The sequence below is a fragment of the Salmo salar genome, chromosome 27 (genome assembly GCF_965601325.2).
Source record: "Salmo salar chromosome 27, fSalSal1, whole genome shotgun sequence".
NCBI classification, from domain to species: Eukaryota; Metazoa; Chordata; class Actinopteri; order Salmoniformes; family Salmonidae; genus Salmo; species Salmo salar.
Genome location: NC_138317.1, coordinates 31,080,581 through 31,315,874, shown reverse-complemented (window position 1 = coordinate 31,315,874; position 235,294 = coordinate 31,080,581). Strand labels below are relative to the sequence as shown.

Here is a 235,294-nt window from a genome sequence, read left to right as displayed (position 1 = left end):
TGTGGAGCTATATACAGGGAGTACCAGTACCAGATTAATGTCGAGCTATATACAGAGAGTACCAGTACCAGATCAATGTCGAGCTATATACAGGGAGTACCAGTACCAGATCAATGTGGAGCTATATACAGAGAGTACCAGATCAATATGGAGCTATATACAGGGAGTACCGGTACCAGATCAATGTGGAGCTATATACAGGGAGTACCAGTACCAGATCAATGTGGAGCTATATACAGGGAGTACCAGTACCAGATCAATGTGGAGCTATATACAGAGAGTACCAGATCAATGTGGAGCTATATACAGGGAGTACCAGTACCAGATCAATGTGGAGCTATATACAGGAAGTACCAGTACCAGATCAATGTGGATCTATATACAGGGAGTACCAGTACCAGATCAATGTGGAGCTATATACAGGGAGTACCAGTACCAGATCAATGTGGAGCTATATACAGGGAGTACCAGTACCAGATCAATGTGGAGTTATATACAGGGAGTACCAGTACCAGATCAATGTGGAGCTACATACAGAGAATACCAGATCAATGTGGAGCTATCTACAGAGAATACCAGATCAATGTGGAGCTATATACAGGGAGTACCAGTACCAGATCAATGTGGAGCTATATACAGGGAGTACCAGATCAATGTGGAGCTATATACAGGGAGTACCAGTACCAGATCAACGTGGAGCTATATAGAGGGAGTACCAGTACCAGATCAATGTGGAGCTATATACAGGGAGTACCAGTACCAGATCAATGTGGAGCTATCTACAGGGAGTACCAGTATCAGATAAATGTGGAGTTATATACAGGGAGTACCAGTACCAGATCAATGTGGAGCTATATACAGGGAGTACCAGTATCAGATCAATGTGGAGCTATATACAGGGAGTACCAGTATCAGATAAATGTGGAGTTATATACAGGGAGTACCAGTACCAGATCAATGTGGAGCTATATACAGGGAGTACCAGTACCAGATCAATGTGGATCTATATACAGGGAGTACCAGTACCAGATCAATGTCGAGCTATATACAGAGAGTACCAGTACCAGATCAATGTGGAGCTATATACAGGGAGTACCAGTACCAGATCAATGTGGAGCTATCTACAGGGAGTACCAGTACCAGATCAATGTGGAGCTATCTACAGGGAGTACCAGTACCAGATCAATGTGGAGCTATATACAGGGAGTACCAGTACCAGATCAATGTGGAGCTATATACAGAGAGTACCAGATCAATGTGGAGCTATATACAGGGAGTACCAGTACCAGATCAATGTCGAGCTATATACAGGGAGTACCAGTACCAGATCAATGTCGAGCAATATACAGGGAGTACCAGTACCAGATCAATGTCGAGCTATATACAGAGAGTACCAGTACCAGATCAATGTGGGGCTATATACAGGGAGTACCAGTACCAGATCAATGTGGAGCTATATACAGGGAGTACCAGTACCAGATCAATGTGGAGCTATATACAGGGAGTACCAGTACCAGATCAATGTGGAGCTATATACAGGGAGTACCAGTACCAGATCAATGTGGAGCTATATACAGGGAGTACCAGTACCAGATCAATGTGGAGCTATATACAGGGAGTACCAGTACCAGATCAATGTGGAGCTATATACAGAGAGTACCAGATCAATGTGGAGCTATATACAGGGAGTACCAGTACCAGATCAATGTCGAGCTATATACAGAGAGTACCAGATCAATGTGGAGCTATATACAGGGAGTACCAGTACCAGATCAATGTGGAGCTATATACAGAGAGTACCAGATCAATGTGGAGCTATATACAGGGAGTACCAGTACCAGATCAATGTGGAGCTATATACAGAGAGTACCAGATCAATGTGGAGCTATATACAGGGAGTACCAGTACCAGATCAATGTCGAGCTATATACAGGGAGTACCAGTATCAGATCAATGTGGAGCTATATACAGGGAGTACCAGTATCAGATCAATGTGGAGCTATATACAGGGAGTACCAGTACCAGATCAATGTCGAGCTATATACAGAGAGTACCAGTACCAGATCAATGTGGAGCTATATACAGGGAGTACCAGTACCAGATCAATGTGGAGCTATATACAGGGAGTACCAGTACCAGATCAATGTGGAGCTATATACAGGGAGTACCAGTACCAGATCAATGTGGAGCTATATACAGGGAGTACCAGTACCAGATCAATGTGGAGCTATATACAGGGAGTACCAGTACCAGATCAATGTGGAGCTATATACAGGGAGTACCAGTACCAGATCAATGTGGAGCTATATACAGGGAGTACCAGTACCAGATCAATGTGGAGCTATATACAGGGAGTACCAGTACCAGATCAATGTGGAGCTATATACAGGGAGTACCAGTACCAGATCAATGTGGAGCTATATACAGGGAGTACCAGTACCAGATCAATGTGGAGCTATATACAGAGAGTACCAGTACCAGATCAATGTGGAGCTATATACAGGGAGTACCAGTATCAGCTCAATGTGGAGCTATATACAGGGAGAACCAGTACCAGATCAATGTGGATCTATATACAGGGAGTACCAGTATCAGATCAATGTGGAGCTATCTACAGGGAGTACCAGTACCAGATCAATGTGGAGCTATATACAGGGAGTACCAGTACCAGATCAATGTGCAGCTATATACAGGGAGTACCAATACCAGATCAATGTGGAGCTATATACAGGGAGTACCAGATCAATGTGGAGCTATATACAGGGAGTACCAGTACCAGATCAATGTGGAGCTATATACAGGGAGTACCAGTACCAGATCAATGTGGAGCTATATACAGGGAGTACCAGTACCAGATCAATGTGGAGCTATATACAGGGAGTACCAGTACCAGATCAATGTGGAGTTATATACAGGGAGTACCAGATCAATGTGGAGCTATATACAGGGAGTACCAGTACCAGATCAATGTGGAGCTATATACAGGGAGTACCAGTAACAGATCAATGTGAAGCTATATACAGGGAGTACCAGTATCAGATCAATGTGGAGTTATATACAGGGAGTACCAGTACCAGATCAATGTGGAGTTATATACAGGGAGTACCAGTACCAGATCAATGTGGAGCTATCTACAGGGAGTACCAGTACCAGATCAATGTGGAGCTATCTACAGGGAGTACCAGTACCAGATCAATGTGGAGCTATATACAGGGAGTACCAGTACCAGATCAATGTGGAGCTATATACAGGGAGTACCAGTACCAGATCAATGTGGAGCTATATACAGGGAGTACCAGTACCAGATCAATGTGGAGCTATATACAGGGAGTACCAGTACCAGATCAATGTGGAGCTACATACAGGGAGTACCAGTACCAGATCAATGTGGAGCTATATACAGGAAGTACCAGTACCAGATCAATGTCGAGCTATATACAGAGAGTACCAGTACCAGATCAATGTGGAGCTATATACAGGGAGTACCAGTACCAGATCAATGTGGAGCTATATACAGGGAGTACCAGTACCAGATCAATGTGGAGCTATATACAGGGAGTACCAGTACCAGATCAATGTGGATCTATATACAGGGAGTACCAGTACCAGATCAATGTCGAGCAATATACAGGGAGTACCAGTACCAGATCAATGTCGAGCTATATACAGGGAGTACCAGTACCAGATCAATGTGGAGCTATATACAGGGAGTACCAGTACCAGATCAATGTGGAGCTATATACAGGGAGTACCAGTACCAGATCAATGTGGAGCTATATACAGGGAGTACCAGTATCAGATCAATGTGGAGCTATATACAGAGAGTACCAGATCAATGTGGAGCTATCTACAGGGAGTACCAGTACCAGATCAATGTGGAGCTATATACAGAGAGTACCAGTACCAGATCAATGTGGAGCTATATACAGGGAGTACCAGTACCAGATCAATGTGGAGCTATATACAGGGAGTACCAGTACCAGATCAATGTGGAGCTATATACAGAGAGTACCAGTACCAGATCAATGTGGAGCTATATACAGGGAGTACCAGTACCAGATCAATGTGGAGCTATATACAGGGAGTACCAGTACCAGATCAATGTGGAGCTATATACAGAGAGTACCAGATCAATGTGGAGCTATATACAGGGAGTACCAGTACCAGATCAATGTGGAGCTATATACAGAGAGTGCCAGATCAATGTGGAGCTATATACAGGGAGTACCAGTACCAGATCAATGTGGATCTATATACAGGGAGTACCAGTACCAGATCAATGTGGAGCTATATACAGGGAGTACCAGTATCAGATAAATGTGGATCTATATACAGGGAGTACCAGTACCAGATCAATGTGGATCTATATACAGGGAGTACCAGTACCAGATCAATGTGGAGCTATATACAGGGAGTACCAGTACCAGATCAATGTGGAGCTATATACAGGGAGTACCAGTACCAGATCAATGTGGATCTATATACAGGGAGTACCAGTACCAGATCAATGTGGAGCTATATACAGGGAGTACCAGTACCAGATCAATGTGGAGCTATATACAGGGAGTACCAGTACCAGATCAATGTGGAGTTATATACAGGGAGTACCAGTACCAGATCAATGTGGAGCTATATACAGGGAGTACCAGTACCAGAACACTGTGCAGGGGTACAAGGTATTTTAGGTAGACATGTACATGAAGACTGGGTAAAGTGACTAGGCATCAGGATAGATAATGATAAGGTATTTTAGGTAGACATGTACATGAAGACTGGGTAAAGTGACAAGGCATCAGGATAGATAATGATAAGGTATTTTAGGTAGACATGTACATGAAGACTGGGTAAAGTGACAAGGCATCAGGATAGATAATGATAAGGTATTTTAGGTAGACATCTACATGAAGACTGGGTAAAGTGACTAGGCATCAGGATAGATAATGATAAGGTATTTTAGGTAGACATGTACATGAAGACTGGGTAAAGTGACTAGGCATCAGGATAGATAATGATAAGGTATTTTAGGTAGACATGTACATGAAGACTGGGTAAAGTGACTAGGCATCAGGATAGATAATGATAAGGTATTTTAGGTAGACATGTACATGAAGACTGGGTAAAGTGACTAGGCATCAGGATAGATAATGATAAGGTATTTTAGGTAGACATGTACATGAAGACTGGGTAAAGTGACTAGGCATCAGGATAGATAATGATAAGGTATTTTAGGTAGACATGTACATGAAGACTGGGTAAAGTGACTAGGCATCAGGATAGATAATGATAAGGTATTTTAGGTAGACATGTACATGAAGACTGGGTAAAGTGACTAGGCGTCAGGATAGATAATGATAAGGTATTTTAGGTAGACATCTACATGAAGACTGGGTAAAGTGACTAGGCGTCAGGATAGATAATGATAAGGTATTTTAGGTAGACATGTACATGAAGACTGGGTAAAGTGACTAGGCGTCAGGATAGATAATGATAAGGTATTTTAGGTAGACATGTACATGAAGACTGGGTAAAGTGACTAGGCATCAGGATAGATAATGATAAGGTATTTTAGGTAGACATGTACATGAAGGCAGGGTAAAGTGACTAGGCATCAGGATAGATAATGATAAGGTATTTTAGGTAGACATGTACATGAAGACTGGGTAAAGTGACTAGGCATCAGGATAGATAATGATAAGGTATTTTAGGTAGACATCTACATGAAGACTGGGTAAAGTGACTAGGCATCAGGATAGATAATGATAAGGTATTTTAGGTAGACATGTACATGAAGACTGGGTAAAGTGACTAGGCATCAGGATAGATAACGATAAGGTATTTTAGGTAGACATGTACATGAAGACTGGGTAAAGTGACTAGGCATCAGGATAGATAATGATAAGGTATTTTAGGTAGACATGTACATGAAGACTGGGTAAAGTGACTAGGCATCAGGATAGATAATGATAAGGTATTTTAGGTAGACATGTACATGAAGGCAGGGTAAAGTGACTAGGCATCAGGATAGATAATGATAAGGTATTTTAGGTAGACATGTACATGAAGACTGGGTAAAGTGACTAGGCATCAGGATAGATAATGATAAGGTATTTTAGGTAGACATGTACATGAAGACTGGGTAAAGTGACTAGGCATCAGGATAGATAATGATAAGGTATTTTAGGTAGACATGTACATGAAGGCAGGGTAAAGTGACTAGGCATCAGGATAGATAATGATAAGGTATTTTAGGTAGACATGTACATGAAGACTGGGTAAAGTGACTAGGCATCAGGATAGATAATGATAAGGTATTTTAGGTAGACATGTACATGAAGACTGGGTAAAGTGACTAGGCATCAGGATAGATAACGATAAGGTATTTTAGGTAGACATGTACATGAAGACTGGGTAAAGTGACTAGGCATCAGGATAGATAATGATAAGGTATTTTAGGTAGACATGTACATGAAGGCAGGGTAAAGTGACTAGGCATCAGGATAGATAATAATAAGGTATTTGAGGTAGATATGTACATGAAGGCAGGGTAAAGTGACTAGGAATCAGGATAGATAATGATAAGGTATTTTAGGTAGACATGTACATGAAGACTGGGTAAAGTGACTAGGCATCAGGATAGATAATGATAAGGTATTTTAGGTAGACATGTACATGAAGACTGGGTAAAGTGACTAGGCATCAGGATAGATAATGATAAGGTATTTTAGGTCGACATGTACATGAAGACTGGGTAAAGTGACTAGGCATCAGGATAGATAATGATAAGGTATTTTAGGTAGACATGTACATGAAGACTGGGTAAAGTGACTAGGCATCAGGATAGATAATGATAAGGTATTTTAGGTAGACATCTACATGAAGACTGGGTAAAGTGACTAGGCATCAGGATAGATAATGATAAGGTATTTTAGGTAGGTATGTACATGAAGACTGGGTAAAGTGACTAGGCATCAGGATAGATAATGATAAGGTATTTTAGGTAGACATGTACATGAAGACTGGGTAAAGTGACTAGGCATCAGGATAGATAATACGAGTCAAATAAAAACTTAGCAGCAGCATATGATGAAGGGAAAAGCGTGTGTGTTTGTGTCGTGTCAGCATGTGCTTGTTGTCGGTATGCGCGTGTGTGTGCGTATGTAGTGTATGTGAATGTGTATGGGTTTTGTGTCAGTGTACTGTGTGTGTGTGTTTATATAGTCTTGTGACTCCCTTATTCTGTGGACATAGGCAGAGTATTTGGCTTTGTACTGGTTGGTTTACAGTTTGTTTACTTACTGCTCTGCTGCCCTTATAGGAATAGAATATAGTGGACTAACAGCAGGCTCCTGCTTTCCCCAGAATGAATCACCCAAGAAGAGCCAGAGAGACCAATGTGACCTATGCCTCAAACTCATGTCTGCCCGTGTCTAGACTTGACAGTTCATGCAGCTTTAGTATTCTGATCTTAGAGTTGTGGTCATGGAATTCTGAACGCGTCATGCCTCTACACCTACATTTAAATGTGTCTACCGTGTCTACAGTGTGTCCTGAGTCCCTTTTCCCTCGCTATATTCAAATGCCGGTATGCATTCTTCAAACGGTAGAATAGGAACAATATGATAACACAACAACAACTAACTACTGTAGCTAACTAGCCAGCTAACCTCTGTAGCTAGCCAGCAAGCTAGCAAACAATAGTAAAGGGATTGCAAATTGGTTAGCATAACTCTAGCCCAAAAAATATATATATTCTAAATATTAGCTAGCTGGCTAGCATTTATGAATCCAGCAAACATGAGTTGTTGACAAGCTGAATGCACTGAGCTGTCTGTTTAAACTACTAGCACACAGCCATAAATACCCCACAAGACATGCACGAGAGGTCTCTTCACAATCTAGAAGTCCAGAACAGACTATGGGAGGCACACAGTACTACATAGAGCCATGACTACATGGAACTCTATTCCACATCAGGTAACTGATGCAAGCAGTGGAAACAGATTTTAAAAACAGATAAAAATACACCATATGGAACAGTGGGGACTGTGAAGAGACACACACACACAGGTACAGACACATGCATACACACACACACACACACGCAAGCACATGCACACACGTACATTGTAACATTGTTTAATAGTGGTATTATATATTTTGTATCGTAGATATGTAGTGGTGTAATAATGTAATGTAATGTACAATAATTTACTGTTTATCTTTTTTGTTTTATGTGTGATGTAAGTACCTTCATGTGTTTAGACCCCAGGAAGAGTAGCTGCTGCCTTGGCAGGAACTAATGGATATCCATAATAAACCCCAGGAAGAGTAGCTGCTGCCTTGGGAGGAACTAATGGATATCCATAATAAACCCCAGGAAGAGTAGCTGCTGCCTTGGGAGGAACTAATGGATATCCATAATAAACCCCAGGAAGAGTAGCTGCTGCCTTGGGAGGAACTAATGGATATCCATAATAAACCCCAGGAAGAGTAGCTGCTGCCTTGGGAGGAACTAATGGATATCCATAATAAACCCCAGGAAGAGTAGCTGCTGCCTTGGGAGGAACTAATGGATATCCATAATAAACCCCAGGAAGAGTAGTTGCTGCCTTAGCAGGAACTAATGGATATCCATAATAAACCCCAGGAAGAGTAGCTGCTGCCTTGGCAGGAACTAATGGAGATCCTTAATAAACCCCAGGAAGAGTAGCTGCTGCCTTGGGAGGAACTAATGGATATCCATAATAAACCCCAGGAAGAGTAGCTGCTGCCTTGGGAGGAACTAATGGATATCCATAATAAACCCCAGGAAGAGTAGTTGCTGCCTTAGCAGGAACTAATGGATATCCATAATAAACCCCAGGAAGAGTAGTTGCTGCCTTAGCAGGAACTAATGGATATCCATAATAAACCCCAGGAAGAGTAGCTGCTGCCTTGGCAGGAACTAATGGATATCCATAATAAACCCCAGGAAGAGTAGCTGCTGCCTTGGCTGGAACTAATGGAGATCCTTAATCAACCCCAGGAAGTGTAGCTGCTGCCTTGGCTGGAACTAATGGAGATCCTTAATCAACCCCAGGAAGAGTAGCTGCTGCCTTGGCTGGAACTAATGGAGATCCTTAATCAACCCCAGGAAGAGTAGCTGCTGCCTTGGCTGGAACTAATGGGCAGCCTTAATCAACCCCAGGAACAGTAGCTGCTGCCTTGGCAGGAACTAATGGGCATCCTTAATAAACCCCAGGAAGAGTAGCTGCTGCCTTGGCAGGAACTAATGGGCAGCCTTAGTCAACCCCCGGAAAAGTAGCTGCTGCCTTTGCAGGAACTAATGGGCGGCCTTAATAAACCCCAGGAAGAGTAGCTGCTGCCTTGGCAGGAACTAATGGAGATCCTTAATCAACCCCAGGAAGTGTAGCTGCTGCCTTGGCAGGAACTAATGGAGATCCTTAATCAACCCCAGGAAGTGTAGCTGCTGCCTTGGCAGGAACTAATGGAGATCCTTAATCAACCCCAGGAAGTGTAGCTGCTGCCTTGGCAGGAACTAATGGAGATCCTTAATCAACCCCAGGAAGTGTAGCTGCTGCCTTGGCAGGAACTAATGGAGATCCTTAATCAACCCCAGGAAGAGTAGCTGCTGCCTTGGCAGGAACTAATGGCCAGCCTTAATCAACCCCAGGAAGAGTAGCTGCTGCCTTGGCAGGAACTAATGGAGATCCTTAATAAACCCCAGAAAGAGTATCTCCTGCCTTGGCAGGAACTAATGGAGATCCTTAATAAACCCCAGAAAGAGTAGCTGCTGCCTTGGCTGGAACTAATGGAGATCCTTAATAAATAAAGAGACTTTTGTGCTTCTATACCCATCTTTTCAATGCGATCTTTGTTTTCTGATAGCAGAAGTTGCATGTAAGTGTCAAGTGTAGACACAACCTCTGTCTCACACCCAAAGAGGGACAGGGCCCATCCCAAATGGCACCCTATTCCTTATATACACCATATATACACCCCTTTTATTGCCGATACGGAGCCCCGCCGATCCATCACGACTGGACTACCGCCGTAATCCGCGTGAGGGGTTTTTCAACAGGCTCCTCCATCGTGACATCCCCTGAATGCCCATTTGCTAGCCTGCTATCCGCGGCCCGCTAGCTGTCTAGAGCATACCGGACTGTTAGCTGAAGAGGTCCATCAGTCATATTCTCAACGTCTTCCCTGTGGCTCAGTTGGTAGAGCATGGTGTTTGCAACGCCAGCATGGTCTGTGCAACGCCAGTAGTGAATGCATACATTTCATTTCATGCATTTTTTTTGTACTGGCCCCCCGTGGGAATCGAACCCACAACCCTGGCGGTTACGTCAGCAGACCAATCGTGATGGATCAGCAGGGGTCTGTGTTGTAAAAGGGTCCAGGCCAATTGGCAAAATAGGTACTGTAGCCCAAGAATTTCAATAAGCATTTTTCTACGGCTGGCCATGCTTTCCACCTGGCCACCCCTACTCTGGTCAACAGCCCTGCACCCCCCACAGCAACTTGCCCAAGCCTCCACATTTCTCCTTCACCAAAATCCAGACAGCTGATGTTCTGAAAGAGCTGCAGAATCTGGACCACTACAAATCAGCAGGGCTAGACAATCTGGGCCCTCTCTTTCTAAAATTATCAGCCGAAATTGTTGCAACCCCTACTACTAGCCTGTTCAACCTGTGCAATCTGGTTTCTGAGCTGGTCATGGGTGCACCTCAGCCACGCTCAAGGTCCTAAACGATATCATAACCACCATCGATAAGAGACATTAATGTGCAGCCGTATTCATCGACCTGGCCAAGGCTTTCGACTCTGTCAATCACAACATTCTTATTGGCAGACTCAACAGCCTTGGTTTCTCAAAATACTGCCTCGCCTGGTTCACCAATTACTTCTCAGACAGAGTTCAGTGTGTCAAATCGGAGGGCCTATTGTCCGGACCTCTGGCAGTCTCTATGGGGGTGCCACAGGGTTCAATTCTCGGGCCGACTCTTTTCTCTGTATACATCAATGATGTCGCTCTTGCTGCTGGTGATTCTCTGATCCACCTCTACGCAGATGACACCATTCTGTATACTTCTGGCCCTTCTTTGGACACTGTGTTAACTAACCTCCAGACGAGCTTCAATGCCATACAACTCTCCTTCCGTCCGTGGCCTCCAACTGCTCTTAAATGCACGTAAAACAAAATGCATGCTCTTCAACCGATTGCTGCCCGCACCTTCCAGCCTGTCTAGCATCACTACTCTGGATGCTTCTGATTTAGAATATGTGGACAACTACAAATACCTAGGTGTCTGGTTAGACTGTAAACTCTCTTTCCAGACTCACATTAAGGATCTCCAATCCAAAATTAAATCGAGAATCGGCTTCCTATTTGGCAAACAAAGCATCCTTCACTCATGCTGCCAAACACACCCTCGTAAAACTGACTATCCTACCGATCCTCGACTTCGGCGATGTCATTTACAAAATAGCCTCCAACACTCTACTCAGCAAACTGGATGCAGTCTATCACAGTGCCATCCATTTTGTCACCAAAGCCCCGTATACTACCCACCACTGCGACCTGTATGCTCTCGTTGGCTGGCCCTCGCTTCATATTCGTCGCCAAACCCACTGGCTCCAGGTCATCTATAAGTCTTTGCTAGGTAAAGCCCTGCCTTATCTCAGCTCACTGGTCACCATAGCAGCACCCACCCGTAGCACGCGCTCCAGCAGGTATATCTCACTGGTCACCCCCAAAGCCAGTTCCTCCTTTGGCCGCCTTTCCTTCCAGTTCTCTGCTGCCAATGACTGGAACGAATTGCAAAATCACTGAAGCTGGAGACTCATATCTCCCTCACTAACTTTAAGCACCAGCTGTTAGAGCAGCTCAATGATCACTGCACCTTCATAGCCCATCTGGAAACAGCCCATCCAACTACCTCATCCCCATACTGTTATTTTTTGTTGTTGCTCCTTTGCACCCCAGTATCTCTACTTGCACATTCATCTTCTGCACATCTATCACTCCATTGTTTAAATTGTAATTATTTCGCCATTTATTGCCTTACCTCCGTTATCTTACCTCATTTGCACACACTGTATATATACTTTTTTTCTGTTGTGTTATTGACTGTATGTTTGTTTATTCCATGTGTAACTCTGTGTTGTTGTTTGTGTCGCACTGCTTTGCTTTATCTTGGCCAGGTCGCAGTTGTAAATGAGAACTTGTTCTCAACTAGCCTACCTGGTTAAATAAAGGTGGGAAAAATAATATATATATATATACTGCATTACTTTTGACCCGAGCCCAATGGCCACTGTTCAAAAGTAGTGCACAATATAGGGAATAGGGTGCCATTTGGGATTCATACATAGTCTGGAGCTGGACTTGGTAATTGTATAAGTGGATGATATGATATGTCCAATCTCTGTTAGAATATAGCAGACATTAGGTGTTTACAACCTGGCTTTTCTCATTTCAATCAGGCCTGAGAAGAGACACACACACACACACACTAATTTCCCCTTGTATCATCACTTGTGGAACTTTCATTCACACTTGCCCTCAGTCTCCATGAGAGGACACATCTCGGCCTTCCTCCCTGACCTGCTCCTTTGTACTGTCACCTCTTTCACCCCTTTCACCTCTTCCACCTCTCCACCCATCCCCCTTTTCTTCTCTCTCTTTCTGCATCTCTTGCTGCAGATCTTGGCTTTCTCCTCTTTCACTAATTTCTCGTTCCCCCTCTCTCTGGTAACTCTATCAAGCCAGTATCAACACACAATATCCCGTAATGACAAAGCAAATCCAGATTTTTGACATTTCTGCAAATGTATAAAAAACAATAACTGAAATGTCACATTTACATAAGTATTCAGACCCTTTAATCAGTACTTTGTTGAAGCACCTTTGGCAGCGATTACAGCCTTGAGTCTTCTTACGTATAACTACAAGCTTGGCACACTTGTATATGTGGAGTTTCTCCCATTCTTCTCTGCAGATCCTCTCAAGCTCTGTCAGTTTGGATTGGCAGCGTTGCTGCACAGCTATTTTCAGGTCTCTCCAGAGATGTTAGATCGGGTTCAAATCCGGGTTCTGGCTGGGCCACTCAAGGACAATCAGAGACTTGTCCCGAAGCCTCTCCTGCATTGTCTTGGCTGTGTGCTTAGGGTCGTTGTCCTGTTGGAAGGTGAACCTTCGCCCCATTCGGAGGTCCTGAGTGCTCTGGAGCAGGTTTTCATCAAGGAGCTCTCTGTACTTTGCTCCGTTCATCTTTCCCTCGATCCTGACTAGTCTCCCAGTCCCTGCTGCTGAAAAACATCCCCACATCATGATGCTGCCACCAACGTGCTTCACCGTAGGGATGGTGCCAGGTTTCCTCCAGACTTGACGCTTGGCATTCAGGCCGAAGAGTTCAATCTTGGTTTCATCAGACGAGATAATCTTGTTTCTCATGGTCTGAGTGTCCTTTAGGTGCCTTTTGGCAAACTCCAAGCGGGCTGTCATGTGCCTTTTACTGAGGAGTGGCTTCAGTCTGGCCACTCTACCATAAAGGCCGGATTAGTGGAGTGATGGTTGTCTTTCTGGAAGGTTCTCCCATCTCCACAGAGAAAATATGGAGCTCTGTCAGAGTGACCATCGAGTTCTTGGTCACCTCCCTGACCAAAGCCCCTCTCCCCCGATTGCTCAGTTTGGCCAGGCAACCAGCTCTCGGAAGAGTCTTGGTGGTTCCAAACTTCTTCCATTTAAGAATGATGGAGGACACTGTGTTCTTGGGGACCTTCAATGCTGCAGAAAGTTTTTGGTACCGTTCCCCAGATCTGTGCCTCGACACAATCCTGTCTCGGAGCTCTACGGACCATTCCTCTACGGACCTCATGGCTTGGTTTTTGCTCTGACATGCACTGTCAACTGTGGGACCTTATATAGACAGGTGTGTGCCTTTCCAAATCATGTCCAATCAAATGAATTTACCACAGATGGACTCCAAGTTGTAGAAACATCCCAAGGATGATCAATGGAAACAGGATGCACCTGAACTCAATTTCGAGTCTCATAGCAAAGGGTCTCAATACTTATGTAAATAAGATATTTCTGTTTTTGATTTTTAATAGATTTGCAAAAAAAATTCAAAACCCCTTTTCACTTTGTCATTATGGGGTATTGTGTGTAGATTGTGTTGTTTGTGTCGCACTGTTTTGCTCTATCTTGGCCAGGTCGCAGTTGTAAATGAGAACTTGTTCTCAACTGGCCTACCTGGTTACATAAAGATGAAATAAATAAAAAACTAATTGATGAGGAAAAACATTTATTTAATACATTTTAGAATAAGGCTGTAATGTAACAAAATGTGGGGCACCGGCTCCCCCCCCCAACAAGCAGAGCGCAGGGCACCGGCTCCCCCCCCCCCAACAAGCAGAGTGCAGGGCACCGGCTCCCCCCCCAACAAGCAGAGCGCAGGGCACCGGCTCCCCCCCCAACAAGCAGAGCGCAGGGCACCGGCTCCCCCCACCCCACCCCCCCAACAAGCAGAGTGCAGGGCACCGGCTCCCCCCACCCCACCCCCCCAACAAGCAGAGTGCAGGGCACCGGCTCCCCCCCCCCCCAACAAGCAGAGTGCAGGGCACCGGCCCCCCCCCCCCCCCAACAAGCAGAGCGCAGGGCACCGGCTCCCCCCACCCCACCCCCCCAACAAGCAGAGTGCAGGGCACCGGCTCCCCCCCCCAACAAGCAGAGTGCAGGGCACCGGCTCCCCCCCCCCCCAACAAGCAGAGTGCAGGGCACCGGCTCCCCCCCCCCAACAAGCAGAGCGCAGGGCACCGGCTCCGCCCCCCCAACAAGCAGAGTGCAGGGCACCGGCTCACCCCCCAACAAGCAGAGCGCAGGGCACCGGCTCCCCCCCCCAACAAGCAGAGCGCAGGGCACCGGCTCCCCCCCCCCAACAAGCAGAGTGCAGGGCACCGGCTCCCCCCCCCCCAACAAGCAGAGTGCAAGGCACCGGCTCCCCCCACCAACAAGCAGAGCGCAGGGCACCGGCTCCCCCCCCCCAACAAGCAGAGTGCAGGGCACCGGCTCCCCCCCCCCCCAACAAGCAGAGTGCAAGGCACCGGCTCCCCCCACCAACAAGCAGAGCGCAGGGCACCGGCTCCCCCCACCCCACCCCCCCCAACAAGCAGAGTGCAGGGCACCGGCTCCCCCCACCAACAAGCAGAGCGCAGGGCACCGGCTCCCCCCCCCCCAACAAGCAGAGTGCAGGGCACCGGCTCCCCACCCCCAACAAGCAGAGCGCAGGGCACCGGCTCCCCCCCCCAACAAGCAGAGTGCAGGGCACCGGCTCCCCCCACCAACAAGCAGAGCGCAGGGCACCGGCTCCCCCCCCCCAACAAGCAGAGTGCAGGGCACCGGCTCCCCACCCCCAACAAGCAGAGTGCAAGGCACCGGCTCCCCCCCCCCCCCCCCCCCAACAAGCAGAGTGCAGGGCACCGGCTCCCCCCCCCAACAAGCAGAGTGCAGGGCACCGGCTCCCCCCCCCCCCAACAAGCAGAGTGCAGGGCACCGGCTCCCCCCCCCAACAAGCAGAGCGCAGGGCACCGGCTCCGCCCCCCCAACAAGCAGAGTGCAGGGCACCGGCTCACCCCCCAACAAGCAGAGCGCAGGGCACCGGCTCCCCCCCCCCAACAAGCAGAGCGCAGGGCACCGGCTCCCCCCCCCCAACAAGCAGAGTGCAGGGCACCGGCTCCCCCCCCCCCAACAAGCAGAGTGCAAGGCACCGGCTCCCCCCACCAACAAGCAGAGCGCAGGGCACCGGCTCCCCCCACCCCACCCCCCCCAACAAGCAGAGTGCAGGGCACCGGCTCCCCCCACCAACAAGCAGAGCGCAGGGCACCGGCTCCCCCCCCCCAACAAGCAGAGTGCAGGGCACCGGCTCCCCTCCCCCCAACAAGCAGAGCGCAGGGCACCGGCTCCCCCCACCCCACCCCCCCCAACAAGCAGAGTGCAGGGCACCGGCTCCCCCCACCAACAAGCAGAGCGCAGGGCACCGGCTCCCCCCCCCCCAACAAGCAGAGTGCAAGGCACCGGCTCCCCCCACCAACAAGCAGAGCGCAGGGCACCGGCTCCCCCCACCCCACCCCCCCCAACAAGCAGAGTGCAGGGCACCGGCTCCCCCCACCAACAAGCAGAGCGCAGGGCACCGGCTCCCCCCCCCCCAACAAGCAGAGTGCAAGGCACCGGCTCCCCCCACCAACAAGCAGAGCGCAGGGCACCGGCTCCCCCCACCCCACCCAGGGCACCGGTGCCCCCCCCAACAAGCAGAGCGCAGGGCACCGGCTCCCCCCCCCCAACAAGCAGAGTGCAGGGCACCGGCTCCCCACCCCCCAACAAGCAGAGTGCAAGGCACCGGCTCCCCCCACCAACAAGCAGAGCGCAGGGCACCGGCTCCCCCCCCCCAACAAGCAGAGTGCAGGGCACCGGCTCCCCCCCCCCCCAACAAGCAGAGTGCAAGGCACCGGCTCCCCCCACCAACAAGCAGAGCGCAGGGCACCGGCTCCCCCCACCCCACCCCCCCCAACAAGCAGAGTGCAGGGCACCGGCTCCCCCCACCAACAAGCAGAGCGCAGGGCACCGGCTCCCCCCCCCCCAACAAGCAGAGTGCAGGGCACCGGCTCCCCACCCCCAACAAGCAGAGCGCAGGGCACCGGCTCCCCCCACCCCACCCCCCCCCCCAACAAGCAGAGTGCAGGGCACCGGCTCCCCCCACCAACAAGCAGAGCGCAGGGCACCGGCTCCCCCACCCCACCCCCCCAACAAGCAGAGTGCAGGGCACCGGCTCCCCCCACCAACAAGCAGAGTGCAGGGCACCGGCTCCCCCCCCCCCCCCCCCCCCCCCCCCAACAAGCAGAGGGCAGGGCACCGGCTCCCCCCACCCCACCCCCCCAACAAGCAGAGTGCAGGGCACCGGCTCCCCCCCCCCCCCCCCCCCCAACAAGCAGAGTGCAGGGCACCGGCTCCCCCCCAACAAGCAGAGTGCAAGGCACCGGCTCCCCCCCCCCCCCCCCCCAACAAGCAGAGTGCAGGGCACCGGCTCCCCCCCCCAACAAGCAGAGTGCAGGGCACCGGCTCCCCCCCCCCCCAACAAGCAGAGTGCAGGGCACCGGCTCCCCCCCCCAACAAGCAGAGCGCAGGGCACCGGCTCCGCCCACCCAACAAGCAGAGTGCAGGGCACCGGCTCACCCCCCAACAAGCAGAGCGCAGGGCACCGGCTCCCCCCCCCCAACAAGCAGAGCGCAGGGCACCGGCTCCCCCCCCCCAACAAGCAGAGTGCAGGGCACCGGCTCCCCCCCCCCCAACAAGCAGAGTGCAAGGCACCGGCTCCCCCCACCAACAAGCAGAGCGCAGGGCACCGGCTCCCCCCACCCCACCCCCCCCAACAAGCAGAGTGCAGGGCACCGGCTCCCCCCACCAACAAGCAGAGCGCAGGGCACCGGCTCCCCCCCCCCAACAAGCAGAGTGCAGGGCACCGGCTCCCCTCCCCCCAACAAGCAGAGCGCAGGGCACCGGCTCCCCCCACCCCACCCCCCCCAACAAGCAGAGTGCAGGGCACCGGCTCCCCCCACCAACAAGCAGAGCGCAGGGCACCGGCTCCCCCCCCCCCAACAAGCAGAGTGCAAGGCACCGGCTCCCCCCACCAACAAGCAGAGCGCAGGGCACCGGCTCCCCCCACCCCACCCCCCCCAACAAGCAGAGTGCAGGGCACCGGCTCCCCCCCCCCCAACAAGCAGAGTGCAGGGCACCGGCTCCCCCCACCCCACCCCCCCCAACAAGCAGAGTGCAGGGCACCGGCTCCCCCCACCAACAAGCAGAGCGCAGGGCACCGGCTCCCCCCCCCCAACAAGCAGAGCGCAGGGCACCGGCTCCCCCCACCCCACCCCCCCCCCCCAACAAGCAGAGTGCAGGGCACCGGCTCCCTCCCCCCAACAAGCAGAGCGCAGGGCACCGGCCCCCCCCCCCCAACAAGCAGAGTGCAAGGCACCGGCTCCCCCCACCAACAAGCAGAGCGCAGGGCACCGGCTCCCCCCACCCCACCCCCCCCAACAAGCAGAGTGCAGGGCACCGGCTCCCCCCCCCCCAACAAGCAGAGTGCAGGGCACCGGCTCCCCCCACCCCACCCCCCCCAACAAGCAGAGTGCAGGGCACCGGCTCCCCCCACCAACAAGCAGAGCGCAGGGCACCGGCTCCCCCCCCCCAACAAGCAGAGCGCAGGGCACCGGCTCCCCCCACCCCACCCCCCCCCCCCAACAAGCAGAGTGCAGGGCACCGGCTCCCTCCCCCCAACAAGCAGAGCGCAGGGCACCGGCCCCCCCCCCCCCCCAACAAGCAGAGTGCAGGGCACCGGCTCCCCCCCCCCCCCCCCCAACAAGCAGAGTGCAAGGCACCGGCTCCCCCCACCAACAAGCAGAGCGCAGGGCACCGGCTCCCCCCCCCCCCAACAAGCAGAGTGCAGGGCACCGGCTCCCCCCCCCCCAACAAGCAGAGTGCAGGGCACCGGCTCCCCCCACCAACAAGCAGAGTGCAAGGCACCGGCTCCCACCCCCCCAACAAGCAGAGCGCAGGGCACCGGCTCCCCCCCCCAACAAGCAGAGTGCAGGGCACCGGCTCCCCCAACCCCCCCCCAACAAACAGAGTGCAGGGCACCGGCTCCCCCCCCAACAAGCAGAGTGCAGGGCACCGGCTCCCCCTACCCCCCCCATCAAGCAGAGTGCAGGGCACCGGCTCCCCCCCCCAACAAGCAGAGCGCAGGGCACCGGCTCCCCCCCCCCCAACAAGCAGAGCGCAGGGCACCGGCTCCCCCCCCCCCCACCAACAAGCAGAGTGCAGGGCACCGGCTCCCCCCCCCCCCCCCAACAAGCAGAGTGCAGGGCACCGGCTCCCCCCTCCCAACAAGCAGAGTGCAAGGCACCGGCCCCCCCCCCCCCCCAACAAGCAGAGCGCAGGGCACCGGCTACCCCCCCAACAAGCAGAGTGCAGGGCACCCGCTCCCCCCACCCCACCCCCCCCAACAAGCAGAGTGCAGGGCACCTCACAACAAGCAGAGCACCGCCCCCCCCCCCCAACAAGCAGGGCACACAACACACCACACACACACACACCACACACCACACACCACACCACACCGCACACACACCACACACCACACCACACACACACCACACCACACACACACCACACCACACACACACCACACACACACCCCACACCACACCACACACACACCACACCACACACACACCACACACCACACACCACACCACACCACACCACACACCACACCACACACACACCACACCACACCACACACCACACCACACCACCCCACACCACACCACACCACACCACACCACACCAATGGTGATGGGATTGATAAATATGATTCTTGTTGTTTTAATAACTGAATTATATATTATTCATGTGTTAAGATGGCCATCTTGTTTCTGGCAGTGTAATCCTCTTATCTAGAGGAACACAGTCTGACCTACATGTACTGGGGCTAGTGGTAGAGCTCTCTCTGTCTGTCTTAGTCTCTCTCTGTGTCTCTCAGTCTGTCTCAGTCTCTCTCAGTCTCTCTCTGTGTCTCTCAGTCTCTCTCAGTCTCTCTCTGTGTCTCTCAGTCTCTCTCTGTCTCTGTCTCTCTCTGTCTCTCTCTGTCTGTCTCAGTCTGTCTCAGTCTGTCTCAGTCTCTCTCAGTCTCTCTCTGTGTCTCTCTGTGTCTCTCTGTCTCTGTCTCTCTCTGTCTCTCTCAGTCTCTCGCTGTGTCTCTCTGTCTCTCTCTGCCTCTCTTTGTCTCTGTCTGTCTGTCTGTCTGTCTCTGTCTGTCTCTCTTTGTCTCTGTCTGTCTCTCTGTCTCTCTTTGTCTCGGTCTGTCTCTCTGTCTGTCTCCTTGTGTCTGTCTGTCTCTCAGTCTCTGTCTCTGTCTGTATGTGTTGGGTTTAGTTTGGTTGTAGAGAAGTCATTAGGGATTGGATCAACAAGGCCCCCACCCATATTGCCTATCCTTACCACACACAGCATACCCCACTATCTGATCATAGGCTGCTAGAATTGAATAACTCTGATAATAATATCTGTGAGTGTACAGGCTATAGTAGCGATGCTGCAGTGAATAAAGTTCACTAATTGCTTTGCGATACCCCAGGACTTCTAGCAGCCAGCTGTGCTCTGGAGGACATTGTGGCTCCAAGGCAATCTGGGTTACTGGCCTCCTTTGTGATTCTCAATTGACTGAGAGAAACCCAGAGAGACGGCTATTACTCAGTCCTCCCTGGCTCTGCCTCCTTGTGCTGGGGAGATGGGGAGAGAGAGAGAGCAAATGGTCACCCTCAGTAGTTTGTGTGTGCATGAATGGACATGGCCTTAAGATGCAGATTGTGTGTTTCGTTTGACATTTGAGGATGTAGCATAGTAAAGCATACAATGAAATGAATAGAGCGTTCACACATACTGAGTAGCAAAACACTACAGTGGGGATTACAGTTAGTACCGTTTTCATTTAGATCTCAGTCTAGTATTGGTCCTCCTATAAGGATCAGCAGAATGAACGGCTGTGATGCATGCTATTTCTGAATGATTCTCTGTGCTTTTAATGCTGTGTGCTGCGTAACACAGAGATGATCTGTGGTGGCATTTTGCACAAAAACAGACACTCTGATCCTTCATAATCCCTCCATCACGAACTGTCCATCATCTGGCTGCTGGGAAACCAGGGGCAAGGGGAGGGCTCTGGTTGGTTCTGGTTGGCTGCTGGGAAACCAGGGGCAAGGGGAGGGCTCTGGTTGGTTCTGGTTGGCTGCTGGGAAACCAGGGGCAAGGGGAGGGCTCTGGTTGGTTCTGGTTGGCTGCTGGGAAACCAGAGGCAAGGGGAGGGCTCTGGTTGGTTCTGGTTGGCTGCTGGGAAACCAGAGGCAAGGGGAGGGCTCTGGTTGGTTCTGGTTGGCTGCTGGGAAACCAGGGGCAAGGGGAGGGCTCTGGTTGGTTCTGGTTGGCTGCTGGGAAACCAGGGGCAAGGGGAGGGCTCTGGTTGGTTCTGGTTGGCTGCTGGGAAACCAGGGGCAAGGGGAGGGCTCTGGTTGGTTCTGGTTGGCTGCTGGGAAACCAGGGGCAAGGGGAGGGCTCTGGTTGGTTCTGGTTGGCTGCTGGGAAACCAGGGGCAAGGGGAGGGCTCTGGTTGGTTCTGGTTGGCTGCTGGGAAACCAGAGGCAAGGGGAGGGCTCTGGTTGGTTCTGGTTGGCTGCTGGGAAACCAGGGGCAAGGGGAGGGCTCTGGTTGGTTCTGGTTGGCTGCTGGGAAACCAGGGGCAAGGGGAGGGCTCTGGTTGGTTCTGGTTGGCTGCTGGGAAACCAGGGGCAAGGGGAGGGCTCTGGTTGGTTCTGGTTGGCTGCTGGGAAACCAGGGGCAAGGGGAGGGCTCTGGTTGGTTCTGGTTGGCTGCTGGGAAACCAGGGGCAAGGGGAGGGCTCTGGTTGGTTCTGGTTGGCTGCTGGGAAACCAGGGGCAAGGGGAGGGCTCTGGTTGGTTCTGGTTGGCTGCTGGGAAACCAGGGGCAAGGGGAGGGCTCTGGTTGGTTCTGGTTGGCTGCTGGGAAACCAGGGGCAAGGGGAGGGCTCTGGTTGGTTCTGGTTGGCTGCTGGGAAACCAGGGGCAAGGGGAGGGCTCTGGTTGGTTCTGGTTGGCTGCTGGGAAACCAGGGGCAAGGGGAGGGCTCTGGTTGGTTCTGGTTGGCTGCTGGGAAACCAGGGGCAAGGGGAGGGCTCTGGTTGGTTCTGGTTGGCTGCTGGGAAACCAGGGGCAAGGGGAGGGCTCTGGTTGGTTCTGGTTGGCTGCTGGGAAACCAGGGGCAAGGGGAGGGCTCTGGTTGGTTATTGGTTCACACCCGTCCCTGACCAGCCAATGGCATTGTGCTCGTGACCACTTCCTTATGCTGCTTTCTGTACTCTCTATACTCTCTCAAAATGAATGCTTGAGTGATTTTGTATGTTTGTGTCTGCGGAGGCAGCCTCTCTCCTTGCTCTTCTCTCATATCCTCTCAACTAGTTCACTCCTTGCCTCTTCTCTCCTATCCTCTCAACTAGTTCACTCCTTTCCTCTCCTCTCCTATCCTCTCAACTAGTTCACTCCTTTCCTCTCCTCTCCTATCCTCTCAACTAGTTCACTCCTTTCCTTTCCTTTCCTCTCCTATCCTCTCAACTAGTTCACTCCTTTCCTTTCCTTTCCTCTCCTCTCAACTAGTTCACTCCTTTCCTCTCCTCTCCTCTCCTCTCAACTAGTTCACTCCTTTCCTCTCCTATCCTCTCAACTAGTTCACTCCTTACCTCTCCTCTCCTATCCTCTCAACTAGTTCACTCCTCTCCTCTCCTATCCTCTTAACTAGTTACTCCTCTCCTCTCCTCTTAACTAGTTCACTCCTCTCCTCCTATCCTCTTAACTAGTTTCTCCTCTCCTCTTAACTAGTTTACTCCTCTCCTCTCCTATCCTCTTAACTAGTTCACTCCTCTCCTCCTATCCTCTTAACTAGTTCACTCCTCTCCTCCTATCCTCTTAACTAGTTCACTCCTCTCCTATCCTCTTAACTAGTTCACTCCTCTCCTCTCCTATCCTCTTAACTAGTTCACTCCTCTCCTCTCCTATCCTCTTAACTAGTTCACCCCTCTCATGTCCTATCCTCTTAACTAGTTCACTACTCTCATCTCCTATCCTCTTAACTAGTTCACTCCTTTCCTCTCCTATCCTCTTAACTAGTTCACTTCTCTCCTCTCCTATCCTCTCAACTAGTTCACTCCTCTTCTCTCCTATCCTTTTAACTAGTTCACTCCTCTCCTCTCCTATCCTCTTAACTAGTTACTCCTCTCCTCTCCTATCCTCTTAACTAGTTCACTCCTCTCCTATCCTCTTAACTAGTTCACTCCTCTCCTCTCCTATCCTCTTAACTAGTTCACTCCTCTCCTCTCTTATCCTCTTAACTAGTTCACTCCTCTCCTCTCCTATCCTCTTAACTAGTTCACCCCTCTCCTCTCCTCTTAACTAGTTCACTCCTCTCCTCCTATCCTCTTAACTAGTTCACTCCTCTCCTCCTATCCTCTTATCTAGTTCACTCCTCTCCTCCTATCCTCTTAACTAGTTCACTCCTCTCCTATCCTATCCTCTTAACTAGTTCACTCCTCTCCTCCTATCCTCTTAACTAGTTCACTCCTCTTCTTCTATCCTCTGAACTAGTTCACTCCTCTCCTCCATCCTCTTAACTAGTTCACTCCTCTCCTATCCTATCCTCTTAACTAGTTCACTATTGTCCGCTCCTAACCTCTCAACTAGTTCACTCCTTACCTCTCCTCTCCTCTCAAATATTTCACTCCTTACCTCTCCTCTCCTATCCTCTCAACTAGTTCACTCCTCTCCTCTCCTATCCTCTTAACTAGTTCACTCCTCTCCAGTCCTATCCTCTTAACTAGTTCACTCCTCTCCTCCTATCCTCTTAACTAGTTCACTCCTCTCCTCTCCTATCCTCTTAACTAGTTCACTCCTCTCCTCTCTTATCCTCTCAACTAGTTCACTCCTCTTCTCTCCTATCCTTTTAACTAGTTCACTCCTCTCCTCCTATCCTCTTAACTAGTTCACTTCTCTCCTCCTATCCTCTTAACTAGTTACTCCTCTCCTATCCTCTTAACTAGTTCACTCCTCTCCTATCCTCTTAACTAGTTACTCCTCTCCTCTCCTATCCTCTTAACTAGTTCACCCCTCTCCTCTCCTATCCTCTTAACTAGTTCACTCCTCTCCTCTCCTATCCTCTTAACTAGTTCACTCCTTTCCTCTCCTATCCTCTTAACTAGTTCACTTCTCTCCTCTCCTATCCTCTCAACTAGTTCACTCCTCTTCTCTCCTATCCTTTTAACTAGTTCACTCCTCTCCTCTCCTATCCTCTTAACTAGTTACTCCTCTCCTCTCCTATCCTCTTAACTAGTTCACTCCTCTCCTATCCTCTTAACTAGTTCACACCTCTCCTCTCCTATCCTCTTAACTAGTTACTCCTCTCCTCCTATCCTCTCAACTAGTTCACTCCTCTTCTCTCCTATCCTTTTAACTAGTTCACTCCTCTCCTCTCCTATCCTCTTAACTAGTTCACTCCTCTCCTCCTATCCTCTTATCTAGTTCACTCCTCTCCTCTCCTATCCTATCCTCTTAACTAGTTCACTCCTCTCCTCTCCTATCCTCTTAACTAGTTCACTCCTCTCCTATCCTCTTAACTAGTTACTCCTCTCCTCTCATATCCTCTTAACTAGTTACTCCTCTCCTCCTATCCTCTTAACTAGTTCACTCCTCTCCTCTCCTATCCTCTTAACTAGTTCACTCCTCTCCTATCCTCTTAACTAGTTACTCCTCTCCTCTCCTATCCTCTTAACTAGTTCACTCCTCTCCTCTCCTCTTAACTAGTTCACTCCTCTCCTCTCTTAAGACCTTAGTGTCGTCTCCTCATCTCGTCTCCTCCTCTAAGATCTTACTCTGTACCCTTTCATCTCCTCTCCTCTTTTGAGATAAACAACATTTGCCATCTCTCTCACCTCTCCACTTCTTTGTCTACTCTTCCTCTTCTCATTATCTCTCTTTCCCTTCCACTTCTTTGTGTCATCTCTTCTTTTCTCTCCTCTCTACTTCTTCAAGTGTCCTCTCCTCCTCCTCTCTCCTGTCCATTTCTTTAAGTGTCCCCTCTCTCCTCCTTCTCTCTCCTGTCCACTTCTTTAAGTGTTCTCTCTGTCCTTCTTCTCTCTCTTGTCCATTTCTTTAAGTGTCCCTTCTCTCCTCCTCCTCTCTCCTGTCCATTTCTTTAAGTGTCCCTTCTCTCCTTCTTCTCTCTCCTGTCCAGTTCTTTAAGTTTCCTCTCTCCTTCTTCTCTCTCCTCTCCACTTCTTTAAGTTTCCTCTCTCCTTCTTCTCTCTCCTCTCCACTTCTTTAAGTTTCCTCTCTCCTTCTTCTCTCTCCTCTCCACTTCTTTAAGTTTCCTCTCTCCTTCTTCTCTCTCCTCTCCACTTCTTTAAGTTTCCTCTCTCCTTCTTCTCTCTCCTCTCCACTTCTTTAAGTTTCCTCTCTCTCCTTCTTCTCTCTCCTCTCCACTTCTTTAAGTTTCCTCTCTCTCCTTCTTCTCTCTCCTCTCCACTTCTTTAAGTTTCCTCTCTCCTTCTTCTCTCTCCTGTCCAGTTCTTTAAGTTTCCTCTCTCTCCTCTCCACTTCTTTAAGTTTCCTCTCTCCTTCTTCTCTCTCCTCTCCACTTCTTTAAGTTTCCTCTCTCTCCTTCTTCTCTCTCCTCTCCACTTCTTTAAGTTTCCTCTCTCCTTCTTCTCTCTCCTCTCCACTTCTTTAAGTTCCCTCTCTCTCCTTCTTCTCTCTCCTCTCCACTTCTTTAAGTTTCCTCTCTCTCCTTCTCTCTCCTGTCCACTTCTTTAAGTTTCCTCTCTCCTTCTTCTCTCTCCTCTCCACTTCTTTAAGTTTCCTCTCTCCTTCTTCTCTCTCCTCTCCACTTCTTTAAGTTTCCTCTCTCCTTCTTCTCTCTCCTGTCCACTTCTTTAAGTTTCCTCTCTCTCCTTCTTCTCTCTCCTGTCCACTTCTTTAAGTTTCCTCTCTCTCCTTCTTCTCTCTCCTCTCCACTTCTTTAAGTTTCCTCTCTCCTTCTTCTCTCTCCTCTCCACTTCTTTAAGTTTCCTCTCTCCTTCTTCTCTCTCCTCTCCACTTCTTTAAGTTTCCTCTCTCTCCTTCTCTCTCCTGTCCACTTCTTTAAGTTTCCTCTCTCTCCTTCTTCTCTCTCCTCTCCACTTCTTTAAGTTTCCTCTCTCCTTCTTCTCTCTCCTCTCCACTTCTTTAAGTTTCCTCTCTCCTTCTTCTCTCTCCTCTCCACTTCTTTAAGTTTCCTCTCTCCTTCTTCTCTCTCCTCTCCACTTCTTTAAGTTTCCTCTCTCCTTCTTCTCTCTCCTCTCCACTTCTTTAAGTTTCCTCTCTCTCCTTCTTCTCTCTCCTCTCCACTTCTTTAAGTTTCCTCTCTCCTTCTTCTCTCTCCTCTCCACTTCTTTAAGTTTCCTCTCTCTCCTTCTTCTCTCTCCTCTCCACTTCTTTAAGTTTCCTCTCTCCTTCTTCTCTCTCCTCTCCACTTCTTTAAGTTTCCTCTCTCCTTCTTCTCTCTCCTCTCCACTTCTTTAAGTTTCCTCTCTCTCCTCTCTCCTCTCCACTTATTTATGTTTCCCCTTTCTCCTCTCCATTTCTTTGTGTCCTCTCTCTCACATTCCCTTCCTCTCTCTTTTCTCCACTTCTTTAAGTGTCCTCTCTCTCCCTGTTTCCTCTTCCTCCTCTCCCTTTCCCTCTTCCTGTCCTTTACCTCGGCTGTAGAAAAACGGACCCTGGAGGAGCCCAGTGGTGCAGATGATTTGATGAGGAAGAATTTCCAAAGTGGCTTTGCTGCCATTAACATTCTTCCAGGGGATATCTTTCACTCCCAATCAGCATGCCAGTGCCTGATTGTGATCTGCATTGCTTAATGAACCGGCCAGTAAGCCCCCCATCACTGTCTCTCTGCCTCTCTCTCTCTCTCTCTGTCTCTGTCTCTGTCTCTCTCTGTCTCTGTCTCTGTCTCTGTCTCTCTCTGTCTGTCTCTCTCTGTCTCTCTGTGTCTCTCTGTCTCTCTCTGTCTCTCTCTGTCTCTCTGTCTCTCTGTCTCTGTCTCTCTCTCTCTCTCTCTCTCTCTCTCTCTCTGTCTCTCTCTCTGTCTCTCTCTCGCTCTCTCGCTCTCTCTCTCTCGCTCTCTCGCTCTCTCTCTCTCTCAATTCAATTCAATTCAATTTGAATTCAATTTAAGGGGCTTTATTGGCATGGAAAGCATATGTTTACATTGCCAAAGCAAGTGAAATAGAAAATAAACAAAAGTGAAATAAACAATAAATAATTAACAGTAAACATTACACTCACATAAGTTCCAAAAGAATAAAGACATTTCAAATGTCATATTATGTCTATATACAGTGTTGTAATGATGTGCAAATACTTAATAAAAAAAATAAAAAGGTACAAAATGGAAAATAAACAGACATAAATATGGGTTGTATTTACAATGGTGTTTGTTCTTCACTGTATATAGACATAATATGACATTTGAAATGTCTTTATTCTTTTGGAACTTATGTGAGTGTAATGTATACTGTTAATTATTTATTGTTTATTTCACTTTTGTTTATTTTCTATTTCACTTGCTTTGGCAATGTAAACATATGCTTTCCATGCCAATAAACCTGTCAGACTTGCTGAAGCAGGGGAGTCTGGCGGATTACCTCAAGTTACCCTAACAGGAAGCTTGTTGAAGCAGGGGAGTCTGGCGGATTACCTCAAGTTACCCTAACAGGAAGCTTGTTGAAGCAGGGGAGTCTGGCGGATTACCTCAAGTTACCCTAACAGGAAGGCCTACATTATATTCAGTGTGTTTATGCAATTTTTTTTAGACATAAAATGTCTCATTAGGATGCTAACTAGTTAAGCGATTACATTTGGGATCTAGCTAATGGTTAGCCCAATAGGGTCAATGCAGATGGGAAACCTCATGCTTCAGCCTATTTATTTATAGCCACTATACTGCATCAGATGGGCTACAGGTTATAATGCTTATTGCTAATAGCATACCTGATAATATGGACCGTGCATAGGCTATATGATATCTACATTTATAGAGAGTCAGTCCCCCCCCCCCCCCCCCCCCCGCTACACATTTTTCAAGAGGAAACACTGCACTGTGGTATTTCTTTGAATAGATATGGGAGTCTATCAAGATTGCAATTGTTTTGAAATTCTTTGTGGGTCTGTGTAATCCGAGGGAAAGATGTCTCTTATATGGTCAAACATTTGGCACATCTCTCTCGCTCTCTCTCTCTTTGCTGTAATGGACCAATTAGCACTAACGTGAGGGATGGGCCACGCAATGAGCAGATTCAATGAAGAGAAAAGATGATACGAAGGAGGGAGGTGGTGTAATAAAGTGCTGGCCATTAAAACCGGTGCCCAGGAAGTGGGGATGAAATGAACTGGTCTGTAATATCCTGTGATCTGCTTGCATTGCCAGTCAGAGACCGAGGAAATTTTGGCAAAAAAAACATAATTCAATTGTTGCCAGCAGCACAGTTACGTCACCAACGCTCTGGATAACATGAAAACAGTCTAACCAGCTCTGCTAGGGCGAGTAAAATGGTCACAGTGAGCTGTTCTCTCATTTGTGTCTGGAAGTAGTTAGCAAGCTAGCCAACGTTAGTCAGTTAGCTTGGGTGCTTGACTGTTGTTGTGAGGTCAGAACGCTGGGATCAACCCTACTCCTCCAGTGTGCTCTCTGAACGCTCCGAGAGCGAAACGCTTCCAATTTATGAACAGGCAATCTGACAACGCTCTGAATTTACGAACGACCCAGAGTGCACTCTGACACAATAGAGGCAATTTACAAATGCACCTTAAAAGTATGTGCCCCAAATTGCACCCTATTCTCTATATAGTGCACTACTTTTTTCCTATAGTGTTCTACTTTTTGTACAAAGTAGTATTGTATATGTAAAGTCCATGGAGAATAAGAGCACCTCCTCCCAGCTGCCCACTGCTCTGAGGCTAGGAAACACTGTTACCACTGATAAATCCACTATAATTGAGAATTTCAATAAGCATTTCTCTACGGCTGGCCATGCTTTCCACCTGGCTACCCCTACCCCCGGTCAACTGCCCGGCACCCTCCACAGCAACCCGCCAAAGGCCCCACCATTTCTCCTTCACCCAAATCCAGATAGCTGATGTTCTGAAAGAGCTGCAAAATCTGGACCCCTACATGTCAGCCGGGCTGGACAATCTGGAACCTCTCTTTCTAAAATTATCAGCCGAAATTGTTGCAACCCCTATTACTAGCTTGTTCAACCTCTCTTTCGTATCGTCTGAGATTCCCAAAGATTGGAAAGCTGCCGCGGTCATCCCCCTCTTCAAAGGGGGTGACACTCTAGACCCAAACTGCTACAGACCTATATCTATCCTACCCTGCCTTTCTAAGGTCTTCAAAAGCCAAGTTAACAAACAGATTACCGACCATTTCGAATCCCACCGTACCTTCTCCGCTATGCAATCTGTTTTCAGAGCTGGTCATGGGTGCACCTCAGCCACGCTCAAGGTCCTAAACGATATCATAACCGCCATCGATAAGAGACATTCCTGTGCAGCCGTATTCATCGACCTGGTCAAGGCTTTCGACTCTGTCAATCACCACATTCTTATTGGCAGACTCGACAGCCTTGGTTTCTCAAATTATTGCCTCGCCTGGTTCACCAACTACTTCTCTGATAGAGTTCATTGTGTCAAATCGGAGGGCCTGTTGTCCGGGCCTCTGGCTGTCTCTATGGGGGTGCCACAGGGTTCAATTCTCAGGCCAACTCTCTTCTCTGTATACATCAATGATGTTGCTCTTGCTGCTGGTGATTCTCTGATCCACCTCTACGCAGACGACACAATTCTGTATACTTCTGGCCCCCCCTTTGGACACTGTGTTAACTAACCTCCAGATGAGCTTCAATGCCATACAACTCTCCTTCCGTGGCCTCCAACTGCTCTTAAACGCAAGTAAAACTAAATGCATGCTATTCAATCGATCACTGCCCGCACCTGCTCGCCCGTCCAGCATCACTACTCTGGACGGCTCTGACTTAGAATATGTGGACAACTACAAATACCTGGGTGTCTGGTTAGACTGTAAACTCTCCTTCCAGACTCACATTAAGCATCTCCAATCCAAAATTAAATCTAGAATCGGCTTCCTATATTGCAACAAAGCATCCTTCACTCATGCTGCCAAACATACCCTCGTAAAACTGACTATCCTACTGATCCTTGACTTCGGTGATGTCATCTATAAAATAGCCTCCAACACTCTACTCAGCAAACTGGATGCAGTCTATCACAGTGCCATCCGTTTTGTCACCAAAGCCCCTTATACCACCCACCATTGTGACCTGTACGCTCTCGTTGGTTGGCCCTCGCTTCATATTCGTCGCCAAACCCACTGGCTACAGGTTATCTACAAGTCTCTGCTAGGTAAAGCCCCGCCTTATCTCAGCTCACTGGTCACCATAGCAGCACCCACTCGTAGCACACGCTCCAGCAGGTATATCTCACTGGTCACCCCTAAAGCCAATTCCTCCTTTGGTCGTCTTTCCTTCCAGTTCTCTGCTGCCAATGACTGGAACGAACTGCAAAAATCTCTGAAGCTGGAGACTCATATCTCCCTCACTAGCTTTAAGCACCAGCTGTCAGAGCAGCTCACAGATCACTGCACCTGTACATAGCCCATCTGTAAATAGCCCATCTATCTATCTACCTACCTCATCCCCATACTGTATTTATTTATTTATCTTGCTCCTTTCCACCAGAGTATCTCTACTTGCACATTCATCTTCTGCACATCTACCATTCCAGTGTTTAATTGCTATATTGTAATTACTTCGCCACCATGGCCTATTTATTGCCTTAACTTACCTCATTTGCACTCACCGTATATAGACTTTTTGTTTTCTTTTGTTCTACTGTATTATTGACTGTATGTTTTGTTTATTCCATGTGTAACTCTGTCTTGTTGTATGTGTCAAATTGCTACGCTTTATCTTGGCCAATATAGAGAATAGGGTACTGTTTGGGACACAGACTAAGATTATATTTACCGTAATTCCATGGTGGCCGTACATGTGTGATCATATTGCTGGAGTCAAAATGAACTAAGCAGGAAATCCGGGAGTCATCCAACCATGATTTTTGGTAAACCTTAAAAAGTTACCCTAATCTCAGATTAAGGAGCAAGACCTGTTGCCATGGCTAAAACCAAAGCAGTGGGCGGTTATTTCTGCTAGTTGTAATCAAAACATTTCTGCTAACCCATCTCATTTCATTAGAGTTATTCAGAGCTTAATGCTGCCGAGTGACCTGTAGTGTTTATTAAAAAGCTACTGTTTACCACTCAGGCTTTGGACCTGGGATGGAGGGAGGAGGTTAGAGGGAAGGGAGGATGAACGAGAACAGGAATGGAGGAAGAGAAATGGAGAAAGAAAATACTCAAGGTTAGGCTAAATGCATTACCTAACCTTCCCTGTCATTCTCACATAATAGAGGACAATTACACTTGGATTGAATGACATTAATGCTGTCTGGGACTATATGGCACAGGATGATGATTTAAGCAACGTCCTGGGTGTCTGTGGACACAATGGCCCCCATCAGTGTTGTGGTGGAGGAACAATGGCCCCCATCAGTGTTGTGTTGGAGGAACAATGGCCCCCATCAGTGTTGTGCTGGAGGAACAATGGCCCCCATCAGTGTTGTGTTGGAGGAACAATGGCCCTCATCAGTGTTGTGCTGGAGGAACAATGGCCCCCATCAGTGCTGTGCTGGAGGAACAATGGCCCCCATCAGTGCTGTGCTGGAGGAACAATGGCCCCCATCAGTGCTGTGCTGGAGGAACAATGGCCCTCATCAGTGTTGTGCTGGAGGAACAATGGCCCTCATCAGTGTTGTGCTGGAGGAACAATGGCCCCCATCAGTGCTGTGCTGGAGGAACAATGGCCCCCATCAGTGCTGTGCTGGAGGAACAATGGCCCTCATCAGTGTTGTGCTGGAGGATCAATGGCCCCCATCAGTGCTGTGCTGGAGGAACAATGGCCCCCATCAGTGTTGTGCTGGAGGAACAATGGCCCTCATCAGTGTTGTGCTGGAGGAACAATGGCCCTCATCAGTGTTGTGCTGGAGGATCAATGGCCCTCATCAGTGTTGTGCTGGAGGATCAATGGCCCCCATCAGTGCTGTGCTGGAGGAACAATGGCCCTCATCAGTGCTGTGCTGGAGGAACAATGGCCCCCATCAGTGTTGTGCTGGAGGAACAATGGCCCCCATCAGTGCTGTGCTGGAGGAACAATGGCCCCCATCAGTGTTGTGCTGGAGGAACAATGACCCCCATTGTGCCAGAGGAACAATGGCCCCCATCAGTGCCTGGGAACCCTGTCCTAGTCTGTCCTTCTCAGGACAAGATGACCCGTCAGAGCGAGTGTGAGATACAGATTGTGTAAATTCCTGGTCATAAGCATTGTCTGATGAGTGTTTTCTCTCTCTCTCTCTCTCTCTCTCTCTCTCTCTCTCTCTCTCTCTCTCTCTCTCTCTCTCTCTCTCTCTCTCCTTTCCCCTACCCTCTTTCTCTCTCTCTCTCTCTCTCTCTCTCTCTCTCTCTCTCTCTCTCTCTCTCTCTCCCCTACCCTCTTTCTCTTTCTCTTGCTCTCTCTCTCTCTCTCTCTCTCTCTCTTTCCCCTACCCTCTTTCTCTCTCTCTCTCTCTCTCTCTCTTTCCCCTACCCTCTTTCTCTCGCTCTCTCTCTCTCTCTCTCTCTCTCTCTCTCTCTCTCCTACCCTCTTTCTCTCTCTCTCTCTCTCTCTCTCTCTCGCTCTCTCTCTCTTTCCCCTACCCTCTTTCTCTCTCTCTCTCTCTCTCTCTCTCTCTCTCTCTCTCTCCCTACCCTCTCTCTCTCTCTCTCTCTCTCTCTCTCTCTCTCTCTCTCTCTCTCTCTCTCTCTCTCTCTCTCTCTCTCTCCCTACCCTCTTTCTCTCGCTCTCTCTCTCTCTCTCTCTCTCGCTCTCTCTCTCCCTCTCTCTTTCCCCTACCCTCTTTCTCTCTCTCTCTCTCTCTCTCTCTCTTTCCCCTACCCTCTTTCTCTCGCTCTCTCTCTCTCTCTCTCTCTCTCTCTCTCTCTCTCTCTCTCTCTCTCTCTCTCTCTCTCTCTCTCTCTCTCTCTCTCTCTCTCTCTCTGCATGCTGGGAGTTTTTTGGAGTTTGAGTGTTTGGTGCGGAGGACTCTGTCCTAACTAACTTTCTAGACTCTTTTCTTGATCTTTTTCTTACATTTTTTTTCTATGGTGGAGGGTTAATGCAATATTTGTTTTAGCGGTATCCACCGTTTTTTTCAGAGTTAGGGTGGAAGAAGACAGAGTAAGGTTTCTGGGGTTTGCAAGGTGTGGTATGCGCGATGGCTTCTCAGCCTAGCGCGGAGGAGACGCTGTCGATACGGCATGGATTCAGGTGTGTTCCTGAGAATGGAGTTAAGGTGGAGGAGATGCTGTCGATACGGCATGGATTCAGGTGTGTTCCTGAGAATGGAGTTAAGGTGGAGGAGACGCTGTCGATACGGCATGGATTCAGGTGTGTTCCTGAGAATGGAGTTAAGGTGGAGGAGGTTCTGCTCGCGGTCGGCGAACAGGTAGGAGCTGAATTTATACATTCTGCTTCTAGAATGAACAAAGCGGTGGTGGTGTTCATGAAAAGAGAAAATTTGGTTGGTAGGCTAATTGCTAGCGGAATATTTGTAAGGGATGTGTTGGTGCCAGTTTTACCTCTTTCTACCCCTTCGACAAGAGTAGTTGTTGCAAATTTACCTCCGTTTATTACGGACGATCAAATCAGGAAAGAGCTGAGTCGTTTTGGTAAGTTTGCTAGCGGGTTTCGTGTACTGTCGGCAGGTTTTCAGGCAGCTGCTGTTAAGCACGTTGTTTCGTTCCGGAGGCAAGTGTTTATGTTCCTGAACAACAATGAGCAACAGCTAAATGTGCATTTTAAAGTGAGGCATGGGGAGGGGCTCTATGCAGGGTTTGCCAGCACAGACAGTCTACGGTGTTTTGAGTGTGGGGATTTGGGGCATAAGAGCTTTGCGTGCCCACATAAAGGCCGTAGACAAAGTGAGGGTACAAGCGCCGGTGGGGGAAATCGAGGTCAAAGTGCAGGGGGAAATGAGATGCAGACAGCAGAGGCTGGGCCTAGTCATACCAGGGATGGTGGGGTAGCTGAGGCTGGGTCTAGTAAGGCAAGAGATGGTGGGGTAGAGGAGGCTGGGTCTAGTCAGACTAGAGATGGTGGTGTAGTGGAGGCTGGGTCTAGTCAGGCTAGAGATGGTGGTGTAGCGGAGGCTGGGTCTAGTCAGGCTAGAGATGGTGGGGTAGTGGAGGCTAAGCCTAGTCAGGCTAGAGATGGTGGGGTAGCGGAGGCTGGGTCTAGTCAGACTAGAGATGGTGGGGTAGAGGAGGCTGGGTCTAGTCAGACTAGAGATGGTGGTGTAGTGGAGGCTGGGTCTAGTCAGGCTAGAGATGGTGGTGTAGCGGAGGCTGGGTCTAGTCAGGCTAGAGATGGTGGGGTAGTGGAGGCTAAGCCTAGTCAGGCTAGAGATGGTGGGGTAGCTGAGGCTGGGCTTAGCTATGATATGGAGGATGGTGTAAATGATGCTGGGCCTAGTCATGCTATGGAGGGTGGTGTAGAGGATGCTAGGTCTAGTCAGGTTATGCTAGTGGATGAGGAGAGTATAGTGGGGAAGTGTAAGAGACTAGGGGGGGAGGAGGAGGGTGCTAAGCGGAAAAGGAAAAAGGGTGTGGTTAAAGGCACAATGGAAATTTTGCCTGTTGCTGTGGGAGATGCCATGACCAGAGAGGAAGAGCAGGTGGTCAGGGTGGGAGATAGAGATGAGGAGGAAAGTGAGTCTGAGGAAGAGGATGAGGAGATATTTTTTTCAGACTCCTCTTCAATAGGCCCGGAGCTGACAGCCAGTCAAGCAGAGGGTCTAAGTACACATTGAGAGAACTGACAAGGTTCCTGAATGAGACCAAGGGAAAAAAAGTTAATCTTGAGGCTTTTTTCCCTGATTCAAGAAAGTTTGTACGATCAGTACAACATGCTGTGAAAAATGAGGGGCATGGTGTCCTCTCACCCAGGAAACGGTTTAGGTTGAGGAAGTGGGTCACAACAGTGCGTAAGGGTTTACCTTCAGACACTGTTTAGATGTATACTTTCTTTCTGACACTGGGACTTTTGAGCTTTGCTATTGGTCTTTTTTCTCTGCTGGCTTTTCTCCCACTTCTTATGGAGACTCTACGGGTAGGCTCGCTCAATATAAATGGCGCCAGAGATGCGGGAAAGATGAGTGTGTTGGGTGAATATGTAAAACAAAAAAAAGTACAGGTGTTGTTTCTGCAGGAGACACATAGTGATGTGTTGAATGAAGTCGATTGGGGGCTCTGGTGGAAAGGGGCAAGTGTGTTGAGCCATGGGACAAATCTTAGTGCAGGAGTGGCAGTCCTTTTTGCACCGGGTCTGTCTGTAAAAATGTGCTCCTCAAAGGAGGTGTGTAGGGGTAGGCTCCTTGTTGTTAAAGCAGAAATTAACAACATGGGTTTTGTCTTTATAAATGTGTATGCGCCTAACACAGGGAGAGAAAGAGGGGTTCTATTTGGGAGTCTTAGACAGGAACTCTCACAGGTAGCGCCTGAGGAGACACTGGTGGTCGGAGGGGACTGGAACTGCACAATGGATTTTACAAAAGACAGAAATGGGGAAGAGCCTCATTCAGTGTCAGTGGGAGTGTTAAGGGACATTATTAATCAGTTCGACTTAGTGGATGTTTGGAGAACTAAACATCCGAACACAAGACAGTACACATGGGTGAAGGTTTTTGGGGCTAGGGTGAGTGCAGCCCGACTTGATCGGTTTTATATGTCTAGGAATCGGAGCAATAGGCTGTTGGGCGCTACCATTCTCCCGGTGGGGTTTTCCGATCATCACATAACCATGGCTCGGCTGTCTATTTCACCAGGGCCCCGGCAGGCATCCTATTGGAAATTCAATGTAAAGCTCTTACAAGATGCCACTTTTTGCGCAGGTTTCCAGACCTTCTGGGAAAGGTGGAGGCAGCAAATAGAGGAGTATGAGTCTCTGAGCCAATGGTGGGATGTGGGGAAAATCCAAATTCGGCTTTTCTGTCAACAATACACAGCTCTCTCATCCTCAGAGGCTAGGAGAGTATTGGGGGAACTCCTCTTGTTTATCCCTACAGGTGTCGATATAGGCGATATGGTTTGTGTGGGGTGTGTTTTAAATGCATGTTTATTTTAATGCACTTTCCATGTGTATAAGTGTGTGTGTGTGTGTGTGCGTGTGTGTGTGCGTGTGTGTGTGTGTGTGTGTGTGTGTGTGTGTGTGTGTGTGTGTGTGTGTGTGTGTGTGTGTGTGTGTGTGTGTGTGTGTGTGTGTGTGTGTGTGTGTGTGTGTGTGTTTGAAACAGAGTGAGAGAGAAGTATGTCTGTTTGTATATAAACAAACGTTTGTGTGGGTGTAATGTACTGAATGTGCCAGGAGTGTTAAGCCGATCTGACTGTAGCCTTGTGTTGCCCCTGGCTACTACCACTATCAGACTGTAGCCTTGTGTTGCCCCTGGCTACTACCACTATCAGACTGTAGCCTTGTGTTGCCCCTGGCTACTACCACTATATGACTGTAGCCTTGTGTTGCCCCTGGCTACTACCACTATATGACTGTAGCCTTGTGTTGCCCCAGGCTACTACCACTATATGACTGTAGCCTTGTGTTGCCCCTGGCTACTACCACTATCTGACTGTAGCCTTGTGTTGCCCCTGGCTACTACCACTATCTGACTGTAGCCTTGTGTTGCCCCTGCCTATTACCACTATCTGACTGTAGCCTTGTGTTGCCCCTGGCTACTACCACTATCTGACTGTAGCCTTGTGTTGCCCCTGCCTATTACCACTATCTGACTGTAGCCTTGTCTTTACAGTTCCACACTGACAACCCAGTCACAGCCATGATCACAGGTAGAGGAAGACATCCCCTGTATCTACAGCCATTAAACACCCGTATAACGCTAATATAATGCTGTTTTAACATTGGTGTAATGCTATTGTGAGAACGCTGGCTAATGTTACATTATCACTGTTCCATATCGATTAACCTGTCATAAACACATAAACATCCAAACGCTGGAGCCTTCAGTTTAATGCCCCCCTTTTTCTGATCAACTGCTTTTCATGACACTATTATTCATCCCATGATGCTTTGCTCACCTGATCTTCTTCAGGGCGCTATCTTTACAGTCTATGTGCTTTGATTTGTTTATTTTTTTTAATGTGGGGGTGAAAGGATATAGTTACGTCATACACCATGACATTTTTTTAAGTGGAATTAAATTGAGTGCATATACAGTTGAAGTCGGAAATTTACATACACCTTAGCCAACTACATTTCATCTCAGTTTTTCAACATTCCTGACATTTAATCCTAGTAAAAATTCCGTCTTAGGTCAGTTAGGATCACCACTTTATTTTAAGAATGTGAAATGTCAGAATAATAGTAGAGAGAATGATTTATTTCAGCTTTTATTTCTTTCATCACATTCCCAGTGGGTCAGAAGTTTACACTAGAGGTCGACCGATTAATTAGGGCCAATTTCAAGTTTTCATAACAATCAGTAATCTTCATTTTTGGACAACGATTATGGCCGATTACATTGCACTCCACGAGGAGACTGCGTGGCAGGCTGATTACCTGTTATGCGAGTGCAGCAAGGAGCCAAGGTAAGTTGCTAGCTAGCATTAAACTTATCTCATAAAAAACAATCAATCTTAACATAATCACTAGTTAACTACACATGGTTGATTATATTACTAGTTTATCTGGCTTGTCCTGCGTTGCATATAATCGATGCGGTGCCTGTTAATCTATCATCGAATCACAGCCTACTTCGCCAAACTAATGATGATTTAACAAGCGTATTCGCGAAAAAAAGCGCTGTCGTTGCACCAATGTGTACCTAACCATAAACATCAATGCCTTTCTTAAAATCAATACACAAGTACATATTTTTAAACCTGCATATTTAGTTAATATTGCCTGCTAACATGAATTCCTTTTAACTAGGGAAATTGTGTCACTTCTCTTGCGTTCTGTCCAAGCAGAGTCAGGGTATATGCAGCAGTTTGGGCCGCCTGGCTCGTTGAGAACTGTGTGAAGACCATTTCTTCCTAACAAAGACTAATTAATTTGCCAGAATTGTACATAATTATGACATAACATTGAAGGATGTGCAATGTAACAGAAATATTTAGACTTAGAGATGCCACCCGATAGATAAAATACGGAACGGTTCCGTATTTCACTGAAAGAATAAACGTTTTTTTTTCGAAATGATAGTTTCCGGATTTGACCATATTAATGACCTAAGGCTCGTATTTCTGTGTGTTATTATATTATAATTAAGTCTATGATTTGATATTTATTAGAGCAGTCTGACTGAGTGGTGGTAGGCAGCAGCAGGCTCGTAAGCATTCATTCAAACAGCACTTTCCTGCATTTGCCAGCAGCTCTTCGCTGTGCTTCAAGCATTGCGCTGTTAATAAATACAAGCCTATCAACTCCCGAGATTAGGCTGACAATACTATAGTGCCTATAAGAACATCCAATAGTCAAAGGTATATGAAATACAAATGGTATAGAGAGAAATAATCCTATAATTCCTATAATAACTACAACCTAAAAATTCTTACCTGGGAATATTGAAGATTCATGTTAAAAGGAACCACCAGCTTTAATATTTTCTCATGTTCTGAGCAAGGAACTTAGACGTTAGGTTTTTTACATGGCAAATATTGCACTTTTACTTTCTTCTCCAACACGTTGTTTTTGCATTATTTAAACCAAATTGAACATGTTTCATTATTTATTTGAGACTAAATTGATTTTATTGATGTATTATATTAAGTAAAAAAAAAGTGTTCATTCATTATTGTTGTAATTGTCATTATTACAAATATATATCTAAAAATCGGCCGATTAATCGGCATCAAGTTTTTTTTTGGGGCCCTCCAATAATCGGTATCGTAATCGGCGTTGAAAAATCATAATCGGTCGACCTCTAGTTTACATACACTCAATTAGTATTTGGTAGCATTGCCTTTAAATTGTTCAACTTGGGTCAAACGTTTCGGGTAGCCTTCCATACGCTTCCCACAATAAATTGGGTGAATTTTGGCCCATTCCACCTGACAGAGCTGGTGTAACTGAGTCAGGTTTGTAGGCCTCCTTGCTTGCACATGCTTTTTCAGTTCTGCCCAAACATTTTCTATAGGATTGAGGTCAGGGCTTTGTGATGGCCACTCCAATACCTTGACTTTGTTGTCCTTTAGCCATTTTGCCACAACTTTGGAAGTATGCATGGGGTCATTGTCCATTTGGAAGACCCATTTGCGACCAAGCTTTAACTTCCTGACTGATGTCTTCAGATGTTGCTTCAATATATCCACATAATTTTCCTCCTCATGCTGCCATCTATTTTGTGAAGTGCACCAGTCCCTCCTGCAGCCAAGCACCCCCACAACATGACGCTGCCACCCCCGTGCTTCACGGTTGGAATGGGGTTCTTCGGCTTGCAAGCATCCCCCCTTTTCCTCCAATCATAATGGTGGTCATTATGGCCAAACAGTTCTATTTAGTTTCATCAGACCAGAGGACATTTCTCCAAAAAGTACGATCTTTGTCCCCATGTGCAGTTGCAAACCGTAGTCTGGCTTTTTTATGGCGGTTTTGGAGCAGTGGCTTCTTCCTTGCTGAGCAGCCTTTCAGGTTATGTCGATATAGGACTAATTTTACTGTGGATATAGATACTTTTGTACCTGTTTCCTCCAGCATCTTCACAAGGGCCTTTGCTGTTGTTCTGGGATTGATTTGCACTTTTCGCACCAAAGTACGTTCATCTCTAGGAGACAGAACGTGTCTCCTTCCTGAACGGTATGACGGCTGCGTGGTCCCATGGTGTTTATACTTGCGTACTATTGTTTGTACAGATGAACGTGGTACCTTCAGGCGTTTGGAAATTGCTCCCAAGGATGAACCAGACTTGTGGAGGTCTACAATTTTATTTTCTGATGTCTTTTGATTTTCCTATGATGTCAAGCAAAGAGGCACTGAGTTTGAAGGTAGGCCTTGAAATACATCCACAGGTACACCTCCAATTGACTAAAATGATGTCAATTAGCCTATCAGAAACTTGACATCATTTTCTGGAATTTTCCAAGTTGTTTAAAGGCACAGTCAACTTAGTGTATGTAAACTTCTGACCCACTGGAATTGTGATACAGTGAATTATAAGTGAAATAATCTGTCTGTTAACAATTGTTGGAAAAATTACTGTCATGCACAAAGTAGATGTCCTAACCGACTTTCCAAAACTATAGTTTGTTAACCTGTCAAGGAATAGGGGGCAGTATTTTTGATTTCGGATGAAAAGCGTGCCCAGAGTAAACTGCCTAATACTCGGCCTCAGAGTCAAATATTTGCATATTATAAGTAGATTTGGATAGGAAACACTCTGAAGTTTCTAAAACTGTTTGAATGATGTCAGTGAGTATAACAGAACTCATATGGCAGGCAAAAACCTGAGAAGAATCCAACCAGGAAGTGGGAGATCAGAGAATTGTAGTTCTTCTTTTGAATCCCTATCAAAACTACAGTGTCTGTGGGGTCACGTTGCACTTCCTAAGGCTTCCATTGGCTGTCAACAGCCTTCAGAAAGGTTTTTCATCCTTCTCCTGTTACTGGGCAGAAAATAGTAGATCAGTCAATGAGTGGACTGCCTGGGACCAGTGAGTTGTTTACTGCGCAGGCACGTTTGGCGCGCAGTAATACGCTATTGTCCGGTTGGAATATTATCGCATTTTTACATAAAAAATACCCTAAAGATTGATTATAAACAACGTTTGACATGTTTCTACGAACGGTAATGGAACTATTTGACTTTTCGCCTCTGGTACTGCGCTCGCGCGTTATGCCTTTGGATAGTGATCTGAACGCACGAACAAAACGGAGGTATTTGGACATAAAGATGGAGTATTTCGAACAAAAATAACATTTCTTGTGGAAGTAGGAGCCCACGGAGTGCATTCTGACGAAGATCAGCAAAGGTAAGAGAATATTTATAATACTAATTCAGAGTTTTGTTGATGCCAGAACTTGGCGGGTAGCTGTATAGCTTGCTTCGATGGCTGAGCTTTGTACTCAGAATATTGAAAAATGTGCTTTCTCCGTAAAGTTATTTTGAAATCTGACAAAGCGGTTGCGTCAAGGAGAAGTGTATGTATAATTCTTTCAATAACTGTTGTAAATTTTATCAACGTTTATGATGAGTATTTTTGTAAATTGATGTGCAGATTCACCGGAAGTTTTGGTGGGAATACATTTTCTGAACATCACACGCCAATGTAAAATGTTGTTTTTGGATATAAATATGAACTTTATCGAGCAAAACATACATGTATTGTATAACATGAAGTCCTATGAGTGCCATCTGATGAAGTTCATCAAAGGTTAGTGAATATTTTAGCTGTACTTTTGGTTTTTATGATGCATGTCCTTGCTTGGAAAATGGCTGTGTGGATTTTCATGTCCTAACATAATCTAATTTTATGCTTTCGCCGTAAAGCCTTTTTGAAATCGGAGAATGTGGTTAGATTAACGAGAGTCTTATCTTTAAAATGGTGTAAAATAGTTGATTGTTTGAGAAAATGAAATTATGAGATTTTTGCTGTTTTGTATTTCGCGCCATGCTATTGCACTGGCTGTTGAATAGTGTGGGACGGTCACGTCCCACCTAGCCCAGAGAAGTTAACAAGAAATTTGTGGAGTGGTTGAAAAACGAGTTTTAATGACTCCAACCTAAGTGTATGTAAACTTCCAACTTCAACTGTATCAGATATAATGTCTTCTAGAGAGATACCGCAGTGATAGAGAATCACACGGAGAACTTTGAGAGAGAGCAATGGAGAGAGAGAGAGAAATAGAGAGGATTCAGAACAGATTCCGTAATCCTGTGTTTTTGCTGTCAGATTAAAGGGAAGAGAGGGGGGGTGGGTCTGACTGGGAACAGGAAGAGAGGGAAGAGAGAGGGGGTGGGTCTGACTGGGTACAGGGAGGGAGGAAATAGAGAGGGGGGTGGGTCTGACTGGGAACAGGGAGGGAGGGAAGAGAGAGGGGGTGGGTCTGACTGAGAACAGGGAGGGAGGGAAGAGAGAGGGGGGTGGGTCTGACTGGGAACAGGGAGGGAGGGAAGAGAGAGGGGGGTGGGTCTGACTGAGAACAGGGAGAGAGGGAAGAGAGAGGGGGGTGGGTCTGACTGAGAACAGGGAGGGAGGGAAGAGAGAGGGGGTGGGTCTGACTGGGAACAGGGAGGGAGGGAAGAGAGAGGGGGGTGGGTCTGACTGGGAACAGGGAGGGAGGGAAGAGAGAGGGGGGTGGGTCTGACTGGGAACAGGGAGGGAGGGAAGAGAGAGGGGGTGGGTCTGACTGGGAACAGGGAGAGAGGGAAGAGAGAGGGGGTGGGTCTGACTGGGAACAGGGAGAGAGGGAAGAGAGAGGGGGGTGGGTCTGACTGGGAACAGGGAGGGAGGGAAGAGAGAGGGGGGTGGGTCTGACTGGGAACAGGGAGAGAGGGAAGAGAGAGGGGGGTGGGTCTGACTGGGAACAGGGAGGGAGGGAAGAGAGAGGGGGGTGGGTCTGACTGAGAACAGGGAGAGAGGGAAGAGAGAGGGGGGTGGGTCTGACTGGGAATAGGGAGAGAGGGAAGAGAGAGGGGGGTGGGTCTGACTGAGAGCAGGGAGGGAGGGAAGAGAGAGGGGGGTGGGTCTGACTGAGAGCAGGGAGGGAGGGAAGAGAGAGGGGGGTGGGTCTGACTGAGAACAGGAAGAGAGGGAAGAGAGAGGGGGTGGGTCTGACTGAGAACAGGGAGGGAGGGAAGAGAGAGGGGGGTGGGTCTGACTGAGAACAGGAAGAGAGGGAAGAGAGAGGGGGGTGGGTCTGACTGAGAACAGGGAGGGAGGGAAGAGAGAGGGGGTGGGTCTGACTGGGAACAGGGAGGGAGGGAAGAGAGAGGGGGGTGGGTCTGACTGGGAACAGGGAGGGAGGGAAGAGAGAGGGGGTGGGTCTGACTGGGAACAGGGAGAGAGGGAAGAGAGAGGGGGTGATCTCCTATCTATCATTTCCTATCTATCATCTCCTGTCTCTCTATAATCTCCTATCTATCATCTCCTGTCTCTCTATAATCTCCTATCTATCATCTCCTGTCTCTCTATAATCTCCTATCTATCATCTCCTGTCTCTCTATAATCTCCTATCTATCAACTCCTGTCTCTCTATAATCTCCTATCAGTTCCTGTCTCTCTATAATCTCCTATCGATCATCTCCTGTCTCTCTATAATCTCCTATCTATCATCTCCTGTCTCTCTATAATCTCCTATCTATCATCTCCTGTCTCTCTATAATCTCCTATCTATCGTCTCCTGTCTCTCTATAATCTCCTATCTATCGTCTCCTGTCTCTCGATCATCTCCTATCTCTCTATCATCTCCTATCTATCATCTCCTACCTATCTATCATCTCATATCATCACCTATCTTTCATCTATCTCTCTCTCATCTCCTATCTCTCTATCATCTATCTCTCTATCATCTCCTATCTCTCTATCATCTCCTGTCTCTCTATCATCTCCTGTCTCTCTTTCATCTCCTGTCTCTCTATCATCTCCTGTCTCTCTATCATCTCATATCTCTCTATCATCTCCTGTCTCTCTATCATCTCATATCTCTCTATCATCTCCTGTCTCTCTATCATCTCATATCTCTCTTTCATCTCCTGTCTCTCTATCATCTCATATCTCTCTTTCATCTCCTGTCTCTCTTTCATCTCATATCTCTCTTTCATCTCCTGTCTCTCTATCATCTCATATCTCTCTATCATCTCCTGTCTCTCTTTCATCTCATATCTCTCTTTCATCTCCTGTCTCTCTATCATCTCATATCTCTCTATCATCTCATATCTCTCTATCATCTCCTGTCTCTCTTTCATCTCCTGTCTCTCTATCATCTCCTGTCTCTCTATCATCTCATATCTCTCTTTCATCTCCTGTCTCTCTTTCATCTCATATCTCTCTATCATCTCCTGTCTCTCTATCATCTCATATCTCTCTATCATCTCATATCTCTCTTTCATCTCCTGTCTCTCTATCATCTCCTGTCTCTCTATCATCTCATATCTCTCTATCATCTCCTGTCTCTCTATCATCTCATATCTCTCTATCATCTCCTGTCTCTCTTTCATCTCATATCTCTCTATCATCTCCTGTCTCTCTATCATCTCATATCTCTCTTTCATCTCCTGTCTCTCTTTCATCTCATATCTCTCTATCATCTCATATCTCTCTATCATCTCCTGTCTCTCTTTCATCTCCTGTCTCTCATCTCCTTTTTCTGTTAAATTGCTTTTAGTTTAATCCCCCTTTATTGTTTCTCTTTGTCTTTCTATCTGTCTTTCTCTGTCCTCTATCTTCTCTGTATCCTTCTCTCTCTTCCTTCTCTCTGTGTTTAGAGACTGTTGCTCATTGTGCAGTAGTTGGAAGTTGAAGGGCAGAGCAGCTACCTTTAGACCAACTGTCCCTCAGTGGAGGGGTGGTGGTGGTAGTCTTTCAGTTAGGTAAGCAGTGCTGTGGTCGAGGAGCGGTCATGGTCCTGGCTATGGAGGACGCCTGTCCCAGCGGGTTGGAGGTAGAGGTGGAGCCCCCTCCGGATGTAGGCGGGACGGGAGAGGCAGGCGGGACAGGAGAGGGGGTGGTTGGGTCCAGGGAGGGGGAGGGGGAGGCTGCTGAGCCCACAGAGGGGACCAACACATCCGGAAGTGAGACTCAGTTGCCAGATAGTTATACTATGGAAAATATTTGTTGCCCGATATTAGTACAACAGAGAGAGCTATTGTTTCCAGCTAGATATGCCTTGCCAGCTATTCATTACCTTCCAGAGGAAAGATACTTTTTGACCAATATTTCAGAACTATTTGTGGGTGACGTAGTGTCCATTGTCCAGTCATTAGCGAAGAGAGACTTGCCTGTTCCAAAGTGCAAAGGCTGTTTTGGATAGGTATTTCATAACAGTTTGTGAGTGAAAGAAGGGATTGCTAGTTAGTATCTCTTTCCACAGGTCAGAGACTGTCAGGTATTTGTTGTGTACGTAGGTGAGGCAACGGGTTGCCAGATTATGAGTGTTTGTTGACTTTTTTTATTTTTTTATTCCTGGACAGAGGAAGCATTTCGGAAAAGAGAAGTGAGTCATTGTACTGTACCACATGGTTTACGGGACATACGGGGAGAGAGAGTGAGAGAGAAATGGAGGAGAGAGAGGAAGCGGCAGGAAGATAAATAAAATACTTTGCTGCTTCAGAATATTAATGAATTACAAAGTAAAATAGGAGATAAAAAACCCTTCCTCTACCCTCTATGCTAGAGAAAGACTAACTATGCTACCTTTTATAATACTGTGTAGTGTAAGTACATTGAAGATGCATTTGCAAGTGGAACAGTACTGGAGTGGTACCGTAGTAATTGTATGTATTCTTATGCAAGTCATATTCAAGGATTATGAAGTATTTATGCCATCCCCCTACCCACGTCAGAGTACCATAGTGGAATGTATCCTTTGATCTGATGCACATATACATGTGCACACACAAACACACACACACACACACACACACACACACACACACACACACACACACACACACACACACACACACACACACACACACACACACACACACACACACACACACACACACACACACACACTGAGGTTCAGTGAACTCTGTGAACAAGCTCCTCTGGGGTACAAAACATATTGGCTTGACCCAGAGGGCGAAGGTCAACCCAGAGATTAAGTTACCAGACATCTGCCACAGTTCTCTCTTTCATAGTCAGTACTGCTTACAGTTGAAGTCGGAAGTTTACATACACCTTAGCCAAATACATTTAAACTCAGTTTTTCACAATTCCTGATATTTAATCCTAGTAAAAATTCCCTGTTTTAGGTTAGTTAGGATCACCACTTTATTTGAAGAATGTGAAATGTCAGAATAATAGTAGAGAGAATGATTTATTTAAGCTTTTATTTATTTCATCACATTCCCAGTGGGTCAGAAGTTTACATACACTCAATTAGCATTTGGTAGCATTGCCTTTAAATTGTTTATCTTGGGTCAAACGTTTTGGGTAGCCTTCCACAAGCTTCCCACAATAAATTGGGTGAATTTTGGCCCATTCCGGGGCGGAGCTAGCATGTTGGAGTGAACGGCTGTGTGTGAGAGAGGCTCCTGCAACTTTTTTGCGAAACAATCTAACTTAACTTCACTAGGGTAGGGGGCAGTATTTTCACGGCCGGATGAAAAACGTACCCAAATTAAACGGCTGACTACTCGGGCCCAGGAACTGGAATATGCATATTATTTGTAGATTTGGATAGAAAACACTCTGAAGTTTCTAAAACTGTTTGAATGATGTATGTGAGTATAACAGAACTCATATGGCAGGCAAAATCCTGAGAAAAATCTAAGCAGGAAGTGAGAATTCTGATGCTTGTAGTCCTTTCAAGTCATTGCCAATCGAACACACGGTGAGTTAGGGTTCATTTTGCACTTCCTAAGGCTTCCACTAGATGTCAACAGTCTTTAGAAAGTTGTTTGAAGTGTCAACGATGAACAGAGACCGAATGAGAAGCCTGGGAAGTTTGTCACCCAGAGAATGACATCACTTCTTGGCGCGCGTTCATGAGGATGGATCCTCCCGTTCCAAAAACTTTTTCAAGACACAGGAACCGTCCGGTTGAAATATTACTGAATCTTCACGTTCTGAAGGCCCTAAAGATAGATGTTTTACAACATTTGACATGTTTGAATGAACGTAAATACAACTTTTTTTAACTTTTCGTCGCGACATCGTCCGCGCGCTTTCTACATTTGAAGTAGCTTACTGAACGCGAGAACAACAAAGAGTTATTTGGACATAAATTATGGACTTTATCGAACAAAACAACATTTGTTGTGGACCTGGGATGCCCGGAAGTGCCTTCTGATGAAGATCAAAGGTAAGGGAATATTTCTAATGCAAATTATGATTTTAGATGACTCCAAGATGGCGGCTATCTGTATAGCCTAGTGTATTTTTCTGAGCTCAGTACTCAGATTATTGCAAAGAGTGCTTTCCTCGTGAAGCTTTTTTGAAATCTTTCATAGCGTTTGCATAAAGGAGATGTTCATCTATAATTCTTTGAATGACAGTTTCATTTTGTATCAACGTTTATGACAAGTATTTTTGTAAATTGTGGAGCTGATTCACCATCAGTATTTGAGGGAAAATATTTTCTGAACGTCACGCGCCGATGTAAAATGCTGTTTTTAGATATAAATATGAACTTTATCGAACAAAAAAATGCATGTATTGTATAACATAATGTCCTAGGAGTGTCATCTGATGAAGATCGTCAAAGGTTAGTGCTTCATTTAGCTGTGTTTTGGGTATTTGTGATGCATGCTAGTTGCTTAGAAAATGGCTGTGTGGTTATTGTGTCGACGTACTCTCCTAACATAATCTAATGTTTTGCTTTCGCTGTAAAGCCTTTTGGAAATCGGACAACGTGGTTCGATTCAGGAGAAGTGTATCTATAAAATGGTGTAAAATAGTCCTATGTTTGAGAACTTTGAATTATGACATTTTGTGGTTTTAAAATTTGGCGCTTTGATTTCTCACTGGCTGTTGAATAGGGTGGGACGATTTCGTCCCACATACCCGAGAGAGGTTTTAACCTACTTTATGGCACTTTTTACAACAAACGTCTCTTTCTAATACAATATTGTAACTTTCTATGTGAAAATGCCGAGTAATAAGCGACCAAAGTACAATAAATCCACATCGGAGGCCTACTCCCCGCCAAACAACGAGACAGACATGGCGGAGGGCACAGGTAACAACGTGACACTTACAGAACTTACCCGGGCTTTGGGAGAACTACGTGTTGCTATAGCTGAGGATCTTAACCTCTTGGGGCTATGTGGGACGCTAGCGTGCCACCCGTGGTGCACCCTATCAACAGCAGGTGCATTTCAAGAGCGGCAAATTTGAAACCAAATAAATGTAAAAATTCAAATTTTTCAAACATACAACTATTTTACACCCTTTGAAAGATAAACATCTCCTTAATCTAACCTCCTTAATCTCCTTAATCTAACCGATTTCAAAAAGGTTTTACGGCGAAAGCATAAAGTTAGATTATGTTAGGAGAGTACATTGACAATAGTTGTGTGTAATGTTTTGTCAATTCAAAGACAGGCGTCACCAAAACCATAAAACCAGCTAAAATGATGCACTAACCTTTGACAATCTCCATCAGATGACACTCCTAGGACATTATGTTAGACAATGCATGCATTTTTAGTTCTATCAAGTTCATATTTATATCCAAAAACAGCGTTTTACTATGGCGTTGATGTTCAGGAAATCGTTTCCCTTCAATAACCGGCAGTCAAGTCAGCACCACAAATTAAATAATTAAAATTAGAAAACATTGGTAAAATATTATATTGTCATTTAAAGAATTATAGATTTACATCTCTTGAACGCAATCGACTTGCCAGATTTAAAAATAACCTTACTGGGAAATCACACTTTGCAATAATCTGAGCACTGCGCCCAGAAAAATACGCTTTGCGATACAGACTGACCGCCATGTTGGAGAGATCTAAAATCGAAAATACTATGTAAATAATCCATTACCTTTGATTCTCTTCATCAGATGTCACTTCCAGGAATCCCAGGTCCATAACGAATGTAGTTTTGTCCAAAAAAGCTCATCATTTATGTCCAAAAAGCTCCGTGTTGTTAGCACATGATCTAAGCCCGCCGGACTTCACTTCATGAACGAGGGGAAAAAATATATTTACGTTCGTTCAAACATGTCAAACGTTGTATAGCATAAATCATTAGTGCCTTTTTTAACCAGAACATGAATAATATTCAAGGTGGACGAATGCATTCTCTTTTAAAACGTATTGGAACGAGGGTACCCAACATGACCTCGCGCGCCAGAGTCTAATCGGCCATCACCGTTCCAAGGCTCTTGTTCGGTCAGATCTCACAGTAGAAGACTCAAAACACTTTGTAAAGGCTGGTGACATCTAGTGGAAGCAATAGGAAGTGCCAAAACATTAATCAGCCCCTGTGTGTTTCAATGGCATAGGCTTAAAGGTAATTCAACACATCAGGTATCCACTTCCTGTCAGAATCTGTCTCAGGGTTTTGCCTGCCAAATGAGTTCTGTTATACTCACAGACACCATTCAAACAGTTTTAGAAACTTTAGGGTGTTTTCTATCCATATATAATAAGTATATGCATATTCTAGTTACTGGGTAGGATTAGTAACCAGATTAAATCGGGTATGTTTTTTTTATCCAGCCGTGAAAATACTGCCCCCTAGCCCCAACAGGTTTTAAGGCTACTATTGCTGAACTGGACACCAAAATCGAGAGCACCATTCGAACGGTCGCCTCACAGGGCCAGAGTATTGTGGACCTTGAGAAAGCCTCTGAATTAAACGCGGGTAGGATCGACGAGTTAGAGAAGCTATGCACGTCCTTGCAGGATAGTATGCAGAGGCTTTCTGTGAAAGTGGTCGACTTAGAGGGCCGATCCAGACGTCATAACCTTTGCGTTGTTGGTCTGGCAGAGGGGGTGGAGGCTGGCTCTCGCCCCACCGACTTCTTCGCCAAGCTATTGAAGGATGCAATGGGATCGGATGTTTTGGCTTCGGATCCCCAGCTGGACCGTGCACATCGCGCTCTTGTCCCAGTGCCTGGTCCGGGCCAATGTCCTCGCCCAGTAATCATCTGTTGTCACAGTTTCAAGACCAAGAATCTTATCCTGCGCGAGGCTCGAATGAGGGGCAACCTGTTACATAAAGGACACCTCTTCCGTGTCTATGAGGATTATGCGCCCGATGTGGCAAAGCATCGCGCCGGCTACAGAGATGTCATGACCAAACTCTACAAACTCCATCTTCGCCCAGCCTTGCTCTTCCCTGCAAGACTCAGAATTACCCCTCCTTCCGGTGAGAAGATTTGGCTCCTCGGTTTTGGACGCAGAGAAGTTTATCCGGGAATACACAGGTTAGAGCGCCTTGTCATTGTGTGTTATGGACTGCTCATGAAACCTTATTAAACTGTCTCAGCAAGGGCTACCGAACATGTAAGACGCTGAACCGACCAATGGAGGGCGGTCAGAGCTCTCATTTAACGTTAATTCTACTTTCCTTCCGGTTGGACGACTGACCTGTTGTTGGAGTTCAGAGCGATGCCTGTTTGAGTGGCCTTCCAGGTTTGATCATTGACACTTTCGGATGGATATACTTATATTCCCCCATTTTTGTTTTGTTTTGTTATTTATTTTTCAATTCTTACATTATTCTTATTACCATACCATTTATTTATTGCTTGCAGGGGACTGGGGGTGATGGTTGGGGCGGGGCAGATGCAGACACCTGGATAGCAAGTTGGTGTTTTGTGCCGTTCTGCTTCTGTCATAGCCGTGGGCCGCTCTTCTAGTTAGATTCCCACCAGCCTTCTGTGGTGCTTGTGTCTATGTGTAGGTGTGTGTACATATAATTATTATTTGTACTTTATTATTATTATTATATATACAGTGGGGGAAAAAAGTATTTGATCCCCTGCTGATTTTGTACGTTTGCCCACTTACAAAGAAATGATCAGTCTATAATTTTAATAGTAGGTTTATTTGAACAGTGAGAGACAGAATAACAACAAAAAATCCAGAAAAACTCATGTCAAAAATGTTATAAATTGATTTGCATTTTAATGAGGGAAATAAGTATTTGACCCCCTCTCAACCAGAAAGATTTCTGGCTCCCAGGTGTCTTTTATAGAGGTAACGAGCTGAGATTAGGAGCATGATATATATATATATATATATATATATATATATATATATATATATATATATATATATATATATATATATATATGTGTGTGTGTGTATATGTATGTCTATATGTGTATGTATGTGTGTATGTATATGTGTATGTATGTGTGTATGTATATATATATATATATATATATATGTATATAGCTGAGGATTCAACCTCCAGACCCTCTCGTTTGGTACGATGTCACCCAATCTCAGGGAGAAGGTGAGTGGACTGTGGTCAGAGATTATAATATCATGATATCTCACATTACAGGTATAGGGGAGTAGTTTAGCATCAACCAATCTCAGGGAGAAGGTGAGTGGACTGTGGTGAGAGATTATAATATCATGATACCTCACATTACGGGCATGGGGGAGCAATTTCGCATCAACCAAAAAGTAGTCAATTCGGGTATAAACATTGTGAACATGAGAGTAAAAGGTGTATTCCCTACCCATAGGGTTAGAGATCCTCCATATATCAAATAAGTTAGAATTTTTTATGTAGGTATTCAAGAATTCACTTGAATAGGAGGTAGGGGTACGCCGGGTAGAGGATCTATCCAAATATTGGTCTAGTACACAGTTAAGGTCCACTCCAATGACCAGGTTAGTATGGGAGATATCTGGAATCAGGGCAAGGACTCATTTGAAAAAAGAGGGGTAATCAATGTTTCGCCCATAGATATTTAGTAGAGTTACAGAAGATCTCTCCTATTACGATCACATAACGACCCTCTTTATCCGCAATAGTGGTTTTATGTAGAAAGGGATTTCCTTTCCGTACCAGAATTCTGTGAACATCTTAAAGACCAAATTACATTTTTCTTTGATACCAACGACAACACAGAGACTTGCCCAGCATTATTGTGGGAAACACTGAAGGCTTATTTGAGAGGCTGTATCATCTCCTTTCAGGCTGCCAGGAGTAGGCAAAACAGAGGAAAATTGGTAGAATTGGAGGGACAAATTCACTTACTGGATAGGGAGAATGCTAGCCATCCATCTATGGAGAAACATACAAAAATGACCTCTTTAAAATTGGAATATAATCAGATTCTCTCAGCTAAAATTGCTAAATCTTTTCTCTATGCCTGTCACGGCTGTCTGAAGGATCGGACCAAAATGCAGCGTGTTTGTAGTTCCACATCTTATTTTATTCGTGAAACGTAATGCAATACATTAAAAACTTGAACTAACAAAAAACAACAAACCGCGACGCAGAGAGAAAACACACCACTCAAAATATAATCACCCACAAACACAGGTGGGACAAACATCAACATAAATATGACCTCCAATTAGAGGTAACGAGGATCAGCTGCCTCCAATTGGAGATCAACCCAAACAACACCAACATAGAAATACAAAACTAGAAACTGAACATAGAAATACAAAAACAGACAAACACCCCCTGTCACGCCTTGACCTACTCTACCATAGAAAATAACAACTTACTATGGTCAGGACGTGACAATGCCAAGCAAAAATATTTTGAGTTTGGTGACAAACCACACAAATTACTCGCCAGACAACTTCGAAAGAATGTGAGTGACCGAATGATTCACAAAGTTAAATCTGCATCTGGGGAATTACTCTCTTCCCCCAAAGACATCAATGACAGATTCCGTCAGTTTTATGAGGCTCTATATACATCTAAAGCGGATCCTAACCCCTTAATTATGCAAAACCTTTTGGAGGACTGTAATCTCCCTGCCCTGAACCAGGAAGATTCTAACTTCCTGAATAAGGAAATATCTCTTGGAGAAATTCGAGAAACAATTAAATCTCTAAAGAGTGGCAAGACCCCGGGCCCAGATGTATACCCTGGTGAATTCTATAAAACATTCAACAACATGCTCTCTCCCTACTTGCACAAAATGTTGGTTCAGGCCAATGAGGATGGATCTCTCCCACCTACTTTGGATGAGGCGTTCATTACAGTTATACATAAGAAGGGTAAAGATCCGGAAGAGGTAGGGTCATATAGACTAATATCTCTCCTTAATACAGACCAAAAGATTTGAGCAAAAACTCTGGCTAACAGGCTTAGCACTTTAATTGGCAAATTGATCCATTCGGACCAGACCGGCTTTATCCCTAACAGAAACTTATTCTTCAATCTCAGGCGCCTCTTCAACATTATGTATGCTCAGAGGTTACCTAACGTGGACCTTGCTGTTATATCTCTTGACGTCGAAAAAGCCTTTGACCAAGTTGAGTGGTCCTATCTATTCAAGGTCCTACAGAAATGTAATATTGAAGATGGGTTCATAAATTGGATCCAGCTTTTATATAGGAACCCCTGTGCGAGAATACTCACTAACCAATCATTGTCGCCCCGATTTAACCTTTATACAGGGACAAGGCAGGGTTGTGCGCTGTCGCGTATGCTGTTTGCTCTAATTATTGAACCTCTCGCTCAGGCGATCAGATCTCATGCAGCAATACACGGCTATAATACTAAAGATACTCTAAATAAGATTTCCCTATACGCAGATGACATTATCCTCTATGTAACAGAACCCCAAGCTAGTATCCCAGCTATTCTTGATGTGATTAATTTGTTTGCTACCTTCTCGGGATACAGAATAAATTGTAAGAAGAGCGAATTAATGCCCATAAGGTTGCAAAACACCTCCTGGCTAGAACATCTTCCAGTTAAGTTATCCTCAGAAAAATTGACCTACCTAGGAATTGTAGTTACCAAACAATACTCCTCACTATTTAAAGAGAATTTCCCCTCTCTGATGCAAAAACTCAAGGCAAACATACGATTTTGGAGAATTCTCCCAATTTCTCTGCTCGGAAGAATTAATGCCATTAAAATGGTCTTCCTCCCACAACTGCTCTACCTATACCAGAACATCCCAATATTCATACCTAAATCCTTTCATAAACAACTGGACTCTATTATCAATCCTTTCATCTGGGATTATAAAACACACAGGATAGGTAAAAAACACCTCTGTAAATACAAGATGGAAGGAGGATTGTCTCTCCCACATGTTATATTTTACTACTGGGCCGCTAACCTCCGCGCTGTTACGTTTTTGCTAGATGACGCACTTCCGTCATCCAGCTGGCTTAGTATGGAGCGTGAGGATTCTCTATTGGCGTGGGATTTTGTCGCCTGTCAATCTGGAGATGTCACTTTATCATAACAATCCTATTATACATAGCACAGTCCGAATCTGGAAGAAATCAAAGTCCACTTTGATCTTTGACCAATATCATTCATGCTCCCTGTTTCGAGGAATCCCTCCTTTGCCCCCTCTAACCTTGATAACACCTTTGAGTGATGGGGAGAGCTAGGGATAAATACCATAGGGGATCTATATATAGAAGGGACCTTTGCCTCCTTTGAGTTGCTGAGGGAAATTTATAATCTTCCTAGAAGTAACTTTTTCAGATACCTACAAATTAGAGACTATGTTAGAAAATACCTTCCGACATTTGGGAATGCTAAACCTTCCATGTTTGACGGATGCATAAAAATATGCCCCACCTCAGACAAACTGATATCTCGTCTATATGACGCTTTTCAATCTGTTAGCATACCTTCTACAGATGCCATTAAGGCAAAATGGGAGGAAGAGCTAGGGACTGACATTTCTGTGGCAGACTGGGAGGACAGCTTGGAGTATATCCACACCTGCTCCATTAACTCCAGACATCGTCTCATACAATTCAAGGTATTACACAGATTACACTATTCCACAACCAAACTGCATAGGATATTTCCTGGTACATCCCCTATGTGTGATAAATGTCAGGCTGAGCAGGGTACACTACTCCACTGCTTTGCCCTATGCTCTAACTTGTATGGGTATTGGTGTGGAATTTTTGGGGTCCTCTCTGAAGTTCTGGAGACTTCAATTGACCCAGACCCGCTTCTGATAATCCTGGGAGTGTCTGATTCACTAAACGGATTAACCAACCCACAAAAACAACTCATCTTTTAGTCTCATTTCGGCAAAAATAATTATCTTGTTGTTTTGGAAAAGGACGGAAGCTCCCTCTACCAAATTATGGCTCAGCGAATTGGCAAACACTGTTCACTTAGAAAGAATTAGATATATTCTGAACAATAAATTATCAACATTTGATCAAATCTGGCAGCCTTTCCTCTCTTACTTGGACCAGTCGGCGCTGTGAATTTGTACATTTTAACGCACTCTCAATTGTAATATTTGAATCTACCTTTGGGCAGCATGTGCTTGCCCCACCACCCAAGGAGTTGGCAGGGGAATAGGGAGGAATAAGATGGGGGTGACATCTACCCTCTTTTTTTCTACCTGTCCTTGTTCTGTATGTCTTGTTTTGTAATATTTGTTTTGTACCTAGAACTCTGGGTCTTGTTGTTTCTGTCTGCTCTTTTATGTTTAGATAAGAATTGTATACTTGTCTTTTATACCTATACACCATTCTTGTGCGTATTCAATACAAAATATTTGAACGAAAATGTTGGCTCATTCCTCCTGACAGAGCTTGTGTAACTGAGTCAGGTTTGTAGGCCTCCTTGCTCGCACACGCTTTTTCAGTTCTGCCCACAGATCTTATATAGGATTGAGGTCAGGGCTTTGTGATGGCCACTCCAATACCTTGACTTTGTTGTCCTTAAGCCATTTTGCCACAACTTTGGAAGTATGCTTGGGGTCATTGTCTATTTGGAAGACCCATTTGCGACCAAGCTTTAACTTCCTGACTGATGTCTTGAGATGTTGCTTCAATATATCCACATCATTTTCCTCCTCATGATGTCATCTATTTTGTGAAGTGCACCAGTCCCTCCTGCAGCCAAGCACCTCCACAACATGATGCTGCCACCCCCGTGCTTCACGGTTGGGATGGTGTTCTTTGGCTTGCAAGCCTCTCCCTTTTTCCTCCAAACATAACAATGGTCATTATGGCCAAACAGTTCTATTTTTGTTTCATCAGACCAGAGGACATGTCTCCAAAAAGTACGATCTTTGTCCCCATGTGCAGTTGCAAACTGTAGTCTGGCTTTTTTTTGCCGGTTTTGGAGCAGTAGCTTCTTCCTTGCTGAGCGGCCTTTCAAGTTATGTCGATATTGGACTCTTTTTACTGTGTATATAGATACTTTTGTACCTGTTTCCTCCAGCATCTTCACAAGGTCCTTTGCTGTTGTTCTGGGATTGATTTGCACTTTTCGCACCAAAGTACGTTCATCACTAGGAGACAGAACGCGTCTCCTTCCTGAGCGGTATGACGGCTGCGTGGTCCCATGGTGTAAACAATTGTTGGAAAAATTACTTGTGTCATGCACAAAGTAGATGTCCTAACCGACTTGCCAAAACTATAGTTTGTTAACAAGAAATTTGTGGAGTGGTTGAAAAACGAGTTTTAGTGACTCCAACTTAAGTGTATGTAAACTTCAGACTTCAACTGTAAGTAGATCCTATAAGTAGATCCAAAGCACACAAACCTTGGTCTAAATGTCTTCGTGACATATGACAGAGAAACGTAGGTTCTTCTTGTTCAGTCACGCTGCCCTGGAGACACACCCCAACACACACCACACACACACACACACACACACACACACACACACACACACACACACACACACATAACAACACATAACAACACAGACTCACACACACACACATAACAACACATAACAACACAGACACACACACACACACACACACCCCAACACACACCCCAACACACACACACACACACACACATCCCAACAGTTATGTGTTCCTTTAGGGCAAACTTGCATGTGTGTGTGGAGTCACACTTTTATGTGGGGAATGTGGGTAGCTACATGTGATAGCTTTTGGTGGCCCAGGATCTGCATGCTGTACGTCTGCCTGTCTGTCTGTCTGTACATCTGTCTGTCTGTATGTCTGTCTGCCTGTCTGTATGTCTGTACATCTGTCTGCCTGCCTGCCTGCCTGCCTGCCTGTCTGTCTGTCTGTCTGTCTGTCTGTCTGTCTGTATGTCTGTCTGACCGTCTGTCTGTCTTTGTGCCTGCGTGTGTGCGTGCTTACGTGTGTGGTCTTTGTATTGGAGTCATGGACAGTATAATTTGTGTGTGTTTGTGTCTATAGGAGAGCTTGAAAGGGGATTATGTCTCTGTGTGTGTGTGTGGGTTAACTGTAATCAAGGGGATGGTTAAATGGTTGTTTTTGTGGGTGTGGGTGTGGGTGGGTGTAATTGATGGTCTGGTTTGGAACTGTGTGTTTTGTTGGTAGACTATGAGTTCGACTATGAGGTAGACTATGAGTTAGACTATGAGGTAGACTATGAGGTAGACTATGAGGTAGACTATGAGTTAGACTATGAGTTAGACTATGAGGTAGACTATGAGGTAGACTATGAGTTAGACAATGAGTTAGACAATGAGTTACACTATGAGTTACGCTATGAGTTACGCTATGAGTTAGACTATGAGTTACGCTATGAGTTACGCTATGAGTTACGCTATGAGTTAGACTATGAGGTAGACTATGAGTTAGACTATGATTTAGACTATGAGTTAGACTATGATTTAGACTATGAGTTAGACTATGAGGTACACTATGAGTTACACTATGAGTTAGACTATGATTTAGACTATGAGTTAGACTATGAGGTACACTGAGTTAGACTATGAGTTACACTATGAGGCAGAGTATGAGTTACACTATGAGTTACACTATGAGTTAGACTATGAGTTAGACTATGAGTTACACTATGAGTTAGACTATGAGTTACACTATGAGGTAGAGTATGAGTTAAACTATGAGTTAGAATATGAGTTAGACTATGAGTTAGACTATGAGTTAGACTATGAGTTAGACTATGAGGTAGAGTATGAGTTAGACTATGAGTTAGACTATGAGGTAGAGTATGAGTTAGACTATGAGGTAGAGTATGAGTTAGACTATGAGTTACACTATGAGTTAGACTATGAGTTACACTATGAGTTACACTATGAGGAAGAGTATGACTTAGACTATGAGTTAGACTATGAGTTAGACTATGAGTTAGACTATGAGTTAGACTATGAGGTACACTATGAGTTAGACTATGATTTAGACTATGAGTTAGACTATGAGGTAGAGTATAAGTTAGACTATGAGTTAGACTATGAATTAGACTATGAGTTAGACTATGAGGTAGACTATGAGATAGACTATGAGATAGACTATGAGATAGACTATGAGATAGACTATGAGTTAGACTATGAGTTAGACTATGAGGTAGAGTATGAGTTACACTATGAGGTAGAGTATGAGTTAGACTATGAGGTAGAGTATGAGTTAGACTGTGAGGTAGAGTATAAGTTAGACTATGAGGTAGAGTATGAGGTAGACTATGAGGTAGACTGTGAGGTAGAGTATGAGTTAAACTATGAGTTAGACTATGAGTTAGACTATGAGTTAGACTGAGTTACACTATGAGTTACACTATGAGGTAGACTATGAGTTACACTATGAGGTAGACTATGAGGTAGACTATGAGGTAGACTATGAGGTAGACTATGAGTTAGACTATGAGTTAGACTATGAGTTAGACTATGAGGTAGAGTATGAGTTAGACTATGAGTTAGACTATGAGGTAGAGTATGAGTTAGACTATGAGGTAGAGTATGAGTTAGACTATGAGTTAGACTATGAGGTAGACTGTGAGGTAGAGTATGAGTTAGACTATGAGTTAGACTATGAGTTAGACTATGAGTTACACTATGAGGTAGAGTATGAGTTAGACTATGAGTTAGACTATGAGGTAGACTATGAGGTAGAGTTAGAGAGAGAGTTAGATATGGTCTGCAGTACCTGGCCTCACCCTACTAGAATCTGAAGTCAAATGTCTACTGTTTGCTGATGATCTGGTTCTTCTGTCACCAACCAAGGAGGGCCTACAGCAGCACCTAGATCTTCTGCACAGATTCTGTCAGACCTGGGCCCTGACAGTAAATCTCAGTAAGAACAAAATAATACTGTTCCAAAAAGGTCCAGTCGCCAGGACCACTAATACAAATTCCATCTAGACCCCGTTGCCTTAGAGCACACAAAAAACTATTCATACCTTGGCCTAAACATCAGCACCACAGGTAACTTCCACAAAGCTGTGAACGATCTGAGAGACAAGGCAAGAAGGGCATTCTATGCCATCAAAAGGAACATAAAATTCAACATACCAATTAGGATCTGGCTAAAAATACTTGAATCAGTTATAGAACCCATTGCCCTTTATGGTTGTGAGGTCTGGGTCCGCTCACCAACCAAGAATTCACAAAATGGGACAAACACCAAGTTGAGACTCTGCATGCAGAATTCTGCAAAAATATCCTCCGTGTACAACGTAGAACACCAAATAATGCATGCAGAGCAAAATTAGGCCGATACCCGCTAATTATCAAAATCCAGAAAAGAGCCGTTAAATTCTACAACCACCTAAAAGGAAGCGATCCCCAAACCTTCCATAACAAAGCCATCAACTACAGAGAGATGAACCTGGAGAAGAGTCCCCTAAGCACGCTGGTCCTGGGGCTCTGTTCACAAACACAGCCCCAGGACAGCAACACAATTAGACCCAACCAAATCACGAGAAAACAAAAAGATAATTACTTGACACATTGGAAAGAAGTAACAAATAAACAGAGCAAACTAGAATGCTATTTGGCCCTAAACAGAGAGTACACAGTGGCAGAATACCTCACCACTGTGATTGACCTAAACTTAAGGAAAGCTTTGACTATGTACAGACTCAGTGAACATAGCCTTGCTATTGAGAAAGGCCGCCGTAGGCAGACCTGGCTCTCAAGACAAGACAGGCTATGTGCACACTGCCCACAAAATGAGGTGGAAACTGAGCTGCACTTTCTGACTTCCTGCCCAACGTATGACCATATTAGAGACATATATTTCCCTCAGATTACACAGATCCACAAAGAATTCAAAAACAGACATGATTTTGATAAACTCCCATATCCATTGGGTGAAATACCACAGTGTGCCACCACAGCAGCAAGATGTGTGACCTGTTGCCACAAGAAAAGGGCAACCAGTGAAGAACATACACCATTGTAAATACAACCCATATTTATGTTTATTTATTTTCCCTTTTGTACTTTAATCATTTGCACATCGTTACAACACTGTATATATACATAATATTACATTCGTAATATCTTTATTATTTTGGAACTTCTGTGACTATTTACTGTTCATTTTTATTGTTTATTTCCCTTTTGTATATTATCTACCTCACTTGCTTTGGCAATGTTAACATATGTTTACCATGCCAATAAAGCCGCTTGAATTGAATTGATAGAGTTAGAGGGAGAGAGTTAGAGAGGAAGTTGAGATCCCGTGTGGCTCACTTGGTAGAGCATGGTGTTTGCAACGCCAGGGTTGTGGGTTCGATTCCCATGGGGTCCCAGTACGGGGGGAAAAAATGTATGAAACGAAATTCACTACTGTAAGTCGCTCTGGATAAGAGTGTCTGCTAAATGACTAAAATGTGAGTTAGAGATATAGATGGATATGGAGTTAGAGATATAGAGTATGAGTGTGTTTTTATACACTTCTGTTTAGTGTTTTTACTCGGTATGGGTCTGTGTGCTGTACATGTGTGGATATGATTTGGAGTTGTTTTTATGGGCGTTCTGTTATCATAAAACCATGGTGAAAAGTCTACTCCAAAGATGTTTTCAGTTGTCCCCTTATTAACATTCCATGACTCACACAAGGCCTGTAACATCAATACATGAAGCATGTTTTTGTGGGTGTGGTTTCTAGGCAAAACTGTAGTATTGTCATTTTCTTAGTCAGCTGTTTCTGACCTTGGCACCTCCGCCTGAACACATTATGACCCTTTCTCACCCCAGTGTCTGTGAATGACTGCATATCTTTTTCATATGTATGATCTAATGAAAAGTTATACGTAACTGGCAAAATAAAGGAAACACCAACATAAAATGTCTTAATAGGGTGTTGGGCCACCACGAGCCAGCACAACTTCAATGTACCTTGGCGTAGATTCTACAAGTGTCTTGAACTCTATTGGAGGGATGCGACACCATTCTTCCAAGAGAAATTCCATAATTTGGTGTTTTGTTGATGGAAAATGCTGCCTCAAGCATCGCTCCAGAATCTCCCATTAGTGTTCAATTGGGTTGAGATCTGGTGACTGAGACACACACAGACTCTTTAAACCCCCTATGCTCCTTTGAGACCTCTCTTTCAAAGCCCCTGAGATCGCTTCTTCTAGTCATGGTAGCCAAAATAATGGGCAACTGGGAATTTTTATACATGACCCTAAGCATGATGGGATGTTAATTGCTTAATTAACTCAGGAACCACACCGGTGTGGAAGCACCTGCTATCAGTATAATTTGTATTCCTCATTTACTCAACTGTTTCCTTTATTTTGGCAGTTACCTGTGTGGTTGTGGATGTTTGTGTGTGGGTGTGGATGTTTGTGTGTGTGTGTGGGTGGGTGCACGCACACACACACACACAAGTACTAAAAATACCTCTACAGATCATGGTTTAAATTAGTTGCCATTTTTAGACTTGGGGTCTAAGTGAAAGACATTTCTAGCATCCACATGAATGCATATGATATTAAGGAAGAGATCCCTTTATATCTATATTTTTAAATTTAACCAGGCAAGTCAGTTAAGAACAAATTCTTATTTACAATGATGGTCTACTGGGGAACAGTGGGTTAACTGCCTTGTTCAGGGGCAGAATGACAGATTTTTACCTTGTCAGCTCGGGGATTTGATCTAGCAACCTCTCGGTTACTGGCCCAACACTCTAACCACTAGGCTACCTGCTGGTTACTGGCCCAACACTCTAACCACTAGGCTAGTCACTAGCCAAGATATTAATATATTATTATACTTATCTTATTGTATTATACTATAGCCAAGACCGTAGCGCAAGAGTAGCAAGGGAAACGAGGGAGAGACAGGTAGAAGGAGAGAGAGACGGGTAGATGGAAAGAGACGGGTAGAAGGAGAGAGACGGTTAGAAGGAGAGAGAGACAGGTAGAAGGAGAGAGAGGCGGGTAGGAGGGAGAGACGGGTAGAAGGAGAGGGAGACGGGTAGAAGGAGAGAGAGACAGGTAGAAGGAGAGAGAGGCAGGTAGGAGGGAGAGACGGGTAGAAGGAGAGGGAGACGGGTAGAAGGAGAGGGAGACGGGTAGAAGGAGAGAGAGACGGGTAGAAGGAGAGGGATACGGGTAGACGGAGAGAGAGACGGGTAGAAGGAGAGGGAGACGGGTAGACGGAGAGCGGGACGGGTAGAGAGAGAGCGAGACGGGTAGAAGGAGAGCGAGACGGGTAGAAGGAGAGAGAGACGGGTAGAAGGAGAGAGAGACGGGTAGAAAGAGAGAGAGACGGGTAGAAGGAGAGAGAGACGGGTAGAAAGAGAGAGAGACGGGTAGAAGGAGAGAGAGACGGGTAGAAGGAGAGAGAGACGGGTAGAAGGAGAGAGAGACGGGTAGAAGGAGAGAGATGACGGGTAGAAGGAGAGCGAGACGGGTAGAAGGAGAGCGAGACGGGTAGAAGGAGAGCGAGACGGGTAGAAGGAGAGAGAGACGGGTAGAAGGAGAGGGAGACGGGTAGAAGGAGAGAAAGACGGGTAGAAGGAGAGGGAGACGGGTAGAAGGACAGAGAGACGGGTAGAAGGAGAGAAAGACGGGTAGAAGGAGAGGGAGACGGGTAGAAGGAGAGAAAGACGGGTAGAAGGAGAGAGAGACGGGTAGAAGGAGAGGGAGACGGGTAGAAGGACAGAGAGACGGGTAGAAGGAGAGAAAGACGGGTAGAAGGAGAGGGAGACGGGTAGAAGGAGAGAAAGACGGGTAGAAGGAGAGAGAGACGGGTAGAAGGAGAGAGAGACGGGTAGAAGGAGAGAGAGACGGGTAGAAGGAGAGAAAGACGGGTAGAATTATGGGGAAACGTATAAGCTGGCCTACAAAAGGGAGGCGGGGCTGGCAGTCATTCGTCAGCTGATCTACAGTGTGACTTCCTCACTCCCTGTCACGATCGTCGTACAGAGCGGACCAAGGCGCAGCGTGAGTTGAGTTCCACATCATTTTAATTCACAGTGAAACAACAAAAAACAACAAAACATCCAACGAACGTGAAGTACAGCGCGCACATAGGCACTAACTGAAACAATATCCCACAAAGCAGGTGGGAGAAAGGGCTTCCTAAATATGATCCCCAATTAGAGGCAACGATTACCAGCTGCCTCTAATTGGGAACCATACAATTCACCAACATAGAAATAGAATGACTAGAACACCCCCCTAGTCACGCTCTGACCTCAACAACATAGAGAATCAAGGGCTTTCTATGGTCAGGGCGTGACACTCCCTTTATCTCTGTTTTCCATATCTACAGTAACTAACACCTCTCTCTCTCCCTTCTTTATCTCTGTTTTCCATATCTACTGTAACTAACACCTCTCTCTCTCCCTTCTTTATCTCTGTTTTCCATATCTACTGTAACTAACACCTCTCTCTCTCCCTTCTTTATCTCTGTTTTCCATATCTACTGTAACTAACACCTCTCTCTCTCCCTTCTTTATCTCTGTTTTCTATATCTACAGTAACTAACACCTCTCTCTCTCCCTTCTTTATCTCTGTTTTCCATATCTACAGTAACTAACACCTCTCTCTCTCCCTTCTTTATCTCTGTATTCCATATCTACAGTGTGACTTCCTCTCTCCCTTTATCTCTGTATTCCATATCTACAGTAACTAACACCTCTCTCTCTCCCTTCTTTATCTCTGTTTTCCATATCTACTGTAACTAACACCTCTCTCTCTCCCTTCTTTATCTCTGTTTTCCATATCTACAGTAACTAACACCTCTCTCTCTCCCTTCTTTATCTCTGTTTTCTATATCTACTGTAACTAACACCTCTCTCTCTCCCTTCTTTATCTCTGTTTTCCATATCTACAGTAACTAACACCTCTCTCTCTCCCTTCTTTATCTCTGTTTTCCATATCTACTGTAACTAACACCTCTCTCTCTCCCTTCTTTATCTCTGTTTTCCATATCTACAGTAACTAACACCTCTCTCTCCCTTCTTTATCTCTGTTTTCCATATCTACTGTAACTAACACCTCTCTCTCTCCCTTCTTTATCTCTGTTTTCCATATCTACTGTAACTAACACCTCTCTCTCTCCCTTCTTTATCTCTGTTTTCCATATCTACAGTAACTAACACCTCTCTCTCTCCCTTCTTTATCTCTGTTTTCTATATCTACAGTAACTAACACCTCTCTCTCCCTTCTTTATCTCTGTTTTCCATATCTACAGTAACTAACACCTCTCTCTCTCCCTTCTTTATCTCTGTTTTCCATATCTACAGTAACTAACACCTCTCTCTCTCCCTTCTTTATCTCTGTTTTCCATATCTACAGTAACTAACACCTCTCTCTCTCCCTTCTTTATCTCTGTTTTCCATATCTACAGTAACTAACACCTCTCTCTCTCCCTTCTTTATCTCTGTTTTCCATATCTACAGTAACTAACACCTCTCTCTCTCCCTTCTTTATCTCTGTTTTCCATATCTACAGTAACTAACACCTCTCTCTCTCCCTTCTTTATCTCTGTTTTCTATATCTACAGTAACTAACACCTCTCTCTCCCTTCTTTATCTCTGTTTTCCATATCTACAGTAACTAACACCTCTCTCTCTCCCTTCTTTATCTCTGTTTTCCATATCTACTGTAACTAACACCTCTCTCTCTCCCTTCTTTATCTCTATATTCCATATCTACAGTGTGACTTCCTCTCTCCCTTTATCTCTGTTTTCTATATCTACTGTAACTAACACCTCTCTCTCTCCCTTCTTTATCTCTGTTTTCCATATCTACTGTAACTAACACCTCTCTCTCTCCCTTCTTTATCTCTGTTTTCTATATCTACTGTAACTAACACCTCTCTCTCTCCCTTCTTTATCTCTGTTTTCCATATCTACTGTAACTAACACCTCTCTCTCTCCCTTCTTTATCTCTGTTTTCCATATCTACTGTAACTAAGACCTCTCTCTCTCCCTTCTTTATCTCTGTTTTCCATATCTACAGTAACTAACACCTCTCTCTCTCCCTTCTTTATCTCTGTTTTCCATATCTACAGTAACTAACACCTCTCTCTCTCCCTTCTTTATCTCTGTTTTCTATATCTACTGTAACTAACACCTCTCTCTCTCCCTTCTTTATCTCTGTTTTCTATATCTACTGTAACTAACACCTCTCTCTCTCCCTTCTTTATCTCTGTTTTCCATATCTACTGTAACTAACACCTCTCTCTTTCCCTTCTTTATCTCTGTTTTCCATATCTACTGTAACTAAGACCTCTCTCTCTCCCTTCTTTATCTCTGTTTTCCATATCTACAGTAACTAACACCTCTCTCTCTCCCTTCTTTATCTCTGTTTTCTATATCTACTGTAACCAACACCTCTCTCTCTCCCTTCTTTATCTCTGTTTTCCATATCTACTGTAACAAACACCTCTCTCTTTCCCTTCTTTATCTCTGTATTCCATATCTACAGTGTGACTTCCTCTCTCCCTTTATCTCTGTATTCCATATCTACAGTGTGACTTCCTCCCTTTATCTCTGTATTCCATATCTACAGTGTGACTTCCTCTCTCCCTTTATCTCTGTATTCCATATCTACAGTGTGACTTCCTCCCTTTATCTCTGTATTCCATATCTACAGTGTGACTTCCTCTCTCCCTTTATCTCTGTATTCCATATCTACTGTAACTAAGACCTCTCTCTCCCTTCTTTATCTCTGTTTTCCATATCTACAGTAACTAACACCTCTCTCTCTCCCTTCTTTATCTCTGTATTCCATATCTACAGTAACTAACACCTCTCTCTCTCCCTTCTTTATCTCTGTTTTCTATATCTACAGTAACTAACACCTCTCTCTCTCCCTTCTTTATCTCTGTTTTCCATATCTACAGTAACTAACACCTCTCTCTCTCCCTTCTTTATCTCTGTTTTCCATATCTACAGTAACTAACACCTCTCTCTCTCCCTTCTTTATCTCTGTTTTCCATATCTACTGTAACTAACACCTCTCTCTCTCCCTTCTTACACTCTGTTTTCCATATCTACTGTAACTAACACCTCTCTCTCTCCCTTCTTTATCTCTGTTTTCCATATCTACTGTAACTAACACCTCTCTCTCTCCCTTCTTTATCTCTGTTTTCTATATCTACAGTAACTAACACCTCTCTCTCTCCCTTCTTTATCTCTGTTTTCCATATCTACAGTAACTAACACCTCTCTCTCTCCCTTCTTTATCTCTGTTTTCCATATCTACTGTAACTAACACCTCTCTCTCTCCCTTCTTTATCTCTGTTTTCTACATCTACTGTAACTAACACCTCTCTCTCTCCCTTCTTTATCTCTGTTTTCCATATCTACTGTAACTAACACCTCTCTCTCTCCCTTCTTTATCTCTGTTTTCTATATCTACTGTAACTAACACCTCTCTCTCTCCCTTCTTTATCTCTGTATTCCATATCTACAGTAACTAACACCTCTCTCTCTCCCTTCTTTATCTCTGTTTTCCATATCTACTGTAACTAACACCTCTCTCTCTCCCTTCTTACACTCTGTTTTCCATATCTACTGTAACTAACACCTCTCTCTCTCCCTTCTTTATCTCTGTTTTCCATATCTACTGTAACTAACACCTCTCTCTCTCCCTTCTTTATCTCTGTTTTCTATATCTACTGTAACTAACACCTCTCTCTCTCCCTTCTTTATCTCTGTTTTCTATATCTACAGTAACTAACACCTCTCTCTCTCCCTTCTTTATCTCTGTTTTCTATATCTACAGTAACTAACACCTCTCTCTCTCCCTTCTTTATCTCTGTTTTCCATATCTACTGTAACTAACACCTCTCTCTCTCCCTTCTTACACTCTGTTTTCCATATCTACTGTAACTAACACCTCTCTCTCTCCCTTCTTTATCTCTGTTTTCCATATCTACTGTAACTAACACCTCTCTCTCTCCCTTCTTTATCTCTTTTTTCCATATCTACTGTAACTAACACCTCTCTCTCTCCCTTCTTTATCTCTTTTTTCTATATCTACTGTAACTAAGACCTCTCTCTTTCCCTTCCTCTCTCCACCACTCTCTCCCTCTCCCCGCTCTCTCTCCCCTCTCCTCTCCCCCCACAGCGATGCAGCAGGTGTTGGATAACCTGGGGGAGCTGCCCACCTCCACGGGGGCCAAAGACATCGACCTCATCTTCCTCAGAGGCATCATGGAGAGTCCCATTGTACGGTCACTCTCCAAGGTAGCAGATACACATAGGGGAGAACACACTGAGACTCACTCCCACACTGAGACTGACTCCCACACTGAGACTGACTCACACACACTGAGACTGACTCCCACACTGAGACTGACTCCCACACTGACACTGACTCCCACACTGAGACTGACTCACACACTGAGACTGACTCCCACACTGAGACTGACTCACACACTGAGACTGACTCCCACACTGAGACTGACTCCCACACAGAGACTGACTCACACACAGAGACTGACTCCCACACTGAGACTGACTCACACACTGAGACTGACTCATACACTGAGACTGACTCCCACACTGAGCCTGACTCACACACTGAGACTGACTCCCACACTGAGACTGACTCCCACACTGAGACTGACTCACACACTGAGACTGACTCCCACACTGAGACAGACTCCCACACTGAGACTGACTCACACACTGAGACTGACTCACACACTGAGACTGACTCCCACACTGAGACTGACTTATACACTGAGACTGACTCCCACACTGAGCCTGACTCCCACACTGAGGCTGACTCCCACACTGAGGCTGACTCCCACACTGAGGCTGACTCCCACACTGAGACTGACTCACACACTGAGACTGACTCCCACACAGAGACTGACTCCCACACTGAGACTGACTCACACACTGAGACTGACTCCCACACAGAGACTGACTCCCACACTGAGACTGACTCCCACACTGAGACTGACTCACACACTGAGACTGACTCCCACACTGAGACTGACTCACACACTGAGACTGACTCACACACAGAGACTGACTCACACACAGAGACTGACTCACACACTGAGAATGACTCCCACACTGAGAATGACTCCCACACAGAGACTGACTTATACACTGAGACTGACTCCCACACTGAGCCTGACTCCCACACTGAGGCTGACTCCCACACTGAGGCTGACTCCCACACTGAGGCTGACTCCCACACTGAGACTGACTCACACACTGAGACTGACTCCCACACAGAGACTGACTCCCACACTGAGACTGACTCACACACTGAGACTGACTCCCACACAGAGACTGACTCCCACACTGAGACTGACTCCCACACTGAGACTGACTCACACACTGAGACTGACTCCCACACTGAGACTGACTCCCACACTGAGACTGACTCACACACAGAGACTGACTCACACACAGAGACTGACTCACACACTGAGAATGACTCCCACACTGAGAATGACTCCCACACAGAGAATGACTCCCACACAGAGAATGACTCCCACACTGAGAATGACTCCCACACTGAGAATGACTCCCACACTGAGAATGACTCCCACACAGAGACTGACTCCCACACTGAGAATGACTCCCACACTGAGAATGACTCCCACACAGAGAATGACTCCCACACTGAGAATGACTCCCACACTGAGACTGACTCCCACACTGAGACTGACTCCCACACAGAGACTGACTCACACACAGAGGCTGACTCACACACTGAGGCTGACTCACACACTGAGACTGACTCCCACACTGAGACTGACTCACACACTGAGACTGACTCCCACACAGAGACTGACTCCCACACTGAGACTGACTCCCACACTGAGACTGACTCACGCACTGAGACTGACTCACACACAGAGACTGACTCACACACTGAGACTGACTCCCACACTGAGACTGACTCCCACACTGAGACTGACTCCCACACTGAGAATGACTCCCACACAGAGAATGACTCCCACACAGAGAATGACTCCCACACAGAGAATGACTCCCACACTGAGACTGACTCCCACACTGAGAATGACTCCCACACTGAGAATGACTCCCACACAGAGACTGACTCCCACACAGAGACTGACTCCCACACTGAGACTGACTCCCACACTGAGACTGACTCCCACACTGAGAATGACTCCCACACTGAGAATGACTCCCACACTGAGACTGACTCCCACACTGAGAATGACTCCCACACTGAGACAGGCTAGCAGGCAGCAGCGTGCTCCTCGTTAAGGTAGTAATCTATAAGTGTACTAATACATAACAGCCCCCCCCCACCCCCCTCAGGTACCCTGATGGTCCCAATGACACACACACACACACACACACACACACACACACACACACACACACACACACACACACACACACACACACACACACACACACACACACACACACACACAAGCTCATTCTAACCCATATACGTGCACTGATTTGACATATTCATATTCAGCCCTTGGTGAGGTCTGTTAGTCACTGCTAGACGATGATGTCAGGAGGATAAGTCCCAGCAGCTCTCCCAGTGCCTTCACAGACTGATACCACTGGGGTAATCTCCTTCCCTGAATTAGTCAGCATTGGCTTGCTGCCATAATGGTCATTCTGGGCAAGTGGGAGAGTGTTTGTCACTCCACTGACAGACAAAGAGAGAGGGGGGAGAGAGCAAAAATGATCGAGAGATGAGTTTGACTTCCTCATCACAATACAACCACAGAACCCTCACTCAACAACTCAACTTACTGACACCAGTGCCACAAAAGGCAGTATAACACAAGTTCACACAATGGCATGGGAACGCAACCACACACAACAATGGCTATCTACCATTGTACAACTTCCTCCCATGTCTGTACAGTATGTGACCCATAACCTTTCACCTCTGACCCCCTGCAGGCCCACGAGCGATTGGAGGACTTGAGGCTGGAGGCGGTGCAGGACAACAATATAGAGCTGGTCACAGACATCTTGGGTGACATCACCGCTCTCAGCGTCCGTGATGACAGCGCAGCGGAACTCTCCCGAATCCTCCAGGAGCCCCACTTCCAGGTGCGTAACCCAGTCACTAAGGTTAAAGGTTATAGTTGACGCTAATGGCCTACATTCTGAACTGACCCCATAGCCTTTATACCTTGGTTCTTCCTGTTAATCTGAAAGCATGGGCTATGAGCAATATGGATATATACGCTGAGTGTACAAAACATTAAGAACACCATACTACTATTGAGTTGCACCCCCCCTCTATTCGTCGGGTGCATGGACTCTACAAGGTGTTGAAAACGTTCCACAGGGATGCTGGCCCATGTTGACTCCAATGCTTCCCACAGTTGTGTCAAGTTGGCTGGATGTCGTTTGGTTGGTGGACCATTCTTGATACACACAGGAAACTGTTGAGCGTGAAAAACCCAGCAGTTCTTGACACAAACCGGTGCGGCTGGCACCTACTACCATACCCCATTCAAAGGCACAAATCTTTTGTCTTGCCCATTCACCCTCTGAATGGCACACATACACAATCCATGTCTCAATTGTGTCAAGGCTTAAAAATCCTTAAAAAACCCGTCTCCTCCCCTTCATCTACACTGATGGTGACATCAACAAGTGACATCAATAAGGGATCATAGCGTTGGCCAGGATTTACCTGGTCAGACTATGTCTCAGTGTATATCTAGCAGGTACAATTTTTGACTACCCATGGTAGGGCTGACGCCAATTAGTCGAGATTTTTTGGTCGACCAAGATTTTATTTAATCGAGCAGTAGCAAATATATGTCTTTTTATGGCACACGAGACGTGTCTGATTCGCGCCCATCTCAGTGAACTAATACGGAGGCCGCGGGGATGGCACAGTCCAAGAAGAAGGGCAGTGTGGCTAAAAGGCACAATGCACGTCTCTCTCCAGAATGCGTTCTCTCCCGGCAATTTGTGCACATTCATTGTTTCATATCTCCATTGCGGGAATTGTTTGTGTTGGACTGTTAGTCTATCAAGTCCCCATTACATATAATCACCAGCAGTATATTTAACATTCATTCCTATCATTTCTCATCTACAATGTTTGTTTGGTTCCAGTCATTTCTGTTAATGCATTCAATATATTATTATTCCAGTCGTTTACTGTTCTCATTGTCGGAGTGGACACGTTGTTTGCAGAGCGCAGAAACAAGTTTTGGTTTATTTCATTCCATTTACAAGTTTTGTCAATTTAGTAATTGTCTTTTGTTTAGAGTGCTCCTGTCAATGTTGAGTAAGGACACACACCTGAATACGCATACAAGTAGGTCTATAAGCTGCCTGGCCCGCGCGCAAATGTAGGCATATGAATGTGCCCGTTTGGGGATCTGATAGTATTTCTGATTGGCTTAACGCACCACCACTAATGAGCTGTGGAGCTTCTCAAAGGAATGCTTTCTTCACCTCAAACAGCAAGCAAATAACGTCTGTTTTTACATCCATTGAGAATGACAATAGTTCCTCAATGTATTTTAAAATCTTTCCAGCTCTCTCCCTTTTGATAACCACTCAGCATGAAAGGGAAAAATGTAATGCTCTGATCCAGTGGAAACATCATAAAACAGGCCTACCTGAGGACCTCGTATCCCTTGATCAAATAGCCTACAGCTGTGTCTGTCCCGAGCTCACTGCTACAGGAAACTCTGAGTACCCAGAATATTTTATACAATGTTGCTAGTTTGCTAGCTCAAGCCTGACCCAATTTGGTAGTTGATACATTTCAAGTACATTGCAGACAGGCCATGCATAGCCAATGTGATTTATAGGATATTTATTTTGATCAGGATATTCTTTCATTATTATTTAGTCTTATTTTTTTTACCCTTTTTCTCCCCAATTTTGTTGTATCCAATTGGTAGTTACAGTCTTGTCTCATCGCTGCAACTCCTGTACGGACTCAGGAGAGGCGAAGGCCGAGAGCCATGCGTCCTCCGAAACACAACCCAACCAAGTCACACTGCTTCTTGACACAATGCCCGTTTAATCTGGACGACGCTGGGCCAATTGTGCACCACCCCATGGGTCTCCTGGTCGCGGCCGGCTGCGACAGAGCCTGGACTCGAACCAGGATCTCTAGTGGCACAGTGACTTCCATCTGGCCACTCTACAATAAAGGCCTGATTGGTGGAGTGCTGCAGAGATGGTTTTCCTTCTGGAAGGTTCTCCCATCTCCACAGAGGAACTCTGGAGGTCTGTCAGAGTGACCTTGGGGTTCAAGGTCCTTCTCCCCCGATTGCTCAGTTTAGCCAGGCGGCCAGCTCTAGGAAGAGTCTTGGTGGTTCCAAACTTTTTCCATTTAAGAATGATGGAGGACACTGTCTTCTTGGGGACCTTCAATGCTGCAGAAATGTTTTGGTACCCTTCCCCCTCGACACAATTCTGTCTCGGAGCTCTACGGACCATTCCTTTGACATCACGGCTTGGTTTTAGCTCTGACATGCACTGTCAACTGTGGGACCTTATATAGACAGATGGGTGCCCTTTCAAATCATGTCCAATCAATTGAATTATTATTATTTACTTTTTTCACCTTTATTTAACCAGGTACATTTACATTTACATTTAAGTCATTTAGCAGACGCTCTTATCCAGAGCGACTTACAAATTGGTGCATTCACCTTATGAACAACCACTTTACAATAGTGCATCTAAATCTTTTAAGGGGGGGGGGGGGGGTAGAAGGATTACTTTATCCTATCCTAGGTATTCCTTAAAGAGGTGGGGTTTCAGGTGTCTCCAGAAGGTGGTGATTGACTCCGCTGTCCTGGCGTCGTGAGGGAGCTTGTTCCACCATTGGGGTGCCAGAGCAGCAAACAGTTTTGACTGGGCTGAGCGGGAACTGTGCTTCCTCAGAGGTAGGGAGGCGAGCAGGCCAGAGGTGGATGAACGCAGTGCCCTTGTTTGGGTGTAGGGCCTGATCAGAGCCTGAAGGTACGGAGGTGCCGTTCCCCTCACAGCTCCGTAGGCAAGCACCATGGTCTTGTAGCGGATGCGAGCTTCAACTGGAAGCCAGTGGAGAGAGCGGAGGAGCGGGGTGACGTGAGAGAACTTGGGAAGGTTGAACACCAGACGGGCTGCGGCGTTCTGGATGAGTTGTAGGGGTTTAATGGCACAGGCAGGGAGCCCAGCCAACAGCGAGTTGCAGTAATCCAGACGGGAGATGACAAGTGCCTGGATTAGGACCTGTGCCGCTTCCTGTGTGAGGCAGGGTCGTACTCTGCGAATGTTGTAGAGCATGAACCTACAGGATCGGGTCACCGCCTTGATGTTAGTGGAGAACGACAGGGTGTTGTCCAGGGTCACGCCAAGGTTCTTAGCACTCTGGGAGGAGGACACAATGGAGTTGTCAACCGTGATGGCGAGATCATGGAACGGGCAGTCCTTCCCCGGGAGGAAGAGCAGCTCCGTCTTGCCGAGGTTCAGCTTGAGGTGGTGATCCGTCATCCACACTGATATGTCTGCCAGACATGCAGAGATGCGATTCGCCACCTGGTTATCAGAAGGGGGAAAGGAGAAGATTAATTGTGTGTCGTCTGCATAGCAATGATAGGAGAGACCATGTGAGGATATGACAGAGCCAAGTGACTTGGTGTATAGCGAGAATAGGAGAGGGCCTAGAACAGAGCCCTGGGGGACACCAGTGGTGAGAGCACGTGGTGCGGAGACAGATTCTCGCCACGCCACCTGGTAGGAGCGACCTGTCAGGTAGGACGCAATCCAAGCGTGGGCCGCGCCGGAGATGCCCAACTCGGAGAGGGTGGAGAGGAGGATCTGATGGTTCACGGTATCAAAGGCAGCAGATAGGTCTAGAAGGATGAGAGCAGAGGAGAGAGAGTTAGCTTTAGCAGTGTGGAGAGCCTCCGTGACACAGGTAGGCCAGTTGAGAACAAGTTCTCATTTACAACTGCGACCAGGCCAAGATAAAGCAGTGCGACAAAAAACAACAACACAGAGTTACATGTGGGATAAACAAAAGTACAGTCAATAACACAATAGAAAAATCTATATACAGTGTGTGCAAATGGAGTAAGGAGGCAAGGCAATAAATAGGCCATAATAGTGAAGTAATTACAATTTAGCAAATTAACACTGGAGTGATAGATGTGCAGATTATGATGTGCAAGTAGAAATACTGGTGTGCAAAAAAATAAATAAAAACAATATGGGGATGAGGTAGGTACTTGGATGGGCTATTTACAGATGGGCTGTGTACAGCTGCAGCTATCGGTAAGCTGCTCAGATAGCTGATGCTTAAAGTTAGTGAGGGAGATATATGTCTCCAACTTCAGCGAATTTTGCAATTCGTTCCAGTCATTGGCAGCAGAAAAATGGAAGGAAAGGCGGCCAAAGTAGGTGTTGGCTTTGGGGATGACCAGTGAGATATACCTGCTGGAGCACGTGCTATGGGTGGGTGTTGCTATGGTGACCAGTGAGCTGAACTAAGGCGGAGCTTTACCTAGCATAGACTTATAGATGATCTGGAGCCAGTGGGTTTGGCGACGAATATGTAGCGAGGGCCAGCCGATGAGAGCATACAGGTCGCAGTATTGGGTGGTATAAGGGGCTTTGGTGACAAAACGGATGGCACTGCATCCAGTTTGCTGAGTAGAGTGTTGGAGGCTATTTTGTAAATGACATTGCTGAAGTCGAGGATCGGTAGGATAGTCAGTTTTACGAGGGTATGTTTGGCAACGTGAGTGAAGGAGGCTTTGTTGCGAAATAGGAAGCCAATTCTAGATTTAACTTTGGATTGGAGATGCTTAATATCAAATCAAATCAAATCAAATGTATTTATATAGCCCTTCGTACATCAGCTGATATCTCAAAGTGCTGTACAGAAACCCAGCCTAAAACCCCAAACAGCAAGCAATGCATGTGAAAGAAGCACGGTGGCTAGGAAAAACTCCCTAGGAAAAACTCCCTAGAAAGGCCAAAAACCTAGGAAGAAACCTAGAGAGGAACCAGGCTATGAGGGGTGGCCAGTCCTCTTCTGGCTGTGCCGGGTGGATATTATAACAGAACATGGTCAAGATGTTAAAATGTTCATAAATGACCAGCATGGTCAAATAATAATAATCATAGTAGTTGTCGAGGGTGCAACAAGCACATCCGGTGAACAGGTCAGGGTTCCATAGCCGCAGGCAGAACAGTTGAAACTGGAGCAGCAGCACGGCCAGGTAGACTGGGGACAGCAAGGAGTCATCATGCCAGGTAGTCCTGAGGCATGGTCCTAGGGCTCAGGTCTTCCGAGAGAAAGAAAGAAAGAGAGAAAGAGAGAATTAGAGAGAGCATATTTAACTTCACACAGGACACCGGATAAGACAAGAGAAATACTCCAGATGTAACAGACTGACCCTAGCCCCCCGACACATAAACTACTGCAGCATAAATACTGGAGGCTGAGACAGGAGGGATCAGGAGACACTGTGGCCCCATCCGATGAAACCCCCGGACAGGGCCAAACAGGCAGGATATAACCCCACCCACTTTGCCAAAGCACAGCCCCCACACCACTAGAGGGATGTCTCCAACCACCAACTTACCGTCCTAAGACAAGGCCGAGTATAGCCCACAAAGATCTCCGCCACGGCACAACCCAAGGGGGGGGGGCGCCAACCCAGACAGGAAGACCACATCAGTGACTCAGCCCACTCAAGTGACGAACCCCTCCCATGGACGGCATGGAAGAACACCAGTAAGCCAGTGACTCAGCCCCTGTAATAGGGTTAGAGGCAGAGAATCCCAGTGGAGAGAGGGGAACCGGCAAGGCAGAGACAGCAAGGGCGGTTCGTTGCTCCAGCCTTTCCGTTCACCTTCACACTCCTGGGCCAGACTATACTTAATCATAGGACCTACTGAAGAGATAAGTCTTCAGTAAAGACTTAAAGGTTGAGACTGAGTCTGCGTCTCTCACATGGGTAGGCAGACCATTCCATAAAAATGGAGCTCTATAGGAGAAAGCCCTACCTCCAGCCGTTTGCTTAGAAATTCTAGGGACAATTAGGAGGCCTGCGTCTTGTGACCGTAGCGTACGTGTAGGTATGTACGGCAGGACCAAATCGGAAAGATAGGTAGGAGCAAGCCCATGTAATGCTTTGTAGGTTAGCAGTAAAACCTTGAAATCAGCCCTTGCCTTAACAGGAAGCCAGTGTAGGGAGGCTAGCACTGGAGTAATATGATCAAATTGTTTGGTTCTAGTCAGGATTCTAGCAGCCGTATTTAGCACTAACTGAAGTTTATTTAGTGCTTTATCCGGGTAGCCGGAAAGTAGAGCATTGCAGTAGTCCAGCCTAGAAGTAACAAAAGCATGGATTCATTTTTCTGCGTCATTTTTGGACAGAAAGTTTCTGATTTTTGCAATGTTATGTAGATGGAAAAAAGCTGTCCTTGAAACAGTCTTGATATGTTCTTCAAAAGAGAGATCAGGGTCCAGAGTAACGCCGAGGTCCTTCACAGTTGTATTTGAGACGACTGTACAACCATCCAGATTAATTGTCAGATTCAACAGATGATCTCTTTGTTTCTTGGGACCTAGAACAAGCATCTCTGTTTTGTCCGAGTTTAAAAGTAGAAAGTTTGCAGCCATCCACTTCTTTATGTCTGAAACACAGGCTTCTAGCGAGGGCAATTTTGGGGCTTCACCATGTTTCATTGAAATGTACAGCTGTGTGTCGTCCGCATAGCAGTGAAATTTAACATTATGTTTTCGAATGACATCCCCCAAGAGGTAAAATATATAGTGAAAACAATAGTGGTCCTAAAACGGAACCTTGAGGAACACCGAAATTTACAATTGATTTGTCAGAGGACAAACCATTCACAGAGACAAACTGATATCTTTCCGACAGATAAGATCTAAACCAGGCCAGAACTTGTCCATGTAGACCAATTTGGGTTTCCAATCTCTCCAAAAGAATGTGGTGATCGATGGTATCAAAAGCGGCACTAAGATCTAGGAGCACGAGGACAGATGCAGAGCCTCGGTCTGACGTCATTAAAAGGTCATTTACCACCTTCACAAGTGCAGTCTCAGTGCTATGATGGGGTCTAAAACCAGACTGAAGCGTTTCGTATACATTGTTTGTCTTCAGGAAGGCAGTGAGTTGCTGTGCAACAGCTTTTTATAAAATTATTGAGAGGAATGGAAGATTTGATATAGGCCAATAGTTTTTTATAATTTCTGGGTCAAGATTCGGCTTTTTCAAGAGAGGCTTTATTACTGCCACTTTTAGTGAGCTTGGTACACATCCGGTGGATAGAGAGCCGTTTATTATGTTCAACATAGGAGGGCCAAGCACAGGAAGCAGCTCTTTCAGTAGTTTAGTTGGAATAGGGTCCAGTATGCAGCTTGAGGGTTTGGAAGCCATGATTATTTTCATCATTGTGTCAAGAGATATAGTACTAAAACACTTTAGTATCTCCCTTGATCCTATGTCCTGGCAGAGTTGTGTAGACTCAGGACAATGGAGTCTGGAAGGAGAGTATTCAGTTTAGCTAGACACCTAGGTATTTGTAATTGTCCACATATTCTAAGTCAGAACCGTCCAGAGTAGTGATGCTAGTCGGGCAGGCGGGTGCGGGCAGCGATCAGTTGAATAGCATGCATTTAGTTTTACTAGCATTTAAGAGCAGTTGGAGGCAACGGAAGAAGTGTTGTACGGCATTGAAGCTCGTTTGTAGGTTTGTTAACACAGTGTCCAAAGAAGGGCTAGATGTATACAGAATGGTGTCATCTGCGTAGAGGTGGATCAGAGAATCACCTACAGCAAGAGCGACATCGTTGATATATACAGAGAAGAGAGTCGGCCCGAGAATTTAACCCTGTGGTACCCCTTTAGAGACTGCCAGATGTCCGAACAACAGGCCCTTTGATTTGACACACTGAACTCTATCTGAGAAGTAGTTGGGGAACCAGGCAAGGCAGTCATTTGAGAAACCAAGGCTGTTGAGTCTGCCGATAAGAATACGGTGATTGACAGAGTCAAAAGCCTTGGCCAGGTCGATGAAGACGGCTGCACAGCACTGTCTTTTATCGATGGCGGTTATAATATCGTTTAGTACATTGAGTGTGGCTGAGGTGCACCCGTGACCAGCTCGGAAACCGGCTTGCACAGCGGAGAAGGTACGGTGGGATTCGAAATGGTCAGTGATCTGTTTGTTAACTTGGCTTTCGAAGACTTTAGAAAGGCAGGGCAGGATGGATATAGGTCTGTAACAGTTTGTCTCTAGAGTGTCACCCCCTTTGAAGAGGAGGATGACCGCGGCAGCTTTCCAATCTTTAGGAATCTCGGACGATACGAAAGAGATTTACCACAGGTGGAGTCCAATCAAGTTGTAGAAACATCTCAAGGATGATCAATGGAAACAGGATGCACCTGAGCTCAATTTCGAGTCTCATAGCAAAGAGTGTCAATACTTATGTAAATGCATAATTAGTTATTATTATTTTTTGTTGAATGCACAGTACATATCCCAACCATAAGCCATGGATTACAGGCAACATCCACACTGATCTGAAGGCTATAGCTGCCTTTTTCAAGCATTCGGGACACTAACCCGAATGCTAATAAGACCGTTACGCCCTCCGACAAACCATCAAACAGGAAAAGCGTCAATACAGTACTAAGATCGAAGCCTAATACCTGGCTCTGACACTCGTTGGATGTGACAGGGCTTGCAAACTGTCACGGTGTACGAAGGGAAACCCAGCCGCGAGCTGCCCAATGATGTGAGTCTACCTCACAAGCTAAATGCCTTCTCTGCCTGCTTTGATTCAAGCAAGACTGAACCATGCATGAGAGCACCAGCTGTTCCGGACAACTGTGTATTCATACTCTCCGTAGCCAGTGTGCGTAAGACCTTTAAACATGGTTAACATTCACAAGGCCTGACATATTTCCATGATGCGTACTCCGAGCATGCGCTGACCTCTATACCAGGTGGTGTCAGAGAAAGGCCCTGAAAATTGTCAAAGACTCCAGGATACGAAAGGACCCTGAACAGCTTCAACCCCAAAACATGAGACTGCTAAATAGTCAAGCCTGGTAGCTATTTAGTTAACTATTTAACTCTCTGAATTGACTTTTATTGCACAAACGTTTTTGACACATACGCTTCTGCTACTGTTTATTATCAGTCACTTATTCCTAGTTATATGTACATATCTACCTCAATGACCTCGTACCCCTGCACATGGACTCGGTACTGGTACTCCCTGTATATAGCCATGTTATCATCAACTCAGTACTGGTACTCCCTGTATATAGCCATGTTATCATCAACTCAGTACTGGTACTCCCTGTATATAGCCATGTTATCATCAACTCAGTACTGGTACTCCCTGTATATAGCCATGTTATCATCAACTCAGTACTGGTACTCCCTGTATATAGCCATGTTATCATCAACTCAGTACTGGCACTCCCTGTATATAGCCAAGTTATCATCAACTCAGTACTGGTACTCCCTGTATATAGCCAAGTTATCATCAACTCAGTACTGGTACTCCCTGTATATAGCCATGTTATCATCAACTCAGTACTGGTACCCCGTGTATATAGCCATGTTATCATCAACTCAGTACTGGTACTCCCTGTATATAGCCATGTTATCATCAACTCAGTACTGGTACTCCCTGTATATAGCCATGTTATCATCAACTCAGTACTGGTACTCCCTGTATATAGCCATGTTATCATCAACTCAGTACTGGTACTCCCTGTATATAGCCATGTTATCATCAACTCAGTACTGGTACTCCCTGTATATAGCCATGTTATCATCAACTCAGTACTGGTACTCCCTGTATATAGCCATGTTATCATCAACTCAGTACTGGTACTCCCTGTATATAGCCATGTTATCATCAACTCAGTACTGGTACTCCCTGTATATAGCCATGTTATCATCAACTCAGTACTGGTACTCCCTGTATATAGCCATGTTATCATCAACTCAGTACTGGTACTCCCTGTATATAGCCATGTTATCATCAACTCAGTACTGGTACTCCCTGTATATAGCCATGTTATCATCAACTCAGTACTGGTACTCCCTGTATATAGCCAAGTTATCATCAACTCAGTACTGGTACTCCCTGTATATAGCCATGTTATCATCAACTCAGTACTGGTACTCCCTGTATATAGCCATGTTATCATCAACTCAGTACTGGTACTCCCTGTATATAGCCAAGTTATCATCATCTCAGTACTGGTACTCCCTGTATATAGCCATGTTATCATCAACTCAGTACTGGTACTCCCTGTATATAGCCATGTTATCATCAACTCAGTACTGGTACTCCCTGTATATAGCCATGTTATCATCAACTCAGTACTGGTACTCCCTGTATATAGCCATGTTATCATCAACTCAGTACTGGTACTCCCTGTATATAGCCATGTTATCATCAACTCAGTACTGGTACTCCCTGTATATAGCCATGTTATCATCAACTCAGTACTGGTACTCCCTGTATATAGCCATGTTATCATCAACTCGGTACTGGTACTCCCTGTATATAGCCATGTTATCATCAACTCAGTACTGGTACTCCCTGTATATAGCCAAGTTATCATCAACTCAGTACTGGTACTCCCTGTATATAGCCATGTTATCATCAACTCAGTACTGGTACTCCCTGTATATAGCCATGTTATCATCAACTCAGTACTGGTACTCCCTGTATATAGCCAAGTTATCATCAACTCAGTACTGGTACTCCCTGTATATAGCCATGTTATCATCAACTCAGTACTGGTACTCCCTGTATATAGCCATGTTATCATCAACTCAGTACTGGTACCCTGTGTATATAGCCATGTTATCATCAACTCAGTACTGGTACTCCGCTGTATATAGCCATGTTATCATCAACTCAGTAGTGGTACTCCCTGTATATAGCCATGTTATCATCAACTCAGTACTGGTACTCCCTGTATATAGCCATGTTATCATCAACTCAGTACTGGTACTCCCTGTATATAGCCATGTTATCATCAACTCAGTACTGGTACCCTGTGTATATAGCCATGTTATCATCAACTCAGTACTGGTACTCCCTGTATATAGCCATGTTATCATCAACTCGGTACTGGTACTCCCTGTATATAGCCATGTTATCATCAACTCAGTACTGGTACTCCCTGTATATAGCCATGTTATCATCAACTCAGTACTGGTACTCCCTGTATATAGCCATGTTATCATCAACTCAGTACTGGTACTCCCTGTATATAGCCATGTTATCATCAACTCAGTACTGGTACTCCCTGTATATAGCCATGTTATCATCAACTCAGTACTGGTACTCCCTGTATATAGCCATGTTATCATCAACTCAGTACTGGTACTCCCTGTATATAGCCATGTTATCATCAACTCAGTACTGGTACTCCCTGTATATAGCCAAGTTATCATCAACTCAGTACTGGTACTCCCTGTATATAGCCATGTTATCATCAACTCAGTACTGGTACTCCCTGTATATAGCCATGTTATCATCAACTCAGTACTGGTACTCCCTGTATATAGCCAAGTTATCATCAACTCAGTACTGGTACTCCCTGTATATAGCCATGTTATCATCAACTCAGTACTGGTACTCCCTGTATATAGCCATGTTATCATCAACTCAGTACTGGTACTCCCTGTATATAGCCATGTTATCATCAACTCAGTACTGGTACTCCCTGTATATAGCCATGTTATCATCAACTCAGTACTGGTACTCCCTGTATATAGCCATGTTATCATCAACTCAGTACTGGTACTCCCTGTATATAGCCATGTTATCATCAACTCAGTACTGGTACTCCCTGTATATAGCCATGTTATCATCAACTCAGTACTGGTACTCCCTGTATATAGCCATGTTATCATCAACTCAGTACTGGTACTCCCTGTATATAGCCATGTTATCATCAACTCAGTACTGGTACTCCCTGTATATAGCCATGTTATCATCAACTCAGTACTGGTACTCCCTGTATATAGCCATGTTATCATCAACTCAGTACTGGTACTCCCTGTATATAGCCATGTTATCATCAACTCAGTACTGGTACTCCCTGTATATAGCCATGTTATCATCAACTCAGTACTGGTACTCCCTGTATATAGCCATGTTATCATCAACTCAGTACTGGTACTCCCTGTATATAGCCATGTTATCATCAACTCAGTACTGGTACTCCCTGTATATAGCCATGTTATCATCAACTCAGTACTGGTACTCCCTGTATATAGCCATGTTATCATCAACTCAGTACTGGTACTCCCTGTATATAGCCATGTTATCATCAACTCAGTACTGGTACTCCCTGTATATAGCCATGTTATCATCAACTCAGTACTGGTACCCTGTGTATATAGCCATGTTATCATCAACTCAGTACTGGTACTCCCTGTATATAGCCATGTTATCATCAACTCAGTACTGGTACCCTGTGTATATAGCCATGTTATCATCAACTCAGTACTGGTACTCCCTGTATATAGCCATGTTATCATCAACTCAGTACTGGTACCCTGTGTATATAGCCATGTTATCATCAACTCTGTACTGGTACTCCCTGTATATAGCCATGTTATTGTTACTCATTGTGTATTTATTATTATTTTTCTATTATTTCTATTATTTTAGTTAGGAAGGGCCCGTAAGTAAGCATTTCACGGTTAGTCTACCCCTGCTGTTTACAAAGCATGTGATAAATAACATTTGATCTGATATCAGAGTTCAGAGCGTGATGTCAGATATGTCATATCAGAATGAGTGCTTCATCCAATATCACGTGTGACAGCTGTGATCAGCCAGCTGTGATCAGCCAGCTGTGATCAGCCAGCCGCCTCCCCTACTAGCCGTCACCTGCTTCTCTCCGCTTTTTCTCCATCAGCTATTTTAGCCGTGATGAGGAGCTGGGGTGTGAAGACACTTATGAGTCTTCTGTTGTTGCATTTGTTTCTAATTATTGGAGCAGCTCGCAGCCTGTTAGAACCAAGAGCACAGGGCAGTATGACTTCGCTGTCACGCAGCCTCTGAGGGAAGGGAAAGAGGGATACCTAGTACAACTGAATGCATTCAACTGAAATGTCTTAATTTCATGTCTTAACCTCTTACATCTAGACGTTCCGCTAGCGGAACACCTGCTCCAATATCCAATGATAGGCGTGGCGCGAATTACAAATTCCTCAAAAATACAAAAACTTAAATTTTTCAAACATATGACTATTTCACAGCATTTTAAAGACAAGACTCTCCTTTATCCTCTCTGGGCTAGGCGGGACGAATTCGTCCCACCTACGTAACAGCCACTTGAAGCCTGTGGCGCGATTTTCAAAACCTTAAAAATCCTATTACTTCAATTTCTCAAACATATGACTATTTTACAGCTATTTAAAGACAAGACTCTCGTTAATCTAACCACACTGTCCGATTTCAAAAAGGCTTTACAACGAAAGCAAAACATTAGATTATGTCAGCAGAGTACCAAGCCAGAAATAATCAGACACCCATTTTTCAAGCTAGCATATAATGTCACAAAAACCCAGAAGACAGCTAAATGCAGCACTAACCTTTGATGATCTTCATCAGATGACAACCCTAGGACATTATGTTATACAATACATGCATGTTTTGTTCAATCAAGTTCATATTTATATCAAAAACCAGCTTTTTACATTAGCATGTGACATTCAGAACTAGCATACCCCCCGCAAACTTCCGGGGAATTCGCTAACATTTGACTAAATTCCTCACGATAAACGTTCACAAAAAGCATAACAATTATTTTAAGAATTATAGATACAGACCTCCTCTATGCACTCGATATGTCCGATTTTAAAATAGATTTTTGGTGAAAGCACATTTTGCAATATTCTAAGTACATAGCCCAGGCATCACGGGCTAGCTATTTAGACACCCGGCAAGTTTAGCACTCACCATAATCATATTTACTATTATAAAAGTTTGATTACCTTTTGTTGTCTTCGTCAGAATGCACTCCCAGAACTGCTACTTCAATAACAAATGTTGGTTTGGTCCAAAATAATCCATCGTTATATCCGAATAGCGGCGTTTTGTTCGTGCGTTCCAGACACTATCCGAAATGGTAATGAAGGGTCGTGCGCATGGTGCAATTCGTGACAAAAAAATTCTAAATATTCCATTACCGTACTTCGAAGCATGTCAACCGCTGTTTAAAATCAATTTTTATGCCATTTTTCTCGTAGAAAAGCGATAATATTCCGACCGGGAATCTCCTTTTCGGAAAACAGAGGAAAAAATCACAAAGACGTGGGCGGTCAGGTCACGCGCCTAAGCCCAGAGTCCCTTGATCGGCCACTTGAGAAAGGCGATAATGTGTTTCAGCCTGGGGCTGGGATGACGACATTCAGGTTTTTCCCGGGCTCTGAGCGCCTATGGACGACGTAGGAAGTGTCACGTTAGAGCAGAGATCCTTAGTAAAAGATAGAGATGGCAAAGAAGTTCCAGAAATGGTCAGACAGGCCACTTCCTGTAAAGGAATCTCTCAGGTTTTGACCTGCCATTTGAGTTCTGTTATACTCACAGACACCATTCAAACAGTTTTAGAAACTTTAGGGTGTTTTCTATCCATATGTAATAAGTATATGCATATTCTAGTTACTGGGTAGGAGTGGTAACCAGATTAAATCGGTATGTTCTTTATCCAGCCGTGTCAATACTGCCCCCTAGCCCTAACAGGTTATGCCAACCCCTCTGAATCAGTGCCATAACAGAGTACAGTGACAGTCATGCTTGCACCTTTACATCACTGAAAACTGCGTATCTTTCGCCCCCAAAACATTCAAAAGTTATGCAACTATTACCAGAGCTACTTTTCCTTTTTCTACCACAATTCACACACATTTCATATCATAAACCACTGGTGGGCCGCTAACTGGGGGTTAGATAGCAAACAACCTTGTTTAGTCATGTTACCTAGCTAACTAACAACCTGGTAACTTGACCAATAGGTTATGCACAAATCTGGATGGCACAGGAAGAACAGAAAAGAGATTGATAGCCCACTCAAAGAGATGCGCTTCAAAACTAGGATGCATATACCTAGCTATATCTTAAGCAAACATGTCTTTTTTTGCAGGGCAAGAGGGCATTACATAATTTTGTACTTTTCTTTGTGCTATCACAATAGGCCTAGTACCCAGTACCATTATTCTCTGCCTGGTCTCGCATCCTTAGTCAAATGTTGGTATTGTGACAACACAAGCACATATTTGGGCCCTCACCAGTTTGCATCCCTGTTAATAGTCAAATTGCCACGTCCGTTTGTGATATTACAACAACAAAGACTGGAAACAAGGGACCCAGATTCTTTTTCCTCTGACATCATTGCATGTGTGATAGAACAGCAGCATATGTACTGCAATTTTTAACCTTGATGCTCCCCAGCTCTGCTTCATCAACAAAACGATTGCAACCTGTTTCCCCTACTGCGGATTCCACTCTACCTACATGTACACATTACCTCAATTACCTCGACTAACCGGTGCCCCTGCACATTGACTCTGTACCGGTACCCCCTCTATATAGCCTCGCTATTGTTATTTTACTGCTTGTCTTTAATTATTTATAACTTTTATTTCTTATTTTTTACTTATCAATTTTTTACTTAACATATTTTTTCATAAAACTGCATTGTTGGTTAAGGGCTTGTAAGTAAGCATTTCACTGTAAGTCAACACCTGTTGTATTCGACGCACGTGACAAATGTTTCTCTTAACTTCCCATTTTACTAACTTCTCATTCTTACATTTCTCATCCGTCCTTCTGCTCATTCCCTTTCACTCTCTCTTTCTCCCCCTCTATCTCCATCTCTCTATCCCCCTCTTTCTCTCCATCCCCCTCACTCTCCCCATCTCTCCATCCCCCTCTATCTCTCCCCACTCTATATCTCTCTCCTTCTCTCTATCTCTACCGCTCTCTCCATCTCTCCATCCCCCTCTCTCAATCTCTCCCCCCTCTATATCTCTCCCCTTCTCTTTATCTCTTCCGCTCTCTCCATCTCTCCATCCCCCTCTCTCTATCTCTCTCCATCTCTCATCCCCCTCTCTCCATCCCCCTCTCCCCATCTCTCCATCCTCCTCTCTCCATCCCTCTATCTCTTCATCCCTTTCTATCCCCCTCTCCCCATCTCTCTCCCTCTCAGTCGCTCCTGGAGGCCCACGACATGGTAGCCTCTAAGTGCTATGAGGCCGTGCCCCCAGCGGAGCTGTTTAATGAAGAGCTGGGGAACAGTTCTCTGATGCAGGCCGATGCTGTACGCATGATCGGCATCCGCAAGAAGTCTGGAGAACCACTGGTGAGAGAGTGAGAGAGTGAGAGAGAGAGTGAGTGTGGGAGAGATCGAGAGGGAGAGAGATGGCGAGTTTGTGTGTGTGTGTGTGTGTGTGTGTGTGTGTGTGTGTGTGTGTGTGTGTGTGTGTGTGTGTGTGTGTGTGTGTGTGTGTGTGTGTGTGTGTGTGTGTGTGTGTGTGTGTGTGTGTGTGTGTGTGTGTGTGTGCATTTGTTCCTGCTTGTGTGCGTTTCTGCATCTCTGCAATGATTTCATTGACGATCTATCTGTTCCTTCCCTCTCTCAGGGAGTGACGTTCAGAGTGGAGAAGGAGGAGCTGGTCATCGCTAGGATCCTCCATGGAGGAATGATTGACAGGCAGGGTCTGCTGCACGTGGGTGACATCATAAAGGAAGTGAATGGGCGGGACGTAGGGAACAACCCCACTGAGCTGCAGGAGATGCTGAAGGACTGCAGCGGAGGAATCACTCTGAAGATACTGCCTAGTTATAGAGATGCACCCGCCCCACCACAGGTACACACACATGCTCATACAAACACAGCACATGCAGGGACACACACATGGACGTACACGTGTGCCCTCTCACACTCAAGCATTCATGCTCTCTCTCTATCGCTCTCCCTCCCCCTCTCCCTCTCTCTCTCTCTCTCTCTCTCTCTCTCGCTCTCTCCCCCTCTCTCTCTTTCTCCCCCTCTCCCTCTCTCTCTCCCCCTCTTTCTCCCCCCCTCTCTCTGCCCCTATCTTTTTCCCTCTCTCCCCCTCTCCCTTTCACTCTCTCTCTCTCTCCCCCTCTCCCTCTCTCTCTCTCCCCTTCTCCCTATCTCTCTCTCCCTCTCTCTCTCTCTCTCTCTCTCTCTCTCTCTCTCTCTCTCTCTCTCTCTCTCTCTCTGTCCTTCTTTCTCACCCGTCACACATACTCCATCACTTAAACAGCCACATGAATGGATACAATCACGCAGGTCCACACACAGACACACACACTCACAGACTGCTCTTATTTGGCTGTGTAACAGCTGCAGATGTTTGGTGGTGGTGGTGGGGGACTGGTGGTGAAGTGAGTCCTGGGGCCGTCCCAGAATGCCCTGCTCTGGAATCTGAACCCTGGCTGAGAGCCCTATTAATAACCCTCCACATAGTATCTGGGCCAGGGAGACACACACACCAACACTGTACAGACTCACACACACTATCTTAAATGTCACACACACACACACATCCAGTCCGGATCTTGTTTCAGTGTTTCTGTCTGGCTGCCAGTGTAAGCTGACAGTGCCCAGACCACGCACCTCTCTTGGCAAATACCTCTGTTGGCAGGATGTGAATGCCTGTGGTCAGTCCTGCACTAGATATCTTGTGTGTGTGTGTGTGTGTGTGTGTGTGTGTGTGTGTGTGTGTGTGTGTGTGTGTGTGTGTGTGTGTGTGTGTGTGTGTGTGTGTGTGTGTGTGTGTGTGTGTGTGTGTGTGTGTGTGTGTGTGTGTGTGTGTGTGTGTGTGTGTGTGTGTAATCCTTCCACTAACCTTATCTACCTAGCTGTTGTGTGTAGAAAAACACTAATCCTTCCACTATCTGTATCTACCTAGCTGTTGTGTGTAGAACAACACTAATCCTTCCACTAACTGTATCTACCTAGCTGTTGTGTGTAGAAAAACACTAATCCTTCCACTAACTGTATCTACCTAGCTGTTGTGTGTAGAAAAACACTAATCCTTCCACTAACCTTATCTACATAGCTGTTGTGTGTAGAAAAACACTAATCCTTCCACTAACCTTATCTACCTAGCTGTTGTATGTAGAAAAACACTAATCCTTCCACTATCTGTATCTACCTAGCTGTTGTATGTAGAAAAACACTAATCCTTCCACTAACTGTATCTACCTAGCTGTTGTGTGTAGAAAAACACTAATCCTTCCACTAACCTTATCTACCTAGCTGTTGTGTGTAGAAAAACACTAATCCTTCCACTAACCTTATCTACCTAGCTGTTGTGTGTAGAAAAACACTAATCCTTCCACTAACCTTATCTACCTAGCTGTTGTGTGTAGAAAAACACTAATCCTTCCACTAACTGTATCTACCTAGCTGTTGTGTGTAGAAAAACACTAATCCTTCCACTAACTGTATCTACCTAGCTGTTGTGTGTAGAAAAACACTAATCCTTCCACTAACTGTATCTACCTAGCTGTTGTGTGTAGAAAAACACTAATCCTTCCACTAACCTTATCTACCTAGCTGTTGTGTGTAGAAAAACACTAATCCTTCCACTAACTGTATCTACCTAGCTGTTGTGTGTAGAAAAACACTAATCCTTCCACTAACTGTATCTACCTAGCTGTTGTGTGTAGAAAAACACTAATCCTTCCACTAACTGTATCTACCTAGCTGTTGTGTGTAGAAAAACACTAATCCTTCCACTAACTGTATCTACCTAGCTGTTGTGTGTAGAAAAACACTAATCCTTCCACTAACCTTATCTACCTAGCTGTTGTATGTAGAAAAACACTAATCCTTCCACTATCTGTATCTACCTAGCTGTTGTGTGTAGAAAAACACTAATCCTTCCACTATCTGTATCTACCTAGCTGTTGTGTGTAGAAAAACACTAATCCTTCCACTAACTGTATCTACCTAGCTGTTGTATGTAGAAAAACCCTGTGTTGACTGTATATAGTTATAGTTTGGTTGTAGAAGCACCATTGATTAACATCAAACTTCCCTTTTCTCAGGTGTACGTGCAACCCCACTTTGACTACGATCCAGCAAATGACCATCTGATCCCGTGCCGAGAGGCGGGGATTTGCTTCAAGAGGGGGGACCTCCTTCAGATCGTCAACAAGGAGGACCCCAACTGGTGGCAGGTGATGGTGATCCTCAACAACAATACATCTTTTTTTGTTCTGGTTTCTACTGGTTTAATATTGGTTTGTAACTTCTACTGATTTCTACTGTATTTATATGGGTTTGTAACTTCTACTGATTTCTACTGGTTTTATATTGGTTTGTAACTTCTACTGATTTCTACTGGTTTTATAGTGGTTTGTAACTTCTACTGATTTCTACTGGTTTTATAGTGGTTTGTAACTTCTACTGATTTCTACTGGTTTTATAGTGGTTTGTAACTTCTACTGATTTCTTCTGGTCTCTGCTGGTTTTATAGTGGTTTGTAACTTCTACTGATTTCTACTGGTCTCTGCTGGTTTTATAGTGGTTTGTAACTTCTACTGATTTCTACTGGTTTTCTACTGGTTTGTAACTTCTACTGATTTCTACTGTATTTATATGGGTTTGTAACTTCTACAAGATTTCTACTGGTTTAATATTGGTTTGTAACTTCTACTGATTTCTACTGGTTTTATAGTGGTTTGTAACTTCTACTGATTTCTACTGGTTTTATAGTGGTTTGTAACTTCTACTGATTTCTACTGGTTTTATATTGGTTTGTAACTTCTACTGATTTCTACTGGTTTTCTACTGGTTTGTAACTTCTACTGATTTCTACTGGTTTTATAGTGGTTTGTAACTTCTACTGATTTCTACTGTATTTATATGGGTTTGTAACTTCTACAAGATTTCTACTGGTTTTATAGTGGTTTGTAACTTCTACTGGTCTCTGCTGGTTTTATATTGGTTTGTAACTTCTACTGGTTTAATATTGGTTTGTAACTTCTACTGATTTCTACTGGTTTTCTACTGGTTTGTAACTTCTACTGATTTCTACTGGTTTTATATTGGTTTGTAACTTCTACTGATTTCTACTGGTTTAATATTGGTTTGTAACTTCTACTGATTTCTACTGGTTTTCTACTGGTTTGTAACTTCTACTGATTTCTACTGGTTTTCTACTGGTTTGTAACTTCTACTGATTTCTACTGGTTTTCTACTGGTTTGTAACTTCTACTGGTTTAATATTGGTTTGTAACTTCTACTGATTTCTACTGGTTTTCTACTGGTTTGTAACTTCTACTGATTTCTACTGGTTTTCTACTGGTTTGTAACTTCTACTGGTTTAATATTGGTTTGTAACTTCTACTGATTTCTACTGGTTTAATATTGGTTTGTAACTTCTACTGATTTCTACTGGTTTTCTACTGGTTTGTAACTTCTACTGATTTTTACTGGTTTTCTACTGGTTGGTAACTTCTACTGATTTCTACTGGTTTTCTACTGGTTTGTAACTTCTACTGATTTCTACTGGTTTTATATTGGTTTGTAACTTCTACTGATTTCTACTGGTTTATTATTGGTTTGTAACTTCTACTGATTTCTACTGGTTTATTACTGGTTTGTAACTTCTACTGATTTCTACTGGTTTATTATTGGTTTGTAACTTCTACTGATTTCTACTGGTTTAATATTGGTTTGTAACTTCTACTGATTTCTACTGGTTTATTATTGGTTTGTAACTTCTACTGATTTCTACTGGTTTAATATTGGTTTGTAACTTCTACTGATTTCTACTGGTTTATTATTGGTTTGTAACTTCTACTGATTTTTTACTGGTTGTTCACTGGTTTCTACTGTTTGGGTGAGACAAGTTGTTCTGATGTCTGGTGTGCTCTCCTGTGATAGGCGTGTCATGTGGTTGGTGGAGCCACTGGACTGATCCCCAGTCAGTTCCTGGAGGAGAAGAGGAAAGCCTTCGTCCCAAGAGATTTTGATGGCTCAGGTACGGCTTGACTTTGCCTCCTAGCTCCATTCTCATCTAGATGAGCTAAACTGAGCTGACTGGCAACTTTTACGTAATGTAGCCAGTGACTGCTTGGTTTTGAATCAGTGGAGAGCACTTACTTTGAATTGTTTAGTTGGTCTGCCACTGTGAGGTAGCCTTGCCTGCCAGGCTGAGGGCAATGAGGTCATGAGATAATTACTCAGTAGCGCTCCATAGAATGGGTTATGGTGCCCCCTTCTGGCCTTCAGATGCAAAGACAGATAGGAAGACGCTTGCACCTGTATTGATGTGTGAATATGTGTGTTTGTGTATGCAACAGGGATCCTGTGCGGTACGATAACTGGAAAGAAGAAGAAAAAAATGATGTACCTAACAGCCAGGAATGCAGGTGAGCATTCAATACTCATCTCTCATTGGCTGATTCTGTCATGGCTCATTCTTCTAATTGGTTTTGTGCTGGGGCTTCCTGACTGTGTAGTTCCCCATTTACTAATCAGCATTTTACATCCCCATTCCCTTCTTTTATTGACTGACAACACTACATTCTCCTCTGTGATTGGCTTACTCTTGTGTGTTCCTCTCTGTGATTGACTGAGAGCAGAGTTTGACAGGCACGAGCTGCAAATCTATGAGGAGGTGGCCAAGATGCCCCCGTTCCAGAGGAAGACTCTGGTTCTGATTGGAGCCCAGGGGGTGGGCCGACGCAGCCTCAAGAACCGACTGGTGGTCCTTAACCCAACATACTTCGGAACCACCATCCCCTGTGAGTCTAGAACCCATACCGTTCTAATTCTATTTCTATTCTAGAACCCCCCTCCAGAACCTAGTGGACTACTGTACTCTCAGGACACTGTCTGAACAGACAGAAACCCTTGGAGTACGTTTAATTTGGCTGCTTTAAGTCAGCTTGTCTCGTGATCTTCCCCGTTGCTCCACTGTTCTTCTTACATTCCTGTTCATTCTCTCTCCATCTCTCTCCCACATCCCTTTCTCTTCTCTCTAACCCTTTTTCTCTTCTTGTCTCTCCTCTCCTCCCTCCCCGCTCCTCCCTCAGTCACCTCCCGGCGTCCCCGTGATGATGAGCTGGACGGTAAGTCGTACCGGTTTGTGACGCGGACGGAGATGGAGGCGGACGTGAAGGCGGGCGGCTACCTAGAGCACGGCGAGTACGACGGGAACCTCTACGGAACCAAGATGGACTCCATCCACGAGGTGGTGGACACGGGGCGTACCTGCATCCTGGACGTCAACCCACAGGTCACAATCAAATCAAATCAAACTTTATTTAAAGTGCATTTAAAAAGCACAACAATAAAAATAACAGGGTAGAATCCCAGTATGAGATACTCGACATGGTCTGTCTGTCTGTCTGTCTGTAGATGTGTTTGTCATCTCTAGCTGGTTGACTGACCCTCTCTGTCTGGACAGTAGGCTCTGAAGGTACTAAAGACTGCAGAGTTCATGCCGTATGTGGTGTTCATCGCAGCACCAGAGTTTGAGACGCTCAAGGCCATGCACAAAGCTACGGTGGACGCTGGAATCACCACCAAACAACTCACGGTCAGGACCTTTTCCTGGCCATAGACACTGAGCCGCTTATTCCCAGAGTATTTTCACATGTTGCTTTCCGGTATCCTTCCATTGTTATGTGATTTTAGGGCGTTATGTAGTTTTTTATGGAACATTCTCTCGCTAGAACACACAACACTCACAGTGTACTGTGCTTGTTAGCCACTGCTTCTCAAGAACATGCACAAACCGAGAGAGACACACACACACACTCACCCTCTGTCTCTGTCCCTGTCAGGATGTGGATCTGAGGAAGACTGTTGATGAGAGTGCTCGTATCCAGAGGACCTACAACCATTACTTTGACCTCGCCATCACCAACGACAACCTGGACCGCGCCTTCCAAGCGCTACAGGCTGCCGTGGACAAACTCTGCTCCGAACCACAGTGGGTCCCCGTCAACTGGGTCTACTGAGCCCCGACCGGACACTGTCTGACCAGTCAACATGACCGTGCATGTGTTCGACCACAGAGACAGGGGAAGGAAAGGAGAAAGGGTTCGTCATGTGAGGGACTTTGACGGGGGAAACCCAAAGCAACCGCCTCATCCCTCTCTCCCTTCCTCCTGCACACAATGCACATTTTTTCTACTCGAAACTCAAAAGGCAAATAGTTCTTATTTATTTTAATATTTGTAACTTTTTACGAAATATCTTTCTATTCATACCAACGTGGAATTCAGAAACATGAATAAAATAAAAAGGCCAAACATCAAGGCCATATTTATTGTTGTTGTTATGTTTGTTTTTTGTAGTTGTTCCTCTGAGAACTAATGATGTTTTTCCTTCTCCGAGGACTGCTCTAGAAAGAGTTTTTATTATTGTTATATCAACACAGTTCAAGAACGAAGTTCAAGAACGACACTATGGAATATTCCAGAACTCTGAGCAGTGTTGCCAAGGAAACCTGTTTACAGCGCTTGTTATTGCCATGACAACTACCGTGTCTCAGTCCAAATCCTGTGAAGCCCACCCTTGTGATTGTTGTAGGACCTCCCACCCCCACTCCAAAGAAAATCCCCTACAGTGCCCTGTAGTATGTAGTGTAGTTGGCTACCCCTTGATTGGTTTGTGTTTACCTCTTTAGAATTATGACTTAAGGAAAAATGTACTTATTGGCTGAATATCTATCCCTCACACATCCTACAAAGAGAATGAAGACAAAAAGCTTTACACTTTACATTGTAGTATTGAAGATCAGGATCAAAACACTGTGTCTGTGTTTCATTCATGTCTTTCTTTGAGTTGTCTGTACTTTTCTTTTACTACCGTAGGATTCACTGTCTTTCGTCGCTACGGTGATCTTTTTAGCTAAGTGACATTTTTGTCTAGCATGATCCTTTGCTTTGAGTTGTTGTTTTCGAATATTGAACAAATACTACATCCTGTTTTGAAGCGTTCTGTCTGTGTTGTGTCGAGAACATGACCATCAGAATACCACTCACCATCTACCCTAATCTCTATGTAAGGTGCTTATTGTTGTTTTTTAATCTGTTGCTATCCCACAGTCCTCTCCTCCAATATCACAAAGCTCCAAAACCCTCCTGCACTGTAACCTAAATACTACATTCTGTTTCCTGTGGTCACTGAAAGATTTCCCAACTCGTGACCAAAAACAGACATCTCTAATAGCAATACATTGTTACAATAAATGAACTGAAATTCAGCTGGAAAGTTGTCCTTTTTTGTTTTGGGTAATGGTTATGTTTAGTTTATATTTAATGCAGTAATATTTAAAGCCATTCAGAGACAATGGATGGTTCATAAATATACAGTATATTTTATTAAAAACACAGAATGCATAGTTTTGTGGCAGCATTGCAACTATGTAGAATTGTGAAATTGCAGAATGCACCATATTGATATTCTACTGAAAAGCATGTTAATCTAACAAATAGCAATATGCTATGACTTGATGTTTTACAGAGGTAATACATCTACATACATACACATTCTGACTAAGCCATACCACTAACAGTACCAGCAACTGGGATGACTCACTAGAAATTAGCAGAAATCTATGAGCCCATAATCTCACAACGAGTTATAGAACATCTTGTCTGTAGATAGTGAGTGGTATGTTCATAAACTGAATAAACATTTTGTTTATATACATTACCAGTCAAAGGTTTTTCTTTATCTGTACTATTTTCTACCTTGTACTGATAGTGAAGACATCAAAACTATGAAATAACACATATGGAATCATGTACAGTGAGGGAAAAAAGTATTTGATCCCCTGTTGATTTTGTACGTTTGCCCACTTACAAAGAAATGATCAGTCTATAATTTTAATGGTAGGTTTATTTGAACGGTGAGAGACAGAATAACAACAACAAAAATCCAGAAAAACGCATGTCAAAAATGTTATAAAAAAAGATTTGCATTTTAATGAGGGAAATAAGTATTTGACCCCTCTGCAAAACATGACTTAGTACTTGGTGGCAAAACCCTTGTTGGCAATCAGAGGTCAGACATTTCTTGTAGTTGGCCACCAGGTTTGCACACATCTCAGGAGGGATTTTGTCCCACTCCTCTTTGCAGATCTTCTCCAAGTCATTAAGGTTTCGAGGCTGATGTTTGGCAACTCGAACCTTCAGCTCCCTCCACAGATTTTCTATGGGATTAAGGTCTGGAGACTGGCTAGGCCACTGCAGGACCTAAATGTGCTTCTTCTTGAGCCACTCCTTTGTTGACTTGGCCGTGTGTTTTGGGTCATTGTCATGCTGGAATACCCATCCACGACCCATTTTCAATGCCTTGGCTGAGAGAAGGAGGTTCTCACCCAAGATTTGACGGTACATGGCCCCGTCCATCGTCCCTTTGATGCGGTGAAGTTGTCCTGTCCCCTTAGCAGAAAAACACCCCAAAGCATAATGTTTCCACCTTCATGTTTGACGGTGGGGATGGTGTTCTTGGGGTCAAAGGCAGCATTCCTCCTCCTCCAAACACGGTGAGTTGAGTTGATGCCAAAGAGCTCCATTTTGGTCTCATCTGACCACAACACTTTCACCCAGTTGTCCTCTGAATCATTCAGATGTTCATTGGCAAACTTCAGACGGGCATGTATATGTGCTTTCTTGAGCAGGGGGACCTTGCGGGCGCTGCAGGATTTCAGTCCTTCATGGCGTAGTGTGTTACCAATTGTTTTCTTGGTGACTATGGTCCCAGCTGCCTTGAGATCATTGACAAGATCCTCCCGTGTAGTTTTGGGCTGATTCCTCACCGTTCTCATGATCATTGCAACTCCACGAGGTGAGATCTTGCATGGAGCCCCAGGCCAAGGGAGATTGAAGGTTATTTTGTGTTTCTCCATTTGCAAATAATCGCACCAAATGTTGTCACCTTCTCACCAAGCTGCTTGGCGATGGTCTTGTAGCCCATTCCAGCCTTGTGTAGGTCTACAATCTTGTCCCTGACATCCTTGGAGAGCTCTTTGGTCTTGGCCATGGTGGAGAGTTTGGAATCTGATTGATTGATTGCTTCTGTGGACAGGTGTCTTTTATACAGGTAACAAACTGAGATTAGGAGCACTCCCTTTAAGAGTGTGCTCCTAATCTCAGCTCGTTACCTGTATAAAAGACACCTGGGAGCCAGAAATCTTTCTGATTGAGAGGGGGTCAAATACTTATTTCCCTCATTAAAATGCAAATCAATTTATAACATTTTTGACATGCGTTTTTCTGGATTTTTGTTGTTGTTATTCTGTTTCTCACTGTTCAAATAAACCTACCATTAAAATTATAGACTGGTAATTTCTTGTCAGTGGGCAAACGTACAAAATCAGCAGGGGATCAAATACTTTTTTCCCTCATTGTAGTCACCAAAAAAGTGTTAAACAAATCAAAATATATTTTATATTTGAGATTCTTCAAAGTAGCCACCCTTTGCCTTGATGACAGCTTTGCACACTCTTGGCATTCTCTCAACCAGCTTCATGACGTAGTCACCTGGAATGCATTTCAATTAACAGGTGTGCCTTGTTAAAAGTTAATTTGTGGAATTTCTTTCCTTAATGCATTTGAGCCAATCAGTTGTGTTGTGACAAGGTAGGGGTGGTATACAGAAGATAGCCCTATTTGGTAAAAGACCAAGTCCATATTATGGCAAGAACAGCTCAAATAAGCAAAGAGAACAACAGTCCATCATTACTTTAAGACATGAAGGTCAGTCAATCCGGAAAATGTCAAGAACTTTGAAAGTTTCTTCAAGTGCAGTTGCATAAACCATCAAGCTCTATAATGAAACTGGCTCTCATGAGGACCGCCACAGGAAAGGAAGACCCAGAGTTACCTCTACTGCAGAGGATAAGTTCATTGGAGTTAACTGCACCTCAGATTGCAGCCCAAATAAATGCTTCACAGAGTTCAAGTAACAGACAAATCTCAACATCAACTGTTCAGTGGTGCCTGCTTGAATCAGGCCTTCATAGTCAAATTGCTGCAAAGAAACCACTTCTAAAGAACACCAATAAGAAGAAGAGACTTGCTTGGGCCAAAAAACACGAGCAACGGACATTAGACCAGTGAAAATCTGTCCTTTGGTCTGATGAGTCCAAATTTGAGATTTTTGGTTCCAACTGCCATTTATTTTTGAGACGCAGAGTAGGTGAATGGATGATCTCTGCCTGTGTGGTTCCCACTGTGAAGCATGGAGGAGGAGGTGTGATGTTGCTTTGCTGGTGACACTGTCTGTGATTTATTTAGAATTCAAAGCACACAACCAGCATGGCTACCACAGCATTCTGCAGCGATACGCCATCCCATCTGGTCAGCGCTTAGTGGGGCTATAATTTGTTTTCCAACAGGAAAATGACCCAAAACACACCTCCAGGCTGTTTAAGGGCTATTTGAACAAGAATGAGAATGATGGTGCTGCATCAGATGGCCTGGCCTCCACAATCACTCAACCTCAACCCAATTGAGATGGTTTGGAATGAGTTGGACCGTAGAGTGAAGGAAAAGCAGCCAACAAGTGCTCAGAAGATGTGGGAACTCCTTCAAGACTGTTGGAAAAGCATTCCCAGGTGAAGCTGGTTGAGACAATGCCAAGAGTGCGCATAGCTGTCATCAAGGCAAAGGGTGGCTACTCTGAAGAATTGATTTAACACTTTTTTGGTTACTACATGATTCTATATGTGTTATTTAATTGTTTTGATGTCTTCACTATTATTCTACAATGTAGAAAATATAAAAATAAAGAAAAACCCTTGTATGAGTAGGTGTGTCAACTTTTGACTGGTACTGTAGGTTACATATAGCTTAAAATAGCATTTAAGCAACATTATATATTAAAATAAGCATATACTGTACATTTTTCTTTTGGAATAACAAAATCTTCTGTATGCACGTTTTATCTGTATGACCATGCAGAAAGAATGTAAAGCTTATGTGAAATACTAGGGTGTAAGAGCAACATTTGAGTGTATTGAGATTTGAGGCGTTTCTTTCCAAACACAGTAAGGTAAAGACTGCTTGTCCAGGTTTTGAAAAGTGTTTCTTCGAACACAAGTCTTACTTCATGTTCTGGAGTTCATTGTTTTACAACTTTTCAAATTCAAACAGTTACATTGAGAATTAGTTTGTAAAAAAATGTGTTAGTGCCACCAAAAATACAGAATTCATTGAGTGCATATAAGGAAAACACACAGGTGAAACACTGGAGTTTCACACAAAATGCAATATTTGAAACATACCGATCCATGCACACACATCCTACCCCTTCCCAGTGTACAGAGATGTAAGTCCTTGCACAGCAATGCACATGACCAATGGAAACACTCCTGGCTTTGTTCCAGTCTCCGCCCACAGCCTGTCAGTCTCTCTCCGCAGCATCACATTGGAGGAGAGGAGGAGCTGCTCTGCCCAATGGAATGCCCCCTCTTCCTGCAAGGGGAGGGGCAGTGACTCAAAGGGGAGGGACTGACCATTTACCTTTAGCTGTGGGACAGACAACAAGTAAGGTACAGGGCAAAGTCTACAGTATAATTCATCCTGACTATTGTCTGGGTAAAACATAGTTATGAACTAATATTGGATCAGTCTATAGTAGAATTCATCATAACTACTGTCTGGGTATAATACAGTTATGAACTAATATTGGATCAGTCTATAGTAGAATTCATCATAACTACTGTCTGGGTATAATACAGTTATGAACTAATATTGGATCAGTCTATAGTAGAATTCATCATAACTACTGTCTGGGTATAATACAGATATGAACTAATATTGGATCAGTCTATAGTAGAATTCATCATAACTACTGTCTGGGTATAATACAGATATGAACTAATATTGGATCAGTCTATAGTAGAATTCATCATGACTACTGTCTGGGTATAATACAGATATGAACTAATATTGGATCAGTCTATAGTAGAATTCATCATGACTACTGTCTGGGTATAATACAGATATGAACTAATATTGGATCAGTCTATAGTAGAATTCATCATAACTACTGTCTTTGTATAACACAGTTATGAACTAATATTGGATCAGAGTATTCATATCAAATTATTTTATTTGTGATAGAGTGATATGAATCAGGAGTCATGAATCGTAAAATCATATAAAGTGACTGGGGAATTTTAGAATGAATTGAATCAGACTGATCAGAGTGTTGAGAGCTTCAGTAATGAATGGTGAGTCGTGTATAGTGACTGTTGAATCCTATAGAGAATTGAATCAGACTGACCAGAGTGTTGAGGGTTTCAGTAGTGAATGGTGAGTCGTGTATAGTGACTGGTGAATCATATAGTGAATTGAATCAGACATACCAGAGTATTGAGGGCTTCCAGGACATCAGGGCTAGATTCTCCCAGCAGAGTCAGAGCAGCATCAGGCAACGCTACAGAAACACAAAACACAGGGCTTAGAGAATGCAACATACACACACACACACACACACATATATATATTCACACACACACACACACACACACACACACACACACACACACACACACACACACACACACACACACACACACACACACTCACCCTCCAAGGCGCTAACCAGCAGGTGAGTGGCAGTCAGATGGAGGGGGATGGACGCTCCGTCAGCCTGTATCTGATTTGTTGGGAATTTCTGGACCAGGTCCGATAGGGCGGAGACAGATTTGATTTGAGAAACAGACAACTCCTTTACCTCTGTAGGGTCAACGTCCTCACCTCTACACAACCCCTCCAACTGAGAGAAAGAGAGAGCGAGAGATGTAATGTTTACTGTAGATTTTTCATTGTTTACTATCTATTTCACATTCTTTGGCAATGTAAACATGTTTCCCATGCCAATAAAGCCCTTTGAATTTAACTGAATTGAGCGAGAGAAATGGAGAGGGAGAGAGAGATGAAGAGAGAGAGAGATAAAGAGAGAGAGAGATAAAGAGATAAAGAGAGAGAGAAAGAGAGAGAGAGGGAGAAAGAGGGGGAGAGAGAGATAAAGAGAGAGAGAGATAAAGAGATAAAGAGAGAGAGAGGGAGAAAGAGAGGGGGAGAGAGAGATAAAGAGAGAGAGAGAAAGAGATAAAGAGAGAGAAAGAGAGAAAGAGAGAGAGAGGGTGAAAGAGAGGGGGAGAGAGAGAGATAAAGAGAGAATGCAATGAAAACAAATATAACCAAATCATACTGTGACAGATATGACTGTGCCTGATCTAAAAGGTCCACAAAACAATGCTATCAGACAAGCGCTACATCCCAAATGGCACCCTATTCCTTTATAGTGCACTACTTTTGGCCTTGCCCACAGTGCCACTAACCATGTGTTCTACAACCGTGAGTGTGGTTCTGTCCACTAGAACCTCACAGAGTCTCTGGAACAGAGTGGACCGGGTAGACTCTGGGAGAACCACTAACTGATGTAGATAGACCTCCAAGTGCTGCAAGTCTGTAGGGGAGAGGGAGATAAATAACCAATCAGAGCTTGCCTCTCAGGCTCACTTTTCTCATGACACATCATTCACAATATGATCACTGTATGATGCTATCAGAGGAATTCCTCTCAGTCTGATTCTGAGAGTGAAAATTTCCCCAATGTTAAATGCTTTTATCCAAAGTAAGGGAAACTCAGCACTGCACTTCCTCTCTCAGTATCATTCATTTGATGAAAAGAGGAAGAGTCAACCCTTGATTTCTGCTGTAGAATAATTTCAATTCCTCTTTTATACATAGGGCATATTGACACACTATCACACACAAACACACTGACATGTTGGTCAAATCAACTGCTGTATACCTAAATGTCAACAAAAAAGGGAACTAAATTCTCAACTGACATTCCTGGATCAACAATAAATGAATGAATGCATGAATGAAACACACACACAAACACACATACTTTTCTGCAGTGCGCTGAGTGGTGCTCCTTCAGGAATCTCCTTCTCCGCCCACTCCAGCCCGTCCACAACACACAGGGAATCAAAGGAATCCTGGGAAGGCGAGGTCTTCCCAGAGTCTGCCTCGAATCCTCCAAGAGTACCATGCTGTAGACACAGCTCTGAAAATACAGAGGAAATACAGAGAGAGAGAGAGAGAGAGAAAGAGAGAAAAATAGCCAAAAAGAGAGAGGGAGAGCGAGAGAGCGAGAGATAAAGAGAGAGAAGGAAAGAAAGAGCGCGCGAGAGAGAGACAGAGAGAGAGACAGAGAGAGAGAAAGGGAGAGAGAGGGAAAGAAAGAGCGCGAGAGAGAGAGACAGAGAGAGAGACAGAGAGAGAGAAAGGGAGAGAGAGGGAAAGAAAGAGCGCGAGAGAGAGACAGAGAGAGAGACAGAGAGAGAGAAAGGGAGAGAGAGGGAAAGAAAGAGCGCGAGAGAGAGAGACAGAGAGAGAGACAGAGAGAGAGAAAGGGAGAGAGAGGGAAAGAAAGAGCGCGAGAGAGAGAGACAGAGAGAGAGAAAGGGAGAGAAAGGGAGAGAAAGGGAGAGAGAAGGAGAATAAGTAATTTGCCTTGTAGAATTGCAACGTAATAGTACCTAGAGTGGGGGGCACACACACACACACACACACACACACACACACACACACACACACACACACACACACACACACACACACACACACCTCACCATAGTGTCCGTCTTTCCTGACCTCTAGCTCTATGAGGCTGTAGGCGATGACAGTGAGAGGTGGAATCTCCAAGGAAACGTCACTGTCCATCTCTATACTGCTATTCTCCTGCACACACACCTGATATACACACGTGGAATAACATGTAATAAACACACACCTGGTGTGATACACAAACAAAACTAATATATACTCAATAACACATAGAAAAGATGTGTCGTAACGCAACACACACCTGGCACAACTAACGACATGTTAAAACATGTAACAACACTTCCCAGTCTCTCCGTCTCTCCTTTTCGCTCCCCCAACCCACCTTTACAGACTGTGTCCCCAGTCTGCCCAGTAGTCCCAGAACCCCCTGGCAGGTGCCCTGCTCCTGGACCTGTTCTGAGATGGAGCAGGGGGTGGTGGTCAGGATCCTCTCCTTCAACACAGCAAACACCTCGGCACGCTTCTGACTCTGCTGCACCAGCACATGCTGCATGTCCACCATCCTTCACACAGAGATGTGGGGGGGAAGTTACTGCTGGCCTCCAATGACAGGTACAGTACTGCACATAGACATACACATAGATGAATACACAGATGGATAAAATAAATAATACAAATACTGAGCTGTATTGTACTCAACAAAAAAAAGCGGGAAACTATATTATTTTATACTAATACAATTGCTCTGAGAATTAGATTTTGTTTAACAAGTAATATAAATTGCTCAGAGAAGGAGATTTTGTTTAACAAGTAATAATTATAATTTAATAATAATAAGAATTGGATTTATATAATGCTTTTTTATGAACTGAGGTACTCAGTAATCTTTTTTTCATCTAAAAAAGACAGTGGTAAAGATTATTGGCACCCCAGTTTTCAATACCTTTCAATACCTCACCTGGTGTGCAAAGAGCACTATTTTCATTTTCATTCAACCAATGGAAACGCCTTTACACTTGGATAGGAACCAATGGAAACGCCTTCACACTTGGATAGGAACCAATGGAAACGCCTTCACACTTGGATAGGAACCAATGGAAACGCCTTCACACTTGGATAGGAACCAATGGAAACGCCTTCACACTTGGATAGGAACCAATGGAAACGCCTTCACACTTGGATAGGAACCAATGGAAACGCCTTCACACTTGGATAGGAACCAATGGTAATTTATATCTCTAAATTCATAACATACTAACTGCCTCTGTAGCGAAATATTTACATATGTTTTTTTAGCATAGGCCTATTTATTGATATTTATTTCACTCATCACAAATTGTAAGCAAGTTAGAGTGCCTCATGATTGTCATTGGGAAATGATCATTGATGTTGATGATTGATGTAAATCTGCTAATTAGCTTGTAATTTATCTTCAACGCTCTTAAATAATAATGTCATAATATAGCCAAATGTTCCTAATCTTCTAACTCATGATATATGACTGGCTGGCTAGTTGATTGGGTGGATATTTTAGTGTATGGTGGTTAGCTAGTCTATACTACCTGTGTTTAGTGTTAATTAGTGAAAATCGGGAGGTGCCGGATCAGAAAGTGAGCGTGAGAGGGGGGTCACCTGGGGAGCTCTGAGCTACCGGAATGCATGAGATTTTGTTTTACCTTTATAATAAAGGTAAATAATTGCATGCATATCATCGCATTTGTGTAATGTCATAGAGCTGTAGAGTCTGTCGTAGAGCTGTAGAGTCTGGTATAGAGCTGTAGAGTCTGGCATAGAGCTGTAGAGTCTGGTATAGAGCTGTAGAGTCTGGCATAGAGCTGTAGAGTCTGTCGTAGAGCTGTAGAGTCTGGCATAGAGCTGTAGAGTCTGTCGTAGAGCTGTAGAGTCTGGTATAGAGCTGTAGAGTCTGGCATAGAGCTGTAGAGTCTGGCATAGAGCTGTAGAGTCTGGTATAGAGCTGTAGAGTCTGGCATAGAGCTGTAGAGTCTGGTATAGAGCTGTAGAGTCTGGCATAGAGCTGTAGAGTCTGGTATAGAGCTGTAGAGTCTGGCATAGAGCTGTAGAGTCTGGTATAGAGCTGTAGAGTCTGGCATAGAGCTGTAGAGTCTGGCATAGAGCTGTAGAGTCTGGCATAGAGCTGTAGAGTCTGGCATAGAGCTGTAGAGTCTGGTATAGAGCTGTAGAGTCTGGCATAGAGCTGTAGAGTCTGGTATAGAGCTGTAGAGTCTGGCATAGAGCTGTAGAGTCTGGCATAGAGCTGTAGAGTCTGGCATAGAGCTGTAGAGTCTGGCATAGAGCTGTAGAGACTGGTATAGAGCTGTAGAGTCTGGTATAGAGCTGTAGAGAGCTGTAGAGTCTGGTATAGAGCTGTAGAGTCTGGCATAGAGCTGTAGAAACTGGCATATAGCTGTAGAGTCTGGCATGGAGCTTTAGAGACTGGCATAGAGCTATAGAGTCTGGCATAGGGCTGTAGAGTCTGGCATGGAGCTGTAGAGACTGGCATAGAGCTGCAGAGTCGGATGTAGAGCTGCAGAGTCAGATGTAGAGCTGTAGAGACTGGCAAAGAGCTGTAGAGTGGTATAGAGCTGTAGAGTCTGGCATGGAGCTGTAGAGTCTGGCATAAAGCTGTAGAGTCTGGCATAGAGCTGTAGAGACTGGCATAGAGCTGTAGAGACTGGCATAGAGCTGTAGAGTCTGGTATAGAGCTGTAGAGTCTGGCATAGAGCTGTAGATTCTGGCATAGAGCTGTAGAGTCTGGCATAGAGCTGTAGATTCTGATATAGAGCTGTAGATTCTGGTATAGAGCTGTAGAGTCTGGCATAAAGCTGTAGATTCTGGCATAGAGCTGTAGATTCTGGTATAGAGCTGTAGATTCTGGTATAGAGCTGTAGATTCTGGTATAGAGCTGTAGAGTCTGGCATAGAGCTGTAGATTCTGGTATAGAGCTGTAGATTCTGGTATAGAGCTGTAGAGTCTGGCATAAAGCTGTAGAGTCTGGCATAGAGCTGTAGAGTCTGGCATAGGGCTGTAGAGTCTGGCATAGGGCTGTAGAGTCTGGCATGGAGCTGTAGAGTCTGGTATAGAGCTGTAGAGTCTGGCATAGAGCTGTAGAGTCTGGCATAGAGCTGTAGAGTCTGGCATAGAGCTGTAGAGTCTGGCATGGAGCTGTAGAGTCTGGCATAGAGCTGTAGAGTCTGGCATGGAGCTGTAGAGACTGGTATAGAGCTGTAGAGTCTGGTATAGAGCTGTAGAGTCTGGCATGGAGCTGTAGAGACTGGCATGGAGCTGCAGAGTCTGGCATAGAGCTGCAGAGTCTGGCATAGAGCTGTAGAGACTGCTATAGAGCTGTAGAGTCTGGCATAGGGCTGTAGAGTCTGGCATAGGGCTGTAGAGTCTGGCATGGAGCTGTAGAGTCTGGCATAGACCATTTTGTAGACCATTTTTAGTAGCCTAGGGTCCGGGAAAAGCTTTCCAGTTTCACTGACTCACCGAATGATGCGCAGCTCACTCGCAAGTGATGGCCGATGCACTCGTGCCAAAAGCCAATCTCTCTCTTGTATAAGTTGATAAAATATGTTGGTAGCCTACAGCAGAAAATGTTGAGTCTTCTCTCTTCAGCAGGAGCTATTTGCTTTCTAACTTGTGTTTTCCCGCGATTGTATTTCAAATATTCAAATAATGTTTTGTATGCATGCTGTTCACTGACAGATTTGCCACACACTCCTGACTGTAGTCTATACCTTGTTATTGGGCTACACACAATCAACAGCTATGTTATTTTTTTAAAGAAGCTATTATTCCTCTGTCATTCTCACGGTGTAGTAAACTATTCTGAAGTATTCCTTTCTTTCTGAACAGACAGCAGGGCTGCAGCTCCTACAGCACCCTTCAGTGGCAATGACTCTATAAGGAAGTAAATGATGAAGTGCTGCAGCCTGTGCATAGGCTCTCAGCCAACCAGACGGAATATTAAGGATGATGTAAATCAGGTGTTTTCAGGTGTTTATCAAATGTTATGCTGCTGTGGCAGTGCTGTTGATATTTAAACTGGGTAGCTTGCTATACACACTTAACCGGTGACTGCATTTCAAGCCATGCATGTTTGGATACTGGGTGACCACAATGTGCATACAGGAAAGAAAAAGACAACATGGCACACGAGCTCCATACAGGGCAGGCCAAAGGACGACGTAGGGCTAGGGGTGGAGGGTGGCAAACTTAACAACGTCACAACGAGTTGGGGGTATTGGGTTTAGGACAACGATGACCAAAACTGTACAACGGAAAATCTATATAGCACCAGCCTAAAGGGTACTTGGTGAGTGGGAGGGCAAAGGGGCAGGTGCTTGGCACAGAGAGACCTCTATCTGGTTCTATAGTCAGATGACATGAAAATAGAGCTCTTTGGTCACATAGACCAGTAGTCGGTTTGGCATCGAAAAGAGGAATATTATGCAGAAAAGAACCCCATACCTACTGTAAAATATGGTAGTGGATCTTTGATGTTATGGGGCTATTTTGATTCCCCTGGTCCTGGGGCCTTGTTAAGGTCAACGGCATCATTAACTTTACCCAGTACGTGGATATTTTAGCCAACAACCTGGTTGCCTCCTGAAACTTGGTCACAAGTGGATCTTCCAGTAAGACAATAATCCCAAGCATACATCAAAATCCACAAAGAAATGGTTAATTGACCACAAAATCAACATTTTGAAACGGCCATCTCAGTCTCCGGACTTAAACCCCATTGAAAACCTGTGGTTTGAATTGAACAGGGCTGTCCATAAGTACAGACGAAGGATATCAAGGATCTGGAAGGATTCTGTTTGGAGGAATGGTCTAAGATCCCTCCCAATGTGTTCTCCAACTCATTAAACATTTCAGAAAAAGGCTCAGTGCCATTATCCTCACAAGGGGAGGTATTGAAAACAGGGGTGCCAATCTATTGTTATAGTATAAAATTATTTTCCTGAAACCAATTGCATACAATATAGCTCGGTATATTATTACACTGAACAAAAAGATTAATGCAACATGCAACAAGTTCAAAGATTTCAGTTCATATAAGGAAATCAGGCAATTGAAATAAATTCATTAGGCCCTCATCTATGGATGTCACATGACTGGGAATATAGATATGCCTCTGTTGGTCACAGATACCTTTTTTCTTTAAATGTAGGGGTGTGGATCAGAAAACCAGTCAGTATCTGGTGTGACCACCATTTGCCTCAAGCAGGGCGACACATCTCCTTCACATAGAGTTGATCAGGCTGTTGATTGTGGCCTGTGGAATGTTGTCCCACTCCTCTTCAATGGCTGTGCAAAGTTTCTGGATATTGGCAGGAACTGGAACATGCTGTCGTACACGTCGATCCTGAGTATGCAGGCCATGGAAGAACTGTGCCATTTTCAGCTTCCAGGAATTGTGTATAGATCCTTGCGACATGGAGCTGTGCATTATCATGCTGAAACATGAGGTGATGGAGGAGGATGAATGGCACGACAATGTGCCTCAGGAGCTCCTCACAGTGTCTATGTGCATTATCATGCTGAAACATGAGGTGATGGAGGAGGATGAATGGCACGACAATGTGCCTCAGGAGCTCCTCATGGTATCTATGTGCATTATCATGCTGAAACATGAGGTGATGGAGGAGGATGAATGGCACGACAATGTGCCTCAGGAGCTCCTCATGGTATCTATGTGCATTATCATGCTGAAACATGAGGTGATGGAGGAGGATGAATGGCACGACAATGTGCCTCAGGAGCTCCTCACGGTATCTATGTGCATTCAAATGGCCATCAATAAAATTAAATTGTGTTCATTGTCCGTAGTTTATGCCTGCCCATACCATAACCCCACTCCCTTCATGGGGCACTCTGTTCACAATGTTGACATCAGCAAATCGCTCGCCCACACTACGCTTTACTGCCCCGGTACAGTTGAAAGAAGAGCACTCTTCTCCAGCGTGCCAGTGGCCATCAACGGTGAGAATTTGCCCACTGAAGTCGGTTACGACACCGAACTGCAGTCAGGTCAAGACCCTGGTGAGGATGACGAGCACACAGGTGAGCTTCCCGTAGACGGCTTCTGACAGTTTGTGCAGAAATTCTTTGTTTGTGCAAACCCACAGTTTCATCAGCTGTCTGGGTGGCTGGTCACAGACCATCCCGCAGGTGAAGAAGCCGGATGTGGAGGTCCTGGGCTGGCGTGGCTACACGTGGTCTGCGCTTCTGAGGCCGGTTGGACGTTCAGCCAAATTCTCTAAAACAATGTTGGAGGTGTCTTATGGTAGAGAAATTAACATTCAATTCTCTGGCAACAGCTCTGATGGACATTCCTGCAGTCAGCAGGCCAATTGTACGCTCCCTCAAAATTTGAGACATCTGTGGCATTCATTGTGTTGTGTGACAAAACTGCACCTGTGTAATGATCATGCTGTTTAATCAGCTTCTTGATATGTCACACCTGTCAGGTGGATGGATTATCTTGGCAAAGGAGAAATGCTCAATAACTGGGACGTAAACAAATGTGCAAAACATTTGAGAGAAATAAACTTTCTGTGCCTATGGAAAATGTATTTTATTTCCAGCTCATGAAATATGGGACCAACACTTTACATGTTGCGTTTGTATTTTTGTTCAGTGTATTTATTCCATACAATCTTTTTTGTTCATCTTTATCAAGGGTGCCAATCATTTTGGACTTGACTGAATGACCAAAACTGGAGAGACTGGGTCTGACAGAAACAGAGATGGAGAGATTTAGGAAGAGAGAAAGAGAGAGAGATGCGGATGCTTGTACAGCATGTATGAATGAGTGTGTGTGTGTCCCCGTGTATTCTTCTATGTGTATGTCTATTTACAGTACGGTACCTGTCATTGGAGGCCAGCAGTAACTTCTGTACGTCAACATCTTGCTTCTTCAGCTTGCCGAATGATGATTGGAGCTTTGAGGAGCCCCGCCCCTCCACATTGACACTGATGTACCCAGACTTGGCATCCAGCTTCCCACTCAGGTTATCTACAAAACTCCCCTCATAGGACAGGAAGTCTGATTCAGACACGTCTGAGAGAGTACAGAGACAAGTGCCGTATGAAGATAGACAGATAGAGTAGGAGTCAGAGAGGTACTGTATGTATGTTAGTTATGAATGACTATATGATTTGGACAGTTGTGTGTGGGAAAAAGATGAGATGTACAGTTTGTGAGATGTATATGAGGAGTAACCATGGCCCTACTTTACCTGGAGTGAGTTCTTTGTCTCCTAGCAACAGGTGACTGAGTGTGAAGTCAGAGGGCAGGTACTTGGGCCGTTGCCAGAACCAGAAACGGTTGCGCTTGACGACCAGTGCCATGGGAACCAACTTGTCTGAGTCATTAAGGCGGGAGACGGAGATCAGGGTTCCATCTGGGTCGATCTGACGAACAAAGTTTGCAGTTGCCTTGGCAAACATCACCTATGAAGGGGCGGGGCCCAACACCTGGAGGAAGGCAGAGTCACAGTAACACTGGAGTAGGATGAAGTGGCTCCTGGCTCATCTATATCTCCCACCTGCATCCCTATTCCCTACCAAAATGAATCATACAAAGATTTTTATGACTGCTCTGTTTTTTTCTGTGATCTGCAAATCTCATACTGTATTTCCCCAAATTTCCCCTTAGAATTCCCCTTCAGATGTGTAGCAGGTGCATGTGTGTGTTGTCCTACTATGTCACTGTCAACCAACAGTGTGTTCAAACATAGATCCTAGTACTGTATGACTCACTGATTGGACAAGAGGGATGTCCCCTGAGTGTTAACACCATTAACAACAACACGTCACCCCCTAACTCCATCCCTGCCCTCCACATTCTAGCAGCTCAGTTTTCAAAGTTTAAATATTTAAAGCAATCTAGAGGGAGAGCAGGGGAGAGAAAGGGAGAAAGAGAGGGAGGAGTGTGAGAAAACAGGGAGAGAAAAGAGGGAGGAGAAAGAGAGAGAGAGAGAGAGAGAGAGAGAGAGAGAGAGAGAGAGAGAGAGAGAGAGAGAGAGAGAAAGAGAAGAGCATAATGTGTGTGGAATATGTGTGGAATATGTAAAATAAACAAGGGAAAAAAACATGCAGGATAGCAGAAGGAGTGAATAATGACTAGAGAGGGAATGACTGTTCAGGGAGAGAGATCAAGAGAGAGAAGAGAGAGGGGAGGGATCAAGAGAGACATGAGGGGAAGGTAGATATCAGTAAACAGATATGGAAACGTGTCATCACAACACCACCTTCCTTTCAGTCCCTCAAACCACTGACTATAACTCTACCCTGAATTACAGGTTCTTTCAGTGTATTGGCTCATATAGTGGGCAGGAAAATCCCAATTTGATAAATAGAGGACCTCCTCCCCATCTCTTATACTGCCCACCCACTACTGTAAGTGACTTGAGCCATGAAGTCATAATCACTAGCACGCTCTTCTGCGCAATAAGCAAATAACGCATGATTCGGATTAGGCATTCCAATAAAAAGTGAGAAGTAAATCATTGCTGTTATTGACAGAAAGCCCATCACTAACAGCAGTAAACATAAGGTATATAAAAGCTATTGTGAATTTTGAGGTTACAAATGTAACCGGTGTGAAATGGCTAGCTAGTTAGCGGGTGCGTACTAATAGCGTTTCAATCCGTGACGTTACTCGCTCTGAGACCTTGAAGAAGTTGTTTCCTTTGCTCTGCATTGGCCGTGGCTTTTGTGGAGCCATGGGTAACGGTGCCTCGATCGTGACTATTGACGATGTGTGCAGAAGGTCCCTGGGGCGAGGCGAGGGACGGAAGCTATACTGTTACACAATGATATGTGGCACCAGGGGGGAAATAAATATATGATCCAAAACGTTGTATTTCATATATGCTGTGATGTTTCAATAATGTGTGAAGAGAAGTCTGTAAAACACAAACACTATCATTTATTTAAAAAAAGGTTTTCATTGGGCAGGCTATTTAACACAAAAAACACAGGTTTATTATTAGCCTACCTTTTCGTAGTCTGGATTGATAACAGGGATCGCGTGCAGCGCCTCCGAAAAAGCACCGTTCCCGTGGCCTGTCACTTCTGGAATGTCGGTTCTGGCACGCGTAAAGTCACCGTAGTCACTCCAAACAGCAGCGCAAGAAAATGTAAAACTATCCAAATTCCCTGTTCTTATGAATTTACATTTAAACTGTTGTACTCCGTTATACAGAGAGTAGACTATTGATAATAACCCCGCTACTTTATGGATTATTTTACTTTCTGTTGAAATGAATGTCGCTACACACCCACAACCACACGATAGGCTGTCCTAAGATGCTTATGGTATCGACTGGAGCAGAGAGTTATCAGTCAGACAGAGTGGGTTGGGTCCTATTTCTGTAATCGGGGGAGAGCGGACTTTGCTGCCACCACACCCCCACATTCTAGGGGTTGTACTTAGGTAATTGCTATCATATGAGCGGTGTGTGTGCGCGTGTGTGTACTTTTCTGACAAGCGCGGACTTGCCCCACTTCGTTGATTCATTCCATATATTTTAACCGGTATAAATGTATTTAGAGCATAACATGACTATTATTCAACAAGCTGGATGAGCGGTGAAAGACTGTGTGCGTGTGTTGGTTATGCATTAGAGGAAGCAATGGTTGTACCAGACTTTAGGAGGGCAGTAGTGGTTGAACATAGTGATTTAGTGTGAGAGAATGTAGACCTACTCTGTGCTGTAAATGCTATAGCCTAATATTGTGCCCATGTCAATGTGACAATGACGAAATCTTGAGTTTCCTCCCCAAACATGCGCACACACAGTCCTGACTTAACACATCAAGTCTAGTGAATTCCACAAAGTGTTTCTCAAATCAGGATTTGTCCATTACATAATGGAAACCCAAGCATAACTTCTTCTTTGTACTATGACTTCAAATATGAGGGAAGTCGAGCCTTATTCTGTTTTCAGTGTGGGAAGAACACTTTTTACAACAGTGTCATAACATCGACAATAAAATGTATATTTTACAGTTATATTGACCATGTGAACGTCAGAGAACAGTGTGTTATTGTGAAAGTGTGTGTGCCTGTTTTGCACAGAAATAGGTCAATAGCCTATCTCTAGATCACCCTTCCCTCCCCTGACCCAATCACCACCAAGAACCACTTATCACCAACATACTGTACAGTGCCTTCTGAAATTATTCAGACCCCTTGACTTTTTCCACATTTTGTTAAGTTACAGCTTTATTCTAAATTTGATTAAATAGTTTTTTCCCTCTCATCAATCTACACACAATGACAAAGCAAAAAATAGTGTTTTTTAATTTTTTGCAATAAATAAATAAATAAATACGGAAATATTACATTTACATATGTATTCAGATCCTGTACTTTGGCAGCGATTGCAGCTTCGAGTCTTCTTGGGTATGACGCTACAAGCTTGGCACACCTGTATTTGGGGAGTTTTTCCCATTCTTCTCTGCAGATCTTCTCAAGCTCTGTCAACTTGGATGGGAGCGTCGCTGCACAGCTATTTTCAGAGATGTTCGATCAGGTTGAAGTCTGGGCTCTGGCTGGGCCACTCAAGGACATTCAGAGACTTGTCCCGAAGCCACTCCTGCGTTCTCTTGACTGTGTGCTTAACTTCGTTGTCCTGTTGGAAGGTGAATCTTCGCCCCCAGTCTGAGGTCCTGAGTGCTCTGGAGCAGGTTTTCATCAAGGATCTTTCTGTACTTTTCTCCGTTCATCTTTCCCTCGATCCTGACTAGTCTCCCAGTCCCTGCTGCTGAAAAACATTCCCACAGCATGATGCTGCCACCAACATGCTTCACCATAGGGATGGTGCCTGGTTTCCTCCAGATGTGACGCTTGGCATTCAGGCCAAAGAGTTCAATCTTGGTTTCATCACACCAGAGAATCTTGTTTCTCATGGTCTGAGTCCTTTAGGTGCCTTTGGCAAACTCCAAGCGGGCTGTCATGTGCCTTTTACTGAGGAGTGGCTTCCGTCTGGCCCCTCTACCATAAAGGCCTGATTGTTGGAGTGCTGCAGAGATGGTTTTCCTTCTGGAAGGTTCTCTCATCTCCACAGAGGAACTCTGGAGCTCTGTCAGAATGACCATCGGGCTCTTGGTCACCTCCCTGACCAAGGCCCTTCTCCCCCGATTGCTCAGTTTGGCCGGGCGGCCAGCTCTAGGAAGTCTTGGTGGTTCCCAACTTCTTCCATTTAAGAATGATGGAGGCCACTGTTCTTGGGTACATTCAATGCTGCAGAAATGTTTTGGTACCCTTCCCCAGATCTGTGCCTCGACACAATCCTGTCTCGGAGCTCTACGGACAATTCCTTCGACCTCATGGTTTTTGCTCTGACATGCACTGTCAACTGTGGGACCTTATATAGACAGGTTTGTGCCTTTCCAAATCATGTCCAATCAATTGACTCCAATTAAGTTGAAGAAACATCAAGGATGATCAATGGAAACAGAATGCACCTGAGCTCAATTTTGAGTCACAAGGCAAAAGGTCTGAATACTTATGTAAATCAGGTATGTCTGTTTTAAACAATTTCTAAAAATCTGTTTTTTTCACTTTGTATAAGGAATTTGTATTATTTGTACTTTTACATTTGATACTTAAGTATATTTAAACCCAAATACTTTGAAGTTTATCCAAGTAGTATTTTACTGGGTGACTTTCACAGTAATTTGTATTAAAAAAAGGTATCTTTACTTTTATTCAAGTATGACTATTGGGTACTTTTTCCACCACTGCTGTACATTCCCAGTGTTTCATTTGTAACTCCAGAGGTGCAGGAACAAAATGTGGGCGCGAGAGGGGGTGGGGGGAGTTCTGAGATACCGGAACGCATAAATAAAAAAGACATAAAACAAATGCACCTTAATAAAGCGTTGCATGCATATCATCGCATTTGCGTAGTCACATAGAGCAATACAGCAGAGGCACTGACAGAAGTTGCACACATTGAGAAAAAAATATGTGGCCACTTATAAACGCATAGAAATGTGGCCTTTTATAAACGTATTTCATGCAATTCTAGGTCATTTTACACGACTGGAGACTTTGGCATAATCTTTTTTAATACAGCACAAATGATCGAAATGGCAGGCCACTTTGACACTGAAACCAATAAAAACGACCTTGTCTTGAATCCATAAATAGTCTAGGTGTGGAGAGACGCCTATTGTAGGCTACAATGCGGAGGACATTATAGTCCTAAAAATGCTTTCCAGTTTCACTGACTCACCCAATGACGTTCAGTTCACTCACTGGGGGCGGCGGATGCGCTCGTGCCAAAAGCCTGTCTCGCTCTTGTTTTACTTTAAGAAAATATTTGGAAGTTGATCAAATATGTTGGTAGCCTACAGCATAGTCTCTTCTCTTTTCAGCATTAGCCATTCGCTATCCAGTCGGTGTTTTCCCTCGATTGTATTTGAAATATTGCGAAAAGCCTGTTTTGTCTGCATGCGGTTTGTTCACTGACATATTTGCCACGCATTCCCGACTGTAGGCCATTCCTTGTTATTGGGCTACAATCCACAAGAAGCTATTGATCCTCTGCAGCTAAATTATAGGCCTTCTCATGGTGGAGTAGAATATTCTGAATGATTTCATTCATTTCTGGACAGTAATTCTATAACTTTGGCAAATGTATTTAAATTAATCAGGGGTGCTGCAGTTCCTTCAGAACCCTTCGTGGAAATAAATGATAGTGTAACGCTGGAGGGATCAGAGTTGCAGGCTCATGTCTAACAGCAGAGATGAGAGTTGCAGGCTCATGTCTATCAGAGCAGAGAGATGAGAGTTGCAGGCCCATGTATTTCAGAGCAGAGAGATGAGAGTTGCAGGCTCATGTATTTCAGAGCAGAGAGATGAGAGTTGCAGGCTCATGTCTATCAGAGCAGAGAGATGAGAGTTGCAGGCTCATGTATTTCAGAGCAGAGAGATGAGAGTTGCAGGCTCATGTCTATCAGAGCAGAGAGATGAGAGTTGCAGGCTCATGTATTTCAGAGCAGAGAGATGAGAGTTGCAGGCTCATGTATTTCAGAGCAGAGAGATGAGAGTTGCAGGCTCATGTATTTCAGAGCAGAGAGATCTTAGAAAGTGAATCTCATTCTCTTTATGTGAGAGATACAGGCTTGATTCTCACACAGCAACGGTCACCGGTTGGTCTCACACATCCAGTAGGTTACAATGTTGCGCAAACCATAAACTGGAGCTGGATCAACCCCAATCAGCTGTTAGAATATAGGCCCATGAAGAAAATCAACTTTACACATTCGTTTTTTTTGTGGGGGCAGGAGAATTAACGAAGAGGCAAGTCTAATGAACTTTGATCGCTTTTATTAGAATTTGTACATTGAAAATAATTGTTCATGCATGAGAGTAACCGGATCTGACCAAATACACGTAGGTTCCGGAACAAAACCCAGCTCAAATTAATCATTTTACATGCCAAACGAACACATGACCACACACACAAAGTAGTCATTCTGACTCTTGTATAACAGTTCCACTGTTTTATTGTTCATCTTCATAGATAATGCTCTATTTCTTTACTGATATACAGTACATATAATCTTATAACAGGGCAGCACACAGGCATTAACACTCAGTCTTATGAATTTCCATGTGGCTATATTTCATAAGTTCTGTTAGCCAATGGTTGAGGAGTTAAGACCGTCTGTATTGTGAATGGACAGAACCGTACAGTAGAGTGATTGACTTTTAGAAAAAGTTCAATCTCCTAGTTACAAGACTCCATCAGTGTGCTTCTTTACACTACATTAATAAGAGTGGTATGACATCATAAAAGTGCAATGAGGCACTTTAACTCACCAACTGTGAGTGATGATTTGCGTAATCATCTACAGCAGGTTTTCCTGAGTAGTAAATCATTCCATATTATAAACTGGGTGGTTTGAGCCCTGAATGCTGATTGGCTGAAAGCTGTGCTATATCAGACCGTATACCATGAGTATGACAAAAAAAAAGTTTTTTTACTGTTCTAATTACATTGGTAAGCAGTTTATAATATCAATAAGGTACCTTGGGGATTTGCGGTATATGGTCAATATACCACAGCTAATTGCTGTATCCAGGCACTCCGCGTAGCCGTGGTATGTTGACCATATACCACACCTCCTCGGGCCTTATTGCTCAATTAAGACACTGGTGGCTGGACTGCATCCGTACTAAAGTGGCAGCATAAAATATACATTTGACAAATATACAGAGAAAAGGATGACATTGGAAGAAGATAGACTAAAGTAATGACAAAAACAAAACAGGAAGCTCTTTTCTTTTAAACACAGAGTCAAGTGAAAGCTCTGTCTTAAGTTAGCTCCATCTCCACCTACAGAAGCAGGAAGCCCATATTTGGCCGTGGGCCCTGACACTCAGCGGTCCATAGTCAACAGGACAGAGTGTTGTCCCCAAGTGCTGACCTAAGGTCAGTTTTGAGTTTTCCCTGTATTGGTTAAGGTTTGTTGTAGGCGAGAATAATCTGACCCTAGATCTGTGCTCCCATGGGGTCACAGGGTTATAGGTAAGGTCAGAGGTCACCACAGCACAGGGAAGTCCTCTCTGCTGAACCTGGGGTTCTTCCGCTGCTCCCAGTATATATTAGAGCTCAGCCACGTGTCATCCTTTGATTTCCTGATAAATAAACAAAACAATAGTCACAACACATATTTCACAACGCACCCAGGGAGGCAGGTAGCCTAGCGGTTAACAACATTGGGCCAGTAACCGAAAGTTCATTGGTTCGAATCCCTGAGACACCTAAGTGAAAAATCAGTCAATGTGCCCTTGAACAAGGCACTTAACACTAATTAAGACAGTCTGTAAATCGCTCTGGATAAGAGTCTGGTAAATTACTCAAATGTAAAAATGATAACTGTATAACCCTAACCCCCAGTACAACCTAAAAAGTAAAACTGTGAGATCTCATGAATCCACTGAGAACAGCTGTTAATGGTGTTGTTTTGACCAGTCAGACACTGAGGCTAATGGAGTGCTATGCACACCACAGACCAGTGACAGTGTGTTAAGTTATATAGACAGACGCCATTCCGTCAGACCTTTTCCATATTGTATAGGATTCTGTACAGCTAAGAAGGAAGACTGACTTGTTCTGTGTTCAAGGCCAAATGTGTGACCCTTGTCTGCTAAAGTCAGACAGAAAGAGACACACACGGTTGCGTACTTGAAGAAGCGTGGTTTGTGTGTCACATTGTTCTCCTCCAGGACTTTCCTCCTCTCCCTCTGGAGCTCCTCTATCCTCCGTTTCTGCTCCTCAGCTCCCTCAATGTTCCCTTCTTCCAAGCACCTGAAAGAGCATGAGAGAGAGAGCATGAGAGAGAGCATGAGAGAGAGCATGAGAGAGAGCATGAGAAAGAGCATCCCGGGTGTGTCGTACCTCTGGTCGAGACGGAAGCGTGTGTCTGTGGGGGGTAGGTGGGGCTTCAGGGCAGCGTCAAGCTCATTCAGCTCTATAGCAAACTGAGTGAAGCCATAGTACTGGTCCTGGTCCACAGGCATGGGGTCTACACACACACACACAATAATATTACACCATTTTCTTTTACAACTCTTATGGCGAAAGACAACATATCAAGCTATAATATTTACTGTAGGGTTGAGTTTTGATGGACAGTCCAAAGAGCCAGTCACTCACTTGCTCTCCAGATGCAGATAGCAGAAGGTGGGACTCCTTGGTACACGCCCTCGTGCCATTTGCCAAAGAAGGAGTGGATGACACGCCCCCCTGTGTCCGTGACCATGCCCTCTATCTCGTTAACCGTTGAGCTCCATGATCTCGCCTGCGGGTTAAATACGCAAAACGTATTAATAATCAACAAATTAATTAACAAACCAAGGACACAAAACGTCAGGTCAATCTGAAACCCATCAAACTGTTAAATCATGTTATAAATGATTTAATAAAAAGTCCATACAATTCTATATCTAACACATGAATCCATCCACCAATCACCAGCTTTCCAAGAAAAATAGTCTGCAGGATCTTGTTCCTCCTGTCCCTCAGCAGATGGTGCTGTTACACCTAGGGGTTCATATGTGTTGCCCAATTGACATGTTAGGTTTCGTCTCAAATAACCCCCTATTCCCTATATAGTGCACTACTCTTGACCAGAGCCCTATGGGTAGTAGTGCATTATATACAAAATAGGGTTCCGTTTGGGACATGCCCTTAGTGTAGCTGTGTGCACACAGGTATGGGCTTCACTGTATATAGTCCCTCTCCTCACCTTGACGAAGGTCACTTTACACTGGCAGGCGTCACTGCTGGTGTTTTTGATTGACATCTCTCCGTAGTGTTCTATCCAGCGCTGGCCACTCAGGATGTTGTGGATGCAGGAAGTTACCTTGTTCCACTCATAGTGGTCCCCAAACCTGAGGATGACAAACACACCTGTCGCACCACACGACACCAGACCTGTCGCACCACACGACACCAGACCTGTCGCACCACACGACACCAGACCTGTCGCACCACACGACACCAGACCTGTCGCACCACACGACACCAGACCTGTCGCACCACACGACACCAGACCTGTCGCACCACACGACACCAGACCTGTCGCACGACACGACACCAGACCTGTCACACGACACCCCCCCCCCCCACTCTCTTTTGCATGAAAGCAGTTCTTTGATGCACACACACGTCTGTACCAGTGGAGGCTGCTGAAGGGAGGAATGGCTCATAATAATGTCTGGAATGGAGTCAATGGAGTGGAAACAACCACATGGAAACCACATCTTTGATACCATTCCATTTACTCCATTCCAGACGTTATTACATTTACATTTACATTTTAGTCATTTAGCAGACACTCTTATCCAGAGCAACTTACAGTAGTGAATGCATACATTTCATACAATTTCTTTTTTTTTTTTTTTTTTTCTGTGCTGGCCCCCCGTGGGAATCGAACCCACAACCCTGGTGTTGCAAACACCATGCTCTACCAACTGAGCTACAGGGAAGGCTACGAAGCGTCCTCCCCTCAGCAGCCTCCACTGGTGCACACACACGTGCGCACGGCCCACACACACACACACACACACACACACACACACACACCCGCTATAGATCAAAGAGACTCACGCTGGCAGGGTCACATGAGTGGTTCCCATGCGAACAATCTCCATGGATTTCCCCCAGAACTTATTCTTCCACTGGACATCTGAGTGGGAGACAGAGCAGAGACAGACAGGAGACAGACAGGAGACAGACAGATGTAAGTAGGTCGGTGGGGGAGTAACAATCCCAAATAGAGCAAAAAGGTGGTGATTTGTTTACCTTGCCAAAAAGTGAAGTTGTTAGAGTCACAGTGACATGCTGAAACAGGTGGGTGATGGCTCACCTAAGAAGGACAGGGGGTACAAAGTAACTGACAATGTAATGACAGTCATCCTACACAATGGTTGTGTCCTCAATAGCACCCTATATAGTGCAGTCATTTTGACAAGAACACTATGGCTCCTGGTCAAAGGTTGTAGACTGAATGGGAATAGGTTGTAATTTGGAACAGAACATTAATTAGCCCAGTGATTCTTGGTTTACTGTATGCGAGTGACATTAACTTGTTCCAGTTTACCTGTTCTGCTATGAACCGGAAGCCCTTGTCAGGTCTGTCACACTCGTAGGTCTCTCCTAGGACGGGGTTAAAGGGTTTACTTCCTGCCCGGTGATAACTGGAGGCGTACGCAGACACTGCAAACGTCGCCACATACACCTGCACAGGAGACAGTGAGAGTGAGTGAGGGAGAGAGAAAGAGGTGTGTTACTCACCATGTGCAGGTAGAGGTTGTGATAGTGTGGATTCTCACAATGCATCATAAGAATCCTGGTGTGAATATGTTTCAATTCTCTCACCATGCGCTGCAAGGGACTGTGTGTGTGTGTGTGTGTGTGTGTGTGTGTGTGTGTGTGTGTGTGTGTGTGTGTGTGTGTGTGTGTGTGCATTATGTTTGCTAGTGCATGTGTACCTGCATCCTATACCCTCACCATTCTCTGGTACGGGTCCTGTGTGTTATTCGCTGTATCCAGCAGCTCTGAGTACTCCACCTCCTCACACAGTCTCTGTAGTGTGTTGAGAGGCTCATTGAGCTGAACAGGCATGGCTATCTTGGACAGGTCCTTCCCTATGTTGTTCTTGAGGATGTTCCATAGACTGACACTGCTGCTGCTGGGCTGGGGGGAGGGGAGGGTAGTCCGCCTGCGGGCCACCTGAACACCACTTCCTCCTGAGCCTGCTGGGGGAGAGAGAGGGGGTAGAGGTGCTGGTCTTAAAATGGATGTACATCGGTCTCAACCTTTAAGTCTTTAAGTCTTTACTGAAGACTCATCTCTTCAGTGGGTCCTATGATTGAGTGTAGTCTGGCCCAGGAGTGTGAAGGTGAATGGAGAGGCTGGAGCAACGAACCGCCCTTGCTGTCTCTGCCTGGCCGGTTCCCCTCTCTCCACTGGGATTCTCTGCCTCTACAGGGGCTGAGTCACGGGCTTACTGGTGCTCTTCCATGCCGTCCCTAGGAGGGGTGCGTCACTTGAGTGGGTTGAGTCACTGACGTGGTCTTCCTGTCTGGGTTGGCGCCCTCCCCTTGGGCTGTGCCGTGGCGGAGATCTTTGTGGGCTATACTCGGCCTTGTCTTAGGACGGTAAGTTGGTGGTTGGAGACATCCCTCTAGTGGTGTGGGGGCTGTGCTTTGGCAAAGTGGGTGGGGTTATATCCTTCCTGTTTGGCCCTGTCCTGGGGTATCGTCGGATGGGGCCACAGTGTCTCCTGTCTCAGCCTCCAGTATTTATGCTGCAGTAGTTTGTGTCGGGGGGCTAGGGTAAGTCTGTTATATCTGGAGTATTTCTCCTGTCTTATCCGGTGTCCTGTGTGAATTTAAGTATGCTCTCTCTAATTCTCTCTTTCTCTCTTTCTTTCTTTCTCTCTCTCGGAGGACCTGAGCCCTAGGACCATGCCTCAGGACTACCTGACATGATGACTCCTTGCTGTCCCCAGGCCACCTGGCCGTGCTGCTGCTCCAGTTTCAACTGTTCTGCCTGCGGCTATGGAACCCTGACCTGTTCACCGGACGTGCTACCTGTCCCAGACCTGCTGTTTTCAACTCTCTAGAGACAGCAGGAGCGGTAGAGATACTCTGAATGATCGGCTATGAAAAGCCAGCTGACATTTACTCTTGAGGTGCTGACTTGTTACACCCTCGACAACTATGATTATTATTATTTGACCATGCTGGTCATTTATGAACATTTGAACATCTTGGCCATGTGCTGTTATAATCTCCACCCGGCACAGCCAGAAGAGGACTGGCCACCCCTCAGAGCCTGGTTTCTCTCTAGGTTTTGGCCTTTCTAGGGAGTTTTTCCTAGCCACCGTGCTTCTACACCTGCATTGCTTGCTGTTTGGGGTTTTAGGCTGGGTTTCTGTACAGCACTTTGATATATCAGCTGATGTAAGAAGGGCTATATTAATAAATTTGATTTGGACAGACATTTGCTCACTCATACAAATCGTTATGCTCGTCATGAAAATACTCATACAAACGCGCGCGTACACACACACACACACACACACACACACACACACACACACACACACCACACACACACACACACACGGGATACCTGACTCATGTCTCTCGCTTCCTCTCTCATTGCTGTAGCCGTTGTCCATGGAAACGCTGTCGCTGACGTCGCTGATATACGAGTCATCATCATCAGAGGCCTGGAGACAGAAAATGTATAGAAATTGACTCAGGGTCAGATTATTGATAACCTCCCTAATGGATTTGGTTGGCATTGGGGTTGGGTAATCTGCTCCCAGATATGTGGTTAGGGCTCACCTCATTCTCAGAGGAGCTGGAGGTCAGCTGGTACTCTTGAGCATCAAAGAACTCAGACATGGACTCAGGGATGGATACTCGACTCTCATTGGACACCTGGTGGACAAGGGGGCGGGATCCATCTGGAAGATCCTGATTGGGTTTATGTTTAGGTCAGTCCCAATGGCATGTTTGGTATACAAACACAATCTCTGGAAATCAACTTCACAATACAATGATATGTGCAATATTGTGGAAAACAGCACATGCACACTCTCACACCTTACTCACTGAGCCATAGTCTGCCTTGAGGCCCATGACCTGTGCTGGAGGAGGGGCCTTCAGGTCAATAGTGTGTCTCACTCTGTCTCTCTCTGCTGACAGAGAACTATAGGCTGACCGCAGAGTGGAGTGAACTAGAGAGGGAGACAGAGAGGAAGAAAGAGGGTTGGAGAGGGTTGTGTGTGTGAGAGAGAGTGACAGAGTTTTAACCACCATACCCAACCTTCCTCTGGGAACTCTAAAATACCTAATATTGAACCAGGGGGCCGATCAGAAACCAGGGACTCACTGTTGTTAGCAAGCCTGCAGAAGTCCTCCTGGAGGCGGTTGGCATCAGTAGGTGAGTCTGGGGAGTCCAGGAAAGCAAAGGCCTCCTCGATGTTAGCTTCAGCAGTAGAGAGGTTTGGGTGGGAGGTATGGAAATGAGGAGAGGCAGGTGGGGAGACACAGCCAGGAACCTGTTGGGAGCCGAGAGAAAAATCCAGATTAAAGACAATCACAGGTGGGGGATTAATTTGGTGTCCTAATGTACACAGAAAACTTCTTTAAACAACAGTTGACATGTACACTCCCCTATGTATTTGTAGTCAACATAAATTGCAGGCCTATGTAACACACACATATACTACATGACCAAAAGTAAACTCAGCAAAAAAAGAAATGTCCCTTTTTCAGGAGATAATTCGCAAAAATCCAAATTTCACAGATTTTCATTGTAAAGGGTTTTAACACTGTTTCCCATGCTTGTTCAATGAACCATAAACAATTAATCAACATGCACCTGTTGAACAGTCGTTAAGACACTAACAGCTTACAGACGGTAGACAATTAAGGTCACAGTTATGAAAACTTAGGACACTAAAGATGCCTTTCTACTGACTCTGAAAAACACCAAAAGAAAGATGCCCAGGGTCCCTGATCATCTGCATGAACGAGCCTTAGGCATGCTGCACGGAGGCACGAGGACTGCAGATGTGGCCAGGGCAATAAATTGCAATGTCCTTACCGTGAGACACCTAAGACAGCGCTACAGGGAGACAAGACGGACAGCTGATTGTCCTCGCAGTGGCAGACCACGTGTAACAACACCTGCACAGGATCGGTACATCCGAACATCACACCTGCGGGACAGGTACAGGATGGCAACAACAACTGCCCGAGTTACACCAGGAACGCACAATCCCTTCATCAGTGCTCAGACTTTCCGCAATAGGCTGAGAGGCTGGACTGAAGGCTTGTAGGCCTGTTGTAAGGCAGGTCCTCACCAGACGTCACCGGCAACAACGTCGCCTACGGGCACAAATCCATCATCGCTGGACCAGACAGGACTGGTAAAAAGTGCTCTTCACTGACGAGTCACGGTTTTGTCTCATCGGGGTGATGGTCGGACTCGCGTTTATCGTCAAAGGAATGAGCGTTACACCAAGGCCTGTACTCTGGAGCGGGATCGATTTGGAGGCGGAGGGTCCATCATGGTCTGTGGCAGTGTGTCACAGCATCATTGGACTGAGCTTGCTGTCATTGCAGGCAATCTCAACGCTGTGCGTTACAGGGAAGACATCCTCCTCCCTCATGTGGTACCCCTCCTGCAGGCTCATCCTGACATGACCCTCCAGCATAACAATGCCACCAGCCATACTGCTCGTTCTGTGTGTGATTTCCTGCAAGACAGGAATGTCAGTGTTCTGCCATGGCCAAGCGAAGAGCTCGGATCTCAATCCCATTGAGCACGTCTGGGACCTGTTGGATCGGAGGGTGAGGACAAGGGCCACTCCCCCAGAAATGTCTGGGAACTTACAGGTGGAGTAACATCTCACTGCAAGAACTGACAAATCTGGTGCAGTCCATGAGAAGGAGATGCACTGCAGTACTTAATGCAGCTGGTGGCTACAGCAGATAGTGTAGCTTTGATTTTGACACCCTTTGTTCAGGGACACATTATTTCTGTTAGTCACATGTCTGTGGAACTTATTCAGTTTATGTCTCAGTTGTTGAATCTATGTTCATACAAATATTTACACATGTTAAGTTTGCTGAAAATGAATGCAGTTGACAGTGGGAGGACGTTTCTGTTTTTGCTGAGTTTATGTAGACACCTGCTTGTCGAACATCTCATTCCAAAATCATGGGTATTAATATGGAGTTGGTCCCCCCTTTGCTGCTATAACAGCCTCCACTCTTCTGGGAAGGTTTTCCACTAGATGTTGGAACATTTCTGCAGGGACTTGCTTCCATTCAGCCACAAGAGCATTAGTGAGGTTGGGCACTGATGTTGGGCGATTAGGCCTGGCGAGCAGTTGGCGTTCCAATTCATCCCGAAGGTATTCGATGGGGTTGAGGTCAGGGCTCTGTGGAGGCCAGTCAAATTCTTCCACACCAATTTCAACAAACCATTTCTCTACGGACCACGCTTTGTGCATGGGGGTATTGTCATGCTGAAACAGGTAAGGGTCTTTCCCAAACGGTTGCCACAAATTTGGAAGCACAGAATTGTCTAGAATGTAATTGTATACTGTAGTAGCGTTAAGATTTCCCTTCACTGGAACTAAGGGGCCTAGCCCAAACCATGAAAAACAGCCCTAGACTATTATTCCTCCTCCACCAAACTTTACAGTTCCCATTATGCATTGGGGCAGGTCGCGGTTTTCCTGGTATCGGCCAAACCCTGATTTGTCTGTCGGACTGCCAGATGGTGAAGCATGATTCATCACTCCAGAAAATGCGTTTCCACTGCTCCAGGGTCAAATGGCGGTTAGCTTTACACCAATCCAGCCAATGCTTGGCATTGTGCATGGTGATCTTAGGCTTATGTGTGGCTGCTTGGCCATGGAAACCCGTTTCATGAAGCTCCCAATTAAGTTATTGTGCTGACGTTGCTTCCAGAGGCAGTTTGAAACTTGGTAGTGAGTGTTGCAACTGAGGACAGATCATTTTTATGCTCTATGCACTTCAGCACTCTGTTTTGTGAGCTTGTGTGGCCTACTACTTCACGGTTGAGCCGTTGTTGCTCCTAGATGTTTCCACTTCACAATAACAGCACTTACAGTTGACTGGGGCAGCTCTAGCAGGACATAAATTTGACTAACTGACTTGTTGGAAAGGTGGCATCCTATGACAGTGCCACACTGAAAGTCACTGAGCTCTTCAGTAAGGCCATTCTACTGCCAGTTTTTGTTTATGGAGATTGCATGCCTGTGTATTTTATACACCTGTCATTAACGGGTATGGCTGAAATAGCCAAACACTAATTTGAAGGGGTGTCCACATACTTTTGTATATATAGTGTATATCCTGCCACAGTATTACAAACTCCATGAGACAGTATTACAGTAGTAGTCGTCAATGCAACACTTCTCTCCAGTGGTTGTAGGTGTGACATGGACCGGTAGCAGGTATTGCTTTGAGAGAAAATATAAAAAAACAGTGTGTACCTGTAGTGTGGCCATGATATCTTTTTTGGTATCTTTGTTGTAATTTTTTGAACGCCACTTCCTGGGCCCCCTCTTCTCCTTCTTGGGAATGTCGTATGTTGAGGCCTGGTGTCCCAGAGAGCGTAACAGAGAGAGGGAAGGGACAGACAACCATTACCATAGAGAGAAAACGTAGAGGTTAGGGTTAAAGTCTTAGCGTAAATTGAGATGTGCATACCTGCAGTGTACTGATAGCAGGGGCAGAGTAAGAGGAAGTGTAGCGTAGATCAGGGTTATAGGTCGTGTTACCATGAGGCTGTTGGCAGGGGCAGAGGAAGTGTAGTGTAGGTCAGGGTTATAGGTCGTGTTACCATGAGGCTGATGGCGGGGCAGAGGAAGTGTAGTGTACGTCAGGGTTATAGGTTGTGTTACCATGAGGCTGATGGCGGGGCAGAGGAAGTGTAGTGTACGTCAGGGTTATAGGTTGTGTTACCATGAGGCTGTTGGCGGGGGCAGAGGAAGTGTAGTGAAGGTCAGGGTTATAGGTCGTGTTACCATGAGGCTGATGGCAGAGGAAGTGTTTTGTAGGTCAGGGTTATAGGTCGTGTTACCATGAGGCTGATGGCAGAGGAAGTGTTTTGTAGGTCAGGGTTATAGGTTGTGTTACCATGAGGCTGTTGGCGGGGGCAGAGGAAGTGTAGTGAAGGTCAGGGTTATAGGTCGTGTTACCATGAGGCTGATGGCAGAGGAAGTGTTTTGTAGGTCAGGGTTATAGGTCGTGTTACCATGAGGCTGATGGCAGAGGAAGTGTTTTGTAGGTCAGGGTTATAGGTTGTGTTACCATGAGGCTGTTGGCGGGGGCAGAGGAAGTGTAGTGAAGGTCAGGGTTATAGGTCGTGTTACCATGAGGCTGATGGCAGAGGAAGTGTTTTGTAGGTCAGGGTTATAGGTCGTGTTACCATGAGGCTGTTGGCGGGGGCAGAGGAAGTGTAGGTCAAAGTTATAGGTTAAAGCTGCACTATGTAACTTTTTGGGCGACCCAACCAAACATAGAAGTGCGTGTTATATATCTATCATTCAAATTGAAAGCAAGTCAAGAAGCGGTAGATATGTTCTATGTGCACTATTTCCATGCTTCCATTCTTAAGTTTGTTTTTGCATCTTTTACTTTGTTTTGTACACCAGCTTAGGGTTAAAGGGCAAAGGTTATGTTTTACCATGAGGCTGATGGCAGGGGCAGAGTAAGTGTAGCGTAGTTCAAGGTTATGTTTTACCATGAGGCTGATGGCAGGGGCAGAGTAAGTGCGGTGGAGAACCTCCATACTCCTCAGTAACAGGTTGAGTTCCAACAGGTAAGACTCACACTCCTCTAAATCTAAGAGAGAAGGATGACAGATGAATGGCAGAAGTTGAGGGAGGATCAAAATAGAGACAGTAAAGGCCAAAACAGTTGAAGAGTTCATGCCTATTTTATGATGACATTTTTTCTTAAGGCAAGCTAAAGTCTACGCCCCTTCGTCGGTGATTGGTCAACAGTATGGATTCTTCAGTAAAGTATTTGTCATTCAACAAGAGAATACTAGTTTTCATGAAAACTGTTTCATGCACCAAACATCTTAGTTAGATGTAAAACTGTGCATCTAAGATCTCCTCTGCAAAAACGCCAAAATCAATGACAGATTTCTAGAATTATCTTAGATTAATTCTGAATATTTTAGGAAAGTATATACCGACTACGGCGTTTCAAAATGGACAAAAAGTACCTTTGCTGCTTTTTTCAAATCTTTCAAGCGAATGTCTTGTCGGAGAGTATGCGAGCACACTAGTTTGGGTCGCCTAGCCGACTTTGGCAAGCCGGCAGCTGAACTGAAGCATGCCGACGCCACAAGGCTGTGTCCCAAATGGCAAACCTATTCGCTATATAGTGCCCTATGGGCTCTGGTCAAAAGAAGCGCATCATGTATGGTATAGGGGGCCAGTTGGTACACAGCCAACAAGTAAGGTGAGATCCAGAAAATGTATGGGACAGACAGGTGAGAGGTTTCACCTCCATACCTCTGCAGCACTTGTCCATGTCTTCTGAGGAGTGGAGCCAGGCACTGACCTTAGCCTGCTGGACAACTGATGCCTGCTTAGCCAGACTGGAGTGGCGCTAAGAGATGGAGTGGGGACAGGATAGAGAGATCGAGAGTGGAGAGAGGGAAAGACAAGGAGATGGAATGTGCATGGACAGAATCCTATCAACTACGCTATACAGTACAATAATGAAATTATGATTGGTCAGTTAAGAAGCTCCAGGAAGACGTTGCTCTTAGGCAGAGAAAAATGATTATGGATCAGTGTCTAGGGAGAACTGTACCTGTCTCATGGAGTCGTTGGGGTTGGGAGAGAGGTGTGAGGAGGGGTGGAACAGAAGCCTCTCGTGGGGGTACATTGCGATCTCGTTCTGACGGAAGACGCGGTGATGTCGCAGCTTCGACACCCAATCATCAAACAGCTGCTGTGACTTCACTTCCTGAGACTTGTCAGACTTCACCTATAGAACAGAGAGATTGTCATTCAAGTAGAAGAGAGAGAGAAACAAGATAAACAAGAGAGAGAAACAAGATAAACGGGAGAGAAACGATAAAACGAGATAAACAAGATAAAACTAGATAAATGAGAGAGAGAGAGAAACAGAAAGAGAGAGACAGTCACCTTGAGGTGATAAATGTTGTTGTTGGTGTCCAGATCTATGGCCTTGGTTTTCTTCTTGATTGACATGACAGACAGCCCCACATCAATGCAGCCATGCAGCTTGCCCTTCTTCAGCAGGAAACAAAAGCTAAGGTCAGTGTGTGTGTGTGTGTGTGTGTGAGTGTTTGTTTAATTGACTAAATGAGCAAATGCTTTCTCCTTCATCAATGACACATATTGTACATGAACTAAATTCTGTTTGTGTGTGTTGCATCTGCCTGAAATACTTTTGAATAGGTACTTACATCAGCTCCACGTTTTGAGTACTTCAGAATGCCTTTCTCCAGCAAGAAGTATCTCTGTATAACAAGAGACCAAATAGCAACTGTCTCAGCCGCCCTTCTGTCACATTTCAAACTTTATCTGCTTTAGGCCAAGGAAATATCTTCACAACTTACTGCTGTGGACAAAAGCTTTTTACATGAATAACATAGTAGTAATTGCGGAGTTAAAGGAGGGGCAGGGTGTATCAAGTGTCTTTCCTTGATTCCTCACATCCTCTCCTCATCTCCTTAAGTCCGTAAGAGGAGAAGGTCTGAAAATAACCTCTGGTTTTCTCCTCCAATGCATTCGGAGGATTCAAGGAAAGACCCTTGAGATTCCCCTGCAGTGAGAGGTAAGGAGTTAAGTCAGCTGACGTAGTTAGTCCGTTAGCTCAGCTAGCCACTGTAGCTAGCCAGCAACTCTTCCAGTATGTGTTGATGCCATTTCACAGGATTTGTTTTTGGACGGAAGCTGTAGAGATCGGTAAGAAATGACACTTCTGTAGCCAAATAACATATTCATATTTTTTTTAAAGCATTAAAATGACCTGGTATGATGACGTATTAATCACTTACACAGTATAACACCGTTATTTTAGAGTTTTTGCCCAAAGTCAACCTTTAAGGGACGTGCCCACCTTGTGCCATCCTTTCATGGGTGAGAAAGCAGTCAGGAGTAAGGCAGGTAGTACCCACCTTTTGCCATCCTTTCATGGGCCATTTCCTCCTCTTGAGCAGGAAGCCCTCCTGTTTCTCTGGCTCCTGGATGTTGCCAGGGTTACCCTTCAGGCCCTCGATGATCTCCCAGCTGTCCTGTAGACAGAGACTCATGGGGTTACACACACACACACACACACACACACACACACACACACACACACACACACACACACACACACACACACACACACACACACACACACACACACACACACACACACACACACACACACACACACACACACCTGATGGTTGGCAGCGCCAGCTCGTCCAAACATGACGTCACTGTGGGTAGGGGACACTGATGTCATCTTCCTGTTACTTAGCATTCCGACATCAAGAGACTGTTACCATGACTACCACTGTGTCAGAGAGAGAGAAACAGGAAGCAGTGAGAAAGACAACATTCAGTTATTTAATTTTCTGCACGTTTTGAGACAAACAGGTGAGCTGAGAGAAATGAAATCTGCATACCACTTGTAGGACATAACAATAGGTGTGACTTGAGAGAAGATAATCTATTCTACACCCTAATAAACCTAGGAGTGCTTTTACTGTAGGTTAGGCATGAGATCATCACATGTTCTTTATATTGGCATCAACACACACACACACACACACACACACACACACACACACACACACACACACCCACTTCCTGCAGAATACACCTTGTGTATGGGGAAATGCCAGTGAGCCAGTGGCAGCAGCACTGTAAAACCCACATGACCCCAAGCACAGTCAGTCATTGCTGCTGTGCTGACCAGCAGAATCCACAACAAATGAGTCATCAATACTGGGTTATACAATCAGTCCCAGCCAAGTCCTTCAAATCACAGCAGAGGACTAAGCTAGCCGGTAGCCACACACGCCAACACTGGGAGAGACAGGGAATTCTGCTGCTTGGTAGTTGCTAGAAGCATACACAATCTGATGTGAATAAAACATTCACATTCCGTGATACTAGGGCTGGCACAATGACAGTATAAACCGTGTAACTGATGATTGTGGATGAAGACAGTCATGAGAAGAAAATAACGAACAGCTGACTGAAGACAAGACGGCCGGGCATTCGTGCGTTTCCGCAGTTACACATGAACTCTGCAACGTGATGGGACTTTGTTGCTCCTTGCTGAAACAAACAAGGTGTGTAGCAAACAAGTATTTGGTTGCCTAGGCAACACCCCCTGCCTGCAGCACATGAGAAAATGTGCATAAAACAAGCTATTCAAACAATTATAACGGTGACCGCGGTCATTTGGCTGACCAATAACCACTATGCAAAATTCCAGGACAGTCACAGACCTACGTGTTATGCCAGACCAGGAGTCATTCAACCACAGGATCATTCTTTCTTCAGCGGATGGTCGGGGGCCGAAACAATTATAAATCATTTGTACTCTGCAAATTGCTGCAAGAAGCCCAAACAGATATTGTATTTGACAAAAACAAATCATTTAAAAGCCATGATTACATTGGTCCATGATCACATATGTCTATTTATGAGTGGAAATACTTGGGAATAGATTACCTAAACTAAAATCATTTTGAGGTGAATTCCTAGTGTCCTGGGGGGGGGGGGGGGGCAAATAAAATAATCCGCGGGCCATCCGTTTGACGATCCCTGCCCTATATTATTAGGTCTACTACATATGGAGACAACAAGGCATGCTGGGTGGGTTCTGGCGGCGCAAAGTATTGTGATATGAGCATAATGTTTTTTGACGGTGTGCACTAATGAATACACCCCTGCTTTTTGCAAGGCTGGTTTTGCAACCCGGTATGGTACAAGAATGGTATGAAAGTATCCAGATCTGGATACCACCCAACCCTAATGTACACAGCGTGTCAATGAGAAGTGAACAATATGTCCACATTCTTACTGTGATGTAACAACACACATTCTTCCTCTGTGTCTGTGTTTGTTAGAGCCTGATGACAGCCAAAATGCACACTCTGCACACTGCATAGCAGTGTTACCCCAACTCCAGTCCCCCCCAACAGCACACATTTCTGTTGTAGTTCCGGACAAAAACAACTGATTCAACTTGTCAAGGGCTTGATGATCAGGTTGTAGGGCTGTCCCAGACTAAGAAAAAAATCTTGGTCGACCGAAAGTAGTCTGTTCTTTCAACCAATCAATTGTTCCAAAAAAATGTAAACGTGTATTTTTCCATATATAGACACACGCTATGGTGTTTTAATAAACTCAACTACAGTTGAAGTAGGAAGTTTACATACACCTTAACCAAATACATTTAAACTCAGTTTTTTACAATTCCTGACATTTAATCCTAGTAAAAAATCCCTGTTTTACGTCAGTTACGATCACCACCTTATTTAAAGAATGTGAAATATCAGAATAATAGTAGAGAGAATTATTTATTTCAGCTTTTATTTCTTTCATCACATTCCCAGTGGGTCAGAAGTTTACATACACATAATTAGTATTTGGAAGCATTGCCTATAAATTGTTTAACTTGGGTCAAATGTTTCGGGTAGCCTTCCACAAGCTTCCCACAGTAAGTTGGGTGAATTTTGGTCCATTCCTCCTGGCAGAACTGGTGTAACAGTCAGGTTTGTAGGCCTCCTTGCTCGCACACGCTTTTTCAGTTCAGCCCACACATTTTCTATAGGATTGAGGTCAGGGCTTTGTGATGGCCACTCCAATACCTTGACTTAAGCCATTTTGCCACAACTTTGGAAGTATGCTTGGGGTCATTGTCCATTTGGAAAATCCATTTGCGACCAAGCTTTAACTTCCTGACTGATGTCTTGAGATGTTGCTTCAATATATCTACATCATTTTCCTGCCTCATGATTCCATCTGTTTTGTGAAGTGCACCAGTCCCTCCTGCAGCAAAGCACCCCCACAACATGATGCTGCCACCCCCGTGCTTCGCGTCTGGGATGGTGTTCTTCAGCTTGCAAGCCTTCCCCTTTTTCCTCCAAACATAACGATGGTCATTATGGCTAAACAGTTCTATTTTTCTTTCATCAGACCAGAAGACCTTTCTCCAATAAGTACGATCTTTGTCCCCATGTGCAGTTTCAAACCGTAGACTGGCTTTTTTTAATGCCGGTTTTGGAGCAGTGGCTTCTTCCTTGCTGAGAGGCATTTCAGGTTATGTTGATAGATGACTCGTTTTACTGTGGATAAAGATACTTTTGCAGCGGTTTCCTCCAGCATCTTCACAAGGTCCTTTGCTGTTGTTCTGGGATTGATTTGCACTTTTCGCACCAAAGTACGTTCATCTCTAGGAGACAGAACGCGTCTCCTTCCTGAGTGGTATGACAGCTGCGTGGTTCCATGGTGTTTATACTTGCATACTATTGTTTGTACAGATGAACGTGGTACCTTCAGGTGTTTGGAAATTGCTCCCAACGATGAACCAGACTTGGAGGTATACCATTTTTTTTCCTGAGGTCTTGGCTGATTTCTTTTGATTTTCCCATGATGTCAAGCAAAGAGGCACCTAGTTTGAAGATAGGCCTTGAAATACATCCACAGGTATGCCTCCAATTGACTCAAATGATGTCAATTAGCCTATCAGAAGCTTCTAAAGCCATGACATCATTTTCTGGAATTTTCCAAGCTGTTTAAAGGCACAGTCAACTTAGTGTATGTAAACTTCTGACCCACTGGAATTGTGATACAGTGAATTATAAGTGAAATAATCTGTCTAAACAATTGTTGGAAAAATTACTTGTGTCATGCACAAAGTAGATGCCCTAACCGACTTGCCAAAACTGTAGTTTATTAACTAGACATTTGTGGAGTGGTTGAAAAACAAGTTAATGACTCCAACCTAAGTGTATGTAAATTTCCAACTTCAACTGCATATGCATTGAGCTTATCTGACTCTTCAGGCTTACCATTTGATGAAATAACACACAAATGACTTAAGAGGGAGCCAAAAATCTCGATAACCTGACCCAACCATTTTTCTCCCGCTGCTGCTGGCTTTGGCAGATTCTGCCGTTACTCTCTTGAAGTTGCCGGTGATACAGTAGGCTTCACGAGGGGTCTGCAAACTTTTCTCATGTGGAATGCCAATTTATCTTACAATTTCTACCATCTGCGAAGCCAAGCGTGTGCAAAGCTGTAATCAAGGCAAAGGGTGGCTACTTTGAATAATTTGAAATATATTTTGATTTGTTTAACACTTTTTTGGTTACTACATGATTCCATATGTGTTATTTCATAGTGTTGATGTTGTCACTATTATTCTACAATGTAGAAAATAGTAAAAATAAAGAAAAACCCTGGAATCAGTAGGTGTCCACACACACACACACACACACAAATGTGTTGGTACCCCTCCATAAAAATGAAGAATGCACAATGTTCTCTGAAATAACTTGAAACTGACCAAAGTAATTGGCATCCACCATCGATTTCTATTAAATATGGAATAACAGACTTTGCTGTAGATTTTTTTATTCAACATAATATTGTAAATAATAAAACAAATGAAAATGGCATGGACCAAAATGGGACCCTTAACCTAATATTTTGTTAATCAACCTTTAGAGGCAATCACTGCAATCAAACATGTTCTGTAGCTCTCAAATGAGACTTTGGCCCACTCTTCCTGAGCAAACTGCTCCAGCTGTCTCAGGTTTGATGGGTGCCTTCTCCAGACTGCAAGTTTCATCTCTTTCCATAGATGTTCGATAGGATTCAGATCAGGACTCATAGAAGGCCACTTCAGAATAGTCCAATGTTTTGTTCTTATCCATTCTTTGGTGCTTTTAGCTGTGTTTTGGGTCATTATCCTGTTGGAGGACCCATGACCTGCAACTGAGACAGAGCTTTCTGACACTGGGCAGTACATTTCGCTCCAGAATGCCTTGATAGTCTTGAGATTTCATTGTGCCAGGCGCAGCAAAGCAGCCCCAAAACATAACCGAGCCTCCTCCATGTTTCACTGTAGGTATGGTGTTCTTTTCTTTGAAAGCTTCATTTTTTCTTCTGTGAACATAGAGCTGATGTGACTTGCCAAAATGCTCCAGTTTTGACTCACCTGTCCAAAGGACATTCTCCCAGAAGGATTGTGGCTTGTCTATATGCATTTTAGCAAATTCCAGTCCGGCTTTTTTATGTTCTTCTTTCAAAAGTAAAGTCCTCCTGGGTCTTCTCCATGGAGCCCACTTTCTCTCAAAAAGCGATGGATGGTGCGATCAGAAACTGACGTACCTTCACCTTGGAGTTCAGCTTGTATCTTTTTGGCTGTTATCCTTGGTTCTTTTTCTACCATACGAACTATCCTTCTGTTCAATCTGGGGTCCATTTTCCTCTTGAGGCTGTGCCCAGGGAGGTTGGCAACAGATCCATGGACCTTAACTTCATAATAATATCTGCAACTGTTGTCACAGGAACATCAAGCTGCTTGGAGATGGTCTTGTAGCCTTTACCATGCTTGTCTATTATTTTCTTTCTGATCTCCTCAGACAAATCTCTCCTTTGCTTTCTCTGGTCCATGTTCAGTGTGGTGCACACAATGATACCAAACAGCACAGTGACTACTTTTCTCCATTTAAATAGACTGAATGACTGATCACAAGATTGGAGACGTGTGATAGTAATTAAAAGAAACACATTTATTTGAAATATCACTATAATCCAAGTATTTATTATATTTTCTAAAGGGGTACTAACAAATGTGTCCAGGCCATTTTAGAATCTCTTTGTAGAATTAGCAATAATTCATCTCTTTTCACAGCTTCTTTGCTTTATTCTATGACATACCAAAGGCATGCAAGTATACATGATAAAATAGCTTTTAATTTCACCACTTTTCAGGAGGAATGAAGCATTATTCCAATGAGCTGTAAGGGTACCAACACACACACACACACACACACACACACCCCCCCCCCCCCCCCCCCCCCCCCGAGGTGTACAAAACATTAGGAACACCTGCTCTTTCCATGACATACACTGAGTGTACAAAACATTAGGAACACCTGCTCTTTCCATGACATACACTGAGTGTACAGTGTTCAACATTTTTTTAAAGACAAAAGCAAAAAACAGGTTTGTAGAAATGCTAGCTAATTTATTAAAAACAAAAATACCTCATTTACATAAGTATTCAGACCCTTTGCTATGCGACTCGAAATTGAGCTCAAGTGCATCCTGTTTGCATTGATCATCCTTGAGATGTTGCTACAACTTGATTGGATACCACCTGTGGTAAATTCAATTGATTGGACATGATATGGAAAGGCACACACCTGTCTATATAAAGGTCCCACAGTTGACAGTGCATGTCACAACAAAAACCAAGCCATGAGGTTGAAGGAATTGACCTTAGAGCTCCGAGACAGGATTGTGTCGAGGCACAGATGTGGGGAAGGGTACCAAAACCTTTCTGCAGCATTGAAGTTCCCCAAGAACACAGTGGCCTCCATCTTAAAATGGAAGACGGTTGTGGTTCCAAAGACTATTCCTAAAGCTGTCCGCCCAACTAAACTGAGCAATTGGGGTAGAAGGGCCTTGGTCAGGGAGCTGACCAAGCACCCGATTGGAGCTCTAACAGAGTGACTGAGTTCCTCTGTGGAGATGGGAGAACCTTCCAGAAGGGCAACCATCTCAGCAGCACTCCAACAATCAGCCCTTTATGGTAGAGTGGCCAGATGGAAGACACTCCTCAGCCCGCTTGGAGTTGGCCAAAGGCACCTAAAGGACTCGCCGACCATGAGAACAAGATGCTCTGGTCTGATGAAACCAAGATTGAACTCTTTGGCCTGAATGCCAAGCGACACGTCTGGAGGAAACCTGTCACCATCCCTATGGTGAAGCATGGTGGTGGCAGCATCCTGCTGTGGGGATGTTTTTCAGAGGCAGGGATTGGGAGACTAGTCAGGATTGAGGCAAAGATGAACGGAGCAAAGCACAGAGATCGTTGATGAAAACCTGCTCCAGAGTGCTCACAGGACAAGCACACAGCCAAGACAACACAGGAGTGGCTTCAAGTCTCAATGTCCTTGAGTTCTAGAGCCCTGACTTGAACCTGAAAATAGCTGTGCAGCGACACTCCCCATCCAACCTGACAGAGCTTGAGAGGATCTGCAGAGAAGAATGGGAGAAATTCCCCAAATACAGGTGTGGCAAGCTTGTAGCATCATACCCAAGAAGACTTGAGGCTGTAATCACTGCCAAAGGTGCTTCAACAAAGTACTGAGTCAAGAGTCTGAATACTTATGTAAATGTAATAATTTTTATTTTAAATAAATTAGCAACAATTAAAAAAAATCAGTTTTTGTTTTGTCATTGTGGGGTATTGTGTGTAGATTGATGAGGGGAGAAAAACAATTGAATCCTTTTTAGAATAAGGCTGTAACGTAACAAAATGTGGAAAAAGTCAAGAGGTCTGAATACTTTCTGAAGGCACTGTATATAAAAATAAAATAAGAATTTAGCAGAACTCATATCCAGAGCGACGTACAATAGTGAGTTCATACATTTTTATACTTCTTTTTGTACTGGTCCCCTGTAGGAATCGAACCCACAACCCTGGTGTTGCAAGTGCCATGCTCTACCAACTGAGCCACATATGCTACTGCTCAACTACTCAGTCCATCGATCAAACAAATCGACCAGTTGACTAATTGGGGTCAGCCCTATTTAGTTGACAAGTAGAATCAGGTGTGCTCACCTGGGGCCCCCAAATAATATGTACTGTTGAGGTTACTGGAGGACCGGAGTAGAGAACCACTGCTATAGAGTGAATACTATGGAATGTTCTGTTTGAGTGCCTATGGGGTAGATGCATGTGTGAATGAATGCATTTGTGTCTGTGTATGCAGCAGGATTTTCCCCAACATGCTGTCTAGTTCCTCCAAAAGCTCTATAGAGTGTTCTGTGTGTGTGTCAGTGTATAGTGTCTGGTTCCCCTAGCGATCAATTAAATGTTTTTATACAGCCCTTTTAACATCAGCTGATGTCACAAATTGCTGTACAGAAACCCAGCCTAAAACCCCAAACAGCAAGCAATGCAGATGTAGAATCACGGTGGCTAAGAAAAACTCCCTAGAAAAGGTAGGAACCTAGGAAGAAACCTAGAGAGAAACTAGGCTATGAGGGGTGGCCAGTACTCTTCTGGCTGTGCCGGGTGGAGATTATAACAGAACATGGCCAAGATGTTCAAACGTTCATAGATGACCAGCAGTGTCAAATAATAATAATCACAGTGGTTGTAGAGGGTGCAACAGGTCAGCACCTCAGGAGTAAATGTCAGTTGGCTTTTCATAGCCGATTATTCAGAGTTAGAGACAGCAGGTGCGGTGGAGAGAGAGAGTTGAAAAACAGCAGGTCCCTAGGCCTCTCTCAAGAGTCAGAGCCATGCTTAGGACATGACTCAACAGTAGGAATGTTCCCCGTCCAAGACCAAACACTATAATACCTCCAACACCCTGTCCCAAATGGTACCCTAATTCCTATTTAGTGCACTACTTTTGAGTTGTGCACTAGATATACACACTATACATGCACAAAAGTATGTGGACATCCCTTCAAATTAGTGGATTTGGCTATTTCAGCCACACCCGTTGCTGACAGGTGTATAAAATCGAGCACACAGTCATGCAATTTCTCTCTAGATAGATTAGGGTGCCATTTGCGAGGTAACCACCGAGATAAGATATATCAGAATAGATTCTTACACTGCATGGATACCCTTTACTATGGCAGAATACCTTGAAACTGCTTTAGGCCTGCTGAACAGAAACACTATCACAACACTTCCCATTAAAAAGCTGTGTCAGTGTACACACCTTCTACACAGAAAAAAGTGAAACCCTTCTCCAAATTCACTGAACTGTATCCAGCAGTATTTTTACCCTCCAACAGGTTCCATAGATACTGAATAAACACTGAGTTAGACAGAGTGAGGGTGAGACTGGGAGGAAGAGGAACGCCAAAACACTGTACCACATCATTTACCACACCAATACCATTCCACTCTTATTAGTGAACTGAAACCGAAAAGAAAATGAAGTGAAGTGAAACAGTATGGATTTCCAGGCTAGTTAATTGCAGTAGAACTGGGTTGAATACCTCAACACAAAAGGTCACTAATAGTAACAGGTAGACCTAGATTCCAGAGCACAGTCTTCATTGTGCTCTACAGAACCTTGACAACAGAAAATAACAACTGATTTACCTCAGCTGTTTGCTGAGAACTGTACACTCCTTGAGGCGTGTCTGGTTCGGCACTGGAAGTTCTAGGGTGGCCTTGTCTTATGTAACCAAGTCAACGATTAAAGCCATTACACCTTGTAAAATGACCTGGTTGAAGTTATGACAGGGTCAAAGCTACGTACTGTCATGAGAAACACTGAGGATATATATAAGTGATTTTATTTTTGTGAAAGCATCTTTGAATGGCCTTCAAGATGCTGATGCTTTCACAAAAATACAATAAATAAAAAAGCTTCATAAATCCCCATAGTGTTTCTTCTGACACGTCACCGAGTTGACAGGGCAAAGGCATCCCTGCTATGCAAAACCAGTCAGCCAGGTAGCTCAGGGCCATACAAGGACATTTCCATTTACACAGCAATCTCCCTGATTAAGATGGGGAAGGGAGTGTTCATTTGGCATGCTATGCCGAAACGCTTCAGATAGAAATAGAATGAACAGAGCAAACCAGTCAAGTGTTGTAGTGTAGACGTGTCAGTTCTGTACATCCAATGTCTAGGATTCTGGAACGCTTGGAGAATCTACCCGAGGTGACACTGTATAGATATTAGTGCTGCCCTTGGCACTGATGTAGGATCAGTGACTAACTCACCAGCAGCAAATGGGCTACTGCTCGCTCAGCCCCCTGGGATAGCAGTCCTCCACAGAGGCAGCTGCCTACTCCCATCAGTTGCTAGCTGTAATGTTAAATGTTCTACCAAATTCCAAGAGGACATGTACTAAGCCAACGCAATGGCCTTTATCGCCTCTAAGGAGGTAGAGTTATTACAGTGTTTTACAACATGTGCAGGCCAATCACCTCTCTGAGATTTCAGATAAGGAAGTGGTAGGGAAAAGTGAAAACCTCTGCCCCAATGTTTAATGCATAAGAAAACGCTCATGATAAAAAACACCCAATGACAAACTGTTAGTATGACAGCAGCCAGGGTTTCCAGAGTAGAACCTTGGATGGGTCATCTCTAGCTAGATGATGCTCTTCAATAGATGCATTAAAATAAAAGCTCAACCATCTCTGTTAATGATCGAGAGAATGGCTGCGCTTACACAGGCAGCCCAATTCTGATATTCTTTCCACTAATTGGTCTATGGACCAATAACATCGGATATTTTCACATCAGATCTTTTTCAGAGCTGATCCAATTGGTCAAAATACCAATTAGTGAAAAAAAGATCAGTCAAAGAGCCGCACAATCTCTGTATTACAGAAGCAAAGTGGACCATCTGTAACTCTTCCTCCTATCGGCATATATCCTTGACATCATCTGTAGCCCTGCCACCAACAGATCCGATCAGCTTTGATCTGCCAAAGAGCCCTGATTCATAATTAGAATAGTACAGCTATATCCATTCATTGTAATTCTAAGGGCTGACAGGTGTGGTTGTTGACCCTGATTTTAATTTCACCTTTATTTAACCAGGTAAGTCAGTTGACAACAAATTCTCATTTACAACTGCGACCTGGCAAAGATAAAGCAAAGCAGCGCGACACAAACAACACGTACAGTCAATAACACAATAGAAAAATCTGAATACAGTGTGTGCAAATGAAATAAGGAGGTAAGGCAATAAATAGGCCAATAGTAGCGAAGTAATTACAATTTAGCAATTTACACTGGAGTGATATATGTGCAGATGATGATGTGCAAGTAGAAATACTGGTGTGCAAAAGAGCACAAAAACGGGGATGAGGTAGGTTGTTGGTTGGGTTATTTACAGATGGGCTGTGTTCAGCTGCAGCGATCGGTAAGATGCTCTGATAGCTGACGCTTAAAGTTAGAGAGGGAGATATAAGACTCCAACTTCAGTGATTTTTGCAATTCGTTCCAGTCATTGGCAGCAGAGAACTGGAAGGAAAGGCGGTCAAAGGAGGTGTTGGCTTTGGGGATGACCAGTGAGATATACCTGCTGGAGCGCGTGCTACGGGTGGGTGTTGCTATGGTGACCAGTGAGCTCAACTAAGGCGGAGCTTTACCTAGCAAAGACTTATAGATGACCTGGAGCCAGTGGGTTTGGTGACAAATATGTAGCGAGGACCAGCCAACGAAAGCATACAGGTCGCAGTGGTGGGTAGTATATGGGGCTTTGGTGTCAAAACAGATTGCACTGTGATAGACTGCATCCAGTTTGCTGAGTAGAGTGTTGGAGGCTATTTTGTAAATGACATCGCCGAAGTCAAGGATCAGTAGGATAGTCAGTTTTACGAGGCTTTGTTGTGAAATAGGAAGCCGATTCTAGATTTAACTTTGGATTGGAGATGCTTAATGTGAGTCTGCAAGGAGAGTTTACAGTCTAGCCAGACACCCAGGTATTTATAGTTGTCCGCATATAAGTCAGAACCGTCCAGAGTAGTGATGCTAGTCGGGCGGGCGGGTAGCAATCGGTTGAATAGCATGCATTTCGTTTTACTTGTATTTAAGAGCAGTTGGAGGCCACGGAAGGAGAGTTGTATGGCATTGAAGCTTGTTTGGAGGTTTGTTAAAACAGTGTCCAAACAAGGGCCAGATTTATACAGAATGGTGTCATCTGCGTAGAGCTGGATCAAAGAATCACCAGCAGCGAGAGCGATATCATTGATATATACAGAGAAAAGAGTCGGCTCGAGAATTGAACCCTGTGGCACCCCATAGAGACTGCCAGAGGTCCGGACAACAGGCCCTCCGATTTGACACACTGAACTCTGAGAAGTAGTTAGTGAACCAGGCGAGGCAATCATTTGAGAAACCAAGGCTATTGAGTCTGGGTCAGGAATAGGGCTGGGAATTGCCAGGGACCTCACGATACAATATTATCACAATACTTAGGAGCAGATACGACATGTATTGCGATTCAATACTGCGATTTGATGTTCCAAACATATTGCTCACTATGTCAGCTGCAGAGAGACGAGAGAGCACGAGAAAACACGTTGGCTCACTATTTACAAAGAAAATGGAAGCGCTAGCTAATGCAGATAGTTTGAGCCAAATATCATCCCAAAACAATAATCGACCCCCCCCCCCTAATCACTAGTTAGGAAGTGTATAGCTACCTGTCTGAGAAGTCTAGCCTGACCAGTCATTCTGCTGTCATTCCAATGCACCACAAATATGCTATGCCTGTTAGAGAGGATCAGGAGACATCTCGCTTTCTCTCTCACTCACACACCTACCTGAGAGACAGGGCCAGTCTTATGTACCCATAATTTGAGGGACCGAATTTAGACCAAGCCATGTTATGAAACTCAATGAATAACCACTCTACTGTATTACTCTCTATCGGCTAAGCTGAGACATACAGAAGCCAACCCTCATGCCATACAGGGTTGCCATGGAAACGCCCGAGCGCATGGGAGGGGATGTATTCCGTTTGTTTGGGCTTCAAGGAAAATCTGATGGCATAAAACATGGGTCTATTTATATCCAGTGTAGCTGGACTTAAAGTAACTGTCCAGTGTTTCCAGATTTCAATGAAATATGACCTATAATTACAATATAAGTGAAAAAGCTCCATCCAAAACATGTTTTATTAAGTACGTTAAAAAGTAGGGGTGTGAACGCTTAAACGATCGTTAATGTTTAGAAAAAAATCCCTAAACAAAATATTTGTCACATTTTTACTGTATTAAAAATCACAGTGTCGTTATCACAACACTACCGCTGACAGGTCCCAGTTATCATCAAGGGAAACTATTTTTATTAACAAATACCTAATGCAGCAATTCAGTAACATTAGTAGGAGGAGATATGAATCTTTAAAGTTCTTTGTCACGGACATAAAGCGCTCCGCACATCGTTGTTGACAGTTGGAAAGATGGCAGAGAGTGAGAGACAAGGAAGCGACAGCAGCGAAGTCCTGTATGGAAATACTTTGAGAAATTGTGAGGTGGTGGTGAAATATATACAAACTTTTGCAAGGTGGAATTGAGCTACAGAGGCAGTACAGGTGCAATGCTTTACCATCTGAAAGGGAGTCCCAACCCATTGCTGGCAGCAGTGCGATAAAGGACAGAGTGAAAAAAAAATCACAGGGCTGATAACAGAAATGATTGCAGTTGATATGCAGACATTGTCAATGGTAGAGGATGTCAGCTTCACTGCCCCTGATGGCATATCTAGAACTCAGACTACAAGATGCCATGTTGAATAACCGCGACGGCCTGGATGGAGAAACTGTACAATGATTGCTCTGCAAGTACAAAGCATGAGCTCTCAAACACCATACGTGGTGTTAACAAAAAACGTGTCTACGAAAACACCGTCATACATCACTGCAACGAGCCTTCACCTAGATGAGAAGTAAAACATTAAGTCCCATGTACTGACAACACGGAGGAGAGGGTTGACCTGAAAACGGCATTAAGTACCATCGTTGCTAAGTAGATGGGGGACTGCCGTAAAGTGAGCATTGTCTATTAGGTAGCCAAGACTGCGTTACACTGAACTGCATTACCCTCGTAGCGGTCATACCAATGGTTTATATACATCATTGGGTCTTACGCAGGACCATATCTGAACTCCCGTCATTTTATGATTTTTCTTATCTTTTAAACAATTTTATATGGTAGTCTAAACATTAAGAACAACTGTCACATCCAGCCGCGGGAAATAGGGTGCTGCAGCACCCCCTGCAAAAAACATAATATTTTGTTTGTTTGTTGATAAAAACAAAATTGAAGTTTTTCACAAAAGTAGAGGGCCTTTACTAGGCCTGTATTAGCGGACCGATATAACCGTCTATAGTGCAGCAGCCCCACCCCGAAAACATCTTCCGCAGATATCCCTTAAAAAGCTGCTTTTTTTCTGATTGAATGGTGTGGGCATAACCCAAAAACAGAACGTGTGGGAGTATACCTTGTCATTAGAAATATTCATGGAAGTAAATGGCTGATTGGCCAGCTCATCCAATGAGCCAACCTGATGTCACCTTATATTATAGTGCCTTCAGAAAGTATTCATTCCCCTTGACTTATTCCACATTTTGTTGTGTTACAGCCTGAATTCAAAATGGATTAAAATATACTCCCCCTCCCTCTAAAAACACAATACCCCATAAAGACGAATTGGCAACACGTTTTTAGAATTTATTGCTAATTTGTGACTGACCGACTCGATCTTATGTGGCAACATTTGAAATTGTGTTTTTTACATTGGATAAAAGTAGAGACTGAGCTAGAAAATGTTATATAATACACTACAGTTAAGGAACAACAGGAAAGCAATTCTGCTTTGAAAGTTGATAAACTTGTAGCCCTACTTTTGAGAAAATGGCCCTTGAATGTTTTGGTACCCCTACTGGAGCGCTCTATGTCTAGACTCATTCAGCATTATTCATGCTCTCCCACACCCATCTCTTTACAGACTCACGAGGCAATGTGCTAAACAGATGGTAGAGAATAAAATCTATTAATTTATTAAAATCTATTAATTTTACAATAAATGTCTCCAGCTTCTCAGTTTCATATTTGAGTTGCCTGCTGCTTAAGGTCTTCAGATAACACATTCCACTTTCCTTTTTATACTTCTACAAAATGACTGACAAAAGGAGTTGGCATAAAGTTTTGTCTCAAGTGTAACAAGACTTGATGGTTAAATTTCATTTGTCTTTGTTTCATCTGACAACACCCTCTAACTAATTTATGAATAGTAAACCAGTGCTGCTAAAAGTTAGAATCAATTTTAGAATTATTTGCTTCTAAACAACCAAAGATCTAAAGGCTGGTTTATACTACGTCTATCGACATGTCCGTAGACAGTTGTTGCAGTGACATCATGAACATTCTATTGTCGTCCAACATCAAACTTGTCGTTGTGAGAAAGTATAAACACAAAAACGACAGGCTGCATGACATCAGCAGCCTTGTGGTCCAAAATAGCATAACATCCGTTTAAACCTGAATTAAGTTTACGTCAATCTAGCAAACCAGGCAACTAGCCCTAAAATGGCGCCGGAAGAAATGGCAGCAGTTTTACGGTCTCCTAACCAATTGTGCGATTATGTTTTTTTTTAATGCGTTATTTGTAACTTATTTTGTAAATAATGTTTCTGCCACTATCTCTTATGACCGAAAAGAGCTTCTAGATATCAGGACAGAGATCACTGACCTCAGATTAGAAAAATATTTTTTCAACAACAAGCAAGACTCACATGATATTCTCCAAACACCCGGCAGGGCAGACATCCCAGTTATTCACAAGAGGAAGCGACGCAGGTACAGAGGACGAAAAGCCGGATGCCTCGTCAGGACCCGCAGAAGGCGAGTAGGAAAGCTGCCGTTACCGTCAATATTACTCGCCAACTTGCAATCATTGGACAATAAATTAGACGAGGTACGATCACAAATATCCTACCAACGGAACATCAAAAACTGTAATATCCTATGTTTCACGGAATCGTGGCTGAATGACGACATGGATATTCAGCTAGCGGGATATACGCTGCACCAGCAGGATAGAACAGCACACTCCGGTAAGACAAGGGGGGGCGGTCTGTGCATATTTGTAAACAACAGCTGGTGCACAAAATCTAAGGAAGTCTCTAGATTTTGCTCTCCTGAAGTAGAGTATATTGTGATAAGTTGCAGGCCACGCTCCTTGCCTAGTGAGTTCTCAGCTATACTTTTCGTGGCTGTTTATTTACCACCACAAACAGATGCTGGCACTAAGACCGCACTCAGTTAGCTATATAAGGAAATAAGCAAACAGGAAACCACTCACCCAGAGGCGGTGCTCCTAGTGGCCGGAGACTTTAATTCAGGGAAACTTAAATCAGTTCTACCAAATTTCTATCAACATGTTAAATGTGCAACCAGAGGGAAAAAAATTCTAGATCACCTGTACTCCACACACAGAGACGCGTACAAAGCTCTCCCTCACCCTCCATTTGGTAAATCCAACCACAACTTTATCCTCCTGATTCCTGCTTACAAGCAAAAATTAAAGCAGGAAGCACCAGTGACTCTGTCAATAAAAAAGTGGTCAGATGAAGCAGATGCTAAACTACAGGACTGTTTTGCTATCACAGACTGGAACATGTTCCGGGATTCTTCTGATGACATTGAGGAATACACCACATCAGTCACTGGCTTCATCAATAAGTGCATCGAGGACGTCGTCCCCACAGTGACTGTACGTACATACCCCAACCAGAAGCCATGGATTACAGGCAACATTCGCACTGAACTAAAGGGTAGAGCTGCCGCTTTCAAGGTGCGGGACTCTAACCCGGAAGCTTACAAGAAATCCCGCTATGCCCTGCGACGAACCATCAAACAGGCAAAGCGTCAATACAGGACTAAGATTGAATCATACTACACCGGCTCCGACGCTCGTTGGATGTGGCAGGGCTTGCAAACTATTACAGACTACAAAGGGAAGCACAGCCGCGAGCTGCCCAGTGACACGAGCCTACCAGACAAGCTAAATAACTTCTATGCTCACTTCGAGGCAAGCAACACTGAGGCATGCATGAGAGCATCAGTTGTTCCGGACGACTGTGTGATCACGCTCTCCGTAGCCGACGTGAGTAAGACCTTTAAAACATGTCAACGTACACAAGGCTGCAGGGCCAGACGGATTACCAGGACGTGTGCACCAGGCATGTGCTGCCCAAGTGGCAGGTGTCTTCACTGACATTTTCAACATGTCCCTGATTGAGTCTGAAATACCAACACGTTTCAAGCAGACCACCATAGTCCTTGTGCCCAAGAACACAAAGGCAACCAGCCTAAATGACTACAGACTCGTAGCACTCACGTACGTAGCCATGAAGTGCTTTGAAAGGCTGGTAATGGCTCACATCAACACCATTATCCCAGAAACCCTAGACCCACTCCAATTTGCATACCGCCCAAACAGATCCACAGAAGATGCCATCTCTATTGCACTCCACACTGCCCTTTCCCACCTGGACCAAAGGAACACCTATGTGAGAATGCTATTCATTGACTACAGCTCAGCGTTCAACACCATAGTACCGTCAAAGCTCATCACTAAGCTAAGGAACCTGGGACTAAACACCTCCCTCTGCAACTGGATCCTGGACTTCCTGACGGGCCGCCCCCAGGTGGTGAGGGTAGGTAGCAACACATCTGCCACGCTGATCCTCAACATTGGAGCTCCCCAGGGGTGCATGCTCAGTCCCCTCCTGTACTCCCTGTTCACCCACGACTGCATGGCCAGGCACGACTCCAACACCATCATTAAGTTTGCAGACGACACAACAGTGGTAGGCCTGATCACCGACAACGACGAGACAGCCTATAGGGAGGAGGTCAGAGACCTGGCCAGGTGGTGCCAGAATAACAACCTATCCCTCAAAGTAACCAAGACTAAAGAGATGATTCTGGACTACAGGAAAAGGAGCACTGAGCACGCCCCCATTCTCATCGACGGGGCTGTAGTGGAGCAGGTTGAGAGCTTCAAGTTCGTTGGTGTCCACATCAACAAACTAGAATGGTCCAAACACACCAAGACAGTCGTGAAGAGGGCACGACAAAGCCTATTCCTCCTCAGGAAACTAAAAAGATTTGGCATGGGCCCTGAGATCCTCAAAAGGTTCTACAGCTGCAACGTCGAGAGCATCCTGACCGGTTGCATCACTGCCTGGTACGGCAATTGCTCGGCCTCCGACTGCAAGGCAATTCAGAGGGTAGTGCGTATGGCCCAGTACATCACTGGGGCAAAGCTGCCCGCCATCCAGGACCTCTACACCAGGCGGTGTCAGAGGAAGGCCCTAAAAATTGTCAAAGACCCCAGCCACCCCAGTCATAGACTGTTCTCTCTACTACCACATGGCAAGCGGTACCGGAGTGCCAAGTCTAGGACAAAAAGGCTTCTCAACAGTTTTTACCCCCAAGCCATAAGACTCCTGAACAGGTAAACAAATGGTTACCCGGACTATTTGCATTGTGTGCCCCCCCCAACCCCTCTTTTACGCTGCTGCTACTCTCTGTTTATCATATATGCTTAGTCACTTTAACTATACATTCATGTACATACTACCTCAATTGGCCCGACCAACCAGTGCTGCCGCACATTGGCTAACCGGGCTATCTGCATTGTGTCCCACCACCCGCCAACCCCTCTTTTTACACTACTGCTACTCTCTGTTCATCATATATGCATAGTCACTTTAACCATACCTACATGTACATACTACCTCAATAAGCCTGACTAACCGGTGTCTGTATATAGCCTTGCTACTGTTATTTTCAAATGTCTTTTTACTGTAGTTTTATTTCTTTACTTACCTACACACACACACACCTTTTTTTGCACTATTGGTTAGAGCCTGTAAGTAAGCATTTCACTGTAAGGTCTGCACCTGTTGTATTCGGCGCACGTGACAAATAAACTTTGATTTGATTTTGCTTTGAACTAAAAACAACTTTCTGGCTAGCCAGTTCAAATAATGACCATATCATAGCTGACATCTTAAAACTTTAGCTAATTTGTATTCATTATAACAGTAAAATAAACTCACAACAAGATCACTATTTACAAGTTAAATGGTGAGCTAATTACAGGAAATAGCTTATGATTGTGAGTGTTACAAAATAAAAGCAGGGCATTCTACCTGAGAATTTTAGAACTTGGTCTCATTGGCCTAACGTTATATCCTAATTTGACATTTGAGCAGGTCATGTTCTTCACATTACCGTTTCTAGTAAACACACACTAAATCAAATACAATCTAAGTGTATTTGTCACATGCACAGGATACAGAATGTGTAAAGAGTACAGTGAAATAGTTATTTGCATACTGGAGTCTTTTGTTTAGACATACAGCTAGCTAGCTAAACAATGATCCATAATCCCAACTCACAATGTTACTACACTGCATGAAAGTGAAGGTAGCTAAAGCTAACCAACTAGGTTCAATGTTAGCTAGCTAGCTAACATTAGGCTATAACTAGCAATGCAAATGGCTCTGAGAAAATGTTTAAAGATGTAGCTAAACCAGAGGCAGGTGTTTTATACAACAGCCTTCTGTTTCTCTTTGCAATCAAATGCCAGAATTTTCTCCACCTCCTTAGCAATCATACTCTGCTTCCACTAGGCATTCCACTGATTTCAAAGCTTGGTCCTCCAGAAAGTGGAGAGCATCAGGAACACTAAGTTCTTCATGATATATACAGTTGAAGTCAGAAGTTTACATACACCTTAGCCAAATACATGTATACTCAGTTTTTACACTTCCTGACATTTAATCCTAGTAAAAAGTCCCTATTTTAGGTCAGTTACGATCACCACTTTATTTTAAGAATGTGAAATGTCAGAATAATAGTAGAGAGAATTATTTATTTCAGCTTTTATTTCATTCATCACATTCCCAGTGGGTCATAAGTTTACATACACTCAATTAGTATTTGGTAGCATTGCCTTTAAATTGTTCAACTTGGGTCAAGCGTTTTGGGTAGCCTTCCACACACTTCCCACAATAAGTTGGGTGAATTTTGGCCCATTCCATCTGACAGAGCTGGTGTAACTGAGTCAGGTTTGTAGGCCTCCTTGCTCGCACATGCTTTTTCAGTTCTGCCCACAAATTTTATATGGGATTGAGGTCAGGGCTTTGTGATGGCCATGATGCCATCTATTTTGTGAAGTGCACTAGTCCCTCCTGCAGCAAAGCACCCCCACAACATGATGCTGCCACACCTGTGCTTCACGGTTGGGATGTTGTTCTTCAGCGTGCAAGCCTCCCCCTTTTTCCTCCAAACAAAACAATGGTCATTATGGCCAAACAGTTCTATTTTTGTTTCATCAGACCAGAGGATATTTCTCAAAAAATTACAATCTTTGTCCCCATGTGCAGTTGCAAACCGTAGTCTGGCTTTTTTTTAATGGCGGTTTTGGAGCAGTGGCTTCTTTCTTGCTGAGCGGCATTTCAGGTTGTGTCGATATAGGACTCATTTTACTGTGGATATAGATACTTTGTACCTGTTTCCTCCAGCATCTTCACAAGGTCCTTTGCTGTTGTTCTGTGATTGATTTGCACTTTTCGCACCAAAGTACGTTCATCTCTAGGAGACAGAACGTATCATCTTCCTGAGCGGTATTTCATTTTACCTATATTTAACTTGGCAAGTCAGTTAAGAATAAATTCTTACTTTCAATGACGGCCTAGGAACAGTGGGTTAACTGCCATGTTCAGGGGCAGAACGACAGATTTGTACCTTGTCAGCTCGGGGATTCGAACTTGCAACCTTTAGGTTACTAGTCTAACACTAACCACTAGGCTACGCTGCGTGGTCCCATGGTGTTTATCCTGTTAGGGCTAGGGGGCAGTATTTACACCGCCGGATAAAAAACGTACCCGATTTAATCTGGTTACCACTCCTACCCAGTAACTAGAATATGCATATACTTATTACATATGGATAGAAAACACCCTAAAGTTTCTAAAACTGTTTGAATGGTGTCTGTGAGTATAACAGAACTCATTTGGCAGGCAAAAAACTGAGAAGGTTTCATGCAGGAAGTGGCCTGTCTGACAAGGTGTCGTTCTTCTTGTCTCTGTTTATTGAAGAGTGAGGATCTTAGCTGTCCCGTGACACTTCCTACGGCTGCCATAGGGTCTCAGAAGGCGGTAAAAAGCTGAATCGTGGCTTTGCAGGCTCTGGCTGAAAAAAAGTAGCGCGTTTGGGTAGTGGCTGGTTACAGTACTGTGAGACTCAGGCTCGTGCCCGCGTCGACCGAAAGCTTTGTTTACTTTCCTCTGTTTAGCTAAATGGACATTCCCGGTCGGAATATTATCGCTTTTTTACGAGAAAAATTGCATAAAAATGGATTTTAAACAGCGGTTGACATGCTTCGAAGTACGGTAATGGAATATTTAGATTTTTTTTGTCACGAATTGCGCCATGCGCACGACCCTGATTTACCATTTCAGATAGTGTCTGGGACGCACGAACAAAACGCCGCTATTCGGATATAACGATGGATTATTTTGGACCAAACCAACATTTGTTATTGAAGTAGCAGTCCTGGGAGTGCATTCTGACGAAGACAACAAAAGGTAATCAAACTTTTATAATAGTAAACCTGATATTGGTGAGTGCTAAACTTGCCGGGTGTCTAAATAGCTAGCCCGTGATGCCTGGGCTATGTACTTAGAATATTGCAAAATGTGCTTTCACCAAAAAGCTATTTTAAAATCGGACATATCGAGTGCATAGAGGAGTTCTGTATCTATAATTCTTAAAATAATTGTTATGCTTTTTGTGAACGTTTATCGTGAGTAATTTAGAAAATTGTTAGTGAATTCGCCGGAAGTTTGCGGGGGGTATGCTAGTTCTGAACGTCACATGCTAATGTAAAAAGCTGGTTTTTGATATAAATATGAACTTGATTGAACAAAACATGCATGTATTGTATAACATAATGTCCTAGGGTTGTCATCTGATGAAGATCAAAGGTTAGTGCTGCATTTAGCTGTCTTCTGGGTTTTTGTGACATTATATGCTAGCTTGAAAAATGGGTGTCTGATTATTTCTGGCTTGGTACTCTGCTGACATAATCTAATGTTTTGCTTTCGTTGTAAAGCCTTTTTGAAATCGGACAGTGTGGTTAGATTAACGAGAGTCTTGTCTTTAAATAGCTGTAAAATAGTCATATGTTTGAGAAATTGAAGTAATAGCATTTCAAATGTTTTGAAAATCGCACCACAGGATTCAACTGGCTGTTACGTAGGTGGGACGAATTCGTCCCGCCTAGCCCAGAGAGGTTAAACTTGCGTACTATTGTTTGTATAGATGAACGTGGTACCTTCAGGCATTTGGAAATTGCTCCCAAGGATGAACTAGACTTGGGGAGGTCTTGGCTGATTTCTTTTGATTTTCCGATGATGTCAAGCACAGAGGCACTGAGTTTGAAGGTAGGCCTTGAAATACACCCACAGGTACGCCTCTAATTGACTCAAATGATGTCAATTAGCCTATCAAAAGCTTCTAAAGCCATGACATCATTTTCTGGAATTTTCCAAGCTGTTTAAAGGCACAGTCAACTTAGTGTATGTAAAATTCTGACCCACTGGAATTGTGATACAGTGAATTATAAGTGAAATAATCTGTCTGTAAACAATTTTTGGAAAAATGACTTGTGTCATTCACAAAGTAGATGTCCTAACCGACTTGCCAAAACAGTTTTTTGTTAACAAGAAATGTGGAGTGGTTGAAAAACGAGTTTTAATGACTCCAACCTAAGTATATGTAAACTTCCGACTTCAACTGTATATAAAAGAATCTGCATTAGAAAGGATTACCTACACATATTGAGCAGCTCATGTTCTAGACAGAAGCATGCTACAAGGCAGACCAATCCGAGATCTTCTCTTGGCATGTCCAGCCTATCCATTATCTCAGCCAATCATGGCTAGTGGGAAGGTTCCTGACTTTTTCCATGGCTAAACTAACTAGGCTCCTAATATAACAATTGTATTAATATTTACAGATGGCATTCATATGCCTTAATTACAAACTTGTAAGTTCACATGTTCCAGAAGGCATTTCTGACAACAAAAAAAACAGATTTAAAAAAAATGGTTAACTGTAAATGCCTCTCCTGTGAAGTAGTGACGCGTGACATACGCTTAGTTTCCTGAAACGAGTTACATTTACTGAAAATTGAATACAGAAATATCGACATCTAAGAGCTTTCCACACCTGGATTGTGCAACATTTGCCCATTCTTTTCAAAGAACTTTATGCTCTGTCCAATTGGTTGTTGATCATTGCTAGACAACCATTCAGGTCTTGCCATAGTTTTTCAAGTACACTGAACAAAAATATAATGTAAAGTGTTGGTCCCATGTTTCATGAGCTGAAATTAAAGATCCCAGAAATTTTCCATATGCACAGAAAGCACATGTATCTCTCAAATTTTGTGCACAAATTTGTTTACATCCCTGTTAGTGAGTATTTCTCCTTTGCCAAGATAATCCATCCTCCTGACAGGTGTGACATATCAAGAAGCTGATTAAACAGCATGATCATTGCACAGGTGCATCTTGTACTGTGGACAATAGCACATCCGGCTTCTTCACCTGCAGAATGGTCTGAGACCAGCCACCTGATGAAACTGTGGGTTTGCACAACCAAAGAATTTCTGCACAAACTGTTTCTGACAGTCTCAGTGAAGCTCATCTACGTGCTCATCATTCTCACCAGGGTCATGGCCTGACTGCAGTTCGGCATTGTAACCGACTTTAGTGAGAAAATTCTCACCTTCGATGGGCACTGGCACGCTGGAGAAGTGTGCTCTTTACAGATGAATCCCGGTTTCAACTGTACAGTGCAGATGGCAGACAGCGTGTATGGCGTTGTGTGGGTGAGCAGTTTGCTGATGTCAATGTTGTGAACAGAGTTCCCCATGGTGGCAGTGGGGTTATGGTATGGGCAGGCATAAGCTACGGACAATGAACACAATTGCATTTTATCGATGGCAATTTGAATGCACAGAGATACCGTGATGAGATCCTGAGTCCCATTGTCGTGCCTGTCATCCGCCAATGCACTGCCCCTTGTCACCAGCATTTGTACACCATTCCTGGAAGCTGAAAATGGCCTGCATATTCAGACATGTCACCCATTGAGCATGTTTGGGATGTTCTGGATTGACGCGTACGACAGCGTGTTCCAGTTTCCACCAATATCCAGAAACTTCAGCTTCTCTCCTATCACAGCCATTATACTCTAACTGTTTTAAAGTCACTATTAGCCTCATGGTGAAATCCCTGAGTGGTTTCCTTCCTCTCCGGCAACAGTCAGGAAGGACACATGTATCTTTGTAGTGACTAAGTGTATTGATACACCATCCAAAGTGTAATTAAAAATATCAGCATGCTCAAAGGGATATTTAATGTCTGCTTTTTTTTTCACCCATCTACCAATAGGTTCCCTTTTTTGCAAGGAATTGATGATTGAATCAGTTTGAAATTCACAGCTTGACTGAGGGACCTTACAATTATCTGTATGTGAAGGGTACAGAGATTATGTCCATGCAGCTTACTCTGCGACTTGTTCCTGAACTTATTTAGGCTTGCCATATTGCTTATTGACTCAAGACATTTCAGCGTTGTTTTTAATTCATTTGTAAACATTTCAAAACCATAATTCCCCTTTTAAATTATGGGGTTTGTGTGTAGGCCAGTGAACATAAGCTACATTTATCAATTTTAAATTCAGGCTGAAACGACAAAATGTGGAAAAAAGTTAAAAGGTGTGAATACTTTCTAAAAGCCACTGTATGAGGAAATAGCAAGCATTTTTTTAAAACAGCCTGCTTGAGATTCAAGCTTGAGGTGGGGTTTTTTATTCTATAATTTATGCTTTGGCCACAAAACACGAGTAAAGGACAAGTCAACAACATTATTTGGCTACGAGTTAACAGATTATGAACGTTTAAATGAGATTTTCACTGGACAGTTATTTAGAGCTCACAGAGTTAGAATGACTAGTCTATAGGCCTATATTAGTCAAGGAAACCACAAACAATCAAAAGGGTGTTCCAATCTCGCAGCATTTCAGTGGGTGTTCTGTCAAGAGAAATGAGTCATTAGGCCAGTGTTTCCAAAACTCGGTCCTGGGGAGGGGTGCACGTTTTGGTTTTTACCTAGCACTACACAGCCGATTCAAATAATCAAAGCTTGATGATTACTTTATTTGAATCAGCTGGCAAAACCCCAAAACTTGCACCCCGTTGGGTCCCAAGGATCGAGTTTGGGAATAGCTGCATAAAAAGGCTCTGCATGGTAAAGCGGACTTCTGCAGTGACCGTACAGCATTTACTGTGATACGGCCTCTGCACAAGTCAGGGCATTCATACTTATTGTGCTTCGCAGAACTGTTGTGAAGGAGGTTGTCAAGGAAGTGAGTATGTGTTTATACTGGACCTCCCGCACACACCTACCGTCAACCAATCAGGTCAATGCGGAGCTATATGAGCACTCAGCATTGTTACGAAATTTGAGAGGCACACTGCGATGCGGTACAGAGCTCAATTTGGCCTCTGTACCTCCGGATGCTCCGCGATTGCATCACACCCTCCATACGGATCCTCCGACCACATTACGGATCCTCCGACCACATTACAGATCAAGCATAAATTGGCTTTTAGGCTATGTGGGATATTTCCGCACTAGACATGTCTCAATGAAAAGTCCATGAAGTGACTGATAAGGTGTTACTGATCATTAAGACCGACCTACGCTGCATTCATATGCCAGTCTGAACTAGGAAACGCAGAAAATGGACTTGCTGATTAGTTGAACGCCGCACATGTATAACTACAACCAGTTAACAAGTCAGAAATGTTCGACTTCCGACTAGGATGTGAACGAGGCACTGACGAACCAAAATCAACCAAACTCATCTGAGAAGGCTAATTAAATAGTCCCATAACTAATGTAGCGTTAATGTGCTATTAGGAACAAGGGAACTATATCCAGTTAGCAAGTCGGAAATGTCACTTCCTAGTTCCGACTAGGGTCATTAACACGGCAACTGACAGCGAAGGTCACCTTTTACCGCCCCGACTGCTCGTATTTCACATCTCTCGCACCAAGTCCCGACCTCGGAACCACAAGGAACAACTCAGCGCAGCAGGAATGTCCATTCCTACCATTGAGAATATTTCAATAGGGGCAGCGCGCACCATATGGTCCAAATTGCTTGTTGGAATTTGCGTTTTACAAATTCAGGCTATCCCCATAATGTGTCTTTAGGCTTCCTACAATGTGTGTGTTATATATATATAAAATAGAAGACATGCCAATACAATCTAAAGTTATTCAACTAAAATTAAGCAACTTAGTCAATTAAATGTAGCCTAGACTAATCAATTAAAATGTAGTAGGCCTATGTCTAAAAATTGTGAAATTAACTGAGGGTGTCAACTTGATCCATTGCAAAGAGAATGTTCAGATAAACGTTCCATGTTTGGAAATATTCCTTGCAAATAGAACAGATTAATCATTACAGAAACTGAGCTCCGTCCTTTGGACTTGTTTGAAAGATGATCCAAGCAGTTACGTAGTCCCACCCACTAGTAATTACATCGAAAGGTATATGTTGCAAATTAATTCCGCGACCAAAAGCAAGAGGCGAGAATATACAACTCTGTCGCTGCAATTCAGAAAGTAAACAACATTTGGATATGCCTAAATAGTCAATTGAATACAACAATCGCTTACACGTTTGAGATGAAAACTGCAGTGAATGAAATCCAGCACAAATTGAAGGAAGTATTAGTCCATGTCTTACTGTGTGAGTGAATGAATGCTGAGGCTGGGATGCCTTTTGGTCCAATGACTCGCGAGTAAAAAGAGGAAACCGCACTCAACCGGCAGTGACGTGGTAAAAAACGTAGACGTTTCCAGGTGGTACGGCCAAATATTGAAGTACTGGAGACTGCGTGCAACATATCCCACTGTTGTTTTCAAGGTAATCTACTGACCTTCTCGTAGGGTCTTCGCATAAATGTATATTGACCAACATTCCGTTGTTGCAGTGGCGCGGCGAGGAAGACTAGGCAGAGGGCTCCTGTACATTTGTAAATATTTTGTTGTTTTAAGTATTTTGATTGCATTTTTAAGCAACTATTTGTTTTTGTGACTTCTTGAATTTTCTTAATATTGGGTGGTTTTGTCCAATGGAGTTGCTGGACTAATGGCGCGAGAGTTTGTTTTCCGCTTAGCTAGGTAGTTGGGTAGCTGGCTATTCAATCATTTGAATGATGCATCAATACAGCACAAGCATTTTTTTTTATTGCTGGTTGCATCAACGATGTGGACTTGTGCATGTGACGTTAAACATTTTAAACTTGAGAGAAGCCCACCTCATAGGGAACTGTTTCCTGACTACTGCCTTGTGTGGTGGTCTTCCTGGCGCTTATAGCTGCCAAGCATCACCCAGGTGGGTGCTACACTTCAGTAGTGGACTATCCAGCCTACCTACAGAGGAGGAGGAGGAGACAACAACAGACGAGGTGCCTGATGAAGATCTCTGGGCTTGTCTAAGTAACTGACTGACACTGCTCCCTCTCTGTGCCATCGAAGCTCCCTCCTCTTAAACTACTGCCCAGCCTTTCTGAACTGCCTGTATGAACAACACCTTATCATCTGAATCTGTGAAAGACCATCGCCCAAGACCTGACAGATCTCTACATTTGTTTTTACAGGGTCTTTGAGATTCTCTTTAATGAAAAGCGCAATATAAAATAAATGTATTACTATTAGCGCACAGGGAGCAGCGCAACCAGCGACGACGTCATCCAAGAACATGAGACATTGTTTGGATGAATATAAAATGTTAATATCTTCGTTGTGAGTGATAGCGTCAATTATTTGAATAATTTAATGAATGTTTTGTGCACTAAGTCATGACTGAAGTGTGTAATTAGGACTTTTCAAATCTGACTTCTCTAGGGCTCCCGAGTGGCGCAGCGGTCTAAGGCACTACAGACACCCTGGTTTGAATCCAGGCTGTATCACAACCAGCTGTGATTGGGAGTCCCATAGGGCGGTGCACAATTGGCCCAGCATCATCTGGGTTTGGCCGGTGTAGGCCGTCATTGTAAATAAGAATTTGTTCTTAACTGACTTGCCAAGTTAAATAAAGGGTAAATAATAAATAAATGTGGCCAGCTACAGTATGGAAATGGTCTTTCTGGGCTGGGTGTCAGTTAAACTGCACTACTGAAGCAAAACCGTAGGAGCCGTACAAACCGTGCTTCTAGACCGGAACCTTGGGGCCAGCCCGGCAAGGTATCAAGCTGCATTAGCTTAACAAATTTCATTAAAACCTTGAATTTCTGGTAAAACATATGTTGGTGTTCGGAAGTTTAGATATTCATAATGGGGATTCAACTGAAATTCAAAAAACATCTTTATTAACCCGAAGGGAAATTCTTGTGATTGTAGCGATTCCCATCTTGCACAGGTTGAGAGGAGTTCTTGATGTGTCCGCATAGAAATGGTTTTGTTGTGGGTGATGTTCCCATTTCGGTCTATTGCAGGGTATAAAATACAGAGTTCCATTAGGGCTACATTTGATTACAGTACAAATGTGATAAAGTGTGTTCGAGTGAGACGGTAAGAACCGCATGCTCTCCTCTCACCTGTGTTAACACTTCCTGGTCACCGGTTTGTGTAACACGTGGCCTATAACCCCATGTGAAAGTGCCCCTACAGGGATTGTCAGAGAGGAAGAGGCAACGTGAGAGGGTCCACTCCCATCAAAATCTGTCCACATGGGAATACATCTCATCATTATGTACAGTATCTCTGGGATTGTCCATCAGTCATCTATAAATCAAAGCGAAATGCTTGTGGTTTAGCTCCGACAGTGCAGTAATATGTAACAAGTTATACAACATACACAAATCTAAGTAGGAATGAATTAAGACTATATACATATGGATGAGCGGAATGGATTAAGATACAGTAGTATAGAATACAGTATATACATATGAGATGAGTAATGCCAGATATGTAAACATTATTAAAGTGACTAGTGTTCCATTCCTTAAAGTGGCCAGTGATTTCTAGTCTATGCCTATAGGCAGCAGCCTCTAATGTGCTAGTGATGACTGTTTAATAGTCTGATGGCCTTGAGATAGAAGCTGTTTTTCAGTCTCTCGGTCCCTGCTTTGTTGCACCTTTACTGCCCTTGCCTTCTGGATGATAGCGGGGTGAACAGGCAGTGGCTCGGGTGGTTGAGGTCCTTGATTATCTTTTTGGCCTTCCTGTGACATTGGGTGCTGTAGGTGTCCTGGAGGGCAGGTAGTTTGCCCCCGGTAATGCGTTGGGCAGACCGCACCACCCTCTGGAGAGCCTTTGCCGTACCAGGTGGTGATACAGCCTGACAGGATGCTTTCAATTGGGCATCTGTAAAAGTTTGTGAGGGTTTTAGGTGACAAGCCACATTTCTTTAGCCTCCTGAGGTTGAAGAGGCTCTTTTGCGCCTTCTTCACCACACTTTCTGTGTGGGTGGTCCATTTCAGTTTGTCAGTGACGTGTACGCCAAGGAACTTGAAGCTTTCCACCTTCTCCACTGTGGTCCCGTCGATGGGGGTACACCCTCTGCTGTTTCCTGAAGTCCACGATCATCTCCTTTGTTTTGTTGACATTGAGTGAGAGGTTGTTTTCCAGGCACCACACTCCCAGAGCCCTCACCTCCTCCCTGTAGGCTGTCTTGTCATCATTGGTAATCAAGCCTTCTACTGTTGTGTCGTCTTCAAACTTGATGATTGAGTTGGAGGCGTGCTTGACCACACAGTCATGGGTGAACAGGGAGTACAGGAGGGGGCTGAGAACGCACCCTTGTGGGGCCCCAGTGTTGAGGATCAGCGGAGTGGAGGTGATGTTTCCTACCTTCACCACCTGGGGGCGCGTCAAGTGGTCCAGGACCCAGTTGCACAGGGCGGGGTTCAGACCCAGGTCCTCGAGCTTAATGATGAGCTTGGAGGGTACTATGGTGTTGAATGCTGAGCTATAGTCAATAAACAGCATTCTTACAAAGGTATTCCTCTTGTCCAGGTGGGATAGGGCAGTGTGCAGAGTGATGGCGATTATACACTCAAAGTGTCTGTGTAAGAGAGAAGTGAGAACCTGTACTAGTATAAGTCGGTGCCACATGTTGAGAAGTGGGCACACATACTTTATACTCTTGACAAGCAGTTTCTTTGGGACTTTCTCTTTTGGGAAATAACCCACACTGTTCAAATTATGTTTTTTCCCAAGCACACATATTTCCCTACAGTGGTTTAGTGTGCTTTACTCAGCCTCAATTCTAGATTTGTTTACTCAACAAAACACATTTCTTCCTTTGCATGACATGAATGACACTTCCTGCCCTAGCCTATTGCTATGACAACACAGACAGGGAAAACAAAAAGCAGAAAAAACATTGTCTGAAAGGCTCGCCGCTGTTGTGTGGGGCCGCTGCCCTAGCCCTACCATTGGCTTGGTCTAATGGTGGATTTGAGCTCCCTGTGTTCATAGCTATTATTGTGTGTGTGTGTGCGAGCGCAAATCAGAGATCACTCTCCAGACTCACCGTGGTTAATCTCCACATAACATGCCTGACCAGAATGATTGTCCCAATGGTAAAGACCACAGCCTGACCACCGCCTAATGCAGAGTAGACACACCCTCAGCTACATCTGTCTACACACACACACCACACACACATAGTGAACTAAGTTATGAATGGCATCTACTTATGTACTACTTGTTCTTTCTGATATGTTTTGGTGATGAAGAGGACACACAATGTCATCCTCAACAAAACAAAAAACAGCAGTAAAAGTACAGTACAGTCGACTGGCATTTTGGATGCAGTAATTGCAGAATAACTGCACTCGAACTGCAGTTATACTACAGTGGAGGGCAGTTATAATGCACTCTGACTGCAATCTTTTTTCGTAAGGGCCCCTATCCCCTCTCATCCACCATCCCCTCCAACCAACTCCTCCTTAGTCTTTCGTCAGAGCAATGACATCACATTGTTATCGATGCACATACGTTACTATTGCTACAAACGTATCTGCATAATCAGATAGATTGGCTCCATTTCAATAGTCTATGGTGGCTTCCTTCCTGGACTGTGTCAATAGCAAATCAACAGCCACCACATTTGTGTCACCTATCCTGTGTTCTTTGTTACGATGTACCCCTTCACCCTAAACTACTGTGACTGATCAGACACACTCATCTACAGTAAAATAGCCCAAGATCACACAGGTGTCCTGTACACTGAGTGTATAACACATTAGGAACAACATTAAGATCATCTCCTAATATTGAGTTGCACCCTCCCCTTTTGCCTTCAGAACAGCCTCAATTCGTCGGAGCATGGACTCTACAAGGTGTCAAGCGTTCCACAGAGATGCTGCCACTTGTTGAGTCCAATGCTTCCCACAGTTGTGTCAAGTTGGCTGGATGTCCTTTGGTTGGTGGACCATTCTTGATACACACGAGAAACTGTTGAGCGTGAAAAATCCAGCAGCGTTGCAGTTCTTGACACTCAAACCGACGCGCCTGGTACCTACTACCATACCCTGTTCAAAGGCATTTAAATATTTTGTCTTGCCCATTCACCCTCTGAATGGCTCACATACACAATCCATGTCTCAAGGCTTAAAAATCCTTCTTTAACCTGTCCCCCCCCCTTCATCTACACTGATTGAAGTGGATTTAACAAGTGACGTCAATAAGGGATCATAGCTTTCACTTGGTCAGTTTATGTCATGGAAAGAGCAGGTGTTCTTAATGTTTTGTCCACTCAGTGTATATTGATGAAAGGGTGTCATCTAGAGGTTAATTGCAGTCACTGCAGTCTAGATTCCAACTCTGTGCCACTTCCCCATAGCGTTTCTCACAGAGTCTGTGGAGGGTGCTGTTGTACCAGGCCAGTCCTAGAATGTGTATTAGGCTTGCTTGTCAGGCTTGTAGCAGTGAAAGCAGAGATCATTCACAGCTGCCCTTCAGATGTTATGGTCCCTAACTAACCTACATAGTAGCTTGCTTCAGTGTTGAAAACACAATGACATCAAGGCTGAATACTCCTCTCTCTGTCATCAACCAACAACTGGTCTATACTGGTCTGTTACAGCTTGTACTTAAGTAGTGATGGTGTGAATGTGTGTGTGTGTCTAGGAGGCTGTCTTCTCTTCCAGAATGTGTGTGTGTGTCTAGGAGGCTGTCTTCTCTTCCAGAATGTGTGTGTGTGTCTAGGAGGCTGTCTTCTCTTCCAGTATGTATGTGTGTGTCTAGGAGGCTGTCTTCTCTTCCAGAATGTGTGTGTGTGTCTAGGAGGCTGTCTTCTCTTCCAGAATGTGTGTGTGTGTCTAGGAGGCTGTCTCCTCTTCCAGTATGTATGTGTGTGTCTAGGAGGCTGTCTTCTCTTCCAGTATGTATGTGTGTGTCTAGGAGGCTGTCTTCTCTTCCAGTTTGTATGTGTGTGTCTAGGAGGCTGTCTTCTCTTCCAGAATGTGTGTGTGTGTCTAGGAGGCTGTCTTCTCTTCCAGAATGTGTGTGTGTGTCTAGGAGGCTGTCTTCTCTTCCAGTATGTATGTGTGTGTCTAGGAGGCTGTCTTCTCTTCCAGTATGTATGTGTGTGTCTAGGAGGCTGTCTTCTCTTCCAGTATGTATGTGTGTGTCTAGGAGGCTGTCTTCTCTTCCAGAATGTGTGTGTGTGTCTAGGAGGCTGTCTTCTCTTCCAGAATGTGTGTGTGTGTCTAGGAGGCTGTCTTCTCTTCCAGAATGTGTGTGTGTGTCTAGGAGGCTGTCTTCTCTTCCAGTATGTATGTGTGTGTCTAGGAGGCTGTCTTCTCTTCCAGTATGTATGTGTGTGTCTAGGAGGCTGTCTTCTCTTCCAGAATGTGTGTGTGTGTCTAGGAGGCTGTCTTCTCTTCCAGAATGTGTGTGTGTGTCTAGGAGGCTGTCTTCTCTTCCAGAATGTATGTGTGTGTCTAGGAGGCTGTCTTCTCTTCCAGAATGTGTGTGTGTGTCTAGGAGGCTGTCTTCTCTTCCAGAATGTATGTGTGTGTCTAGGAGGCTGTCTTCTCTTCCAGAATGTGTGTGTGTGTCTAGGAGGCTGTCTTCTCTTCCAGAATGTATGTGTGTGTCTAGGAGGCTGTCTTCTCTTCCAGAATGTGTGTGTGTGTCTAGGAGGCTGTCTTCTCTTCCAGAATGTGTGTGTGTGTCTAGGAGGCTGTCTTCTCTTCCAGTATGTATGTGTGTGTCTAGGAGGCTGTCTTCTCTTCCAGTATGTATGTGTGTGTCTAGGAGGCTGTCTTCTCTTCCAGTATGTATGTGTGTGTCTAGGAGGCTGTCTTCTCTTCCAGTATGTATGTGTGTGTCTAGGAGGCTGTCTTCTCTTCCAGTATGTGTGTGTGTGTCTAGGAGGCTGTCTTCTCTTCCAGTATGTATGTGTGTGTCTAGGAGGCTGTCTTCTCTTCCAGTATGTATGTGTGTGTCTAGGAGGCTGTCTTCTCTTCCAGTATGTGTGTGTGTGTCTAGGAGGCTGTCTTCTCTTCCAGTATGTATGTGTGTGTCTAGGAGGCTGTCTTCTCTTCCAGAATGTGTGTGTGTGTCTAGGAGGCTGTCTTCTCTTCCAGTATGTATGTGTGTGTCTCAAACAACAATGGAATGGAGTCTAGAGTGTATGTCCCTTTAGTGTAATTATGTGATTGAACTCCATTACGTTTGCAGATGTTATATCAAACACATGCAGTGAAAGGTTTCTAAAGCCCTCTCTCTCTCTTCATTCTCCACCTCTCCCTCTGCTTTCATTTAACCGCTGCTCTCCCTCTCTCACTGCACTCTCTCTTCCCCTCATTTCTCTATCGCTCCGAACAGTTTCTCTGTACTCTATCGCTTTCTCCCTTTCAACTGAGAAATAGTGTGCTTCATAATGTGTTCCAGATGTCGACCTCCCTCTACCTCTCCCTCTACCTCTCCCTCTACCCTTCCCTACTCTGTGTTCTCAGAAGGCTGACTGAAGTCCTGATAGGTTGGCCACCCCACATACCACGCCGCCCCCTTCCCCTCCTCCTGTATATGTGAGGTGGTACCCAAAACGTCAAGGGGTGACTGGAGTTCCCCCAAAACAGTATTAAGAGACTAGTAAATGCATATTCCATATGGGTGATTCTCATGAAACCACTTTTAAAATGAGTTACAATACGATTCATTTTCAAAAATCAACAATCATTCTAAGGACCACAATGTCTAGTTTTTGGGAAAGTGTCTTATTGTAAATACATTTGACATTTTCCCCTGAATTCTCATGACCAAAATGCATCAGGGTTAAAGTCTCAGGTCCTTTTATTTCAACAATTATTCTGAAAAACCTAACTTATTTGAATAAAACTCATATGTTGCTGTAGTTTGTGCATAAATTATAACAATGTTATACTAGTTGAAGTTTACATTAAACTATAATATTTATTACGTAGAAACACAGTGTCTGTGGACATGTCTCATTACCATAACACTTTTTCAAGTTCCTGTAAAAACTCCAATCAGTTTTTAAATAAAGTTGTATTCACCCATGATGCATCATCCAGTGGAGTCATCCTTAGATGAGCACAAGTTAAGTTATTAGCTTATATGGTTTCAGAATCAGGTTTGTATTCTCAAAAAAAAACTTCAAATCAAATTGTATTTACAGTGAAATGCTTACTTACAAGCCCTTAACCAATAACAGTTTTTTTTAAATGCCCCAAAAAAGTAAGAAATAAAAGTAACAAATAATTAAAGATCAGCAGTAAAATAACAATAGCGAGGCTTTATACAGGGGGTACCAGTACAGAGTCACTGTGCGGGGACACAGGTTAGTCGAGGTAATTAAGGTAAATGTACATGTAGGTAAAGTTATTAAAGTGACTATGCATAGGTAATAACAGAGAGTAGCAGCAGCGTAAAAGGGGGGGGGGGGGGGGGGGCTTATTGGGGGTAGAAGCCTCTTGAACTTAGATTTGGAGCTCCGGTACCGCTTGCAATGCGGTAGCAGAGATAACAGTCTATGACTAGGGTGGCTGGAGTCTTTGACAATTTTTAGGGTCTTCCTCTGACACCACATGGTATAGAGGTCCTGGATGGCAGGAAGCTTGGCCCCGGTGATGTACTGGGCCATATGCACTACCCTCTGTAGTGCCTTGCGGTCAGAGGCCGAGCAGTTGCCATTCCAGGCAGTGATGCAACCAGTCAGGATGCTCTCGATGGTGCAGCTGTAGAACCTTTTGAGGATCTGAGGACCCATGCCATATCTTTTCAGTCTCCTGAGGGGGAATAGGTTTTGTCGTGCCCTCTACACGACTGTTTTGGTGTGCTTGGACCAAGTTAGTTTGTTGGTGATGTGGACGCCAAGGAACTTGAAGCTCTCAACCTGCTCCACTACAGCCCCATCGATGAGAATGGGGACGTGCTCGGTCCTCCTTTTCTTGTAGTCCACAATCATCTCCTTTGTCTTTGCCTTCTCATTACCGAAACGGCTAAAGTGCTCAAATTGGGAAAAGTCAGATTTAATCTTATAATTGTATAATTTCATTAGAAAATTATTTTCAGTATTATGTTTAACTCAGGCCTTTCATTAGGGGATGTTAAAACAATATTAGAAATATTGGTTTGTTTAATACTTTTGGGGACTTAACAGTAATTCAAATTTTGTCAACATTTTGATCAAATGCATAATATCTGATAAAAAAAAACATAAGTCATTATAAAATAGATAAATCGAGATCCTAATCTCAATGATTCAAGAGGAAATTCTGTGAAACATAACACTTAAGAATTTTTTGGGATAGTTTTGTGAGAATGACTCCCATGTTGCAGTAATGTTATAAACCCTTTTGGATTTTTTTCTGGGTTTTTCAGTCATTGTAACATTGTAGGAGTGTTGCATGTGAGATGAGACTGATAGCCCAGCAAAGTCTTCCTCACCCTATCCTCTCTCTCTCCCTCCCCTCTCTCCTCACCCCTTCCCCTTCTTCCCTCCCTCGATTCGAACCAGCTGGGCCTAACTGGGGGATGTGTGGTGGGATAGAGCGGGAGAGGGGGCTCGATGGAGAGCAGGCATGGGGCCCATGTTCCTCCTTCATGCTCATAATACAGGTCTAACACAGACACACACACTATCATGCAGGTTTAGACACTCACTGGTTTTGACTTGCACACAGTAACACACACAAGCAAACACAAATACATACACACAAACACGCTCACTGAGCCAGTGGGACCAGAGATAGTTGGTGTGGTTCAGATCTGTGATCTCTGGCTTGGGTTAAAGCACTTAACGATCCAAACAGCTGCTGCTCATGTAAACTTTCCAACCCTCTCTCCCTCCTCTCTCTGTGTCTCTCTGTCTGTCTCACTCTCTTGCTCACCCTGTCCCCCTCTTTCTCCAACTACCTCTCCCCTCTCTCTCCCTCTAAATCTCTAACTTCCTTCTACCAAAATCTTTTGCTCTCTCCATTTTCTCAAGCTGGTTAGATGTACACACATACACCCAACATATATGGATTATTGGAGTATCTGTTATTTGTTGAGTTTTCTCCATTGATTAGTCTGCCTGTTGAAGACTAACCAAAAGCACAAAGGGATCATCTATCCACTTCCTGTACTATCATCTCTGTTGATTGTCATAAGCCCAAAGAGATCAGCCTGGTCTCATAGACTAGATGTAACATACTGTAGTAAACATAAATCCGGCACACTCAAATTAGTTTGTTACGTTTGGTATGGTTACTTAAGGCAAAAACAAAAGTAGGGTGGATGGGTAGGTGTATAACGAACAACTTTATAATTTTGCAACTTTGCAACTACTTTTGCACTACTTTGTATCTACTTAGCATGTTAGCTAACCTTAACCCCTAGCCTGGCTAATGTTAGCCACCTAGCTAATGTTAGCCTTAGCCACCTAGCTAACGTTAGCCACAACAAATTGGAATTCGTAACATATCATACTTTTAGAAAATCTGTAGCATATTATACCAATTGCAATTCATAACATATCATTTGACATGAAAGATGGACGTCCACAAATGAATAGATACCATAGGAAACATAACATATACTAGTTGGAGTGGTCCGAATGTACTTTTACTATGTTACTTCTACCCCTGAGTCCAGGTTGAAGAGATGCATCTTGTTGCATGTGGCATTTCCATTGGTCTGCATGGGGGTCTGTTTCGCATGCAGTTAATCCCTGTTGAGTCTTGAGGTCCTCTGAGAAAAGCAAGCTGCTGTGATTGCAGAACTGTTTTCAGACCAAAAAACGCCATGTGTGTCCAATTAGGGGAATTCCGCCGCTTTGTGTGTGTGTGAGGCAGATCATTACCTCAGAGCCCTCTCTCACCCCCGCTGTGTGTGTGTTCAGAGAGCCCTAAGCTGGGTGGTAAATCATCATCACTTCAAGGCCATATCACCCTCTGTGTTTTTATATTTGAATATGTGTATATTTGTCATCCCGGGGAGACCAAAGGCCACTAAAGCTGTTACAGACCTAAAGACTACATTTTTTTTGCTTCGTGAACTAGTTCAACTCAAACTGTCACAGTTCTGTTAGATAATGATACATGTGTCATGCGGATGCATAAGGTTTTCAAAACACACAAACAGCGATGCTCTACTTGTCTCACACACAGCCACAGATCCTGCAGAATCACTCACCACAGATACACATACACACAGATCCTGCAGAATCACTCACCAAAGATACACATACACACAGATCCTGCAGAATCACTCAACACAGATACACATACACACAGATCCTGCAGAATCACTCAACACAGATGCACACACACACAGATCCTGCAGAATCACTCAACACAGGTACACACACACACACACACACACACACACACACGAGTGCTGACTCAGGTGGGCTTTTTCAAACCTGAGCTGTAAAAGCCAACCCTCCCTAGACGACCTATATACTGCACTGTCTCATTCACACACACACACACACACACCCTCATGACCTAAACATCGACACACATGCACTTTCACACAAACATTAAATAACCTAGATAATATCTCACTTACACACTTACTGACACATTCACAGAAACAACTTTTCTTTCTCTCTCTCTGTCAGAATGAGGCTTCTCTGTGTGTTGACGGAGTGAAATGTCGAAATGTCATCTGCGCTGGTGTTGATTGGACGGTCCAAGGCTGTGGGGAATAGAGGGGTGATTGGAGAGAATGGCTGATGAAACCAGACTGTGTCCATCTTTGTGCTCAGGCATACTGACAGACAACTCTGTCCGGGGTCCTGAATGGACCTCTTTGTGAAAGTCTGGAATTGGATCAACTCCAGAAGACTACAGCTCACTGAAAAGAGGTTCTCTGTCTACAAGCATGTCTGCCTATTCTCTCTCTTTCACGCCTTCTCCCTCTTTCTATCTCTAAGTTTCTCTGTCTCTTCTTTTTCGCTCCCCCCCTCTCATCAGCTCTCTTTACTGAATATCTGTTTACTCTCATAACTAACATTGACTAGGTCTGCATTACGAAGAGACTTTCGAATAAGACTACTACACTAATTTGTGTGTAATTTACAAAACCATGCAATTACATAGGATCTGTGCAAAGCTGTATAAATGAGTGTGAAAAATTCAATTCTATTGCATGACACTACATAGACTGACTGACAGTGTAATTCGGCGAGTGTTCACGGACAGTGTGTGTGTGTGTCTCCACTGATCCAGGGCTGTATCTTGGCTCTCAGAGAGAACTGGGCTTACAAAAATGCATCCAGAGAGAGAGAGAGAGAGAGAGGGAGGGAGAGATATTCCTCCCATCGGTCTGTCAGACTGAGAGAGAAATTCATATGAAGGGCCAGACAGGAAATGACCTCGCCGGGGCAGGGGGGTTCCCAGATGGGCTGCATTTCTGACACACACACACAGCTGCATTTCACATACACACAGTTACTCACTCATAACAGAGCGCCCCTGATCCTAGTTCTGTGGAGAGCCATGACACACTGATCTCTAACAATAGATATGCATGAGAACGGGTATAATGCTCTTCTCTAACTCTGGGTTCTCCCTCACTGTAAGGCAATCCTAGGAATTTACCGCTACAATAGTCAGAAAAAATGAATTGTCCTGGAAAAATTGCATCACTTGCTTTTCTATAATCTGCGGTTAAAAAGATAAGAAAGATCCTAAAAAAATGATTCTCTTTGACGTCACAGGATAGGATTAAAAGTAAATCACTGATTTTCAAAATCTGCAACGAGTATCTAACCGCGAATCTCAGTGTTTGAAAATCACTGTTTTTCAAATGTTTTAACTTTAGATGATGGCATTGGGTACAACTTTTTAACTACAGATTTTTTTCTTCTACAAAGCGTAGAAATGCGCCGTTTTCACACGTTTACACTGGTAATGTGCTGGAGATGATGAAAATGAGGTGGAAAGTGGAGTGCTGGAGTTGCCCTGACTGTAAGTCGCTCTGGATAAGAGTGTCTGCTAAATGACTACAATGTGAACATGTAAATGCATGTGGTGCATGTGCACGATTGGCTGGGTGGGCGTGTGTGACCACTATTTTAGGACAAATCTGCAACCTTGTCTCCAGAGTCAGTGCTCCTGTAGGATTTACTGCAATGTTCTTTCACTCTGGTCTTCTACAAGATGTTGTGGTTACATTGCAAGTGCACTACCTCTTGTGCCATCAAGATCCAGACCTCTTGATTCAAGCTGTGGGGCACTAAAGACTGCGTGTACACAGGCAGCCCAATTCTGATCTTTTGCCAAATTTATTAGCAAAAGATCTGATCTGATTGGTCAAAAGACCAATTTAGTGGCACAAGATCAGAATAGGGCAGCCTGTGTAAACGCAGCCTTTAGGGGAAGCAACGGCTTGTAGGGCTCTTACACACAGTAGGCAGCATTACACAGTCAGCCTGGTCTCATAGACTAGACGTAACATAGTAAATGTAAAGCCGGGACTCTCAAATTAGTATATGTTACGTTTGGTATGGTTACATAATACTGAAAGTAGGGTAGTTGGGTTGGTGTATAACACAAATGTCTAGCAACCCAAAGGTTGCATGTTCAACTCTCATCACGGACAACTTTAACATTTTAGCTAATTAGCACCTTTACAACTACTTGCTACTTAGAATGTTAGCTAACACTAACCCTAACCTTAACCCTTTAACCTAACTCCTAACCTTAACCCTTTAATATAACTCCTAACCTTAACCCTTTAATATAACTCCTAACCTTAACCCCTAGCCTAGCGAATGTTAGCGTTAACCAGCTAGTTAACATTGGCCACAACAACTTGGAATTCGTAACATATAACTTTAGCAAATTCGAAACGTATTGTACGAATTTCAATTTGTAACATATCATACAAATTGTAAATCATAACATCATACAAAATGGATGATGGACATCCACAAATTAATACATAGGAAATGTAACATATACTATTTGGAGTGATGCATTTACTATGTTACGTCGACCCCTGAGCCCAGGTTGACAGTATACAGACTAGAGTCCACTACATGGCTCACTGCACTGAACCCTGACTACATAGATCATGCTTTGTACCCAGCCTTTCAAGTAGAGATCCTAATCAAAGATTTGGCACCCCACCTCTGTAGTCTTAACACAGGCACCATGACCTGAATTCCTCTTGCATTAATGTGAACCATGTGTGTTTGAGCCCCAGCCCTCTCTAAGGTACCACTGACCAGCCATCTTGAATACATTGGTGTTCATTGATGATGGCATGGAGGTAAATGACTGTCTGCAAGCAATTTGAATTCTAGCAGTTACACACCAAATTAAGTGTTTTTCTTCAGTGCAACATTTGAGATCCTGTGGAATGAGAACGTTTTCTTTTACTGTCTTCCTCTGGTGCTAGGCCTATGCTGTCTGGAGAGATCCATTATGCATTTTGAAACGTGTGCGAGGAGGGAGTCCAAGACTGAGTCACTCAGTCCGGGGTCCCCCGGGGGACCCTCGTGGGAAGGAAGGCTTCCCGTCTGCTTTCTCCATACCGAGTATCGAATCTCACCTCGCGAGCCACAGGGGGTGCGGGGGCACGCGGAAAACTCGGTCAAAGGGTTCAGCCACTTATCTCTCTCTCCATGCCTCGAATACAACAAGATACAGTATATGCGTCCTATCTTCCACGCATTTGATTAGATTTAGAGAACGTGTGTGTGTGTGTGTGTGTGTGTGTGTGTGTGTGTGTGTTCAATGCACGCGCAGCTCTGAATCCTGTGACCCAGGCGCTGTACACGAATGGTGGTGGCGGGGACCGGAGATGCGGGGGAGGGGCTGAGCGCGCGCGCGTGTGTGTGTGCTCTGCGCGTGAACCCTGCGTTTTGCGGAGGTCTGTAATTTGCTCCAGATGACCACTTGGGGCCGGGATATGGATCATTCTGGGGAGGTGAGCGTTTCCTCACACGGCATGACAGCGCAGTGCACAAATACATTTATTCTTTGAACAGCAGTTTTTAGCCATGGATCCAGACACCTTGTCACACTAAACTAAGTGTAGGACAACTTTCCTCCAAAATGACGGAGCAACAAGTCAATAATGGACATATGTATCGGACACCAAAGTGAGAGTGGAGAGTCGGGGTAACTGCACGTGAACACAAAGGGGGAATGCCGCATCAGAAGCTTGTGCCAACTGCCGTTTTGGAATGGATACCGGTAATTTCGTGGGTGTCATCTGCTTTCTCCTTTTCTCTTGTGAAGGGTTCCTCGCGCCTTCACCCGCCAGCGGCTTCTGTCCTGAGCGCTGCGACTGCCAGCAAGCGCAGCACATCCTCTGTACAAACCGGGGGCTGCGCGCGGTGCCCAAGGTGCACTCCTCGCGGGTCCCAGAGGACGTGCTTGTCTTCAGCCTCGGGGGAAACTTCATCGGTAACATCTCCGCCTTCGACTTCACACGGTATGGAAATCTTATAAGGTTGAACTTACAGTATAATCAAATACAGACCATTCACCCAAAAGCGTTTGAAAAGCTCTCCAAATTGGAGGAGCTGTATTTGGGCAACAATCTGATATCAACAATTCCCCCAGGAACTTTACAGTCACTGGCAAAACTGACTACTTTGTATGGCAATAACAATGACATGAAGAAGATCACTCCAGAGCTGTTTGGTAACTTGGAGAGCGTTGTGAAGCTGAGGTTAGATGGGAACGCCATAGAACTGTTACAGAACTCGGTCTTCAAGAGCTTGACTAATCTACATTATCTCCATCTAGAATCGAACCAGCTGAGTCACATTCACAGAAACGCTTTTTCCAAGCTCACCAAACTGCGCTTTCTCAACCTGGCGCAGAACAAACTGACAGCCGTGCGTAATGTGTTTACGTTCTCCCAGCTCAGGTCACTGAATACGTTGCTGCTCTCTGAAAATGAAATACAACACGTCGGAAACCACGTCTTTCAGAATCTGAAAAAGCTTTCTAAACTATCCCTCAGCAATAACAACATCTACCATTTGGAAAGCGAGTCGTTGAAAGGACTGTCGAGCTTGACAGAATTTCTGATTGACGGGAACGAGCTGGAGAATCTTCCTGCAGGACTTCTCGACCCGCTGGAGAGAGTTGAGGAGCTGGACTTTAGTTGCAACCAAATTTCAACTGTGGACCCCTCGGCTTTTGAACAACTGAAGCACCTGAGTGTTTTAAAACTCAAAGACAACAGGCTCACGAGCCTCTCGGGTAACATATTCGCCCTCAACAGCGGCCTTTACGATTTGGATCTCCATGGCAACAACTGGACGTGTGACTGCCGCCTGGGTGAGCTGAAGCAGTGGATGAAATCGGCGCACTCTCAGGGGAAGCTGCTGACCGTTTTCCTGCAGTGTCATCACCCAGCGACACTGAGGGGGAAGTATCTAGATTATATCAACAGCTCCCAGCTGCAGCCCCCAGGGAACTGGAGCCACTTGTGTGAGACCCAGACTGGGCCTGAGGAGAGCAGAGGAGGGGGTGTTCTGGAGAAGGAGCTGGAGGAGAGGGAGAGAGGGCAAGGAGAGGTGAGAAAGGAGATAGAGGGGGAGAGGAGAGGAATAGAGGCAGAGGAAAGGAAGGATGGAGAAGAACATAGGGAAATTGGGAGTAGAGAGGGAGTGGAGAAGAAGGCAATAGAGAAGGTGAGCAGGGGTAGCAAGGGAGAGGATAGGAAGGAGGGAGAGGAGGAGGTGGGTATCCAAGGGGACCAGGGAGGGCAAGAGGAGCGGGACAAATCCCTGTTGTCGAACAGGAAGAGGAGGAAGAAAATATCCGCCAGCCCTAGGTCGCGACCTTCTGCTGAGGCTTCTGGGAAGCGTGAGAAAGGGAGGTGGGATTCCGTTCCGGGCCGCAGCGTTCCTCAAACACAAGCCCCTCTCCTGAACAACCCCACACCTCCAACCACAACCTGGCCTCAGACAGTTGACCACCAAAATAGCCATGGTAACCATCTCAGTGGGCCAATCACAGAGCTCCTCACCTCCTCTCCTCCCAGCCTTCGGAAAGAGGAGCGGTTTGACCTGTTCAGAGGTGGTCAGGAGGACGTTATACCTGCAGTGACCGACCCCTGTGTGTTCAACCGTCACTTCATCACCAACGTGTCCGTCGACCAGGTCGCCTCCAGCACAGCCACGGTCCACTGGACCACACGCGACCACAGCCGCTTCACACCGGGAGCCGGACCGGGACTAGAAGAGGTCCACTACCGAGTGCTGTTTGACCGCTTTGGGTCATCTGACCGTTTCCCTCGGTACGTGTACGCCCGTGGCGGGGCGCGGTCGGTGATGTTACGAGAACTAAGCCCAGACGTCACCTACATGGCTTGTGTTGAGGGTGTGGTGGGAGGGTCCGTGTGTCAGGTGGCACCCAGGGACCACTGCGCCGGATTGGTCACTCTTCCAGAAGAGGCTCATCACCAAGAGACACTGACCTCTGACCTCCAGCTGGTCACCGTGGCAACACTGGCCGGCAACGCCGTCCTTCTTCTGGTGATTGGAGGAGCCTGGCTGGGGCGAAGTTTGAGGCGGAAGCTGAAAAGGAGGAAGTCAGCAGTGCATGTGCGCCACATGTATTCCACGCGGCGACCGTTCCGCAGCTCCATGACAACAACGGCGGCGGTGTCAACAGACTTCACAAGTTTCCAGAGCAGCCGGCCGCCACGGCTCGGAACCCTGGAGGAAGGGGGCGACCTTATAGAGTTCCCCTGCGACCGTTTCCTTGACAACAGCCCCACCCGTAGAGACAACAGTGACATGCAAAGGTTCTCAGATTAATAGAACACCAGAGACCTAGAACTTGAAAACATGTTTGCGCTGTGACCCACTTAAGCTCTAGAATATATATTTTTTATTGTGAGCATTAGATATATCTAGAACCTGAGAACACCAAGATGCCATCACCAGGAAGGAACATCCTCAGGAGAATGTGTAAGATGCTGCAGAGACAGAGACAGAAGTGGACTGGTATTTAACCTGTACTCTGAGCACTTCATGACCATAGCAGGACCACAGCCAGGGTTGAGTTATGACCATAGAACCACAAGGTTGTATTCATGACCACAGAACCACAGTAAGGTTGTGTTCAGGCAATATGACCATATGACCACAGTTATAGTTCTGTTCATGGGTTATGACCATATGACCACAGTTATAGATGTGTTATGACCAAAGTTATCTTTATGGGTGACCAAATAGCTGAGCTCATCAGGGCTGATTCAGACACTACAGGAAGTCAATCTGACAGACTTCCTCTAAGCCTCATGCATTTCCTGTTCCATTGCCTTGCACCTGTGTGTGTGTGTGTGTGTGTGTGTGTGTGTGTGTGTGTGTGGTGTGTGTGTGTGTGTGTGTGTGTGTGTGTGTGTGTGTGAGAGAGAGAGAGAGAATTACCTGATTTCATCTGGTGCTAATATTAGACTAATAGACATTAAATTGTGTATAAAATGTCATTTGTAATGTGCTTGAAAATGCAAGAAAAGATGGCTGCTGGTTGGCAGAAGTAATTATTCGGTTTTATATATTGTTTTTATACTTTTATACTCAACTATGTATTGTGCTATGAGCACAAGTAAGTAACCATGCATTTCCAGACTGTGTGACTGTTGGACATAATGGTCCATTTGTCTGTATGAAAAGAAAGACAGATGCCTTTGCAAATAATGGTATAAGTCCTTTGTTCAAATGGCTCCGATACAAATAAAGAAACTGATATTACAGTTTTGGTATTTTTACAGAAAGGCAGTATGTTTAACATTTGTAGTAATACTGCATATTCATTCATTAGAAAACATGTTTGTGTGTGTAATGTATGCCTGCGTTTGTGTGTGTGTGTGTGCGTGTGTGTTTCATCATGTACTTAAAGCGTGTGTGTGTGCGTGTGTTTCAAGACAGAAAGTCTTTCAATAGTTAGGTGTTTTTTTGGGTAGACCGGGTGGAGTACCTCCAACACTCAGGCCTGATCAGCTCTACACTCCAAGCCTGTCAACAGTGTGTTACCATAACAACAGCAGACACACAGACATATAGACCAGGAAACACGGTCTGAGATATGAAACAGAAACAGCATAATCCACTTCAATATCCTAGTCATATTTGGTTAAGACTGATATGTTGCTTCTTAGGTTTTTGTTAAAGTGGATTGGGCCTGCCCTCTACTGATAGTGAATAAAAGTCATCACTATTGACTTTGGTTAGTTCTTGGCATTTTCTTCACTCAACCTGCTAAAGCTAAGTTATAGACCAATTTGTAAGTCGCTCTGGATAAGAGCGTCTGCTAAATGACGTAAATGTAAATAGACGGGTAAATAAATCTGTGATCGGTGACCTTTGACTCATTCAATCAGGGTGGCTCAAACCGTCTTCAGTTCCAGAAGATATCGCTAGGGGGCAGACTAGACCATTTGTCTGACAGGCCCATTCGATCAAATGACATTTTCTCCTCAGATCTCCTGATGGAGGCAACCGAACTTGAGTAAAAATCACAATAAGATACCAGAGAATAAGTGCTTTTATTTTCGTATTAGGTTTGTAGCGATTGTCAATATCTGTACAAAAAAAAAATGAAACAAAACACAAATCACAATACAGACACAGAAGGATACATAGATACAGGTTATAGGCCAACGTGCTGTGTGAGCCTAGTTTACATGATAAATACACTGTAGGAAACTAGTAAGTGCTTTACAGAGGTTAAACAAAGGGCCAGGAGTTATCTTGGTAAAGTGACATGGTCAAGGAAAACTCTGGGCCCAACTTAATGTATGTACAAACATTGTAATACTTTCAAAGGGAAAAGAGGCTCTGCATTACATTGTTACAAAACAAGGGCATCCTATTCATAGGACTTGATATAAACTTGTATAAAATGTACATTTGTATTAGTTTTCGTTCACGTTCTGCATTTCAGAGAGGCTTATGTTACACATACAACCATACACATACGCAATTTAGTAACATTATTTAGTCATGGTTAGAGCCAGGAGTTTAACCTGACCCAGTGACCTGACTAGGTAAAACTCTGGTCCAAAATAACAGGCTATTTTTAAGCCCCAGAGTTGTTCCTGGAGAAACTCCTGGTCCTAGTCATGGTTTAAGTTACAAGACCCAACTCCGACACATTCAACAACAAAACAACTGGCACTAAGAAAAAGGTGATATGATAACGAGTATGTTTGCAGACACACCGCTAGGAAGCAGTCCTGGAATAGATAGCACAGTACTTGTCTGATTTCCCACTAACTGAGACACATTGGTCGACTGATTCCCCCAGACACAATACGATCCAGTTCACAGGTGACTATGATCACACAGTTAGAGAGACAGAGACTAGGGTTGCAAAAACCCTGGTAACTTTCCCAAAATGCACAGGTTTTCCAGAAATCACGGTTGGGAAAGTTACCGGAATTTTGCAAACCTACCGGAGATGTAAGGCTTATAGAGACCAGTCCAGTTCTGCTATACATGTGTCCATAGAGGCTAGGAGACCAGGAGAGGGAGCCATTTTAGACTAATGAGATGCACCCACCTAGGGTTTAATCCCTGATTCCAGGTAGAAGTTGCCTCTAACCACAGATCAAAGATCAGCTCACCCTTCCCCATCCTAACCTTAACCATTAGGGGGGGAACACATGACTGACCTTAGCTCAGTGTTTAGGAGGAACTACATCCTGTACTCAATTGGAGGGGGGTTGATTCTGAACCATAGAGATGTACTAGAGAGTTTGTCTCCTGGGACATTATTGGAAGCTCTCTATCCAACTCTATGTTCCGAACCACATGCGCACCCACCCGCTTTCATTTTGAATTGCTGTGCGCTCCATCGCCCCCTCCAGATGAGGAGGTGGAGATGCTGTTGGATTGGATGGCCTGCTGCTGCGACCCGGGACACAGGGGGGAGGGACTTCCTGTCGAACTCCCTGGACCTGGGGCACAGAGACAGCTGTCAATCAAATTGACCTGGCTAGTGTTTGACAGCTCCCTCTCTCTCTGTTTAAGATCTGGGTCCAGAGGAAAGTCTACAATAAAAACACTACATATAGAAATAACAAAATGTCACTAGAAATAGAGCAGTCATATGTTATATAATTAATGACAACTCATGTACAGTTCATATAAGGAAAATAGCTATTTTATTTTGACATTTGCTTTACTGTGGAGCAAATAAGGCAAACATTGTAATATACCAATAAAGTACATCTGTCTGTAACACCCAAGAATGTGCTCATTGGTTACATCAATTATCATTCTGAAAAGAATAGGCATCATAGATTTTTCCATTCAGTCATCAAGGTGCAAAGGGTTTTTCAATCTCACTTTTCAACCTCATACGCCAACCATTGCGAGACTGTAGCCCTGTGTTTCTGATACCTGTATTTTTGACTCTGGACGTTTGTTGAATTGGGGAGATGCTCTGACAGGGGAGCTACCTGGGGCGTCAAGAAAACTTTAGGCTTTAAGCTGCTATCCTGGACATGTAACATTTTGCCGGTGTGCGAGGCACTTCATCAAGTGTTCTTGGGAGTGAATCATACCTTGAATTTATGAAAGTTTTACGCAGAGCAGCACAAGTCTCTCACAGCGCCGTCCCACTGGGAACAATTCAACGCCTATTCTACGCTGGTTCAACCAGTGGAGGCTGCTGAGGGGAGGACGGCTCATAAAAAAGGCTGTAAAGGAGCGAATGGAATGGCGTCAAACACATGGAAACCATGTCTTTTATGTATTTGATATCATTCAACTTATTCCGCTCCAGCCATTACCACGAGCCCATCCTCCCCAGTTAAGGTGCCACCAACCTCCTGGATGTTCAACATAATTTAATTGAAATGACGTGGAAACATCGTTGATTCAACCAGTGGGTTGCTGCTAAGACCCAGGTTTCATTAAAAACAATAGGAGTGTCTCACACTCTGCAAAAGTGTCCTGTGTAGCAGGCCCATCACACTCACATGGGACCATGTAGATGGTACACATAGTACAGTATGTATCCTTGTGGGTACAGTCTGTGTTTTGGGATAGGAGTAGGAGTCTGTGTTTGGGATAGGAGTAGGAGTCTGTGTTTGGGATAGCAGTAGGAGTCTGTGTTTGGGATAGCAGTAGGAGTCTGTGTTTGGGATAGGAGTAGGAGTCTGTGTTTGGGATAGGAGTAGGAGTCTGTGTTTGGGATAGGTGTCTGTGTTTTGGGTTAGGAGTAGGAGTCTGTGTTTGAGATAGGAGTAGGAGTCTGTGTTTTGGAATAGGAGTATTGTAGAGGGTAGGGGTATACCTCTGGGTGTTTTGGGATAGGAGTATTGTAGAGGGTAGGGGTATACCTCTGGGTGTTTTGGAATAGGAGTATTGTAGAGGGTAGGGGTATACCTCTGGGTGTTTTGGAATAGGAGTATTGTAGAGGGTAGGGGTATACCTCTGGGTGTTTTGAGGATGGGTGGGGTCGGGGTGTTACTCACTGAGGTACCCCTGTGATTCTCTCTGGCGGGCGGAGACAGGACAGTCTTTATGGGTCAGCAGGATTTGCTTCAGCTGGCCAACCTCTGACCTCAGAGTGGTCACCTCGTTCTGGAATGGCATGAGGGACAGAAACGTTAGTGATAGTGTGACTGTGTGTGTGTGTGTGTGTGTGTGTGTGTGTGTGTGTGTGTGTGTGTGTGTGTGTGTGTGTGTGTGTGTGTGTGTGTGTGTGTGTGTGTGTGCGTGGGTGCGTAAACTCATGTTGTCTAGGGTTGTCACCATACCAGAGGAAAACGTCCTAATGTTAGAAACAACCTTATGTCACCCTGAATCATTTTTTGATTTCCGTGCTATAGCACACAATATTTAACATTAAATAGGACCAAAGAGTTTAGTCTGCTTTGAGTTTTACTTTTGTCCAGGGAAAATCAGTTATGGTAGTATCGCTGTACTGGTATGGTGACAACCCTCGTAGAAACCTACCTGCAGCTGCATGTTGTTGTGCGTCAGCTCCTCTGCCTTCTTCTCCAGAGCAGACACCCAGACCTTCCTCTTCTGTCTGCATCGCGTGGCCGCAGCTCGGTTGCGTTCCAGGAACTTCTGCCTGCGCTCGTCTGGGTCCTGGTCCACAGACCTCCTGCGACGTCCTCCAGTCGCCTGGCCTGCATGCAGGGAATGTGTCTGCTGGGCTGCTGGAGACAACTGCACAACAGTCAAACACGGGTCATTAAACACGGGTCATTAAACACGGGTCATTAAACACGGGTCATTACACACGGGTCATTAAACACGGGTCATTAAACACGGGTCATTAAACACGGGTCATTAAACACGGGTCATTAAACACGGGTCATTAAACACTATTTACTAAGAACCTGTAAAACTTTGGATCCTCTGTGATAAGGGCTGTCTTCCAAATAGCACCCTAATTCCAATTTACTTTTGAGTGCACTACATAGGAAACAGGTTAATTTGGGATTCAAAAGGTCTATGTAATAGTGCCATAATGTTGATGCAAAAGGGGTGATGACAGGCAATTTTACAGATGTCAGATTACAGCTATTGGCAACCACCCTCACGCTAAACTAACAAAGCTTGATATAGAGTGGTTGTCATGTCAACACCTAGGTAATACTGTACCTGAGCAGCTATGGAGTGGAGGGGCAGGTGAGGCGAGGTCTGGTGGGTGTGGCTGGCCTGCAGGTGCGAGGGAGGTGATTGGTGAACCGGATGATGTGGCACGTTCCCTGATTGGTGGCCCAGGCTGTGGGCGTTTCCCAGGTGATGTGGAGGGGCGTGGCAGTGCTGCTGGTAGGAGATGGGTGGAGCCTGCTGCAGGTGCTGATGATGCTGCTGCTGCAGTTGACTGTGCCGTTGGCGCGGTGACATCTCCATCATGTTACCCATGGTGGGACCCATGTTGCCGTTGGCGACAGCTCCCGGGTGTGGGTGTTGGTGTTGGTGGAGGTGACCCACGGTTTTAGCTCTCTAAGGAATAAAAACATAACAAAACATAATACCATGAAATTACAATTAAAACTGATCTCTACAGGACATTTCTTACCAACACCCAAGTGATTTTATTTTTGTCCAAAATCCAGACTTGGTCCAAAAAACAGACTTGGTGATTAAAGGCATTAAAGCATTTCCAACAAACATCACCACTGAACTGAGGAAAGGAATACAACTGAATGTCGTCATTGCGTTTCTTATTCTTTCTCTTCTTTTACAGCTGTGAAAACAGTTAGAGGTCAAGAAGTACCAATCATCAATGACACTTGATATCTTAAGTTAAGTCAACAGTGTATCACTTGATATCTTAAGTTAAGTCAACAGTGTACCACTTGTTATCTTAAGTCAACAGTGTATCACTTTATATCTTAAGTTAAGTCAACAGTATATCACTTGATATCTTAAGTTAAGTCAACAGTGTACCACTTGATATCTTAAGTTAAGTCAACAGTGTATCACTTTATATCTTAAGTTAAGTCAACAGTATATCACTTGATATCTTAACCTCTCTGGGCTAGGTGGCACCAAATCGTCCCACCTACGTAACAGCCAGTGCAATCCCGTTATTCAAAAACCTTAGAAATGCAAAACCTTCAATTTTTCAAACATACGACTATTTTACACCATTTTAAAGATAAGACTCTCGTTAATCTAACCACACTGTCCGATTTCAAAAAGGCTTTACAACGAAAGCAAAACATTAGATTATGTCAGCAGAGTACCCAGCCAGAAATAATCAGACACCCATTTTTCAAGCTAGCATATAATGTCACATAAACCCAAACAGCTAAATGTAGCACTAACCTTTGATGATCTTCATCAGATGACAACCCTAGGACATTATGTTATACAATACATGCATGTTTTGTTCAATCAAGTTCATATTTATATCAAAAACCAGCTTTTTACATTAGCATGTGACTAGCATGTGACTAGCATTCCCACCGAACACTGCCGGTGAATTTACTAAATTACTCACGATAAACGTTCACAAAAAGCATAACAATTATTTTAAGAATTATAGATACAGAACTCCTCTATGCACTCGATATGTCCGATTTTAAAATAGCTTTTCGGTGAAAGCACATTTTGCAATATTCTCAGTAGATAGCCCGGCATCACAGGGCTAGCTATTTAGACACCCAGCAAGTTTAGCACTCATCAAAGTCAGATTTACTATAAGAAAAATGTTATTACCTTTGCTGTCTTCGTCAGAATGCACTCCCAGGACTTCTACTTCAATAACAAATGTTGGTTTGGTCCAAAATAATCCGTCGTTATATCCAAACAGCGGCGTTTTGTTCGTGCGTTCAAGACACTATCCGAAAGGGTAAATAAGGGTTACGAGCATGGCGCAATTCGTATTCCATTACCGTACTTCGAAGCATGTCAACCGCTATTTAAAATCAATTTTTATGCCATTTTTGTCGTAAAAAAGCGATAATATTCTGACCGGGAATCTGCATTTAGGTAAACAGACGAAAAAAATAAAGCATTCGGTCGACTCGGGCACGCGCCTAAGCCCACAGTACTCTGAGCGGCCACTTGCCAAACGCGATAAAGTGTTTCAGCCAGAGGCTGCCTCAATATCGTTCAGCTTTTTCCCGGGCTCTGAGAGCCTATGGGAGCCGTAGGAAGTGTCACGTTAGAGCAAAGATCCTAAATCTTCAATAAAAACAGCCTAGATGAAACACATCTTGTCAGACAGGCCACTTCCTGCATGGAATCTTCTCAGGTTTTGGCCTGACATATGAGTTCTGTTATACTCACAGACACCATTCAAACAGTTTTAGAAAATTTAGGGTGTTTTCTATCCAAAGCCAATAATTATATGCATATTCTAGTTACTGGGCAGGAGTAGTAACCAGATTAAATCGGGTACGTTTTTTATCCGGCTGTGTCAATACTGCCCCCTAGCCCTAACAGGTTAAGTTAAGTCAACAGTGTACCACTTGATATCTTAAGTTAAGTCAACAGTGTATCACTTGATATCTTAAGTTAAGTCAACAGTGTATCACTTGATATCTTAAGTTAAGTCAACAGTGTATCACTTTATATCTTAAGTTAAGTCAACAGTGTACCACTTGATATCTTAAGTTAAGTCAACAGTGTACCACTTGATATCTTAAGTTAAGTCAATAGTGTATCACTTGATATCTTAAGTTAAGTCAACAGTGTATCACTTGATATCTTAAGTTAAGTATATCACTTGTGTGTATCACCTTATAGGGGCAGCAGTTAGCCTAACGGTTAAAGAGGTGAGCCAGAAACCGGAGTTAGAATCCCAGGTCCAACGACGGACCTGGGATTCGAACGGAAAGTGAGCTGGCAAGCAGACGGTTGCTGGTATCAAATCTCAGGGCTAGAGGCTTCACTACAAACCCTGGTTTGATTCCAGGCTGTATCACAACCGGCCGTGATTGGGAGTCCCATAGGGCAGCGCATAATTGGCCCAGAGTCGTCCGAGTTTGGCCGAGGTAGGCCGTCATTGTACATAAGAATTTGTTCTTAACTGATTTGCCTAGGTAAATAAAGGTTAAATAAAAATAAATAAAATAAAATTCACCTGAGGGATTGTCTGAGAACAGCCACCCATACAGTTGATGAAACTGTGGGTTTGTACAATCGAAGAATCTCTGCACAAACTGTCAGAAACTGTATCATAGAAGCTCATCTGTGTGCTAGTCATTCTCACCAGGGTCTTGACCTGACAGCAGTTCGGTGTCGTAATTGACTTCAGTGGGCAAATGCTCAACTTCGATGGCCACTGGCACGCTGGAGAAGTGTGCTCTTCATGGATGAATCCTGGTTTCAACTGTATTGGGCAGATGGCAGACAGCGTGTATGCCGTCGTATGGGCAAGTAGTTTGCAGATGTCAACGTTGTGAACAGAGTGCCCCATAGTGCCTGTGGGTTTATGTTGTGCGCAGGCATAAGGTACGCACAATGCACAATGCATTTTAGCAATGGCAATTTGAATGCACAAACATACCGTGATGAGATCCTGAGGCCCATTGTCGTGCCATTCATCCACCTCCATCACCTCATGTTTCAGCATGATAATGCAGGGCCCCCCGTACACAATTCCTAGAAGCTGAAAATGTCCCAGTTCTTCCATGGCCCGCATTCTCGCCAGACATGTCACCCATTGAGCATGTTTGGGATGCTCTGGATAGACATGTACGACAGCGTGTTCCAGTTCCTACCCAATATCAAGCAACTTTGCACAGCCATTGAAGAAGAGTGGGACAACTTTCCACGGGCCACAATCACCAGGTTGATCTATGCGAAGGAGATGTGTCGAGCTGCATGAGGCAAATGGTGGTCACACCAGACACTGACTGGTTTTCTGATCCACGCCCCTACTTTTTTTTAAAGGTATCTGTGACCAAAAGATGCATATCTGTATTCCCAGCTATGTGAAATCCATTGATTCGGGCCAAATCATTTATTTCAATTGACTGATTTCCTTATAGGAACTGTAACGCAGTAAAATCCTTGAAATTGTTGCATGTTGTATATATCCATTGTTTAGCTGGAATGGAATGTTCGTATCATGTATTTGTGATTAATATGTGGTTGTCTCACCTTGCTATCTTAAGATGAATGCACTTATTGTAAGTCACTCTGGATAATATTTTTTTGTTGAAAAAAATATATAAATTGTCACAAATGTATAATTTGTGCAGTTCTTTATAAACAATGTAGTTATTTGTTATATTTGACTGTGTAAAACATAATAGTACTAAGTTTTTCCCTGAGAGTGAGGAGGATATTTGACATTTTGCAAAAAAACATGATCATTGGTCTCTCTGAAATGAAACCATCAAGTGATAGATTTGAAACAAATACATGTCTGTCACTGAACAACCCCATGATGCCATGATTAGATAAAAAACACACAATTCCATTAAACATTAAAAGCAAATGGACAAACATTTCTGAAAAAGAATATATAGCAATTTGTAATGAAACTCTTCACTTCAATTATAGAATATAAATAATACATAGGCAAGTTATTTTACAATTTATTGTTTTACAAAGTGGAATTAAAATGTATTTAATTTTAATTTTTTGGCAACAATCTACACAAAATACTCTGTAATGTCAAAGTGGAAGATATTTCTATTTTTTAAATAAATAAATTCATAAATAAAATATTGTCGTTGCATAAGTATTTAGCCCCTTTGTTTAGGCAACCCTAAATTAGTTCAGGATTAAAATTTGGCTAAACAAATCACATAAATTACATGGACACATAGTGTGTGAAATAATAGGGGTTGACATGATTTTTGAATGACTAACCCTTCCTCTGTCCCCCATACATACAACGTCTGTAAGGTCCCTCAGTCAAGTATTGTATTTCAAGCACAGATTCAACTACAAAGACCAAGGAGCTTTTCGAAAGCCTTATAAAGAAGGGCAGTGATTGGTAGCTGGGTACAATAACAAATCAGACATTGAATATCTCTTTAAGCATGGTCAATAATTATGCGGTGGATTATGTACTAAACCACCCAGACACATTTACATTTAAGTCATTTAGCAGACGCTCTTATCCAGAGCGACTTACATCAAAGACACAGTCACCCTTCTGAACGGAGCTATAGGAAAGGAATTAAACTGCTCAGGGATGTTACCATGAGGCCATTGGTGATTTTAAAACAGCTACAGAGTTTAATGTCTGTGATGGTAGAAAACTGAGAATGGATCAACAACATTGAGGTATACAAATATACAGAATCAAAATATTCCCAAACGTGCATCTTGTATGCAACAAGGCACTAAAGTAATACTGCAAAAAAACACGGCAAAGGAATACACTTTTTTGCCTAAATGCAAAGCCTTATGTTTGGGGCAAATCCAACACATTTTTTAAATGTTTTTATTTAACCTTTATTTAACTAGGAAAGTCAGTTCACAGCTCTAGCAGTGAGCTCTCACACTCAGCAAGAGAGGCCAGGCAAAGTCTGTGTCCCAATTGGCACCCTATATAGTGCGCTACTTTTGACCAGAGCCTATAGACAGGCCATAGGGCTCTGGTCAAATGTAGGGAATAGGGTGCCATTTGGGACAGAAACAGAGAGTGTTTCTGGGGAATGACATCATCCAACATTACTATTGCTCTCGGTTATGCAATATTTCTTTAAGAGAAGTAGTTTATTTTTTCTGTTCCATTCACCAATGAAAAAATAGAGTACATTTAGAGAGTGCCAACGATGAGGTCATGTAGCTGTCTATGCCAGTTTGCCAGCCACACAGACACACACACACACTCTCTCTCTCTCCTCTCACACACACACACACACACACACACACACACACACACACACACACACACACACACACACACACACACACACACACACACACACACACTCAGCAGCAACAGTATAAGAGTCCTGGAGATCTGTTTACTACATTAAAAGCCTGTAACACTGGCTCTATGATTCCGTCACTGTTCTATACTGGTACATTACTCCAACAGGTTGATATTTCTGTCTGGCTGATCACCCTGAAACCATGGTGTACTGTACTCTACCTCATGTGACAGAGTCAAACAGATATCCATCACTGTTTGACACATGGAATACGTCCCAAATGGCAACCTATTCCCTTTATAGTGCACTACTCTGGTCATAAATTATGTAGTGCACTTTATAGAGAAAAGGGTGCCATTTGGGATGCATACAATCCCTCACTGAAGGCCTCACTATTTAACTTATTTAACTTGCAGAGTTCTTGAATTCTAGAACGGAGCTAACTTGACCTACTTTCAGTAAAGCTAACCTAGATGTTATACAATTAATAAACCCAGTCTCATTCTCTAATCTGCTGAGCCATTTGTCAAGCTAAACAATAACATGTTTAAAATACATCAACTTTAGAATATATTTTTCTCAATAAAAAGTCCAGAATTCATTATAAAATTCCAAGACAAGCAACAGTTGTACGTTGGCCATGTCAAAGTCCTCAGGTCAAAACAGGTACAGATATGAGTCCATAGAGAGAGCTGCTACTCAGACGAGAGGAGGAGAGTGTTAGAACACAAAGGCCAACCAGCCCCAGGCTGTGGGTCAGATGTTAGCCAGAGACCTTTCTGGTTCAGACACATGACACCATATAGTCCCCAAGCACAGGGTCAGCACGTGAGCCCATTTCCTGTGTGTGTTGTGCGTTTTTGTGGCTGGGGAGTCTCTTGGAGAGTCTAGTGCCTGTTTAACGTTGTAGATTGTGAAGTGTTTTGTGTGTGTTTTGTGTGCTGAATTTTACTTAGAGCAAATTCTTCAAGACAGCCTTTAAAAACTAAAAAAGATGAATAAGTGAGAAAAAGGTCAAGTTAAACAGAGAATCAGAAATGTATAACTTTTGAGTGAATTACAGGGTTAAAGAGGGCTAGAGGGAGAACATGTAAACTGTGACTTCCTCTGGTTGGGGATAGTGTATGTAAAGGTGTAGAGTTACACTCCGTTTCCTCTGTTCCAGCCTAGGAGGAATGAGAATAGCCAGAGGGTGAATGGGGCCCCACAGAGAGAGAGGGAGAGAGAGAGAGAGAGAGAGAGAGAGAGAGAGAGAGAGAGAGAGAGAGAGAGAGAGAGAGAGAGAGGAGAGAGAGAGAGAGAGAGAGAGAGAGAGAGAGAGAGAGAGAGAGAGAGAGAGAGAGAGAGAGAGAGAGAGAGAGAGAGAGGAGAGAGAGAGTCTGTCTGTCTGTCTGTCTGTCTGTCTGTCTGTCTGTCTGTCTGTCTGTCTGTCTGTCTGTCTGTCTGTCTGTCTGTCTGTCTGTCTGTCTGTCTGTGCGTGCATATGTGAGAAGGAAAAGGTGAGAAAGTGCAAGAGCATAGGCAGCATGAAAAACATGACATACATAAGAGGTGAGTAGCTGTTTGTACCATGTTTGTATTGGAAGAAATAGTTCAGGATAACAAGCCCAAACAACAGCTCCTCTAATCTCTGTCATCATAGAGAACCATGCAGAAACATGCACATCGTGTGAAACAAGAAAGAGCCTTCTAATTGGTCGGTACCATGAAAGAGTATTCTGATTGGTCAGTACCTGAGGTGAAGAGCAGGAAGAGTTGTGGGCGGGACCTTGGATGCTCATCATACTGGATCCCATAGACATCTGTCTTTCCATCTGAGGAACATAACAAATTACTTATTATTTCTACACAATGTACCTTGAAAACAAGTCAAATCTATTGAGATCTATACAGCCTGTAAATCCTTCCCGTTTCAATCAGTTCCAAAGGATAATTACTAGATAATTACAATGTAATACTAGGACTTGGTAATAGCAATGTAACAAGCAATAGGTATTTCTCAAGTATAGGCTCATTAAAGAAGGCCAGTGTAAGTAACGTTGTATGTACTTACAGACATGTGCTGGGCAGATGCTCCCTGCATGGCTGGGTCTGGCAGGGGGCCAGGCATGGAGGCGGCCAGGGGCTGTCTCTGTCTGTTGTTCCTCAGGTGCAGTAGGGAGGAGAGGGGCCCAGGGACAGGTCTGAGATCATCAGTGGGAGAAAGAAATAGTCAGACGTCAGAGAACCTCAGTAACCAGCCTCTACACTGGTCTCAGATCAGGGACAGAGAAAAGAGAGAGAAACATGGGACAGTGGTAGAGTGGAGAGGATGAAGGAGACAGAAGAAAGCGATTGAGATGTAAAGGGAGAAAGTTTGATGTAGCTGAGAAATGGATGGAAAGTACGGTGAGATAAAGCCATAGAAAGAGAGGAGGTTCAATTAAAGTGATAGAGGGATAGAGTGAGAGTGAGACAGAGACAGAAAGATGGAAAGTAGAGGGGGAAAGTAATAGATTGAGCAGAGGGAGAGACATGCGCCACAGAAGGGGCTGGGGTGCGATGTGATGATGTAATGCATTTGGCCCTCAGCCAATCAGACTGCGTGGTCCTCCCTCGCTGCGCTGAGGTCATCCCTGGTGATGTCACCACTGACTCTGTAGCAAGCAGCGAAATAAACGTGCAAAAAGAAAAGAAAGAACCCGAACCAAAACAACGCCTCCTAACGTAACCATAACAGTCCGCCCGGGCCAACAGCCAGACACTCGGAGATGGGGTTGTCGTAGAAACCAGTGGTAAACACAGGGAGAAACAGTCAGATCCCCAGAATCCAACACGGATCACCTCATTGCTAGCTCGGCCTGGGCTACAGAGCAAGACGTTGTCTGACTTTAACTGGCCATGTGATATGGTCACTTCCCTTCCCTAGTCAATGTACTCTAATAGGCAGTACTATGTTGTAATCAACTGGACTGTACTACTCAACTGTACTATGCTGTGGTGTGCTCTGCTGTAGCTAAGCCCACTCTAACTCTTCTGAAGAACTTCTGTTACTTCTGAAACTCTAGGTTTGTGTCCCAAATGGAACCCTATTCCCTATATAGTGCACTACTTTTGACCAGAGCTCTATGGGCCCTGGTTTAAGGAATAGGGTGCCATTAGGGACTGAGAATAGACCTCTAGCAGCAGTGTCTTGAAGTTCTGAAACATACATTCTGAATCAATCAATGAACATCACCGATTGGCCAGAGAGCGAATGTAAGGGCTCATAAAGGTATGTTAGAAGGTATCCATAACACACCATCTTTCCAGCACATGGACTGACTAGATAGCTCAACTCGCTGCCTCACACACCAGAGATTCACGTAGCTACCTAGCTCTAGGTTAGTAGCTGTATCTGTGACAGGTTTCACAAAGCAGGGCCAGATGTCTGGAGTTGAGAGGAAAGACAGAGCCATGCCTAATCTCCATGCGCTGCAGTGTGATAACCACAGCCATGTAACCCACACCACCACACTGCCCTGGGCCCGGACTGAAGCAGGGGCTGGAGTTGGTCGGGTTGGGCCGGGGCTGAAGCAGGGGCTGGAGTTGGTCGGGGTTGGGCCGGGGCTGAAGCAGGGGCTGGAGTTGGTCGGGGTTGGGCCGGGGCTGAAGCAGGGACTGGAGTTGGTCGGGGTTGGGCCGGGGCTGAAGCAGGGACTGGAGTTGGTCGGGGTTGGGCCGGGGCTGAAGCAGGGGCTGGAGTTGGTCGGGGTTGGGCCGGGGCTGAAGCAGGGACTGGAGTTGGTCGGGGTTGGGCCCGGGCTAGAGCTTGGGACCAGATGATTGGTTTGTGTCAACGGCCGAGGGAGAGATGACGGGTGAGGAAATATGGGGAGAGATGGAGAGAAAGAAAGAGATGCAAAGGGAAAGACAGAGTGATAGATAGGGGGATGGGGGTTGAATGGGACCAATGGTGTATTTTAATAGCCAGTAGCCCCTCCCTCCCTCCCATCTCTCTCTCGCGCTCTCTCTCTCTCTCTCCCTCCCTCCCTCCCTCCCTCCCTCCCTCCCTCCCTCCCTCCCTCCCTCCCTGCCTCTCTCTCTCTCTCTCTCTCTCTCTCTCTCTCTCGCTTCAATTGTTTTCCCTCTCCCCCATCTCCCCATCCCCCCTCTCTCTCGCTCTCTCTCTAATTCATTAAGGCCTAATAAATGAGACTGTCTGGGGAATGACAGCCTGCTACAGACAGAATGAGTTATGGTTAGGACAGCAGAGGGGGAGGGGTGAGAGGTACAGGGAGGGAGGGAGAGAGAAAGGTGAGAGAGAGGGGTGAAAGGTAGAGGTAGAGGACAGTAGCATGTTGACAAGATGTGTGTGTGTGTGTGTCTGAATCTTTGTCTCTGTGTGCTTACCCTGAGTGTGTGAGCATGGAGTGGGCCTGGGTGATGACTGAGTTGGACTGGGCAGAGGGCAGTGCTTGCTGTCCAGCCATACTGCAGCTTAGACCCCTCATACCACCATGGGACTGTGGTTGGTGTTGGGAGTGTGACTGGGGTTGGTTCACACATGATGATCCATTCTGAGGGAGACTCTGAGTCTGAGAGACAAGGAAGAGAAGACTTGTTTTAATATGCATTCTGTTGTTGTTTGAATGAATACACACTTCTACATACCAATTTTACATCTTGGAGTGTGTGGCATTGTGTGTGTGTGTGTGAGTGTGTGTTGTGGGTCTGCGGCAAAGTGTCTGTGTGCGTGAATGTGTGTGTGTGCGCGCGTGTGTGTGTGTCCGTCATGTGTCAGTCTGTCTAGCTGCTTACCCTGCCAATAAGAACGTGATCACCTGGTGTTTCTTACCTGCCGCAGGTCAGTTATCTAAACCTGCCTGGATGTCTGTCTGTCTGACTCTCACTCACCAGTCACTCAATACTTCCCCGTCAGTCAAAATACCTGCCAACCTGGCAGTGGTGTAAAGTACTTAAGTAAAAATACTTTTAAGTACTACTTAAGTAGTTTTGGGGGGTATCTGTACTTTACTTCACTATTTTTATATTTTTGACCACATTTACTTTTACTCCACTACATTCCTAAAGAAAATAATGTACTTTTTACTACATACATTTTCCCTGGCACCCAAAAGTACTCGTTACATTTCAAATGATTAGCAGGACAGGAAAATGGTCCAATTCACTCACTTATCAAGAGAACATCCCTACTGCCTCTGATCTGGCGGACTCACTAAACACACATGCTTCTTTTGTAAATTATGTCTGAGTGTTGGAGAGTACCCCTGGCTATCCGTACATTTAAAAAACAAGAAAACGGTGTCGTCTGGTTTGCTTAATATTAGGAATTTAAAATGATTTATACTTTTACTTTTGATACTTAAGTATATTTTATCAATTACATTTTCTTTTGATACTTAAGTATTAAGACTTTTACTCAAGTAGGACAGTTGAGTACTTTTTCCACCACTGACCCTGGTGACGGTCTCCTATTTGGTGGTCTGTTCCATTTGCTAGTTTCATACAACAGCCTCGAAACCTAGCTGGCTCTTTCTGGGTATCTGTAGAGCACATTGTGACAATTGCTGATGTAAAAAGGGCTTTTGAAAATAAATGTGATTTGATTTGAAATCTAGCATGCAAGGCTATCAGTATGTTCTCTGGATACGGTGTTTGTTTAATGTGCTAGTACAGTAATTACTGTCATGATAAATTACAGTTTTGTTAGTTCAAGTCCATAGAGATAGAAAACTCTATTGCCCAAAAAGCCTGTTTTAGCATGGGCAGTGCCATTGAGGACTTTCACCATTTTGAAGTAGTCAAATGGGTGGAACTTCCTATGGGTTAAGGAAGGATCACATAATTCCATCCAGGTCACCAGGAGCCAATGAATTATACTCTTGAGCAAATAGTCTTCCCTGTGGCTCAGTTGGTAGAGCATGGTGTGTGCAACTCCAGGGTTGTGGGTTCGATTCCCACGGGGGGCCAGTAAAAATACAAAATGCATGAAATGAAATGTATGCATTCACTACTGTAAGTCGCTCTGGATAAGAGCGTCTGCTAAATGACTAAAATGCAAATATTCCATTACTGCAGGTATATCACCAACCTTGGCTTTATACCAGTTCAAACAACACACTCTAGGCGGCAGAGTGCACCATTTCAGTTTGTTTGCCAACTCATAGAAGTAGTAGAAGTGGAGATGGCCTTCAATGGCACTGGCCGTGCTCTCACAAATGCCATAATTGGACAGATAAAATGAAGCAATGTCTATGCTAGTCGGAAACATTTAACTGGTTGTAGTTATACACGTGCCTCGTTCAACGAATCAGAAAGTCTGACATTTTGGAGTTTCCTAGTTCCAGCTAGCATATGTTCAAGTCTCATCCGCTTGCTCTATATGTCTGAGATTTCATGGGAAATGTAGTTTTTTTCGTGTGTAACCTGTTTATTGTTCTGCTCCTCCTGTGCCTGGCGGAACTCCTGTTCGATCTCATTGAAGAGGCCCACCTCCTCACAGTTACGCAGGAAACGGGTCGGCGTTGGGGTCTGGTCTGATCACACATAGCACAGAGAGAGCAGACAGACGTTAAGCATCAAACAGATATCATAACAACCATGATATTGTTACATTTACATTGTAGTCATTTATCCCGAGTGACTTACAGGAGCAAATTAGGGTTGAGTGCCTTGCTCAAGGGTACATCAACAGATTTTTCACCTAGTTGGTCCAGGGATTCTGGCCCAATGCTCTTAACCACTAGGCATATGGAAGTACACAGAGAGGTTTTGGTTGTGGCAGAGACAGATCTAAACCAGCACCTCAGGCAGCTTACAGCTGGCATGGTTTCAACATCACTGGAACTATGTTCAACCTGCTTTGTGTATCCTTCCCTACACCACCATGACAGCCTTCCCAGCCACAGGCTCAGGAGCAGATCACGATGCTGTAGGGTGATGTTGCCCCTAGCCACTGATCTTGGGTCAGTTTTGTGTCTTCCTCACTAATGGCTAAGGTTAGGATTGGGGGCGGGGAAGCTGATCCTATATCTGTACTTAGGGGAAACTTCACCCCAGAGCAATCACCACAGTAACCAAGATAAGATCAGACAGAGACTGATTCTCTCACCTATATTCTAAACTATCAGGGTTGAAAGGTCGCGAGGTCAGGAATCAAGAGTCACAAGCTCGGCACTCCTTTGTTTTGACAGGACATTTCCTCCAGGAGGGCTGAGTGTCTACAGGCCCCTGCAGGATAGAACCTGGCTGGTGTGGGTCAAAGGTCTACAGAGATGTTTAAGCCCAGAGAAACAGACAGCCGTTGCCACGGTAACAGACAGACAGGGTCTTCGTCTGGCCTGCATGATTGAGAGTGTGTTTTTGTCTGAGGCTGAGCCTTGGCCACCAGTGCTCTAGTCTGCTGTGGACTGACTGTTCTCGTCTCTGTATGTGCTGCAAATACGATAGTATCTTACCACTACTGGTTAGCAATACAAGTCATCAGTATACTGTACTGTATCTTACCACTACTGGTTAGCAATACAAGTCATCAGTATACTGTACTGTATCTTACCACTACTGGTTAGCAATACAAGTCATCAGTATACTGTACTGTATCTTACCACTACTGGTTAGCAATACAAGTCATCAGTATACTGTACTGTATCTTACCACTACTGGTTAGCAATACAAGTCATCAGTATACTGTACTGTATCTTACCACTACTGGTTAGCAATACAAGTCATCAGTATACTGTACTGTATCTTACCACTACTGGTTAGCAATACAAGTCATCAGTATACTGTACTGTTCTCTACGTCATCATTTTATCATCAACCACAGAAGAGGTCACACGCGCATGCAAGCATGTACACACACACACACACACACACACACACACACACACACACACACACACACACACACACACACACACACACACACACGAACATGCATACACATGCTCACACACACACGCATACCCACACACACGGACACACAGGCACACATGCCTGAACCAGACAACACTACGCTTGAGTGACAGACAGTCGGTCAGAGAGGTGAAGGGGGAGGGAGGGAGGAGAGAGGAGAGGGGGAGGGATAAGACTTAGAAGGACATTTGTATTCTACCGATCGGAAGGGACGAGAAATATTGTCATACCAGTCAGACACACAAACTCTACACTAAAAAATCCTGACAGACTGAGAACATTAGTGAAACATAAATAAAGAACTCTGGGTAATAAGTTAATAAGGGTCCGGGTGAAACAGGGGAACAGAGAAAGATAGAACGAAATAGTCAGGGTGAAACAGAAAAGGAAAAAGAGGGACAATCTATGGCAGTGGAGGTTATCCTTGACTGGAAACAGAATAGAAATAATCATCATTACAAAACTAATGTCCTCTCTATGCTGTCTACATCTATACATGTTATTCTCACCTGCAAGAGGATCAGCCTTGGTGGAGGAGAACTTGAGGGTCATCTCATGCTTGTGTCTGTGGATCATCAGGTGGTCTTCTGTTTGGAAACGCTGTATGGGGGCGAAGAGAGAGAGAGGTCAACTTAGCATGCTCACAAAAAAAAAATGATTTATGGAATGACTTAAGTGGCATAGATGTATCAAATCTGACTTATGATAAAATAAGATATTAGATATCAAATCATCATGCAGTGAGGAGATTGTTTACTAGAGGTCCACACACACACCTGCGAGCAGCCAGGAGCGCTGCACCTATAGGGCCGGTCCTGTTCATCATTCATCTTTATTACAAACCTACAGTCAGAAAGACAAGAGAGAGAAACCCACAGTCAGAGAGACAAGAGGAGAGACATACCCACAATCAGAGAGACAAGAGGAGAGACATACCCACAATCAGAGAGACAAGAGGAGAGACAAACCCACAGTCAGAGAGACAAGAGGAGAGACAAACCCACAGTCAGAAAGACAAGAGAGACAAACCCACAGTCAGAAAGACAAGAGAGACAAACCCACAATCAGAAAGACAAGAGGAGAGACATACCCACAATCAGAGAGACAAGAGGAGAGACAAACCCACAGTCAGAAAGACAAGAGAGACAAACCCACAGTCAGAAAGACAAGAGGAGAGACATACCCACAATCAGAGAGACAAGAGGAGAGACAAACCCACAGTCAGAGAGACAAGAGGAGAGACAAACCCACAGTCAGAAAGTCAAGAGAGACAAACCCACAGTCAGAAAGACAAGAGGAGAGACAAACCCACAGTCAGAGATACAATAGGAGAGACAAACCCACAGTCAGAAAGACAAGAGAGACAAACCCACAGTCAGAAAGACAAGAGGAGAGACAAACCCACAGTCAGAAAGACAAGAGGAGAGACAAACCCACAGTCAGAAAGTCAAGAGGAGAGACAAACCCACAGTCAGAAAGACAAGAGGAGAGACAAACCCACAGTCAGAGAGACAAGAGGAGAGACAAACCCACAGTCAGAGAGACAAGAGGAGAGACAAACCCACAGTCAGCAAGTCAAGAGAGACAAACCCACAGTCAGAGAGACAAGAGAGACAAACCCACAGTCAGAAAGACAAGAGGAGAGACAAACCCACAATCAGAAAGACAAGAGGAGAGACAAACCCACAGTCAGAAAGACAAGAGGAGAGACAAACCCACAGTCAGAAAGACAAGAGGAGAGACAAACCCACAGTCAGCAAGTCAAGAGAGACAAACCCACAATCAGAAAGACAAGAGAGACAAACCCACAGTCAGAGAGACAAGAAGAGAGACAAACCCACAGTCAGAAAGACAAGAGGAGAGACAAACCCACAGTCAGAAAGTCAAGAGGAGAGACAAACCCACAGTCAGAAAGACAAGAAGAGAGACAAACCCACAGTCAGAAAGACAAGAGGAGAGACAAACCCACAGTCAGAAAGTCAAGAGGAGAGACAAACCCACAGTCAGAAAGTCAAGAGGAGAGACAAACCCACAGTCAGAAAGTCAAGAGAGACAAACCCACAGTCAGAAAGACAAGAGGAGAGACAAACCCACAGTCAGAAAGACAAGAGGAGAGACAAACCTACAGTCAGAGAGACAAGAGGAGAGACAAACCCACAGTCAGAAAGACAAGAGGAGAGACAAACCCACAGTCAGAAAGTCAAGAGGAGAGACAAACCCACAGTCAGAGCGACAAGAGGAGAGACAAACCCACAGTCAGAAAGACAAGAGGAGAGACAAACCCACAGTCAGCAAGTCAAGAGAGACAAACCCACAATCAGAAAGACAAGAGAGACAAACCCACAGTCAGAGAGACAAGAAGAGAGACAAACCCACAGTCAGAAAGACAAGAGGAGAGACAAACCCACAGTCAGAAAGTCAAGAGGAGAGACAAACCCACAGTCAGAAAGACAAGAAGAGAGACAAACCCACAGTCAGAAAGACAAGAGGAGAGACAAACCCACAGTCAGAAAGTCAAGAGGAGAGACAAACCCACAGTCAGAAAGTCAAGAGGAGAGACAAACCCACAGTCAGAAAGTCAAGAGAGACAAACCCACAGTCAGAAAGACAAGAGGAGAGACAAACCCACAGTCAGAAAGACAAGAGGAGAGACAAACCTACAGTCAGAGAGACAAGAGGAGAGACAAACCCACAGTCAGAAAGACAAGAGGAGAGACAAACCCACAGTCAGAAAGTCAAGAGGAGAGACAAACCCACAGTCAGAGCGACAAGAGGAGAGACAAACCTACAGTCAGAAAGACAAGAGGAGAGACAAACCCACAGTCAGAGAGACAAGAGGAGAGACAAACCCACAGTCAGAAAGTCAAGAGAGAGAAACCCACAGTCAGAAAGACAAGAGGAGAGACATACCCACAGTCAGAAAGACAAGAGGAGAGACAAACCCACAGTCAGAGAGACAAGAGGAGAGACAAACCCACAGTCAGAAAGTCAAGAGAGAGAAACCCACAGTCAGAAAGACAAGAGAGACAAACCCACAGTCAGAAAGACAAGAGGAGAGACAAACCCACAGTCAGAAAGTCAAGAGAGACAAACCCACAGTCAGAGAGACAAGAGGAGAGACAAACCCACAGTCAGAGAGACAAGAGGAGAGAGAAACCCACAGTCAGAAAGACAAGAGAGACAAACCCACAGTCAGAAAGACAAGAAGAGAGACAAACCCACAGTCAGAAAGACAAGAGGAGAGACAAACCCACAGTCAGAGAGACAAGAGGAGAGACAAACCCACAGTCAGAGAGACAAGAGGAGAGAGAAACCCACAGTCAGAAAGACAAGAGAGACAAACCCACAGTCAGAAAGACAAGAGGAGAGACAAACCCACAGTCAGAAAGACAAGAGGAGAGACAAACCTACAGTCAGAGAGACAAGAGGAGAGACAAACCCACAGTCAGAAAGACAAGAGGAGAGGCAAACCCACAGTCAGAGAGACAAGAGGAGAGACAAACCCACAGTCAGAAAGTCAAGAGGAGAGACAAACCCACAGTCAGAGCGACAAGAGGAGAGACAAACCTACAGTCAGAAAGACAAGAGGAGAGACAAACCCACAGTCAGAGAGACAAACCCACAGTCAGAAAGTCAAGAGAGAGAAACCCACAGTCAGAAAGACAAGAGGAGAGACAAACCCACAGTCAGAAAGACAAGAGGAGAGACAAACCCACAGTCAGAGAGACAAGAGGAGAGACAAACCCACAGTCAGAAAGTCAAGAGGAGAGACAAACACACAGTCAGAGAGACAAGAGGAGAGACAAACCCACAGTCAGAGAGACAAGAGGAGAGACAAACCCACAGTCAGAAAGACAACAGGAGAGACAAACCCTCAGTCAGAAAGACAAGAGGAGAGACAAACCCACAGTCAGAGAGACAAGAGGAGAGACAAACCCACAGTCAGAAAGTCAAGAGGAGAGACAAACCCACAGTCAGAAAGACGAGAGGAGAGACAAACCCACAGTCCGAAAGTCAAGAGAGAGAAACCCACAGTCAGAAAGACAAGAGGAGAGACAAACCCACAGTCAGAAAGTCAAGAGGAGAGACAAACCCTCAGTCAGAAAGACAAGAGGAGAGACAAACCCACAGTCAGAGAGACAAGAGGAGAGACAAACCCTCAGTCAGAAAGTCAAGAGAGACAAACCCACAATCAGAAAGACGAGAGGAGAGACAAACCCACAGTCAGAAAGTCAAGAGAGAGAAACCCACAGTCAGAAAGACAAGAGAGACAAACCCACAGTCAGAGAGACAAGAGGAGAGACAAACCTACAGTCAGAAAGACAAGAGGAGAGACAAACCCACAGTCAGAAAGACAAGAGGAGAGACAAACCCACAGTCAGAAAGTCAAGAGGAGAGACAAACCCACAGTCAGAAAGACAAGAGGAGAGACAAACCCACAGTCAGAGAGACAAGAGGAGAGACAAACCCACAGTCAGAAAGACAAGAGGAGAGACAAACCCACAGTCAGAGAGACAAGAGGAGAGACAAACCCACAGTCAGAAAGTCAAGAGGAGAGACAAACCCACAGTCAGAGAGACAAGAGGAGAGACAAACCCACAGTCAGAGAGACAAGAGGAGAGACAAACCCACAGTCAGCAAGTCAAGAGAGACAAACCCACAGTCAGAAAGACAAGAGGAGAGACAAACCCACAGTCAGAAAGTCAATAGAGAGAAACCCACAGTCAGAAAGACAAGAGGAGAGACAAACCCACAGTCAGAAAGACAAGAGGAGAGACAAACCCACAGTCAGAAAGACAAGAGGAGAGACAAACCCACAGTCAGAGAGACAAGAGGAGAGACAAACCCACAGTCAGAAAGTCAAGAGAGAGAAACCCACAGTCAGAAAGACAAGAGGAGAGACAAACCCACAGTCAGAAAGACAAGAGGAGAGACAAACCCACAGTCAGAGAGACAAGAGGAGAGACAAACCCACAGTCAGAAAGTCAAGAGAGAGAAACCCACAGTCAGAAAGACAAGAGGAGAGACAAACCCACAGTCAGAGAGACAAGAGGAGAGACAAACCCACAGTCAGAAAGTCAAGAGGAGAGACAAACCCACAGTCAGAGAGACAAGAGGAGAGACAAACCCACAGTCAGAAAGACAAGAGGAGAGACAAACCCTCAGTCAGAAAGACAAGAGGAGAGACAAACCCACAGTCAGAGAGACAAGAGGAGAGACAAACCCACAGTCAGAAAGTCAAGAGGAGAGACAAACCCACAGTCAGAAAGACAAGAGGAGAGACAAACCCTCAGTCAGAAAGACAAGAGGAGAGACAAACCCACAGTCAGAGAGACAAGAGGAGAGACAAACCCACAGTCAGAAAGTCAAGAGGAGAGACAAACCCACAGTCAGAAAGACGAGAGGAGAGACAAACCCACAGTCAGAAAGTCAAGAGAGACAAACCCTCAGTCAGAAAGACAAGAGGAGAGACAAACCCACAGTCAGAAAGTCAAGAGGAGAGACAAACCCTCAGTCAGAAAGACAAGAGGAGAGACAAACCCACAGTCAGAGAGACAAGAGGAGAGACAAACCCACAGTCAGAAAGACAAGAGAGAGACAAACCCACAGTCAGAGAGACAAGAGGAGAGACAAACCCACAGTCAGAAAGTCAAGAGAGACAAACCCACAGTCAGAAAGACAAGAGGAGAGACAAACCCTCAGTCAGAAAGACAAGAGAGAGAAACCCACAGTCAGAAAGACAAGAGGAGAGACAAACCCACAGTCAGAAAGACAAGAGGAGAGACAAACCCACAGTCAGAAAGACAAGAGGAGAGACAAACCCACAGTCAGAAAGACAAGAGGAGAGACAAACCCACAGTCAGAAAGACAAGAGGAGAGACAAACCCACAGTCAGAAAGACAAGAGGAGAGACAAACCCACAGTCAGAAAGACAAGAGGAGAGACAAACCCACAGTCAGAGAGACAAGAGGAGAGACAAACACAAATGGTCAGCATTTTAAGAGTGACTTAAAGTCAGCAACAATTTGGACATCCTTTTGGTTTAAGATCAAGTCAGATGCGATCTGACATAATCAAATCCCAATAACACTGAGTATACAGTATATACAGTATACATGATTAATACAACTTGAAATGAATCCAATTCTAGCAGTAGTGGCCCATACCCACTGATGATGAATGACTGCTGGGACGGAACCTTATCTCAAAGACAACGATCCAGTCAGGGTCACTGTGAGTGTGACACACCGTAGGGCCCTAAGTTTTTCCCAATCAGTATGTGACAGAGAAGATTCAGGGCATCATTTTCATAGTGCAAAAGAATTGTACAAACTGCAAAAATGACCATAAACCTCATTATAATCTGCCAGCTTGATTTAATTAGAAACTTTTCTTCAATAGTGTGCCTTATAAACAGACAAATGGCTGTTAATATATCGACTAGACCTGCCTGAATGACCCTGCTCTTAGGTAGAGGTGGGCGTTACGGACAAAAATGATTAACACTTTACTTGACACCCAGCGTCATAACACACTAGGACATGGTCATAACCATGTCAAAATGTCATAACAGCTGACATAACTTGTCATAACATGGTCATAACACTGTCATGACCCATATATTTACACCTGTTGTGACATGTATTGTGTTATTTTATGGCTGATTATGACACATACATAAGAGTGTCAAAACCCATATATATTCAGATGTGTTTTTTCCTGCCAAGAAGTTTCCTTTTGTTTGAAAGTTGTTTTCTTAATTTCTTTGTTGTTTTTGTAATGAATTCTTTACAGTCACATTTTTTTCCCTCCGATTTTAAATAACTTGTAGAAAATACACTCTATGACACTGTCAAGGAGCATTATGACCATCCTGTGTCACTTTACTTAAACTAAGAAAATACACTTTATGACACTGTCAAGGAGCATTATGACCATCCTGTGTCACTTTACTTAAACTAAGAAAATACACTCTATGACACTGTCAAGGAGCATTATGACCATCATAATCATACAAGCCAGATAAACCTATTATGTACATGCCATTATGTCAGTCATCAGTCAAAAAGAGGGTGTCTTGTCCTGCTCCTGAAATCTGCTCCTGCATTCATCCCAGTCATCCGCAACAGAGCATTGGGGTAGGTACATGTCTGACATCAATGTGTATGCAATTACAATGCTAATTTAATATGGTCAATTTCAGAAAATGTTATATAACATAAACATACTGTTGGTAGGTTATGGTGTAAAGTTTTGGAATGTTTTGCCTTGTTTGTTAGGTTTTGTGGGTTTTGAAACTTATTTAGATGTCATAACCAGCCATAAAACAATGCAATAAATGTCACAACAGGTGTAAATATGTGTGTCATGACAGTGTTATGACCATATTATGACAGGTTATGACAAGTTATGTCTACTGTTATGACATTATGACATGGTTACAACCATGTCCTAACGTGTTATGACGCTGGGTGTCAAGTGTTAACCAAAAATTCATATTGTGATAAATTGCTTTAATTGATGCATTAATAATAAATAGAAGAATACGTTTATAACATTAATGTGCACAACTGTTCTTTAAATGATCCTTTCAACTACTACTACTAGACTGATGCTTGTAGCCAATCGGCAATATTAGCAAACTTATTGCATTTCAAAATTCACATTTCTCTAGTATAGGCTACTTATCGTAATGATATGAACAGCACATCTCTTGACTTGAGACGTGATTTAAGCTTAAGTAGACTGTAGCCTATGCTGTCATTCCCTTTGTTAGAGAGCACTGAAGAAGTCCCATTTCTGAACAACACAAGCATCGAGACTTGAGAAAGACTTGTGAGAGATTTGAGAGTGAGGGACAGAGGGTTCATGCCAACCCCAAGCTGACCCCTACCACAGCAGTGAAATGAAGACGGAGGAGGGAGGAGGAGGGGTTGATGGGGGTAATTATGAACTATTAGAAGTGCAAGCCCTTCATTTTCCACTGAGACCAGGATCTAGTGAACTCTGACACGCCAGACATTCCTCATGGCCATGTCGAATGCGTCCCACCGCCCAGGGCTCTGGTCAAACGTTGTGCACTATATAGGTAATAGGGTGCCATTTGGGATGCAGACAGAGGTGTGTCTGAGTCAGGACACAGATTTTCAGGAGAGCTTATGCCTGGGTCTTATGAGGAGAGCTGATGCCTGGGTCTTATGAGGAGAGCTGATGCCTGGGTCTTATGAGGAGAGCTGATGCCTGGGTCTTATGAGGAGAACTGATGCCTGGGTCTTATGAGGAGAGCTGATGCCTGGGTCTTATGAGGAGAGCTGATGCCTGGGTCTTATGAGGAGAGCTGATGCCTGGGTCTTATGAGGAGAGCTGATGCCTGGGTCTTATGAGGAGAGCTGATGCCTGGGTCTTATGAGGAGAGCTGATGCCTGGGTCTTATGAGGAGAGCTGATGCCTGGGTCTTATGAGGAGAGCTGATGCCTGGGTCTTATGAGGAGAGCTGGGTTGGTTGGTTGGTAAACTCTTCAAAGGTGTTTTATTTCTTAACTGGCAGCGTCCTCTGAGAAGGCCGCTCCTGTCAACTTTAGAAAGACAACAGAAAGGCCCCCACACGTTGTGCTGCCAATTGCCATCTTTATTGACAATGTTTTGATCCACAACGATCTTCGTAAGGTCACTTTATATCAAGGCAATTATGGTTTCAGCTTGTGCTCTTTATGACCTTAGTCTCTCTAGCCTTGAAGATGGAGTCCTTAACGGTCAAACTGCCACATCCGATTCTGATATTACAACAACAAAGACTGCAAACAACAAACACTGTTTTTTTCCTCAGACATTATTGCATGTGCGATAGAAAAGCAGCATATGCACTGCAATTTTTTTTCACCTTGATGCTCGATGCTCCCCAGCTCTGCGTCATCAACAAAACAATAACATTGGCTGTGGGGCGGACAGTGGCGCTGTTTCCCCTACTGCGGATTCCATCAGTGACCATGATGACCAGCCCTGAGCTTGGATGCAGAATACACCGGTTGTCGGTTGCCCATAGAGGTTAGCCACCATACTTGTCATTCAGCAACATTACAGCGGTCACTAAGGCAACTATTTCCGTGGTGAAGTGTGATTCATCACTCCAGAGAACACGTTTCCACTGCTCCAGAGTCCAATGTCGGTGAGCTTTACACCACTCCAGCTGACGCTTGGCATTGCGCATGGTGATCTTAGGCTTGTGTGCGGTTGCTCGGCCATGGAAACCCATTTCATTAAACTCCCAACGAACAGTTATTGTGCTGACGTTGGTTCCAGAGGCAGTTTGGTACTCGATAAGCAGTGTTGCAACAGAGGACAGATGAGATTTAGGCGCTTCAGTACTCGGTGGTCCCGTTCTGTGAGCTTGTGTGGCCTACCACTTCACGTCTGAGCCGTTGTTGCTCCTAGACGTTTCCACTTCACAATAACAGCACAAACAGTTGACCGGGGCAGCTCTAGCAGGGCAGATATTTGACAAACTTGCTGGTTGGAAAGGTGGCATCATATGACGGTGCCACGTTAAAAGTCACTGAGCTCTTCAGTAAGGCCATTCTACTGCCAATGTTTGTCTATAGAGATTGCATGGCTGTGTGCTCAAATTTATACACCTGTCAGCAATGATTGTTTGAAATAGCCAAATCCACCAATTTGAAGGGGTGTCCACATACTTTTGTATATTTATTTTACTGTAGACACCTCTCTTCTTTAACAATACTATGTTGTTTACTGTAGACTCCTCTCTTTAACAGTACTACATTGTTTACTGTAGACTCCTCTCTTTAACAGTACTACATTGTTTACTGTAGACTCCTCTCTTCTTTTTTACCTTTATTTTACTAGGCAAGTCAGTTAAGAACAAATTCTTATTTTCAATGACGGCCTAGGAACAGTGGGTTAACTGCCTTGTTCAGGGGCAGAACGACAGATTTGTACCTTGTCAGCTCGGGGATTCGATCTTGCAACCTTTTGGTTACTAGTCCAATGCTCTAACCACTAGGCTACGCTGCCGCCCCAAAAGTATATAGTACACACTTCACTTAGGTAGGTTTAGCCTGAGAGAGAGTGGGGATATTTTATTTGTTTTTTATTTAACCTTTATTTAACTAGGCAAGTCAGTTAAGAACAAATTCTTATTTACAATGATGGCCTACCCTGGTCAAACCTTAACCCGGACGACGCTGGGCCAATTGTGTGTCGCGCTATGGGACTCCCAATCACGGCTGGTTGTGATACAGCCTGGAATCGACCAGGGTCTGTAGTGACGCCTCTAGCACTGAGATGCAGTGCCTTAGACCGCTGTGATACAGCCTGGAATCGACCAGGGTCTGTAGTGACGCCTCTAGCACTGAGATGCAGTGCTTTAGACCGCTGTGATACAGCCTGGAATCGACCAGGGTCTGTAGTGATGCCTCTAGCACTGAGATGCAGTGCCTTAGACCGCTGTGATACAGCCTGGAATCGACCAGGGTCTGTAGTGACGCCTCTAGCACTGAGATGCAGTGCCTTAGACCGCTGTGATACAGCCTGGAATCGACCAGGGTCTGTAGTGATGCCTCTAGCACTGAGATACAGTGCCTTAGACCGCTGTGATACAGCCTGGAATCGACCAGGGTCTGTAGTGACGCCTCTAGCACTGAGATGCAGTGCTTTAGACCGCTGTGATACAGCCTGGAATCGACCAGGGTCTGTAGTGATGCCTCTAGCACTGAGATGCAGTGCCTTAGACCGCTGTGATACAGCCTGGAATCGACCAGGGTCTGTAGTGACGCCTCTAGCACTGAGATGCAGTGCTTTAGACCACTGTGATACAGCCTGGAATCGACCAGGGTCTGTAGTGATGCCTCTAGCACTGAGATGCAGTGCTTTAGACCGCTGTGATACAGCCTGGAATCGACCAGGGTCTGTAGTGACGCCTCTAGCACTGAGATGCAGTGCTTTAGACCGCTGGGAGCCCAAGTGACATTTTGGTTGAGGGGGATATATGAACACTCACACTAGGAGGGGTTGAGAGATATAAAAGGTGAGTGACAGAGAGAGGATGAGTGGTATAGAGAGATTTACACTGAGTGTATAAAACATTATGAACATGATTTAGACTGTCCAGGTGAAAGCTATGATACTTTTTTGATGTCACTTGTTAAATTCACTTCAATTAGTGTAGATGAAGGGGAGGAGACAGGGTAAAGAAGGATTTTTAAACCTTGAGACAATTGGACATGGATTGTGTTGTGTGCCATTCACAGGGTGAATGGGCAAGAAAAAAGATTTAAGTGCATCTGAACAGGGTATGGTAAGAACTGCAACACACCTGGGTTTTCACGTTCAACAGTTTCCTGTGTGTATCAAGAATGGTCCACCAACCAAAGGACATCCAGCCACCTTGACACAACTGTGGGACAAATTGGAGTCAACATGGGCCAGCATCCCTGTGGAACGCTTGACACCTTGTGAGTCCATGCCCCGACGAATTGAGGCTCAATTCAATATAAGGATGGTGTTCTTAATGTTTTGTACACTCAGTGTAAAAGGTGAATGACTGACAGAGAGAGAGGAGGAGGGGTAGAGATATAAAAGATGAGTGACTGACAAAGAGAGGAGGAGGGGTAGAGATATAAAAGATGAGTGACTGACAAAGAGAGGAGGAGGGGTAGAGATATAAAAGGTGAGTGACTGACAGAGAGAGAGGAGGAGGGGTAGAGATATAAAAGATGAGTGACAGAGAGAGAGGAGGAGGGGTAGAGATATAAAAGGTGAGTGACTGACAGAGAGAGAGGAGGGGTAGAGATATAAAAGGTGAGTGACTGACAGAGAGAGAGGAGGAGGGGTAGAGATATAAAAGGTGAGTGACTGACAGAGAGAGAGGAGGAGGGGTAGAGATATAAAAGGTGAGTGACTGACAGAGAGAGAGGAGGGGTAGAGATATAAAAGGTGAGTGACTGACAGAGAGAGAGGAGGAGGGGTAGAGATATAAAAGGTGAGTGACTGACAGAGAGAGAGGAGGAGGGGTAGAGATATAAAAGGTGAGTGACTGACAGAGAGAGAGGAGGAGGTGTAAAGATATAAAAGGTGAGTGACTGACATAGGAGGGAACATAAAAAAGTGAAGACAGGCACAGCAGGATTAGAGCACAGACAGAGAGAGAGAAGGAAAGAAAGAGAGAGAAATAGGTTGTGGTAGAGAGAGGGAGGGCGGAGGGAGATCGAGGGAGGGAGTGTTGTGGACACACACACCCTATTCCCTAAGTGCACTGCTTTTGACCAGGGTTTTGATCAAAGGTAGTACACTATGTAGGGAATAGCTGCCTTGTGGGGTGCATGGAGAGCGCTGTCAGAGTTAGGCCACAGAGACGGAGGGAAGGAGTGTGCTGAGGAACAGCGCAGGGCAGGCTGAAACCTGCTCTGAAGCAGTCACCATATTCCGCCCTGCTCCACATGTGCGGAGGTGACTTCATAGGTGTGTGTGTGTGTGTGTGTGTGTGTGTGTGTGTGTGTGTGTGTGTGTGTGTGTGTGTGTGTGTGTGTGTGCACATGTGTGTGTCACTGTTAAAAAGAAATCAACCACCCCATTCATCATCATCATCATCATCATTATCACCCCCACAATCTTCATCACTACAACCATGAAATATGAATCTGAATACTAGTTTTGACTAGGTTACTAGGCTACTGAAATTGTATTACAAACTCAAACATGGGCTATAGTATGATGTGTCATGTTTTAGGGCTAAACAATGATTGCACTAACGCAAAAGACAATAACGTTTAACAAATCACTCGGCATCATATGGAAACACACACACACACACACACACACACACACACACACACTCTGAATTCACCTGTCAGTTTGATTTCACAAAATGCTTGTCGTGCGCAAAAACTTCAGCAGTTGTTTTCGAAACAATCAACTTCCAACTTCCCTTTTTCTGTAGTCTGTACCAAGTCCTAAATGAACCCAGATCACCTACGGATAAACTGCTACTTCACGTACAGAACATCTGATAGCCTTCAGTCTAATGTGAAGAACATGACCCGCGTTAAATGGATCAACCCGAGCCCCTCATAAACAAGCCGACACCGTTGGGGATTGCGGTCACCCCCCCCCCCCCCAAATAGACATGCAGCTCGTTGATGAACCAAAGCGGGACCAGCACTGCACACACCAAACTTTAAGAAAGCAAAATAAAAAATGTATCGCAAAATCTACCAAATACTGAAATCTTTCCAGTCTAAAAATGATTTTGAATACAGCCGAACAGTTGTGGGCTATAGAAAGTTCGTTGTGATAAACTTACCTAACAAGTGGAGCGGACAAGCGGCACTGAGTTGAGAGGAACCACGTTGGACTGAAGCAGGATTACAATACATTCTATTTACAGAAGCATTACATCACCCCTAGGGTGACGTCACGTGGGATTCCTGAACTTCTAAATCATTGCGGTCCCTTCGGAGGGGGCGTGGTTAACTACTACCCGGGCTCGGAATGCGTATTATAGGCAACAGTAGGCTGGCATCTCGCTCAAACCTCCACCGCCTTCAACAGCTGTCTGTCTGCCTGGGATTGGGTGCGCGGGACGCGACGGTACGCCAGACAGGCCTTGGGGACAGAGGCATCGAGGGAACTGGGAAGGAGATCGGGGGAGAAGGGGGAGGAAGATGGGAAGGGAGGTCTATCTGTCACTAGCCTTTGCGCAGAGCCGTACAGGACGTCCCAGCGGGGTCTACCTCTGTACAGAATGTGTTGATTTGCTGTAGGCTATGTGAATGAGTAAGATATTGTATTTCGAGTTACTTTCGTGGTTCCATAATGGCTTTTTATGTCAATAAACACATCAAACAGACAGGAAGTCAAGTTCACATTGGAGCCCAGTGGTAAAGTAGAGGACCCCATGTCTCTAAAACAAAATAAACAAAATAGAGAGAGTTTCAGACCAGGTTTCGAGCCACTCAGGGCACACTGGGACAGTCACACCAGGACTCCATTAGGTGTAATGACAGCGACCTCAGATTGCCTATATACAGTGAGCTCCAAAAGTATTGGGACAATGACAAAAGTTTTGTTGTTTTGGCTCTGTACACCAGCAGACTGTCAGCTTTCATTTGTGGGTTTTGTACATAATCCCCCCATTATAGGGGACCAAAAGTATTGGGACAAATTCACTTACATTACCAGTCAAATGTTTGGACACATCTACAGTACTCATTCCAGGGTTTTCTTCATTTTTACTATTTTCTACATTGTAGAATAATAGTGAAGACATCAAAACTATGAAATAACACATATGGAATCAATGAGTAGGTGTGTCCAACCTTTTGTGTATTAAAGTAGTAAAAAATTAAGTATTTGGTCCCATATTCATAGCACACAATGACTACATCAAGCTCGTGACTCTACAAATTTGGAAACCATGTGTTTGATGTGTTTGATACCATTCCATATATTCAGTTCCAGCCATTATTATGAGCCTGTCCTCCCCAATTAAGGTGCCCCCAGCAGCCCGTGTTTGGCACCAACTGCAACATGCCCTTACCGACAATAAAAAAAACTTCATGATTTCACCAATCAAAGACTCTTCTCTGGAAATTAGCAGTGGTGGAAAAAGTACCCAATTGTCATACTTGAGTAAAAGTAAAGATATCTTAATAGAAAATGAAAGTCACCTAGTAAAATACTACTTTAGTAAAAGTCTAAAAGTATTTGGTTTTAAATATACTTAAGTATCAATAGTAAATGTAATTGCCAAAATATACTCAAGTATCAAAAGTAAATCATTTCAAATTTCTTATATTAAGCAAACCAGACGGCACGATTTTCTTGTTTTTTAAATGTATGGATAGCCAGGGGCGCACTTCAACACTCAGACATAATTTACAAACTAAGCATTTGTGTTTAGGGAGTCCGCCAGATCAGAGGTAGTTGGGATGACCAGGGATGTTCTCTTGATAAGTGAATGAATTGGACCATTTTCTTGTCCTTGGGTTTCAGGGAAAATGTATGTAGTAAAAAGTACATTATTTTCTTTAGGAATGTAGTGGAGTAAAAGTAAAAGTAGTCAAACATGTAAATAGTAAAGGAAAATACAAATACCCCCAGAAAATGACTTAGGTAGTACTTTAATGTATTTTTACTTAAGTACTTTACACCACTGGAAATTAGCTATTTATTTATTTTTGTTGAACCTTAACTTTGAATTGGATTAATTTGCTATATTTGGTCAGGCCGTCCTGCATGTCCTGCAGCGGCTGTAGAGCCAGAGAGTGACTTGGGCCTGTATTCATGTGTCTCGTATGAGTGCTGATCTAGGATCAGTTCACCCCAGTCCATGCAATATTATTCACTGTGATTGAAAAGGCATAACCTATCCCAGAACAGCACTCCTACTCTAGGAGGCTTTATTACTATGGGCCCAGGTTGTGTTGTTGATGTGGCTGAAGTGTGAAACCAAACTAAACCCTCTGACTCTGTGACTCACCTCAAAGCAAAATCAAATATGCTAATAGTCCTAGTGGTGACTGTGGCAACCATGAAAACAGGAAGTAGTGATGACGATACAGGGCTGCATACTGGAGCTGCTATTCCTCATATGGAACTTTGTGGGCCGGTCAAGAAGACACTCTGTGTGTGTGTGTGTGTGTGTGTGTGTGTGTGTGTGTGTGTGTGTGTGTGTGTGTGTGTGTGTGTGTGTGTGTGTGTGTGTGTGTGTGTGTATGTGTTTGTGTGTGTGTGTGTGTGTGTGTGTGTGTGTGTGTGTGTGTGTGTGTGTGTGTGTGTGTGTGTGTGTGTGTGTGTGTGTGTGTGTGTGTGTGTGTTTGTGTGTGTGGGGGGGATGACTCAGAGTGAGATAGACCAAGACAAAGAATGAGAGCTGGAGAGAGAAAGAAAGGGAAAGACAGAAACAGAGTCAAGAGACACCAAGAGGAAATAAAAAGTTATCTTGCTGTAATAACTGTATTCAGGCAGACAGTGAGACTCCTGTGGATCAGACACTGGTTACATCACAAATGGCACCCTATTCCCTTTATAGTGCACTACTTTTGACCGGGGTCCATAAGGCTCTGGTCAAAAGTAGTGCAATGTATCGCGAAAAGGGTTCCATTTGGCACACTACCACTTCCATTAGAACCACTGCCATAACTCAGACATTACTATCAGCCGTTACTATCTGCCATCTTCAGCCAGCCTGGGCTTTTAACAGACACAAGGGCGTCTTTTTATTGCCCCTAGACGCCTGCTGTGGGTCCTGCATCACCCTGCCTGTAGATGTGTGAGAGAGACGGGACAAACAGAGACAGGTCGCTGAACCCAATTCACCTGGGTCAGAGCTCAGGCCTCACGTACAGAACAGATGAACTGAGTGTGTGTTTGTGTGTGTGTCTTAGTGTGTGTGTTTTCCCACATGAAAAAATACTATAGCATACCATGGTATAAATAAAGCATTTACATTACTGTTTTTGCGGACTATACTGTTGTCACGTCCTGACCATAGTAAGTTGTTATTTTCTATGGTAGAGTAGGTCAGGGCGTGACAGGGGGGTTTTCTAGTTGAGTTTTTCTATGTTGTTATGTTCTAGTTTTGTATTTCTATGTTGGGTTGTTCTAGTTTTGTATTTCTATGCTGCGCTTTGTTTGAGATGATCTCCAATTAGAGGCAGCTGGTCATCGTTGTCTCTAATTGGAGGTCATATTTAAGTTGGTGTTTGTCCCACCTGGGTTTGTGGGAGATTCATTTTGAGTAGTGTATGTTTCACCTCTGCATCACGGTTTGTTTTGTCTTTCAGTTTATTTATGTATTGCATAGTTTCACAGTATAAATAAAATGTGGAATGACACACACGCTGCACTTTGGTCCGCTCATTCCTATGACAACTGTAGTATTTATTTATTTAACCTTTATTTAACTAGGCAAGTCAGTGAAGAACAAATTCTTGTTTACAATGACGGCCTACCAAAAGACAAAAGGCCTCCTGCGGGGACGGGGGCCTGGGATTTAAAATAAAAAATAAATACAATATAAAAATAGGACAAAACACACTACATAAAGAGAGACCTAAGACAACAACATAGCAAGGCAGCAATGCATGACAGCACAACATGTTAGCAACACAACATAACAACAACATGGTAGCAACACAACATGGTAGCAGCACAAAACATGGTACAAACATTATTGGTCACAGACAACAGCACAAAGGGTAAGAAGGTAGAGACAACAATACATCACACAAAGCAGCCACAACTGTCAGTAAGAGTGTCCATGATTGAGTCTTTGAATGAAGAGATTGAGATAAAACTGTCCAGTTTGAGTGTTTGTTGCAGCTTGTTCCAGTCGCTAGCTGCAGCGAACTGAAAAGAGGAGTGACCCAGGGATGTGTGTGCTTTGGGGACCTTTAACAGAATGTGACTGGCAGAACGGGTGTTGTATGTGGAGGATGAGGGCTGCAGTAGATATCTCAGATAGGGGGGTGAGGCCTAAGATGGTTTTATAAATAAGCATCAACCAGTCTTGCGATGGGTATACAGAGATGACCAGTTCACAGAGGAGTATAGAGTGCAGTGATGTGTCCTATAAGGAGCATTGGTGGCAAATCTGATGGCCAAATGGTAAAGAACATCTAGCCGCTCGAGAGCACCCATACCTGCCGATCTATAAATTATGTCTCCGTAATCTAGTTTGGCAGCTTGGGTGAAAGAGGAGCGATTACGATAGAGGAAACCAAGTCTAGACTTAACTTCAGCCTGCAGCTATGATATGTGCTGAGAGAAGGACAGTGTACCATCTAGCCATACTACCAAGTACTTGTATGAGGTGACTACCTCAGGCTCTAAACCATCAGAGGTAGTAATCACACCTGTGGGGAGAGGAGCATTCTTCTTACTTAACCACATGACCTTTGTTTTGGAGGTGTTCAGAACAAGTTTAAGGGTAGAGAAAGCTTGTTAGACACTAAGAAAGCTTTGTTGTAGAGCATTTAACACAAAATCCAGGGAGGGGCCAGCTGAGTATAAGACTATAATCTGCATATAATGGATCAGAGAGCTTCCTACTGCCTGAGCTATGTTGTTGATGTAAATTGAGAAGTGCGTGGCGCATAGATTCTGTATACTTCTGGCCCCTCTTTGGACACTGTGTTAACTCATCTCCAGACGAGCTTCAATGCCATACAACTCTCCTTCCGTGGCCTCCAACTGCTCTTAAACGCAGGTAAAACTAAATGCATGCTATTCAATCGATCACTGCCCGCACCTGCTCGCCCGTCCAGCATCACTACTCTGGATGGCTCTGACTTAGAATACGTGGACAACTACAAATACCTGGGTGTCTGGTTAGACTGTAAACTCTCTTCCAGACTCACATTAAGCATCTCCAATCCAAAATTAAATCTAGAATCGGCTTCCTATATCGCAACAAAGCATCCTTCACTCATGCTGCCAAACACACCCTCGTAAAACTGACCATCCTACCGATCCTCGACTTCGGTGATGTCATCTATAAAATAGCCTCCAACACTCTACTCAACAAACTGGATGCAGTCTATCACAGTGCCATCCGTTTTGTCACCAAAGCCCCTTATACCACCCACCATTGTGACCTGTATGCTCTCGTTGGTTGGCCCTCGCTTCATACTCGTCGCCAAACCCACTGGCTACAGGTTATCTACAAGTCTCTGCTAGGTAAAGCCCCGCCTTATCTCAGCTCACTGGTCACCATAGCAGCACCCACTCGTAGCACGCGCTCCAGCAGGTATATTTCACTGGTCACCCCCAAAGCCAATTCATCCTTTGGTCGTCTTTCCTTCCAGTTCTCTGCTGCCAATGACTGGAACGAACTGCAAACATCTCTGAAGCTGGAGACTCATATCTCCCTCACTAGCTTTAAGAACCAGCTGTCAGAGCAGCTCACAGATCACTGCACCTGTACATAGCCCATCTGTAAATAGCCCATCTATCTATCTACCTACCTCATCCCCATACTGTATTTATTTATTTATCTTGCTCCTTTCCACCAGAGTATCTCTACTTGCACATTCATCTTCTGCACATCTACCATTCCAGTGTTTAATTGCTATATTGTAATTACTTCGCCACCATGGCCTATTTATTGCCTTAACTTACCTCATTTGCACTCACCATATATAGACTTTTTGTTTTCTTTTGTTCTACTGTATTATTGACTGTATGTTTTGTTTATTCCATGTGTAACTCTGTCTTGTTGTTTGTGTCGAATTGCTACGCTTTATCTTGGCCAGGTCGCAGTTGCAAATGAGAACTTGTTCTCAACTAGCATACCTGGTTAAATAAAGGTGAAATAAAAAATAAATAAAATAAAAATAGGATCGAGCCTTGGGGTACTCCCTTGGTGACAGGCTGTGGCTGAGACAACAGATTTTCTGACTTTATACACTGCACTCTTTGAGAGAGGTAGTTAGCAAACCAGGCCAAAGACCCCTCAGCGACACCAATACTCCTTAGCCCACAAGAATGGAATGGTCTACCATATCAAAAGCTTTGGCCAAGTCAATAAAAATAGCAGCACAATATTGCTTAGAATCAAGGGCAATGGTGACATCATTGAGGACCTTTAAGGTTGCAGTGACACATCCATAACCTGAGCGGAAACCAGATTGCATACCAGAGAGAATACTATAGACATCAAGAAAGCCAGTCAGTTGATTATTGACACGTTTTTCCAACACTTGATAAACAGTGAAAAATAGAAGTAGGCCTATAACAGTTAGGATCAGCTTGATCTCCCCTTTAAATAAAGGATGAACCATGGCTGCCTTCCAAGCTATGGGAACCTCCCCAGAAAGGAGAGACAGGTTAAAAAGGTTGGAGATAGGCTTGGCGATGATAGGGGCAGCAACCTTAAAGAAGAAAGGGTCTAAACCATCTGACCCAGATGTCTTTTTGTGGTCAAGTTTCAGGAGCTGCTTTAGCACCTCGGACTCAGTGACTGCCTGCAGGGAGAAACTTTGTTGCGGGACAGGGGAAAAAGAGGGATAAGCAGCGGGGATTATCGCATTAGAAGAGGTGGGAGATGAGGAAATGTTGGACGGGCAAGGAGGTATGGCTGAGTCAAATAGGAATCCTGACTTAATGAAGTGGTGATTAAAGAGCTCAGCCATGTGCTTCTTGTCAGTAACAACCACATCATCAACATTAAGGGACATGGGCAGCTGTGAGGAGGAGGGTTTATTCTCCAGGTCTTTAACTGTTTTCCAGAACTTCTTGGGGTTAGACCCACAGAGAGAGAACTGCTCCTTAAAGTAACTAACTTTGGCCTTCCGGATAGCCTGAGTGCACTTATTTCTCATTTGCCTGAACGAGAGCTAGTCAGCCTGAGTATGCGTGTGCCGAGCCTTTCGCTAAATGCAATTATTTTCGGTGGAGTAGCTCTCCAAGATCACGGTTGAACCAGGGGCTGAACCTGTTTAATTCTCATTTTCTTTATGGGGGCATCTTTGTTAACAATACCACTAAAAATATCAAAAAGGAAAGTCCAACCGTCTTCGACAGAGGGGATCAAGCTGATTCTATACCGTTTTACAGAGGCCAGTTCATGAAGGAAGGTTTGCTCATTAAAGTTTTTTAGCAAGCGTCTATGACAAATCAGGACAAGTCGTTTCACTGTGCAGCCATTACGAACACAGGCTGTAAAACAGTGGTCTCTAAGGTCATTACAGAAAACACCAGACTGATACCTATCAAGCTATATCAGCTATGCAGTGCTGATTTATGACGTCTGAATGTGCATCAGATGGCAACAAGATCATATTGTACAGTAATTTCATCAGCAAAAATGAATACAAGGCCGGCGAGAGGTGGTTAGAATAGGATGGGGGGGCAAAAGTCCAGGTAACCAATAGAGAGTCAGAGTCCCGAGTGTGGGAACAAACATAGTCAACAAAGTATGCAGGAGTCATGAGGCAAATAGCAAAATAGCAAAATAGCAAAATGCACAAGAAAAACATAAAATATATAACGACTTGGGGCTAGCCATTGTAAGTTCAGAGTCACTCGCCCCAACAGTGCGTGTGTGTTGGAGGCGAGTGAAAGCTCAGGAGGGAGGAAGGGGGGGAGGTGGGGGGTGTGAAGGTAGGAGGAGACAACCAGGGCAGACGGTGAACAGATCACCAGGTGGAATCCAAGCAGCAGTGCAGCAGGCAATGGGAGTAGGTGTCGCACCCACTTTGGAGAAGCTTTTATTTCTGGAGGCAGATTTCTTGTAGAAAATGCCAGTGAATGGTCTTTGAACAGCAGGAGGGGGCTTCCGAGGAGCTTCAAAGACTCTCGTCGGGCCCAAAGGCCTCAACACCTTCTACTTCACACCTTAGTGCTAATTGAAGTTGTATCTGGTCTGTCCTAGCAAGCCTGACAGGCTTAAATCAGCATTCAGTCCCCATAAAGTAAAATATATCATTGTAATGTACTTTATTTTTCTTGTTTTTCTTTTTCTTCTTGGCTTTCGAAATAGCATCAGACCAAACACTACTCACTCAGTTCCAGGTTGGATGGTGTCCTCAGGTCTCTGCTGCTTGCTTGCTACAGCACTCTACGTATAGCTTGGAAAAAGAAACCTTGGAAGCAGTTATCTCTCCGGTAAATCTTGGTTCAAAATTAGGTTTTAAGTTTGGAGTTTTGATCTGGAGCGAAGGCAATGCTGTGGAAGGTAGCATCCTGCATATGTACCTACCGAAAATCCAAGTTTACCTAACTCCAAATCTATCCTTTTGTAAAAAAACTTGTTGAAAAATGTGAGAGCTCACATGCAGCAGTGTCTCTCTCTCTGAGGGGGGCGTGAACTATTTACTGTAGTGTTGCGGACATGACTGTAGTATACTGTAGTATTTACAGTTTACTATAGTATAAATCAGTGGAGGCCGCTATGTGGAGGACGGCTCATAATAATGGCCGGAACGGAGCAAATGGAATGGTATCAAACACATGGAAACCATATGTTGTTGATACCTTTCCACTTATTCCACTTCAGCCATTACCATGAGTCCGTCCTCCCCAATTAAGGCGCCACCAACCTCCTGTGGTATAAATACTGTATTCAAAAAAACGAGTATATACTATAGTAATTACAATAGTGTTTTTGCGGACTGTAGTGTTTTTGCGGACAATACTGTAGAATTTTCTGAAGTGTTTTTGCGGTCTGTAGTATACTGCACAATTCTATAGTAAGTATTATACATTATCGAGGGATACTACAGTGTGTAGTCTACACTGAGTTTACAAAACATTACGAACTAATATTGAGTTTCACACCCCCTTTGCCCTATTGGAGTATTGGAGTCAACATGGGCCAGCCTCAATTCGTCGGGACATGGACAAGGTGTCGAAAGCGTTCCACAGGGATGCTGGCCCATGTTGACTCCAGTACTCAGTTGACAGCCTCATTTATCTGTTTCTATAGTAGGCCTACTGTTAGTCTACTTGCATTTATTCTACATTGATTGAAGTGTAATTAACAAGTGACATCAATAAGGGATCACAGCCTTCACCTGGATTCACCTGGTCAGTCTGTCATGGAAAGAGCAGGTGTTCCAAATATTTTGTAAACTCAGTGCAGTATTCTACAGTGTACTACAGTTTACTACAGAATGATATAGTAAGTACTGTAGTATTCTATATTAAACTGTAGTATATTATCATGTGGGTTTTCTCCTCTAATGCCTTATCTGACTCTCTCTGTCTGGTCTTTGGCCTCATTAAACAGGCCTTGAAATCTATCTGAGATAATCCAGATAATCCAACCTACCCGGTAATAATCTATCTAACTGTACCATAATCTGGGCCACTAGCCTAGTAGCTCAGACACACTGCTGATGTCATCGGCCATAAACTGAAACTGCCGTGTCTCGCTCTCTCTTTCCCTCTCTCTCTCACTGAGTTGTTCTCTCTCTCTTTCTATCTCTTTTCTCTCTTTCTTGGTCTCTTGCTCTCTCTCTTCTGTTCTCTTTCTCCCTCTCTCTCTCTTGGTCTCTCTCACTCGGACCCTCTCTCTCTCTTTGTGTCTCTCCCTCTTTCTATCTTCCAGAACAACAAATGCTAGCATTTCACTTTTACGCAACAGTGTTAAGGTTGGTGAGTCACTGACACAACTCTGATGTGCGCCAAGTGTTGACTGGGTGTAATGTATCTGTGTCTGTGTCCCCTGAAGCCTACAGGGAGGAGGTGGGGTCCCTGGCGGACGTGCCAGGAATATAACCTCCCCCTCAACGTCAACAAAACAAAGGAGCTAATCGTATAATTCAGGAGATTGCAGAGGGAGCACGCCCCCATCCACATCGATGGGACCACAGTGGAGAAGGTGAAAAGCTTCAAGTTTCTCGGCGTACACATCACTGACAATCTGAAATGGTCCACACAGACAGTATAGTGAAGAAGGCACAACAGCGCCTCTTCAACCTCAGGAGGCTGAAGAAATTTGGCTTGTCACCTAAAACCCTCACAAACTTTTACAGATGCACAATTGAGAGCATTCTGTTGGGCTGTATCACCGCCTGGTACGGCAACTGCACTGTCCGTAACCGCAGGGTTCTCCAGAGGGTGGTGCAGACGCATTACCAGGGGCACACTGCCTACCCTCCAGGACATCTACAGCACCAGGTGTCACAGGAAGGCCAACAAGACAACCTCAGCCACCCGAGCCACAGCCTGTTCACCCCGCTATCATCTGGAAGGTGAGGTCAGTACAGGTGCATCAAAGCTGAGACCGAGAGACTGAAAAACAGCTTCTATCTTAAGGCCATCAGAATGTTAAATAGCCATCACCATCACCTCCACCTAGTACCCTGCCCTGAACTTAGCCACCGTCACTAGCCGGTAACCACCCGGTTACTAAACCCTGTACCTTGGAGGCTGCTGCCCTATGTACATAGGCATGGAACACTGGCCACTTTAATAATGTTTACATACAGTTTTACCCATTTCATATGTATATACTGTGTTCTAGTCAAGTCCATCTTACTCAACTATTGCTGTGCATTTACTATTCTATCCATGTATTCTTCAGCTATACTAATTACTCTATCCACATACTGTCCATAACATATATAGATATATATAGAGTTGAAGTCGGAAGTTTACATACACCTTAGCCAAATACATTTCAACTCAGTGTTTCACAATTCCTGACATTTAATCCTCGTAAAAATTCCCTGTTTTAGGTCAGTTAGGATCACCACCTTATTATAATAATGTGAAATGTCAGAATAATAGTAGAGAGAATTATTTATTTCAGCTTTTATTTCTTTCATCACATTCCCAGTGGGTCAGAAGTTTACATACACTCAATTAGTATTTGGTAGCATTGCCTTTAAATTGTTTAACTTGGGTCAAATGTTTCGGGTAGCCTTCCAAACCTGGGTGAATTTTGGCCCATTCCTCCTGACAGAGCTGATGTAACTGAGTCAGGTTTGTGGGCCTCCTTGCTCGCACACACTTTTTCAGTTCTGCCCACAAATTTTCTATAGCATTGAGGTCAGGGCTTTATGATGGCCACTCCAATACCTTGACTTTGTTGTCCTTAATCCATTTTGACACAACTTTGGAAGTATGCTTGGGATCATTGTCCATTTGGAAGACCCATTTGCGACCAAGCTTTAACTTCCTGACTGATGTCTTGAGATGTTGCTTCAATATATCCACATAATTTTCCTACCTCATGATGCCATCTATTTTGTGAAGTGCACTAGTCCCTCCTGCAGCAAAGCACCCCCACAACATGATGCTGCCACACCCATGCTTCACGGTTGGGATGGTGTTCTTTGGCTTGCAAGCCTCCCCCTTTTTCCTCGAAACATAACAATGGTCATTATGGCCAAACAGTTTAAAAAAAATCATCAGACCATTTCACCAAAAATGTCGATCTTTGTCCCCATGTGCAGTTGCAAACCGTAGTCTGGCCTTTTTTATGGTGGTTTTGGAACAGTGGCTTCTTCCTTGCTGAGCGGCCTTTCAGGTTATGTCGATATAGGACTCGTTTTACTGTGGATATAGATACCTTTGTACCCGTTTCCTCCAGCATCTTCACAAGGTCCTTTGCTGTTGTTCTGGGATTGATTTGCACTTTTCGCACCAAAGTATGTTCATGTCTAGGAGACAGAACGCATCTCCTTCTTGAGCGGTATGACGGCTGTGTGGTCCCATGGTGTTTATACTTGCGTAATATTGTTTGTACAGATGAACGTGGTACCTTCAGGCATTTGGAAATTGCTCCCCTCGGATGAACCAGACTTGGGGAGGTCTACATTTTTTTCTGAGGTCTTGGCTGATTTCTTTGGATTTTCCCATGATGTCAAGCAAAGAGGCACTGAGTTTGAAGGTAGGCCTTGCAATACATCCACAGGTACACCTACAATTGACTCAAATGATGTCAATTAGCCTATCAGAAGCTTCTAAAGCCATGACATCATTTTCTGGAATTTTCCAAGCTGTTTAAAGGCACAGTCAACTTAGTGTATGTACAATCAACTTAGTGTCCTTTAGTAATGGTTTCTGTGCAGCAATTCGACCATGAATGCCTGATTCACGCTGTCTCCTTTATAATTTACAATCTGTAGACATTATGAGAATAGAAAGGTTCAGAACTTTTGTGAAACATCACAGCACAGTTGAAAAATATATGGCAAATAGAAATCCAGTATGGATGGTGTTAAGAGATAGATGGGAGGGGTTGAATGGAGCTGAAGGGTGGGACTAATAACAACAAGATAACTCATGTAAAACATACTGTGTCCGTAAAACGTATATAGGCTCAGACCTTTGGTGAAAGAAATAGATGGGAGAGGTTGAGGTTAGAGGAAGGACAGGAGTAAAAACAAACAAAATATAACTATTGTAAAATAGACTGTGCCTGTAAAATGTATATAGTATGTATAAGCTGGAAGTAGAAGCCTAAGTGTTGTTGTTCACTAGTTTACTCCAATTAGGGGAGGGGTGGTAGGGTTAGAAAGTAATAAAGGAACATTTATTTTAAAAAGATATGTAAATGTATGTATGTATGTATGTATTTGTATGTATGTATGTATGTATGTATGTATGTATGTATGTATGTATGTATGTATGTATGTATGTATGTATGTATGTATGTATGTATGTATGTATATATATATATTGGCAAAAATGTATTTATATATTTATACTTCGGACTATATTTCTTAATTCCATTCTTTTACTTTTAGATTTGTATGTATTTGTCACACCAGCCTTCGCTTTGGCTCCCCCTCCTGTCCAGCTCAGGCGTTCGGTGTCCCTGGCCTTCTAGCTGTTGCCAAACCTGCTGCTGGCAAACACCCTTCACTCATCAACTCCGGACTTGTCTCGTCATCATTACACACACCTGGTTCCAATCCCCAATCTATCACTGTATATAGATCCTCCCTCTGTCATTTGTCTTTGTCGGTCATTAAAAATGTTGTTTGTTTTCCTGAGAGGAATGTCTCCTTCTCTTTCCTGAGTACGTTATTATTATGCACTTTGGGTTTCGTCCCACTTTTATATATGATGCTTTAATAAATTCAGTAGTTCTAAACCTACAACTGACTCCTCCTCTCTACACTTGTGACAGTATTGTTAGATATTACTGCACTGTTGGAGCTAGAAACACAAGCATTTCTCTACACCCGCAATAACATACAGTGATGTCATAGTTTGTGAGTGCCTAGGTGTTTTGTTATGTTTGTGCGTGTTGTAGTGTGCTTGTGTGTGTGTTTTTTGTGTGCTTGTGTGTGTTTTTGAGTGTGTGTGTGTCCAACTGGGTCATCAGGCGGGATCAGCCAATCATGATGAAGAAAATTAACTACTTCAAAATGGAGATAGCCTCAATGGCGCTACCCATGCTATCACAGACGCCATAATGGTACGAATACAATGATGAGACCTCTTTCAATCTCTATGGAGCCATGAGAAAGAGAAGAATCCAGGAGCCAATTGAAAGAGGAGGCAGGTTTTGGGGCGGGATTTCCAGGTCGTAGTCAGACCATATTGCAATGGAGAGTGCCATCCTATGGCCAAGCCATGCTTCAGGAGGTATATAGGGGACTAAATCTTTCTATAGCCCTGGGTCAATGGTATTGCCCATGCTTTGCAGAGTACTTTTACAGTGCCTTCGTTAAGTATTCAGACCCCTTGAGTTTTTCCACATTTTGTTACGTTACAGCCTTATTCTAAAATGTATTAAATTGTTTTTTTCCCCTCATCAATCTACAGTGGCAAGAAAAAGTATGTGAACCCTTTGGAATTACCTGGACTTCTACATAAATTGGTCATCAAATTTGATCTGATCTTCATCTAAGTCACAACAATAGACATACATAGTGTGCTTAAACTAATAACACACAAATTATTGTATTTTTCTTGTCTATATTGAATATATAATTTAAACATTCACTGTGTAGGTTGGAAAAAGTATGTGAACCCCTAGGCTAATGACTTCTCCAAAAGATAATTGGAGTCAGGAGTCAGCTAACCTGGAGTCCAATTAATGAGATTGGAGATGTTGGTTAGAGCTGCCTTGCCCTATTAAAAACACTCACAAAATTTGAGTTTGCTATTCACAAGAAGCATTGCCTGATGTGAACCATGCCTCGAACAAAAGAGATCTCAGAAGACAAGAATTGTTGACTTGCATAAAGCTGGAAAGGGTTACAAAAGTATCTCTAAAAGCCTTGATGCTCATCAGTCCACGGTAAGATAAATTGTCTATAAATGGAGAAAGTTCAGCACTGTTGCTACTCTCCCTAGGAGGGTCCGTCCTGCAAAGATGACTGCAAGATCACAGCACCGAATGCTCAATGAGGTTAAGAAGAATCCTAGAGTGCCAGCTAAACACTTACAAAAATCTCTGGAACATGCTAACATCTCTGTTGACGAGTCTACGATACGTAAAATACTAAACGAGAATGGTGTTCATGCGAGGACATCACGGAAGAAGCCACTGTTCTCCAAAAACATATTGCCGCACGTCTAAAGTTTGCAAAAGTGCACCTGGATGTTCCACAGCGCTACTGGCAAAATATTCTGTGGACAGATTAAACTAAAGTTGAGTTGTTTGGAAGGAACACTGTGTGGAGAAAAAATAGCACAGCACACCAACATCAAAACCTCATCCAAACTGTAAAGTATGGTGGAGGGAGCATCATGGTTTGGGGCTGCTTTGCTGCCTCAGGGCCTGGACAGAATGCTATCGTCGACAGAAAAATGAATTCCCAAGTTTATCAAAACATTTTGCAGGAGAATGTTAGGCTATCTGTCCACCAATTGAAGCTCAACAGAAGTTGGGTGATGCAACAGGACAACAACCCAAAACACAGAAGTAAATCAACAACAGAATGGCTTCAACAGAAGAAAATACGACTTCTGGAGTGACCTGAACCGGATTTGAGATGCTGTGGCATGAACTCAAGAGAGCAGTTCACACCAGACATCCCAAGAATATTGCTGAACTGAAACAGTTTTGTAAAGAGGATTGGTCCAAAATTCCTCCTGACCGTTGTGCAGGTCTGATCCGCAACTACAGAAAACGTTTGGTTGCGGTTATTGCTGCCAAAGGAGGGTCAACCTGTTATTAAATCCAAGGGTTCACATACTTTTTCCACCCTGCACTGTGAATGTTTACACTGTGTGTTCAATAAAGACATGAAAACGTATAATTGTTTGTTTGTTATTAGCTTAAGCAGACTGTGTTTGTCTATTGTTCTGACCTAGATGAAGTTCAGATCAAATATTATAACCAATTTATGCAGAAATCCAGGTATTTCCAAAGGGTTCACATACGTTTTCTTCACACTGTACATATCCCATAATGACAAAGCAAAAACATGTTGAAATTGTTTTGCTAACTTATAAAAAAGAATACATTTACATAAGTATTCAGACCCTTTACTCAGTATTTGTTGAAGCACCTTTGGCAGCAATTACAGGATCGAGTCTTCTTGGGTATGACGCTACAAGCTTGGCACACCTGTATTTGGGGAGTTCCTCCCATTCTTCTCTGCAGATCCTCTCAAGTTCTATCAGGTTGGATTGGCAGCGTTGCTGCACAGCTATTTTCAGGTCTCTCCAGAGATGTTCGATTGGGTTCAAGTCTGGGCTCTGGTTGGGCCACTCAAGGACATTCAGACTCTTGTCCCGAAGCCACTCCTGCGTTGTCTTGGTTGTGTGCTTAGGGTCGTTGTCCTGTTGGAAGGTGAACCTTCGCCCCAGTCTGAGGTCCTGAGCAGGTTTTCATCAAGGATCTCTCTGTACTTTGCTCTGTTCATCTTTTCCTCGATCCTGGCAAGTCTCCCACTTCCTGCCACTGAAAAACATCCCCACAGCATGATACTGCCACCACCCTGCTTCACCGTGGGGATGGTGCCAGGTCTCCTCCAGACTTGAAGCTTGGCATTCAAGCCAAAGAGTTCAATCTTGGTTTCATCAGTCCAGAGAATCTTGTTCTCGTGGTCTGAGAGTCTTTCGGTGCCTTTTGGCAAACTCCAAGCAGGCTGCCATGTGCCTTTTACTGAGCAGTGGCTTCCGTCTGGCCACACTACCATAAAGGCCTGATTGGTGGAGTGCTGCAGAGATAGTTGTCTTTCTGGAAGGTTCTCCCATCTCCCCAGGGGAACTCTGCAGCTCTGTCAGAGTGACCATCAGGTTCTTGGTCACTTCCCTGACTAAGGCCCATCTCCCCGATTGCTAAGTTTGGCCGGGTGTCCAGCTCTAGGAAGAGTCTTAGTTGTTCCAAACTTCCATTTAAGAGTGATGGAAGCCACTGTGTTCTTGGGAACCTTAAGGCTGCAGAAATGTTTTGGTACCCTTCCCCAGATCTGTGCCTCGACAAAATCCTGTCATGGAGCTCTAGGGACAATTCCTTCGACCTCATGGCTTAGTTTTTGCTCTGACTGTGGGACCTTATATAGTACAGGTGTGTGCCTTTCCAAATCATGTCCAATCAATTGAATTTACCACAGGTGGACTCCAATCAAGCTGTAGAAAAATGTCAAGGATGATCAGTGGAAACAGGATGAACCTGAGCTCAATTTCGGGTCCCATAACAAAGGGTCTGAATACTTATGTAAATAAGGTATTTCTAAAAACCTGTTTTCGCTTTGTCATCATGGGGTATTGTGTGTAGATTGCTGTGGTTTTTTAAAATCCATTTTAGAATAAGGCTGTAACATAACAAATATGGAAAAAGTCAAGGGGTCTGAGTACTTTCCAAAGGCACTGTATGTGTCATGGGTTCGAAAGCTGGGTCTGCCTTGGCAAACAAGGACTGGGTTAGTTGACTCAGTCACAGTAGGTCTACCCATGCACAGTATCAGAGTAGGCTGGCTATTATGGATATTCTTTGATTTATTAAAGGGAAAATACAAAAGAAAATATATATTTGCAATTTTTTCCATTAGTCCACTGTTGATACAGTCCCAAAATGTTTTGCATTTCAGCAGTCAAGTTTTCAAGATATTGTGGCCTGCATTTTGCATCATCATGATGATGTGGCTAGTGTTGCTTTGCTTCAAGAAAGTCCAATATCTTGACAGCTGACATGCAACACATTTTGTAACAGTATCATTAGTAGAAATAAAATACAAAAATATATTATTTTAGTGGATTTTCCCTTTAATATCTTATAGGCCTATGTGTGTGTCATTACAGTTATACATTTAGGAATCAAGTAGGTTTAGCCTGGCTGACAGGATCATAGAGATTCCTAATTCTATGGACAGGACTTTGAGTTAGGTGTCTGCCGGACTAGTTCTAGTCTCCTACGCCTACAACATATGAATAACTTTCATTGTAGCCTAATAATCCTGGATCCAACAACTAGGTTATGCATTCCTACCATGCAGTATTGCATGACATTGACCAGGGATCATCAACTGGATTCAGCCGTGGGCTGATTATTTCTGGAGACGGAACATAATTACAGATCATTAGTAGACTGCAAATTGAAGCCCAAACAGATATAATATTTGACCAAAACATAATAATTACAAACCTTTTTTACATTTGTATATGATCACGTCTCTCAGATTTCCCAAGTTAAAATCAATTGAAGCTGATTCCTGGTGTTTTTAGTTTTTTTATGGCCAACAATGAAAATTCCCCAAAAAGTTTAATTAAATGAAAAAAAAATCTAAATAAAATATATATATATGATTTTTAAATTGCTCAGAAAACGTATATATAACTACTGGCAGTTGGGGAACCCTGACATAGGCTACTGCACGTAATTCGTTAGTGGGTCAGCTCAACCTTGTGAATGCATTTTTAGAGAGAAATGCAAACGTCTGGCCTGGGGGCATATACATTCAAACAAGTAAAAGGTAAACATGATATTAGGCCGTCATCCCCTCCCTCTGCTACCCCCATCTCCATGGTTCCCCCTGCTCCCCCAGCTGAGGTTGGCACTAGTTACCACAGCCACAAAGTCAAAAAAGACTATGTCATAAAAATCCCTGAAAACAAAAATGAGCTTTTTGGTCTTAATTTAAGGTTATGTTTAGGCATAAGGTTAGCATTGTGCTTAAGGTTAGGTTTCAAATTTAACCCATCTTGTCTTAGCTTTGGGAGGGGATTCTATTAAGCTATATGGAACTGTTTTAAGAAGTCCATACCAAGGATCATTTAACTATTTGATAAAAAAAAGTTTAAGACCCGTTGAAGTATTAAAATAAAATCGATGAAAAATGTATTTTGCCCATACAAGCGCATTGAATAAAATATTCACGACATGGAACAACAGATAGTCCCCCCAAAATATCAAAAGGAAGTTTGTTCTGAAGTGTCTCCCCTATATCTGAGAGATATAAGAAAGATCAGAAAGTATTATTTTTTTTACATGTATTTAACCCCATATTGTTGGCATTGAACAGTACCCACATATACTTCCATTCATTTTTTTCAACTGGTACTGGGTCCCTTCAGATGAGTCTTGTGAGGCCTGTGGGCATCCTAGAGCAAAACCACTGACATGTACATGATCGTGAGAGTCTCACCTTTGCACAGAGGGATGTAGCCCAAACAGTTTGGATGCTACAGACAATTTTGTGAGAAGACAGATTTTTGGGATGTCTCATGGTCTGACCAACACCGCTCTAGCTCTGTCACCTTTCACCACGGAAGTGCGACATAGGCGGATGCGGTGGATTGAGATGCATCCAATGCAAAAAATAAGATATTTCTAGCTTAAATGTACATATTTTTAAATAAAAATAAATAACTTTTACCCCTTTTTCTCCCCAATTGTTAGTTACAGTCTTGTATGTATATGGGAGAGAGAAAGGTTGAGAGCCAGCAGCATGCCACCCTGCAACCAACTGCTGGCTTGCTTCTGAAGCTAAGCAGGGTTGGTCCTGGTCAGTTCCTGGATGGGAGACCAGATTCTGCTGGAAGTGGTTTTGGAGGGCCAATAGGAGGCACCCTTTCCTCTGGTCTAAAAAAGTACATAACAATTGTCCTGTGTAGGGTGCTGTCTTTCAGATGGGATGTTAAATATGTGTCCTGGCTCTCTGTGGTCACTAAAAGATCCCATGGCACTTATTGTAGGGGTGTTAAACATGGTGTCCTAGCAAAATTGCCAATCTGGCTCTCATACCATCATGGTCACCTACTCATCCCCAGTTTACAATTGGCTCAATCATCCCTTGCCCCTGTGACTATTCCCCAGGTTGTTGCTGTAAATGAGAATATGTTCTCAGTCATCTTACCTGGTAAAATAAGGGTTCAATAAAAACGTGTCCTCTGAAACATGACCTTGCCAAGCTGCACTGCTCACTTAACCTGGAAGCTAGCTGCACCAATGTGTCAGGGGAAACACAGTCCAGCTGGTGACTGAGGCAGCTTGCAGGTGCCTGGCTTGCCACAAGGAGTTGCTAGAGTGCAATGGGACAAGGAAATCCCTGCCAGCCAAACTCTCCTCTAACCTGGATAATGCTAGGCCAATTGTGTGCTGTCTCCTGGGTCACAGCTGGCTATGACAGCCTGGGTCTGTAGTGATGCAGTGCCTTAGATTGCTGCACCACTCTGGAGGCCCTAAATTGACAGTTTTTATGGGGATTTTTATTATGCTAATTCGGTTTCCGCGGGGGCGCGGACATCGACCTTTTGAAGAAAACACATTGTAGGCGGGCTTTATGACTTTGTGGCTGTGGTAACGACTGACAACCCCCAGCTGCGTCCGCCGCTGCTGTGACTGTCCTGCCTGGCCGCCCGGTGTCTGCTACGCTGCTCCCCGCTCTGCCCTGCTCCTTCCCTGGATCCAAAGCCCGCCTCGGCTGCCGAACTCCCAGTGAATGCACTAGTCAGCAACCATGACAGGCATCGCCGCCGCGTCTTTCTTCTCCAACTCCTGCAGGTTCGGGGGTTGTGGGCTCCAGTTCGAGTCTCTGGCCGAGCTCATCGTCCATATTGAGGACAATCACATCGGTGAGTTGGGGAGGGAGAGAGGTAGCATAGTTAGCTAGCTAGCCCAATGCTAGGCTAGAAGAACACGGTTCAATTGCATTCCGCTATGCCTGCCTGCTTGCTACCCTTTCGCTGCAAATGCAGAATACAAATTTAGAAAACAAACTTCCCCTCGGATTTAGTGGATGGGTTTAGTTTTGCATTATTATTATGCAGCAAGGGCGTAAGTTTAGCATTTTTTTATTAAACTAATAACGTTGTCATAGGTGGCTAGGCTAGCATAGTCTAGCCAGACAGAGGTTTTGCGTTGGTCGCTGTGTTTACGTTTAGGCCCGTGTTACAATGCAGCGGAGCACCTATCGCTGATTGGGATTTATCTCTCGCCATTGTCACCACAAGTACTCAGCTGTTCTCACCCTGAAAATGCATTAAGATAATACTTAATTGTAAATTCTAATTGATTTGACTCGACTCAGTTCCAACTAGAATAATAAATGCCGCTAGTTTAGTAGTAGACTTGTACCTACCAGGTAGCCTATGTTTTGTTTGTAAGTCAGAGTTTATCATATTATTTGGTTGTTGTCAGCTGAAATGTTTTGAATTTTGTGCCAGCAAAGTTGTTTCCCCTTTTTCTAGATTGTTTCCAGTCTGCAGTCTCTCAGGTGCTTGATTTGCAAAAAATGTAACAATACAATGTTTCAACTTGTTGCAGATTACCACAAAATAGGCGCTCATATCATTTGCTTGGCTTTAGGCGATATGCTACAGTTCAGATTTGCAGCAATCATCAATCACATTTAGACTGCACTCATTTTATATAAAAATATAAATGGTTATAAAACATATGCCCATGTATCAGTATCGTACAACGCAATATTTTCACCATAAGCTATTGCGCATAGTTATCATAACTACGAGGCCTTAGAGGTTTAATATGCTACCAAAAACCATTTGTCTGAGTCACTCATCACAAAACAGCTGCGGCAATGAGCCAAACATTAGGTTATCTCGTAAAAATAGGCCTAATCGGATGATCAATGCTATCTATGCATGAAAGATCGGCATTTGCCCAGCCAGGTCAGACAATAACATGGCGATTTACTCCAAAACACAACAGGGTTCCCAGAAGAGGAAGTCAACAAATGTGTCCTTTGGTCTGGTTGTCTCAAAAGCACTGAGGCCCCTAAATCAGACATATTATCTAATCTTGCCCATTAGATTAAAAAAAATGAGTCCTTTCATCATGTGAGGTAATAACATTTAGGGCTATGTATTTTGCAACATTAATGCCAATGGTATGCCCATCGCTTATGTCCATGGGTTTCATACCAGCATGGACACATGGAGGGGGTGGGCAAGGGATGCTCCACTGAGCCGGTCTCCATGGAGACAGGCTGTCACAGAGGGGGATGGGGGCATGCTATTGGCCGAGGGGCAGCACACCTGCTGCCTCTCATACAAAGAAGGCTCCGCCCCAGCCAGCTGTGACCGTGATGTTGTTTAATTACAGGACAGGGGTGCAGTGGGGGTTTTGGTGGAGGTGTGGCAGAAGACCTATCATCACCATACATCATATACCCACTCACATCAGCTGATGAGAGAAAGGGTCAGCTATCTATCTCAGAGAATAGGTTAGCTCAGAGCCTAGCAATATTTTTATCTCTGGTAGGCTAGGCTTAGAGCAGTAAGCACGCATCCACATACTGTATACAGACACACACACGCTTGACTATTCTTGTGGGTACCTAAAATAGATTTCCATGCAAAATCCTATATTCACTAACCCTTAACTGAACCCCATACTCGTAACCTCTAAACCTAATTCTAAACCTTATTGTAACCCTAAACCTAACCCCTAATCCTTTAGGCTTGTTTTACTCTCCTTGTGGGGACATTTGGGGACTTCCGGTACCCACGAGGATAGTAGATCAAAACACATACACGTTTGGTATTACTATACGTGTGGGAACCTAAAATGTATTTCTATTAAAAATCTAATTTTACCTAAACCTAATTCTAACCTTAAACCTAACCCCTGAGCTTAAAATATCCTTTGTCCTTGTGGGGACCTGGAAAATGTCCCCACAAGGAAGAATTTTCCTTGTTTTACTCTCCTTATGGGGATTCCTAGTACCCACAAGGATAGAAAACAACCCCCTCCCCACACACACTCACCATCTGGCTCCTGAGGCAGCTGAGCAGAACAGGGGTCACCAGTCTGATCAGTTGGGTCAATGAGTCGACCCTACAGCTGCATCGCTACAATGACTGACACCATTAATAACACATAATCAGATCAATACTCTCATTAGATCTGTCCACCCAGCAAGGAGTGTGTTTTGCTGTTTGTCTTTGGTTCCTCTTGTGCTCTACCAGTGCAGTATATTCACCATTCAATTGTTACCAAATCAATAATTACAATACAGAAGATGAGTGTTCACCTGCACAGAGAATACACTCATTTCATTACTGATATGCCTGGTTGTCCACCAGGACTCAGACATGTTCAGCTGCAGAAAGTGTGAAGTCCATATTTAGTGATACAGCACTGCCCTCTAGTGTCAGAGAATGTAATAGTATGCTGTTCATCATCGGCTGGAACTCCAGTACCATTGATAGTGTTTATTCGGTGGCATCATGCTAGGTTTTGTTGCAGAATTTTGAAAGGGAACTGTCATCAATATTAACAGGACCTCCTCTAAAGAAGTCTTGATATCAAAGAGCCTTCCCACCACAGACAAGAAATATTCTGAACAAAAATATAAATGCAGCATGCAACAATTTCAATGATTTTACAGAGTTACAGTTTATATAAGGAAATCAGTCAATTTAAATTAATTCATTAGGCCAAAATCTATGGATTTCACATGACTGGGCAGGGGCGCAGCCATAGGCCCACCCACTGGGGAGCCAGGCCCAGCCAATCGGAATGAGTTTTCCCCCTGCAAAAGGGCTTTTATTACAGACAGAAATACTCTTCAGTTTCATTAGCTGTCTGGGTGGCTGGTCTCAGACGAGCCGGATGTGAAGGTCCTGGGATGGCATGGTTACACGTGGTCTGCGGTTGTGAGGCCAGTTGGACGTACTGCCAAATTCACTTAAACGACATTGGAGGCGGCTTATGGTAGAGAAATGAACATTTAATTATCTGGCAACAGCTCTGTTGGACATTCCTGCAGTGTTTGTGTTTCTGAGGTACAGGGTTGTCCTGTATGTAGGTTACATGTATGATCATGTCTTTAAGTTAGATGTGTGGTCAGAGAAGAGCAATGTAGTGATGTCAGCCTTGGCTAGCTGTGTGCCAGACTGCCAGTGTTGTGTTGTCTTTACCTGAACAAGTACATACCTGCCTCTCACCTGAAACCACCCCTTTCCTGTGCTACCTAGAGATAGAGAGAGGGGAGGAAAGAGGAGTAGAAGAGCGTGAAGGAGAGGGAAACAGAGAGAGAGGCAGAGATGCCACACACAGTGCTTCCTAATTTGGTGAACGTTGCTAGTACAACTTGTCTCTGTTACTCATGTATCATGTTAGCTGTCAAATGTAACCTAGATCTAAGGTTGTTGTGTATGTGAGTCTGCTAATGTAATGTAATCATAGAACAGGCACTGTATATCTGTCTGTGACCAGAAGGGGCCAGTGTAGCACTGTTACTTTTCACTGTTCTGTTAAGCTCTTACTATTGCTTACTGACTACTGTACTGTTGCTCTTCCAACTTTGGAGTGTATCTCTATAGTGGAAAATGGCATCCTTTCCTGTGTTATTAGTTTGTCTTAACTCCGTTTTTGAAGTAGGCATATGTGTTTTTTCTTGTGATTACGTTATGTGTGTAGGATGTGAAAGCAATGATTCCACTACAACATATCTTACTAACCCAGTCATGTCAGATCAGTGACCTGAAGGGAGGGAGGTGGGAAGGAAGGGTGGAAGGTAGGGTACACTGTATAAATATTTGAACAGGGTCCATGTTTGTGTTTGTTGTTGATGCCTGTTGTGTTGGTGGCTATTTCCTCTCTAACCCTCTGAACTCAATGCTGAGGTGTGACATGGAAGGTGTGTGTGTGTGTGTGTGTGTGTGTGTGTGTGTGTGTGTGTGTGTGTGTGTGTGTGTGTGTGTGTGTGTGTGTGTGTGTGTGTGTGTGTGTGTGTGTGTGTGTGTGTGTGTGTGTGTGTGTGTGCTCCAAATGACCTGTCTGGGCGTAACGAGGCAATTAGTGTGTCCCAGAATGGAAAATACACCACCGCACACCCTCAGAAGTCGCAGGGCCTGAAAGCCCCAACATGCACTGGGAAGTGTAATTACAGAGGGGTGTACCCTCCCTCTCTTTCCCCACTCTCCTCCTTTTTCTCTCTTCCCTCTCTCTCCATCCGGTGCCTGCTGCTTCAGAAACACATTAAAACACACTCTGGCTTAATTAGCAGTCTGGAAAACAAGACCCGCATTCTTGGCCTGCTGTGACACACATACACACACACACACACACACACACACACACACACACACACACACACACACACACACACACACACACACAGTTTTGTATTGCTATCCTTGTGGGGACCAAATAATTGATTCCCATACAAAATACTATTTTCCCTAAATTTAACCTTAACCCTTAACCTAAGCCTAACCTTAACCCCAAACTCCTAACCCTAAAACTTTACCTAAACCTAACCGTAACCCCTAACCTTAATTCTAACCCGAGGCCTAAACCTAAAATAGCATTTTTCCTCGTGGGGACCGGCAAAATGTCCCCACTTGTCCGAATTTTCCTTTTTTTACTATCCTTGTGAGGGCTTCTGGTATCCACAAGTATAGTTAAACAAAAAAACACACACACAGGTGGGGCCTTATCTTTGACCGGTAGGAGGCAGTAGTAGACTGTTGGTCAGAAAGGCGATGTCGTGTTGAAGTTAGTAGAGTGCTGTTTGATGGGTAGCTGATTTAATGTCAGGAACACTAATTTGGACTATATTTATGACTCTCTTATGCCCTCAATTTACACTCTTATACACAGGTACACTCCCATGCCACACACTGTCTTATGGAGAGAACTGGACCAGTGTGACACAAGCTCCGTTTTGATTTAGTTTTTTTGTCATTTAGCATGCGCTCTTATCCAGAGCGACTTAAAGTAGTGAATGCATACATTTTTCATACTTGTCCCCCTTGGGAATCAAACCCACAACCCTGGCGACGCAAGCACCATGCTCTACCAACTGAGCCACACGGGACCACTTCTGTGTGCGTGCGCAAACACAGTGGCGGTATCAGGAGTGTACTTGCTTCCTGTCCTGCTAGGTGAACGGAAGCCATAAAGTTGGGGAACATTTATTGCTCTCCCCCTCTCTGCACCTGGTTTACTTAATTCCCCCCTCCCCCATCCCCAACATGCTAGAGTATGTGGTTAGCTTTGGGGAGCTTGACATTAGGGCTGGGCGATATGGCCTAAAAATCATGTCTCAATATCTTTATTTTACATTTTTTTACTTATGGGCGATTCACGCTATATATCTAAATGTTTGAAATGTTTTCTCTAAGTGTTGTACAATTTTAAGGTCAAATACACCGAATTTCAAACGGGTAGCAATAATCTAAAGAATTCAGGGTTTGTGACGTTATACCTAGGCTAAATACAAGCCTTCCACAACCATAAGACCCACTAATATGATTTTATCAAAATATTTTAACCTGTTTTTGTTGTTGCAATAGTCACTGATCTGGCTTTCAAGTCTGTCTATAAAGCAGTAGTGGTGCGTGGGTAAAATCACTGAGGAAGACGAGACACTAAAAAAGCCATATTACAACCTATGTTGTGATAATTATGTTTGCTCTATAACCCGTTAGTTCATACGTGACCACGATATACAATAAGGCGGTGACAACAAAAAGACAAGTCACACAGCGGCGGAATAAATTTAACTACACATATATTTCTTTAATCCCAAAACCGGAGAGCAAACTCTGTCTGGTGAAAACACACAAAGCAAATATTGCATACAAACAGTTATCACCTGCAGCATGGTCAAGCAAGTTCTTGTTTCTTTTTTGACAGTTTACTAAACTAGTGATTTAGAACCACGGAGTTACCGGAAGTCCGCACAAAGACAACAGACACACTGCCTCTGCTATGTCAGCACCATTTCAACTTAAACATTTAAACATCATCAAATCAACAAGGCTTTATATGGTTAGTTTAATACACTGAAAACAAAAACAATTTAGTCCAATCAATGTTGCTAAATGGACGACGCCGGAGAAGATGGCTGACGTTTTACGAGTTCCTAACCGATTGTGTTTTTATGTTCGTTTTTTGCGTTTTAACTTATTTTTTTACTTATTTTGTACATATTGTTGCAGCTAACGTCTCTCATGAGCAAAAATAACTGCTGGACATCAGAACAGCAATTACTCACCACGAACTGGCAGAAGTCCGATGAGCCCGACGTGAAGGACATACTGCTTTCCCGGGAACAGGCCCAAATCTCCGTCGTTGGCGTGAAGAGACAGAGAAAAAAAGGACGGAGGTCGGGCTGTCTTCTGAGAATTCGCAGGCGATCGAATAAACCCCCCCTGCCTTCCGTTCTTCTAGCTAACGTGCAATAATTGGAAAATAAAATTGACGACCTACAAGGAATATTAAACTACCAACGGGACATTAAAACTGTAATGTCTTATGCTTCACGGAGTCATGGCTGAACGACGACATTATCACCATACAGCTGGCTGGTTATACGCTGTATCGGCAGGATAGAACAGCGGCGTCTGGTAAGACAAGGGGTGGCAGACTGCATATATGTAAACAGCAGCTGCACGATATCTAAGGAAGTCTTGAGGTTTTGCTTGCCTGAGGAAGAGTATCTCATGATAAGCTGTAGCCCACACTATCTACCTAGAGTTTTCATCTGTATTTTTCGTAGGTGTCTACATACCACCACAGATCGATTCTGGCACTAAGACCGCACTCAATGAGCTATATTCCGCCATAAGCAAACAGGAAAATGCTCATCCAGAGGCGGTGCTCCTAGTGGCCGGAGACTTTAATGCAGGGAAACTTAAATCTGTTTTACCAAATTTCTATCAGCATATTAAATGTGCAACCAGAGTGGGATTAAAACTCAAGACTACCTTTACTCCACACACAGAGATGCATACAAAGCTCTCCCTCGCCCTCCATTTGGCAAAGCTGACCTTAATTCTATCCTCTTGATTCCTGCTTACAAGCAAAAAATTAAGCAGGAAGCACCAGTGACTCGATCAATAGAAAAGTGGCCAGATGACGCAGATGCTAAGCTACAGGACTGTTTTGCTAGCACAGACTGGAATATGTTCTGGGATTCTTCCAATGGTATTGAGGAGTACACCACATCAGTCATTGGCTTCATCAATAAGTGCATCGATGACGTCATCCCCACAGTGACCGTACGTACATACCCCAACCAGAAGCCATGGATTACAGGCAACATCCGCACTGAGCTAAAGGCTAGAGCTGCCACTTTCAAGGAGCGGGACTGTAACCCGGAAGCTTATAAGAAATCCCGCTATGCCCTCCGATGAACCATCAAACAGGCAAAGTGTCAATACAGGACTAAGATCGAATCGTGCTATACCGGCTCCGACGCTCGTCGGATATGGCAGGGCTTGCAAACCATTAGACTACCAAGGGAAGCACAGCCGAGAGCTGCCCAGTGACACGAGCCTACCAGATGAGCTAAACTACTTCTATGCTCGCTTCGAGGTAAATAACACTGAAACATGCATGAGAGCACCAGCTGTTCCGGACGACTGTGCGATCACGCTCTTCGCAGCTCATGTGAGTAAGACCTTTAAACAGGTCAACATTCACAAGGCTGCAGGGCCAGATGGATTACCAGGACGTGTACTGCGAGCATGTGCTGACCAACCAGCAAGTGTCTTCACTGACATTTTCAATCTCTCCCTGTCTGAGTCTGTAATACCAACATGTTTTAAGCTGACCACCATAGTCCTGCCATCCAGGACCTCTATACCAGGCGGTGTCAGAGGAAGGCCCTAAAAATTGTAATTGACTCCAGCTGCCCTAGTCAGACTGTTCTCTCTACTACCGCACGGCAAGCGGTACCGGGGCGCCAAGTCTAGGTCCAAGAGGCTTCTAAACAGCTTCTACCCCCAAGCCATAAGACTCCTGAATGTCTAGTCAAATGGCTACTCAGACTATTTGCGTTGCCACCCCCCCTTTTACGCTGCTGTTACTCTGTAAATATCTATGCATAGTCACTTTAATAAGTCTACCTACATGTTCATATTACCTCAACTTATATTTCCCTCACTAAATTTAACCTCTATGGGCTAGGTGGGACGCTTGCGTCCCACCTACGTAACAGCCACTGGCAGCCTGTGGCGCGATTTTCAAAACCTTAAAAATCCTATTACTTCAATTTCTCAAACATATGACTATTTTACAGCTATTTAAAGACAAGACTCTCGTTAATCTAACCACACTGTCCGATTTCAAAAAGGCTTTACAACGAAAGCAAAACATTAGATTATGTCAGCAGAGTACCAAGCCAGAAATAATCAGACACCCATTTTTCAAGCCAGCATATAATGTCACCAAAACCCAGAAGACAGCTAAATGCAGCACTCACCTTTGATGATCTTCATCAGATGACAACCCTAGGACATTATGTTATACAATACATGCATGTTTTGTTCAATCAAGTTCATATTTATATCAAAAACCAGCTTTTTACATTAGCATGTGACGTTCAGAACTAGCATACCCCCCGCAAACTTCCGGGGAATTCGCTAACATTTTACTAAATTACTCACGATAAACGTTCACAAAAAGCATAACAATTATTTTAAGAATTATAGATACAGACCTCCTCTATGCACTCGATATGTCCGATTTTAAAATAGCTTTTTGGTGAAAGCACATTTTGCAATATTCTAAGTACATAGCCCAGGCATCACGGGCTCGCTATTTAGACACCCGGCAAGTTTAGCACTCACCATAATCATATTTACTATTATAAAAGTTTGATTACCTTTTGTTGTCTTCGTCAGAATGCACACCCAGGACTGCTACTTCAATAACAAATGTTGGTTTGGTCCAAAATAATCCATCGTTATATCCGAATAGCGGCGTTTTGTTCGTGCGTTCCAGACACTATCCGAAATAGTAAAGAAGTGTCGCGCGCATGGCGCAATTCGTGACAATAAAATTCTAAATATTCCATTACCTTACTTCGAAGCATGTCAACCGCTGTTTAAAATCAATTTTTACGCCATTTTTCTCGTAGAAAAGCGATAATATTCCGACAGGGAATCTCCTTTTCGGCAAACAGAGGAAAAAATCCCAAAGGCGGGGGCGGTCGGGTCACGCGCATAAGCCCAGTGTCACTTGATCGGCCACTTGAGAAAGGCGATAATGTGTTTCAGCCTGGGGCTGGAATGACGACATTCTGTTTTTTCCCGGGCTCTGAGCGCCTATGGATGACGTGGGAAGTGTCACGTTAGAGCAGAGATCCTTAGTAAATGATAGAGATGGAAAAGAAGTTCAAGAAATGTTCAGACAGGCCACTTCCTGTAAAGGAATCTCTCAGGTTTTGACCTGCCATTTGAGTTCTGTTATACTCAGACACCATTCAAACAGTTTTAGAAAATTTAGGGTGTTTTCTATCCATATGTAATAAGTATATGCATATTCTAGTTACTGGGTAGGAGTGGTAACCAGATTAAATCGGGTATGTTTTTTATCCAGCCGTGTCAATACTGCCCCCTAGCCCTAACAGGTTAAACATCA

At 44.4% G+C, this 235,294-nt stretch overlaps 6 protein-coding genes across 18 annotated transcripts in view; 3 read left to right on the top strand and 3 right to left on the bottom strand.

Moving 5' to 3' along the window:
• The first annotated feature begins 36,164 nt into the window (after positions 1 to 36,164).
• Positions 36,165 to 94,082, top strand: LOC106588853 (protein PALS2-like). Of its 4 annotated transcripts, none has more exons than XM_082970204.1 (12): positions 36,165 to 36,718; positions 66,931 to 67,031; positions 69,726 to 69,878; positions 86,033 to 86,185; positions 86,466 to 86,693; positions 88,906 to 89,037; positions 90,749 to 90,845; positions 91,168 to 91,236; positions 91,450 to 91,611; positions 91,903 to 92,105; positions 92,280 to 92,408; positions 92,656 to 94,082. In XM_082970204.1, exons 1-12 carry the CDS (start codon positions 36,709 to 36,711, stop codon positions 92,830 to 92,832), a joined length of 1,614 nt encoding a protein of 537 aa, XP_082826330.1. In that variant the 5' UTR covers positions 36,165 to 36,708; the 3' UTR covers positions 92,833 to 94,082. The 4 variants fall into 4 exon arrangements, with proteins under 4 accessions (XP_082826330.1, XP_082826329.1, XP_014033806.2 ...); XM_082970203.1 differs by having other exon boundaries at positions 66,931 to 67,049; XM_014178331.3 differs by lacking the exon at positions 36,165 to 36,718 and adding an exon at positions 61,670 to 62,790 and having other exon boundaries at positions 66,931 to 67,049.
• Positions 94,083 to 94,171: 89 nt separating this feature from the next.
• Positions 94,172 to 110,780, bottom strand: LOC106588856 (gasdermin-E-like). Of its 2 annotated transcripts, none has more exons than XM_014178338.3 (10): positions 110,450 to 110,780; positions 108,687 to 108,924; positions 108,316 to 108,508; positions 101,801 to 101,981; positions 101,484 to 101,604; positions 100,757 to 100,915; positions 100,179 to 100,306; positions 99,421 to 99,610; positions 99,198 to 99,268; positions 94,172 to 98,355 (listed from the first exon to the last, which is right to left on the bottom strand). In XM_014178338.3, the coding sequence occupies exons 2-10, from the start codon at positions 108,895 to 108,897 to the stop codon at positions 98,131 to 98,133; spliced, it is 1,479 nt and encodes a 492-aa protein (XP_014033813.1). In that variant the 5' UTR covers positions 108,898 to 108,924; positions 110,450 to 110,780; the 3' UTR covers positions 94,172 to 98,130. The 2 variants fall into 2 exon arrangements, with proteins under 2 accessions (XP_014033813.1, XP_014033814.1); XM_014178339.3 differs by having other exon boundaries at positions 94,172 to 98,301.
• Positions 110,781 to 114,776: 3,996 nt separating this feature from the next.
• Positions 114,777 to 155,255, bottom strand: LOC106588858 (oxysterol-binding protein-related protein 3). Of its 9 annotated transcripts, none has more exons than XM_014178343.3 (22): positions 155,168 to 155,255; positions 128,969 to 129,085; positions 128,700 to 128,816; positions 127,986 to 128,039; positions 127,702 to 127,809; positions 127,364 to 127,540; positions 127,060 to 127,156; positions 126,222 to 126,379; positions 125,026 to 125,130; positions 121,884 to 122,052; positions 121,595 to 121,728; positions 121,334 to 121,465; positions 121,116 to 121,215; positions 119,487 to 119,734; positions 119,077 to 119,214; positions 118,779 to 118,842; positions 118,584 to 118,662; positions 117,721 to 117,865; positions 117,129 to 117,273; positions 116,871 to 116,997; positions 116,658 to 116,780; positions 114,777 to 116,107 (listed from the first exon to the last, which is right to left on the bottom strand). In XM_014178343.3, exons 2-22 carry the CDS (start codon positions 129,050 to 129,052, stop codon positions 116,011 to 116,013), a joined length of 2,601 nt encoding a protein of 866 aa, XP_014033818.2. In that variant the 5' UTR covers positions 129,053 to 129,085; positions 155,168 to 155,255; the 3' UTR covers positions 114,777 to 116,010. The 9 variants fall into 9 exon arrangements, with proteins under 9 accessions (XP_014033818.2, XP_014033815.2, XP_014033819.2 ...); XM_014178340.2 differs by having other exon boundaries at positions 155,098 to 155,211; XM_014178344.3 differs by having other exon boundaries at positions 119,487 to 119,731; positions 155,098 to 155,211.
• Positions 155,256 to 169,337: 14,082 nt separating this feature from the next.
• LOC106588859 (TLR4 interactor with leucine rich repeats) lies at positions 169,338 to 173,232 on the top strand. Its single transcript, XM_014178347.3, has one exon. It carries the CDS (start codon positions 170,087 to 170,089, stop codon positions 172,679 to 172,681), a length of 2,595 nt encoding a protein of 864 aa, XP_014033822.3. The 5' UTR covers positions 169,338 to 170,086; the 3' UTR covers positions 172,682 to 173,232.
• Positions 173,233 to 174,395: 1,163 nt separating this feature from the next.
• Positions 174,396 to 205,485, bottom strand: LOC106588860 (cyclic AMP-responsive element-binding protein 5). The gene is made up of 11 exons (XM_014178348.2): positions 205,400 to 205,485; positions 192,858 to 192,924; positions 192,591 to 192,681; positions 190,594 to 190,703; positions 188,557 to 188,741; positions 186,239 to 186,368; positions 185,919 to 185,999; positions 178,493 to 178,840; positions 177,836 to 178,054; positions 177,352 to 177,460; positions 174,396 to 175,827 (listed from the first exon to the last, which is right to left on the bottom strand). Exons 2-11 carry the CDS (start codon positions 192,909 to 192,911, stop codon positions 175,700 to 175,702), a joined length of 1,455 nt encoding a protein of 484 aa, XP_014033823.1. The 5' UTR covers positions 192,912 to 192,924; positions 205,400 to 205,485; the 3' UTR covers positions 174,396 to 175,699.
• A 19,741-nt stretch (positions 205,486 to 225,226) lies between these two features.
• LOC106588863 (juxtaposed with another zinc finger protein 1) overlaps positions 225,227 to 235,294 on the top strand; it is a 33,023-nt gene continuing 22,955 nt past the window's right edge. Inside the window, exon 1 of the mRNA XM_014178355.3 lies at positions 225,227 to 225,528. Within this exon, the coding sequence (XP_014033830.1) occupies positions 225,414 to 225,528 (115 nt within the window). The 5' untranslated portion in view covers positions 225,227 to 225,413. The remainder of the gene's footprint in view (positions 225,529 to 235,294) is intronic.

Bases quoted from the DNA above. Each gene is read 5' to 3' on its own strand.
- LOC106588853 (XM_082970203.1), top strand. The intron at 69,879-86,032 runs GTGCGTAACCCA...TCTCCCTCTCAG, and splicing joins TCCAGGAGCCCCACTTCCAG to TCGCTCCTGGAGGCCCACGA. The intron at 90,846-91,167 runs GTACGGCTTGAC...TGTATGCAACAG, and splicing joins AAGAGATTTTGATGGCTCAG to GGATCCTGTGCGGTACGATA.
- LOC106588856 (XM_014178338.3), bottom strand. From the start codon at position 108,897: ATGTTTGCCAAGGCAACTGCAAACTTTGTTCGTCAGATCGACCCAGAT. The intron at 101,982-108,315 runs GTACCGTACTGT...CTCTGTGTGAAG, and splicing joins CTGCTGGCCTCCAATGACAG to GATGGTGGACATGCAGCATG. The intron at 100,916-101,483 runs GTGAGGTGTGTG...CTGTATTTTCAG, and splicing joins CAGGAAAGACGGACACTATG to AGCTGTGTCTACAGCATGGT.
- LOC106588859 (XM_014178347.3), top strand. From the start codon at position 170,087: ATGGATACCGGTAATTTCGTGGGTGTCATCTGCTTTCTCCTTTTCTCT.
- LOC106588858 (XM_014178343.3), bottom strand. From the start codon at position 129,052: ATGCTAAGTAACAGGAAGATGACATCAGTGTCCCCTACCCACAGTGAC. The intron at 121,216-121,333 runs GTGAGCCCTAAC...TTCTGTCTCCAG, and splicing joins CCAGCTCCTCTGAGAATGAG to GCCTCTGATGATGATGACTC. The intron at 116,108-116,657 runs GTACGCAACCGT...TTTATTTATCAG, and splicing joins CACAAACCACGCTTCTTCAA to GAAATCAAAGGATGACACGT.
- LOC106588860 (XM_014178348.2), bottom strand. From the start codon at position 192,911: ATGAATGATGAACAGGACCGGCCCTATAGGTGCAGCGCTCCTGGCTGC. The intron at 190,704-192,590 runs GTGAGAATAACA...ATGTGTGATCAG, and splicing joins CAAGGCTGATCCTCTTGCAG to ACCAGACCCCAACGCCGACC. The intron at 178,055-178,492 runs GTACAGTATTAC...ACTGTTGTGCAG, and splicing joins TCCACTCCATAGCTGCTCAG to TTGTCTCCAGCAGCCCAGCA.